General features: G+C 38.3%; 1 long non-coding RNA gene across 1 annotated transcript; it reads left to right on the top strand.

The window, feature by feature from the left end:
- The first annotated feature begins 67744 nt into the window (after positions 1-67744).
- On the top strand, positions 67745-179706 carry LOC148115362 (uncharacterized). Its single transcript, XR_015731928.1, has 2 exons — positions 67745-68035; positions 179599-179706. It is a non-coding gene; the product is annotated as an uncharacterized LOC148115362 (long non-coding RNA).
- The last annotated feature ends 108652 nt before the right edge of the window (positions 179707-288358 follow it).

Raw genomic sequence — 288358 nt, 5'->3', positions numbered from 1 at the left:
CTGTTTTTTCCTATCAAATGTTTCTTGTGCTGAGATCCACTTTGGGAATAGTCTGGGCTTATATTTATTCCATATTCTCAATATGGCACTTCTGAGATAGCATTTTAAAAAAAATAACATTATTTTTTTACATTATCATGCCATGGAAAAGTGTGCTAGCCAAAACTCAGATTATGATCTAACTCTGATCCCCCCACCCTCAGAAGCACCTATTATTTGACTCAAACTTAACAAATAGTTCCAAAACAGAGTTTAAAATCGGACAATCCCAATCCTTATTCCTTTGAGGACTTTATATTTAATCCTTGGCTTTTTCTCCTGCCATATTTTTTTTGCCATTACTTAAATGACACATCAGTTGGCAGAATAAATATTGCCCGAAACAAAATAACACAGATTCTCCCCAACCATGAGAATTGTAGTTTCTCCCATCTTCATGTGTCCTTCTCAATTTCATTCCATGACTTAATGTAATTGTTTTGAAATACCATACATTCGCCAAACACTGATAACATGTTGAAGAGGGAGACCAGAAATAATTACGTGAAAACTCAGATCCAGCAGCAAATGGAACATGGCCTAGAAGTAAATATTTATGTATCTGGTAGGGGGAACATGGTTATTGCAGAGACAGAATAGTTGATTAGCTACTACCATGAGAATGTGTTATTTATAATATTTGTATCCTATGACTATCATTAGGTGTTTTACCTTATGATTCTTGACAAATGTATTTTTTCTTTTTATGTACACTGAAGGCATATGCACCAAAGACAAATTCCTTATGTGTCCAATCACACTTGGCCAATAAAGAATTCTATTTTATTCTATTCAATTCAAAAAGAACTAGAAGACTTGATTTGTTTTACAAGAGAGGTTAATTGTGAACCCACTTCACATTTTATAATGCTGAACTTCAGTACCATAAGCAAGTCTGAAAAAAAGGCCTGTTACATTCGAGTTAATGTAGTCAAGACATTTCTATCACACACCAGGACAAAAAAAACCTCCAGCATTTCAAATAATCACAATTGTCAGCAAAAACTCAGGTTTCCTTGGTGTTGTACCATAATTTACTGATGATATATGAAAAGAAGATTTCCACAGCTATAGCTGTTGAAGAAACTTATAAACATACATGGAAGAATGGTTGTTGGGCCAGAGGTATTGAACTGCTTAATTCCATGGTCCCCAACCTTTTCGGCTCCATGGATCGTCTGCGGCAGTGATGGAAGGAGCGGGGGGGGGGAGGAATGGTTTTGTGCACGCAACCTAAACTTGGGCATGCGCAAATGAAGCTTCTCATGCTCAGCAGCTGCTTGCGTAGCCTGGTTCTCAATCGGCCATGGACCAGTACCAGTTGGGGATCCCTAGCTTAATTCACACATGATAGCTTCATACAATATTAGAGACTGAGGTAAGGCAGTTTCAAATATTTACCTAGCAAAGCAGTGTTGTTTTTACTGTTGCTTGCTTTTTTATTCCACAGGCAACGTTAATCCAACAACATAGTAACATATTTCTTAAAAATAGTGTTCCTCTATAAATAGAAATATACTTGGCTTCCATAAGGCAACTTTATAGAGCTCAGCTTGATTATATAGTCCTATCAAGGAATAAGTACTGATTTGCAATTCCACCTAAACATAATTAAAGTGCAACAATGGGGAATCTTGGCAGTATTGGTATTAACTCTTGCTTCAATTCAAAAGTGTGAAAAGGTTCATTTTTGGGATAGTTTTTTATTTTCTTCCTGTCCTTTCTTAGCAGGGATTGGTGAGGAAACAACCCTGAGAAAATGCTGGATAGCATGACAATTAAGTGGATCCATTGCTTGCTTGAACATTCAGTTTAAATAGTGCGAGTAACATCAAACTGGAGAAAAGTATTGAGTAGGGTGTCATAAAATTGGGCTCTGTGACCTCTGCTCTTCAATATTTTTCATTAATAATTTGATGAAGAGGTAGAAGGAATTATTTATCAAATTTACAGGTGACACATAAGTGGTTGTGTGAGTTAATGCCCTAGAAGACAGAAATGACATTCAAGATTCTGAGAAGTTACAGAAATAGCCTGAAAGTAACTAAATGAAATTTAAGAGCCCCAAATGTGCAGTTCCTCATTTAAGACACCTATAGGTTCACAGATGAAAAATATCTGGCTGGATAGTAGCAGTTGTGAAAAAGAGTTTGGAATATCAGTGATTACCAACTGAACAGGAATCAGCTGTGTGATGTGACTGCAAAAAAGGTCAAATGAATCTTTAGATCCGGGGTGTCAAACTCTATTTCATTGAGGGCTGCATCAGGGTTGTGTTTGACCTCGGGGGGATAGGGTAGGTGTGGCTGGCATGGGTGTGGCCAGCTTGATGTCACTCATGTTGGGGCACCTGTGGCAGCCTGAATGCTCTGCAACCCTCCTGCAACCCTCTGCCGGCGAAAATGGAGCTTGGGCCCTCCCAAGCTCTGTTTCGCCGGCAGAGGGTTGTAGGAGGCCGACACAGCCAAAAATGGAGCTTGGAAGCCTGTTTTCACTGGCAGAGACACTGCGGGCCAGTCCTTCGCTGTTTCCAGGGTGGTCGTGTGGGCCAGAACTAAGCACCCTGCAGGCTGGATCTGGCCCTCAGGCCTTCGGTTTGACACTCCTGCTAAAGACTGATTCAACAGATATTTAGTGTCCAAATTGCAGAAAATAATCATTCTGCTATATTGTACTTTGAATCCATATCCAAGTACAATCCAATAAAAATTCAGAAAAACTTCGTATCTGCTCTGAGAAGGGAAAACAGGATGATCAATCAACTAAAAATCAAATCTAAATGAAAAATCTGGTTATATTTATTTTTGAGAAGATTGATGGGACATATGATTGCACTCACTAAATACTTGATGGAATGCCATATAGAAAGTCAAGTGCTATACTATCTCATTTCAGGATGTGGGACATGGAGTAACAGATTTAAATTACAGGAAGTTAAATTCCAATTGAACATTAGAAAAAAGTTCTTTACACTATTAGCAACTCAGCAGTGAACCAATTACCTGGAAAAGTGCTCGGTCCCTCTTCACTGGATGTCTTCTGGTGGAGACAGATCTGTCAGAGTTACTTTAATTTGGATTCTTGTATTTAATGACCACACAGCCCCTTTCATCTCTGTAAGTCTATAAGAATGTAAGGCTGTTATGCAATATCTTCTACCATCACATCCACTTTATATGCACTGAAGAATAGGGCTGAGGGTATATTTTCCTACCCACTATAAAGGTGTCATCAATAATTCAGTAAAGTAATTGGGATCTATGGATACATTAGCTCAAAATCTGTCATTAATTTCTGGAATTTATTGAGGAAAGTGAGGGTGTAACATACCAATAGCACTTAGACCTCTTCATAGTGTTTTAAAGCCCTCCCTAAGCTGTTTTACAGAGTCAGCCTATTGCCCCCAACAATCTGGCTCCTCATTTTACCCACCTCGGAAGGATGGAAGGCTGAGTCAACCTTGAGCCTGGTGAGATTCGATCTGCCAAACTGCTGGCAGCCGGTGACCAGCAGAAATAGCCTGCAGTACTACACTCTAACCACTGTGCCACCACAGCTCATTTATAAACATAGAGGTTATAAATCTAAAAAGTCCTTTTCATTCAAGAATCATATGAGCGACTTGTGGTATTTGAGAAGGAACAGAGCAGTAGGGAATTACAGAACAAAATTACTTTTTCTTCACAAGAGTGATTCAGAACTTTTTCACGTTACTTCCTCTTAATTGAGCTTGTCGTTATTTTTTAGGTATTCCTGATTAATGTTCCATGTTTGTTTGCTTTCCTGGGGGTTTTTTGGACCTACATCTAAAAAACCTGGAACCTAGGTAGATTCTTGGCAGCCTGCTTCCTAAGACAGAGTAGGCAACACACATTTGCATCACCTTTGTATTTTCCAGGGTAACTACAGAATTGAGGGATGCATCAATTTAAAAAATAAAAAAACTTTTAATAATAATTTTAAAAAAAGAATTCAGGGATGCATCTAGGCAGAGAAACAATCCCTTGCAAGTCTTAAGATAATCATTTTATCCCTTTAAGCCCAGAACTCACCAATTTGGGTGATTTTCCTAATTTTTACAGTGAAGCAAATTGGATACGTTCAGCCTTAAGGCATTTATTTCATCCACTAAACCTCCCAACCTTCAGAAAAATGGACAGAATTTTGATCTCACTCATTCCAGTAGTGTCATGACTTCTTTGTGGTCTCAGAGGCCCTTTTTTAAAAAAATTGTCAGGGCTCATATCCTCCCTAATATGAAGGGAAGGAGGAAGATAGCTATCTAGAGATTTACATGAAACTTGGAAGCCCAACTACAGTAGTGGCCAAAATTGTGGAAACCTTTTGGGAAACGTGTATTTTCTAAAACTAGCTAATAACACCAATTTTGGGGGGAATAGTACCATAAAATTATATACCAATGGAAAGATAATTTAATCAATAATGTAATGCAATACCTTTTATGAAGGATTTGATATTAGAATAGCAGTTACAGTATAAAGAGGAAAAGTGAAACACGTAGAAAAAGTGGGATATACAAAAATTATCACCATAGAAAAAACGAGGTATACAAAAATTATCACGTCAGTTAATACTTAGTTGGGTAACATTTAGCATGAATTACTGAATGACCTTACAACGTCTTCCCATAAAGTGAACCAAGTCTTTTAGTTCTGCAACTGTTATAATGTGAAACCAAGATTGAATGATTGCTTCTATTAACTGGGCTTTACTGCTGGGTCGCTTCTGACTAACAAGTTTTTTTAGTAGGCTCCATAGATTTTCATTGCATTAAGGTCTGGGCTATTCCCAGGCCATTCCAGTAGTGGAATATGATTATCTTGAAACTCCCCCCAAAAGTGGTGTTATTAGCCATTAAACCTCAAAAATACACTTTTCCCAAAAGTTTCCACAATTTTGGCCACTACTGTAATTAGTATGGTGATAGGTTTGTCTTTAAGCTTTCACAGTTTGAGACAAAGATTCAAATTTCCCAATGTACATTTTTGTAGAAAAAAATTGTTAGACTACCGTGTTTACACTGTTATACAAGTAGTCCTTATTTAGCAACTGCCTTGTATAGAGACTATTTTCAATTAGGACAGCAATGAAAATTTTATGACCAATCCTCATATTTATGACCTTTACAGATCTTCAAAACAAAGGAAAGCTGAAACAAGATCATAAGCCGAGCCATGGTTTCACTTAGCAACTACTTTGCTTAATATGTGAGTAGCCAGAATCAGCTGCAGTCACTAATCGAGGATAACCTGTATAAGCAAAAACTAAAATATACCATAAAATCACAAATATACCAGTGGTGGGTTTCAAATGTTTTTACTACCGTTCTGTGGGTGTGGCTTGGTGGGCATGGCATGGCTTGGTGGGCATGGCAGGGAAGGATACTGTAAAATCTCCATTTCCACCCCACTCCAGGGGAAGGATACTGTAAAATCCCCATTTCCTCCTGATCAGCTGGGACTCGGGAGGCAGAGAATAGATGAGGGTGTGGCCAGTCAGAATTTTTACTACCTGTTCTCTGAACTACTCAAAATTTCCACTACCAGTTCTCCAGAACTGGTCAGAACCTGCTGAAACCCACCTCTGAAATATACCATGTTCTATGTTTCGTCAGTAAGTGGCGGTGTTTAAGGTTGATCTGTATTTAAATATATGATGTCATATCCTCCCTTTTCTTCATGTTGCATAAAGAATAAACTGTCAGCCATGTCAGAAGTCTCATTCTGACCAGAAAATATTCTGAAATATCATCTTCTGATATCAAAAACATGCTGCTAACAAGAGTAATTAATTTCAAATCAAAGATTAAGGGTTGCATAATTTTGGAATTTGCTCCCAATGATATATATTTTATTCAGGGCATTGCATGCCAAAGCAAATGGACACAGAAAGACAGTTTTTTCCCCATGCCATCACTCTGCTAAACACCTAATTCCCACAGCATTGTCTTATGCCTAAAGATATTTAACAATGTAGTAGGACTGCATTGCTATTATCCTTCTCATCTTATCTTCTTATCTTTCCTACTACTTTCTCCTGTTGGTATCTTATGAATTATCCCTTATTTGTATCTTATGATTTATGATTGATTCTTATGATTTAGGATCTATGACTTACCACTTTGTGGTTTGTATGTACATTGACAGCTTATGCACCGAAGACAAATTCCTTGTGTGTCAGATCATACTTAACCAGTTAAGAACAAGAATATTCCTATACCTATACCTATTCCTACTTCTACTCCTTTTCCTATTCCTTTATTCAAAAGACCTCTTAAACCCACTCCCTCAGAATTATGCTGGCAGTGCAAATTAATCCTCTTCCTCCTCCACCACCGCCACCACCATCATCATCATCATTTCCATTTGACATTTGCTGTCAAGATAATTGCTAAATGATTTCTCTGAGATGATTGCAGGATAAATCTGAATTCAGATGTCTTTTTGCTAAACAAACAGGTTAATTTGATCATCTCAACCACCAATGGTAACCTAATAGAGGTTCATCACTCTATTCTTTACTCAAAAATACATAAACATTTGTGTATTTCTTTACGCAAATAACAGAACCAAGAAGCCTACTGAAGCTTTTCTTAAGCCTCCTTCCTACATCACCCACTCAGTTTATTGTACTAAGTATCTTAATGTAATAGTAATACAAATACCAAATATTTAGCAAATGGGAAATGTCCATACTCATAAAACAGAAATAGATCGCTTATATTGCTATAAGGCCAAGGAATCAAGCCATTTATGTAACAGAAGAATTATAGTGTTTTATACATTATGTCATGTATAATAAGATATGATTAAAGAACACTATAACAACTGAGCGCATCCTAATTGCTAGAAAATGCATGGAACGTTTATTTTCATACATCCCCACTTTACAAATAACACAGAATAATTGAGCAACTTTCCATCCAGATTATTAGCTATGGTTGAGCAGTAAAAAGGGGGCTATGTGAATTGGAGAAGTTTTCCCTTCTAAATTTATGAAAATGGGAATTTTGTAATTGCCCTAGAAATAATATGTGATGATAAAATATAATAAAATGTATGTAATATAAGAAACACATTCCTTTTCTTTTTATAACGTATTTGTTTGCATTTTTAACCTTTTTTTCAATGTAACATATAAAGTTAGGGAAAATACTTGGGTTCCACTGAACCTTTATATTAATTAAACTGGTTAAAATGCGAAGTACTTCTCAGTTACACATCTTTCCAAAACAGTATCTGGAAACTAATAGTTGCATATAGAATAGAAGTTCTTACAATGTTTTTTGAGGAGGTGGACAATGCTTTTCCCATTGTTTTCAGTCTCTGAATGGTTGAACATCATTACCTTAAGGTATAATTTTTCATGCAACCCTAAAAATCCAGATGGCATCATACATCTTCTGTTCAAATACATATTAATCAATGGGTGACAATATTTCTCAGACAGTGATGTGATTAAAATGTAAATAAAGATGTTTATCTTCCCAAAAGTTTCTTTTTGCAAGCTTCAAGGTCATATCAATGTCCTCATTCAAAAGTACAGCAGATATTAAGAAAGAATTGATGACAACCATCATAAATAACAGGTCTAGCTTTATTTTAATCTGTTGCGTGGAAGAGCAATACAAAATTAAATTAAAAACAATGTAAAATATCCTGTGAAATACCGTTCAATTAAATCAAAGTTGAGTCAAAGTTGATGTTGTGGGCACCTCCATGCAGCTCAGACAAGTTTGGCCAAGTATGACTATCTGAGGAATTTGCAAGTCTTTTAAGATCAGCCTTTTTATGAATTAGTATGGCACGATGCCTGTGCACATGAGGAAAGGGACTGGGGTCTTCGTGCACATTCAAAGTTAATGAATCTCAGCTTGTTAAGAAAAGCCTTTATTTATCTCTGGAGGCTTTTCATGTGAGAAAGTTACCTCCTGAGAGCTATCTTAAAGGATGGGTTACAGTTCATTGGTACAGCATATGCTTTGCATACATATGCTCCTAGTTTCAACCTCCAGTGTCAGTTAGAAAACCCATGCCTGAAGAATTGGCCAGCTCATGGGTATGGGAAGTACTAAGCTAGATGGATTAATGATATTCAGTGTAAGATAATGTAAACAATGATAGAAAGATGGGAGCTAATATGTTCATTTCTCTCCTATCCATCTAGACCAGAGAAGGTTTATTGGCAATAGTTGTGAGGTTACAGCTGTTTCTTCAGTCACTCGTATGAAGAGCTCTTCTCTACCCACAATGAATAAATAGGACTTCCCTTCAAAAGAAACTGATTAACTATCCCCGCATTGTGCAGTGTCAGAAGGGGGCTTCTTGGACAGAAAAAAATCTGATGAGTGAACAGATGGAACATCTTATATAGGATACTGGGACCAGATGGATACAGTGATTATTGATTGTTTAAAGTAACGCAAGCCTTGACTGTGCTAAAATTCAGTATGGTCAGCGTGATTGGGGTTTTTTTAGGGAAGTTCCACATTGGCTGAACGTTTGTTCCCAACTTACTTTGTACCAAACTTCTAGGCGTGAGGAATGTGCTATTAAATATCTAGGATTTCATCAGCAAGACTGGTGTGCATTATAGGCTAGGGTAAATAGAGAGTGAATTACGGTTAAACATAAGGAAGTACCTTCAAAGGGGTTGCTAGATCTTCCCACTTCACTATGTCACCCATTGACAGCGTATGACTTAAGGAATTATAACACAGGAGACTTTTCAATTCTTGAAAAGTACCAAAGGCTAGGAACTGTCATTAGGCATTAGGCTGAATGATGGAAGAGGATTGCCTTTATTGAATAACTCTATAATGGCCTGCATAGTGTGCAACATTCACCACTGCAGAGGTTAATTATGAAGTAATCCTATTTATCTCCCAGAAGGAAACAATGGCAAGCCGCTTCTGTATTGTTGCCAAGAAACTGCATTAGTAGTCACCAAGAGTTGTGCTTGACTCAAGGACATTTTTTTTTTACCTTTTTTACTTGATTTACTCACCTTCTGGTCTTTGTTCCTGAATATGGTCACTATTGGGAATTCCACTGATTTCCAGGGGTGGTGGTTGTTAGTTTTTTTTTTTTTTTGCCATACATTTGCAATACACTTTATTTTGCAATAAAGTGTTTTAGACAGATACAATAGGAACAAACTGTGATGGAACAAAAGCAGACAATCAGTATTGCAGAAAGCAGATTTGCCATTGAATTTGGTCAAGGATTTATCTCAGTACAATGGATGGCATAGGAGATAAGTAGACAGACTTCTGAAGAAGGCTAATTGCAAAACAAACCACATACCAGGTGAAGGTTGGACAATTTTACAAATGGACCCCAATGTTATATGTTCTTGCAAATTATGCTCAAGTTTTTTTGTTGTTTGTTTCAGAAGAAGGAAGAGTGTGAAACTTGATATACATATTGATCTCTTGAAAGCATCTGGAGCAAATTCAGATTTTTTTACTACCGATTCTGTGGGTGTGGCTTGGTGGGCATGGCATGGCTTGGTGGGCGTGGCAGGGGAAGGATACTGTAAAATCTCCATTCCCACCCTACTCCAGGGGAAGGTTACTGCAAAATCCCAATTTCCTCCCAATCAGTTGGGACTCGGGAGGCAGAGAATAGATGGGGGAGGGGCCAGTCAGAGGTGGCATTTACTGGTTCTCCGAGCTACTTAAAATTTCTGCTACTGGTTCTCCAGAACTGGTCAAAACCTGTTGAAACCCACCTCTGATTTTGAGATAAGAATCCTTCTCTTCATTAAACATAATGGGATTCGGACAAAATCTTACAAATACAATAAACACGATCTATGAGAAGCAAAGGGCCAATATATTAGTAAACGGTGAACTCACCAAAACATTCCAGATTAGCAAAGGAGTAAGACAGGGATGCCCAATGTCACCACTTTTGTACATACTGGCACTGGAAGTGTTATTGAAGAAGATCAGAGAGAGCGATCAAATTAAAGGGCTCAAAATAAGGAAGGAAACATATAAAGTCCAAGCATTCGCCGACGATGTTGCCCTAATTATGGAAGAACCGGTTGAAACTGGTATACAAATATTGGAAACACTTGACAAATATGGAAAAGTAGCAGGACTAAAATTAAATAAATCTAAAACCAAAATGCTCACTAAAAATATGACGGAGAACCAAAAAGGAATCCTGGAGGAATCTATGGGAATACAAATTGCGAAAAAAGTTAAATATCTGGGAGTATGGATTTCCACAAAGTACCTAGCTCTTAAAGAAGATAACTATATCCCTCTGGTAAAAAGCATAAAACAAGATTTAGAGAAGTGGGGGAAGCTACAAATCTCCTTTCTTGGGAGGATAGCGACAATAAAAATGAGCATTCTACCAAAATTACTGTTTCTATTCCAAACAGCACCAATTAAATTAGACAAAAAATTTTTTAGTGAACTCAATGCCATTATCAGGAAGTTTATATGGGGAGGGAAAAAACCAAGAATAGCAATTAGGAGCCTACAAGACAAAAAAAATAGGGGAGGGCTAGGATTACCAATATGGGAAACATACTACAAGGCAGCAATCCTTGTATGGCTAAAAGATTGGGCGACGCTAGCGAACAAAAGAATTCTAACATTAGAAGGGTATGATCTTCAGGTGGGGTGGCATGCCTATTTATGGGAAACTGGGAAAAAAAAAACCAAAACATATTTTAATAAACATAAATTGAGGGATACATTGAAATCAATATGGGATGAAATAAGACGGAAACACTACACTAAAATCCCTAGCTGGCTCTCAACCATGGAGGCGGTAATCTACCCAAATGTATTGGACTATGGTAAAACTGTAAAATACAAAGAAATACTAGACGAGGCAGGGAATCTCAAAACATTAGAACAATTAAAAGAACAAGGTATCTGTATAGAATGGTGGACATATGCACAGATAAAATCAAGACACAAACAAGATAAAGTACAATATGGGATAGAATTGGGAAGCAAAGACTTCGACAAAGTTTGGATGGGCACAGATAACAAATTATTAGCCAAAATATATAACTACTTAGTAGAATACGATCTGATGGAAGAAGTAGTTAAAGGCCCAATGTTGGCATGGGCAAAAAATATTGGGAAAAATATAAATTTGGAAGAATGGGAACAAGTATGGAATACCAACATAAAGCTCACTAAGGCAACCACCTACAAAGAAAACCAGTACAAGATGATTTATAGGTGGCATCTAGCACCGGCCAGAATTGCCAAGATCTTCCCGAACTCAAACCCAAAATGTTGGAAGTGCACACACCAGCAAGGTACTTTTTACCATTGCTGGTGGACGTGCCCACAAGCAAAAAAGTACTGGAAGAGAATAGGTGATTGGCTATCAGAGATAATAGGTGAAACCTTTGAATTAGACCCCAAAATACTTCTCCTGGGAATCCTCAAGAAGGAAATGACAAAAATGAAGAAATATTTGGCATTGCATATAATAACAGCAGCAAGAATTGTCTTCGCCCAACAATGGAAAGAGAAAACAATCCCGACTGACGAACAAGTAATTGGCAAAATAATGGATTGTGCCGAGATGAACAAACTAACATTAGAAATCAATGACAGAGCTGATTCGGACTATTATAGCGTATGGGATAAGTGGTACCGGTGGCTAGAGAAGAGGAAATTGAAATAGAAGGGAAAAGAGACCAGAATAAACACTAAGAAAAGAAGTAGGGGGGATGGTAGGAAGAATAAGACGGCAAGGAGAGGGTACATGGAAAACTATATACATATATATGCTGCAAATGATATAAGATGATAAGTCTTACCCCCTGTTTCTTGCTTCTTGCTATGTTTTATTTTACATCTGGTCTGCAAAAAATTATCAACAAATACTTAATATGTAACATGTAATTATGTAATTATGTAAATGTAATATCTATTTATTTCCTTTTCCACACGTTGTAACCGGATGGATAAGAATTGTATCATTATAACTTTTTATAATAAAAAATTGAAAAAAAAAAAAAAAAAGAATCCTTCTCTTCAGTTTTCCAAATGTTATGATGGCATTTTTGGCTTTGAAACATTATCATATGTTTAAAATGTATAATATTAGAATGCATGTTTTGAGAGGAAGAAAAATGTGTATTTTATGAGAAAATTCAGTTTAAAATGTATTCAAATATATGCAATTAACTTGGAATTTTCTTGCAGAGCATTTTTTCTTAAAGTTAAAGATGAATCTGAAAACAGGACAAAATTAATGAGTTTGTAAGGGTGAAGCACTACATAAACATGATACATGTTGCTATGAAATGCTGAAAAGTAACTAGGAACCTGCAAAGATATGAATTTATCTTACAAAAAGTTTTGTTACGGACTCTTTCCCTGAGAATTATGACAACATCAGAAAAAAAAAGAATCAGAGGTAGCTGAAGGAAATGAAAATATTTTTTTTCCATGAAATTAATTTTGGAGAAGGGATGGGGAAGATATTCAGTCCCAAGAGCTGTTTTATTTCACAGGATCACTGAAGCATGTGCCCGTTCTACTTCTGTAGACATTGGCCAGCTTAATTCTGTTTTAATTTATCTCATTATGTTGTTCCTCCCTCCTTTTGCCTGGGTTCTCCCTGGAGTCACATTCTGTAGCTGGGATTAAATGTGGGAAGAAAACCAGCTAATCTACTTCAATTAAAACTATAACCTCCCGTTCTACTCAGCTCCTCCACCATAGACACGCTAGGCAGATCTTTCTAGTCATTCTCATTTAAGAAAGCAAATAGTTCATCTACAAAACTATCATTATCAGCCAAGTGGAGAATGAGTTTTCTCATTTGCTTTCATTAGTCATAGCTTCTAATAAAGGGACATGTTGTTCCTCTCAGACTCATGTCTTTGAAGTTAAAAATAGAAATATTTAAGAGAATGTGCCAGAAATGCACAGATAGCCATTCATATTCAAGAACTAAACAAGGTACAAAATCATCGTCGTCATCATCTCATAAAAGTTGTGCAACCTACCAAACATAAGCTAAGCTTCAATAATCCATTGAGAGGGTTTATGTAGAGCCCCCCCCCAAACTATAATCCATTTTGATATTAATGTGTAAGGAAGGCACAAATAATCTCTGGAGGAGATGGGCTGCTTAGAAATAGGATCAATCAATCAATCAATCAATCAATCAATCAATCAATCTACCCAAAGACCATTCCATTGCATTTCAAACCCCAGATGGCACTATTTAATCAACAAGTGTTCTACAGAAAAGCATATATTTCACTATCTTCCAATATAAAATCTGGGTGGGGGCAAATCTGGTTTCAATAGGGAGGTTTTTGTAAAAAACAGGCATTGCTACTGGAAAACAGTACTTCAATGCTAACATAAATTTTCAACAACCAAGATAATGCCTATTAGATGGAAAACATAGAATCGACTATTTCATTGATACAAAAAGATGGAAGGTCTGAATTATAACAGCGAAGACATGAACAAGAATAGGGTGGGAACAAATCACAAACTGCTTATATGCCAGTTTCAATTCAAACTAGAGCAGAAGAAAATCAACCGCGTTCCATGATATGAATTTAACAACATTCCCACCACTTTCAAGGAGAACCTCAGGAATCTTCACCTCACTGATAGGTAAGTCTGAATTTTATTGATAGGGAACCAAAGGAACCATGAAAAGAAATCAAATATTAATGTGAAAAAACACTGCCAAAAACCAAAAAACAGAAGAAAGCAAACTGGATGTCAGAATGGTGGAAACTGCCAAAAACAGAAAAGAAATAAAAGTCAAGAAAGACAGAGATCTCAGGAAGAAACTTAACAAAGAAAAGCAGAGAGCTGTTAGGAGAAACAAGAAGCAGTATCATACAAAACATCTATAAAGATACTGAAGATAGAAAAAGACATGGAAATAAAATTTTAAAAAAGCCTTCTGAAGATTTCTAAACTCAGAAGGTTCTAACCTCAAATTAGTATGCTAAAGGAGTTTAATGGGCAGATGAAATTGAAATTGATTCCAAGAAGAAGATCAAAGAAAGATGGATCTAGTATTTATTTTATTAGATGCTTATCCCACCTTTATCACTTTATACGTACCTCAAGGCAATGGACACACTGTTAAGGAATTCGCAGAGTAACCCTTGAATAGCAAGGGTGTGCACATGAAAGGGATTGAGAGTAGTTATGAATAAACACAGCCAACACACAGATACACTGAGTTGTATTTACTTTCAGGAAATAGTAAGGCACAGTCTAATAAACAGTTCAGGTCATACACATATAAAGCAGGAAATAGCAAAACGACAGTCCAGGGATAATCCAATAACGAAGTCTTCTTACCAGTTGTCGTAGTCATTCACAATAAACAGTTCTTCTGGATTTGCAAACAGTAGCATACAGAGATATCAGAGAGCAAGAACAGCAAAGAGAACAAACGATGTTTCTAGCTCCCTCTTAAGGACACTGGCTACAGAGCTAACCAATCAGGACACAGTATGATGCAATACAAAATCTTAAAGCTATATTGATGGTTTATATATTGCCAACCCAACAAGTTAGGCAATAATCATTTCCTAACACATACAATACATAATACTCTTTCCTCCCACTATTTTCCCATCACCTTGTTCGATGGACTGGGCTATTAATCAAACTCAGTTGAGTTTATACTATATTATACAATACTTTATTCTATATTACATAATACTCTCCCCCAGGGGTGAAATGCTCCTGGTTTGGACCGGATCGCCTGATCCGATAGCAATGGCGTCGGGTGGTTCAGAGAACCGGTAACAAAAATCCCTGCCCCCCCCCCATGCCCAGCTGAGCCGCGCAATCATCAGAGGCTTTTTAAAATTATTTTTAAAGGCATTTTTTCTACAACCTCTTTGGCCGAAAAAATGTTTTTAAAAGTAAAAAAAAAAAAAGCCTCTGATGATCGCGCAGCTCAGCTGGGATTGTCAGAGGTTTTTAAAAGCATTTTTTTACAACCTCTTCAGCCGAAGAGGTTGTAGAAAGAAATGGTTTTAAAAGTAAAAAAAATAATAATAATGGCCACACCCACCCAGTCACATTATCTCCCACCAAGCCACGCCCACAGAACTGGTAGTAATAAATTTTACATTTCACCACTGCTCTCCCCTTATTTATTCAATCTGTATGCTGAATACCTATATACCAGTGGTGAAATCCAATTTTTTTTACTACCGGTTCTGTGGGCTTGGCTTGGTGGGTATAGTGTGGCTTGATGGGCGTGGCTTGATGGGTGTGGCAGGGGAAGGATACTGCAAAACCTCCATTCCCACCCTACTCCAGGTGAAGGATACTGCAAAATCTCCATTCCCACCCCACTCCAGGGGAAGGATACTGCAAAATCTCCATTCCCATCCCATTCCAGGGGAAGGATACTGCAAAATCTCCATTCCCACCCCACTCTGGGAGGTGGTATTTGCTGGTTCTCTGAACTACTCAAAGTTATCCAAACTGTTCAAAATTTCCGCTACCGGTTCTCCAGAACCTGTCAGAACCTGCTGGATTTCACCCCTGCTGTATACTATATACAAATATCTAAACCTGTATATTGAAGGAAGCTAGATTGGAAAAAGGTGCACATACTTTTAAAACTGATAGAAAAAAACATAAATAATCTCCACTAACCTGATGACTGAAAATGCTCATTTTCTAGAGCTGTAGTAATGAAAAGTCAGGGAGCACAATTAAAAAAATGAGGTTAAGATTAAATATTAAGTAGATCAAACTAGTGACAACAGATACAGTAATCTGTCTTGGAATTCATAATGAAAATGTTGGTAAAAATAGGTCCTACCTTTTAGGACTGATCTATCAACAGCAAAGAAACCAGCAGTCAAGAAATGCACTGCAGACGAGCACTTGGTAAAGGAGAAATAAAAGTTCGAGGGGAAAAAAAAAATACTCAGATGCTGTGATGTGTCTACAGCTACAAAGATCACACAGGCCATGGTTTTCCCTGTGATACTCCACAGGAGCAAAAGTTGGACAGAAAAATATTGATACTTTGATGTTGGAAAAGACTCCTAAAAGAATATCACAGATAGCCAAGAAAACAAACGAACAGGTCAGAGGACAAATCAGTCATAGCATTTTCACTTGAAACACAAACAACCAATTTCAGATTATTGTGTTTTGGATAGCTTATGTGAAGGCCTAGCTCTTTTGAGAATTTTATAATTCTGGGAAGGTAGAAGAAAAGAGAGAAAAGAGGATGACCAGGAGCAAGATGGATGGATAGAGTACCCTATTGGAAAGTTTGAAAGCCCAGGCTGAGCACAGAGTGCCCCCCCCAAAATCTATTTATATAATTCCTAAGAGTTGACAGCAACCTGATGATATATAATGATCATCAATGAATTCCTGCTTAGATGTCTTCCTTGGCCTAGGCATTTGGATTGGCTAAAAGACAATGTCCAATCGGGTCTCAGAAACTCACACAAGATCTGCTTGCTGGTTTACTGTAAGGTCTTGTATAAAAAGCTATTATCACAGATGGATTTACCATAAGTAAAACCACCTTGCAAAATGAATATATATATCAGAAAAAAACATATATATATATGCATACATACATACATACATACATACATACATACATACATACACACACACACATGAGTATTTTAGGAGAAAACACCGATTTTTCATGCAGGTTTTTTTAAAAAAAAATTGCAAAGCAATCTGGGAATTTAGGAGTATGAACTTAAGCTTGTGAAAAAAAGAGGAAAAGAGTGTAAGATTAACTGAAATTGCATTTACTATGGATGATGTTCTTGAGACACCTTAATAATTTTGAATTCTGCTAGAGTTCTGTAGACATTTTGCAGACATGGTGTTGGATCTTGAATGACAAGAGGTTTGTACAGAGAAATGGATAAAAAACTTTGTTCCCTTTTCTGTATATATACTCTCTTCTTCAAACTTTCTGTGATCCAGCATTGATCTTAACAGAAGGTTTACGTATTTAACGGCATAAAATGAATACAGATTGTTTGAACATGACACAGTGTATACTTTATTTTGTTTAACTGAATGGCAAAATGCTCTACACGTCCTGTAAGAATAACAAGACAGGTCCTCTGATTGTCATTCCTCTGCTGTGAATTTTTGAGGAGAATATTGAATAAAAACAGCAAACTCAGGTAGCGTTCTGGCCTCCTTGTAAGATCATTTGAACTGTTTATGTTGCAATATTTTCTGGATCTGACTCAATGAAATATTTGAGAATTTATAGATTAAATATAAATCCTTTTATTTACATAAGGCATTCTATATTCGCTGAATATTCTCAGATAGAAGCAGGGAATAGTGGAGGGCAGCCCCTTATATACACAATAGGCGGAGCTATATATACAAGTGATGAGTCATGAATATATTATAAGTCAAAGAAACAGTTAACCCCTGATGTCTCTTATATACATTATTTACACATTAGAGAATAAGGCATTTATATCTAACAAATCCCCCTCTAAATGCCGATTAGTCATACAACACCAATTACATTCAGGTTCAGGGCTATACAATACATGCAATTTGGAAGTTAAATATTTATGTTGCTTAGAAGGTAGAGGTTTTGTCAGTATGTCAGCTATCTGTTCTGAGGTGTCACAGTGTACAGCTTTTATAAATCCATCGTGGGACAGTTGTCTCACATGTTTAAATTTTATGTCTATGTGTCTAGATCTCTGTCCAATAGCATCAGATCTAGAGATTTCAATAGCCGCTTTGTTGTCCTCATTCATAATAAAAGGTAAAGTAGGTTTCTTCCACACTTCTGAAATTAAGTCATTAAACCATACAAGGTTATTTGCAGCTTTGGATAAACAGATGTATTCTGCTTCAGTCGTTGAAGTGGCTATTAGTTCTTGTTTGCCGGTATACCAATAAATTGGACAGTCATTTAAAAAGAAGATATAGCCTGATGTACTTTTCCTGCAAGATGTGTCTCCTGCCCAATCCGCATCTGCATAACATATGAGTCTTGGTTCTTTGTTACTATTTGGTTCTAATACAAGACAAAAATCTATGGTGCCTTTTAGATATCTTAAAATTCTTTTGATAGCTTCCCAGTGATATATTGTTGGTTTACTGACATACCTGGATAACAAATTAAGTGGTAAGGCAATATCTGGCCTGGTCCAATTGGATATATAAAGAAGTGAACCTATGATTGATCTATAAAACGTGTTATCCTTGAATTCAGTGGATGGTTCATTAGTGTTTCTGAGAAAATCAGTTAGCATGGGAGTATCGCATGGTTTAGCATCCATCAAATTACATTTTTTCAAAAGTTCTAAAATCTTATCCTTTTGTGTAAGCTGAAATCCCTTTTTTGTTTTGTTAATTTGCACACCAAGATATTTGTTTACTTTACCCAATGATTTTAGTGAGAAGTGTTCATTTAACTTGTTTACAAACATTTCTCTTTTTTCCTTGTGTTTACCAATATATAAGATGTCATCTACGTAAATTAGCACAAATTCAATACAATCATTACCCCTTTTGATAAAGAAACAGTTATCAGCAGATGTGGCATTAAAATCCATAGTTTTGAGTACCTTTACTAAACAATCATACCATCTTTTACCGGATTGTTTTAATCCATATAGACTTTTGTTTAACAACCAAGTTTCATTTCTATTAGTATATTGACTGTGAGGGGCTCTTACATATATTTCCTTGTCCAATTTTGCGTGTAAGTACGCAGTCTGTATATCGTATTGAAATACATCAAGGTTGAGCGCTGAGGCTACCACTAAAGCTGCTTTAACACTCTCTGTCCTTACAGTAGGGGAATAAGTGTCTGTATAATCCTCTGGATATTTTTGTGCGTAACCTTGAGCAACTAATCTAGCCTTGTATAATGAATTGCCTCCTTCTAAATTTTTAATTTTGTATATCCATCTGGTGCCTATAATAGTTTTGTCCTTAGGTGCAGTTGTGGGTGTAAATACATTTAATCCTTGTAAACTTTCCATTTCTTTTTTCATGGCAAGTTCCCATTTTTCTCTTTCTTCACGAGGAAGCTTTAATACTTCTTCGTATGTATTAGGAGTTGTTGGTTCACTATTTACATTCATTATGTAATCTTTATATTTATTTGGCATTTTATTTCTGTTGTTTCTAATAATTCTTTCTGGTTTGCTATTGTTGTCATGCATATATCTTGCCTCCTTTTTAGTTAATGTATCAATCTTTATTTTGTGTTGGCTATTTGTCCATGTTTTTGTTTTGTTTTCATGTTTGTTGATATTTTGTTTATTTACAATTCTTTCCTTATGGTGTTTTGTTTCTAGGTGTTTGTTTGGGAATATTTCATTAAGATGTAATTTAGACCAATTGGCATGTTCATGGAACACTGCTGATCTGGAAACTATAAATTTATTGTTACTATCAATGAACCTATATCCTTTTGTGCCAGTTTCATATCCCATGAATTTAAGTCTTCTGGACACATTTTCTCCCTTTCTCCTTAATTGTTTAGGTATGTGTACGTCTGCAGTGACTCCAAAAATATGCATATGTGTCAATTTTGGTTTTCTATTATACATCACTTCGTATGGTGTCTTATTTAGGATGCTGGACCAGGTCCTGTTTTGTGTATAATTTGAATAGTGTAGGGCTTCTGACCAAAAGTGTTTGCTTAAGCCAGCATCCTCTAATGTACATCTAATCATGGTTTGTAAAGTGGAATTCTTTCTTTCTGCAATTCCGTTCTGGAATGCAGAAAATGGATTGGAAGTGTAATGTAGCATTCCTCTATCTTTTAACCATTGAGAGAATTCTTTAGACATGAATTCACATCCTCTATCTGTCATGATTTGTTTTATTCTAATATTATGTTGTGTCTCTATGCGTTTATAAAATTCCTTAAATTTTTGAAAAGTCTCATCTTTATGTTTTAATGTATAAACAAAACCATAACGGCTATAATCATCCACTATAGTTAGAAAATAACGTTTTTTATATGTGATAGATGGAGTAAGTGGTCCTACTAAGTCCATGTGTACTAAATCAAAAATTTTGTTAGTTGTCCTAGCAGACCTTTTTGGTTTGGGACTAGTTTTCAGCTTTGTAGATTTACATACTGAGCATTCCAAGTAGTTTTCACAATTTTTTATTTTGACACCTTCTGCGTGTTCAGTCATTTTCTGTACTACAGGAAAACTAGCATGTCCTAATTTTCTGTGTAAGACATGAGCACACTCATCATGAATAGGTTTTCCTATCTTTGGTTTCTTTATATCATATGTATCAGTATGATCATGAGTTATCCTACAATCATCATTGTCATTATTGCTGACATTTTCATCATCTGTTTCTATACATTCCTCAACATTTGAATCAATATTATGTAACCATTCTTCTTTTGTTATAAGATAAGGTAGACCTCCTTTAATCATTACAGTACCTATGTTGCACTTGTTTTTCTCTAGAATAGCTTCTCCCTTTGAGAAAGTAATATTAATGTCAGAGTCCCTACTTAGTTTTAAGGCACTTAATATGTTATGAGGTATTTCGGGTATTAACAATACCCCCTCTATTTTTCCTAAACCAGGCAAAGTCACATTTCCTTTGCCTAATACTTGAACCTTTTCTTGGTTAGCTACCTTTATTACAAATCTATCTTCTATGAAAGAAGATAATATATTTTTATTATTAGTGGTATGATTTGTGGCTCCAGAATCTATAAGCCAATTATTGTTTTCACCTTGTTGTGATTTTGTATTGTCATGTTTATTTAGTCCATTCAGTGAGCCAGATTTCCTATCTCTTGAATTTTCTCTGCCCCCTCTATTTTCTTTGTGACTTGGTGGACTTCTATATCTGTGTCTGTCTATAGAATGTTGTCTATAATTATGTCTGTTCGTGTATTCTGGTCTGTGCCTTTCTCTTGAGAATCTGGGGCAATCTCTTTTATTGTGTTCTCTGGACCCACAATTATGGCATCTATATGATTCATTATATTTTTCTTGGAAAGCTACTTTCCTAAGGGGTCTATGCTCTGTGTGATTGCTAGAGCGACTTTTTCTTGAGTTATCCTCAGTTATCAATTTGTTGGATAGATTTTCTACTGATAAATATCCTAGGTTAATGGTATCTAAATGTAACATAAAATTGTCCCATGACGAATCAAGTGAATTGATAATGACACTTTTCATTGTTTGATCAGAAATTACTTCCCCCCTTAATTGTAGTTCAGCCCTTATTTTGTTTAAATATATTATGTGCTCACTTATAGAAACCCCTGGCTTTACTCTAGAAGAAAAGAAATCTTTAGACATCCTTGTTGTGGTGGCTACACTGTTGCTGTGAAACAAATTAAACATACATTGAATGATTTCAGAGACAGTCAGATTTGATTTGATGCTATAATACATTGCAGGAGATATGCTGGCTATTATTAGAAAAAAGGCTCTGTGGTGTAAATTATCTATTTTTAAAGCCCAAGGTCTTCTTGGGGGATTAGTAATAAAAAATAGTAAATTTTCTTTCATGAAAATAACCTGAAGCTGTTGATACCATTCTTGCAGGTTATTACCATCAACCCTTAATTTTGGGAAGTCACTGGGCAAGTTTCCTAAACTGTTTTGACCGTTACTCACAACCTGAGGCAGTCCGTGGTCTTGCAAATGCACAAAGTTGCAGAATGGTGTAGGGATGTCAGCTGCGAGTCTGTGTGGCTCTCTCAAGAATTCAAATCTTCCCGGGCTGTCTTCATGTCTTCGCGCATGCGCACTTCTCATTTCGTCTCTGACTTCATCGTAGAAGGTTCTCTCCACCGCCGTCTGCTCGCTTGGTTCTTCCTCGGACGAGTCGGTTCTCGGTTCATTCTTTGGGGTCCTGGCGGTGGCGACCGTTCCCTTCCTTCTCTCTCGAACAACGTCGCTTGCTTCTGTTTTCGGTGTGGGGCGGAATCGGCAAGGCTCTCTGGGTTCGGGCGTTGCTGTTCTCGAGTTCGGAATGGTGGCAGGCAGTCCTCGAGGTGTTAGTTCGCTTGCTTGCTTCTCTGGCGATTCCTTAGATATTTTTAGTTTTGTCCCAAACGTAGCGTAGAGCGTTTTTATGGCAGATTTTACTTGTATATCGATTAAGTCTTCTTCATTCTCTGTCTCTGATTCTTCGGATGTGTGTGATTTTTCTTTTTCATTTTTCACATCGTATAGAGCTTTTCGCGCCAGATATTTTGAATCTGGCTTCCTGATTGGCTCTGCTTCGTTCATCTTGGGAGTCAGTTGAAATGAAGATGGCAGCCATTCAAAATTTCGCGCGGGACCGCTGCTCTTCCTCTTCACTGTATTTTTGTCTGTAAGCTCATCACTTACTATTTTTGGATCTTTTGCCTTTTTAGTGGTGATGTGTTTTTCTTTCGCTGCTCCGTTGTTTCTTATTACATCTTGGAGTTTCACGATAAGATTTTCATCACTTTTTTGATTCTTCAAGAGCTTTAGTATTTCTGACCTGAGTTCGTTTTGTTCATCATCTTCATTTATTATTTCTTCATCTTCTGTAGTATGTTCTTCAGGTTCATTTGGGATTGCGTTTGTGGATTCATCTATTATTTCTGAATCTTCTTCCATCTCTCTGCTGTATGCTCTGGTGTTGGGTCTATCTCTTTTAGACATGTTTAAGTCCTTATTGAGTCAATCCAACCATCCTCTGCTACCAGATTGTTGCAATATTTTCTGGATCTGACTCAATGAAATATTTGAGAATTTATAGATTAAATATAAATCCTTTTATTTACATAAGGCATTCTATATTCGCTGAATATTCTCAGATAGAAGCAGGGAATAGTGGAGGGCAGCCCCTTATATACACAATAGGCGGAGCTATATATACAAGTGATGAGTCATGAATATATTATAAGTCAAAGAAACAGTTAACCCCTGATGTCTCTTATATACATTATTTACACATTAGAGAATAAGGCATTTATATCTAACAGTTTAATTGAAATTCCATATTGAAGTTATATGCATTATTAAATCCAAAGTTGAAAATATGAGTCAAATAACTAAGAGGAGCAAAGGGGCAAGGCGAAAACTTCAGGCAGAGACAGTTTATAGCAATGGCGGCAGGAGTAGAGACAACATGGCTACATTTTCCGGGCCAATGACCCAATAATTTAATTAGAAATTATAATGGATCAGGCTCAAATTGCAATTTTTTGGCGCCTGAAAGCCTAAGTGTACAGTAAATAAAGAGGAGAAGTTACAGCCTCAAATTCTCACTTAAGCAGGATTGCACTGGGTTATTCTTTCTCAATCCAATTTATCTCACAGAGTTCTTGGAAGAATAAAATTACAGCAAGGTCCTATGTGTGATACTTTAAGCATTGGCAGGAAAGGCAAGATATGAATGTAATAAAAGAAATAATAAAGAAGCAAACATGTAAAGATGCCAAGTAGGAAAGGGAAAAGCGGAATAACCAAATACCTTCCTTTAAGATTCTTTAACCCATTATAGTCTCTACTCAGCTGGAGAGCAAGGTGGGTTGAAGAAATTGAGTTATGTCACAAGGGGCAGCCTAATGCTTCCCTGTTTATGAATTAAAATTTTGGCAATCCAGATAAACTCTTGTCTATTTCAGTAGGAGCCCAAATGAGGAAAGGGATTTTTGTGTGCAAATTAATTGGTGTTCTTACTTACTAATGAACTCATACAAAGATTACTCATGTTCCTATTTGTCACTCTCAAATTGAAAACTAAAATAGGGGTCAGGTAAAGCTAATTATGGACTTTTTTCAATTATAAACAACACACCATTTACTCTTCTTAGTAAGCAATATACTGTATGAATCAAAATATCAAAGGAAGTTGTTTATTGATTTGCAAATGGTTTTTCTCCTCAAGACGTATACACCTTTGTGAGGTTTAAGGAGAGTTAAATTATTTTTTCCAGTTATGTATCATTTATTCTAGTATGTGTGTCCGTCATAGAGGCAATCGATTTTTAAATCTTCCATTGTTTTGATGATGTGACATTTTTACTCACTTGGCAATTTACAATGACAGAGTAAATGTGGATGAGACAGGCATGAAATTATGGAACCCCAAATAAAAAAGATTATAGGATCAGGCATCCCATAGCTATGATATATCCGGTCCTAATCCACAAACTGACATTAGCTATAAAATGACTGGCTGTAATGTGCAAACGTTTTGTAAAGTCCTTGGTGCTCTCTGAGCTTAGTTGTTTATTTGGAGACATTTCTTTACCCGACTAGGTAACATCATCAGTGCTAGAGAAGACTGAAATGTTTCATATGCATTGTAATCTGAGCTTTATGTGGGTCAGGGGTGGGTTCTATTTACCTTTACTACTGGTTCCCAATGGGAGCGTGCACGCTCTCTCGATTCGCTCGTGTGCATGCGCATGCTTCTGCGCATGCGCAGATCGTCAATTATGACATCCGGTCGGGTGGGTGGAGCCTCCTGCCACTTTTACTACCGGTTCTAAAGAACCGGATAGAACCGGGAGCAACCCACCAGTGATGTGGGCAGATGTTAGTGACGCTTTCAGAAAATAATTAAAGACACTTTTTATAGGTGGTGCCAATTGTGAGATTCAGCCAGTTCGCACCACTTCGGGAGAACCGATTGTTAACTTTCTGAGCAGTTTGGCAAACTGATTGTTGGAAGAAATCATTAGGGCAGAGAACCGGTTGTTAAATTACTTTAATCCCACCACTGAGTGGAGCTGGGTTTTGCATACTGACACCAATCAAATCTGTATCTGTACTGAAATTAATAGCAATATCTGGGGCAGATCCAAGGACAGGTATGCAAATAAAAGGAAATCCTGTGATGCAGCTTCACAGTCCCTTTAAGTTAATGAATACAAAGAGAACTTGCCTGTAACCTTATAAGAGGTGAAGAATTACTATGTTTGTATTTGTGATGAAGACCGAAAGCCACTTCTTTAATTCTTTCTTTTCTTTTCCCCTCATTCATCTTGCTTCTTCTTCTTTCCGTTTTATCTCTTCTTGCACTTTTTACTCTTTATTTTTCCTCTACCCTTCTTGAGTTTAGTTTGTATTGTCTTTTATTATATACATATATTTTTAAAAAAACTTTCAATAAAATTATTTTTAAAAATTAGTATATTTTCTTCATTTGGGTTAGCTGTGCAAAAGACTAATAATTTACACTATATTAAGTTTGAAATAGGCATTTATAAAAGTGAGCTTAGATTCCTTTCTGTATTTAATTAAGGTGACCATACTGTAATTGAGGTTTTTTTTAAAAAATTCTGATAGGGGAAATTCCCAGATGATATCAACCTTTCAGAGTTGTGCCAAAGGAAATACCACCTGGAGGTGGGTGGGTGGGTGGGTGGGAGCTGAAATTCTTTGCAAAGTTGTTGGTGAAGCAGAGATTCTACCCAAATTATCTTTTCTTTACCACTGAGATCAAATGAGCTATTGTATTCCATTGCAGTGCTAACTTGGAAAGACCTTGTAAATCATCCAAGGTTTCTAATGGTTCAAACTAGACTTTCTAGTGATCTGTGTACTGACTATATTTTAATCTAGATTTCAGCAGCAATCTGTGCAGTTGCTACAGGAGATATTTTAATTCTCTTCTATTGATTGCTATTCCAAATGTACATAAGATATAATTTAACAAATGTCTCCATACTTGATAGTTTGTCATCTGAAAGATTTTTTGCAGTAAAGATCTGTGCTGAGAGTAGTAAAACATAACTGGATGTTTGTTTTCATTCCTGACCTTTGTCACAGTAGAGCAGGAGTGTCAAACTCGCCTTATCACAGAGTTGTTACGTGATGTATAGCGACTTTTCCCCTCTTCACTAAACCAGACATAAGCGTGGCCAGCATGACACATCTGGCTCGTGGGCCATGAATTTGACACCCCTGTTGTAGAGGGAAGTTCTAAAGTCTACATGGTTATCTGGGATCACAAAATATAGTGTTTTTATTCTGACCAGATTAACCATTATGATTCGATTATTGATACACTGTACTTTGACTTAGTATTCAGTTCAATATATAGCTTGACAGACTCAGAGTCCAATTTGTATATAGAAAATTCCAGAATCCATCTTTCCTGCCTGCCTGCCCTCCTATTTTCCTTCATTATTGTCCTACAACCTGAAACAAGTTATTACTTTTTTACGAAACTATAACTTAGCATAGTCTATTTATTGTGCAAGATAATTATTGTATGTAAGTGAGACACCTAAAGAAGACACAATTTCTCAGTGAGTTTGGACCATATTAGTGGAAAACTAGTGAGGAAGTAGGGCACTTGAAACCTAATACAGTGCATTTCAGGGAGAGTCTATATAGTTTTTCCTAAAAAATGCTATATCTTAATATTGACATAAATTATTTAGAACGGTAGAAGTGAGCTGCCATTGTGGATAAACTATGTAGTCAAACAACATGTGGAGTCCCATAATAGCCTAATCCTAATCCCACCTGTAATCCATTATGAAGCCTGTTTCCATTTCTAATTTTGCAGAAAGAGAGCCAAGAGTTTTGAATGTAAGACATTTTGCTGTTTTGACATTACTGAATTGACTTGTTTTTCTTTAGAAAATTCCATAATGCTGTCTTTCTGACATTTCCATATCTAGTGTAAAATTAATATTGAATACAATAGCTACAAATTGCAGTGTTTGTGTTTTAAACCTGCAGAACCATGTCCTAATTTTAGATATGAGAGGGAGACAGGATGATATGAGAATGTCAATGAGGTATTCAGATCTCACTAGGCAATGAAATACATTTTACTTTTCAAAAGTTAAAGATTAAAATAAGTGTGTGTGTGTGTGTGTGTGTGTGTGTGTGTGTGTGTGTGTGTAAATCCTCGTATTTTGTCTGACAATAAAAATAGAACACCAAAAACCACTTATCACACCTGGTTTCTATAATTCTTGTTAGCACAGATTAACTCTAGAAAATTGGATTGTTTTCTGACAACTAATATTTTGCATACCAGGCAGAAAAAAAAAATGGCAATGCATTCCTGGGGTTTAGTATAACAGAATTAGCATTTTTATCTTATGATCTGTGGGCCACAATATGCAGGTGAATTAGCCTAGGAACTTCTAACATTAATAGCAAGCTGGCAACTGCAAGCACAGATGTGTAATAAAATTCCCATTTCTGTTTCTGACGATTCTTTTAATTGGATGTTATCTCTCTAGGAAGCTTTGCTTTGCCTTATATGGAGGAGAGGAACTGTTCTTTGAAATATGTATATTTATTTTGGTTTGAGTGACAATACCAATAACTCATAATGGGTATGAATTTCAGAATGTCCTGTTCAAAGTATTAGCATTCCAATTTGCGAGACTGTTTCTGTTGTGACTCAAGCTACATTTTAGAAGCCGGATGGTCATCTGTCAAAAACGATCTAGTTCTTATGAGATGCTGGCAAATGAACTGCAAACTTCAGCAAAATGAAGCAAAGGTATCTTCTATATATGAAACACAACCTATGTCAGACTACAAAACTTTATTTCAATATTCCCAAAGGATGTGTATGCTTTTTGCAGCAGCTAAAAACAACATCCTTTTGGTGAATCCATTTCTTGCTGTAGCAAAATGATTGAATTGGTTGAAGCAGCTGGCATTATGAATCCAAACTGTCTCCTCCTGCATTTAGTCAGCAAGTCAGTCTGGGGTTACAATTAGTAATCTGCAAAGATGGGTGACTGGTTTAATTGGTTATCCACAAAGTATTGAAATGGAACTTTCTATTGCTGCCTGGAGATCCAAGACAGACGAGACACGAGGGAAAGCTTCTACTTCCCTTCTAACGAAAGGGAAGAAAAAAGTAGCCATTTACTAACATCATAGCATTCTAACTCTTCCCTGTGTATTTACTTAAACTGAGGTGGCACAGTGGTTAGAATGCAATACTGCAGGCTACTTCTGCTGGCTGCTGGCTGCAGTTTGGCAGTTTGAGTCTGACCAGCTCAAGGTTGACTCAGCCTTCCATCCTTCCGAAGTGGGTAAAACGAGGGCCGAGATTGTTGGGGGCAATAGGCTGACTCTGTAAACCGCTTAGAGAGGGCTGTAAAAGCACTGTGAAGCGGTATATAAGTCTAAGTGCTATTGCTATTGCCTGAAATTAGAGGAGCTCAGCCAATCTTTGGATCATCCTGCACAGATGGACTCGAAAGCTAAGGAATCTTAAGGGTCTTGAACACTCAACATTGTTCCTTGAAAACTTCCACTGAGACTTTAGAGCATTCAGGCTGGCCAATTAAGCAGATAAATGGATAAAAGAGAACAGATTTACATCATTTTTTCCCAAGAGATAATAGAAGTGTACAGATATGGATTAGAAATGTTTACAAAGAGAGCTACAGCTTGGTGTAGTGATGAAGGTGCTGGCCTAGAAACCAGGTGAATATGAGTTCTAATGCTATACCTTAGGCATGAGAGTTGCTGGGTGATTTTGGAGCATTCACTCTCTCTCAGCCCACCGCTCTCCCAAGGTTGTGAAAGTAGGAGGAGGAAGGAGTATTATGTATTTATTTATTTAATGTATAGCATGTGTTAGCCAGGGATCACCGAGGTGGCTGGTTGCCTCTGTGAAAGGAATTTTTTCGGGTATTATCTTTATCTGCAAGACGCCTGAATGCCGGTAGACAATCGGGGGAGGCAATCAGGGTAGGCTCCTTTCCTGTCCCTACAGGGTTTATTCGCTCACAGGAATCGAACTGCTGAGCTGTCAACCTTAGCAGTGCGCAAACCCAGCGTCTTACCAAATGAGCCACTGTGGCCCCTAGTATTATGTATGTTCACCACCTTGAGTTATGTATTAAAAATAATAAAAGCAGTACAGGTAATCCTCAACTTACGACCACAATTGAGCCAACAGTTTCTGTTGCTAAGTGGGACATTGGTTAAATGAGTTTTGGCCCATTTTATGACATTTCTTGCCACAGTTGTTAAGTGAATTACTGCAGCTATTAAGTTAGTAACAGGGTTGTTAAGTGAATCTGACTTCCCCATTGACTTTGCTTGTTAGAAATGTGATCTCATGACCCCGAGACACTGCAACCATCATACATATCAGTTGACAAGCATCTGAATTTTGATTACATGACTGTGGGGATGCTAAAAATGGTCATAAGTGACTTTCTTCAGTGCCATTGTAGATTTGAACAGTCACTAAATGAACTGTTGTAAGTTGAGGACTTCCTGTATTAAGAAAGCACTTGGCCTGTTGCACAAGTGTTTCCCATTAATGGATAATATTCCTGAAAATCTTATCCTCTCTAAAGTTGGATACAAAATCATATGTAACTGATATACTGGAGACATGTTAATAATAGTTTTCTATTGAATTAAAAACAAATACTAAAGTAGTAAGTGGTTGGTTTTACATGTTTAACAGTTGACGGAATTGTTAATTAGAAAAGCTGGAGAAGGCTCTTACCCAAGAGATCCCTAGCCAAGCACTCAAGTTGGTTGCCTGCATCTGGTCTTAGGGTATTGAATAGTATGAAGAACTGGAGTCAAAATTCTGCACTAGACTGGTAAGAAGAGAAAGGTTTAGGATATGGATACCTACAAGGCCATCTTTCTTCAGTTGTCTTGGTCTGGTAAGATATGGCGGAGCTAGCATGCTCCAGGTCCCATAATTAAAGTACTGGCATCTTATAGGGCTTCAGAGGTGTGTCTTCTCTGCCCTATGGAATAGCATTCCCTCCAAGTCCTCATGGCCTTCACATTGCTGCCCTGAAGACTTGGTGCTTTCAACAGGGTGATTGTTGTCACCCTTGTGAGGTAGTCCATATAAGAAGCACACGCAGGAGTACTAGTTCTTTCTTTATTGTAAAGTTACATTAACTGAATCCTGTAAGTCTAAAAGTACATCTTTTTACTCCCCCCCCTTTACAACTCAAGAAAATAGGGAGGGTTCCTTCTGAAACCTTTGCCATGCCCTCATTCCTTCTGCAGGCTGAGCTTCCTCTTATCTAATTGTTGTCTATTCTGTAATTCCTCCTATTGTCTCCCAGTTTCCATTACAACCCTGCTTTGGATATTGCTTTGACTGGCGCTGACTGCTGCGTGCTAAATGTGCAATTGTTGTGCTATGAGTTCTTTTTTTTTTTTTTTTTTTAAATTGCTCTCTTTGCTGTTGTCATCATTGTATTTTGCCTATATGATACAGTGGCAATTGAAGTTGCTTGCAAGTGAATAAAATAAATCTGGCTGATTTCTTCAGTGGAGGGAGAAATTCAGGAAGAAATTTCTGTCAAGGGATGATAGCATCATCTCGACTGGAAAAAAAAAAACCACACCGTTGGGGAATTTCCTCCCAAAGGAGGCTGCAGATGGTTGGAAAGAAGATTGTATAAAAATTGTTTTTTTTTTTCAAAGAAATTCTCTTTCATCAAAGTGAATAACAAGGGATAGGGAAAAAAATACAGTAGAAATTCTCTATTTTGCTTTAGGCTCATGGATCCATGTTAATCTTTTAAGAGACTAGAGAGCACAAATGAAATATTTCCGTAGCAAAAGGAAAATAATAAAGTAGTATTTTATTATTTTATTTATTTTAAAATGAATAGTAATAAAATAAAATTTGAGAGACTAAGGAAAAATATGATTGACCTCTTCAACTTAATGATGTGGAAAAATGTTAAATGATCGTCACCAAGGTTGATTAAAGAAAGTTGGGGTTGATAAATTTGCAATTCTCAAAATGTGAAAATGTTCCATCCCTCGCGATCTTGAAAGAATAGTTTTAAAAAATATATATTCAGAGATACAACTTTGATGTTGTGGCATAAAAAAAGATAGCTATCAAAATCATGATCATCATTACTAGACTGCATTCATGTTAGAAATGTTATAAAATTCACATGAGGCAAGGCAAAAATGAGAAGACAAGAAAGATAGTTCTATGAATCTGGGCTTGGACGCAGTGCATGAGTATTATAATTGGTACTTTGCCATTTGAACTAATTAAAAAGGAAAATCTATTTTTATATAATTCCAGTATTAATTGTATATGCCACCTTTTCTCCATCTTAGCAGTTTGACAATTTGGTTGTCAACATCGCATGTTGGTTCAGTACTTTAAGTACCTCACCAGTGATACATTTCCCCACGTTAGTCAGCTAAGTCTTTCCTACAAATTATTCTACAGTAAGATTTCCAGTGTTCATACCAAAGAATAAATCTCTCCATGAAAAATACAACATCAAAACTGTCTGTGTGGTTTAAGTTAAGCAATTAGAAATGAACTTGCACATAGCTTATCAACTTAATATTTGACAATATAAATAAGCTCAGAAAGTTTATATTACTCTCCCTATACTACCAGAGTTGCAATGAAAAATTAATTTATTAGATGGGCAATAGCTATTGGTGCCCTTATTAACCTTCAAAATGTGATAAAAATCAGACTTTATAAACCGTAGCCACATTTACTGTATCTTTGTAGACCCTTGTTGTGATAATCACCCACATGCTTTAGGGTTATAACAGCATTCCCTGGGCATCTATTATTCAATATATTGCAGAGAATAAGTCACAGGAGGTGTATGCATAATAAAATAGCAATAATATGTTATGTGTACTTGATTCTAGGCTATACAAATGTCGATGTAATTGCTACTTTTCATATTTTCAGGATTTTTTTAAAAAAAAGCTTAAAACATTTTGTAGGTTCTGGACACCGTGTCTTTTGTGTCTGGTGGAATATATATATTGAAGGCCTGTTTAAAATAAACCGATACTATAAGGAGTTCATAAGCAGGGTTCAGCATGCATAATTTTTCACTTTAAAAAAATCTTGTGACATCAGAAACTATTCCTTGTCTTTGAACGGAAGATGAATTCTGACTATAAGGAGAATGAAACAAAACCATAGGATAACAGATAACAGATTCATATTGGATTTTATTTTTTTTTTTTGGATTTTTTTATCCAGAAGCCAAAGGAATCACATGTTTATTGCACATTTCTTATTCAATAATGTTCATAATCAATTTACCATGGGGCAAGGAATTAGGACCATTCCTAGTCATCTTATTACTTATCAGTTAGTCTTTGACTTACAACCATTCATTTAGCAACCTTTCTAAGTTACTATGCCACTGAAAAAGTGACTTATAGTTGGTCCTTAAACTTACGACCATCACAGCATCCCCATAGTCACATGATCAAAATTTGGGTGTCAACAGTCCGACTAGTGAATCCAAAATAAGTAGGCACTCCAACTTTGCATTCCTAACAGCAAAACATTATTGGATACACCATTTTGGTACTGAAGAATCAAAACTAGCTCTGGTTTTCCCATGCAATGCTTGCATGGTTAAACAATAGCTTCCCCTTCTCCCCACCCATGGATGTTCACATTGTCCAATTATGAATCACCCTTTTGTTTTGAGAACAGCTCATTTCTTTGTCGGACACCTGCAGCACTAACTTTGGTGGGCTCTTGGCTCTCACGGTCTATCCCTAGAGCATTTGCATTCCTTTTCACCCTTCCTTCCCCCCAGTTATTTGGCAAGTTGAATAGCAATAAGACTCAAAAGTTTCAAAAGCGGTTCAATCTTGACATTGGGTGCTTGTCAACTGGCATGTATTTACAATGTTTGTTGCATCCCAGGATCATGTGATTGCCACTTGCAATCTTCCCAGCTGGCTTCCGACAAGCAAAATCAAAGGAGGGAACTGGATTCATTCAATGATGTGTGATTCATTTCACAGTTGCAGTAATTCATTTAACTATAGCAAAAATGGTTGTAAGATCAAGTGTGATTCACTTAACCACTCCTTTGTCTCCTTTTTTCTTGGATGGAAGGATTTATATTCCATTCCCCACTATCCTGTCAGAGCTGAAGAAGCTTCTTGAATGAGAAGCGAAACATCTTCAAAAGAAAAAACAAGAAAGTCCAATTGCCTCCTGAAAAAACACCTTTGGGACAACCATGACCTGGATGACTGAGAATCTCTACAGACCTTTAACCACTCCCTTGTTTTGGTGGTCCCAAAACTGTGGGACATAAGTGTGGACATAAATCAGACTTACCTACTGAATACTTGTTGAATCTCTGTGTAGTGAGAGAACATATGTTTTATATGGAGAAGCATTTGGAATCAATATAGATAAAATAATCACTCAGGATGATTTGTGGTGAAGAAGGCACTCTCCTTCCCACTGATGACTATTCTGGATAAGGCTCAGTTTGATCCATGTCATAGTAGAGAATGCAGAGAGTGGCTTATAATAAAAGGATGACTCTATAAAATAGATAAAGTGCTAACTGTAGTATAAAACACAGTTGAATCTTACATCTCTTCCTTAAGTAGTAACAACAAGATGCTTCAGGTGACACTTCTAATGGATCTTAGCACATTGCCCCTGCATTCACTTTAACACAACCTGAGATGAGAAAGCTTCATTTGTTCTTATGTGAAAGTTACCCTTTTACCTTGAAAGCATGATCACAGAACTAGATATATTTATTTATAACACTAGCTGTACCCGGCCACACATGTGGCCCAGTCTGGTGCTTCCCCTGGGCTAAAAGAGCGAGGCTGAAGTTCCAAAGTCTCCACGAACATTTGGTGGGCGTGGCCAACTCGACGTCACTCACTTTCATAAGTCACATAACAGCCCGCAGGCCACGCTTGCCCAGCTGGTGATTAGGACAGAGAACCGGTTGCTAAAAAACAATGGGAACCACAAAATCCTCCCTATCTCCCCCTCTCTCTTTGTATCTCTCTATGTCTCTCTCTCTCCCCATCTGTATCTCTCTATGTCTCTCTCTCCCCCCTCTGTATCTCTCTATGTCTCTCTCTCTCCCCCTCTCTGTATCTCTATGTCTCTCTCTCCCCCTCTCTCTGTATCTCTCTCTCTCTCTCTCCCTCCCCTCTGTATCTCTCTATGTGTCTCTCTCTCCCCCTCTCTGTATCTCTCTATGTCTCTCTCCCCCCCTGTATCTCTCTATGTCTCTTTGTTTCCCCCCCTCTGTATCTCTCTATGTGTGTGTCTCTCTCCCCCTCTCTCTGTATCTCTATGTCTCTCTCTCCCCCACCCTCTCTCTGTATCTCTCTCTGTCTCTCTCTCCCCCACCCTCTCTCTCTGTATCTCTGTATGTGTCTCTCTCCCCCCCCCCAATATCTCTGTATTTCTCTATGTTTCTCTCTCCCTCTCTCTCTGTTTATCTCTGTCTCTGGCCCAGCCTCTTCTGCATCCCTCACCATCGCCCTACCTTTTCAGGCCAGGCTTTCGCAGCTGTCCGCACCACAGCAGAAACTCGGGGGCCGCCCTGTCCTCCCTACACAGATGTTCTCTGGGGGCTCGATGGGGAGACGCATAGCAGGGAAGGGAGGGAGGGAGGGGGTGCGGCGGGGGTTCGAGGCTGGTTTGGGGCTTCCCACCTGAAGGAAGAAAGTGGCAAAGCCAGGAGTCACGCACACCCCACTGGATCCCTGCTGCGCAGTTCTCCCCCACCTGCCAAGGGCAGGGGAATGATTAAATCCCCCACTCTTCCAGGCAAAACGAAGGAGGGCCAGCCATCCTCCTTCCTGCCCGTTTCTGCCCCCCGAAGCCTCTCTGGAGCCCCTTTTCTGCCAGAGGCCAAAATTTTCATGTAGGCTCCGTGAACTGCTAGAGCGCCCATCTGGGAATCAAAGGCAGCGCTGGTCAAAGGCGACCCCGAGGCTCCAGTTGCCTCCATCTCCCGCTCACCAACCAGATTCGCATAGCGCCGGTTATTAGCGGCTGGTCTTTCTGACCTCGGGGCCCGTGGTAGCGCTGGGCCAGGCACGATTCGGGCCAGGCGAGGGATGGAGGGTTCCCACTCAGCGGACCCAGGCAGCCTCATTGCCAGGTGTTCTTTGGAGGGAGCCCCGAGAGCGGCTGGCGAGGGGGATGGGCAGCAGCAGCGGGCGAGGCTAGTTCGCGGAGTGGCCAGGGGAGGGGAAGGTCAGAGCCAGGCTCAGGTGGGTCCCGCCCAGCCCTAGAAGCGCCGGCTGCAAGGGCTTCCCCGGGGGAGCCGGCTGCCTACCTCCCGAGCCTGGTGGCAGGATATGGCTCTCGGGCATCTCTGCCTTCCAAATGCACAGTTTCTTGGAAGCAATATGGAGAGTCTAAATATAAGGAGCAGAAATCTGTTGTGCATAATCAGGGCTGGGAGGCTGCCATGTTGGTTTTACGTCCAGCAGATGGCGCTGTTTTTCAATGTTTGTCAATGTCTTTCAATGTTTTCCAATGTTTTTCATGTTTTTACCTGTCACAGGTGTGACATGTATATAATATAGGTATATAAAAACACACCCGTAGTCGAATGCAACATTGTGTCAAAATTTGAAAGCAATCGGTGAAGAACTTTTGGAGATATGCGGCTATGTACAAACAGACATTTACATTTTTATTTATATAGATGTATATAGGTGCCCATCTTCTAACTAGCTGTGGGCAACGTCCAACCAAAAGTTAAAAAAGCATATAAAACCATATTAAAACTATAAAATTAAACACATTAAAACCAACAAAACGTAGCTCCAAGTCATCTAAAGTGTAGTTATCCAATCTTATCCCAGCATTTGAGGATGAACCTGTCCCAATTTTGTACCCCCTTCTCCATGAAATAAGGAGAATGTTGGCAGTATTTACACTTTTCAAGGAAGTTTCTTCAGCCCTCTTTCCAAGTAACAGCTGATATATGACTATCCCAACCCAAGAAAAAAATGTTAAAGGAGAGAATGAGTAATCTATAAAAAAGAAAGGCCATTTATTTATTTATTTTACTTTCTAGGAGAAATTTCATCCTGCCATAATAGGGTAATCTGGGAAATTTAAAATGGTACCTGTCAGCTAGAGTAAGCTTTTCAACTGCTATTACAAGTTTTGTTCTAAAACTCATATTGCAATTTTGTCCAATTGATATTTCCCTAACCAACATTTCAATCAAGGGACAAGTTTGTTCTCATCTCCATTAGAAGACCAATAAAAGCAATCACTTAATGAAAAAGCAAGAAATACTGTCTGATCAGGAACTGGCCTTCAAACATCTACTGTTCTGATCTTCAAGCATTTCTTTCAAAAATAATTTGCCCAGATCTCCCTTTATATGTGTCATGGGTAAAGACAAAGGCAACTCAGATGTTGAGAAAGAGGCTCCAGAAAAATATGTGGTAAACCTCAGGAGACATAAAGCCAAGAATCACCTGTATTCAAACACAGGTAGCATCTAAACAGCTGGAGCAGTCACATGATGATAATGTCAGGCTTCCCAGCCCCCCCCCCCCAAACTTGCTTTTTATGACTTTATAATCCCTTAATTTGGGGTAGAATCGAGGTGACTGAATGGAATTGAGCATTTACTGGCTAGATGCCCTTTCTGATGCCATGTGGAGTTCTCGGCATATATTTTTCTTTGCGCCCTAGGAGAGAAACATCTGCTGCTATCTAGGATGGAACTTTCAACCTTCTGAGTGGGAGGCGAACTGTTGTGACCAAGGCCCACGTAGTGATTACCAAACACAATTCAATCCTGAACAAACTTATTTTATTAAAACAGCTGAGAATTAATTCATTTGCAGCTTAGTTCAAAACAAATTCTTCATAACCAGTCCTACGGCCTTATCACCAACCTTTGATATCTTTGGCAACCTGCCAAAGGCTTTTCTTAGCAAAACCCCCACAAAGTTCAAGAGACGCTGACAAGAAGCACTGGAATCAACATTGTTTTTCTACAAAGAACCCAACAGCTCATTGCTGCTCTTTTAAGCCTTATGGGAGTGGCCAATCATCTTCTGGCCTTACTCCTGAGTTGTCCTTTTTGCTTCAGCTGCTCTTGCCTTCTGGCAGCTCTTCGGATATATGCACTAGGAACAGGCTCCTCCTGTTCCTCTGCCTCTCTGCTGTCTGCCTCTGGAGCAGTGGTGGGATTCAAGTAATTTAACAACCAGTTCTCTGCCCTAATGATTTCTTCCAACAACCAGTTTGCCAAACTGCTCAGAAAGTTAACAACCAGTTCTCCTGAAGTGGTGCAAACTGGCTGAATCCCACCACTGCTCTGGAGGCTCCGGAGTCCGCTCCCAGATGGCCCTGGCCCCATCTCTGCCTCTGACACAGAACCCTTGTCCGGGTCTTCCCCTGACTCCAGGACTGGCCCATTGTCCTCCCCAGCTTCCTCACTGTCGGATTCCACTGCCAGGTCTGCAGGCTGCTGGCAGACCACAATACAAGCATCTTCACAACTATGCCACCATGCTGCTTGCCTCCCAACCCCCGCACCTGGCAAATAGAGTGAAGAGCAGAGTAAAGACATTCTATGAGGCTTCTTGCCAAGCAAGGAAGTAAATCCCTTAATGAAAGGCAGTTGGCTGCAGACTGATTTAAGAGGCAGTCCTGACCTTTGTTGGCATCAACTGCCTGATCTCAGGGGTGATGTACATTTTGCTCATGAAATTTTGAACTCTGGACTAATTCTAATCTGGATCTTGGAACTCTGGACTGGATTTTGACTATTATTCTCTATGTTTCTGTTAACAATAAAATCATTTAGGCAAGCTACTTTCAGAGATACTGTTTTGGTTTGCATTCCTTGTCTGTGGTTATCTCTTGAACTTGAGTAAACTGCTAATTTCCATAGCCACTGTGAGTTTGTTTAATTGAAACCAGAAGCAGGACAATATGCAACCTGGGATTAGGCAACTGTTTCTGTCACCCTTCCCTTCCTTCACCCCCTTTTTTTAAAAAAAACAAAAACATTTATATTGCTAAGAGAGGCATGATCTTTGCAGTTAATATGGCCAATTATTTTCTTTTCCTATCGCTTAATGAAAACATTTGGTATGCCAGTGTGCAGTAGGATGGAATGAAAATATATCCCATAGAAAAAGCAAAGATACCATTAATATAAGTGCATTGTTTGCAATAACTGTATAGGTTTAGGGTTGCAAGTATACAGTTATTGCAGACAGTCTATTAATAATCCACATTGTTGTTTTCAGGGCTTCCAAGACAGGAATATGCAGACTTCCCCTCTGAGAATTTTTCATGATACTTATTGATTTTTTTTTCTTTCCACAAACAATGTTAGATCATGCAGACGGAAGAGAACTCTCACATTTTCTGTGTTCTGTGCAGCAGAGAGAGCCCTTTGGCTATTGTACACCAGTTTTTGTTTACAGAAACTATCCTGTCCTTCACATGGGGAAGAATAAAACAACATGTGAAACACAGCAAGAGGGACCCAACTTGCTGTACTGGGAAAGTTCCATTCATTTTTTCCCCCAGTGAACAATGAATTGTCCTTCATTTCCTTATGGGTCCAGGTATACTGAGCTATTTAAAAAAAAAACAGCCTTTTAAAAAAAAAAAAAAAGAAAAGAAAGGAAAGGAATTTTAAAAATTCCAGGCTTTAGGTCACATCAGAATTTTAAGAAAATAATCAAGAGTTTATATAAACCCTCTGGCAGAACAGGCAGATGGTTTAACAGTCTCTTTGTTGCTGGAAAAATCACAGATTGCTTCAGATGCTCATTCTGTGACTAATGAATATTTCACAAAATGTACTTCATTTCTAGGATGAGTTCTTCTTTCCCTATAGTCATTTAAGAGAACTATTCTCTAAATTAAATAATAATAATAATAATAATAATAATAATAATAATAATAATAGTAATAATAGTAATAGTAATAATAATAATAATTCCATGGTAGCCTGGGAGAAGAAGGGAAGTGATTGGGAACTGTAATGTTATTTATTTATTTAATTAATTAATTAATTAATTTGTATACCACCCTTCCCCAACAGGACTCAGGGCGGTGAACAGCCACGGTAAAAACACAACATATAAAATTTAAAAGCAGTTTAAAAACATTAAATAATTTTGGCCATCAATTTAAAATAACCCAGTTAAAACCAATTACAAATTTAAAACCGCAAGGATGGGGTCAAGCCAGCCTGGCTAGATGAAATAGATGTGTTTTCAGGTAATGGTATAGGGTCTCCTGCTTGAGCAGGGGGTTGGACTAGAAGACCGTCAAGGTCCCTTCCAGTCCTGTTCTGATTGATTGAAATGGGAGTGAGATCTTTTGGGTAGAGTTGGATGGTTTTTTTTTAAAAAAATGAAATGAAATGAGAAGAAGAAGAAGGAGGAGGAGAAGGAGAAGGAGAAGGAGAAGGAGAAGGAGAAGAAGAAGAAGAAGAAGAAGAAGAAGAAGAAGAAGAAGAAGAGGAGGAGGAGGAGGAGGAGGAGGAGGAGGAGGAGGAGGAGGAGGAGGAGGAGGAGGAGGAGGAGGAGGTGGAGGAAGAGGAGGAGGAGGAGGAGTGGGAGGAGGAGGAGGAGGAAGAAGAAGAAGAAGAAGAAGAAGAAGAAGAAGAAGAAGAAGAAGAAGAAGAAGAAGAAGAGGAGGAGGAGGAGGAGGAAGAAGAAGAAGAAGAAGAAGAAGAAGAAGAAGAAGAAGAAGAAGAAGAAGAAGAAGAAGAAGAAGAAGAAGAAGAAGAAGAAGAAGAAGAAGAAGAAGACGACCTTGTACATATTCAACTATCATATCAGGGATCGGCCATACTTTTTTGTGCAATTGAAACAAGCTAAAGTGAAGAGACAGTTGTACAGGGAGAGTTCATCCACAGAAGTAGCTTATGACCGAAGCCTTAGGGCAGCCTGGTACAGAAAGACCAGCTTCTTCAGCCTAGTGCCAAAGCTCTTGAAGGCTGTATTCTGTTAAGCCATTTTAGTGTTCAATGGCATTCTTCCAAACCAACTAATTGACTAGAGATCATTGAAGAAGCTCTTCAGGATACCTCACAGGCACACACATACACACCACTGCACTTGGTTGTTTTTTTGCAGCTAATCAAAGACCTTTCAAGGCTCCTTTTCATTAAATGTTGAGAGGGAAAAAAAACCCTGAACAATCTATCTGACTGACTTTGGTTATGAGAAAGAGGAACTTGTTGGGTTGAAGAATGACAGAAAAAAATGTGGAAGAGACTAAGAAAAGGAGAGGATAAAAAGTGTAGAAAAGTAGATATGGAAGGAAAAGAAAGAGTGATCCTTTACAAAAGAAATAAGAACCAGTTTAGGGTAATTGTTAAGACACCATGCTGGAAACTGGGAGATTGTGAGTTCTAGTCAGAGGTGGTATTCAGCAGGTTCTGATCAGTTCTGGAGAACTGTTAGCGGAAATTTTGAGTAGTTCAGAGAACCGGTAAATGCCACCTCTGACTGGCCCCACCCCCATCTATTCTCTGCCTCCTGAGTCCCAGCTGATAGGGAGGAAATGGGGATTTTACAGGAACCTTCCCCTGCCATCCCCACCAAGCCACACCCACCAACCCATGCCATGCCCACCAAGCCATGCCCACAGAAGCGGTAGTAAAAAAAATTTGAATCCCACCATTGGTTCTAGTCCTGCTCTAGGGAGAAAGCCATCTGGGTGAACTTGAGCCACTCTCTCTCTCTTATCCCTAGGAAGGAGACCATGACAAAACTATTTCTAAAATCTTGATAAGGAAACTGCAGGAACTAATCCAGGCAGTCACCAGGAATCAACAGTGACTCAAAGGCACATAAATAAATAATATTTAAAAATAGAAGGAATATCTAATGTCTTTCTAGGACAAAACAATCAAAATTCACTCCCTTTGCCCATCACAAATTGCATAATGTTCAATTCGCAAAGCTAATATTCCACAGCATATACTAATAAAAATGACATGTCACTTCTTGTATCAAAGAATTTCTAGAATAGAATACACTTCCGTGTAAGAAAAAAAAAGTGCTTTGCATCTGAAACTCATAAACGGATTGCCTACTGGACGTACGAGTGAATTTTCATTTCATTTTAAAAAGCAATGTAACTACATGGGAGGCTTTCAATAGTTTAGATTATTTAAAGGAGACTATGCTGGCAGATTATTCACATTTGAGAAGAGTAATTTTCAATGCAGATAGACAATGCATCAAAAGTGGCTTGTTGTCATTTGAGGAAGGGGAGAGGGAAATAAAACCAGAAAAAAAATGTTATGTGCAGTGGATACAAAAGAGCACCTGCAATGTCGATGCTGGAATTCTGCTTTTGCTCTTCATTATTGCTTGTAGTGGAGCGAAAGCAACAAAAAGCTTTAGAAGAACGAAATAAGATTCTCAGTCCGTAGGTAGTACATACCCATAGGGAACCATCTGAATGGAAACCTTCTTTTCAAATCAGCACATGGCAGAAACTCTGCCAGCACAAATACAAACACAAACGCACATCTCCACACATACACACACACATGAGTAAGCGTGTGGAATATTCTGCAATGCTGCACAGATTAGACTGGGTCCATTAAGTACAATTACATATGGGAGGGGGCAGGAAAGAATCATAAAATACTGTGTGGGTCAGAGAAAAATACCATGGCTTACATAGATTCAGTGTAACGAGAGAGGGTCACTGTAGTATTTTGCTACAATTTTTGTTAGAACAAGGACAATTTTTGCTACAAATGGCAAAAATGAATGATTCCAGCTTACTTGAAATGGTAAAAAAAAAAAAAATACACATTTATTAAAAAAGCAGGAAAATAATGACCACCATGTCTTCTGTGTGTCAATGTGAATTGGTCTTTAGAAGCAAACAGAAAGATCCCTTTCTGTTCACACTGCTAGAGAGAAGTTCCCTGAGTGATGGGTTCCTCCATGAGTCTGAAAGCTCAGAAGACTAAACCTCTGGTCCTGGTGACCGATCCAGATTGGATCCTGCAACATTATCCTGCGACACGTATATTTGCCTTCATTCGAGAAAGGTCCCTCTTCAAAATTTTTTACACAACAAAAATCTGGTAGGAAAGCATATGAATATCACCTTTAATGTATGTTTAATCTGAGGTGCGGTGGCTCAGTGTCTTAATGATGCTGGTCTTATCTCCAGTGGTTCGAGACCTAGCACTGCACAGTGGTGTAGGTTCCCATCACTTGCCTCAGCTTCGGTCCACCTAGCAGTTCCAAACCATGTTCTATGTGAGTAGATAAATAGGTACCACTTTGGTGGGAAGATGAGCCGGCTCTTTATACAGATGGTTAGAATCCTGAAAGTCTGTAGAGATTCTCAGTCATCCAGGTCATGATTGTTCCAAAGGTGCTAATTTTCAGGAGGCAACTGGACTTTCTTGTTTTTTCTTTTGAAGACGTTTCACTTCTCATCCAAAAAGCTTCTTCAGCTCTGACAGGATGGTGGGGAATGGAAGGATTCATACTCCTTGAAGACAGCTGGTCATTTGCATCCTTTTAGAGGGTCGTTGAAGCACTTAGAGGCTTATTTGTGTCCTCAGGGTAGAGCACTGAGTAGTGCTCCTGGTTCCTGTACTCTGGAATCCCCCCCCCCTCTGGAAATCCATTCCTACTCCCACACCATTCAAAAGATGTTCACCCCAAATTGTATAACTAAAAAGAAAGAAGGTTCAGTTGCCTCCTGAAAAAAAAACACCTTTGGGTTAGAATCCTGATGGTGCTGAACCTTCCTGGTTGTAACACCTGTTTGCGGAGCAGCTTCGGTGGTCATACTGCAGGAAAGTGACTTGCTAGCTCCCCCCACTGTGGTGCACCTTGGAAAGTGCCTATGAACCAAATAGCAGTCTTAAGGCACCCAAACTATTACTCTGTATTAGCACTTTAGTCTCCTGTCTAACTGTAACATTGCCATACGATAATAATAAATAACTCTTTAATGTGCTAAGATGAAGTTTGTGGTTGTTGTTGTTGTTGTTAAGAGATGTGCAAAATGTTCTGGTCATGAACTATTCAGCTAATTTTTAGTTGTTCATGCCTGAACCAGAAACATATATTTCAGAGGTTCTGGCCTGTGCATATAATGAAACAGGGTTGTTGTTTTTCCCTGCATAGGAAATGCAGTGTTCTAGGGAGACATATTGAGGGGGTAAGAATGAGACAAAGCCAAACATAGAAGCAGAAGTTGAAGGGAGGCATGAGGAGAAAGGATTGGGAAGATTGGTGATGCAAGGGCAAGTGGAATATGTCATCCTGGGAGCCTTTCTTTGCCATTGAGAGTGTTGCGCTAAGGAACCAGATGCACAGACCCAAATAGCAGCAGAAGGGACAGCCGAGGACAGAAAGAGCCTTGATGGCGCAGCAGACTAAAGCGCTGTTAAGTAGCACCAGCTGCCTGCAATTACTGCAAGTTCAAATTTCACCAGGCTCAAGGTTGACTCAGCCTTCCATCCTTCCGAGGTAGGTAAAATGGGGACCTGGATTGTGGGGGCAAGAAACTGACTTTGTATAAAAAAGAACACCGCTTGGGGTGGGGGGGTGAAAGCCCTACTAAGCAGGTATATACAAAAGTATGAAGGCTATTGCTTAACGCATTGTAAGCCGCCCTGAGTCTCCGGAGAAGGGCGGCGTATAAATCGAACCAATAAATAAATAAATAAAGGGAGCAAAGGAAGGCACTGGGATGGTGGCGGGGGGTGGGGGTTAGGGTTACGGTACACTGCACTGGCATATCAACAGTGGTGTGATGGTGGTCCTTGGGGGAAGGGAAGGCAGGCTACTGGGAACATTGGGCAGGGGAGGAGAGGCTAATGGGATACGCTACACTGAGATAATAGTGATGTTAACAGTATAGTGGAAAGGAAGGAGGGAACGGAAGATGATGGAAAAGCTGGTGGATTGGTGACATATGTCACACAGCAGGTGCTAAGGAAAGGAAGGGACAGTGAGTGATACATATTAGTTTTTACCCTACTGACCCCATGTAATCAGTTTGGAATCACTCCAAATTTTCCTTTGACCGAAATCTACAAGAACAACAACCTTCCAAGTTCTGTGTTTCTGCCAAGCAAAAGCTAAGCTGAAATGGTTTGATAAAAGTTTTAGTGGATGCTGTACCGAGATGTGTCAATAACTCTGGGTGTGAGGCTGCATTCTGGACTCCCTGCAGCTTCTGAGTGGTTTTCAGATTCCTTCAAAGCGATTTCTCTTTTCAGATTGAATGAAGACCGAGAGATAAAAATGAATGGTATATATAATAGTGGCGAGTTGTAGGTTTTATATCACTGTGCAAAAAAAGAAAAGTGTTCAAAATATATCATTTTGAATGTCTGGTTGTCCCTGAAAAAACTCCTGATACAACTCAGTTTTTGCAGTTTTGAGAAATGTATGATACCGGCTTATTTAAAAGAAGACATTTAAAGCAATAAAATTAACTGAGGTAAAAATAAGGAAGCACAATTAAACTCTTATCTAGAAGTATAAAGAAACTGCTCTACACAAAGAGGAGGAGATATAATCTCTTGCAAAATAAGAAGAGATATCTCTTAAAATTGTCAGATAGCAGGTGGCTTTATAACAACCGAAAGAGTGCACAGAGAGAGAGAAACATTAAATTAGGATTGTAAATTAAATATTGTTGTGATTGGTGCTTGTGAGACTGATAATGAAGATAAGCTTTAGATAGTAACGATGTAGTGATGAGAAAGCTTGAGTCACTTATGACTGTTTGGAGTTCAGACCCTGTATTGTGTTCTTATGGAGAGAGAACAAATCAGGTGAAAACCTGAATGGTACCATTCAGACTCAGAAGTGAAAAAGGAAATGAACTGAGACCAGCAGGAAGTGATGAAAGTGCTGAAAATTCCAGTTTAAGCAAGCAGAAGGTGTCAACCCTTTGAGGTAGATCATGTCTGACAACAGACACCAAATGAACTACCATAGCTCTGCTTTGTCATGATAGAGCAGTGATGTCAAACTCATGTCATCATGGAGGGGGCACGTGACATATCAGGACTTTCTGTCTCCTTCGCTAAACTGGGAGCGGGTATGGCCAGTGCATGAAGCATCCGGCCCGCAGGCTGGGAGTTTGATAGCCCTGTGATAGAGTATCACAACACAATCTTGAAACCTGATAGAAATACACTTCCCTCTTATATTAAAGAAAATCAAGGCATGGCAATCTTGAGTTTTTTTCTCACTTCTTTCTGTCTTTCTGGGTTAAGTTGATGTTCACCTAACACTCACTGAATTCCACCTTCAAGGCCATGTCTATATTCTACAGAATGTACGTGACATAGAAACATGCAAAGTGATTTTTTTTTTTTGATTGGGAAAGTAGATTAAAAAGCAGTGACCCTCTGCCAACTAACTCTTTAGTCCTGCTTTAACTTTAAAGCAAAATAAACATATGCTTAGAGTAACAAGGGAAGAGGTACCATAATTTTTTCCCCTGTAGCTATTATACCCTACTTTACTTTTTCACTGTCACAGTAAATGTTAGTCTTTCTTTCTTTCTTTTCTTTTTTCTTTTGCAATTCCTCATATCTTCTGTGTTTGACTTTAATCTGCACTGTTAAAAGAAGTTTTTCTTTGTCATTAAAAGTTTAATGCAGTAGCACTGCTGAACTAAATGGCTTGGTTTTTTTTTTTAATTGAAAAGAAGAGTTTTCTTCTTTTATTTAAGAGGAGACTAGGCAGCCACCTGTCTGGAATGGTATGCTGCTTGAGGAGCGGGTTGGACTACAAGACCTCCCAAGGTCCCTTCCAATTCTGTTATTCTGTTACTATTCTGAAAAAGCTGTGTTCACTTTAACTAAAGGAACAGTTTATTGCAACCCCAGATTATGCCATTTTGATATCTGTTAAACATACATTATGGAAACTTATGGAAAGTTTTATACAAATATTGATGTGCTTTATAGGTGAGAAAAGAAAAGTATCAATACAAATAATTCATGAATAAAGGCAAATTTATGTGTCCCAGGATAATGTTGCAAGATCCAATCTGGGTCAGTCACTGGAACCAGAAGTTTATTCTTTTGAGCTTTTGGACTCATGCTGGAGCCCATTCTCTCTGTAACACATTCTTGTAAAGAGAAGTTCCCTGAGGAGGGACTCCAGCATGAGTCCAAAAACTTGGAAGAGTAAACTTCTGGTCCCCGTGATTGGCCCAGATTGGATCTTGCAAAGTAAGTTTTCACAAAGAGTAAAATTCAACTCTGGTAAGGGAAATATACCTTACACCAGTGGTCCCCAACCCCCGGTCCGCGGACCGGTGCCGGGCCGTGGAGTACCTGGCACCGGGCCGCCGGCCGCTGCAGCGCAAAGGCTCCTGGGCCGTGCGCAAAGGCTCCGGGGCCGGCACCGGGCCGCCGGCCGCTGCAGCGCAAAGGATCCTGGGAAGAGAGCGGTCCGCGGCGATGAAAAGGTTGGTGACCACTGCCTTACACAATGATTCTTTCTGTTCTTTCCCTTATGTAGTTCCTTATAACACCCCCAACCTTCCAAAAATGACCCTACTGGTTAATTGAAGGCATCTACCAGACACTATGGACTGTGTTATATGGGGTGCCTGCATGTTTTACATTTGTCAACTGGTGAACAATTTTAACAGACACTAAATAGCAACCAGGCAAGCCATTTTCCCCCTACTGTTCTGCCAGGGAAACAATTGGATGAATATCAGATTCCACCACTGCGGCAGACAGCATGAATGCCTCCCAAACCAGGCGTGAAATGCTCCCGGTTCGGACCGGATTGCCCGATCTGGTAGCAATGGCGGCAGGTGATTCGGAGAACTGGTAGCAAAAATCCCTGGCCTCCCATCCACCATGCCCAGCTGAGCCGCGTGATCATCAGAGGCTTTTTTTTTTTTTACTTTAAAAGCATTTTTTCTACAACCTCTTCCAACGAAAAAATGCTTTTAAAAGTAAAAAAAAAGCCTCTGATGATCACGCGGCTCAGCTGGGATTGTCAGAGGCTTTTCAAAGCAATTTTTTCTGCAACATCTTGGCCAAAGAGATAATTAAAAAAAATGCTTTGAAAAGTCTCTGACGATCCCAGCTGAGTTGTCTGATCGTCAGAGAGGCATTTTTTAAAACGTCTCTCTGACGATCCCAGCTGAGTTGCCTGATCGGCAGAGGCTTTTTAAAGCATTAGAAAAAATGCTTTGAAAAGTTAAAAAAAAAAAAAAAGTTGGTCATGCCCACCCAATCACATTACCCCCACCACCAAGCCACACCCACAGAACCGGTAGTAACAAATTTTACATTTCACCCAGTGGTGGGTTCCTCCCGATTCGGCCCGGTTCCCCCAAGCCAGTAGCGGTGACGATATGTCATGAGTAGATTAGTGCCTGCAAAAATAAATGGGTAGACCAGTGCCTGCAAAAATACATGAGTAGACCAGTGCCTGCAAAAATAAATGGGTACATCGGTACAGCTCTGCAAGCAGTTAAAAGCCTGGTAGACCAGTACCTCTGGTAAATCCTAAATAATTGTCACATGACCATCAAGCCCCCCCCCAAAAAAATAAGCCACGTCCACAGAACCGATAGTAAAAAAATTTAGAACCCACCCCTGATTTCATCCCTGTCCCAAACCATTGGTGACACTGATTGAAAGCTCTGGATTCATAAATACCTTCCAAATAGTTTACCTAATGGAGGAGGTATTAAGAAGCACAACAGGTGGTCCTGCATTTTTTGAGATACTGTCACTAAAGGCTAGCTTTAGTAGCCATTAAGTCAACCAGGCAATTATGTGAGTGTGGTTTATCATCAGCCACTACTTTATAGAGGCATGTAATTACTTTTTGTATGCATGAAATTTTGATTAGGGAAATGTCAGTTTGTATTCTCCGTCCTGCAGAGCAGAATGCTGGTCAAATGAGATTTTAAAATGTTCCGATTCCTTGTATTATTCGTCATGTGTATATGTCTGTGTCTGTGTTTGATTTTTATGAATTTAAATTTATTCAGAGAGAGGAGTGAGGGCAGTTGTAGGAAGGGTTTTGAATTCCCAGCAAAAGTGTTGTTTGGATCAGAAGACAAAGCAGCATTTTGGCCAGGGTCATCATCATCTCTCCTATAGTGCAAAGATAAGATCCTGAGCATCATTTATTTGACTGCAAAGAATGATCTATGTGCCATATTGAGCTAATTCTAACTTGGTTTTATATTTCAGATGCCAGAGTTGGCTAAGAAGCTGTATCCAGGATACTGATTAAGAGCTTATAACTAACAAGGATCGGTGAATAACATTTTATACGAAGAAGCTACAAAAACAATCAGTGTGCTCTGAGATTGTTAGAACCAGAAACTCAGATTACTGCTCCTCTGGGAATGGTTATTGTTGTTTTAATTAATTGACACTCTCCCTAAAGGAATTTGCTGGCTCTTCTAACAAGGCCATTAAGCCCAATTTTAAATAATCTTCTACTGTGTTCTGTTTTGAAAAGCTTGGCCCTGAAAAATTAAGCAGGGCCAGCTATAACATGGATGTGTGAGACGTATGAATAAATTTAAGGTTGGGAGTTAAATGAGTGAGTGATTCTTCCATTCAAAGGGAGCATGCCAATATTGCCACTACAGATATGATTTCTCTCATTTATTGAGTGACTTAACTTGTCATGGTTTCAACAGAATGCATGTCTTCAGTCAAATTCTTGGCAACTCTCGGGGTTTTAAATCCAAGGAGATGTTATGTCTCCTCGCTTCTATGAATAAAGCTTGTGAAACAAGCAAGTATACTATATACAACCGAGATAGATGTACAGTATAAGACTTACTCCCTGATAAAGTGGGGTGCACTTGAAAATGTATCTTAAGTGAAGCTGTGTTGAACTCTTTCCCAAGCCATGTGCAGATAAGAAACCTAACTGGAGAGACATTACCACACAGGTAGCAATCTGTGCATGCCAGCTTGACTTCCTTTTGGGGAGAGATGAAGGAGAATTCTGGCATTATATGAAATGTATTTATAGATTTATATAGATTTACAACCCACCAATCATTCAGGAGCCCAAGGTGGCATACATAGCTCAGGAGCATATACAGTAAGTATGATATGCAGTATAGAAATTTGAAAAATAAACAGCAACCCCTCCTCTCATTTTTCCTCATGGCAACACTCTAGGGAGGTGGAGAGGGCCAAGAGAGAGTGGCTCATTTCTGAGGGCAAGCTAGAGTATCTCCCCACTCCTAGTCCCAAACCTTAACCACTTCCCTATGCTGTCGACTGTTTGAGTTTTCATCATTTGAGATGTGGGTGAAATGCTCCCGGTTTGGGCAATCCGGTAGTGATCGTGGTGTGTGGTTTGGCGATCCTGTTTTAACCAGGAAGTAATGTGGTTTTTTACCTTCTGCGCATACGCAGAACGTCTGCGTGTGCATGTGAAGTGCGCGTACGCATAAGCGGTGCATGCACTTCCGAACCGGTTAGGAAGATAAATAGATTTCACCCCTGGTGGGTGGGTGAGTGAGTGGGAGAGCTGCTTGATCTGCAGTTAGGTAAACAAACTGGGTTTAGGTATACAAACCTAGAATCTTGAGATTCTTACATGAGGTCACAACGTCTGCTTGTCTTGGGGCTATTTTCATTCCTTGCTTCAGATTGTCTAGATTGCCAGTTCGGTAAATTTTATTTCCAGAGACAGCTGTATATTATATATTTATGTATGTATGTATGTATATATGTATATGTATATGTATATGTATATGTATATGCATATGCATATGCATATGTGTGTGTATACACACACACACATACACACAATATTTATACATACACATTCACACACACACATAGTGACTGTTCTGATTCATTATATATCAGTGGATAATATTCACTGTTGAGAAAGTGGACTTCTGCTTACATAGTATGACTCTCTATTGCTTGCCTTTTCTACATTCCTCTGGAGTAAATTTGGGGATATGTGTGAGAAATTTTTTCATACTAAACGACCCCCTTCAGGTATTGATTTCCTTTGTACAGAAAAAACAATAACAACACATGTAAACGAATATGAAGCCTGATTAGGGGTCTGTGATTCAGAAAAACTTCAGATGGTGTCAGAATAGCCTATTCTACTGTGTTTTCCTGAAAATATGACCCAGCCAGAAAATAAGCCCTGGCATGATTTTTCAGGATGCTCCTAATATAAGCCCTACCCCAAAAACAAGCCCCAATTAAGATTGTCAGCCAGACGGACACATTTAGTACCATATTTTCCTGAAAATAAGACGTATCTGAAAAATAAGCCCTGGCCTAATGCATCTTTTGAAGCAAAAATTAATATAAGATCTAGTCTTATTTTGGGGAAAACACGGGTATAACCACATAGCATACAAGTAGTACTCAATGTATGACCATAATTGGAATCAGTACTTATGTCACTAAGACATGTGGTCATTAAATGAATTGTGCCTGATTGTACGAACCTTTTGCCACAGTCTTTAAGTGAATCCATCTTCCCCCATTGACTTTGCTTGTTTGAAACCCCTAATAATGTCATAAATTGAACATAAAGTTCTAAATTGAGGACTACCTGTACTATTCTGTTTATTTTTTCAGCAATTATTTTTTTTAAGGGGTAGTTCATCTGCAAATAGTTCCAGCCTTATTTTTAAGAAAAAAACTTTTCCACAATTAAGTTCTTTTTATATATATAAAAGTTATATTATGCTGCTGAGAAGTAGCTTCAAACAAAACCACCTGAATCCTACTTCGTTCCAACACAGTTTCCTAAAGAGGATGCTGATTTGTTCACACAACCCTGCTTAGCCCTCAGATTTTTTACCACCTTTAGCTGAGTGCTGGATGGTAAGGGATTCCATCGCTGCTACCATCTGTGCTGTGGCCAAGAATCATTTCCATGAATCCTGGGCTTTTGCTGTCAAACAAATCCAAGGGGAACTTGTTTCATATCCATATCACAGTGCCACTGAGCTGCAGCCAGAATGGCTTCCCCAGTCATAAGGAAAGTGTTGATTTCTGTAGGCAGGTGAGAAATAAGATCCTTCTGTGGGAGGGAAGCAGAGAATAGTTGCTTCCATCCTGTGAAAACTCCATCTTGCTGGGCCCAAAGAGGGTAGAGAGCATTCTAAAAGCCCAGAATGACAAACACTTTTTCTCTACAGCTTCTCTGAATATCAGAAGGCTTAAGGACTTTCTGCTACTAAAAATGGAATTCTAGGGATTCTGTCATGATGAAGATGCTGGGAACTTCCTCTCAGAAAACTTTAATCACTCATAGAGTGAATGTTCCTATATTTTCCTGGACAGAAGGAGTTGTGACATGTATGTGTGCTCCCTTCCCTTGGCCATTTATCTCTTTTAGAGTGATTTTCTTTTTTGGAAATGCCCCATTAAGACCAGTCTAAGGAGTAACTGCAGCTTCTGTTTGCTGCTCTTTCTTGTCTCCTACACATTCCTATTCTAGCTTCTGGATTTGACAATCATCAATTAATGTGAAAACTTGAAGCAATACTCCAGGCATTTCCCTCATAGATAGCAAACCTTGCATTTTATTTCTAATCTCTGTTTCTTTACACTCTCGGGAAATATGAGAAATCAGGGCACAATGAATCATTTATGGTGCTTCCTTGCTCTTTCCAGATCTGTGTGGCCACCAGTTTAAGATAACAGCATTGGGTCAATTGAGGGGCAAACTTTTAGTTGTAGTTCTGAGTTCTCAGTATAATGTGCATGGATAACAATGTGCGTCTCAACATCTTTGCCACCTGTAAACCTCTCTGTCCTACTTAATTTTACTTTTCTAGATTTTTTTAAAAAATTGGAATGGGAAGCTAGTGTACTGAAAATCAGAGCAACAGCCTCAGGCATAACTAGCATATCTAACAAAGTTTTTGAGCCCTACATACAGTAGTATCCACAGACATTCTTGGAAAATAAAATAATGGCTGGCTCTAACAGCCCAATGCTTTGTTTCCATTTTACAAAAGCTTAGCAAGATTGAGCCTCATTAGGACTTGGATGGGAGATCTCCAGAAATTTCGAGCTCTGTAGGCCAGACTGGATGTTGCGGGGGTGGGGGTGTAGAGAAGACCTAAGGCAGCAGTGGCAAACCATTTCTTTATTATTACTAAGAAAACTGCATGTCTATGTCCAAGAGTTAAACTCAGTTCACAAAATGGTTGCCACATGAATTTTATCTTTAAATCAGATGGCAACCATTTTGTAAGAGGCCTCATAACAGGCTCTCAGCATTCCGAAGATTTTCATTGAATAAGGCATGAATGATTGCCTTCAAATCTAACTAGTTCAGGAAGGCTAATTTCAATATTTAAATTTAAATATGTCAACCATGCAGACCACTCTGCGTTCCACAGATCAGTCAGGGATTCAACAGTATCACTGACAGAAGAAGTGAGCAATTCCTCAAATATGTTCAGGACAAGATCTATTTCTGCCAGGCATTTGATTCTAGTAATTTGAATTAGTCTTCTAATCCCTGCATGTCAGTTTAAAACCAGTTACTAAATTCTAAATTTGGATCCTCTTCAGATTGGGCTATCTCAATGAAAATCTCCCAGTACAAGAGTAATCCTGCATTGTGCCCTAGATCACTCTGAAAAAAAAAGAAGAGAAGCAATTAGCCAGAAACCTGGAGATTGTGCGTTCTAGTCCTGCTTTAGGCATGAAAAACTCACTGGGTGACTTCAGGCCAGACACTCACTCTCTCAGCCCAACTCACTTCACAGAGTTATTGTTGTGAAAGCTACACCTTTTCTTTATCCAATTTTTGCCTTCCACAAATATATTTTGAAATCTCTAAAATATTTTTTTACTTTATTCTACAAAGTATCATATTCTTGGTTTTACAATATTTGTCATATGACAGCTGTGCACGCTTTATTGGCTAAGACAGGCTACCTATTTTTTTTAATCAATTAAAAATCCTTACAATGCATATAAAGAATCCATTTAAGATGCAGCTATTTTAATGAATTGCAGACAAACGTTGTCTTCACTTTCCTGTACTTTCTGTGTCCCTGTGTTGAACTCTTCCTTAGAGGGTTGTTGACCAGACATAACATATATGGCGTGGTTCTTTATTAAATAGCAATTTAGATATAGCACTCTTAAAGATCACAACTTTCACTCTTTTAAGTTTCTTTTCTGCTGATGTGTCTCTTGGCATTTATAATGTTACCTTCTTTTTCAGAAGTATTTTTCAGAAGTATTTTTCAAAAGTATTTTACAAGTGTTTTGGAAGCACCGCACAGTTGTACTCAATGGTGCAGAAATACAGGGGGATAATAACTAGCTTATGAGGCAGTTTAGTGCAGAGCAGTGGTTAAAGCACCAGCTAAAAACCAGTAGAAATCAGCTGGGTGACCTTAGACCAGTCACACCCTCTCAGCTCTAGGAAGATAGCAAGGACAAGCCACTTCTGAAAACATTGCCATGAAAATTGTAGAGACTAGTCCAGGCAGTTGGCAGGAGTCAATAACTCATACACTCTTTGCTGATTTGTGAGGAGAGGTGGAAATTTAATAAATGGAAATCTTCGGAAATGGTCAGACCCATTTTCACTTTCTTACTTTCCTATAGGCTGTTCAGAGAGTGGTAAGGATGGCAGAAAAGATTATTGGAAGTTCACTTCTTTTTATCCAGCACATAGCATATAAGCAATGCTTGACCAGGGTCTGCAATATTGTCAGGGATGCCACACATCCTCTGCATGACCGGTTTTGTTACCATCTGGGAGGAGGCTTCACAGTGTCTGAAGCAGAACAACTAGATTCTAGACCAGGCTTGAAATTTTGGGCTTGGACAATCTGGAACTGTGCTGCCTGCTGTCTGATCTAAGCCTAGTGCACAAAATTGTCTGCTTCAACGTCTTACCTGTCAACGACTTCTTCAGCTTCAACCACAATAATACATATAATAATAATTGTATCAAACAACTGATACAAATTCAAGGTAAACAGCTCCAAACTCGATTGCAGAAAATACGACTTCAGCAACAGAGTGGTCAACGCCTGGAATGCTCTACCCGACTCCATTGTTACATCCTAAACCCTACATCCTAAGAATGCAAAGCGTGCATAAGTGCACCAGCGTGCCTAACTTCCCTGTCCTACTGTCCCCATTTATCCGTATTCATTTCCTTCGTTCATGTCCATGTTCATATTTATACCTGCTATCTTGTAAATGTTTGATAAACTAATAAATACAATTCTGTAATAGCTTTGTACCATATAATATCAACCTTGTTACCTCTAAAGACTCTTTTTTCCTCTGTATTTTAAATAGACTGGGATTAATATATATGTATTTATATGTATTTATACATATGTATGTAAATATATATGTATATATGTAGCATATGTATGTGCATGTGTTTGTGGATGTGGATGTAAATATGTATGTGTATATGTATGTATACACACACACACACACACACACACACACACACACACACAAGGTTATCTTATCTTACTTAAAAAGCAGACCTACTTCCAGCTCTGGCAAATATTCACACTTTTATTTACCATTAGATTCTTATCCTGCTTTTATTTTGATCAACTCAAGGCAGTGCACAGACCTATTGCTCCCACCCTTTATTTTCCCCACAACAACAACAACCCTGCAGAGTTTGGCCAGAAGAGTGGGTCTGTCCCAAAGTCATCTACCTGGTTTTGTGCCTAATGAAGGACTCGTACTCATGGTCTCCCAATTTCTAGGCATGCATATTAACCAGTATGCCCAACTAGCTCTCACATGTTTTCCATTTTTGCTCTGACACTGAAAAAATAAGAGATACTGGTATGGCCTTTCCTTGCTGTTTGTAGCTGGGAAAGAGAAGTGGCTGGCAGAGCCTTATCTTTATAGCTGGAGTCGTGTTCCAATTTGCTTTAAAGAACTTTATCTCTAATGGCCCCAAATAGAAAGGAAGAGTTAGAGTAAAGAGGGATTAAGTAGAAAATAGATTGAGAAAGTAGGTAAGGGGTGAAATGAGAAAAAAGGCAAGGGGAGTACTGTTAGATGTAAATGCCTTATTCTCTAATGTGTAAATAGTGTATATAAGAACATCAAGAGTTAATTTATTCTATGGTCCCTAATGTATTCATGACTCATAACCCATCTTCATGACTCCACCCCCTATGTATATAAGGAGCTCCTCTCCACAAGCTCCCTGCTTCTATCTATGAATATTCAGCGAATATAGAATGCCTTTGTGTAAATAAAAGGAGTTATATTTGAACTCTTAATTCTTCAATAATTTATTGAGTCTGATCCAGAAAATATCGCAACAATCTGGTAGCAGAGGATGGTTGGATTGACTCAATAAGAACATAAACATGTCTAAAAGAAATAGACCCAATACCAGGGCATACAGCAAAGAAATGGAAGAAGATCAAGAAATAATAAATGAATCCACAAACGCAATTTCGAGAGAACCTGAAGAATATACATCAGAAGATGAGGAAATAACAAATGAAGACGATGAACAAGAAGAAGACGAAATAGAAAACAACGAACTCAGGTCAGAAATACTAAAAATCTTAAAGAGCCAAAAGAGTGATGAGAATCTTGTCGCGGAACTCCAAAATGTTCTAAGAAACAACGGAGCAGCGAGAGAGGAGCACATCACTACTAAAAAATCAAAAGACTTAAAAATAGCAAGTGATATGCTTACAGAAAAGAATACAACGAAGAGGGAGAGCAGCGATCCCGCGCGAAATTTTGAATGGCAGCCATCTTGGTTCCAACTGACCCCCAAGATGAACGAAACTGAACCAATCAGAAAGCTAGATTCGAAATATTTGGCGCGAAAAGCCCTACTCGATATAGAAAATGAAAAAGAAAAAACTCATACTTCAGAAGAATCAGAAACAGAGAATGAAGAAGACCCATTAGACGTACAAGTAAAATCAGCAATGAAAACGCTTTTCGCTGCATTTGGGCCAAAATTAAAAATCACCAGGGAATCGCCGAAGAAGCAAGCGAACAAATCGATGCCTCGAGACCTGCACGCCTCCACCCCAACTTCAAGAGCGACGACGCCAGAGCCCAGGGAACCTTGCCGATTCCTTCCTACTCCAAAAACAGAAGCAAGCGACATATCCAGAAAGAGAAAGAAAAGGACGATCGAAGTTACCAGGACACCAAAAACCGAGCCAGAGACCGACTCATCGGGAGAGGAGCCGAACGAGCAAGCGGCAATGGAGAGAACCTTCCACGACGGAGTCAAGGGCAGAATGAGCAGTGCGCATGCGCGAAGTCAGGAAAACAATCCGGGAAGATTTGAATTCGTAAAGGAACCACACAGACTCGTTGCTGACATCCCTACACCATTCTGTGAATTTCTACACTTGCAAGACCACGAACTGCCTCAGATTGTAAGTAATGGTCAAAATAACACAGGAAACTTGCCTAGTGACTTCCCAAAGTTAAGAATTGATGGTATTAATCTACAAGAATGGTACCAGCAGCTTCAAGTTATTTTCATGAAAGAGAACTTATTATTTTTTATCACTAATCCTCCAAGAAGACCTTGGACTTTAAAAATAGATAGATTACACCATAGAGCCTTTTTTTTAATAATAGCCAGCATATCTCCTGCAATGTATTATAGCATCAAATCTAATCTGACTGTTTCAGAAATTGTTCAATATATGTTTAATTTATTCCACAGTGACAGTGTAGCCACTACAACAAGGATGTCCAAGGAATTCTTTTCATCTAGAGTAAAACCAGGGGTTTCTATAAGTGAGCATTTAATATGTTTAAACAAAATAAGGGCTGAACTGCATTTAAGGGGAGAAGTTATTTCAGACCAAACAATGAAAAGTGTTATTATTAACTCTCTTGACCCATCATGGGATAATTTCATGTCACATCTTGATACCATTAACTTAGGATATTTGTCAATAGAAAGTTTATCCAACAAATTGATAGCTGAAGACAATTCGAGAAAAAATCGATCTAACAATCACTCAGAACTTAGACCTGTTAAGAAAGTAGCTTTCCAAGAAAAATATAATGAAACATATAGATGCCATAATTGTGGGTCCAAAGAACATAACAGAAGAGATTGTCCCAGATTCTCAAAAGAAAGGCACAGACCAGAATACATGAACAAACACAATCATAGACAGTCTTCTATAGAAAGGCATAGATATAGAAGCCCACCAAATTATAGAGAAAATAGAGGGGGCAGAGAAAACTTAAGAGATAAAAAATCTGGTTCACTAAATGGATTAAATAAACATGACAATACAAAATCCCAACAAAATGAAAATAATAATTGGCTCATCGATTCTGGGGCTACAAATCATACCACTAACAATAAAGATATACTGTCTTCTTTTACTGAAGATAAATTTGTAATAAAAGTAGCCAATCAAGAAAAGGTTCAAGTACTAGGCAGAGGAAATGTGATTTTATCTGGTTTAGGAAAAATAGAGGGGGTATTGTTAATACCCGAAATACCTCATAACATATTGAGTGCCATAAAACTAAGTAAAGACTCTGATATCAATATAACTTTCTCAAAGGGAGAAGCATTCCTAGAGAAAAATAAAAATAAAATAGGCACTGTGATAATTAAAGGGGGCTTGCCCTACCTCATAACAAAAGAAGAATGGTTACATAATATTGATTCAAATGTTAAAGAATGTATGGAAATAGATGATGAAAATGTTAGCAATAGTGACAATGATGATTGTATGATACCACATGATCAGAATGACGTACCCAACATAAAGAAACCAAAGATAGGTAAACCAATCCATGATGAGTGTGCTCACATCTTACATAGGAAGTTAGGCCATGCCAGTTTTCCTGTAGTACAAAAAATGACTGAACACGCAGAAGGTGTCAAAATAAAAAATTGTGAAAATTATTTGGAATGCTCAGTATGTAAGTCTACAAAACTAAAAACTAGCCCTAGACCAAAAAAATCTGCCAGATCAACTAACAAAATTTTTGATTTAGTACACATGGACCTAGTAGGACCACTTACTCCATCAATCACATATAGGAAACGTTATTTTCTAACAATAGTGGATGATTATAGTCGTTATGGTTTTGTTTACACATTGAAACATAAAGATGAGACTTTTCAAAAATTTAAGGAATTTTATAAGCGCATAGAAACACAGCATAATATTAGAATAAAGCAAATTATGACAGATAGAGGATGTGAATTTATGTCTAGAGAATTCTCTCAATGGCTAAAGGATAGAGGAATGCTACATTACACTTCCAGTCCATTTTCTGCATTCCAGAACGGAATTGCAGAGAGGAAAAATTCCACACTACAAACTATGATTAGATGTACATTAGAGGATGCTGGCTTAAGTAAACAATTTTGGTCAGAGGCATTACACTATTCAAATTATACACAAAATAGAACCTGGTCCAGTATTATAAATAAAACACCATACGAAGTAATGTATAATAGAAAACCAAAATTAGCACATATGCATATTTTTGGGGTCACTGCAGACGTACACATACCCAAACAATTGAGAAGAAAGGGAGAAAATGTATCCAGGAGACTTAGATTCATGGGATACGAAACTGGTACAAAAGGATATAGATTCATTGATGGCAATAATAAATTTATAATTTCCAGAACAGCCGTGTTCCATGAACAGGCTAACTGGTCTAAATTACATTTAAATGAAATATTTCCCAATCAACACATAGAAACAAAATATCACAAGGAAGGAACTGTAGATAAACAAAGTACAAATAAACATGAAAATAAGACCAAAACCTGGACAAATAGCCAATACAAAATAAAAACTGATACACTAACAAAAAAGGAAGCAAGATACATGCATGACAACAATAGTAAACCAGAAAGAATAATTAGGAACAACAGGAACAAAATGCCAGACAAATATAAAGATTACGTAATGAATGTAAATAATGAACCAATAACACCCAATACATACGAAGAAGTACTAAAACTTCCTCGTGAAGAAAAAGAGAAATGGGAACTAGCCATGAAAAAGGAAATGGAAAGTTTAAAAGGATTAAATGTATTCACTCCCACAATCGCACCTAAAGACAAAACTGTTATTGGTACTAGGTGGATATATAAAATTAAAAATTTGGAAGGAGGCAATAATCTGTACAAAGCTAGATTAGTTGCCCAAGGCTACGCACAAAAATACCCAGAGGATTATACAGACACATATTCTCCTACTGTGAGGACAGAGAGTGTCAAAACAGCTTTGGTGGTAGCATCAGCACTTAACCTTGATGTATTTCAATATGATATACAAACTGCATACCTACATGCAGAGTTAGATAAAGAAATCTATGTAAGGGCCCCTCACAGCCAATACACAAATAAAAATGAAACTTGGTTGTTAAACAAAAGCTTATACGGATTGAAACAATCCGGTAAAAGATGGTATGATTGTTTGGTAAAGGTGCTCAAGACTATGGGTTTTAGCGCCACATCTGCTGATAATTGTTTTTTTGTCAAAAGGGATAATGACTGTATAGAATTTGTATTAATTTATGTAGACGATATTTTATATATTGGAAAACACACAGAAAGTAGAGAAATCTTTGTGAACAAGTTGAATGAACATTTTTCCCTAAAGTCTTTGGGTAAGGTAAATAAATATCTTGGTGTACAGATCAGCAAAACAAAAAAGGGTTTCCAACTTACTCAAAAAGATAAAATTGTAGAACTTCTAAACAAATGTAATTTAAATAATGCTAAGACATGTGATACTCCCATGCAGACTGACTTCCTCAGAAATACTGATGAATCATCTCCTGAATTTAAGGACAACACATTTTATAGATCAATCATAGGTTCACTTCTTTACATATCTAATTGGACTAGGCCAGATATAGCTTTACCACTTAATTTACTGTCCAGATATGTCAGTAAACCAACAATGTATCATTGGGAAGCTGTCAAAAGGATTTTGAGATACCTGAAAGGCACCTTAGATTTTTGTCTTATGTTAGAACCAAATGATAACAAGGAACCAAAACTCATATGTTATGCAGATGCGGATTGGGCAGGAGACACATCTTGCAGAAAAAGTACATCAGGTTATATTTTCTTTTTAAATGATTGTCCAATTTATTGGTATACCGGCAAACAAGAACTGGTATCTACTTCAACTACAGAAGCAGAATATGTCTGTTTATCCAAATCTGCTAATAACCTTGTGTGGTTTAATGACTTAATTTCAGAAGTTTGGAAGAAACCTATTTTACCTTTTATCATAAATGAGGATAACAAAGCAGCTATTGAAATCTCCAGATCTGATGCTATTGGACAAAGGTCCAGACATATAGATATTAAGTTTAAACATGTAAGACAATTATCCCAAGACGGTTTTATAAAAGCTGTGCATTGTGATACTTCTGAACAGATAGCTGATATTTTAACAAAGCCTTTACCATCCAAACAACATAAATATTTAACTTCTAAATTGCATGTATTGTATTGTCCTGAATCTGAATGTAATTGATATTGTATAAATAATCGGCATTTAGAGGGGGATTTGTTAGATGTAAATGCCTTATTCTCTAATGTGTAAATAGTGTATATAAGAACATCAAGAGTTAATTTATTCTATGGTCCCTAATGTATTCATGACTCATAACCCATCTTCATGACTCCACCCCCTATGTATATAAGGAGCTCCTCTCCACAAGCTCCCTGCTTCTATCTATGAATATTCAGCGAATATAGAATGCCTTTGTGTAAATAAAAGGAGTTATATTTGAACTCTTAATTCTTCAATAATTTATTGAGTCTGATCCAGAAAATATCGCAACAAGTACCAAAGAGTCTATAAAGAAAGTAGAAGGGTAACAGCTTGTTTTTATTCACTTCTTCACAAGTGTGTGTATACCTTACCAAGACTAGATTTAAAAGGTTTATTGAAGCCGAGCTATGTTCCTAATCTGGCATTCAGTAACATTCCCTGAAACATATGAAGTCAAAGGAGGAAAAAAAAAACCAAATGCATAAATAAAAATCTTTGAACCAATTTTACAAACAATTTGTCTGTGCTTTTGGTAGTTGAAGAAAGAAAACCACTTTATTTAGGAATAAATACAAATAGAGACATATACATGGCAGGGGTGGGTTCCTCCCGGTTCGGCCCGGTTCCGCTGAGCCGGTAGCAGTGACGATATGATGTCACCGAACCGGTTCTGACCCTCCGCCCCCCCTGCATTATTCTTACCTTTTATTTGGCCCCACCTCCAATCTATTGCTGCCTCCTGAGTCCCAGCTGATCGGCTAGAAGGAAAAAAACTGTTTGAACTCTTGCCACGGGGCTTCACCCTACAGCTGATCAGTGTTAAAAGGCCGTGTGGTGGTAGACCAGAGCCTCCAAAAACAAATGAGTAGACCGGTACAGCTCTGCAAGCAGTTAAAAGCCTGGTAGACCAGTACCTCTGCTAAATCCTAAAGAATTGTCACATGACCATCAAGCCATGCCCACAAAATAAGCCATGCCCACAGAACCGGTAGTAAAAATTTTTAGAACCCACCCCTGATACATGGACATGCACACATGTGCACACACATGCACAACCTGTAAATGGATATTTTAATAGTACTCTGCTTTGTTTGGCGACCAGGTATACCAGTGATGGCGAATCTTTTCGGCACCGAATGCTGGAAACATTGCGGAGAAACATCACATGTGCACGAGCTCATCAGGGTCACGCTCCAGAAAAGCCGAACTTCTGGGTTCTAGTGGACATATGTGCCTGACTATCAGCTGGCTGGGACACATGTGCTGGCCAGTTTTCAGCACTGCCATGCGTGTGAAGGGATCGTGCTCCGGAAAAAACAAAGTTCCGGGTTCTAGCGCACAGGCACACCTGACAATCAGCTGGCAGGCACGCATGCGCACACCAGTTTCGGCACCGCTGCTTGCACAAAGGATAGCTGATTGTTGCATGCACATGCGTGCCAAAAACCCAGAAGACAAACAGGCAAGGCTGTGGGTGCTGGGTGACATGGCTTCGTGTGCCACTTTGGGCACGTGTGCCATAGGTTCGCCATCACGGAGGTATACTGTTGGCTGCACAGAGTGTAAATCACCCTAATTTTTCCTTGCATCCCAGATATAACTGCCGTAATAAAGGGAAAAGTATAAAATATTGTTCAAGTGGAAAATCACAGCCTGTCACTGTTCTTCAGAATTAGAAAAACCCATTTCTCTTAATATAGTGTATCCACTCAAGTTTACTTATTAGCTGCATTTTCCAAACAATTTTTTTTCTTATTTGCCTAAGTTGAGGTGATGGGCAGAAGATAAACTACATGGCCATAAAAGAAAACAGAATAGGTCAGGGGTGAAATCCAAAATTTTTCCCTACCGGTTCTGTGGGCGTGGCTTGGTGGGCGTGGCAGGGGAAGGATATTGCAAAATCCCCATTCCCTCCCCACTCTGGGGCCAGCCAGGGGTGGTTATTTGCCGGTTCTCCGAACTACTCAAAATTTCCGCTACCGGTTCTCGAGAACCTGTTAGAACCTGCTGGATTTCACCCCTGGAATAGGTGCTGCAATTAGTGTTACTGATTCCAGTTCAATCAGATTCCAGCAGAGTTGCCGTGGCTTTTCCCCACCTATATTTCATTGTGCTTTTTTTTGGGGGGGGGAGGGGGAATACAAATGTCAGAAGACAAAAATGGAGACTCTTCTCATAAAAACCCACCTGAGTGGGAAAATTTTTCCTGATTAGCTCTTCATAATTTGCTTTCTCTGTCTTTTTCCCCCCTGCCTGTTACCCAGATAGACACTTCAGTGAACTCTCCTTTAACTCTTTTGTGGGATCAGCACCTTGTGATAGGGATCTTCCCAGCATTTTGTATCCTTTTTTAATTATTATTATTCTTTTACAAAATCCAGTCTGTGCTTCAGAAGACTTTAAGGGAGAAATCCTGACTGAACTGCCCATTTCTCTCTCCATTGTTATGAGATAAAATCCAGCACAATATCCTTGTCTCGTGACACAGCGGTGAGAAGGACAGCCTCTCTTTTTTTGTGTGTGGTAAATGTGAAAAAGAAGAGAAACAAGCCTTTGCACTGAAGAGGGAGTGGTGGTGACATTTTTATCCTATTAATAAATCATTGAAGCAGTTCAGCTGGCCAGAACTATTTAACAGAAAGGTGATTACATTGGTGATAATTGAGTACACACGTGACAGGAATAGGCAGAATATGATTGTGCAAAGTATCAAGATGAATAATAATTAAAAAGAAGAAATGTATGAGCACGTCACGTCCCCTTCCCATTCTCTGTGTGCTACGTGGCTAAGATGACAGGGGTCTGTATTCCTGATCATAGGATATTTCCCTTAATATCTACCTGCTTCCTGACTCATCAGACTTTTTTTTCCAGATTTAATTAAAATTAATTAAACAGAAATGTAGCAGGCTGCAGCCTCTTGTGGTTGCCAGAGTTCCTCACATAGGCATCTGCTAGAATCTCATCACAATCTCATCATACATGAAGTAGTTGTGCAAATGACAAGAACATTTGTTATTTGCATCACCCATGAACAAAACAAATGACCTGCAGCCCAGCCATTCATCATTTGCATCATTTGCTTAGTAATGTAACAGGGCATGCAATGTCACGACTCCTTCTCTGCTGTTTCTGTAGATACCTATGTTTCTTTAAATTCCCACCTGATCCCTATAGGCACCCTTAAAAGAGTAATACGTTGGATGGCTGCAGTTCAGAAATTTGCATAAGCTGAGACAAGATAGTTTGTTGAACAAACAATGGTTTGAAAAGCATGGCTTAGTGCACTAGATGAATTAAGGCATCAGGCTAGAATCCAGAAGCTGATGAGTTCTACTCAGTGGTGGGTTGCTCCCGATTCGGTCCGTTCTATAGAACCAGTAGTAAAACCGGCAGAAGGCTCTACTCACCTGCCATGATGTCATCATGGCTGATCTGCGCATGTGCAGAAGTGCACATGTGTGCTCCCGTTGCAAACCGGTAGTAAAGGTAAGTAGAACCTATCCCTGGTTCTAATCCATAGTTAGGTAGAAAAGCCAGTTGTGTGACTTTGAGCCAGTCACACTCTCTCAGCCCACAACGTCAGACTTGAATGACAAGCTGGTTAATCAATTCCTGCTACAACTAATGGATCACCATTTGGTTGATCTGGAGAAAAAAAAAGATGGATCTAGCACTTGTAGTTGTGTGTTTTCATTCAGATAAATAAGGAGAGAAAGAGAAAGTCTAGGTGGCAATTCCCTTAGAAACAGTCATGAGCATCTGGGCCAGTCATGATTTACAGTTGCCTGTTAAATTGTATTGTAGTGGGTCATTATGAAGTAGCTCAAAGAAACATAACAAGAATTGATCATTGGAATGCAGGCACACAAAGAGAACTTGCAGGAGAAAGGAAAACTCATATTGGACAAATTAGAAAGTGAAGAAAGAACGTGGCTTAGAGCCTCAGACATTGAGAGTTTGACCAGAAATAGATCGGAAGCTGGGATTCACAGCAATTGAAAACAGAAGAAGTTTTAGTTATCCTTGCTTCGATAACAAGCTGGTGTGGGTGTCCTGCATTTGTCTCAGAAACTGTTAACAATGAAGCAGACAGTAAGTCTGAAGGAATTTATTGGTTCGATTTATTGGTTCGATTTATATGCCGCCCTTTTCCGGAGACTCAAGGTGGCTTACAATGCGCTCAGCAATAGCCTTCATACTTTTGTATATACCTGCTTAGTAGGACTTTCCCCCCCCCCCAAAGCGGTGTTCTTTTTTTTTATATACAAAGTCAGCTTATTGCCCCCACAAACTGGGTCCTCATTTTATCTACATCGAAAGGATGGAAGGCTGAGTCAACCTTGAGCCTGGTGAGATTTGAACTTGCAGTAATTACAGGCAGATGGTGTTACTTAACAGTGCTTTAGTCTGCTGCGCCACTAAGGCTCTTGGTCATTCCAAAACGTTAGGAAGGTGCCAGAGTTGGGTGGCCAAGACACTGTTTTTTCATTTGAACCTGCCTCAGTCTCTTCTGCTGCAACTGAAAATTGGCACATAGCAATAGCACGTAGACTTATATACTATTTCATAGTGCTTTACAGACCTCTCTAAGTGGTATACAGTCTCAGTGTATTGCCCCCAACAAACTGGGTCCTCATTTTACTGACCTCAGAAGATTGGAAGGCTGAGTCAACCTGGACCTGGTGAAAATCAAACTGCTGGCAGTCGGCGGAATTAGCCTGCAATACTGCACTCTAAACTTTGCGCTATCATGTTCACTTACATAGGAGAAGAATGGCAAATAGATTAATGTGAAATATTACTAGAGTCTCCTTGAAGATTATTGTATGTGCGTAATGAAATAGGACTTTTTAAAAAATAAACAACACATTTTAAAATTAGGATTCCCTGCCAGTTTCAGATTGTCCATGTAAAGAAAGTGGCAGATGTTTTTGATGTTTGACAGCATGGCATGACTTGTTTAGTATTTTTGACAGAGGAATCAATGACAAAGAGTAGTGGTGAGACTGAGTCTCCTTTATGTGAGTTTTCTTGAAATATTATTATTGTTATGTTTGGTCGCACAGACAACCAGATTTTAGCTTGGATTTGGTATTCTTATCATTGAATCCTTCCCAAGGACCTGAGATAGGAAGCTGTGGTTGTGTGATTGTGTTAAAGATATTGTCACAAGATGTAAGCTGTCCCAAGTAAAACTACGTTTTGCAATTGACTCATGGTGGTTTTGTCAATGCCGGTGGTGTTCAAGTGGTGGTCCAGGTGCTTTGGGATTGTACCCAAGGTGCCCATCACTATTCGTGCTATTTCTGCTTTCTTTTGTCACTGTCATTCTTCTTTTATTTGCAGGTCCTTACATTTTGAGATTTTGTCCAGTTCTCCCCCTTCTATTCTGTTGTCTCTGGGCATTGCCAGGTCCACTATCCAGATTCTTCTTCTTCTTCCTCCTCCTCCTCTGAATATTCTTTTTCAGGGACTCTGAATAATTGCCAACTATAACATTATCATTAAGAAAAGACTTATCTTTTCTCTCTCCCTGTTCCTCCCCACTCCATCCAAATTGTCTTCACTAATCTCATTAACCAGGCTCACTTAAAAAGTTCTCAGCATATAGCAAGCAAAGCTTTGAGATCAGTCCAAAAGCAGAAAACACCTGTGGAACAATAGAGTAAACGGATTGAGCAAGAACCCAAAGCATCTGCTGAAAACTTCCAAAAGCTAACTCAGGCATCACAGTACCATGACGCTAGAAGTAATTTCAAAAGTCCCTGAGGCCTGTGAGATATCTCCCATCCTTAAAGGTCTGATGTATGATTCCTCTGAGGTATGTCAAATAGTTCGTCTCCAAATTGTCTTCCCTTTTTCTGTTAGCTAGAATTTCAGGAACAACTAATAGCAGTGAGTGTGTGTGTGTGTGTGTGTGTGTCTGTGTGTGTAATATTGCTTAGATGGCGGTGAGGGGGATCAAACAAGTCCAAAAAGTTCTCTCCTGAGTCACGTACAGATGAATATAAATGGTAGTCATGGAGATGCAGTTTAGTCCAGAAGCCAAGATCCCATTATTTTGATAACTTGTACTATGATTTGTACATGTCTAGTTCACTATGTCCCATTTAGTTTTAATAAAAAAGTAATATTTATTCTCTAAAATAAGATCTTACTTCAGAGTAATAATTGAGGGAAGGACCATGCATTATTTACAACCATGAAGATTTATTATTTATTTATTTATTTATTTATTTATTTATTTATTTATTATTTCAATTTGTATACCGCCCTACTCCCGAAGGACTCAGGGCGGTGAACAGCCATGGAATAAAACATATGAATACAAAATTTAAAATAAAGTAAAACGAATTAAATAATTTGGCTGAAAATTTAAAACCCCAATAATTTAAGACCAAATTTAAAATTTCCATTTAAAAAGGGGAAAACTTAGGTCAGGCCAGCTTGATGAAATAAGAATGTTTTGAGTGCGCGACGGAAGGTACACAGATCCGGGATCCTTCGTATCTCCGGGGGGAGCTCGTTCCAGACAGTAGGTGCCCCCACAGAGAAGGCTCTCCCCCTGGGGGCCGCCAGTCGACATTGTTTGGCCGACAGCACCCGGAGGAGCCCCTCTCTATGGGAGCGTACTGGTCAGTGGGAGGCTATTGGTGGTAGCAGGCGGTCCCGCAAATAATAATAATAATTATTATTATTATTTAATCTTTAGTGAGATTCACAGCCTTTGAGGCTGGTTAATAGCTCAGCAGCTCGAGTCCTTACCAAGGAACTAGGAACTGTTAAGGTATCGTCGGAGGATGTAAGCTGTTCCGAGTAAGGTGGTTTTTTTGTAGAGTCAAAATGTTCAAGTCTGGCAAATTTAGAATTTCTAAATAGCGGGGTAGCCCTTTGGGTATTGCTCCAAGGGCTCCAATTACAATCGGGACAACACACGATCTCTTTTTCCACAGTCGCTCAACTTCAATTTGCATTATTATTATTATTATTATTATTATTATTATTATTATTATTATTATTATTGTGATTCATTTCATTGGGTGGTAATAAAGCATTCAATATTCCATGTTTACTATGTTTAAAAAGAAAAGGAAAAACATAGATTTCCAACAGTTTGCATTTTTTAGCAATGAATGAGTTCTGGAAAAAAATGTGAAGGTAAACTGTGGTAGGCTCAAAGAGAGCATAAAATACGAATTAAATGTAGGGTGAGAAAAACTGTGCATTAAATGATGATCATTGAGATAATTTACCTCCCTAAAACATTTTCCTAAAACATAAATACCAATTCATGTTATTGGGATTATGATGTCATTAGTCAAATGACATAAAATGCCACCATTTGAGTAATGACATCATTATGCAAATGATGAAAACTGATGCACAATCTTTTGTGTTGAGTTCCTGTGCTGTATTTTCAGTGGCTGAAGCATCTTTGATCAATCTCTCTCACATTTCTAGCCTGGATGGGCAAGACTCTAGTCCAACGGCCCTCAACCTTTTGGGCACCAGGGATCGGTTCTGTGGAGAGAAGTTTTTCCACAGACTGGAGGGGGAGTGGTTTCATGTGTTGCCTGTATCCCATGGGTGAGACTTCGCTTGTTTGCTTGGCCCAGTTGCTGGCATGCGATGGCCCGGTGCCGGTTCACAGACCAGGGGTGATTGGGGACCCCTGCTTTAGTCTAAAACTCATGGAAACTGTTGCCAGTAAGTAAAACATATTACAGAGTTAGAAAGCTACATGAGATCATTCTCTCAGTTTCTTTTTCCTTATACAGGTAGGTCTCGATGTACAACAGTGGTGGGTTGCCCCCGGTTTGCACCGGTTCTATAGAACCGGTATAAAAACCAGCGGGAGGCTTTGCCCACTGACCCCGATGTCACCAAAATGCTTCTGTGGATGTACAGAAGGTTCTGCGCGAGCATCCGTTTTTACATTTGACATTTAAAAAGGTTTTAAAAAGCGTTTGAGTTAAAAAAAAAATTGCTCCTGGGAAGCTTTTTTTCTGACCGTGGCAGCACACGTTTTCTTCCTTGGGCAGCAAAAACACTCGATTTTTAAAAACAGCTAATAATAACATTTTTAACCATGGAATTCCACCCCGAATCACATCCTAGCATCCGTTTTTACATTTGAGTCAAAAAAAAATTTTTGGTCCTGAGCAGCTTTTTTTATGACCGCGGCATCACACGTTTTCTTCCTCGGGCAGCAAAAACACTCGATTTTTAAAAACAGCTAATAATAAGATTTTTAAGCATGGAATTCCACCCCGAATCACATCCTACCATCCGTTTTTACATTTGAGTCAAAAAAATTTTTTTGGTCCTGAGCAGCTTTTTTTCTGACCGCGGCATCATGCGTTTTCTTCCTCGGGCAGCAAAAACACTCGATTTTTAAAAACAGCTAATAATAACATTTTTAAGCATGGAATTCCACCCCGAATCACATCCTACCATCCGTTTTTACATTTGAGTCAAAAAAAAATTTTTGGTCCTGAGCAGCTTTTTTTCTGACCGCGGCATCACACGTTTTCTTCCTCGGGCAGCAAAAACACTCGATTTTTAAAAACAGCTAATAATAACATTTTTAAGCATGGAATTCCACCCCAAATCACATCCTACCATCCGTTTTTACATTTGAGTTGAAAATTTTTTTTTGGTCCTGAGCAGCTTTTTTTCTGCCCGCGGCATCACGCGTTTTCTTACTCGGGCAGCAAAAACACTCGATTTTTAAAAACAGCTAATAATAACATTTTTAACCATGAAATTCCACCCAGAATCACATCCTAGCATCCGTCTTTACATTTGAGTGAAAAAAATGTTCTTGCAACTGAGCAGCTTTTTTTCTGACGGCGGCATCACGCATTTTCTTCCTCGGGCAGCAAAAACACTCGATTTTTAAAAACAGCTAATAATAACATTTTTAAGCATGGAATTCCACCCCGAATCACATCCTACCATCCGTTATTACATTTGCGTCAAAAAAAATTTTTTGGTCCTGAGCAGCTTTTTTTAGACCGCGGCATCACGCGTTTTCTTCCTCGGGCAGCAAAAACACTCGATTTTTAAAAACAGCTAATAATAACATTTTTAAGCATGGAATTCCACCCCGAATCACATCCTACCATCCGTTTTTACATTTGAATTGAAAAATTTTTTTTTTGGTCCTGAGCAGCTTTTTTTAGACCGCGGCATCACGCGTTTTCTTCCTCGGGCAGCAAAAACACTCGATTTTTAAAAACAGCTAATAATAACATTTTTAAGCATGGAATTCCACCCCAAATCACATCCTACCATCCGTTTTTACATTTGAATCAAAAATAATTTTTTGGTCCTGAGCAGCTTTTTTTCTCACCGCGGCATCACGCATTTTCTTCCTCGGGCAGCAAAAACACTCGATTTTTAAAAACAGCTAATAATAACATTTTTAAGCATGGAATTCCACCCAGAATCACATCCTACGTTCCGTTTTTACATTTGAGTCAAAAAAAATTTTTGGGTCCTGAGCAGCTTTTTTTCTGACCGCGGCATCACGCGTTTTCGTCCTCGGGCAGCAAAAACACTCGATTTTTAAAAACAGCTAATAATAATATTTTTAAGCATGGAATTCCACCCTGTATCACATCCTAGCATCCGTTTTTACATTTGAGTCAAAAAATTATTTTTCCCCCTGAGCAGCTTTTTTTCTGACCACGGCATCACGCGTTTTCTTCCTCTGGAAGCAAAAACACTCGATTTTTAAAAGCAGGAAATAACAACATTTTTAAACATTGAATTCCACCCCGAATCACATCCCACCATCCGTTTTTACATTTGACATTTTAAAAAGGATTTAAAAAGCTTTTGAGTTAAAAAAAAATTGCTCCAGGGCAGCTTTTTTTCTGACCGCGGCATCAAGCGTTTTCTTCCTCGGGCAGCAAAAACACTCGATTTTTAAAAACAGCTAATAATAACATTTTTAAGCATGGAATTCAACCCCGAATCACATCCTACCATCCGTTTTTACATTTGAGTGAAAAAAATGTTCTTGCAACTGAGCAGCTTTTTTTCTGACGGCGGCATCACGCATTTTCTTCCTCGGGCAGCAAAAACACTCGATTTTTAAAAACAGCTAATAATAACATTTTTAAGCATGGAATTCCACCCCGAATCACATCCTACCATCCGTTATTACATTTGCGTCAAAAAAAAATTTTTGGTCCTGAGCAGCTTTTTTTCTGACCGTGGCATCACGCGTTTTCTTCCTCGGGCAGCAAAAACACTCGATTTTTAAAAACAGCTAATAATAACATTTTTAAGCATGGAATTCCACCCCGAATCACATCCTACCATCCGTTTTTACATTTGAGTCAAAACAAATTTTTTGGTCCTGAGCAGCTTTTTTTCTGACCGCGGCATCATGTGTTTTCTTCCTCGGGCAGCAAAAACACTCGATTTTTAAAAACAGCTAATAATAACATTTTTAAGCATGGAATTGCACCCCGAATCACATCCTACCATCCGTTATTACATTTGAGTCAAAAAAAATTTTTTGGTCCTGAGCAGCTTTTTTTCTGACCGCGGCATCACGCGTTTTCGTCCTCGGGCAGCAAAAACACTCTATTTTTAAAAACAGCTAATAATAACATTTTTAAGCATGGAATTCCACCCCAAATCACATCCTACCATCCGTTTTTACATTTGAGTCAAAAAAAATTTTTTGGTCCTGAGCAGCTTTTTTTCTGACCGCGGCATCACGCGTTTTCGTCCTCGGGCAGCAAAAACACTCGATTTTTAAAAACAGCTAATAATAACATTTTTAAGCATGGAATTCCACCCCAAATCACATCCTACCATCCGTTTTTACATTTGAGTCAAAAAAAATTTTTTCGTCCTGAGCAGCTTTTTTTCTGACCGCGGCATCACGCGTTTTCTTCCTCGGGCAGCAAAAACACTCGATTTTTAAAAACAGCTAATAATAACATTTTTAAGCATGGAATTCCACCCCGAATCACATCCTACCATCCGTTTTTACATTTGAGTCAAAAAAAAATTTTTGGTCCTGAGCAGCTTTTTTTCTGACCGCGGCATCACACGTTTTCTTCCTCGGGCAGCAAAAACACTCGATTTTTAAAAACAGCTAATAATAACATTTTTAAGCATGGAATTCCACCCCAAATCACATCCTACCATCCGTTTTTACATTTGAGTTGAAAATTTTTTTTTGGTCCTGAGCAGCTTTTTTTCTGCCCGCGGCATCACGCGTTTTCTTACTCGGGCAGCAAAAACACTCGATTTTTAAAAACAGCTAATAATAACATTTTTAACCATGAAATTCCACCCAGAATCACATCCTAGCATCCGTCTTTACATTTGAGTGAAAAAAATGTTCTTGCAACTGAGCAGCTTTTTTTCTGACGGCGGCATCACGCATTTTCTTCCTCGGGCAGCAAAAACACTCGATTTTTAAAAACAGCTAATAATAACATTTTTAAGCATGGAATTCCACCCCGAATCACATCCTACCATCCGTTATTACATTTGCGTCAAAAAAAATTTTTTGGTCCTGAGCAGCTTTTTTTAGACCGCGGCATCACGCGTTTTCTTCCTCGGGCAGCAAAAACACTCGATTTTTAAAAACAGCTAATAATAACATTTTTAAGCATGGAATTCCACCCCGAATCACATCCTACCATCCGTTTTTACATTTGAATTGAAAAATTTTTTTTTTGGTCCTGAGCAGCTTTTTTTAGACCGCGGCATCACGCGTTTTCTTCCTCGGGCAGCAAAAACACTCGATTTTTAAAAACAGCTAATAATAACATTTTTAAGCATGGAATTCCACCCCAAATCACATCCTACCATCCGTTTTTACATTTGAATCAAAAATAATTTTTTGGTCCTGAGCAGCTTTTTTTCTCACCGCGGCATCACGCATTTTCTTCCTCGGGCAGCAAAAACACTCGATTTTTAAAAACAGCTAATAATAACATTTTTAAGCATGGAATTCCACCCAGAATCACATCCTACGTTCCGTTTTTACATTTGAGTCAAAAAAAATTTTTGGGTCCTGAGCAGCTTTTTTTCTGACCGCGGCATCACGCGTTTTCGTCCTCGGGCAGCAAAAACACTCGATTTTTAAAAACAGCTAATAATAATATTTTTAAGCATGGAATTCCACCCTGTATCACATCCTAGCATCCGTTTTTACATTTGAGTCAAAAAATTATTTTTCCCCCTGAGCAGCTTTTTTTCTGACCACGGCATCACGCGTTTTCTTCCTCTGGAAGCAAAAACACTCGATTTTTAAAAGCAGGAAATAACAACATTTTTAAACATTGAATTCCACCCCGAATCACATCCCACCATCCGTTTTTACATTTGACATTTTAAAAAGGATTTAAAAAGCTTTTGAGTTAAAAAAAAATTGCTCCAGGGCAGCTTTTTTTCTGACCGCGGCATCAAGCGTTTTCTTCCTCGGGCAGCAAAAACACTCGATTTTTAAAAACAGCTAATAATAACATTTTTAAGCATGGAATTCAACCCCGAATCACATCCTACCATCCGTTTTTACATTTGAGTGAAAAAAATGTTCTTGCAACTGAGCAGCTTTTTTTCTGACGGCGGCATCACGCATTTTCTTCCTCGGGCAGCAAAAACACTCGATTTTTAAAAACAGCTAATAATAACATTTTTAAGCATGGAATTCCACCCCGAATCACATCCTACCATCCGTTATTACATTTGCGTCAAAAAAAAATTTTTGGTCCTGAGCAGCTTTTTTTCTGACCGTGGCATCACGCGTTTTCTTCCTCGGGCAGCAAAAACACTCGATTTTTAAAAACAGCTAATAATAACATTTTTAAGCATGGAATTCCACCCCGAATCACATCCTACCATCCGTTTTTACATTTGAGTCAAAACAAATTTTTTGGTCCTGAGCAGCTTTTTTTCTGACCGCGGCATCATGTGTTTTCTTCCTCGGGCAGCAAAAACACTCGATTTTTAAAAACAGCTAATAATAACATTTTTAAGCATGGAATTGCACCCCGAATCACATCCTACCATCCGTTATTACATTTGAGTCAAAAAAAATTTTTTGGTCCTGAGCAGCTTTTTTTCTGACCGCGGCATCACGCGTTTTCGTCCTCGGGCAGCAAAAACACTCTATTTTTAAAAACAGCTAATAATAACATTTTTAAGCATGGAATTCCACCCCAAATCACATCCTACCATCCGTTTTTACATTTGAGTCAAAAAAAATTTTTTGGTCCTGAGCAGCTTTTTTTCTGACCGCGGCATCACGCGTTTTCGTCCTCGGGCAGCAAAAACACTCGATTTTTAAAAACAGCTAATAATAACATTTTTAAGCATGGAATTCCACCCCAAATCACATCCTACCATCCGTTTTTACATTTGAGTCAAAAAAAATTTTTTCGTCCTGAGCAGCTTTTTTTCTGACCGCGGCATCACGCGTTTTCTTCCTCGGGCAGCAAAAACACTCGATTTTTAAAAACAGCTAATAATAACATTTTTAAGCATGGAATTCCACCCCAAATCACATCCTACCATCCGTTATAACATTTGAGTCAAAAAAAAATTTTTGGTCCTGAGCAGCTTTTTTTCTGACCGCGGCATCACGCGTTTTCTTCCTCGGGCAGCAAAAACACTCGATTTTTAGAAACACCTAATAATAACATTTTTAAGCATGGAATTCCACCCCGTATCACATCCTAGCATCCGTTTTTACATTTGAGTCAAAAAATTATTTTTCCCCTGAGCAGCTTTTTTTCTGACCGCGGCATCACGCGTTTTCTTCCTCTGGCAGCAAAAACACTCGATTTTTAAAAGCAGGAAATAACAACATTTTTAAACATTGAATTCCACCCCGAATCACATCCCACCATCCGTTTTTACATTTGACATTTTAAAAAGGTTTTAAAAAGCTTTTGAGTCAAAAAAAAATTGCTCCAGGGCAGCTTTTTTTCTGACCGCGGCATCACGCGTTTTCTTCCTCGGGCAGCAAAAACACTCGATTTTTAAAAACAGCTAATAATAACATTTTTAAGCATGGAATTCCACCCCGAATCACATCCTACCATCCGTTTTTACATTTGAGTCAAAAAAAATTTTTTGGTCCTGAGCAGCTTTTTTTCTGACCGCGGCATCACACGTTTTCTTCCTCGGGCAGCAAAAACACTCGATTTTTAAAATCAGCTAATAATAACATTTTTAAGCATGGAATTCCACCCCAAATCACATCCTACCATCCGTTTTTACATTTGAGTTGAAAAATTTTTTTTGGTCCTGAGCAGCTTTTTTTCTGACCGCAGCATCACACGTTTTCTTCCTCGGGCAGCAAAAACACTCGATTTTTAAAAACAGCTAATAATAACATTTTTCACAATGGAATTCCACCCAGAATCACATCCTAGCATCCGTCTTTACATTTGAGAGAAAAAAATGTTCTTGCAACTGAGCAGCTTTTTTTCTGACGTCGGCATCGCGCATTTTCTTCCTCGGGCAGCAAAAACACTCGATTTTTAACAGCTAATAATAACATTTTTAAGCATGGAATTCCACCCCGAATCACATCCTACCATCCGTTATTACATTTGCGTCAAAAAAAAATTTTTGGTCCTGAGCAGCTTTTTTTCTGACCGCGGCATCACGCGTTTTCTTCCTCGGGCAGCAAAAACACTTGATTTTTAAAAACAGCTAATAATAACATTTTTAAGCATGGAATTCCACCCCGAATCACATCCTACCATCCGTTTTTACATTTGAATCAAAAATAATTTTTTGGTCCTGAGCAGCTTTTTTTCTGACCGCGGCATCATGCGTTTTCTTCCTCGGGCAGCAAAAACACTCGATTTTTAAAAACAGCTAATAATAACATTTTTAAGCATGGAATTCCACCCCGAATCACATCCTACCATCCGTTTTTACATTTGAGTCAAAACAAATTTTTTGGTCCTGAGCAGCTTTTTTTCTGACCGCGGCATCACGCGTTTTCTTCCTCGGGCAGCAAAAACACTTGATTTTTAAAAACAGCTAATAATAACATTTTTAAGCATGGAATTCCACCCCAAATCACATCCTACCATCCGTTTTTACATTTCAGTCAAAAAAATTTTTTTGGTCCTGAGCAGCTTTTTTTCTGACCGCGGCATCACGCGTTTTCTTCCTCGGGCAGCAAAAACACTCGATTTTTAAAAACAGCTAATAATAACATTTTTAAGCATTGAATTCCACCCCGAATCACATCCTACCATCCGTTTTTACATTTGAATTGAAAATTTTTTTTTTTTGGTCCTGAGCAGCTTTTTCTCTGACCGCGGCATCACGTGTTTTCGTCCTCGGGCAGCAAAAACACTCGATTTTTAAAAACAGCTAATAATAACATTTTTAAGCATGGAATTCCACCCAGAATCACATCCTACGTTCCGTTTTTACATTTGAGTCAAAAAAAATTTTTGGGTCCTGAGCAGCTTTTTTTCTCACCGCGGCATCACACGTTTTCTTCCTCGGGCAGCAAAAACACTCGATTTTTAAAAACAGCTAATAATAACATTTTTAAGCATGGAATTCCACCACAAATCACATCCTACCATCCGTTTTTACATTTGAGTTGAAAATTTTTTTTTGGTCCTGAGCAGCTTTTTTTCTGACCGCGGCATCACGCGTTTTCTTCCTCGGGCAGCAAAAACACTCGATTTTTAAAAACAGCTAATAATAACATTTTTAACCATGGAATTCCACCCAGAATCACATCCTAGCATCCGTCTTTACATTTGAGTGAAAAAAATGTTCTTGCAACTGAGCAGCTTTTTTTAGACCGCGGCATCACGCGTTTTCTTCCTCGGGCAGCAAAAACACTTGATTTTTAAAAACAGCTAATAATAACATTTTTAAGCATGGAATTCCACCCCAAATCAAATCCTACCATCCGCTTTTACATTTCAGTCAAAAAAATTTTTTTGGTCCTGAGCAGCTTTTTTTCTGACCGCGGCATCACGCGTTTTCTTCCTCGGGCAGCAAAAACACTCGATTTTTAAAAACAGCTAATAATAACATTTTTAAGCATGGAATTGCACCCCGAATCACATCCTACCATCCGTTATTACATTTGCGTCAAAAAAAAATTTTTGGTCCTGAGCAGCTTTTTTTCTGACCACGGCATCACGCGTTTTCTTCTTCGGGCAGCAAAAACACTCGATTTTTAAAAACACCTAATAATAACATTTTTAAGCATGGAATTCCACCCCGAATCACATCCTACCATCCGTTTTTACATTTGAATCAAAAATAATTTTTTGGTCCTGAGCAGCTTTTTTTCTGACCGCAGCATCATGCGTTTTCTTCCTCGGGCAGCAAAAACACTCGATTTTTAAAAACAGCTAATAATAACATTTTTAAGCATAGAATTCCACCCCGAATCACATCCTACCATCCGTTTTTACATTTGAGTCAAAAAAAAATTTTTGGTCCTGAGCAGCTTTTTTTCTGACCGTGGCATCACGCGTTTTCTTCCTCGGGCAGCAAAAACACTCGATTTTTAAAAACAGCTAATAATAACATTTTTAAGCATGGAATTCCACCCCGAATCACATCCTACCATCCGTTTTTACATTTGAGTCAAAACAAATTTTTTGGTCCTGAGCAGCTTTTTTTCTGACCGCGGCATCATGTGTTTTCTTCCTCGGGCAGCAAAAACACTCGATTTTTAAAAACAGCTAATAATAACATTTTTAAGCATGGAATTGCACCCCGAATCACATCCTACCATCCGTTATTACATTTGAGTCAAAAAAAATTTTTTGGTCCTGAGCAGCTTTTTTTCTGACCGCGGCATCACGCGTTTTCGTCCTCGGGCAGCAAAAACACTCTATTTTTAAAAACAGCTAATAATAACATTTTTAAGCATGGAATTCCACCCCAAATCACATCCTACCATCCGTTTTTACATTTGAGTCAAAAAAAATTTTTTGGTCCTGAGCAGCTTTTTTTCTGACCGCGGCATCACGCGTTTTCGTCCTCGGGCAGCAAAAACACTCGATTTTTAAAAACAGCTAATAATAACATTTTTAAGCATGGAATTCCACCCCAAATCACATCCTACCATCCGTTTTTACATTTGAGTCAAAAAAAATTTTTTCGTCCTGAGCAGCTTTTTTTCTGACCGCGGCATCACGCGTTTTCTTCCTCGGGCAGCAAAAACACTCGATTTTTAAAAACAGCTAATAATAACATTTTTAAGCATGGAATTCCACCCCAAATCACATCCTACCATCCGTTATAACATTTGAGTCAAAAAAAAATTTTTGGTCCTGAGCAGCTTTTTTTCTGACCGCGGCATCACGCGTTTTCTTCCTCGGGCAGCAAAAACACTCGATTTTTAGAAACACCTAATAATAACATTTTTAAGCATGGAATTCCACCCCGTATCACATCCTAGCATCCGTTTTTACATTTGAGTCAAAAAATTATTTTTCCCCTGAGCAGCTTTTTTTCTGACCGCGGCATCACGCGTTTTCTTCCTCTGGCAGCAAAAACACTCGATTTTTAAAAGCAGGAAATAACAACATTTTTAAACATTGAATTCCACCCCGAATCACATCCCACCATCCGTTTTTACATTTGACATTTTAAAAAGGTTTTAAAAAGCTTTTGAGTCAAAAAAAAATTGCTCCAGGGCAGCTTTTTTTCTGACCGCGGCATCACGCGTTTTCTTCCTCGGGCAGCAAAAACACTCGATTTTTAAAAACAGCTAATAATAACATTTTTAAGCATGGAATTCCACCCCGAATCACATCCTACCATCCGTTTTTACATTTGAGTCAAAAAAAATTTTTTGGTCCTGAGCAGCTTTTTTTCTGACCGCGGCATCACACGTTTTCTTCCTCGGGCAGCAAAAACACTCGATTTTTAAAATCAGCTAATAATAACATTTTTAAGCATGGAATTCCACCCCAAATCACATCCTACCATCCGTTTTTACATTTGAGTTGAAAAATTTTTTTTGGTCCTGAGCAGCTTTTTTTCTGACCGCAGCATCACACGTTTTCTTCCTCGGGCAGCAAAAACACTCGATTTTTAAAAACAGCTAATAATAACATTTTTCACAATGGAATTCCACCCAGAATCACATCCTAGCATCCGTCTTTACATTTGAGAGAAAAAAATGTTCTTGCAACTGAGCAGCTTTTTTTCTGACGTCGGCATCGCGCATTTTCTTCCTCGGGCAGCAAAAACACTCGATTTTTAACAGCTAATAATAACATTTTTAAGCATGGAATTCCACCCCGAATCACATCCTACCATCCGTTATTACATTTGCGTCAAAAAAAAATTTTTGGTCCTGAGCAGCTTTTTTTCTGACCGCGGCATCACGCGTTTTCTTCCTCGGGCAGCAAAAACACTTGATTTTTAAAAACAGCTAATAATAACATTTTTAAGCATGGAATTCCACCCCGAATCACATCCTACCATCCGTTTTTACATTTGAATCAAAAATAATTTTTTGGTCCTGAGCAGCTTTTTTTCTGACCGCGGCATCATGCGTTTTCTTCCTCGGGCAGCAAAAACACTCGATTTTTAAAAACAGCTAATAATAACATTTTTAAGCATGGAATTCCACCCCGAATCACATCCTACCATCCGTTTTTACATTTGAGTCAAAACAAATTTTTTGGTCCTGAGCAGCTTTTTTTCTGACCGCGGCATCACGCGTTTTCTTCCTCGGGCAGCAAAAACACTTGATTTTTAAAAACAGCTAATAATAACATTTTTAAGCATGGAATTCCACCCCAAATCACATCCTACCATCCGTTTTTACATTTCAGTCAAAAAAATTTTTTTGGTCCTGAGCAGCTTTTTTTCTGACCGCGGCATCACGCGTTTTCTTCCTCGGGCAGCAAAAACACTCGATTTTTAAAAACAGCTAATAATAACATTTTTAAGCATTGAATTCCACCCCGAATCACATCCTACCATCCGTTTTTACATTTGAATTGAAAATTTTTTTTTTTTGGTCCTGAGCAGCTTTTTCTCTGACCGCGGCATCACGTGTTTTCGTCCTCGGGCAGCAAAAACACTCGATTTTTAAAAACAGCTAATAATAACATTTTTAAGCATGGAATTCCACCCAGAATCACATCCTACGTTCCGTTTTTACATTTGAGTCAAAAAAAATTTTTGGGTCCTGAGCAGCTTTTTTTCTCACCGCGGCATCACACGTTTTCTTCCTCGGGCAGCAAAAACACTCGATTTTTAAAAACAGCTAATAATAACATTTTTAAGCATGGAATTCCACCACAAATCACATCCTACCATCCGTTTTTACATTTGAGTTGAAAATTTTTTTTTGGTCCTGAGCAGCTTTTTTTCTGACCGCGGCATCACGCGTTTTCTTCCTCGGGCAGCAAAAACACTCGATTTTTAAAAACAGCTAATAATAAGATTTTTAACCATGGAATTCCACCCAGAATCACATCCTAGCATCCGTCTTTACATTTGAGTGAAAAAAATGTTCTTGCAACTGAGCAGCTTTTTTTAGACCGCGGCATCACGCGTTTTCTTCCTCGGGCAGCAAAAACACTTGATTTTTAAAAACAGCTAATAATAACATTTTTAAGCATGGAATTCCACCCCAAATCAAATCCTACCATCCGCTTTTACATTTCAGTCAAAAAAATTTTTTTGGTCCTGAGCAGCTTTTTTTCTGACCGCGGCATCACGCGTTTTCTTCCTCGGGCAGCAAAAACACTCGATTTTTAAAAACAGCTAATAATAACATTTTTAAGCATGGAATTGCACCCCGAATCACATCCTACCATCCGTTATTACATTTGCGTCAAAAAAAAATTTTTGGTCCTGAGCAGCTTTTTTTCTGACCACGGCATCACGCGTTTTCTTCTTCGGGCAGCAAAAACACTCGATTTTTAAAAACACCTAATAATAACATTTTTAAGCATGGAATTCCACCCCGAATCACATCCTACCATCCGTTTTTACATTTGAATCAAAAATAATTTTTTGGTCCTGAGCAGCTTTTTTTCTGACCGCAGCATCATGCGTTTTCTTCCTCGGGCAGCAAAAACACTCGATTTTTAAAAACAGCTAATAATAACATTTTTAAGCATAGAATTCCACCCCGAATCACATCCTACCATCCGTTTTTACATTTGAGTCAAAACAAATTTTTTGGTCCTGAGCAGCTTTTTTTCTGACCGTGGCATCACGCGTTTTCTTCCTCGGGCAGCAAAAACACTTGATTTTTAAAAACAGCTAATAATAACATTTTTAAGCATGGAATTCCACCCCGAATCACATCCTACCATCCGTTTTTACATTTGAATTGAAAATTTTTTTTTTTGGTCCTGAGCAGCTTTTTCTCTGACCGCGGCATCACGTGTTTTCGTCCTCGGGCAGCAAAAACACTCGATTTTTAAAAACAGCTAATAATAACATTTTTAAGCATGGAATTCCACCCCGAATCACATCCTACCATCCGTTTTTACATTTGAGTCAAAACAATTTTTTTGGTCCTGAGCAGCTTTTCTTCTGACCGCGGCATCACGCGTTTTCTTCCTCGGGCAGCAAAAACACTCGATTTTTAAAAACAGCTAATAATAACATTTTTAAGCATGGAATTCCACCCCGAATCACATCCTACCATCCGTTTTTACATTTGAATTGAAAATTTTTTTTTTTGGTCCTGAGCAGCTTTTTCTCTGACCGCGGCATCACGTGTTTTCGTCCTCGGGCAGCAAAAACACTCGATTTTTAAAAACAGCTAATAATAACATTTTTAAGCATGGAATTCCACCCCGAATCACATCCTACCATCCGTTTTTACATTTGAGTCAAAACAATTTTTTTGGTCCTGAGCAGCTTTTCTTCTGACCGCGGCATCACGTGTTTTCGTCCTCGGCAGCAAAAACACTCGATTTTTAAAAACAGCTAATAATAACATTTTTAAGCATGGAATTCCACCCCGAATCACATCCTACCATCCGTTTTTACATTTGAGTCAAAACAATTTTTTTGGTCCTGAGCAGCTTTTTTTCTGACCGCGGCATCACGCGTTTTCTTCCTCGGGCAGCAAAAACACTCGATTTTTAAAAACAGCTAATAATAACATTTTTAAGCATGGAATTCCACCCCGAATCACATCCTACCATCCGTTTTTACATTTGAATTGAAAAATTTTTTTTTTGGTCCTGAGCAGCTTTTTCTCTGACCGCGGCATCACACGTTTTCTTCCTCGGGCAGCAAAAACACTCGATTTTTAAAAACAGCTAATAATAACATTTTTAAGCATGGAATTCCACCCCGAATCACATCCTACCATCCGTTATTACATTTGAGTCAAAAAAAAATTTTTGGTCCTGAGCAGCTTTTTTTCTGACCGCGGCATCACACGTTTTCTTCCTCGGGCAGCAAAAACACTCGATTTTTAAAAACAGCTAATAATAACATTTTTAAGCATGGAATTCCACCCCAAATCACATCCTACCATCCGTTTTTACATTTGAGTTGAAAATTTTTTTTTGGTCCTGAGCAGCTTTTTTTCTGCCCGCGGCATCACGCGTTTTCTTCCTCGGGCAGCAAAAACACTCGATTTTTAAAAACAGCTAATAATAACATTTTTAACCATGGAATTCCACCCAGAATCACATCCTAGCATCCGTCTTTACATTTGAGTGAAAAAAATGTTCTTGCAACTGAGCAGCTTTTTTTCTGACGGCGGCATCACGCATTTTCTTCCTCGGGCAGCAAAAACACTCGATTTTTAAAAACAGCTAATAATAACATTTTTAAGCATGGAATTCCACCCCGAATCACATCCTACCATCCGTTATTACATTTGCGTCAAAAAAAATTTTTTGGTCCTGAGCAGCTTTTTTTAGACCGCGGCATCACGCGTTTTCTTCCTCGGGCAGCAAAAACACTCGATTTTTAAAAACAGCTAATAATAACATTTTTAAGCATGGAATTCCACCCCGAATCACATCCTACCATCCGTTATTACATTTGAGTCAAAAAAAATTTTTTGGTCCTGAGCAGCTTTTTTTCTGACCGCGGCATCACGCGTTTTCGTCCTCGGGCAGCAAAAACACTCGATTTTTAAAAACAGCTAATAATAACATTTTTAAGCATGGAATTCCACCCCAAATCACATCCTACCATCCGTTTTTACATTTGAATCAAAAATAATTTTTTGGTCCTGAGCAGCTTTTTTTCTCACCGCGGCATCACGCATTTTCTTCCTCGGGCAGCAAAAACACTCGATTTTTAAAAACAGCTAATAATAACATTTTTAAGCATGGAATTCCACCCAGAATCACATCCTACGTTCCGTTTTTACATTTGAGTCAAAAAAAATTTTTGGGTCCTGAGCAGCTTTTTTTTGACCGCGGCATCACGCGTTTTCGTCCTCGGGCAGCAAAAACACTCGATTTTTAAAAACAGCTAATAATAATATTTTTAAGCATGGAATTCCACCCTGTATCACATCCTAGCATCCGTTTTTACATTTGAGTCAAAAAATTATTTTTCCCCCTGAGCAGCTTTTTTTCTGACCACGGCATCACGCGTTTTCTTCCTCTGGAAGCAAAAACACTCGATTTTTAAAAGCAGGAAATAACAACATTTTTAAACATTGAATTCCACCCCGAATCACATCCCACCATCCGTTTTTACATTTGACATTTTAAAAAGGATTTAAAAAGCTTTTGAGTTAAAAAAAAATTGCTCCAGGGCAGCTTTTTTTCTGACCGCGGCATCAAGCGTTTTCTTCCTCGGGCAGCAAAAACACTCGATTTTTAAAAACAGCTAATAATAACATTTTTAAGCATGGAATTCAACCCCGAATCACATCCTACCATCCGTTTTTACATTTGAGTGAAAAAAATGTTCTTGCAACTGAGCAGCTTTTTTTCTGACCACGGCATCACGCATTTTCTTCCTCGGGCAGCAAAAACACTCGATTTTTAAAAACAGCTAATAATAACATTTTTAAGCATGGAATTCCACCCCGAATCACATCCTACCATCCGTTATTACATTTGCGTCAAAAAAAAATTTTTGGTCCTGAGCAGCTTTTTTTCTGACCGTGGCATCACGCGTTTTCTTCCTCGGGCAGCAAAAACACTCGATTTTTAAAAACAGCTAATAATAACATTTTTAAGCATGGAATTCCACCCCGAATCACATCCTACCATCCGTTTTTACATTTGAGTCAAAACAAATTTTTTGGTCCTGAGCAGCTTTTTTTCTGACCGCGGCATCATGTGTTTTCTTCCTCGGGCAGCAAAAACACTCGATTTTTAAAAACAGCTAATAATAACATTTTTAAGCATGGAATTGCACCCGGAATCACATCCTACCATCCGTTATTACATTTGAGTCAAAAAAAATTTTTTGGTCCTGAGCAGCTTTTTTTCTGACCGCGGCATCACGCGTTTTCGTCCTCGGGCAGCAAAAACACTCTATTTTTAAAAACAGCTAATAATAACATTTTTAAGCATGGAATTCCACCCCAAATCACATCCTACCATCCGTTTTTACATTTGAGTCAAAAAAAATTTTTTGGTCCTGAGCAGCTTTTTTTCTGACCGCGGCATCACGCGTTTTCGTCCTCGGGCAGCAAAAACACTCGATTTTTAAAAACAGCTAATAATAACATTTTTAAGCATGGAATTCCACCCCAAATCACATCCTACCATCCGTTTTTACATTTGAGTCAAAAAAAATTTTTTCGTCCTGAGCAGCTTTTTTTCTGACCGCGGCATCACGCGTTTTCTTCCTCGGGCAGCAAAAACACTCGATTTTTAAAAACAGCTAATAATAACATTTTTAAGCATGGAATTCCACCCCAAATCACATCCTACCATCCGTTATAACATTTGAGTCAAAAAAAAATTTTTGGTCCTGAGCAGCTTTTTTTCTGACCGCGGCATCACGCGTTTTCTTCCTCGGGCAGCAAAAACACTCGATTTTTAAAAACAGCTAATAATAACATTTTTAAGCATGGAATTCCACCCCGTATCACATCCTAGCATCCGTTTTTACATTTGAGTCAAAAAATTATTTTTCCCCTGAGCAGCTTTTTTTCTGACCGCGGCATCACGCGTTTTCTTCCTCTGGCAGCAAAAACACTCGATTTTTAAAAGCAGGAAATAACAACATTTTTAAACATTGAATTCCACCCCGAATCACATCCTACCATCCGTTATAACATTTGAGTCAAAAAAAAATTTTTGGTCCTGAGCAGCTTTTTTTCTGACCGTGGCATCACGCGTTTTCTTCCTCGGGCAGCAAAAACACTCGATTTTTAAAAACAGCTAATAATAACATTTTTAAGCATGGAATTCCACCCCGAATCACATCCTACCATCCGTTTTTACATTTGAGTCAAAACAAATTTTTTGGTCCTGAGCAGCTTTTTTTCTGACCGCGGCATCATGTGTTTTCTTCCTCGGGCTGCAAAAACACTCGATTTTTAAAAACAGCTAATAATAACATTTTTAAGCATGGAATTGCACCCCGAATCACATCCTACCATCCGTTATTACATTTGAGTCAAAAAAAATTTTTTGGTCCTGAGCAGCTTTTTTTCTGACCGCGGCATCACGCGTTTTCGTCCTCGGGCAGCAAAAACACTCGATTTTTAAAAACAGCTAATAATAACATTTTTAAGCATGGAATTCCACCCCAAATCACATCCTACCATCCGTTATAACATTTGAGTCAAAAAAAAATTTTTGGTCCTGAGCAGCTTTTTTTCTGACCGCGGCATCACGCGTTTTCTTCCTCGGGCAGCAAAAACACTCGATTTTTAAAAACAGCTAATAATAACATTTTTAAGCATGGAATTCCACCCCGTATCACATCCTAGCATCCGTTTTTACATTTGAGTCAAAAAATTATTTTTCCCCTGAGCAGCTTTTTTTCTGACCGCGGCATCACGCGTTTTCTTCCTCTGGCAGCAAAAACACTCGATTTTTAAAAGCAGGAAATAACAACATTTTTAAACATTGAATTCCACCCCGAATCACATCCCACCATCCGTTTTTACATTTGACATTTTAAAAAGGTTTTAAAAAGCTTTTGATTTAAAAAAAAATTGCTCCAGGGCAGCTTTTTTTCTGACCGCGGCATCACGCGTTTTCTTCCTCGGGCAGCAAAAACACTCGATTTTTAAAAACAGCTAATAATAACATTTTTAAGCATGGAATTCCACCCCGAATCACATCCTACCATCCGTTTTTACATTTGAGTCAAAAAAAATTTTTTGGTCCTGAGCAGCTTTTTTTCTGACCGCGGCATCACACGTTTTCTTCCTCGGGCAGCAAAAACACTCGATTTTTAAAAGCAGGAAATAACAACATTTTTAAACATTGAATTCCACCCCGAATCAAATCCCACCATCCGTTTTTACATTTGACATTTTAAAAAGGTTTTAAAAAGCTTTTGAGTCAAAAAAAAATTGCTCCAGGGCAGCTTTTTTTCTGACCGCGGCATCACGCGTTTTCTTCCTCGGGCAGCAAAAACACTCGATTTTTAAAAACAGCTAATAATAACATTTTTAAGCATGGAATTCCACCCCGAATCACATCCTACCATCCGTTTTTACATTTGAGTCAAAAAAAATTTTTTGGTCCTGAGCAGCTTTTTTTCTGACCGCGGCATCACACGTTTTCTTCCTTGGGCAGCAAAAACACTCGATTTTTAAAATCAGCTAATAATAACATTTTTAAGCATGGAATTCCACCCCAAATCACATCCTACCATCCGTTTTTACATTTGAGTTGAAAAATTTTTTTTGGTCCTGAGCAGCTTTTTTTCTGACCGCAGCATCACACGTTTTCGTCCTCGGGCAGCAAAAACACTCGATTTTTAAAAACAGCTAATAATAACATTTTTCACAATGGAATTCCACCCAGAATCACATCCTAGCATCCGTCTTTACATTTGAGAGAAAAAAATGTTCTTGCAACTGAGCAGCTTTTTTTCTGACGTCGGCATCGCGCATTTTCTTCCTCGGGCAGCAAAAACACTCGATTTTTAACAGCTAATAATAACATTTTTAAGCATGGAATTCCACCCCGAATCACATCCTACCATCCGTTATTACATTTGCGTCAAAAAAAAATTTTTGGTCCTGAGCAGCTTTTTTTCTGACCGCGGCATCACGCGTTTTCTTCCTCGGGCAGCAAAAACACTTGATTTTTAAAAACAGCTAATAATAACATTTTTAAGCATGGAATTCCACCCCGAATCACATCCTACCATCCGTTTTTACATTTGAATCAAAAATAATTTTTTGGTCCTGAGCAGCTTTTTTTCTGACCGCGGCATCATGCGTTTTCTTCCTCGGGCAGCAAAAACACTCGATTTTTAAAAACAGCTAATAATAACATTTTTAAGCATGGAATTCCACCCCGAATCACATCCTACCATCCGTTTTTACATTTGAGTCAAAACAAATTTTTTGGTCCTGAGCAGTTTTTTTTCTGACCGCGGCATCACGCGTTTTCTTCCTCGGGCAGCAAAAACACTTGATTTTTAAAAACAGCTAATAATAACATTTTTAAGCATGGAATTCCACCCCAAATCACATCCTACCATCCGTTTTTACATTTCAGTCAAAAAAATTTTTTTGGTCCTGAGCAGCTTTTTTTCTGACCGCGGCATCACGCGTTTTCTTCCTCGGGCAGCAAAAACACTCGATTTTTAAAAACAGCTAATAATAACATTTTTAAGCATGGAATTCCACCCCGAATCACATCCTACCATCCGTTTTTACATTTGAATTGAAAATTTTTTTTTTTGGTCCTGAGCAGCTTTTTCTCTGACCGCGGCATCACGTGTTTTCGTCCTCGGGCAGCAAAAACACTCGATTTTTAAAAACAGCTAATAATAACATTTTTAAGCATGGAATTCCACCCCGAATCACATCCTACCATCCGTTTTTACATTTGAGTCAAAACAAATTTTTTGGTCCTGAGCAGCTTTTTTTCTGACCGCGGCATCACGCGTTTTCTTCCTCGGGCAGCAAAAACACTTGATTTTTAAAAACAGCTAATAATAACATTTTTAAGCATGGAATTCCACCCCAAATCACATCCTAGCATCCGTCTTTACATTTGAGAGAAAAAAATGTTCTTGCAACTGAGCAGCTTTTTTTCTGACGTCGGCATCGCGCGTTTTCTTCCTCGGGCAGCAAAAACACTTGATTTTTAAAAACAGCTAATAATAACATTTTTAAGCATGGAATTCCACCCCGAATCACATCCTACCATCCGTTTTTACATTTGAATTGAAAATTTTTTTTTTTGGTCCTGAGCAGCTTTTTCTCTGACCGCGGCATCACGTGTTTTCGTCCTCGGGCAGCAAAAACACTCGATTTTTAAAAACAGCTAATAATAACATTTTTAAGCATGGAATTCCACCCCGAATCACATCCTACCATCCGTTTTTACATTTGAGTCAAAACAAATTTTTTGGTCCTGAGCAGCTTTTTTTCTGACCGCGGCATCACGCGTTTTCTTCCTCGGGCAGCAAAAACACTTGATTTTTAAAAACAGCTAATAATAACATTTTTAAGCATGGAATTCCACCACAAATCACATCCTACCATCCGTTTTTACATTTGAGTTGAAAATTTTTTTTTGGTCCTGAGCAGCTTTTTTTCTGACCGCGGCATCACGCGTTTTCTTCCTCGGGCAGCAAAAACACTCGATTTTTAAAAACAGCTAATAATAACATTTTTAACCATGGAATTCCACCCAGAATCACATCCTAGCATCCGTCTTTACATTTGAGTGAAAAAAATGTTCTTGCAACTGAGCAGCTTTTTTTAGACCGCGGCATCACGCGTTTTCTTCCTCGGGCAGCAAAAACACTTGATTTTTAAAAACAGCTAATAATAACATTTTTAAGCATGGAATTCCACCCCAAATCACATCCTACCATCCGCTTTTACATTTCAGTCAAAAAAATTTTTTTGGTCCTGAGCAGCTTTTTTTCTGACCGCGGCATCACGCGTTTTCTTCCTCGGGCAGCAAAAACACTCGATTTTTAAAAACAGCTAATAATAACATTTTTAAGCATGGAATTGCACCCCGAATCACATCCTACCATCCGTTATTACATTTGCGTCAAAAAAAAATTTTTGGTCCTGAGCAGCTTTTTTTCTGACCACGGCATCACGCGTTTTCTTCCTCGGGCAGCAAAAACACTCGATTTTTAAAAACACCTAATAATAACATTTTTAAGCATGGAATTCCACCCCGAATCACATCCTACCATCCGTTTTTACATTTGAATCAAAAATAATTTTTTGGTCCTGAGCAGCTTTTTTTCTGACCGCAGCATCATGCGTTTTCTTCCTCGGGCAGCAAAAACACTCGATTTTTAAAAACAGCTAATAATAACATTTTTAAGCATGGAATTCCACCCCGAATCACATCCTACCATCCGTTTTTACATTTGAGTCAAAACAAATTTTTTGGTCCTGAGCAGCTTTTTTTCTGACCGCGGCATCACGCGTTTTCTTCCTCGGGCAGCAAAAACACTTGATTTTTAAAAACAGCTAATAATAACATTTTTAAGCATGGAATTCCACCCCAAATCACATCCTACCATCCGTTTTTACATTTCAGTCAAAAAAATTTTTTTGGTCCTGAGCAGCTTTTTTTCTGACCGCGGCATCACGCGTTTTCTTCCTCGGGCAGCAAAAACACTCGATTTTTAAAAACAGCTAATAATAACATTTTTAAGCATGGAATTCCACCCCGAATCACATCCTACCATCCGTTTTTACATTTGAATTGAAAATTTTTTTTTTTGGTCCTGAGCAGCTTTTTCTCTGACCGCGGCATCACGTGTTTTCGTCCTCGGGCAGCAAAAACACTCGATTTTTAAAAACAGCTAATAATAACATTTTTAAGCATGGAATTCCACCCCGAATCACATCCTACCATCCGTTTTTACATTTGAGTCAAAACAAATTTTTTGGTCCTGAGCAGCTTTTTTTCTGACCGCGGCATCACGCGTTTTCTTCCTCGGGCAGCAAAAACACTTGATTTTTAAAAACAGCTAATAATAACATTTTTAAGCATGGAATTCCACCACAAATCACATCCTACCATCCGTTTTTACATTTGAGTTGAAAATTTTTTTTTGGTCCTGAGCAGCTTTTTTTCTGACCGCGGCATCACGCGTTTTCTTCCTCGGGCAGCAAAAACACTCGATTTTTAAAAACAGCTAATAATAACATTTTTAACCATGGAATTCCACCCAGAATCACATCCTAGCATCCGTCTTTACATTTGAGTGAAAAAAATGTTCTTGCAACTGAGCAGCTTTTTTTAGACCGCGGCATCACGCGTTTTCTTCCTCGGGCAGCAAAAACACTTGATTTTTAAAAACAGCTAATAATAACATTTTTAAGCATGGAATTCCACCCCAAATCACATCCTACCATCCGCTTTTACATTTCAGTCAAAAAAATTTTTTTGGTCCTGAGCAGCTTTTTTTCTGACCGCGGCATCACGCGTTTTCTTCCTCGGGCAGCAAAAACACTCGATTTTTAAAAACAGCTAATAATAACATTTTTAAGCATGGAATTGCACCCCGAATCACATCCTACCATCCGTTATTACATTTGCGTCAAAAAAAAATTTTTGGTCCTGAGCAGCTTTTTTTCTGACCACGGCATCACGCGTTTTCTTCCTCGGGCAGCAAAAACACTCGATTTTTAAAAACAGCTAATAATAACATTTTTAAGCATGGAATTCCACCCCGAATCACATCCTACCATCCGTTTTTACATTTGAGTCAAAACAAATTTTTTGGTCCTGAGCAGCTTTTTTTCTGACCGTGGCATCACGCGTTTTCTTCCTCGGGCAGCAAAAACACTTGATTTTTAAAAACAGCTAATAATAACATTTTTAAGCATGGAATTCCACCCCGAATCACATCCTACCATCCGTTTTTACATTTGAGTCAAAACAAATTTTTTGGTCCTGAGCAGCTTTTTTTCTGACCGTGGCATCACGCGTTTTCTTCCTCGGGCAGCAAAAACACTTGATTTTTAAAAACAGCTAATAATAACATTTTTAAGCATGGAATTCCACCCCGAATCACATCCTACCATCCGTTTTTACATTTGAGTCAAAACAAATTTTTTGGTCCTGAGCAGCTTTTTTTCTGACCGCGGCATCACGCGTTTTCTTCCTCGGGCAGCAAAAACACTTGATTTTTAAAAACAGCTAATAATAACATTTTTAAGCATGGAATTCCACCACAAATCACATCCTACCATCCGTTTTTACATTTGAGTTGAAAATTTTTTTTTGGTCCTGAGCAGCTTTTTTTCTGACCGCGGCATCACGCGTTTTCTTCCTCGGGCAGCAAAAACACTCGATTTTTAAAAACAGCTAATAATAACATTTTTAACCATGGAATTCCACCCAGAATCACATCCTAGCATCCGTCTTTACATTTGAGTGAAAAAAATGTTCTTGCAACTGAGCAGCTTTTTTTAGACCGCGGCATCACGCGTTTTCTTCCTCGGGCAGCAAAAACACTTGATTTTTAAAAACAGCTAATAATAACATTTTTAAGCATGGAATTCCACCCCAAATCACATCCTACCATCCGCTTTTACATTTCAGTCAAAAAAAATTTTTTGGTCCTGAGCAGCTTTTTTTCTGACCGCGGCATCACGCGTTTTCTTCCTCGGGCAGCAAAAACACTCGATTTTTAAAAACAGCTAATAATAACATTTTTAAGCATGGAATTGCACCCCGAATCACATCCTACCATCCGTTATTACATTTGCGTCAAAAAAAAATTTTTGGTCCTGAGCAGCTTTTTTTCTGACCGTGGCATCACGCGTTTTCTTCCTCGGGCAGCAAAAACACTCGATTTTTAAAAACAGCTAATAATAACATTTTTAAGCATGGAATTCCACCCCGAATCACATCCTACCATCCGTTTTTACATTTGAGTCAAAACAAATTTTTTGGTCCTGAGCAGCTTTTTTTCTGACCGTGGCATCACGCGTTTTCTTCCTCGGGCAGCAAAAACACTTGATTTTTAAAAACAGCTAATAATAACATTTTTAAGCATGGAATTCCACCCCGAATCACATCCTACCATCCGTTTTTACATTTGAATTGAAAATTTTTTTTTTTGGTCCTGAGCAGCTTTTTCTCTGACCGCGGCATCACGTGTTTTCGTCCTCGGGCAGCAAAAACACTCGATTTTTAAAAACAGCTAATAATAACATTTTTAAGCATGGAATTCCACCCCGAATCACATCCTACCATCCGTTTTTACATTTGAGTCAAAACAAATTTTTTGGTCCTGAGCAGCTTTTTTTCTGACCGCGGCATCACGCGTTTTCTTCCTCGGGCAGCAAAAACACTTGATTTTTAAAAACAGCTAATAATAACATTTTTAAGCATGGAATTCCACCACAAATCACATCCTACCATCCGTTTTTACATTTGAGTTGAAAATTTTTTTTTGGTCCTGAGCAGCTTTTTTTCTGACCGCGGCATCACGCGTTTTCTTCCTCGGGCAGCAAAAACACTCGATTTTTAAAAACAGCTAATAATAACATTTTTAACCATGGAATTCCACCCAGAATCACATCCTAGCATCCGTCTTTACATTTGAGTGAAAAAAATGTTCTTGCAACTGAGCAGCTTTTTTTAGACCGCGGCATCACGCGTTTTCTTCCTCGGGCAGCAAAAACACTTGATTTTTAAAAACAGCTAATAATAACATTTTTAAGCATGGAATTCCACCCCAAATCACATCCTACCATCCGCTTTTACATTTCAGTCAAAAAAATTTTTTTGGTCCTGAGCAGCTTTTTTTCTGACCGCGGCATCACGCGTTTTCTTCCTCGGGCAGCAAAAACACTCGATTTTTAACAGCTAATAATAACATTTTTAAGCATGGAATTCCACCCCGAATCACATCCTACCATCCGTTATTACATTTGCGTCAAAAAAAAATTTTTGGTCCTGAGCAGCTTTTTTTCTGACCGCGGCATCACGCGTTTTCTTCCTCGGGCAGCAAAAACACTTGATTTTTAAAAACAGCTAATAATAACATTTTTAAGCATGGAATTCCACCCCGAATCACATCCTACCATCCGTTTTTACATTTGAATCAAAAATAATTTTTTGGTCCTGAGCAGCTTTTTTTCTGACCGCGGCATCATGCGTTTTCTTCCTCGGGCAGCAAAAACACTCGATTTTTAAAAACAGCTAATAATAACATTTTTAAGCATGGAATTCCACCCCGAATCACATCCTACCATCCGTTTTTACATTTGAGTCAAAACAAATTTTTTGGTCCTGAGCAGCTTTTTTTCTGACCGCGGCATCACGCGTTTTCTTCCTCGGGCAGCAAAAACACTTGATTTTTAAAAACAGCTAATAATAACATTTTTAAGCATGGAATTCCACCCCAAATCACATCCTACCATCCGTTTTTACATTTCAGTCAAAAAAATTTTTTTGGTCCTGAGCAGCTTTTTTTCTGACCGCGGCATCACGCGTTTTCTTCCTCGGGCAGCAAAAACACTCGATTTTTAAAAACAGCTAATAATAACATTTTTAAGCATGGAATTCCACCCCGAATCACATCCTACCATCCGTTTTTACATTTGAATTGAAAATTTTTTTTTTTGGTCCTGAGCAGCTTTTTCTCTGACCGCGGCATCACGTGTTTTCGTCCTCGGGCAGCAAAAACACTCGATTTTTAAAAACAGCTAATAATAACATTTTTAAGCATGGAATTCCACCCCGAATCACATCCTACCATCCGTTTTTACATTTGAGTCAAAACAAATTTTTTGGTCCTGAGCAGCTTTTTTTCTGACCGCGGCATCACGCGTTTTCTTCCTCGGGCAGCAAAAACACTTGATTTTTAAAAACAGCTAATAATAACATTTTTAAGCATGGAATTCCACCACAAATCACATCCTACCATCCGTTTTTACATTTGAGTTGAAAATTTTTTTTTGGTCCTGAGCAGCTTTTTTTCTGACCGCGGCATCACGCGTTTTCTTCCTCGGGCAGCAAAAACACTCGATTTTTAAAAACAGCTAATAATAACATTTTTAACCATGGAATTCCACCCAGAATCACATCCTAGCATCCGTCTTTACATTTGAGTGAAAAAAATGTTCTTGCAACTGAGCAGCTTTTTTTAGACCGCGGCATCACGCGTTTTCTTCCTCGGGCAGCAAAAACACTTGATTTTTAAAAACAGCTAATAATAACATTTTTAAGCATGGAATTCCACCCCAAATCACATCCTACCATCCGCTTTTACATTTCAGTCAAAAAAATTTTTTTGGTCCTGAGCAGCTTTTTTTCTGACCGCGGCATCACGCGTTTTCTTCCTCGGGCAGCAAAAACACTCGATTTTTAAAAACAGCTAATAATAACATTTTTAAGCATGGAATTGCACCCCGAATCACATCCTACCATCCGTTATTACATTTGCGTCAAAAAAAAATTTTTGGTCCTGAGCAGCTTTTTTTCTGACCACGGCATCACGCGTTTTCTTCCTCGGGCAGCAAAAACACTCGATTTTTAAAAACAGCTAATAATAACATTTTTAAGCATGGAATTCCACCCCGAATCACATCCTACCATCCGTTTTTACATTTGAGTCAAAACAAATTTTTTGGTCCTGAGCAGCTTTTTTTCTGACCGTGGCATCACGCGTTTTCTTCCTCGGGCAGCAAAAACACTTGATTTTTAAAAACAGCTAATAATAACATTTTTAAGCATGGAATTCCACCCCGAATCACATCCTACCATCCGTTTTTACATTTGAATTGAAAATTTTTTTTTTTGGTCCTGAGCAGCTTTTTCTCTGACCGCGGCATCACGTGTTTTCGTCCTCGGGCAGCAAAAACACTCGATTTTTAAAAACAGCTAATAATAACATTTTTAAGCATGGAATTCCACCCCGAATCACATCCTACCATCCGTTTTTACATTTGAGTCAAAACAAATTTTTTGGTCCTGAGCAGCTTTTTTTCTGACCGCGGCATCACGCGTTTTCTTCCTCGGGCAGCAAAAACACTTGATTTTTAAAAACAGCTAATAATAACATTTTTAAGCATGGAATTCCACCACAAATCACATCCTACCATCCGTTTTTACATTTGAGTTGAAAATTTTTTTTTGGTCCTGAGCAGCTTTTTTTCTGACCGCGGCATCACGCGTTTTCTTCCTCGGGCAGCAAAAACACTCGATTTTTAAAAACAGCTAATAATAACATTTTTAACCATGGAATTCCACCCAGAATCACATCCTAGCATCCGTCTTTACATTTGAGTGAAAAAAATGTTCTTGCAACTGAGCAGCTTTTTTTAGACCGCGGCATCACGCGTTTTCTTCCTCGGGCAGCAAAAACACTTGATTTTTAAAAACAGCTAATAATAACATTTTTAAGCATGGAATTCCACCCCAAATCACATCCTACCATCCGCTTTTACATTTCAGTCAAAAAAATTTTTTTGGTCCTGAGCAGCTTTTTTTCTGACCGCGGCATCACGCGTTTTCTTCCTCGGGCAGCAAAAACACTCGATTTTTAAAAACAGCTAATAATAACATTTTTAAGCATGGAATTGCACCCCGAATCACATCCTACCATCCGTTATTACATTTGCGTCAAAAAAAAATTTTTGGTCCTGAGCAGCTTTTTTTCTGACCACGGCATCACGCGTTTTCTTCCTCGGGCAGCAAAAACACTCGATTTTTAAAAACACCTAATAATAACATTTTTAAGCATGGAATTCCACCCCGAATCACATCCTACCATCCGTTTTTACATTTGAATCAAAAATAATTTTTTGGTCCTGAGCAGCTTTTTTTCTGACCGCAGCATCATGCGTTTTCTTCCTCGGGCAGCAAAAACACTCGATTTTTAAAAACAGCTAATAATAACATTTTTAAGCATGGAATTCCACCCCGAATCACATCCTACCATCCGTTTTTACATTTGAGTCAAAACAAATTTTTTGGTCCTGAGCAGCTTTTTTTCTGACCGTGGCATCACGCGTTTTCTTCCTCGGGCAGCAAAAACAGTTGATTTTTAAAAACAGCTAATAATAACATTTTTAAGCATGGAATTCCACCCCAAATCACATCCTACCATCCGTTTTTACATTTCAGTCAAAAAAATTTTTTTGGTCCTGAGCAGCTTTTTTTCTGACCGCGGCATCACGCGTTTTCTTCCTCGGGCAGCAAAAACACTCGATTTTTAAAAACAGCTAATAATAACATTTTTAAGCATGGAATTCCACCCCGAATCACATCCTACCATCCGTTTTTACATTTGAATTGAAAATTTTTTTTTTTGGTCCTGAGCAGCTTTTTCTCTGACCGCGGCATCACGTGTTTTCGTCCTCGGGCAGCAAAAACACTCGATTTTTAAAAACAGCTAATAATAACATTTTTAAGCATGGAATTCCACCCCGAATCACATCCTACCATCCGTTTTTACATTTGAGTCAAAACAAATTTTTTGGTCCTGAGCAGCTTTTTTTCTGACCGCGGCATCACGCGTTTTCTTCCTCGGGCAGCAAAAACACTTGATTTTTAAAAACAGCTAATAATAACATTTTTAAGCATGGAATTCCACCACAAATCACATCCTACCATCCGTTTTTACATTTGAGTTGAAAATTTTTTTTTGGTCCTGAGCAGCTTTTTTTCTGACCGCGGCATCACGCGTTTTCTTCCTCGGGCAGCAAAAACACTCGATTTTTAAAAACAGCTAATAATAACATTTTTAACCATGGAATTCCACCCAGAATCACATCCTAGCATCCGTCTTTACATTTGAGTGAAAAAAATGTTCTTGCAACTGAGCAGCTTTTTTTAGACCGCGGCATCACGCGTTTTCTTCCTCGGGCAGCAAAAACACTTGATTTTTAAAAACAGCTAATAATAACATTTTTAAGCATGGAATTCCACCCCAAATCACATCCTACCATCCGCTTTTACATTTCAGTCAAAAAAATTTTTTTGGTCCTGAGCAGCTTTTTTTCTGACCGCGGCATCACGCGTTTTCTTCCTCGGGCAGCAAAAACACTCGATTTTTAAAAACAGCTAATAATAACATTTTTAAGCATGGAATTGCACCCCGAATCACATCCTACCATCCGTTATTACATTTGCGTCAAAAAAAAATTTTTTGTCCTGAGCAGCTTTTTTTCTGACCACGGCATCACGCGTTTTCTTCCTCGGGCAGCAAAAACACTCGATTTTTAAAAACAGCTAATAATAACATTTTTAAGCATGGAATTCCACCCCGAATCACATCCTACCATCCGTTTTTACATTTGAGTCAAAACAAATTTTTTGGTCCTGAGCAGCTTTTTTTCTGACCGTGGCATCACGCGTTTTCTTCCTCGGGCAGCAAAAACACTTGATTTTTAAAAACAGCTAATAATAACATTTTTAAGCATGGAATTCCACCCCGAATCACATCCTACCATCCGTTTTTACATTTGAATTGAAAATTTTTTTTTTTGGTCCTGAGCAGCTTTTTCTCTGACCGCGGCATCACGTGTTTTCGTCCTCGGGCAGCAAAAACACTCGATTTTTAAAAACAGCTAATAATAACATTTTTAAGCATGGAATTCCACCCCGAATCACATCCTACCATCCGTTTTTACATTTGAGTCAAAACAAATTTTTTGGTCCTGAGCAGCTTTTTTTCTGACCGCGGCATCACGCGTTTTCTTCCTCGGGCAGCAAAAACACTTGATTTTTAAAAACAGCTAATAATAACATTTTTAAGCATGGAATTCCACCACAAATCACATCCTACCATCCGTTTTTACATTTGAGTTGAAAATTTTTTTTTGGTCCTGAGCAGCTTTTTTTCTGACCGCGGCATCACGCGTTTTCTTCCTCGGGCAGCAAAAACACTCGATTTTTAAAAACAGCTAATAATAACATTTTTAACCATGGAATTCCACCCAGAATCACATCCTAGCATCCGTCTTTACATTTGAGTGAAAAAAATGTTCTTGCAACTGAGCAGCTTTTTTTAGACCGCGGCATCACGCGTTTTCTTCCTCGGGCAGCAAAAACACTTGATTTTTAAAAACAGCTAATAATAACATTTTTAAGCATGGAATTCCACCCCAAATCACATCCTACCATCCGCTTTTACATTTCAGTCAAAAAAATTTTTTTGGTCCTGAGCAGCTTTTTTTCTGACCGCGGCATCACGCGTTTTCTTCCTCGGGCAGCAAAAACACTCGATTTTTAAAAACAGCTAATAATAACATTTTTAAGCATGGAATTGCACCCCGAATCACATCCTACCATCCGTTATTACATTTGCGTCAAAAAAAAATTTTTGGTCCTGAGCAGCTTTTTTTCTGACCACGGCATCACGCGTTTTCTTCCTCGGGCAGCAAAAACACTCGATTTTTAAAAACACCTAATAATAACATTTTTAAGCATGGAATTCCACCCCGAATCACATCCTACCATCCGTTTTTACATTTGAATCAAAAATAATTTTTTGGTCCTGAGCAGCTTTTTTTCTGACCGCAGCATCATGCGTTTTCTTCCTCGGGCAGCAAAAACACTCGATTTTTAAAAACAGCTAATAATAACATTTTTAAGCATGGAATTCCACCCCGAATCACATCCTACCATCCGTTTTTACATTTGAGTCAAAACAAATTTTTTGGTCCTGAGCAGCTTTTTTTCTGACCGTGGCATCACGCGTTTTCTTCCTCGGGCAGCAAAAACACTCGATTTTTAAAAACAGCTAATAATAACATTTTTAAGCATGGAATTCCACCCCGAATCACATCCTACCATCCGTTTTTACATTTGAATTGAAAATTTTTTTTTTTGGTCCTGAGCAGCTTTTTCTCTGACCGCGGCATCACGTGTTTTCGTCCTCGGGCAGCAAAAACACTCGATTTTTAAAAACAGCTAATAATAACATTTTTAAGCATGGAATTCCACCCCGAATCACATCCTACCATCCGTTTTTACATTTGAGTCAAAACAAATTTTTTGGTCCTGAGCAGCTTTTTTTCTGACCGCGGCATCACGCGTTTTCTTCCTCGGGCAGCAAAAACACTTGATTTTTAAAAACAGCTAATAATAACATTTTTAAGCATGGAATTCCACCACAAATCACATCCTACCATCCGTTTTTACATTTGAGTTGAAAATTTTTTTTTGGTCCTGAGCAGCTTTTTTTCTGACCGCGGCATCACGCGTTTTCTTCCTCGGGCAGCAAAAACACTCGATTTTTAAAAACAGCTAATAATAACATTTTTAACCATGGAATTCCACCCAGAATCACATCCTAGCATCCGTCTTTACATTTGAGTGAAAAAAATGTTCTTGCAACTGAGCAGCTTTTTTTAGACCGCGGCATCACGCGTTTTCTTCCTCGGGCAGCAAAAACACTTGATTTTTAAAAACAGCTAATAATAACATTTTTAAGCATGGAATTCCACCCCAAATCACATCCTACCATCCGCTTTTACATTTCAGTCAAAAAAATTTTTTTGGTCCTGAGCAGCTTTTTTTCTGACCGCGGCATCACGCGTTTTCTTCCTCGGGCAGCAAAAACACTCGATTTTTAAAAACAGCTAATAATAACATTTTTAAGCATGGAATTGCACCCCGAATCACATCCTACCATCCGTTATTACATTTGCGTCAAAAAAAAATTTTTGGTCCTGAGCAGCTTTTTTTCTGACCACGGCATCACGCGTTTTCTTCCTCGGGCAGCAAAAACACTCGATTTTTAAAAACAGCTAATAATAACATTTTTAAGCATGGAATTCCACCCCGAATCACATCCTACCATCCGTTTTTACATTTGAGTCAAAACAAATTTTTTGGTCCTGAGCAGCTTTTTTTCTGACCGTGGCATCACGCGTTTTCTTCCTCGGGCAGCAAAAACACTTGATTTTTAAAAACAGCTAATAATAACATTTTTAAGCATGGAATTCCACCCCGAATCACATCCTACCATCCGTTTTTACATTTGAATTGAAAATTTTTTTTTTTGGTCCTGAGCAGCTTTTTCTCTGACCGCGGCATCACGTGTTTTCGTCCTCGGGCAGCAAAAACACTCGATTTTTAAAAACAGCTAATAATAACATTTTTAAGCATGGAATTCCACCCCGAATCACATCCTACCATCCGTTTTTACATTTGAGTCAAAACAAATTTTTTGGTCCTGAGCAGCTTTTTTTCTGACCGCGGCATCACGCGTTTTCTTCCTCGGGCAGCAAAAACACTTGATTTTTAAAAACAGCTAATAATAACATTTTTAAGCATGGAATTCCACCACAAATCACATCCTACCATCCGTTTTTACATTTGAGTTGAAAATTTTTTTTTGGTCCTGAGCAGCTTTTTTTCTGACCGCGGCATCACGCGTTTTCTTCCTCGGGCAGCAAAAACACTCGATTTTTAAAAACAGCTAATAATAACATTTTTAACCATGGAATTCCACCCAGAATCACATCCTAGCATCCGTCTTTACATTTGAGTGAAAAAAATGTTCTTGCAACTGAGCAGCTTTTTTTAGACCGCGGCATCACGCGTTTTCTTCCTCGGGCAGCAAAAACACTTGATTTTTAAAAACAGCTAATAATAACATTTTTAAGCATGGAATTCCACCCCAAATCACATCCTACCATCCGCTTTTACATTTCAGTCAAAAAAATTTTTTTGGTCCTGAGCAGCTTTTTTTCTGACCGCGGCATCACGCGTTTTCTTCCTCGGGCAGCAAAAACACTCGATTTTTAAAAACAGCTAATAATAACATTTTTAAGCATGGAATTGCACCCCGAATCACATCCTACCATCCGTTATTACATTTGCGTCAAAAAAAAATTTTTGGTCCTGAGCAGCTTTTTTTCTGACCACGGCATCACGCGTTTTCTTCCTCGGGCAGCAAAAACACTCGATTTTTAAAAACACCTAATAATAACATTTTTAAGCATGGAATTCCACCCCGAATCACATCCTACCATCCGTTTTTACATTTGAATCAAAAATAATTTTTTGGTCCTGAGCAGCTTTTTTTCTGACCGCAGCATCATGCGTTTTCTTCCTCGGGCAGCAAAAACACTCGATTTTTAAAAACAGCTAATAATAACATTTTTAAGCATGGAATTCCACCCCGAATCACATCCTACCATCCGTTTTTACATTTGAGTCAAAACAAATTTTTTGGTCCTGAGCAGCTTTTTTTCTGACCGTGGCATCACGCGTTTTCTTCCTCGGGCAGCAAAAACACTTGATTTTTAAAAACAGCTAATAATAACATTTTTAAGCATGGAATTCCACCCCAAATCACATCCTACCATCCGTTTTTACATTTCAGTCAAAAAAATTTTTTTGGTCCTGAGCAGCTTTTTTTCTGACCGCGGCATCACGCGTTTTCTTCCTCGGGCAGCAAAAACACTCGATTTTTAAAAACAGCTAATAATAACATTTTTAAGCATGGAATTCCACCCCGAATCACATCCTACCATCCGTTTTTACATTTGAATTGAAAATTTTTTTTTTTGGTCCTGAGCAGCTTTTTCTCTGACCGCGGCATCACGTGTTTTCGTCCTCGGGCAGCAAAAACACTCGATTTTTAAAAACAGCTAATAATAACATTTTTAAGCATGGAATTCCACCCCGAATCACATCCTACCATCCGTTTTTACATTTGAGTCAAAACAATTTTTTTGGTCCTGAGCAGCTTTTCTTCTGACCGCGGCATCACGCGTTTTCTTCCTCGGGCTGCAAAAACACTCGATTTTTAAAAACAGCTAATAATAACATTTTTAAGCATGGAATTCCACCCCGAATCACATCCTACCATCCGTTTTTACATTTGAATTGAAAATTTTTTTTTTTGGTCCTGAGCAGCTTTTTCTCTGACCGCGGCATCACGTGTTTTCGTCCTCGGGCAGCAAAAACACTCGATTTTTAAAAACAGCTAATAATAACATTTTTAAGCATGGAATTCCACCCCGAATCACATCCTACCATCCGTTTTTACATTTGAGTCAAAACAATTTTTTTGGTCCTGAGCAGCTTTTCTTCTGACCGCGGCATCACGCGTTTACTTCCTCGGGCAGCTAAAACACTCGATTTTTAAAAACAGCTAATAATAACATTTTTAAGCATGGAATTCCACCCCGAATCACATCCTACCATCCGTTTTTACATTTGAATTGAAAATTTTTTTTTTTGGTCCTGAGCAGCTTTTTCTCTGACCGCGGCATCACGTGTTTTCGTCCTCGGGCAGCAAAAACACTCGATTTTTAAAAACAGCTAATAATAACATTTTTAAGCATGGAATTCCACCCCGAATCACATCCTACCATCCGTTTTTACATTTGAGTCAAAACAATTTTTTTGGTCCTGAGCAGCTTTTTTTCTGACCGCGGCATCACGCGTTTTCTTCCTTGGGCAGCAAAAACACTCGATTTTTAAAAACAGCTAATAATAACATTTTTAAGCATGGAATTCCACCCCGAATCACATCCTACCATCCGTTTTTACATTTGAATTGAAAAATTTTTTTTTTGGTCCTGAGCAGCTTTTTCTCTGACCGCGGCATCACACGTTTTCTTCCTCGGGCAGCAAAAACACTCGATTTTTAAAAACAGCTAATAATAACATTTTTAAGCATGGAATTCCACCCCGAATCACATCCTACCATCCGTTTTTACATTTGAGTCAAAAAAAAATTTTTGGTCCTGAGCAGCTTTTTTTCTGACCGCGGCATCACACGTTTTCTTCCTCGGGCAGCAAAAACACTCGATTTTTAAAAACAGCTAATAATAACATTTTTAAGCATGGAATTCCACCCCAAATCACATCCTACCATCCGTTTTTACATTTGAATCAAAAATAATTTTTTGGTCCTGAGCAGCTTTTTTTCTCACCGCGGCATCACGCATTTTCTTCCTCGGGCAGCAAAAACACTCGATTTTTAAAAACAGCTAATAATAACATTTTTAAGCATGGAATTCCACCCAGAATCACATCCTACGTTCCGTTTTTACATTTGAGTCAAAAAAAATTTTTGGGTCCTGAGCAGCTTTTTTTCTGACCGCGGCATCACGCCTTTTCGTCCTCGGGCAGCAAAAACACTCGATTTTTAAAAACAGCTAATAATAATATTTTTAAGCATGGAATTCCACCCTGTATCACATCCTAGCATCCGTTTTTACATTTGAGTCAAAAAATTATTTTTCCCCCTGAGCAGCTTTTTTTCTGACCACGGCATCACGCGTTTTCTTCCTCTGGAAGCAAAAACACTCGATTTTTAAAAGCAGGAAATAACAACATTTTTAAACATTGAATTCCACCCCGAATCACATCCCACCATCCGTTTTTACATTTGACATTTTAAAAAGGATTTAAAAAGCTTTTGAGTTAAAAAAAAATTGCTCCAGGGCAGCTTTTTTTCTGACCGCGGCATCAAGCGTTTTCTTCCTCGGGCAGCAAAAACACTCGATTTTTAAAAACAGCTAATAATAACATTTTTAAGCATGGAATTCAACCCCGAATCACATCCTACCATCCGTTTTTACATTTGAGTGAAAAAAATGTTCTTGCAACTGAGCAGCTTTTTTTCTGACCACGGCATCACGCATTTTCTTCCTCGGGCAGCAAAAACACTCGATTTTTAAAAACAGCTAATAATAACATTTTTAAGCATGGAATTCCACCCCGAATCACATCCTACCATCCGTTATTACATTTGCGTCAAAAAAAAATTTTTGGTCCTGAGCAGCTTTTTTTCTGACCGTGGCATCACGCGTTTTCTTCCTCGGGCAGCAAAAACACTCGATTTTTAAAAACAGCTAATAATAACATTTTTAAGCATGGAATTCCACCCCGAATCACATCCTACCATCCGTTTTTACATTTGAGTCAAAACAAATTTTTTGGTCCTGAGCAGCTTTTTTTCTGACCGTGGCATCATGTGTTTTCTTCCTCGGGCAGCAAAAACACTCGATTTTTAAAAACAGCTAATAATAACATTTTTAAGCATGGAATTGCACCCGGAATCACATCCTACCATCCGTTATTACATTTGAGTCAAAAAAAATTTTTTGGTCCTGAGCAGCTTTTTTTCTGACCGCGGCATCACGCGTTTTCGTCCTCGGGCAGCAAAAACACTCTATTTTTAAAAACAGCTAATAATAACATTTTTAAGCATGGAATTCCACCCCGAATCACATCCCACCATCCGTTTTTACATTTGACATTTTAAAAAGGATTTAAAAAGCTTTTGAGTTAAAAAAAAATTGCTCCAGGGCAGCTTTTTTTCTGACCGCGGCATCAAGCGTTTTCTTCCTCGGGCAGCAAAAACACTCGATTTTTAAAAACAGCTAATAATAACATTTTTAAGCATGGAATTCAACCCCGAATCACATCCTACCATCCGTTTTTACATTTGAGTGAAAAAAATGTTCTTGCAACTGAGCAGCTTTTTTTCTGACCACGGCATCACGCATTTTCTTCCTCGGGCAGCAAAAACACTCGATTTTTAAAAACAGCTAATAATAACATTTTTAAGCATGGAATTCCACCCCGAATCACATCCTACCATCCGTTATTACATTTGCGTCAAAAAAAAATTTTTGGTCCTGAGCAGCTTTTTTTCTGACCGTGGCATCACGCGTTTTCTTCCTCGGGCAGCAAAAACACTCGATTTTTAAAAACAGCTAATAATAACATTTTTAAGCATGGAATTCCACCCCGAATCACATCCTACCATCCGTTTTTACATTTGAGTCAAAACAAATTTTTTGGTCCTGAGCAGCTTTTTTTCTGACCGCGGCATCATGTGTTTTCTTCCTCGGGCAGCAAAAACACTCGATTTTTAAAAACAGCTAATAATAACATTTTTAAGCATGGAATTCCACCCCGAATCACATCCTACCATCCGTTTTTACATTTGAGTCAAAAAAAAATTTTTGGTCCTGAGCAGCTTTTTTTCTGACCGCGGCATCACACGTTTTCTTCCTCGGGCAGCAAAAACACTCGATTTTTAAAAACAGCTAATAATAACATTTTTAAGCATGGAATTCCACCCCAAATCACATCCTACCATCCGTTTTTACATTTGAGTTGAAAATTTTTTTTTGGTCCTGAGCAGCTTTTTTTCTGCCCGCGGCATCACGCGTTTTCTTCCTCGGGCAGCAAAAACACTCGATTTTTAAAAACAGCTAATAATAACATTTTTAACCATGGAATTCCACCCAGAATCACATCCTAGCATCCGTCTTTACATTTGAGTGAAAAAAATGTTCTTGCAACTGAGCAGCTTTTTTTCTGACGGCGGCATCACGCATTTTCTTCCTCGGGCAGCAAAAACACTCGATTTTTAAAAACAGCTAATAATAACATTTTTAAGCATGGAATTCCACCCCGAATCACATCCTACCATCCGTTATTACATTTGCGTCAAAAAAAAATTTTTGGTCCTGAGCAGCTTTTTTTAGACCGCGGCATCACGCGTTTTCTTCCTCGGGCAGCAAAAACACTCGATTTTTAAAAACAGCTAATAATAACATTTTTAAGCATGGAATTCCACCCCGAATCACATCCTACCATCCGTTTTTACATTTGAATTGAAAAATTTTTTTTTTGGTCCTGAGCAGCTTTTTTTAGACCGCGGCATCACGCGTTTTCTTCCTCGGGCAGCAAAAACACTCGATTTTTAAAAACAGCTAATAATAATATTTTTAAGCATGGAATTCCACCCTGTATCACATCCTAGCATCCGTTTTTACATTTGAGTCAAAAAATTATTTTTCCCCCTGAGCAGCTTTTTTTCTGACCACGGCATCACGCGTTTTCTTCCTCTGGAAGCAAAAACACTCGATTTTTAAAAGCAGGAAATAACAACATTTTTAAACATTGAATTCCACCCCGAATCACATCCCACCATCCGTTTTTACATTTGACATTTTAAAAAGGATTTAAAAAGCTTTTGAGTTAAAAAAAAATTGCTCCAGGGCAGCTTTTTTTCTGACCGCGGCATCAAGCGTTTTCTTCCTCGGGCAGCAAAAACACTCGATTTTTAAAAACAGCTAATAATAACATTTTTAAGCATGGAATTCAACCCCGAATCACATCCTACCATCCGTTTTTACATTTGAGTGAAAAAAATGTTCTTGCAACTGAGCAGCTTTTTTTCTGACCACGGCATCACGCATTTTCTTCCTCGGGCAGCAAAAACACTCGATTTTTAAAAACAGCTAATAATAACATTTTTAAGCATGGAATTCCACCCCGAATCACATCCTACCATCCGTTATTACATTTGCGTCAAAAAAAAATTTTTGGTCCTGAGCAGCTTTTTTTCTGACCGTGGCATCACGCGTTTTCTTCCTCGGGCAGCAAAAACACTCGATTTTTAAAAACAGCTAATAATAACATTTTTAAGCATGGAATTCCACCCCGAATCACATCCTACCATCCGTTTTTACATTTGAGTCAAAACAAATTTTTTGGTCCTGAGCAGCTTTTTTTCTGACCGCGGCATCATGTGTTTTCTTCCTCGGGCAGCAAAAACACTCGATTTTTAAAAACAGCTAATAATAACATTTTTAAGCATGGAATTGCACCCCGAATCACATCCTACCATCCGTTATTACATTTGAGTCAAAAAAAATTTTTTGGTCCTGAGCAGCTTTTTTTCTGACCGCGGCATCACGCGTTTTCGTCCTCGGGCAGCAAAAACACTCTATTTTTAAAAACAGCTAATAATAACATTTTTAAGCATGGAATTCCACCCCAAATCACATCCTACCATCCGTTTTTACATTTGAGTCAAAAAAAATTTTTTGGTCCTGAGCAGCTTTTTTTCTGACCGCGGCATCACGCGTTTTCGTCCTCGGGCAGCAAAAACACTCGATTTTTAAAAACAGCTAATAATAACATTTTTAAGCATGGAATTCCACCCCAAATCACATCCTACCATCCGTTTTTACATTTGAGTCAAAAAAAATTTTTTCGTCCTGAGCAGCTTTTTTTCTGACCGCGGCATCACGCGTTTTCTTCCTCGGGCAGCAAAAACACTCGATTTTTAAAAACAGCTAATAATAACATTTTTAAGCATGGAATTCCACCCCAAATCACATCCTACCATCCGTTATAACATTTGAGTCAAAAAAAAATTTTTGGTCCTGAGCAGCTTTTTTTCTGACCGCGGCATCACGCGTTTTCTTCCTCGGGCAGCAAAAACACTCGATTTTTAGAAACACCTAATAATAACATTTTTAAGCATGGAATTCCACCCCGTATCACATCCTAGCATCCGTTTTTACATTTGAGTCAAAAAATTATTTTTCCCCTGAGCAGCTTTTTTTCTGACCGCGGCATCACGCGTTTTCTTCCTCTGGCAGCAAAAACACTCGATTTTTAAAAGCAGGAAATAACAACATTTTTAAACATTGAATTCTACCCCGAATCACATCCTACCATCCGTTATAACATTTGAGTCAAAAAAAAATTTTTGGTCCTGAGCAGCTTTTTTTCTGACCGTGGCATCACGCGTTTTCTTCCTCGGGCAGCAAAAACACTCGATTTTTAAAAACAGCTAATAATAACATTTTTAAGCATGGAATTCCACCCCGAATCACATCCTACCATCCGTTATTACATTTGCGTCAAAAAAAAATTTTTGGTCCTGAGCAGCTTTTTTTAGACCGCGGCATCACGCGTTTTCTTCCTCGGGCAGCAAAAACACTCGATTTTTAAAAACAGCTAATAATAACATTTTTAAGCATGGAATTCCACCCCGAATCACATCCTACCATCCGTTTTTACATTTGAATTGAAAAATTTTTTTTTTGGTCCTGAGCAGCTTTTTTTAGACCGCGGCATCACGCGTTTTCTTCCTCGGGCAGCAAAAACACTCGATTTTTAAAAACAGCTAATAATAATATTTTTAAGCATGGAATTCCACCCTGTATCACATCCTAGCATCCGTTTTTACATTTGAGTCAAAAAATTATTTTTCCCCCTGAGCAGCTTTTTTTCTGACCACGGCATCACGCGTTTTCTTCCTCTGGAAGCAAAAACACTCGATTTTTAAAAGCAGGAAATAACAACATTTTTAAACATTGAATTCCACCCCGAATCACATCCCACCATCCGTTTTTACATTTGACATTTTAAAAAGGATTTAAAAAGCTTTTGAGTTAAAAAAAAATTGCTCCAGGGCAGCTTTTTTTCTGACCGCGGCATCAAGCGTTTTCTTCCTCGGGCAGCAAAAACACTCGATTTTTAAAAACAGCTAATAATAACATTTTTAAGCATGGAATTCAACCCCGAATCACATCCTACCATCCGTTTTTACATTTGAGTGAAAAAAATGTTCTTGCAACTGAGCAGCTTTTTTTCTGACCACGGCATCACGCATTTTCTTCCTCGGGCAGCAAAAACACTCGATTTTTAAAAACAGCTAATAATAACATTTTTAAGCATGGAATTCCACCCCGAATCACATCCTACCATCCGTTATTACATTTGCGTCAAAAAAAAATTTTTGGTCCTGAGCAGCTTTTTTTCTGACCGTGGCATCACGCGTTTTCTTCCTCGGGCAGCAAAAACACTCGATTTTTAAAAACAGCTAATAATAACATTTTTAAGCATGGAATTCCACCCCGAATCACATCCTACCATCCGTTTTTACATTTGAGTCAAAACAAATTTTTTGGTCCTGAGCAGCTTTTTTTCTGACCGCGGCATCATGTGTTTTCTTCCTCGGGCAGCAAAAACACTCGATTTTTAAAAACAGCTAATAATAACATTTTTAAGCATGGAATTGCACCCGGAATCACATCCTACCATCCGTTATTACATTTGAGTCAAAAAAAATTTTTTGGTCCTGAGCAGCTTTTTTTCTGACCGCGGCATCACGCGTTTTCGTCCTCGGGCAGCAAAAACACTCTATTTTTAAAAACAGCTAATAATAACATTTTTAAGCATGGAATTCCACCCCAAATCACATCCTACCATCCGTTTTTACATTTGAGTCAAAAAAAATTTTTTGGTCCTGAGCAGCTTTTTTTCTGACCGCGGCATCACGCGTTTTCGTCCTCGGGCAGCAAAAACACTCGATTTTTAAAAACAGCTAATAATAACATTTTTAAGCATGGAATTCCACCCCAAATCACATCCTACCATCCGTTTTTACATTTGAGTCAAAAAAAATTTTTTCGTCCTGAGCAGCTTTTTTTCTGACCGCGGCATCACGCGTTTTCTTCCTCGGGCAGCAAAAACACTCGATTTTTAAAAACAGCTAATAATAACATTTTTAAGCATGGAATTCCACCCCAAATCACATCCTACCATCCGTTATAACATTTGAGTCAAAAAAAAATTTTTGGTCCTGAGCAGCTTTTTTTCTGACCGCGGCATCACGCGTTTTCTTCCTCGGGCAGCAAAAACACTCGATTTTTAAAAACAGCTAATAATAACATTTTTAAGCATGGAATTCCACCCCGTATCACATCCTAGCATCCGTTTTTACATTTGAGTCAAAAAATTATTTTTCCCCTGAGCAGCTTTTTTTCTGACCGCGGCATCACGCGTTTTCTTCCTCTGGCAGCAAAAACACTCGATTTTTAAAAGCAGGAAATAACAACATTTTTAAACATTGAATTCTACCCCGAATCACATCCTACCATCCGTTATAACATTTGAGTCAAAAAAAAATTTTTGGTCCTGAGCAGCTTTTTTTCTGACCGTGGCATCACGCGTTTTCTTCCTCGGGCAGCAAAAACACTCGATTTTTAAAAACAGCTAATAATAACATTTTTAAGCATGGAATTCCACCCCGAATCACATCCTACCATCCGTTTTTACATTTGAGTCAAAACAAATTTTTTGGTCCTGAGCAGCTTTTTTTCTGACCGCGGCATCATGTGTTTTCTTCCTCGGGCAGCAAAAACACTCGATTTTTAAAAACAGCTAATAATAACATTTTTAAGCATGGAATTGCACCCCGAATCACATCCTACCATCCGTTATTACATTTGAGTCAAAAAAAATTTTTTGGTCCTGAGCAGCTTTTTTTCTGACCGCGGCATCACGCGTTTTCGTCCTCGGGCAGCAAAAACACTCGATTTTTAAAAACAGCTAATAATAACATTTTTAAGCATGGAATTCCACCCCAAATCACATCCTACCATCCGTTATAACATTTGAGTCAAAAAAAAATTTTTGGTCCTGAGCAGCTTTTTTTCTGACCGCGGCATCACGCGTTTTCTTCCTCGGGCAGCAAAAACACTCGATTTTTAAAAACAGCTAATAATAACATTTTTAAGCATGGAATTCCACCCCGTATCACATCCTAGCATCCGTTTTTACATTTGAGTCAAAAAATTATTTTTCCCCTGAGCAGCTTTTTTTCTGACCGCGGCATCACGCGTTTTCTTCCTCTGGCAGCAAAAACACTCGATTTTTAAAAGCAGGAAATAACAACATTTTTAAACATTGAATTCCACCCCGAATCACATCCCACCATCCGTTTTTACATTTGACATTTTAAAAAGGTTTTAAAAAGCTTTTGATTTAAAAAAAAATTGCTCCAGGGCAGCTTTTTTTCTGACCGCGGCATCACGCGTTTTCTTCCTCGGGCAGCAAAAACACTCGATTTTTAAAAACAGCTAATAATAACATTTTTAAGCATGGAATTCCACCCCGAATCACATCCTACCATCCGTTTTTACATTTGAGTCAAAAAAAATTTTTTGGTCCTGAGCAGCTTTTTTTCTGACCGCGGCATCACACGTTTTCTTCCTCGGGCAGCAAAAACACTCGATTTTTAAAATCAGCTAATAATAACATTTTTAAGCATGGAATTCCACCCCAAATCACATCCTACCATCCGTTTTTACATTTGAGTTGAAAAATTTTTTTTGGTCCTGAGCAGCTTTTTTTCTGACCGCGGCATCACACGTATTCTTCCTCGGGCAGCAAAAACACTCGATTTTTAAAAACAGCTAATAATAACATTTTTCACAATGGAATTCCACCCAGAATCACATCCTAGCATCCGTCTTTACATTTGAGAGAAAAAAATGTTCTTGCAACTGAGCAGCTTTTTTTCTGACGTCGGCATCGCGCATTTTCTTCCTCGGGCAGCAAAAACACTCGATTTTTAACAGCTAATAATAACATTTTTAAGCATGGAATTCCACCCCGAATCACATCCTACCATCCGTTATTACATTTGCGTCAAAAAAAAATTTTTGGTCCTGAGCAGCTTTTTTTCTGACCGCGGCATCACGCGTTTTCTTCCTCGGGCAGCAAAAACACTTGATTTTTAAAAACAGCTAATAATAACATTTTTAAGCATGGAATTCCACCCCGAATCACATCCTACCATCCGTTTTTACATTTGAATCAAAAATAATTTTTTGGTCCTGAGCAGCTTTTTTTCTGACCGCGGCATCATGCGTTTTCTTCCTCGGGCAGCAAAAACACTCGATTTTTAAAAACAGCTAATAATAACATTTTTAAGCATGGAATTCCACCCCGAATCACATCCTACCATCCGTTTTTACATTTGAGTCAAAACAAATTTTTTGGTCCTGAGCAGCTTTTTTTCTGACCGCGGCATCACGCGTTTTCTTCCTCGGGCAGCAAAAACACTTGATTTTTAAAAACAGCTAATAATAACATTTTTAAGCATGGAATTCCACCCCAAATCACATCCTACCATCCGTTTTTACATTTCAGTCAAAAAAATTTTTTTGGTCCTGAGCAGCTTTTTTTCTGACCGCGGCATCACGCGTTTTCTTCCTCGGGCAGCAAAAACACTCGATTTTTAAAAACAGCTAATAATAACATTTTTAAGCATGGAATTCCACCCCGAATCACATCCTACCATCCGTTTTTACATTTGAATTGAAAATTTTTTTTTTTAGTCCTGAGCAGCTTTTTCTCTGACCGCGGCATCACGTGTTTTCGTCCTCGGGCAGCAAAAACACTCGATTTTTAAAAACAGCTAATAATAACATTTTTAAGCATGGAATTCCACCCCGAATCACATCCTACCATCCGTTTTTACATTTGAGTCAAAACAATTTTTTTGGTCCTGAGCAGCTTTTCTTCTGACCGCGGCATCACGCGTTTTCTTCCTCGGGCAGCAAAAACACTCGATTTTTAAAAACAGCTAATAATAACATTTTTAAGCATGGAATTCCATCCCAAATCACATCCTACCATCCGTTTTTACATTTGAATCAAAAATAATTTTTTGGTCCTGAGCAGCTTTTTTTCTCACCGCGGCATCACGCATTTTCTTCCTCGGGCAGCAAAAACACTCGATTTTTAAAAACAGCTAATAATAACATTTTTAAGCATGGAATTCCACCCAGAATCACATCCTACGTTCCGTTTTTACATTTGAGTCAAAAAAAATTTTTGGGTCCTGAGCAGCTTTTTTTCTCACCGCGGCATCACACGTTTTCTTCCTCGGGCAGCAAAAACACTCGATTTTTAAAAACAGCTAATAATAACATTTTTAAGCATGGAATTCCACCACAAATGACATCCTACCATCCGTTTTTACATTTGAGTTGAAAATTTTTTTTTGGTCCTGAGCAGCTTTTTTTCTGACCGCGGCATCACGCGTTTTCTTCCTCGGGCAGCAAAAACACTCGATTTTTAAAAACAGCTAATAATAACATTTTTAAGCATGGAATTCCACCCAGAATCACATCCTAGCATCCGTCTTTACATTTGAGTGAAAAAAATGTTCTTGCAACTGAGCAGCTTTTTTTAGACCGCGGCATCACGCGTTTTCTTCCTCGGGCAGCAAAAACACTTGATTTTTAAAAACAGCTAATAATAACATTTTTAAGCATGGAATTCCACCCCAAATCACATCCTACAATCCGCTTTTACATTTCAGTCAAAAAAAATTTTTTGGTCCTGAGCAGCTTTTTTTCTGACCGCGGCATCACGCGTTTTCTTCCTCAGGCAGCAAAAACACTCGATTTTTAAAAACAGCTAATAATAACATTTTTAAGCATGGAATTCCACCCCGAATCACATCCTACCATCCGTTTTTACATTTGAATTGAAAAAATTTTTTTTTGGTCCTGAGCAGCTTTTTTTAGACCGCGGCATCACGCGTTTTCTTCCTCGGGCAGCAAAAACACTCGATTTTTAAAAACAGCTAATAATAACATTTTTAAGCATGGAATTCCACCCCAAATCACATCCTACCATCCGTTTTTACATTTGAATCAAAAATAATTTTTTGGTCCTGAGCAGCTTTTTTTCTCACCGCGGCATCACGCATTTTCTTCCTCGGGCAGCAAAAACACTCGATTTTTAAAAACAGCTAATAATAACATTTTTAAGCATGGAATTCCACCCAGAATCACATCCTACGTTCCGTTTTTACATTTGAGTCAAAAAAAAAATTTGGGTCCTGAGCAGCTTTTTTTCTCACCGCGGCATCACACGTTTTCTTCCTCGGGCAGCAAAAACACTCGATTTTTAAAAACAGCTAATAATAACATTTTTAAGCATGGAATTCCACCACAAATCACATCCTACCATCCGTTTTTACATTTGAGTTGAAAATTTTTTTTTGGTCCTGAGCAGCTTTTTTTCTGACCGCGGCATCACGCGTTTTCTTCCTCGGGCAGCAAAAACACTCGATTTTTAAAAACAGCTAATAATAACATTTTTAAGCATGGAATTCCACCCAGAATCACATCCTAGCATCCGTCTTTACATTTGAGTGAAAAAAATGTTCTTGCAACTGAGCAGCTTTTTTTAGACCGCGGCATCACGCGTTTTCTTCCTCGGGCAGCAAAAACACTTGATTTTTAAAAACAGCTAATAATAACATTTTTAAGCATGGAATTCCACCCCAAATCACATCCTACAATCCGCTTTTACATTTCAGTCAAAAAAATTTTTTTGGTCCTGAGCAGCTTTTTTTCTGCCCGCGGCATCACGCGTTTTCTTCCTCGGGCAGCAAAAACACTCGATTTTTAAAAACAGCTAATAATAACATTTTTAAGCATGGAATTCCACCCCGAATCACATCCTACCATCCGTTTTTACATTTGAATTGAAAAATTTTTTTTTTGGTCCTGAGCAGCTTTTTTTAGACCGCGGCATCACGCGTTTTCTTCCTCGGGCAGCAAAAACACTCGATTTTTAAAAACAGCTAATAATAACATTTTTAAGCATGGAATTCCACCCCAAATCACATCCTACCATCCGTTTTTACATTTGAATCAAAAATAATTTTTTGTTCCTTAGCAGCTTTTTTTCTCACCGCGGCATCACGCATTTTCTTCCTCGGGCAGCAAAAACACTCGATTTTTAAAAACAGCTAATAATAACATTTTTAAGCATGGAATTCCACCCAAAATCACATCCTACGTTCCGTTTTTACATTTGAGTCAAAAAAAATTTTTGGGTCCTGAGCAGCTTTTTTTCTGACCGCGGCATCACGCGTTTTTGTCCTCGGGCAGCAAAAACACTCGATTTTTAAAAACAGCTAATAATAATATTTTTAAGCATGGAATTCCACCCTGTATCACATCCTAGCATCCGTTTTTACATTTGAGTCAAAAAATTATTTTTCCTCCTGAGCAGCTTTTTTTCTGACCATGGCATCACGCGTTTTCTTCCTCTGGAAGCAAAAACACTCGATTTTTAAAAGCAGGAAATAACAACATTTTTAAACATTGAATTCCACCCCGAATCACATCCCACCATCCATTTTTACATTTGACATTTTAAAAAGGTTTTAAAAAGCTTTTGAGTTAAAAAAAAATTGCTCCAGGGCAGCTTTTTTTCTGACCGCGGCATCAAGCGTTTTCTTCCTCGGGCAGCAAAAACACTCGATTTTTAAAAACAGCTAATAATAACATTTTTAAGCATGGAATTCCACCCCGAATCACATCCTACCATCCGTTTTACATTTGAGTCAAAAAAAATTTTTTGGTCCTGAGCAGCTTTTTTTCTGACCGCGGCATCACGCGTTTTCTTTCTCGGGCAGCAAAAACACTCGATTTTTAAAAACAGCTAATAATAACATTTTTAAGCATGGAATTCCACCCCGAATCACATCCTACCATCCGTTATTACATTTGAGTCAAAAAAATTTTTTTGGTCCTGAGCAGCTTTTTTTCTGACCGCGGCATCACGCGTTTTCTTCCTCGGGCAGCAAAAACACTCGATTTTTAAAAACAGCTAATAATAACATTTTTAAGTATGGAATTCCACCCCGTATCACATCCTAGCATCCGTTTTTACATTTGAGTCAAAAAATTATTTTTCCTCCTGAGCAGCTTTTTTTCTGACCACGGCATCACGCGTTTTCTTCCTCTGGCAGCAAAAACACTCGATTTTTAAAAGCAGGAAATAACAACATTTTTAAACATTGAATTCCACCCCGAATCACATCCCACCATCCGTTTTTACATTTGACATTTTAAAAAGGTTTTAAAAAGCTTTTGAGTTAAAAAAAAATTGCTCCAGGGCAGCTTTTTTTCTGACCGCGGCATCACGCGTTTTTTTCCTCGGGCAGCAAAAACACTCGATTTTTAAAAACAGCTAATAATAACATTTTTAAGCATGGAATTCCACCCCGAATCACATCCTACCATCCGTTTTTACATTTGAGTCAAAAAAAATTTTTTGGTCCTGAGCAGCTTTTTTTCTGACCGCGGCATCACACGTTTTCTTCCTCGGGCAGCAAAAACACTCGATTTTTAAAATCAGCTAATAATAACATTTTTAAGCATGGAATTCCACCCCAAATCACATCCTACCATCAGTTTTTACATTTGAGTTGAAAAATTTTTTTTGGTCCTGAGCAGCTTTTTTTCTGACCGCGGCATCACGCGTTTTCTTCCTCGGGCAGCAAAAACACTCGATTTTTAAAAACAGCTAATAATAACATTTTTAACAATGGAATTCCACCCAGAATCACATCGTAGCATCCGTCTTTACATTTGAGAGAAAAAAATGTTCTTGCAACTGAGCAGCTTTTTTTCTGACGTCGGCATCGCGCATTTTCTTCCTCGGGCAGCAAAAACACTCGATTTTTAACAGCTAATAATAACATTTTTAAGTATGGAATTCCACCCCGAATCACATCCTACCATCCGTTATTACATTTGCGTCAAAAAAAAATTTTTGGTCCTGAGCAGCTTTTTTTCTGACCGCGGCATCACGCGTTTTCTTCCTCGGGCAGCAAAAACACTCGATTTTTAAAAACACCTAATAATAACATTTTTAAGCATGGAATTCCACCCCGAATCACATCCTACCATCCGTTTTTACATTTGAATTGAAAAATTTTTTTTTTGGTCCTGAGCAGCTTTTTCTCTGACCGCGGCATTACGTGTTTTCGTCCTCGGGCAGCAAAAACACTCGATTTTTAAAAACAGCTAATAATAACATTTTTAAGCATGGAATTCCACCCCGAATCACATCCTACCATCCGTTTTTACATTTGAGTCAAAACAATTTTTTTGGTCCTGAGCAGCTTTTTTTCTGACCGCGGCATCACGCGTTTTCTTCCTCGGGCAGCAAAAACACTCGATTTTTAAAAACAGCTAATAATAACATTTTTAAGCATGGAATTCCACCCCAAATCACATCCTACCATCCGTTTTTACATTTGAATCAAAAATAATTTTTTGGTCCTGAGCAGCTTTTTTTCTCACCGCGGCATCACGCATTTTCTTCCTCGGGCAGCAAAAACACTCGATTTTTAAAAACAGCTAATAATAACATTTTTAAGCATGGAATTCCACCCAGAATCACATCCTACGTTCCGTTTTTACATTTGAGTCAAAAAAAATTTTGGGGTCCTGAGCAGCTTTTTTTCTGACCGCGGCATCACGCGTTTTCGTCCTCGGGCAGCAAAAACACTCGATTTTTAAAAACAGCTAATAATAATATTTTTAAGCATGGAATTCCACCCTGTATCACATCCTACCATCAGTTTTTACATTTGAGTTGAAAAATTTTTTTTGGTCCTGAGCAGCTTTTTTTCTGACCGCGGCATCACACGTTTTCTTCCTCGGGCAGCAAAAACACTCGATTTTTAAAATCAGCTAATAATAACATTTTTAAGCATGGAATTCCACCCCAAATCACATCCTACCATCAGTTTTTACATTTGAGTTGAAAAATTTTTTTTGGTCCTGAGCAGCTTTTTTTCTGACCGCGGCATCACGCGTTTTCTTCCTCGGGCAGCAAAAACACTCGATTTTTAAAAACAGCTAATAATAACATTTTTAACAATGGAATTCCACCCAGAATCACATCCTAGCATCCGTCTTTACATTTGAGAGAAAAAAATGTTCTTGCAACTGAGCAGCTTTTTTTCTGACGTCGGCATCGCGCATTTTCTTCCTCGGGCAGCAAAAACACTCGATTTTTAACAGCTAATAATAACATTTTTAAGTATGGAATTCCACCCCGAATCACATCCTACCATCCGTTATTACATTTGCGTCAAAAAAAAATTTTTGGTCCTGAGCAGCTTTTTTTCTGACCGCGGCATCACGCGTTTTCTTCCTCGGGCAGCAAAAACACTCGATTTTTAAAAAAACCTAATAATAACATTTTTAAGCATGGAATTCGACCCCGAATCACATCCTACCATCCGTTTTTACATTTGAGTCAAAACAATTTTTTTGGTCCTGAGCAGCTTTTCTTCTGACCGCGGCATCACGCGTTTTCTTCCTCGGGCAGCAAAAACACTCGATTTTTAAAAACAGCTAATAATAACATTTTTAAGCATGGAATTCCACCCCAAATCACATCCTACGTTCCGTTTTTACATTTGAGTCAAAAAAAATTTTGGGGTCCTGAGCAGCTTTTTTTCTGACCGCGGCATCACGCGTATTCGTCCTCGGGCAGCAAAAACACTCGATTTTTAAAAACAGCTAATAATAATATTTTTAAGCATGGAATTCCACCCTTTATCACATCCTAGCATCCGTTTTTACATTTGAGTCAAAAAATTATTTTTCCTCCTGAGCAGCTTTTTTTCTGACCACGGCATCACGCGTTTTCTTCCTCTGGAAGCAAAAACACTCGATTTTTAAAAGCAGGAAATAACAACATTTTTAAACATTGAATTCCACCCCGAATCACATCCCACCATCCGTTTTTACATTTGACATTTTAAAAAGGTTTTAAAAAGCTTTTGAGTTAAAAAAAAATTGCTCCAGGGCAGCTTTTTTTCTGACCGCGGCATCAAGCGTTTTCTTCCTCGGGCAGCAAAAACACTCGATTTTTAAAAACAGCTAATAATAACATTTTTAAGCATGGAATTCCACCCTGAATCACATCCTACCATCCGTTTTTACATTTGAGTCAAAAAAAATTTTTTGGTCCTGAGCAGCTTTTTTTCTGACCGCGGCATCACACGTTTTCTTCCTCGGGCAGCAAAAACACTCGATTTTTAAAAACAGCTAATAATAACATTTTTAAGCATGGAATTCCACCCCAAATCACATCCTAGCATCCGTATTTACATTTGAGTGAAAAAAATGTTCTTGCAACTGAGCAGCTTTTTTTCTGACCGCGGCATCACGCGTTTTCTTCCTCGGGCAGCAAAAACACTCGATTTTTAAAAACAGCTAATAATAACATTTTTAAGCATGGAATTCCACCCCGAATCACATCCTACCATCCGTTTTTACATTTGAGTCAAAAAAAATTTTTTGGTCCTGAGCAGCTTTTTTTCTGACCGCGGCATCACGCGTTTTCGTCCTCGGGCAGCAAAAACACTCGCTTTTTAAAAACAGCTAATAATAATATTTTTAAGCATGGAATTCCACCCTGTATCACATCCTAGCATCCGTTTTTACATTTGAGTCAAAAAATTATTTTTCCTCCTGAGCAGCTTTTTTTCTGACCACGGCATCACGCGTTTTCTTCCTCTGGAAGCAAAAACACTCGATTTTTAAAAGCAGGAAATAACAACATTTTTAAACATTGAATTCCACCCCGAATCACATCCCACCATCCGTTTTTACATTTGACATTTTAAAAAGGTTTTAAAAAGCTTTTGAGTTAAAAAAAAAATTGCTCCAGGGCAGCTTTTTTTCTGACCGCGGCATCAAGCATTTTCTTCCTCGGGCAGCAAAAACACTCGATTTTTAAAAACAGCTAATAATAACATTTTTAAGCATGGAATTCCACCCCAAATCACATCCTAGCATCCGTATTTACATTTGAGTGAAAAAAATGTTCTTGCAACTGAGCAGCTTTTTTTCTGACCGCGGCATCACGCGTTTTCTTCCTCGGCCAGCAAAAACACTCGATTTTTAAAAACAGCTAATAATAACATTTTTAAGCATGGAATTCCACCCCGAATCACATCCTACCATCCGTTTTTACATTTGAGTCAAAAAAAATTTTTTGGTCCTGAGCAGCTTTTTTTCTGACCGCGGCATCACGCGTTTTCTTCCTCTGGCAGCAAAAACACTCGATTTTTAAAAACAGCTAATAATAACAATTTTAACCATGGAATTCCACCCCGAATCACATCCCACCATCCGTTTTTACATTTGAATTTTAAAAAGGTTTTAAAAAGCTTTTGAGTTAAAAAAAAATTGCTCCACGGCAGCTTTTTTTCTGACCGCGGCATCACACGTTTTCTTCCTCGGGCAGCCAAAACACTCGATTTTTAAAAACAGCTAATAATAACATTTTTAAGCATGGAATTCCACCCCGAATCACATCCTACCATCCGTTTTTACATTTGAATTGAAAAATTTTTTTTTTGGTCCTGAGCAGCTTTTTTTAGACCGCGGCATCACGCGTTTTCTTCCTCGGGCAGCAAAAACACTCGATTTTTAAAAACAGCTAATAATAACATTTTTAAGCATGGAATTCCACCCCGAATCACATCCTACCATCCGTTTTTACATTTGAGTCAAAAAAAATTTTTTGGTCCTGAGCAGCTTTTTTTCTGACCGCGGCATCACGCGTTTTCGTCCTCGGGCAGCAAAAACACTCGATTTTTAAAAACAGCTAATAATAATATTTTTAAGCATGGAATTCCACCCTGTATCACATCCTAGCATCCGTTTTTACATTTGAGTCAAAAAATTATTTTTCCTCCTGAGCAGCTTTTTTTCTGACCACGGCATCACGCGTTTTCTTCCTCTGGAAGCAAAAACACTCGATTTTTAAAAGCAGGAAATAACAACATTTTTAAACATTGAATTCCACCCCGAATCACATCCCACCATCCGTTTTTACATTTGACATTTTAAAAAGGTTTTAAAAAGCTTTTGAGTTAAAAAAAAAATTGCTCCAGGGCAGCTTTTTTTCTGACCGCGGCATCAAGCATTTTCTTCCTCGGGCAGCAAAAACACTCGATTTTTAAAAACAGCTAATAATAACATTTTTAAGCATGGAATTCCACCCTGAATCACATCCTACCATCCGTTTTTACATTTGAGTCAAAAAAAATTTTTTGGTCCTGAGCAGCTTTTTTTCTGACCGCGGCATCACACGTTTTCTTCCTCGGGCAGCAAAAACACTCGATTTTTAAAAACAGCTAATAATAACATTTTTAAGCATGGAATTCCACCCCAAATCACATCCTAGCATCCGTATTTACATTTGAGTGAAAAAAATGTTCTTGCAACTGAGCAGCTTTTTTTCTGACCGCGGCATCACGCGTTTTCTTCCTCGGGCAGCAAAAACACTCGATTTTTAAAAACAGCTAATAATAACATTTTTAAGCATGGAATTCCACCCCGAATCACATCCTACCATCCGTTTTTACATTTGAGTCAAAAAAAATTTTTTGGTCCTGAGCAGCTTTTTTTCTGACCGCGGCATCACGCGTTTTCTTCCTCTGGCAGCAAAAACACTCGATTTTTAAAAACAGCTAATAATAACAATTTTAACCATGGAATTCCACCCCGAATCACATCCCACCATCCGTTTTTACATTTGAATTTTAAAAAGGTTTTAAAAAGCTTTTGAGTTAAAAAAAAATTGCTCCACGGCAGCTTTTTTTCTGACCGCGGCATCACACGTTTTCTTCCTCGGGCAGCCAAAACACTCGATTTTTAAAAACAGCTAATAATAACATTTTAAAGCATGGAATTCCACCCCGAATCACATCCTACCATCCGTTTTTACATTTGAATTGAAAAATTTTTTTTTTGGTCCTGAGCAGCTTTTTTTAGACCGCGGCATCACGCGTTTTCTTCCTCGGGCAGCAAAAACACTCGATTTTTAAAAACAGCTAATAATAACATTTTTAAGCATGGAATTCCACCCCAAATCACATCCTACCATCCGTTTTTACATTTGAATCAAAAATAATTTTTTGGTCCTGAGCAGCTTTTTTTCTCACCGCGGCATCACGCATTTTCTTCCTCGGGCAGCAAAAACACTCGATTTTTAAAAACAGCTAATAATAACATTTTTAAGCATGGAATTCCACCCAGAATCACATCCTACGTTCCGTTTTTACATTTGAGTAAAAAAAAAAATTTGGGTCCTGAGCAGCTTTTTTTCTCACCGCGGCATCACACGTTTTCTTCCTCGGGCAGCAAAAACACTCGATTTTTAAAAACAGCTAATAATAACATTTTTAAGCATGGAATTCCACCACAAATCACATCCTACCATCCGTTTTTACATTTGAGTTGAAAATTTTTTTTTGGTCCTGAGCAGCTTTTTTTCTGACCGCGGCATCACGCGTTTTCTTCCTCGGGCAGCAAAAACACTCGATTTTTAAAAACAGCTAATAATAACATTTTTAAGCATGGAATTCCACCCAGAATCACATCCTAGCATCCGTCTTTACATTTGAGTGAAAAAAATGTTCTTGCAACTGAGCAGCTTTTTTTAGACCGCGGCATCACGCGTTTTCTTCCTCGGGCAGCAAAAACACTTGATTTTTAAAAACAGCTAATAATAACATTTTTAAGCATGGAATTCCACCCCAAATCACATCCTACAATCCGCTTTTACATTTCAGTCAAAAAAATTTTTTTGGTCCTGAGCAGCTTTTTTTCTGCCCGCGGCATCACGCGTTTTCTTCCTCGGGCAGCAAAAACACTCGATTTTTAAAAACAGCTAATAATAACATTTTTAAGCATGGAATTCCACCCCGAATCACATCCTACCATCTGTTTTTACATTTGAATTGAAAAATTTTTTTTTTGGTCCTGAGCAGCTTTTTTTAGACCGCGGCATCACGCGTTTTCTTCCTCGGGCAGCAAAAACACTCGATTTTTAAAAGCAGGAAATAACAACATTTTTAAACATTGAATTCCACCCCGAATCACATCCCACCATCCGTTTTTACATTTGACATTTTAAAAAGGTTTTAAAAAGCTTTTGAGTTAAAAAAAAATTGCTCCAGGGAAGCTTTTTTTCTGACCGCGGCATCAAGCGTTTTCTTCCTCGGGCAGCAAAAACACTCGATTTTTAAAAACAGCTAATAATAACATTTTTAAGCATGGAATTCCACCCGGAATCACATCCTACCATCCGTTTTTACATTTGAGTCAAAAAAAATTTTTTGGTCCTGAGCAGCTTTTTTTCTGACCGCGGCATCACACGTTTTCTTCCTCGGGCAGCAAAAACACTCGATTTTTAAAAACAGCTAATAATAACATTTTTAAGCATGGAATTCCACCCCAAATCACATCCTAGCATCCGTATTTACATTTGAGTGAAAAAAATGTTCTTGCAACTGAGCAGCTTTTTTTCTGACCGCGGCATCACGCATTTTCTTCCTCGGGCAGCAAAAACACTCGATTTTTAAAAACAGCTAATAATAACATTTTTAAGCATGGAATTCCACCCCGAATCACATCCTACCATCCGTTTTTACATTTGAGTCAAAAAAAATTTTTTGGTCCTGAGCAGCTTTTTTTCTGACCGCGGCATCACGCGTTTTCGTCCTCGGGCAGCAAAAACACTCGATTTTTAAAAACAGCTAATAATAATATTTTTAAGCATGGAATTCCACCCTGTATCACATCCTAGCATCCGTTTTTACATTTGAGTCAAAAAATTATTTTTCCTCCTGAGCAGCTTTTTTTCTGACCACGGCATCACGCGTTTTCTTCCTCTGGAAGCAAAAACACTCGATTTTTAAAAGCAGGAAATAACAACATTTTTAAGCATGGAATTCCACCCCAAATCACATCCTAGCATCCGTATTTACATTTGAGTGAAAAAAATGTTCTTGCAACTGAGCAGCTTTTTTTCTGACCGCGGCATCACGCGTTTTCTTCCTCGGGCAGCAAAAACACTCGATTTTTAAAAACACCTAATAATAACATTTTTAAGCATGGAATTCCACCCCGAATCACATCCTACCATCCGTTTTTACATTTGAATTGAAAATTTTTTTTTTTGGTCCTGAGCAGCTTTTTCTCTGACCGCGGCATCACGTGTTTTCGTCCTCGGGCAGCAAAAACACTCGATTTTTAAAAACAGCTAATAATAACATTTTTAAGCATGGAATTCCACCCCGAATCACATCCTACCATCCGTTTTTACATTTGAGTCAAAACAATTTTTTTGGTCCTGAGCAGCTTTTCTTCTGACCGCGGCATCACGCGTTTTCTTCCTCGGGCAGCAAAAACACTCGATTTTTAAAAACAGCTAATAATAACATTTTTAAGCATGGAATTCCACCCCAAATCACATCCTACCATCCGTTTTTACATTTGAATCAAAAATAATTTTTTGGTCCTGAGCAGCTTTTTTTCTCACCGCGGCATCACGCATTTTCTTCCTCGGGCAGCAAAAACACTCGATTTTTAAAAACAGCTAATAATAACATTTTTAAGCATGGAATTCCACCCAGAATCACATCCTACGTTCCGTTTTTACATTTGAGTCAAAAAAAATTTTGGGGTCCTGAGCAGCTTTTTTTCTGACCGCGGCATCACGCGTTTTCGTCCTCGGGCAGCAAAAACACTCGATTTTTAAAAACAGCTAATAATAATATTTTTAAGCATGGAATTCCACCCTGTATCACATCCTAGCATCCGTTTTTACATTTGAGTCAAAAAATTATTTTTCCTCCTGAGCAGCTTTTTTTCTGACCACGGCATCACGCGTTTTCTTCCTCTGGAAGCAAAAACACTCGATTTTTAAAAGCAGGAAATAACAACATTTTTAAACATTGAATTCCACCCCGAATCACATCCCACCATCCGTTTTTACATTTGAGTTGAAAAATTTTTTTTGGTCCTGAGCAGCTTTTTTTCTGACCGCGGCATCACGCGTTTTCTTCCTCGGGCAGCAAAAACACTCGATTTTTAAAAACAGCTAATAATAACATTTTTAACAATGGAATTCCACCCAGAATCACATCCTAGCATCCGTCTTTACATTTGAGAGAAAAAAATGTTCTTGCAACTGAGCAGCTTTTTTTCTGACGTCGGCATCGCGCATTTTCTTCCTCGGGCAGCAAAAACACTCGATTTTTAACAGCTAATAATAACATTTTTAAGTATGGAATTCCACCCCGAATCACATCCTACCATCCGTTATTACATTTGCGTCAAAAAAAAATTTTTGGTCCTGAGCAGCTTTTTTTCTGACCGCGGCATCACGCGTTTTCTTCCTCGGGCAGCAAAAACACTCGATTTTTAAAAAAACCTAATAATAACATTTTTAAGCATGGAATTCCACCCCGAATCACATCCTACCATCCGTTTTTACATTTGAGTCAAAACAATTTTTTTGGTCCTGAGCAGCTTTTCTTCTGACCGCGGCATCACGCGTTTTCTTCCTCGGGCAGCAAAAACACTCGATTTTTAAAAACAGCTAATAATAACATTTTTAAGCATGGAATTCCACCCCAAATCACATCCTACGTTCCGTTTTTACATTTGAGTCAAAAAAAATTTTGGGGTCCTGAGCAGCTTTTTTTCTGACCGCGGCATCACGCGTATTCGTCCTCGGGCAGCAAAAACACTCGATTTTTAAAAACAGCTAATAATAATATTTTTAAGCATGGAATTCCACCCTGTATCACATCCTAGCATCCGTTTTTACATTTGAGTCAAAAAATTATTTTTCCTCCTGAGCAGCTTTTTTTCTGACCACGGCATCACGCGTTTTCTTCCTCTGGAAGCAAAAACACTCGATTTTTAAAAGCAGGAAATAACAACATTTTTAAACATTGAATTCCACCCCGAATCACATCCCACCATCCGTTTTTACATTTGACATTTTAAAAAGGTTTTAAAAAGCTTTTGAGTTAAAAAAAAATTGCTCCAGGGCAGCTTTTTTTCTGACCGCGGCATCAAGCGTTTTCTTCCTCGGGCAGCAAAAACACTCGATTTTTAAAAACAGCTAATAATAACATTTTTAAGCATGGAATTCCACCCTGAATCACATCCTACCATCCGTTTTTACATTTGAGTCAAAAAAAATTTTTTGGTCCTGAGCAGCTTTTTTTCTGACCGCGGCATCACACGTTTTCTTCCTCGGGCAGCAAAAACACTCGATTTTTAAAAACAGCTAAAAATAACATTTTTAAGCATGGAATTCCACCCCAAATCACATCCTAGCATCCGTATTTACATTTGAGTGAAAAAAATGTTCTTGCAACTGAGCAGCTTTTTTTCTGACCGCGGCATCACGCGTTTTCTTCCTCGGGCAGCAAAAACACTCGATTTTTAAAAACAGCTAATAATAACATTTTTAAGCATGGAATTCCACCCCGAATCACATCCTACCATCCGTTTTTACATTTGAGTCAAAAAAAATTTTTTGGTCCTGAGCAGCTTTTTTTCTGACCGCGGCATCACGCGTTTTCGTCCTCGGGCAGCAAAAACACTCGATTTTTAAAAACAGCTAATAATAATATTTTTAAGCATGGAATTCCACCCTGTATCACATCCTAGCATCCGTTTTTACATTTGAGTCAAAAAATTATTTTTCCTCCTGAGCAGCTTTTTTTCTGACCACGGCATCACGCGTTTTCTTCCTCTGGAAGCAAAAACACTCGATTTTTAAAAGCAGGAAATAACAACATTTTTAAACATTGAATTCCACCCCGAATCACATCCCACCATCCGTTTTTACATTTGACATTTTAAAAAGGTTTTAAAAAGCTTTTGAGTTAAAAAAAAAATTGCTCCAGGGCAGCTTTTTTTCTGACCGCGGCATCAAGCATTTTCTTCCTCGGGCAGCAAAAACACTCGATTTTTAAAAACAGCTAATAATAACATTTTTAAGCATGGAATTCCACCCTGAATCACATCCTACCATCCGTTTTTACATTTGAGTCAAAAAAAATTTTTTGGTCCTGAGCAGCTTTTTTTCTGACCGCGGCATCACACGTTTTCTTCCTCGGGCAGCAAAAACACTCGATTTTTAAAAACAGCTAATAATAACATTTTTAAGCATGGAATTCCACCCCAAATCACATCCTAGCATCCGTATTTACATTTGAGTGAAAAAAATGTTCTTGCAACTGAGCAGCTTTTTTTCTGACCGCGGCATCACGCGTTTTCTTCCTCGGGCAGCAAAAACACTCGATTTTTAAAAACAGCTAATAATAACATTTTTAAGCATGGAATTCCACCCCGAATCACATCCTACCATCCGTTTTTACATTTGAGTCAAAAAAATTTTTTTGGTCCTGAGCAGCTTTTTTTCTGACCGCGGCATCACGCGTTTTCTTCCTCTGGCAGCAAAAACACTCGATTTTTAAAAACAGCTAATAATAACAATTTTAACCATGGAATTCCACCCCGAATCACATCCCACCATCCGTTTTTACATTTGAATTTTAAAAAGGTTTTAAAAAGCTTTTGAGTTAAAAAAAAATTGCTCCACGGCAGCTTTTTTTCTGACCGCGGCATCACACGTTTTCTTCCTCGGGCAGCCAAAACACTCGATTTTTAAAAACAGCTAATAATAACAATTTTAACCATGGAATTCCACCCAGAATCACATCCTAGCATCCGTATTTACATTTGAGTGAAAAAAATGTTCTTGCAACTGAGCAGCTTTTTTTCTGACGGCGGCATCACGCGTTTTCTTCCTCGGGCAGCAAAAACACTCGATTTTTAAAAACACCTAATAATAACATTTTTAAGCATGGAATTCCACCCCGAATCACATCCTACCATCCATTTTTACATTTGAATCAAAAATAATTTTTTGGTCCTGAGCAGCTTTTTTTCTGACCGCGGCATCACGCGTTTTCGTCCTCAGGCAGCAAAAACACTCGATTTTTAAAAACAGCTAATAATAACATTTTTAAGCATGGAATTCCACCCCAAATAACATCCTACCATCCGTTTTTACATTTGAGTCAAAAAAATTTTTTTGGTCCTGAGCAGCTTTTTTTCTGACCGCGGCATCATGCGTTTTCTTCCTCGGGCAGCAAAAACACTCGATTTTTAAAAACAGCTAATAATAACATTTTTAAGCATGGAATTGCACCCCGAATCACATCCTACCATCCGTTATTACATTTGAGTGAAAAAAAATTTTTTGGTCCTGAGCAGCTTTTTTTCTGACCGCGGCATCACGCGTTTTCTTCCTCGGGCAGCAAAAACACTCGATTTTTAAAAGCAGGAAATAACAACATTTTTAAACATTGAATTCCACCCCGAATCACATCCCACCATCCGTTTTTACATTTGACATTTTAAAAAGGTTTTAAAAAGCTTTTGAGTTAAAAAAAAATTGCTCCAGGGAAGCTTTTTTTCTGACCGCGGCATCAAGCGTTTTCTTCCTCGGGCAGCAAAAACACTCGATTTTTAAAAACAGCTAATAATAACATTTTTAAGCATGGAATTCCACCCGGAATCACATCCTACCATCCGTTTTTACATTTGAGTCAAAAAAAATTTTTTGGTCCTGAGCAGCTTTTTTTCTGACCGCGGCATCACACGTTTTCTTCCTCGGGCAGCAAAAACACTCGATTTTTAAAAACAGCTAATAATAACATTTTTAAGCATGGAATTCCACCCCAAATCACATCCTAGCATCCGTATTTACATTTGAGTGAAAAAAATGTTCTTGCAACTGAGCAGCTTTTTTTCTGACCGCGGCATCACGCGTTTTCTTCCTCGGGCAGCAAAAACACTCGATTTTTAAAAACAGCTAATAATAACATTTTTAAGCATGGAATTCCACCCCGAATCACATCCTACCATCCGTTTTTACATTTGAGTCAAAAAAAATTTTTTGGTCCTGAGCAGCTTTTTTTCTGACCGCGGCATCACGCGTTTTCGTCCTCGGGCAGCAAAAACACTCGATTTTTAAAAACAGCTAATAATAATATTTTTAAGCATGGAATTCCACCCTGTATCACATCCTAGCATCCGTTTTTACATTTGAGTCAAAAAATTATTTTTCCTCCTGAGCAGCTTTTTTTCTGACCACGGCATCACGCGTTTTCTTCCTCTGGCAGCAAAAACACTCGATTTTTAAAAACAGCTAATAATAACAATTTTAACCATGGAATTCCACCCCGAATCACATCCCACCATCCGTTTTTACATTTGAATTTTAAAAAGGTTTTAAAAAGCTTTTGAGTTAAAAAAAAATTGCTCCACGGCAGCTTTTTTTCTGACCGCGGCATCACACGTTTTCTTCCTCGGGCAGCCAAAACACTCGATTTTTAAAAACAGCTAATAATAACAATTTTAACCATGGAATTCCACCCAGAATCACATCCTAGCATCCGTATTTACATTTGAGTGAAAAAAATGTTCTTGCAACTGAGCAGCTTTTTTTCTGACGGCGGCATCACGCGTTTTCTTCCTCGGGCAGCAAAAACACTCGATTTTTAAAAACACCTAATAATAACATTTTTAAGCATGGAATTCCACCCCGAATCACATCCTACCATCCATTTTTACATTTGAATCAAAAATAATTTTTTGGTCCTGAGCAGCTTTTTTTCTGACCGCGGCATCACGCGTTTTCGTCCTCAGGCAGCAAAAACACTCGATTTTTAAAAACAGCTAATAATAACATTTTTAAGCATGGAATTCCACCCCAAATAACATCCTACCATCCGTTTTTACATTTGAGTCAAAAAAATTTTTTTGGTCCTGAGCAGCTTTTTTTCTGACCGCGGCATCATGCGTTTTCTTCCTCGGGCAGCAAAAACACTCGATTTTTAAAAACAGCTAATAATAACATTTTTAAGCATGGAATTGCACCCCGAATCACATCCTACCATCCGTTATTACATTTGAGTGAAAAAAAATTTTTTGGTCCTGAGCAGCTTTTTTTCTGACCGCGGCATCACGCGTTTTCTTCCTCGGGCAGCAAAAACACTCGATTTTTAAAAGCAGGAAATAACAACATTTTTAAACATTGAATTCCACCCCGAATCACATCCCACCATCCGTTTTTACATTTGACATTTTAAAAAGGTTTTAAAAAGCTTTTGAGTTAAAAAAAAATTGCTCCAGGGAAGCTTTTTTTCTGACCGCGGCATCAAGCGTTTTCTTCCTCGGGCAGCAAAAACACTCGATTTTTAAAAACAGCTAATAATAACATTTTTAAGCATGGAATTCCACCCGGAATCACATCCTACCATCCGTTTTTACATTTGAGTCAAAAAAAATTTTTTGGTCCTGAGCAGCTTTTTTTCTGACCGCGGCATCACACGTTTTCTTCCTCGGGCAGCAAAAACACTCGATTTTTAAAAACAGCTAATAATAACATTTTTAAGCATGGAATTCCACCCCAAATCACATCCTAGCATCCGTATTTACATTTGAGTGAAAAAAATGTTCTTGCAACTGAGCAGCTTTTTTTCTGACCGCGGCATCACGCGTTTTCTTCCTCGGGCAGCAAAAACACTCGATTTTTAAAAACAGCTAATAATAACATTTTTAAGCATGGAATTCCACCCCGAATCACATCCTACCATCCGTTTTTACATTTGAGTCAAAAAAAATTTTTTGGTCCTGAGCAGCTTTTTTTCTGACCGCGGCATCACGCGTTTTCGTCCTCGGGCAGCAAAAACACTCGATTTTTAAAAACAGCTAATAATAATATTTTTAAGCATGGAATTCCACCCTGTATCACATCCTAGCATCCGTTTTTACATTTGAGTCAAAAAATTATTTTTCCTCCTGAGCAGCTTTTTTTCTGACCACGGCATCACGCGTTTTCTTCCTCTGGAAGCAAAAACACTCGATTTTTAAAAGCAGGAAATAACAACATTTTTAAACATTGAATTCCACCCCGAATCACATCCCACCATCCGTTTTTACATTTGACATTTTAAAAAGGTTTTAAAAAGCTTTTGAGTTAAAAAAAAAATTGCTCCAGGGCAGCTTTTTTTCTGACCGCGGCATCAAGCATTTTCTTCCTCGGGCAGCAAAAACACTCGATTTTTAAAAACAGCTAATAATAACATTTTTAAGCATGGAATTCCACCCCAAATCACATCCTAGCATCCGTATTTACATTTGAGTGAAAAAAATGTTCTTGCAACTGAGCAGCTTTTTTTCTGACCGCGGCATCACGCGTTTTCTTCCTCGGGCAGCAAAAACACTCGATTTTTAAAAACAGCTAATAATAACATTTTTAAGCATGGAATTCCACCCCAAATCACATCCTAGCATCCGTATTTACATTTGAGTGAAAAAAATGTTCTTGCAACTGAGCAGCTTTTTTTCTGACCGCGGCATCACGCGTTTTCTTCCTCGGGCAGCAAAAACACTCGATTTTTAAAAACACCTAATAATAACATTTTTAAGCATGGAATTCCACCCCGAATCACATCCTACCATCCGTTTTTACATTTGAATTGAAAATTTTTTTTTTTGGTCCTGAGCAGCTTTTTCTCTGACCGCGGCATCACGTGTTTTCGTCCTCGGGCAGCAAAAACACTCGATTTTTAAAAACAGCTAATAATAACATTTTTAAGCATGGAATTCCACCCCGAATCACATCCTACCATCCGTTTTTACATTTGAGTCAAAACAATTTTTTTGGTCCTGAGCAGCTTTTCTTCTGACCGCGGCATCACGCGTTTTCTTCCTCGGGCAGCAAAAACACTCGATTTTTAAAAACAGCTAATAATAACATTTTTAAGCATGGAATTCCACCCAGAATCACATCCTACGTTCCGTTTTTACATTTGAGTCAAAAAAAATTTTGGGGTCCTGAGCAGCTTTTTTTCTGACCGCGGCATCACGCGTTTTCGTCCTCGGGCAGCAAAAACACTCGATTTTTAAAAACAGCTAATAATAATATTTTTAAGCATGGAATTCCACCCTGTATCACATCCTAGCATCCGTTTTTACATTTGAGTCAAAAAATTATTTTTCCTCCTGAGCAGCTTTTTTTCTGACCACGGCATCACGCGTTTTCTTCCTCTGGAAGCAAAAACACTCGATTTTTAAAAGCAGGAAATAACAACATTTTTAAACATTGAATTCCACCCCGAATCACATCCCACCATCCGTTTTTACATTTGACATTTTAAAAAGGTTTTAAAAAGCTTTTGAGTTAAAAAAAAATTGCTCCAGGGAAGCTTTTTTTCTGACCGCGGCATCAAGCGTTTTCTTCCTCGGGCAGCAAAAACACTCGATTTTTAAAAACAGCTAATAATAACATTTTTAAGCATGGAATTCCACCCTGAATCACATCCTACCATCCGTTTTTACATTTGAGTCAAAAAAAAATTTTTGGTCCTGAGCAGCTTTTTTTCTTACCGCGGCATCACACGTTTTCTTCCTCGGGCAGCAAAAACACTCGATTTTTAAAAACAGCTAATAATAACATTTTTAAGCATGGAATTCCACCCCAAATCACATCCTAGCATCCGTATTTACATTTGAGTGAAAAAAATGTTCTTGCAACTGAGCAGCTTTTTTTCTGACCGCGGCATCACGCGTTTTCTTCCTCGGGCAGCAAAAACACTCGATTTTTAAAAACACCTAATAATAACATTTTTAAGCATGGAATTCCACCCCGAATCACATCCTACCATCCGTTTTTACATTTGAATTGAAAATTTTTTTTTTTGGTCCTGAGCAGCTTTTTCTCTGACCGCGGCATCACGTGTTTTCGTCCTCGGGCAGCAAAAACACTCGATTTTTAAAAACAGCTAATAATAACATTTTTAAGCATGGAATTCCACCCCGAATCACATCCTACCATCCGTTTTTACATTTGAGTCAAAACAATTTTTTTGGTCCTGAGCAGCTTTTTTTCTGACCGCGGCATCACGCGTTTTCTTCCTCGGGCAGCAAAAACACTCGATTTTTAAAAACAGCTAATAATAACATTTTTAAGCATGGAATTCCACCCCAAATCACATCCTACCATCCGTTTTTACATTTGAATCAAAAATAATTTTTTGGTCCTGAGCAGCTTTTTTTCTCACCGCGGCATCACGCATTTTCTTCCTCTGGAAGCAAAAACACTCGATTTTTAAAAGCAGGAAATAACAACATTTTTAAACATTGAATTCCACCCCGAATCACATCCCACCATCCGTTTTTACATTTGACATTTTAAAAAGGTTTTAAAAAGCTTTTGAGTTAAAAAAAAATTGCTCCAGGGAAGCTTTTTTTCTGACCGCGGCATCAAGCGTTTTCTTCCTCGGGCAGCAAAAACACTCGATTTTTAAAAACAGCTAATAATAACATTTTTAAGCATGGAATTCCACCCCAAATCACATCCTAGCATCCGTATTTACATTTGAGTGAAAAAAATGTTCTTGCAACTGAGCAGCTTTTTTTCTGACCGCGGCATCACGCGTTTTCTTCCTCGGGCAGCAAAAACACTCGATTTTTAAAAACAGCTAATAATAACATTTTTAAGCATGGAATTCCACCCCGAATCACATCCTACCATCCGTTTTTACATTTGAGTCAAAAAAAATTTTTTGGTCCTGAGCAGCTTTTTTTCTGACCGCGGCATCACGCGTTTTCGTCCTCGGGCAGCAAAAACACTCGATTTTTAAAAACAGCTAATAATAATATTTTTAAGCATGGAATTCCACCCTGTATCACATCCTAGCATCCGTTTTTACATTTGAGTCAAAAAATTATTTTTCCTCCTGAGCAGCTTTTTTTCTGACCACGGCATCACGCGTTTTCTTCCTCTGGAAGCAAAAACACTCGATTTTTAAAAGCAGGAAATAACAACATTTTTAAACATTGAATTCCACCCCGAATCACATCCCACCATCCGTTTTTACATTTGACATTTTAAAAAGGTTTTAAAAAGCTTTTGAGTTAAAAAAAAAATTGCTCCAGGGCAGCTTTTTTTCTGACCGCGGCATCAAGCATTTTCTTCCTCGGGCAGCAAAAACACTCGATTTTTAAAAACAGCTAATAATAACATTTTTAAGCATGGAATTCCACCCTGAATCACATCCTACCATCCGTTTTTACATTTGAGTCAAAAAAAATTTTTTGGTCCTGAGCAGCTTTTTTTCTGACCGCGGCATCACACGTTTTCTTCCTCGGGCAGCAAAAACACTCGATTTTTAAAAACAGCTAATAATAACATTTTTAAGCATGGAATTCCACCCCAAATCACATCCTAGCATCCGTATTTACATTTGAGTGAAAAAAATGTTCTTGCAACTGAGCAGCTTTTTTTCTGACCGCGGCATCACGCGTTTTCTTCCTCGGGCAGCAAAAACACTCGATTTTTAAAAACAGCTAATAATAACATTTTTAAGCATGGAATTCCACCCCGAATCACATCCTACCATCCGTTTTTACATTTGAGTCAAAAAAATTTTTTTGGTCCTGAGCAGCTTTTTTTCTGACCGCGGCATCACGCGTTTTCTTCCTCTGGCAGCAAAAACACTCGATTTTTAAAAACAGCTAATAATAACAATTTTAACCATGGAATTCCACCCCGAATCACATCCCACCATCCGTTTTTACATTTGAATTTTAAAAAGGTTTTAAAAAGCTTTTGAGTTAAAAAAAAATTGCTCCACGGCAGCTTTTTTTCTGACCGCGGCATCACACGTTTTCTTCCTCGGGCAGCCAAAACACTCGATTTTTAAAAACAGCTAATAATAACAATTTTAACCATGGAATTCCACCCAGAATCACATCCTAGCATCCGTATTTACATTTGAGTGAAAAAAATGTTCTTGCAACTGAGCAGCTTTTTTTCTGACGGCGGCATCACGCGTTTTCTTCCTCGGGCAGCAAAAACACTCGATTTTTAAAAACACCTAATAATAACATTTTTAAGCATGGAATTCCACCCCGAATCACATCCTACCATCCATTTTTACATTTGAATCAAAAATAATTTTTTGGTCCTGAGCAGCTTTTTTTCTGACCGCGGCATCACGCGTTTTCGTCCTCAGGCAGCAAAAACACTCGATTTTTAAAAACAGCTAATAATAACATTTTTAAGCATGGAATTCCACCCCAAATCACATCCTACCATCCGTTTTTACATTTGAGTCAAAAAAATTTTTTTGGTCCTGAGCAGCTTTTTTTCTGACCGCGGCATCATGCGTTTTCTTCCTCGGGCAGCAAAAACACTCGATTTTTAAAAACAGCTAATAATAACATTTTTAAGCATGGAATTGCACCCCGAATCACATCCTACCATCCGTTATTACATTTGAGTGAAAAAAAATTTTTTGGTCCTGAGCAGCTTTTTTTCTGACCGCGGCATCACGCGTTTTCTTCCTCGGGCAGCAAAAACACTCTATTTTTAAAAACAGCTAATAATAACATTTTTAAACATTGAATTCCACCCCGAATCACATCCCACCATCCGTTTTTACATTTGAGTCAAAAAAATTTTTTTGGTCCTGAGCAGCTTTTTTTCTGACCGCGGCATCACGCGTTTTCGTCCTCGGGCAGCAAAAACACTCGATTTTTAAAAACAGCTAATAATAACATTTTTAAGCATGGAATTCCACCCCGAATCACATCCTACCATCCGTTTTTACATTTGAGTCAAAAAAAATTTTTTGGTCCTGAGCAGCTTTTTTTCTGACCGCGGCATCACACGTTTTCTTCCTCGGGCAGCAAAAACACTCGATTTTTAAAAACAGCTAATAATAACATTTTTAAGCATGGAATTCCACCCCAAATCACATCCTAGCATCCGTCTTTACATTTGAGTGAAAAAAATGTTCTTGCAACTGAGCAGCTTTTTTTCTGACAGCGGCATCACGCATTTTCTTCCTCGGGCAGCAAAAACACTCGATTTTTAAAAACAGCTAATAATAACATTTTTAAGCATGGAATTCCACCCCGAATCACATCCTACCATCCGTTATTACATTTGCGTCAAAAAAATTTTTTTTGTCCTGAGCAGCTTTTTTTAGACCGCGGCATCACGCGTTTTCTTCCTCGGGCAGCAAAAACACTTGATTTTTAAAAACAGCTAATAATAACATTTTTAAGCATGGAATTCCACCCCAAATCACATCCTACCATCCGTTTTTACATTTGAGTCAAAAAAATTTTTTTGGTCCTGAGCAGCTTTTTTTCTGACCGCGGCATCACGCGTTTTCTTCCTCGGGCAGCAAAAACACTCGATTTTTAAAAACAGCTAATAATAACATTTTTAAGCATGGAATTCCACCCCGAATCACATCCTACCATCCGTTATTACATTTGTGTCAAAAAAAATTTTTTGGTCCTGAGCAGCTTTTTTTCTGACCGCGGCATCACGCGTTTTCTTCCTCGGGCAGCAAAAACACTCGATTTTTAAAAACAGCAAATAATAACATTTTTATGCATGGAATTCCACCCCAAATCACATCCTACCATCCGTTTTTACATTTGAGTCAAAAAAAAATTTTTGGTCCTGAGCAGCTTTTTTTCTGACCGCAGCATCACGCGTTTTCTTCCTCGGGCAGCAAAAACACTCGATTTTTAAAAAAGGCTAATAATTACATTTTTAAGCATGGAATTCCACCCCAAATCACATCCTACCATCCGTTTTTACATTTGAATCAAAAAAATTTTTTGGTCCTGAGCAGCTTTTTTTCTGACCGCGGCATCACCCGTTTTCTTCCTCGGGCAGCAAAAACACTCGATTTTTAAAAACAGCTAATAATAACATTTTTAAGCATGGAATTCCACCCCGAATCACATCCTATCATCCGTTTTTACATTTGAGTCAAAAAAATTTTTTTGGTCCTGAGCAGCTTTTTTTCTGACCGCGGCATCACGCGTTTTCTTCCTCGGGCAGCAAAAACACTCGATTTTTAAAAACAGCTAATAATTACATTTTTAAGCATGGAATTCCACCCCGAATCACATCCTACCATCGGTTATTACATTTGTGTCAAAAAAAATTTTTTGGTCCTGAGCAGCTTTTTTTCTGACCGGGGCATCACGCGTTTTCTTCCTCGGGCAGCAAAAACACTCGATTTTTAAAAACAGCTAATAATAACAATTTTAACCATGGAATTCCACCCAGAATCACATCCTAGCATCCGTATTTACATTTGAGTGAAAAAAATGTTCTTGCAACTGAGCAGCTTTTTTTCTGACGGCGGCATCACGCGTTTTCTTCCTCGGGCAGCAAAAACACTCGATTTTTAAAAACACCTAATAATAACATTTTTAAGCATGGAATTCCACCCCGAATCACATCCTACCATCCGTTTTTACATTTGAATCAAAAATAATTTTTTGGTCCTGAGCAGCTTTTTTTCTGACCGCGGCATCACGCGTTTTCGTCCTCAGGCAGCAAAAACACTCGATTTTTAAAAACAGCTAATAATAACATTTTTAAGCATGGAATTCCACCCCAAATAACATCCTACCATCCGTTTTTACATTTGAGTCAAAAAAATTTTTTTGGTCCTGAGCAGCTTTTTTTCTGACCGCGGCATCACGCGTTTTCGTCCTCGGGCAGCAAAAACACTCGATTTTTAAAAACAGCTAATAATAACATTTTTAAGCATGGAATTCCACCCCGAATCACATCCTACCATCCGTTTTTACATTTGAGTCAAAAAAAATTTTTTGGTCCTGAGCAGCTTTTTTTCTGACCGCGGCATCACACGTTTTCTTCCTCGGGCAGCAAAAACACTCGATTTTTAAAAACAGCTAATAATAACATTTTTAAGCATGGAATTCCACCCCAAATCACATCCTAGCATCCGTCTTTACATTTGAGTGAAAAAAATGTTCTTGCAACTGAGCAGCTTTTTTTCTGACAGCGGCATCACGCATTTTCTTCCTCGGGCAGCAAAAACACTCGATTTTTAAAAACAGCTAATAATAACATTTTTAAGCATGGAATTCCACCCCGAATCACATCCTACCATCCGTTATTACATTTGCGTCAAAAAAATTTTTTTTGTCCTGAGCAGCTTTTTTTAGACCGCGGCATCACGCGTTTTCTTCCTCGGGCAGCAAAAACACTTGATTTTTAAAAACAGCTAATAATAACATTTTTAAGCATGGAATTCCACCCCAAATCACATCCTACCATCCGTTTTTACATTTGAGTCAAAAAAATTTTTTTGGTCCTGAGCAGCTTTTTTTCTGACCGCGGCATCACGCGTTTTCTTCCTCGGGCAGCAAAAACACTCGATTTTTAAAAACAGCAAATAATAACATTTTTAAGCATGGAATTCCACCCCAAATCACATCCTACCATCCGTTTTTACATTTGAGTCAAAAAAATTTTTTTGGTCCTGAGCAGCTTTTTTTCTGACCGCGGCATCACGCGTTTTCTTCCTCGTTCAGCAAAAACACTCAATTTTTAAAAACAGCTAATAATAACATTTTTAAGCATGGAATTGCACCCCGAATCACATACTACCATCCGTTTTTAGATTTGAGTGAAAACAAATTTTTTGGTTCTGAGCAGCTTTTTTTCTGACCGCGGCATCACGCGTTTTCTTCCTCGGGCAGCAAAAACACTCGATTTTTAAAAACAGCTAATAATAACATTTTTAAGCATGGAATTCCACCCCGAATCACATCCTACCATCCGTTATTACATTTGTGTCAAAAAAAATTTTTTGGTCCTGAGCAGCTTTTTTTCTGACCGCGGCATCACGCGTTTTCTTCCTCGGGCAGCAAAAACACTCGATTTTTAAAAACAGCAAATAATAACATTTTTATGCATGGAATTCCACCCCAAATCACATCCTACCATCCGTTTTTACATTTGAGTCAAAAAAAATTTTTTGGTCCTGAGCAGCTTTTTTTCTGACCGCAGCATCACGCGTTTTCTTCCTCGGGCAGCAAAAACACTCGATTTTTAAAAAAGGCTAATAATTACATTTTTAAGCATGGAATTCCACCCCAAATCACATCCTACCATCCGTTTTTACATTTGAATCAAAAAAATTTTTTGGTCCTGAGCAGCTTTTTTTCTGACCGCGGCATCACGCGTTTTCTTCCTCGGGCAGCAAAAACACTCGATTTTTAAAAACAGCTAATAATTACATTTTTAAGCATGGAATTCCACCCCGAATCACATCCTACCATCGGTTATTACATTTGTGTCAAAAAAAATTTTTTGGTCCTGAGCAGCTTTTTTTCTGACCGGGGCATCACGCGTTTTCTTCCTCGGGCAGCAAAAACACTCGATTTTTAAAAACAGCTAATAATAACAATTTTAACCATGGAATTCCACCCAGAATCACATCCTAGCATCCGTATTTACATTTGAGTGAAAAAAATGTTCTTGCAACTGAGCAGCTTTTTTTCTGACGGCGGCATCACGCGTTTTCTTCCTCGGGCAGCAAAAACACTCGATTTTTAAAAACACCTAATAATAACATTTTTAAGCATGGAATTCCACCCCGAATCACATCCTACCATCCGTTTTTACATTTGAATCAAAAATAATTTTTTGGTCCTGAGCAGCTTTTTTTCTGACCGCGGCATCACGCGTTTTCTTCCTCGGGCAGCAAAAACACTCGATTTTTAAAAACAGCAAATAATAACATTTTTAAGCATGGAATTCCACCCCAAATCACATCCTACCATCCGTTTTTACATTTGAGTCAAAAAAATTTTTTTGGTCCTGAGCAGCTTTTTTTCTGACCGCGGCATCACGCGTTTTCTTCCTCGTTCAGCAAAAACACTCAATTTTTAAAAACAGCTAATAATAACATTTTTAAGCATGGAATTGCACCCCGAATCACATACTACCATCCGTTTTTACATTTGAGTGAAAACAAATTTTTTGGTTCTGAGCAGCTTTTTTTCTGACCGCGGCATCACGCGTTTTCTTCCTCGGGCAGCAAAAACACTCGATTTTTAAAAACAGCTAATAATAACATTTTTAAGCATGGAATTCCACCCAAAATCACATCCTACCATCCGTTTTTACATTTGAGTCAAAAAAAATTTTTTGGTCCTGAGCAGCTTTTTTTCTGACCGCGGCATCACGCGTTCTCGTCCTCGGGCAGCAAAAACACTCGATTTTTAAAAACAGCTAATAATAACATTTTTAAGCATGGAATTCCACCCCGAATCACATCCTACCATCCGTTTTTACATTTGAGTCAAAAAAAATTTTTTGGTCCTGAGCAGCTTTTTTTCTGACCGCGGCATCACACGTTTTCTTCCTCGGGCAGCAAAAACACTCGATTTTTAAAAACAGCTAATAATAACATTTTTAAGCATGGAATTCCACCCCAAATCACATCCTAGCATCCGTCTTTACATTTGAGTGAAAAAAATGTTCTTGCAACTGAGCAGCTTTTTTTCTGACAGCGGCATCACGCATTTTCTTCCTCGGGCAGCAAAAACACTCGATTTTTAAAAACAGCTAATAATAACATTTTTAAGCATGGAATTCCACCCCGAATCACATCCTACCATCCGTTATTACATTTGCGTCAAAAAAATTTTTTTTGTCCTGAGCAGCTTTTTTTAGACCGCGGCATCACGCGTTTTCTTCCTCGGGCAGCAAAAACACTTGATTTTTAAAAACAGCTAATAATAACATTTTTAAGCATGGAATTCCACCCCAAATCACATCCTACCATCCGTTTTTACATTTGAGTCAAAAAAATTTTTTTGGTCCTGAGCAGCTTTTTTTCTGACCGCGGCATCACGCGTTTTCTTCCTCGGGCAGCAAAAACACTCGATTTTTAAAAACAGCAAATAATAACATTTTTAAGCATGGAATTCCACCCCAAATCACATCCTACCATCCGTTTTTACATTTGAGTCAAAAAAATTTTTTTGGTCCTGAGCAGCTTTTTTTCTGACCGCGGCATCACGCGTTTTCTTCCTCGTTCAGCAAAAACACTCAATTTTTAAAAACAGCTAATAATAACATTTTTAAGCATGGAATTGCACCCCGAATCACATACTACCATCCGTTTTTACAATTGAGTGAAAACAAATTTTTTGGTTCTGAGCAGCTTTTTTTCTGACCGCGGCATCACGCGTTTTCTTCCTCGGGCAGCAAAAACACTCGATTTTTAAAAACAGCTAATAATAACATTTTTAAGCATGGAATTCCACCCCGAATCACATCCTACCATCCGTTATTACATTTGTGTCAAAAAAAATTTTTTGGTCCTGAGCAGCTTTTTTTCTGACCGCGGCATCACGCGTTTTCTTCCTCGGGCAGCAAAAACACTCAATTTTTAAAAACAGCAAATAATAACATTTTTATGCATGGAATTCCACCCCAAATCACATCCTACCATCCGTTTTTACATTTGAATCAAAAAAATTTTTTGGTCCTGAGCAGCTTTTTTTCTGACCGCGGCATCACACGTTTTCTTCCTCGGGCAGCAAAAACACTCGATTTTTAAAAACAGCTAATAATAACATTTTTAAGCATGGAATTGCACCCCGAATCACATCCTACCATCCGTTATTACATTTGAGTGAAAAAAAATTTTTTGGTCCTGAGCAGCTTTTTTTCTGACCGCGGCATCACGCGTTTTCTTCCTCGGGCAGCAAAAACACTCTATTTTTAAAAACAGCTAATAATAACATTTTTAAGCATGGAATTCCACCCCAAATCACATCCTAGCATCCGTCTTTACATTTGAGTGAAAAAAATGTTCTTGCAACTGAGCAGCTTTTTTTCTGACAGCGGCATCACGCATTTTCTTCCTCGGGCAGCAAAAACACTCGATTTTTAAAAACAGCTAATAATAACATTTTTAAGCATGGAATTCCACCCCGAATCACATCCTACCATCCGTTATTACATTTGCGTCAAAAAATTTTTTTTTGTCCTGAGCAGCTTTTTTTAGACCGCGGCATCACGCGTTTTCTTCCTCGGGCAGCAAAAACACTTGATTTTTAAAAACAGCTAATAATAACATTTTTAAGCATGGAATTCCACCCCAAATCACATCCTACCATCCGTTTTTACATTTGAGTCAAAAAAATTTTTTTGGTCCTGAGCAGCTTTTTTTCTGACCGCGGCATCACGCGTTTTCTTCCTCGGGCAGCAAAAACACTCGATTTTTAAAAACAGCAAATAATAACATTTTTAAGCATGGAATTCCACCCCAAATCACATCCTACCATCCGTTTTTACATTTGAGTCAAAAAAATTTTTTTGGTCCTGAGCAGCTTTTTTTCTGACCGCGGCATCACGCGTTTTCTTCCTCGTTCAGCAAAAACACTCAATTTTTAAAAACAGCTAATAATAACATTTTTAAGCATGGAATTGCACCCCGAATCACATACTACCATCCGTTTTTACATTTGAGTGAAAACAAATTTTTTGGTTCTGAGCAGCTTTTTTTCTGACCGCGGCATCACGCGTTTTCTTCCTCGGGCAGCAAAAACACTCGATTTTTAAAAACAGCTAATAATTACATTTTTAAGCATGGAATTCCACCCCGAATCACATCCTACCATCGGTTATTACATTTGTGTCAAAAAAAATTTTTTGGTCCTGAGCAGCTTTTTTTCTGACCGGGGCATCACGCGTTTTCTTCCTCGGGCAGCAAAAACACTCGATTTTTAAAAACAGCTAATAATAATATTTTTAAGCATGGAATTCCACCCCAAATCACATCCTAGCATCCGATTTTACATTTGACATTTTAAAAATGTTTTAAAAAGCTTTTGAGTTAAAAAAAAATTTGCTCCTGAGCAGCTTTTTTTCTGACCGCGGCATCACGCGTTTTCTTCCTCGGGCAGCAAAAACACTCGATTTTTAAAAACAGCTAATAATAACATTTTTAAGCATGGAATTGCACCCCGAATAACATCCTACCATCCGTTTTTACATTTGAGTCAAAAAAATTTTTTTGGTCCTGAGCAGCTTTTTTTCTGACCGCGGCATCACGCGTTTTCTTCCTCGGGCAGCAAAAACACTCGATTTTTAAAAACAGCTAATAATTACATTTTTAAGCATGGAATTGCACCCCGAATCACATCCTACCATCCGTTTTTACATTTGAGTCAAAACAAATTTTTTGGTCCTGAGCAGCTTTTTTTCTGACCGTGGCATCACGCGTTTTCTTCCTCGGGCAGCAAAAACACTCGATTTTTAAAAACAGCTAATAATAACATTTTTAAGCATGGAATTCCACCCCGAATCACATCCTACCATCCATTATTACATTTGTGTCAAAAAAATTTTTTTGGTCCTGAGCAGCTTTTTTTCTGACCGCGGCATCACGCGTTTTCTTCCTCGGGCAGCAAAAACACATGATTTTTAAAAACAGCAAATAATAACATTTTTAAGCATGGAATTCCACCCCAAATCACATCCTACCATCCGTTTTTACATTTGAGTCAAAAAAAATTTTTTGGTCCTGAGCAGCTTTTTTTCTGACCGTGGCATCACGCATTTTCTTGCTCGGGCAGCAAAAACACTCGATTTTTAAAAACAGCTAATAATAATATTTTTAAGCATGGAATTCCACCCCAAATCACATCCTACCATCATTTTTAACATTTGAATCAAAAAAAAAATTTTTTTGGTCCTGAGCAGCTTTTTTTCTGACCGCGGCATCACGCGTTTTCTTCCTCGGGCAGCAAAAACACTCGATTTTTAAAAACACCTAATAATAACATTTTTAAGCATGGAATTCCACCCCGAATCACATCCTACCATCCGTTTTTACATTTGAATTGAAAATTTTTTTTTTTGGTCCTGAGCAGCTTTTTCTCTGACCGCGGCATCACGTGTTTTCGTCCTCGGGCAGCAAAAACACTCGATTTTTAAAAACAGCTAATAATAACATTTTTAAGCATGGAATTCCACCCCGAATCACATCCTACCATCCGTTTTTACATTTGAGTCAAAACAATTTTTTTGGTCCTGAGCAGCTTTTCTTCTGACCGCGGCATCACGCGTTTTCTTCCTCGGGCAGCAAAAACACTCGATTTTTAAAAACAGCTAATAATAACATTTTTAAGCATGGAATTCCACCCCAAATCACATCCTAGCATCCGTATTTACATTTGAGTGAAAAAAATGTTCTTGCAACTGAGCAGCTTTTTTTCTGACCGCGGCATCACGCGTTTTCGTCCTCGGGCAGCAAAAACACTCGATTTTTAAAAACAGCTAATAATAATATTTTTAAGCATGGAATTCCACCCTGTATCACATCCTAGCATCCGTTTTTACATTTGAGTCAAAAAATTATTTTTCCTCCTGAGCAGCTTTTTTTCTGACCACGGCATCACGCGTTTTCTTCCTCTGGAAGCAAAAACACTCGATTTTTAAAAGCAGGAAATAACAACATTTTTAAACATTGAATTCCACCCCGAATCACATCCCACCATCCGTTTTTACATTTGACATTTTAAAAAGGTTTTAAAAAGCTTTTGAGTTAAAAAAAAATTGCTCCAGGGCAGCTTTTTTTCTGACCGCGGCATCAAGCGTTTTCTTCCTCGGGCAGCAAAAACACTCGATTTTTAAAAACAGCTAATAATAACATTTTTAAGCATGGAATTGCACCCCGAATAACATCCTACCATCCGTTTTTACATTTGAGTCAAAAAAATTTTTTTGGTCCTGAGCAGCTTTTTTTCTGACCGCGGCATCACGCGTTTTCTTCCTCGGGCAGCAAAAACACTCGATTTTTAAAAACAGCTAATAATTACATTTTTAAGCATGGAATTGCACCCCGAATCACATCCTACCATCCGTTTTTACATTTGAGTCAAAACAAATTTTTTGGTCCTGAGCAGCTTTTTTTCTGACCGTGGCATCACGCGTTTTCTTCCTCGGGCAGCAAAAACACTCGATTTTTAAAAACAGCTAATAATAACATTTTTAAGCATGGAATTCCACCCCGAATCACATCCTACCATCCATTATTACATTTGTGTCAAAAAAATTTTTTTGGTCCTGAGCAGCTTTTTTTCTGACCGCGGCATCACGCGTTTTCTTCCTCGGGCAGCAAAAACACATGATTTTTAAAAACAGCAAATAATAACATTTTTAAGCATGGAATTCCACCCCAAATCACATCCTACCATCCGTTTTTACATTTGAGTCAAAAAAAATTTTTTGGTCCTGAGCAGCTTTTTTTCTGACCGTGGCATCACGCATTTTCTTGCTCGGGCAGCAAAAACACTCGATTTTTAAAAACAGCTAATAATAATATTTTTAAGCATGGAATTCCACCCCAAATCACATCCTACCATCATTTTTAACATTTGAATCAAAAAAAAAATTTTTTTGGTCCTGAGCAGCTTTTTTTCTGACCGCGGCATCACGCGTTTTCTTCCTCGGGCAGCAAAAACACTCGATTTTTAAAAACACCTAATAATAACATTTTTAAGCATGGAATTCCACCCCGAATCACATCCTACCATCCGTTTTTACATTTGAATTGAAAATTTTTTTTTTTGGTCCTGAGCAGCTTTTTCTCTGACCGCGGCATCACGTGTTTTCGTCCTCGGGCAGCAAAAACACTCGATTTTTAAAAACAGCTAATAATAACATTTTTAAGCATGGAATTCCACCCCGAATCACATCCTACCATCCGTTTTTACATTTGAGTCAAAACAATTTTTTTGGTCCTGAGCAGCTTTTCTTCTGACCGCGGCATCACGCGTTTTCTTCCTCGGGCAGCAAAAACACTCGATTTTTAAAAACAGCTAATAATAACATTTTTAAGCATGGAATTCCACCCCAAATCACATCCTAGCATCCGTATTTACATTTGAGTGAAAAAAATGTTCTTGCAACTGAGCAGCTTTTTTTCTGACCGCGGCATCACGCGTTTTCGTCCTCGGGCAGCAAAAACACTCGATTTTTAAAAACAGCTAATAATAATATTTTTAAGCATGGAATTCCACCCTGTATCACATCCTAGCATCCGTTTTTACATTTGAGTCAAAAAATTATTTTTCCTCCTGAGCAGCTTTTTTTCTGACCACGGCATCACGCGTTTTCTTCCTCTGGAAGCAAAAACACTCGATTTTTAAAAGCAGGAAATAACAACATTTTTAAACATTGAATTCCACCCCGAATCACATCCCACCATCCGTTTTTACATTTGACATTTTAAAAAGGTTTTAAAAAGCTTTTGAGTTAAAAAAAAATTGCTCCAGGGCAGCTTTTTTTCTGACCGCGGCATCAAGCGTTTTCTTCCTCGGGCAGCAAAAACACTCGATTTTTAAAAACAGCTAATAATAACATTTTTAAGCATGGAATTCCACCCTGAATCACATCCTACCATCCGTTTTTACATTTGAGTCAAAAAAAATTTTTTGGTCCTGAGCAGCTTTTTTTCTGACCGCGGCATCACACGTTTTCTTCCTCGGGCAGCAAAAACACTCGATTTTTAAAAACAGCTAATAATAACATTTTTAAGCATGGAATTCCACCCCAAATCACATCCTAGCATCCGTATTTACATTTGAGTGAAAAAAATGTTCTTGCAACTGAGCAGCTTTTTTTCTGACCGCGGCATCACGCGTTTTCTTCCTCGGGCAGCAAAAACACTCGATTTTTAAAAACAGCTAATAATAACATTTTTAAGCATGGAATTCCACCCCGAATCACATCCTACCATCCGTTTTTACATTTGAGTCAAAAAAAATTTTTTGGTCCTGAGCAGCTTTTTTTCTGACCGCGGCATCACGCGTTTTCGTCCTCGGGCAGCAAAAACACTCGATTTTTAAAAACAGCTAATAATAATATTTTTAAGCATGGAATTCCACCCTGTATCACATCCTAGCATCCGTTTTTACATTTGAATCAAAAAATTATTTTTCCTCCTGAGCAGCTTTTTTTCTGACCACGGCATCACGCGTTTTCTTCCTCTGGAAGCAAAAACACTCGATTTTTAAAACCAGGAAATAACAACATTTTTAAACATTGAATTCCACCCCGAATCACATCCCACCATCCGTTTTTACATTTGACATTTTAAAAAGGTTTTAAAAAGCTTTTGAGTTAAAAAAAAAATTGCTCCAGGGCAGCTTTTTTTCTGACCGCGGCATCAAGCATTTTCTTCCTCGGGCAGCAAAAACACTCGATTTTTAAAAACAGCTAATAATAACATTTTTAAGCATGGAATTCCACCCCGAATCACATCCTACCATCCGTTTTTACATTTGAGTCAAAAAAAATTTTTTGGTCCTGAGCAGCTTTTTTTCTGACCGCGGCATCACGCGTTTTCTTCCTCTGGCAGCAAAAACACTCGATTTTTAAAAACAGCTAATAATAACAATTTTAACCATGGAATTCCACCCCGAATCACATCCCACCATCCGTTTTTACATTTGAATTTTAAAAAGGTTTTAAAAAGCTTTTGAGTTAAAAAAAAATTGCTCCACGGCAGCTTTTTTTCTGACCGCGGCATGACACGTTTTCTTCCTCGGGCAGCCAAAACACTCAATTTTTAAAAACAGCTAATAATAACAATTTTAACCATGGAATTCCACCCAGAATCACATCCTAGCATCCGTATTTACATTTGAGTGAAAAAAATGTTCTTGCAACTGAGCAGCTTTTTTTCTGACGGCGGCATCACGCGTTTTCTTCCTCGGGCAGCAAAAACACTCGATTTTTAAAAACACCTAATAATAACATTTTTAAGCATGGAATTCCACCCCGAATCACATCCTACCATCCGTTTTTACATTTGAATCAAAAATAATTTTTTGGTCCTGAGCAGCTTTTTTTCTGACCGCGGCATCACGCGTTTTCGTCCTCAGGCAGCAAAAACACTCGATTTTTAAAAACAGCTAATAATAACATTTTTAAGCATGGAATTCCACCCCAAATAACATCCTACCATCCGTTTTTACATTTGAGTCAAAAAAATTTTTTTGGTCCTGAGCAGCTTTTTTTCTGACCGCGGCATCATGCGTTTTCTTCCTCGGGCAGCAAAAACACTCGATTTTTAAAAACAGCTAATAATAACATTTTTAAGCATGGAATTGCACCCCGAATCACATCCTACCATCCGTTATTACATTTGAGTGAAAAAAAATTTTTTGGTCCTGAGCAGCTTTTTTTCTGACCGCGGCATCACGCGTTTTCTTCCTCGGGCAGCAAAAACACTCTATTTTTAAAAACAGCTAATAATAACATTTTTAAGCATGGAATTCCACCCAAAATCACATCCTACCATCCGTTTTTACATTTGAGTCAAAAAAATTTTTTTGGTCCTGAGCAGCTTTTTTTCTGACCGCGGCATCACGCGTTCTCGTCCTCGGGCAGCAAAAACACTCGATTTTTAAAAACAGCTAATAATAACATTTTTAAGCATGGAATTCCACCCCGAATCACATCCTACCATCCGTTTTTACATTTGAGTCAAAAAAAATTTTTTGGTCCTGAGCAGCTTTTTTTCTGACCGCGGCATCACACGTTTTCTTCCTCGGGCAGCAAAAACACTCGATTTTTAAAAACAGCTAATAATAACATTTTTAAGCATGGAATTCCACCCCAAATCACATCCTAGCATCCGTCTTTACATTTGAGTGAAAAAAATGTTCTTGCAACTGAGCAGCTTTTTTTCTGACAGCGGCATCACGCATTTTCTTCCTCGGGCAGCAAAAACACTCGATTTTTAAAAACAGCTAATAATAACATTTTTAAGCATGGAATTCCACCCCGAATCACATCCTACCATCCGTTATTACATTTGCGTCAAAAAAAATTTTTTTGTCCTGAGCAGCTTTTTTTAGACCGCGGCATCACGCGTTTTCTTCCTCGGGCAGCAAAAACACTTGATTTTTAAAAACAGCTAATAATAACATTTTTAAGCATGGAATTCCACCCCAAATCACATCCTACCATCCGTTTTTACATTTGAGTCAAAAAAATTTTTTTGGTCCTGAGCAGCTTTTTTTCTGACCGCGGCATCACGCGTTTTCTTCCTCGGGCAGCAAAAACACTCGATTTTTAAAAACAGCAAATAATAACATTTTTAAGCATGGAATTCCACCCCAAATCACATCCTACCATCCGTTTTTACATTTGAGTCAAAAAAATTTTTTTGGTCCTGAGCAGCTTTTTTTCTGACCGCGGCATCACGCGTTTTCTTCCTCGTTCAGCAAAAAAACTCAATTTTTAAAAACAGCTAATAATAACATTTTTAAGCATGGAATTGCACCCCGAATCACATACTACCATCCGTTTTTACATTTGAGTCAAAAAAAATTTTTTGGTCCTGAGCAGCTTTTTTTCTGACCGCGGCATCACGCGTTTTCTTCCTCTGGCAGCAAAAACACTCGATTTTTAAAAACAGCTAATAATAACAATTTTAACCATGGAATTCCACCCCGAATCACATCCCACCATCCGTTTTTACATTTGAATTTTAAAAAGGTTTTAAAAAGCTTTTGAGTTAAAAAAAAATTGCTCCACGGCAGCTTTTTTTCTGACCGCGGCATCACACGTTTTCTTCCTCGGGCAGCCAAAACACTCGATTTTTAAAAACAGCTAATAATAACAATTTTAACCATGGAATTCCACCCAGAATCACATCCTAGCATCCGTATTTACATTTGAGTGAAAAAAATGTTCTTGCAACTGAGCAGCTTTTTTTCTGACGGCGGCATCACGCGTTTTCTTCCTCGGGCAGCAAAAACACTCGATTTTTAAAAACACCTAATAATAACATTTTTAAGCATGGAATTCCACCCCGAATCACATCCTACCATCCGTTTTTACATTTGAATCAAAAATAATTTTTTGGTCCTGAGCAGCTTTTTTTCTGACCGCGGCATCACGCGTTTTCGTCCTCAGGCAGCAAAAACACTCGATTTTTAAAAACAGCTAATAATAACATTTTTAAGCATGGAATTCCACCCCAAATAACATCCTACCATCCGTTTTTACATTTGAGTCAAAAAAATTTTTTTGGTCCTGAGCAGCTTTTTTTCTGACCGCGGCATCATGCGTTTTCTTCCTCGGGCAGCAAAAACACTCGATTTTTAAAAACAGCTAATAATAACATTTTTAAGCATGGAATTGCACCCCGAATCACATCCTACCATCCGTTTTTACATTTGAGTCAAAAAAAATTTTTTGGTCCTGAGCAGCTTTTTTTCTGACCGCGGCATCACACGTTTTCTTCCTCGGGCAGCAAAAACACTCGATTTTTAAAAACAGCTAATAATAACATTTTTAAGCATGGAATTCCACCCCAAATCACATCCTAGCATCCGTCTTTACATTTGAGTGAAAAAAATGTTCTTGCAACTGAGCAGCTTTTTTTCTGACAGCGGCATCACGCATTTTCTTCCTCGGGCAGCAAAAACACTCGATTTTTAAAAACAGCTAATAATAACATTTTTAAGCATGGAATTCCACCCCGAATCACATCCTACCATCCGTTATTACATTTGCGTCAAAAAAAATTTTTTGGTCCTGAGCAGCTTTTTTTCTGACCGCGGCATCACACGTTTTCTTCCTCGGGCAGCAAAAACACTCGATTTTTAAAAACAGCTAATAATAACATTTTTAAGCATGGAATTCCACCCCGAATCACATCCTACCATCCGTTATTACATTTGCGTCAAAAAAAATTTTTTTGTCCTGAGCAGCTTTTTTTAGACCGCGGCATCACGCGTTTTCTTCCTCGGGCAGCAAAAACACTTGATTTTTAAAAACAGCTAATAATAACATTTTTAAGCATGGAATTCCACCCCAAATCACATCCTACCATCCGTTTTTACATTTGAGTCAAAAAAATTTTTTTGGTCCTGAGCAGCTTTTTTTCTGACCGCGGCATCACGCGTTTTCTTCCTCGGGCAGCAAAAACACTCGATTTTTAAAAACAGCAAATAATAACATTTTTAAGCATGGAATTCCACCCCAAATCACATCCTACCATCCGTTTTTACATTTGAGTCAAAAAAATTTTTTTGGTCCTGAGCAGCTTTTTTTCTGACCGCGGCATCACGCGTTTTCTTCCTCGTTCAGCAAAAACACTCAATTTTTAAAAACAGCTAATAATAACATTTTTAAGCATGGAATTGCACCCCGAATCACATACTACCATCCGTTTTTACATTTGAGTGAAAACAAATTTTTTGGTTCTGAGCAGCTTTTTTTCTGACCGCGGCATCACGCGTTTTCTTCCTCGGGCAGCAAAAACACTCGATTTTTAAAAACAGCTAATAATAACATTTTTAAGCATGGAATTCCACCCCAAATCACATCCTACCATCCGTTTTTACATTTGAGTCAAAAAAAATTTTTTGGTCCTGAGCAGCTTTTTTTCTGACCGCGGCATCACGCGTTTTCTTCCTCGGGCAGCAAAAACACTCGATTTTTAAAAACAGCAAATAATAACATTTTTAAGCATGGAATTCCACCCCGAATCACATCCTACCATCCGTTATTACATTTGTGTCAAAAAAAATTTTTTGGTCCTGAGCAGCTTTTTTTCTGACCGCGGCATCACGCGTTTTCTTCCTCGGGCAGCAAAAACACTCGATTTTTAAAAACAGCAAATAATAACATTTTTATGCATGGAATTCCACCCCAAATCACATCCTACCATCCGTTTTTACATTTGAGTCAAAAAAAATTTTTTGGTCCTGAGCAGCTTTTTTTCTGACCGCAGCATCACGCGTTTTCTTCCTCGGGCAGCAAAAACACTCGATTTTTAAAAAAGGCTAATAATTACATTTTTAAGCATGGAATTCCACCCCAAATCACATCCTACCATCCGTTTTTACATTTGAATCAAAAAAATTTTTTGGTCCTGAGCAGCTTTTTTTCTGACCGCGGCATCACACGTTTTCTTCCTCGGGCAGCAAAAACACTCGATTTTTAAAAACAGCTAATAATAACATTTTTAAGCATGGAATTGCACCCCGAATCACATCCTACCATCCGTTTTTACATTTGAGTCAAAACAAATTTTTTGGTCCTGAGCAGCTTTTTTTCTGACCGTGGCATCACGCGTTTTCTTCCTCGGGCAGCAAAAATACTCGATTTTTAAAAACAGCTAATAATAACATTTTTAAGCATGGAATTCCACCCCGAATCACATCCTACCATCCGTTTTTACATTTGAGTCAAAAAAATTTTTTTGGTCCTGAGCAGCTTTTTTTCTGACCGCGGCATTACACGTTTTCTTCCTCGGGCAGCAAAAACACTCGATTTTTAAAAACAGCTAATAATAACATTTTTAAGCATGAAATTCCACCCCGAATCACATCCTACCATCCGTTTTTACATTTCAGTCGAAAAAATTTTTTTGCGCCTAGGCAGCTTTTTTTCTGACCGCGGCATCACGCGTTTCCTTCCTCGGGCAGCAAAAACACTCGATTTTCAAAAGCAGGAAATAACAACATTTTTAAACATGGAATTCCACCCCGTATCACATCCTAGCATCCGTTTTTACATTTGACAATTTAAAAAGGTTTTAAAAAGCTTTTGAGTTAAAAAATATTTGCTCCTGAGCAGCTTTTTTTCTGACCGTGGCATCACGCATTTTCTTCCTCGGGCAGCAAAAACACTCGATTTTTAAAAACAGCTAATAATAACATTTTTAAGCATGGAATTGCACCCCGAATCACATCCTACCATCCGTTATTACATTTGAGTCAAAAAATTTTTTTTGGTCCTGAGCACCTTTTTTTCTGACCGCGGCATCACGCGTTTCCTTCCTCGGGCAGCAAAAACACTCGATTTTCAAAAGCAGGAAATAACAACATTTTTAAACATGGAATTCCACCCCGTATCACATCCTACCATCCGTTTTTACATTTGAGTCAAAACAAATTTTTTGGTCCTGAGCAGCTTTTTTTCTGACCGCGGCATCACGCGTTTTCTTCCTCGGGCAGCAAAAACACTTGATTTTTAAAAACAGCTAATAATAACATTTTTAAGCATGGAATTGCACCCCGAATCACATCCTAGCATCCGTTTTTACATTTGAATAAAAAAAAAAAATTTGGTCCTGAGCAGCTTTTTTTCTGACGGCGGCATCACGCGTTTTCTTCCTCGGGCAGCAAAAACACTCGATTTTTAAAAACAGCTAATAATTACATTTTTAAGCATGGAATTCCACCCCGAATCACATCCTACCATCGGTTATTACATTTGTGTCAAAAAAAATTTTTTGGTCCTGAGCAGCTTTTTTTCTGACCGGGGCATCACGCGTTTTCTTCCTCGGGCAGCAAAAACACTCGATTTTTAAAAACAGCTAATAATAATATTTTTAAGCATGGAATTCCACCCCAAATCACATCCTAGCATCCGATTTTACATTTGACATTTTAAAAAAGTTTTAAAAAGCTTTTGAGTTAAAAAAAAATTTGCTCCTGAGCAGCTTTTTTTCTGACCGCGGCATCACGCGTTTTCTTCCTCGGGCAGCAAAAACACTCGATTTTTAAAAACAGCAAATAATAACATTTTTAAGCATGGAATTCCACCCCAAATCACATCCTACCATCCGTTTTTACATTTGAGTCAAAAAAAATTTTTTGGTCCTGAGCAGCTTTTTTTCTGACCGTGGCATCACGCATTTTCTTCCTCGGGCAGCAAAAACACTCGATTTTTAAAAACAGCTAATAATAATATTTTTAAGCATGGAATTCCACCCCAAATCACATCCTAGCATCCGATTTTACATTTGACATTTTAAAAATGTTTTAAAAAGCTTTTGAGTTAAAAAAAAATTTGCTCCTGAGCAGCTTTTTTTCTGACCGCGGCATCACGCGTTTTCTTCCTCGGGCAGCAAAAACACTCGATTTTTAAAAACAGCTAATAATAACATTTTTAAGCATGGAATTGCACCCCGAATAACATCCTACCATCCGTTTTTACATTTGAGTCAAAAAAAATTTTTTGGTCCTGAGCAGCTTTTTTTCTGACCGTGGCATCACGCGTTTTCTTCCTCGGGCAGCAAAAACACTCGATTTTTAAAAACAGCTAATAATTACATTTTTAAACATGGAATTGCACCCCGAATCACATCCTACCATCCGTTTTTACATTTGAGTCAAAACAAATTTTTTGGTCCTGAGCAGCTTTTTTTCTGACCGTGGCATCACGCGTTTTCTTCCTCGGGCAGCAAAAACACTCGATTTTTAAAAACAGCTAATAATAACATTTTTAAGCATGGAATTCCACCCCGAATCACATCCTACCATCCATTATTACATTTGTGTCAAAAAAATTTTTTTGGTCCTGAGCAGCTTTTTTTCTGACCGCGGCATCACGCGTTTTCTTCCTCGGGCAGCAAAAACACATGATTTTTAAAAACAGCAAATAATAACATTTTTAAGCATGGAATTCCACCCCAAATCACATCCTACCATCCGTTTTTACATTTGAGTCAAAAAAAATTTTTTGGTCCTGAGCAGCTTTTTTTCTGACCGTGGCATCACGCATTTTCTTCCTCGGGCAGCAAAAACACTCGATTTTTAAAAACAGCTAATAATAATATTTTTAAGCATGGAATTCCACCCCAAATCACATCCTACCATCATTTTTAACATTTGAATCAAAAAAAAAATTTTTTTGGTCCTGAGCAGCTTTTTTTCTGACCGCGGCATCACGCGTTTCCTTCCTCGGGCAGCAAAAACACTCGATTTTCAAAAGCAGGAAATAACATTTTTAAACATGGAATTCCACCCCGTATCACATCCTAGCATCCGTTTTTACATTTGACAATTTAAAAAGGTTTTAAAAAGCTTTTGAGTTAAAAAATATTTGCTCCTGAGCAGCTTTTTTTCTGACCGTGGCATCACGCATTTTCTTCCTCGGGCAGCAAAAACACTCGATTTTTAAAAACAGCTAATAATAACATTTTTAAGCATGGAATTGCACCCCGAATCACATCCTACCATCCGTTATTACATTTGAGTCAAAAAATTTTTTTTGGTCCTGAGCACCTTTTTTTCTGACCGCGGCATCACGCGTTTTCTTCCTCGGGCAGCAAAAACACTCGATTTTTAAAAACAGCTAATAATAACATTTTTAAGCATGGAATTCCACCCCAAATCACATCCTACCATCATTTTTAACATTTGAATCAAAAAAAAAATTTTTTTGGTCCTGAGCAGCTTTTTTTCTGACCGCGGCATCACGCGTTTCCTTCCTCGGGCAGCAAAAACACTCGATTTTCAAAAGCAGGAAATAACAACATTTTTAAACATGGAATTCCACCCCGTATCACATCCTACCATCCGTTTTTACATTTGAGTCAAAACAAATTTTTTGGTCCTGAGCAGCTTTTTTTCTGACCGCGGCATCACGCGTTTTCTTCCTCGGGCAGCAAAAACACTCGATTTTTAAAAACAGCTAATAATAACATTTTTAAGCATGGAATTCCACCCCGAATCACATCCTATCATCCGTTTTTACATTTGAGTCAAAAAAAATTTTTTGGTCCTGAGCAGCTTTTTTTCTGACCGCGGCATCACGCGTTTTCTTCCTCGGGCAGCAAAAACACTCGATTTTTAAAAACAGCTAATAATTACATTTTTAAGCATGGAATTCCACCCCGAATCACATCCTACCATCGGTTATTACATTTGAGTCAAAACAAATTTTTTGGTCCTGAGCAGCTTTTTTTCTGACCGTGGCATCACGCGTTTTCTTCCTCGGGCAGCAAAAACACTCGATTTTTAAAAACAGCTAATAATAACATTTTTAAGCATGGAATTCCACCCCGAATCACATCCTACCATCCATTATTACATTTGTGTCAAAAAAATTTTTTTGGTCCTGAGCAGCTTTTTTTCTGACCGCGGCATCACGCGTTTTCTTCCTCGGGCAGCAAAAACACATGATTTTTAAAAACAGCAAATAATAACATTTTTAAGCATGGAATTCCACCCCAAATCACATCCTACCATCCGTTTTTACATTTGAGTCAAAAAAAATTTTTTGGTCCTGAGCAGCTTTTTTTCTGACCGTGGCATCACGCATTTTCTTCCTCGGGCAGCAAAAACACTCGATTTTTAAAAACAGCTAATAATAATATTTTTAAGCATGGAATTCCACCCCAAATCACATCCTACCATCATTTTTAACATTTGAATCAAAAAAAAAATTTTTTTGGTCCTGAGCAGCTTTTTTTCTGACCGCGGCATCACGCGTTTCCTTCCTCGGGCAGCAAAAACACTCGATTTTCAAAAGCAGGAAATAACAACATTTTTAAACATGGAATTCCACCCCGTATCACATCCTACCATCCGTTTTTACATTTGAGTCAAAACAAATTTTTTGGTCCTGAGCAGCTTTTTTTCTGACCGCGGCATCACGCGTTTTCTTCCTCGGGCAGCAAAAACACTCGATTTTTAAAAACAGCTAATAATAACATTTTTAAGCATGGAATTGCACCCCGAATCACATCCTAGCATCCGTTTTTACATTTGAATAAAAAAAAAATTTTGGTCCTGAGCAGCTTTTTTTCTGAGCGCGGCATCACACGTTTTCTTCCTCGGGCAGCAAAAACACTCGATTTTTAAAAACAGCTAATAATAACATTTTTAAGCATGGAATTGCACCCCGAATCACATCCTACCTTCCGTTTTTACATTTGAGTCAAAAAAATTTTTTTGGTCCTGAGCAGCTTTTTTTCTGACCGTGGCATCACGCGTTTTCTTCCTCGGGCAGCAAAAACACTCGATTTTTAAAAACAGCTAATAATAACATTTTTAAGCATGGAATTCCACCCCGAATCACATCCTACCATCCATTATTACATTTGTGTCAAAAAAATTTTTTTGGTCCTGAGCAGCTTTTTTTCTGACCGCGGCATCACGCGTTTTCTTCCTCGGGCAGCAAAAACACATGATTTTTAAAAACAGCAAATAATAACATTTTTAAGCATGGAATTCCACCCCAAATCACATCCTACCATCCGTTTTTACATTTGAGTCAAAAAAAAATTTTTGGTCCTGAGCAGCTTTTTTTCTGACCGCGGCATCACACATTTTCTTCCTCGGGCAGCAAAAACACTCGATTTTTAAAAACAGCTAATAATAATATTTTTAAGCATGGAATTCCACCCCAAATCACATCCTAGCATCCGATTTTACATTTGACATTTTAAAAATGTTTTAAAAAGCTTTTGAGTTAAAAAACAATTTGCTCCTGAGCAGCTTTTTTTCTGACCGCGGCATCACGCGTTTTCTTCCTCGGGCAGCAAAAACACTCGATTTTTAAAAACAGCTAATAATAACATTTTTAAGCATGGAATTGCACCCCGAATAACATCCTACCATCCGTTTTTACATTTGAGTCAAAACAAATTTTTTGGTCCTGAGCAGCTTTTTTTCTGACCGCGGCATCACACGTTTTCTTCCTCGGGCAGCAAAAACACTCGATTTTTAAAAACAGCTAATAATTACATTTTTAAGCATGGAATTCCACCCCAAATCACATCCTACCATCCGTTTTTACATTTGAATCAAAAAAAATTTTTGGTCCTGAGCAGCTTTTTTTCTGACCGCGGCATCACGCGTTTCCTTCCTCGGGCAGCAAAAACACTCGATTTTCAAAAGCAGGAAATAACAACATTTTTAAACATGGAATTTCACTCCGTATCACATCCTAGCATCCGTTTTTACATTTGACAATTTAAAAAGGTTTTAAAAAGCTTTTGAGTTAAAAAATATTTGCTCCTGGGCAGCTTTTTTTCTAACTGTGGCATCACGCATTTTCTTCCTTGGGCAGCAAAAACACTCGATTTTTAAAAACAGCTAATAATAACATTTTTAAGCATGGAATTGCACCCCGAATCACATCCTACCATCCGTTTTTACATTTGAGTCAAAACAAATTTTTTGGTCCTGAGCAGCTTTTTTTCTGACCGCGGCATCACACATTTTCTTCCTCGGGCAGCAAAAACACTCGATTTTTAAAAACAGCTAATAATAACATTTTTAAGCATGGAATTGCATCCCGAATCACATCCTACCATCCGTTTTTACTTTTGAGTCAAAAAAAAATTTTTGGTCCTGAGCAGCTTTTTTTCTGACCGCGGCATCACACGTTTTCTTCCTCGGGCAGCAAAAACACTCGATTTTTAAAAACAGCTAATAATAATATTTTTAAGCATGGAATTCCACCCCAAATCACATCCTATCATCCGATTTTACATTTGACATTTTAAAAATGTTTTAAAAAGCTTTTGAGTTAAAAAAAAATTTGCTCCTGAGCAGCTTTTTTTCTGACGGCGGCATCACGCGTTTTCTTCCTCGGGCAGCAAAAACACTCGATTTTTAAAAACAGCAAATAATAACATTTTTAAGCATGGAATTCCACCCCAAATCACATCCTACCATCCGTTTTTACATTTGAGTCAAAAAAAATTTTTTGGTCCTGAGCAGCTTTTTTTCTGACCGTGGCATCACGCATTTTCTTCCTCGGGCAGCAAAAACACTCGATTTTTAAAAACAGCTAATAATAATATTTTTAAGCATGGAATTCCACCCCAAATCACATCCTAGCATCCGATTTTACATTTGACATTTTAAAAATGTTTTAAAAAGCTTTTGAGTTAAAAAAAAATTTGCTCCTGAGCAGCTTTTTTTCTGACCGCGGCATCACGCGTTTTCTTCCTCGGGCAGCAAAAACACTCGATTTTTAAAAACAGCAAATAATAACATTTTTAAGCATGGAATTCCACCCCAAATCACATCCTACCATCCGTTTTTACATTTGAGTCAAAAAAAATTTTTTGGTCCTGAGCAGCTTTTTTTCTGACCGTGGCATCACGCATTTTCTTCCTCGGGCAGCAAAAACACTCGATTTTTAAAAACAGCTAATAATAATATTTTTAAGCATGGAATTCCACCCCAAATCACATCCTAGCATCCGATTTTACATTTGACATTTTAAAAATGTTTTAAAAAGCTTTTGAGTTAAAAAAAAATTTGCTCCTGAGCAGCTTTTTTTCTGACCGCGGCATCACGCGTTTTCTTCCTCGGGCAGCAAAAACACTCGATTTTTAAAAACAGCTAATAATAACATTTTTAAGCATGGAATTGCACCCCGAATAACATCCTACCATCCGTTTTTACATTTGAGTCAAAAAAAATTTTTTGGTCCTGAGCAGCTTTTTTTCTGACCGCGGCATCACGCGTTTTCTTCCTCGGGCAGCAAAAACACTCGATTTTTAAAAACAGCTAATAATTACATTTTTAAGCATGGAATTGCACCCCGAATCACATCCTACCATCCGTTTTTACATTTGAGTCAAAACAAATTTTTTGGTCCTGAGCAGCTTTTTTTCTGACCGTGGCATCACGCGTTTTCTTCCTCGGGCAGCAAAAACACTCGATTTTTAAAAACAGCTAATAATAACATTTTTAAGCATGGAATTCCACCCCGAATCACATCCTACCATCCATTATTACATTTGTGTCAAAAAAATTTTTTTGGTCCTGAGCAGCTTTTTTTCTGACCGCGGCATCACGCGTTTTCTTCCTCGGGCAGCAAAAACACATGATTTTTAAAAACAGCAAATAATAACATTTTTAAGCATGGAATTCCACCCCAAATCACATCCTACCATCCGTTTTTACATTTGAGTCAAAAAAAATTTTTTGGTCCTGAGCAGCTTTTTTTCTGACCGTGGCATCACGCATTTTCTTCCTCGGGCAGCAAAAACACTCGATTTTTAAAAACAGCTAATAATAATATTTTTAAGCATGGAATTCCACCCCAAATCACATCCTACCATCATTTTTAACATTTGAATCAAAAAAAAAATTTTTTTGGTCCTGAGCAGCTTTTTTTCTGACCGCGGCATCACGCGTTTCCTTCCTCGGGCAGCAAAAACACTCGATTTTCAAAAGCAGGAAATAACAACATTTTTAAACATGGAATTCCACCCCGTATCACATCCTACCATCCGTTTTTACATTTGAGTCAAAACAAATTTTTTGGTCCTGAGCAGCTTTTTTTCTGACCGCGGCATCACGCGTTTTCTTCCTCGGGCAGCAAAAACACTCGATTTTTAAAAACAGCTAATAATAACATTTTTAAGCATGGAATTGCACCCCGAATCACATCCTAGCATCCGTTTTTACATTTGAATAAAAAAAAAATTTTGGTCCTGAGCAGCTTTTTTTCTGAGCGCGGCATCACACGTTTTCTTCCTCGGGCAGCAAAAACACTCGATTTTTAAAAACAGCTAATAATAACATTTTTAAGCATGGAATTGCACCCCGAATCACATCCTACCTTCCGTTTTTACATTTGAGTCAAAAAAAATTTTTTGGTCCTGAGCAGCTTTTTTTCTGACCGTGGCATCACGCGTTTTCTTCCTCGGGCAGCAAAAACACTCGATTTTTAAAAACAGCTAATAATAACATTTTTAAGCATGGAATTCCACCCCGAATCACATCCTACCATCCATTATTACATTTGTGTCAAAAAAATTTTTTTGGTCCTGAGCAGCTTTTTTTCTGACCGCGGCATCACGCGTTTTCTTCCTCGGGCAGCAAAAACACATGATTTTTAAAAACAGCAAATAATAACATTTTTAAGCATGGAATTCCACCCCAAATCACATCCTACCATCCGTTTTTACATTTGAGTCAAAAAAAAATTTTTGGTCCTGAGCAGCTTTTTTTCTGACCGCGGCATCACACATTTTCTTCCTCGGGCAGCAAAAACACTCGATTTTTAAAAACAGCTAATAATAATATTTTTAAGCATGGAATTCCACCCCAAATCACATCCTAGCATCCGATTTTACATTTGACATTTTAAAAATGTTTTAAAAAGCTTTTGAGTTAAAAAACAATTTGCTCCTGAGCAGCTTTTTTTCTGACCGCGGCATCACGCGTTTTCTTCCTCGGGCAGCAAAAACACTCGATTTTTAAAAACAGCTAATAATAACATTTTTAAGCATGGAATTGCACCCCGAATAACATCCTACCATCCGTTTTTACATTTGAGTCAAAACAAATTTTTTGGTCCTGAGCAGCTTTTTTTCTGACCGCGGCATCACGCGTTTTCTTCCTCGGGCAGCAAAAACACTCGATTTTTAAAAACAGCTAATAATTACATTTTTAAGCATGGAATTCCACCCCAAATCACATCCTACCATCCGTTTTTACATTTGAATCAAAAAAAATTTTTGGTCCTGAGCAGCTTTTTTTCTGACCGCGGCATCACGCGTTTCCTTCCTCGGGCAGCAAAAACACTCGATTTTCAAAAGCAGGAAATAACAACATTTTTAAACATGGAATTTCACTCCGTATCACATCCTAGCATCCGTTTTTACATTTGACAATTTAAAAAGGTTTTAAAAAGCTTTTGAGTTAAAAAATATTTGCTCCTGGGCAGCTTTTTTTCTAACTGTGGCATCACGCATTTTCTTCCTTGGGCAGCAAAAACACTCGATTTTTAAAAACAGCTAATAATAACATTTTTAAGCATGGAATTGCACCCCGAATCACATCCTACCATCCGTTTTTACATTTGAGTCAAAACAAATTTTTTGGTCCTGAGCAGCTTTTTTTCTGACCGCGGCATCACACATTTTCTTCCTCGGGCAGCAAAAACACTCGATTTTTAAAAACAGCTAATAATAACATTTTTAAGCATGGAATTGCACCCCGAATCACATCCTACCATCCGTTTTTACTTTTGAGTCAAAAAAAAATTTTTGGTCCTGAGCAGCTTTTTTTCTGACCGCGGCATCACACGTTTTCTTCCTCGGGCAGCAAAAACACTCGATTTTTAAAAACAGCTAATAATAACATTTTTAAGCATGAAATTCCACCCCGAATCACATCCTACCATCCGTTTTTACATTTGAGTCGAAAAATTTTTTTTGCTCCTAGGCAGCTTTTTTTCTGACCGCGGCATCACGCGTTTCCTTCCTCGGGCAGCAAAAACACTCGATTTTCAAAAGCAGGAAATAACAACATTTTTAAACATGGAATTCCACCCCGTATCACATCCTAGCATCCGTTTTTACATTTGACAATTTAAAAAGGTTTTAAAAAGCTTTTGAGTTAAAAAATATTTGCTCCTGGGCAGCTTTTTTTCTAACCGTGGCATCACGCATTTTCTTCCTCGGGCAGCAAAAACACTCGATTTTTAAAAACAGCTAATAATAACATTTTTAAGCATGGAATTGCACCCCGAATAACATCCTACCATCCGTTTTTACATTTGAGTCAAAAAAATTTTTTTGGTCCTGAGCAGCTTTTTTTCTGACCGCGGCATCACGCGTTTTCTTCCTCGGGCAGCAAAAACACTCGATTTTTAAAAACAGCTAATAATTACATTTTTAAGCATGGAATTGCACCCCGAATCACATCCTACCATCCGTTTTTACATTTGAGTCAAAACAAATTTTTTGGTCCTGAGCAGCTTTTTTTCTGACCGTGGCATCACGCGTTTTCTTCCTCGGGCAGCAAAAACACTCGATTTTTAAAAACAGCTAATAATAACATTTTTAAGCATGGAATTCCACCGCGAATCACATCCTACCATCCATTATTACATTTGTGTCAAAAAAATTTTTTTGGTCCTGAGCAGCTTTTTTTCTGACCGCAGCATCACGCGTTTTCTTCCTCGGGCAGCAAAAACACTCGATTTTTAAAAACAGCTAATAATTACATTTTTAAGCATGGAATTCCACCCCAAATCACATCCTACCATCCGTTTTTACATTTGAGTCAGAAAAAAATTTTTGGTCCTGAGCAGCTTTTTTTCTGACCGTGGCATCACGCATTTTCTTCCTCGGGCAGCAAAAACACTCGATTTTTAAAAACAGCTAATAATAATATTTTTAAGCATGGAATTCCACCCCAAATCACATCCTAGCATCCGATTTTACATTTGACATTTTAAAAATGTTTTAAAAAGCTTTTGAGTTAAAAAAAAATTTGCTCCTGAGCAGCTTTTTTTCTGACCGCGGCATCACGCGTTTTCTTCCTCGGGCAGCAAAAACACTCGATTTTTAAAAACAGCTAATAATAACATTTTTAAGCATGGAATTGCACCCCGAATCACATCCTACCATCATTTTTAACATTTGAATCAAAAAAAAATTTTTTTGGTCCTGAGCAGCTTTTTTTCTTACCGCGGCATCACGCGTTTCCTTCCTCGGGCAGCAAAAACACTCGATTTTCAAAAGCAGGAAATAACAACATTTTTAAACATGGAATTCCACCCCGTATCACATCCTACCATCCGTTTTTACATTTGAGTCAAAACAAATTTTTTGGTCCTGAGCAGCTTTTTTTCTGACCGCGGCATCACGCGTTTTCTTCCTCGGGCAGCAAAAACACTCGATTTTTAAAAACAGCTAATAATAACATTTTTAAGCATGGAATTGCACCCCGAATCACATCCTACCATCCGTTTTTACATTTGAGTCAAAACAAATTTTTTGGTCCTGAGCAGCTTTTTTTCTGACCGCGGCATCACGCGTTTTCTTCCTCGGGCAGCAAAAACACTCGATTTTTAAAAACAGCTAATAATTACATTTTTAAGCATGGAATTGCACCCCGAATCACATCCTACCATCCGTTTTTACATTTGAGTCAAAACAAATTTTTTGGTCCTGAGCAGATTTTTTTCTGACCGTGGCATCACACGTTTTCTTCCTCGGGCAGCAAAAACACTCGATTTTTAAAAACAGCAAATAATAACATTTTTAAGCATGGAATTCCACCCCGAATCACATCCTACCATCCGTTATTACATTTGTGTCAAAAAAAATTTTTTGGTCCTGAGCAGCTTTTTTTCTGACCGCGGCATCACGCGTTTTCTTCCTCGGGCAGCAAAAACACTCGATTTTTAAAAACAGCAAATAATAACATTTTTAAGCATGGAATTCCACCCCGAATCACATCCTATCATCCGTTTTTACATTTGAGTCAAAAAAAATTTTTTGGTCCTGAGCAGCTTTTTTTCTGACCGCGGCATCACGCGTTTTCTTCCTCGGGCAGCAAAAACACTCGATTTTTAAAAACAGCTAATAATAACATTTTTAAGCATGGAATTGCACCCCGAATCACATCCTACCATCCGTTTTTACATTTGAGTCAAAACAAATTTTTTGGTCCTGAGCAGCTTTTTTTCTGACCGCGGCATCACGCGTTTTCTTCCTCTGGCAGCAAAAACACTCGATTTTTAAAAACAGCTAATAATAACATTTTTAAGCATGGAATTGCACCCCGAATCACATCCTACCATCCGTTTTTACATTTGAGTCAAAACAAATTTTTTGGTCCTGAGCAGCTTTTTTTCTGACCGTGGCATAACGCGTTTTCTTCCTCGGGCAGCAAAAATACTCGATTTTTAAAAACAGCTAATAATAACATTTTTAAGCATGGAATTCCACCCCGAATCACATCCTATCATCCGTTTTTATATTTGAGTCAAAAAAATTTTTTTGGTCCTGAGCAGCTTTTTTTCTGACCGCGGCATCACGCGTTTTCTTCCTCGGGCAGCAAAAACACTCGATTTTTAAAAACAGCTAATAATAACATTTTTAAGCATGGAATTGCACCCCGAATAACATCCTACCATCCGTTTTTACATTTGAGTCAAAACAAATTTTTTGGTCCTGAGCAGCTTTTTTTCTGACCGCGGCATCACGCGTTTTCTTCCTCGGGCAGCAAAAACACTCGATTTTTAAAAACAGCTAATAATAACATTTTTAAGCATGGAATTCCACCCCAAATCACATCCTACCATCCGTTTTTAAATTTGAGTCAAAAAAAATTTTTTGGTCCTGAGCAGCTTTTTTTCTGACCGCAGCATCACGCGTTTTCTTCCTCGGGCAGCAAAAACACTCGATTTTTAAAAACAGCTAATAATTACATTTTTAAGCATGGAATTCCACCCCAAATCACATCCTACCATCCGTTTTTACATTTGAATCAAAAAAATTTTTTGGTCCTGAGCAGCTTTTTTTCTGACCGCGGCATCACACGTTTTCTTCCTCGGGCAGCAAAAACACTCGATTTTTAAAAACAGCTAATAATAACATTTTTAAGCATGGAATTGCACCCCGAATCACATCCTACCATCCGTTTTTACATTTGAGTCAAAACAAATTTTTTGGTCCTGAGCAGCTTTTTTTCTGACCGTGGCATCACGCATTTTTTCCTCGGGCAGCAAAAACACTCGATTTTTAAAAACAGCTAATAATAATATTTTTAAGCATGGAATTCCACCCCGTATCACATCCTAGCATCCGTTTTTACATTTGACATTTTAAAAAGGTTTTAAAAAGCTTTTGAGTTAAAAAATATTTGCTCCTGGGCAGCTTTTTTTCTAACCGTGGCATCACGCATTTTCTTCCTCGGGCAGCAAAAACACTCGATTTTTAAAAACAGCTAATAATAACATTTTTAAGCATGGAATTCCACCCCGAATCACATCCTATCATCCGTTTTTACATTTGAGTCAAAAAATTTTTTTTGGTCCTGAGCAGCTTTTTTTCTGACCGCGGCATCACGCGTTTTCTTCCTCGGGCAGCAAAAACACTCGATTTTTAAAAACAGCTAATAATAACATTTTTAAGCATGGAATTGCACCCCGAATCACATCTACCATCCGTTTTTACATTTGAGTCAAAACAAATTTTTTGGTCCTGAGCAGCTTTTTTTCTGACCGCGGCATCACGCGTTTTCTTCCTCGGGCAGCAAAAACACTCGATTTTTAAAAACAGCTAATAATTACATTTTTAAGCATGGAATTGCACCCCGAATCACATCCTACAATCCGTTTTTACATTTGAGTCAAAACAAATTTTTTGGTCCTGAGCAGCTTTTTTTCTGACCGTGTTATCACGCGTTTTCTTCCTCGGGCAGCAAAAACACTCGATTTTTAAAAACAGCTAATAATAACATTTTTAAGCATGGAATTCCACCCCGAATCACATCCTACCATCCGTTATTACATTTGTGTCAAAAAAATTTTTTTGGTCCTGAGCAGCTTTTTTTCTGACCGCGGCATCACGCGTTTTCTTCCTCGGGCAGCAAAAACACTCGATTTTTAAAAACAGCAAATAATAACATTTTTAAGCATGGAATTCCACCCCAAATCACATCCTACCATCCGTTTTTACATTTGAGTCAAAAAAAATTTGTTGGTCCTGAGCAGCTTTTTTTCTGACCGTGGCATCACGCATTTTCTTCCTCGGGCAGCAAAAACACTCGATTTTTAAAAACAGCTAATAATAATATTTTTAAGCATGGAATTCCACCCCAAATCACATCCTAGCATCCGATTTTACATTTGACATTTTAAAAATGTTTTAAAAAGCTTTTGAGTTAAAAAAAAATTTGCTCCTGAGCAGCTTTTTTTCTGACCGCGGCATCACGCGTTTTCTTCCTCGGGCAGCAAAAACACTCGATTTTTAAAAACAGCTAATAATAACATTTTTAAGCATGGAATTGCACCCCGAATAACATCCTACCATCCGTTTTTACATTTGAGTCAAAACAAATTTTTTGGTCCTGAGCAGCTTTTTTTCTGACCGCGGCATCACGCGTTTTCTTCCTCGGGCAGCAAAAACACTCGATTTTTAAAAACAGCTAATAATTACATTTTTAAGCATGGAATTCCACCCCAAATCACATCCTACCATCCGTTTTTACATTTGAGTCAAAAAAAAATTTTTGGTCCTGAGCAGCTTTTTTTCTGACCGCGGCATCACGCGTTTTCTTCTTCGGGCAGCAAAAACACTCGATTTTTAAAAACAGCTAATAATTACATTTTTAAGCATGGAATTGCACCCCGAATCACATCCTACCATCCGTTTTTACATTTGAGTCAAAACAAATTTTTTGGTCCTGAGCAGCTTTTTTTCTGACCGCGGCATCACGCGTTTTCTTCCTCGGGCAGCAAAAACACTCGATTTTTAAAAACAGCTAATAATAATATTTTTAAGCATGGAATTCCACCCCAAATCACATCCTAGCATCCGATTTTACATTTGACATTTTAAAAATGTTTTAAAAAGCTTTTGAGTTAAAAAACAATTTGCTCCTGAGCAGCTTTTTTTCTGACCGCGGCATCACGCGTTTTCTTCCTCGGGCAGCAAAAACACTCGATTTTTAAAAACAGCTAATAATTACATTTTTAAGCATGGAATTCCACCCCAAATCACATCCTACCATCCGTTTTTACATTTGAATCAAAAAAAATTTTTGGTCCTGAGCAGCTTTTTTTCTGACCGCGGCATCACACGTTTTCTTCCTCAGGCAGCAAAAACACTCGATTTTTAAAAACAGCTAATAATAACATTTTTAAGCATGGAATTGCACCCCGAATCACATCCTACCATCCGTTTTTACATTTGAGTCAAAACAAATTTTTTGGTCCTGAGCAGCTTTTTTTCTGACCGTGGCATAACGCGTTTTCTTCCTCGGGCAGCAAAAATACTCGATTTTTAAAAACAGCTAATAATAACATTTTTAAGCATGGAATTCCACCCCGAATCACATCCTATCATCCGTTTTTATATTTGAGTCAAAAAAATTTTTTTGGTCCTGAGCAGCTTTTTTTCTGACCGCGGCATCACGCGTTTTCTTCCTCGGGCAGCAAAAACACTCGATTTTTAAAAACAGCTAATAATAACATTTTTAAGCATGGAATTGCACCCCGAATAACATCCTACCATCCGTTTTTACATTTGAGTCAAAACAAATTTTTTGGTCCTGAGCAGCTTTTTTTCTGACCGCGGCATCACGCGTTTTCTTCCTCGGGCAGCAAAAACACTCGATTTTTAAAAACAGCTAATAATAACATTTTTAAGCATGGAATTCCACCCCAAATCACATCCTACCATCCGTTTTTAAATTTGAGTCAAAAAAAATTTTTTGGTCCTGAGCAGCTTTTTTTCTGACCGCAGCATCACGCGTTTTCTTCCTCGGGCAGCAAAAACACTCGATTTTTAAAAACAGCTAATAATTACATTTTTAAGCATGGAATTCCACCCCAAATCACATCCTACCATCCGTTTTTACATTTGAATCAAAAAAATTTTTTGGTCCTGAGCAGCTTTTTTTCTGACCGCGGCATCACACGTTTTCTTCCTCGGGCAGCAAAAACACTCGATTTTTAAAAACAGCTAATAATAACATTTTTAAGCATGGAATTGCACCCCGAATCACATCCTACCATCCGTTTTTACATTTGAGTCAAAACAAATTTTTTGGTCCTGAGCAGCTTTTTTTCTGACCGTGGCATCACGCATTTTTTCCTCGGGCAGCAAAAACACTCGATTTTTAAAAACAGCTAATAATAATATTTTTAAGCATGGAATTCCACCCCGTATCACATCCTAGCATCCGTTTTTACATTTGACATTTTAAAAAGGTTTTAAAAAGCTTTTGAGTTAAAAAATATTTGCTCCTGGGCAGCTTTTTTTCTAACCGTGGCATCACGCATTTTCTTCCTCGGGCAGCAAAAACACTCGATTTTTAAAAACAGCTAATAATAACATTTTTAAGCATGGAATTCCACCCCGAATCACATCCTATCATCCGTTTTTACATTTGAGTCAAAAAATTTTTTTTGGTCCTGAGCAGCTTTTTTTCTGACCGCGGCATCACGCGTTTTCTTCCTCGGGCAGCAAAAACACTCGATTTTTAAAAACAGCTAATAATAACATTTTTAAGCATGGAATTGCACCCCGAATCACATCTACCATCCGTTTTTACATTTGAGTCAAAACAAATTTTTTGGTCCTGAGCAGCTTTTTTTCTGACCGCGGCATCACGCGTTTTCTTCCTCGGGCAGCAAAAACACTCGATTTTTAAAAACAGCTAATAATTACATTTTTAAGCATGGAATTGCACCCCGAATCACATCCTACAATCCGTTTTTACATTTGAGTCAAAACAAATTTTTTGGTCCTGAGCAGCTTTTTTTCTGACCGTGTTATCACGCGTTTTCTTCCTCGGGCAGCAAAAACACTCGATTTTTAAAAACAGCTAATAATAACATTTTTAAGCATGGAATTCCACCCCGAATCACATCCTACCATCCGTTATTACATTTGTGTCAAAAAAATTTTTTTGGTCCTGAGCAGCTTTTTTTCTGACCGCGGCATCACGCGTTTTCTTCCTCGGGCAGCAAAAACACTCGATTTTTAAAAACAGCAAATAATAACATTTTTAAGCATGGAATTCCACCCCAAATCACATCCTACCATCCGTTTTTACATTTGAGTCAAAAAAAATTTGTTGGTCCTGAGCAGCTTTTTTTCTGACCGTGGCATCACGCATTTTCTTCCTTGGGCAGCAAAAACACTCGATTTTTAAAAACAGCTAATAATAATATTTTTAAGCATGGAATTCCACACCAAATCACATCCTAGCATCCGATTTTACATTTGACATTTTAAAAATGTTTTAAAAAGCTTTTGAGTTAAAAAAAAATTTGCTCCTGAGCAGCTTTTGTTCTGACCGCGGCATCACGCATTTTCTTCCTCGGGCAGCAAAAACACTCGATTTTTAAAAACAGCTAATAATAACATTTTTAAGCATGGAATTCCACCCCGAATCACATCCTACCATCCGTTATTACATTTGTGTCAAAAAAATTTTTTTGGTCCTGAGCAGCTTTTTTTCTGACCGCGGCATCACGCGTTTTCTTCCTCGGGCAGCAAAAATACTCGATTTTTAAAAACAGCTAATAATAACATTTTTAAGCATGGAATTCCACCCCGAATCACATCCTATCATCCGTTTTTACATTTGAGTCAAAAAAATTTTTTTGGTCCTGAGCAGCTTTTTTTCTGACCGCGGCATCACGCGTTTTCTTCCTCGGGCAGCAAAAACACTCGATTTTTAAAAACAGCTAATAATAACATTTTTAAGCATGGAATTGCACCCCGAATAACATCCTAGCATCCGTTTTTACATTTGACATTTTAAAAAGGTTTTAAAAAGCTTTTGAGTTAAAAAATATTTGCTCCTGGGCAGCTTTTTTTCTAACCGTGGCATCACGCATTTTCTTTCTCGGGCAGCAAAAACACTCGATTTTTAAAAACAGCTAATAATAATATTTTTAAGCATGGAATTCCACCCCAAATCACATCCTAGCATCCGATTTTACATTTGACATTTTAAAAAGGTTTTAAAAAGCTTTTGAGTTAAAAAAAAATTTGCTCTTGAGCAGCTTTTTTTCTGACTGCGGCATCACGCGTTTTCTTCCTCAGGCAGCAAAAACACTCGATTTTCAAAAGCAGGAAATAACAACATTTTTAAACATGGAATTCCACCCCGTATCACATCCTAGCATCCGTTTTTACATTTGAGTCAAAAAATTTTTTTTGGTCCTGAGCAGCTTTTTTTCTGACCGCGGCATCACGCGTTTTCTTCCTCGGGCAGCAAAAACACTCGATTTTTAAAAACAGCTAATAATAACATTTTTAAGCATGGAATTCCACCCCGAATCACATCCTACCATCCGTTTTTACATTTGAGTCAAAAATTTTTTTGTGGTCCTGAGCAGCTTTTTTTCTGACCGTGGCATCACACGTTTTCTTCCTCGGGCAGCAAAAATACTCGATTTTTAAAAACAGCTAATAATAACATTTTTAAGCATGGAATTCCACCCCGAATCACATCCTACCATCCGTTATTACATTTGTGTCAAAAAAAATTTGTTGGTCCTGAGCAGCTTTTTTTCTGACCGTGGCATCACGCATTTTCTTCCTCGGGCAGCAAAAACACTCGATTTTTAAAAACAGCTAATAATAATATTTTTAAGCATGGAATTCCACCCCAAATCACATCCTAGCATCCGATTTTACATTTGACATTTTAAAAATGTTTTAAAAAGCTTTTGAGTTAAAAAAAAATTTGCTCCTGAGCAGCTTTTTTTCTGACCGCGGCATCACGCGTTTTCTTCCTCGGGCAGCAAAAACACTCGATTTTTAAAAACAGCTAATAATAACATTTTTAAGCATGGAATTGCACCCCGAATAACATCCTACCATCCGTTTTTACATTTGAGTCAAAACAAATTTTTTGGTCCTGAGCAGCTTTTTTTCTGACCGCGGCATCACGCGTTTTCTTCCTCGGGCAGCAAAAACACTCGATTTTTAAAAACAGCTAATAATAACATTTTTAAGCATGGAATTCCACCCCAAATCACATCCTACCATCCGTTTTTAAATTTGAGTCAAAAAAAATTTTTTGGTCCTGAGCAGCTTTTTTTCTGACCGCAGCATCACGCGTTTTCTTCCTCAGGCAGCAAAAACACTCGATTTTTAAAAACACCTAATAATAACATTTTTAAGCATGGAATTCCACCCCAAATCACATCCTACCATCCGTTTTTACATTTGAATCAAAAAAAAATTTTGGTCCTGAGCAGCTTTTTTTCTGACCGCGGCATCACACGTTTTCTTCCTCGGGCAGCAAAAACACTCGATTTTTAAAAACAGCTAATAATAACATTTTTAAGCATGGAATTGCACCCCGAATCACATCCTACCATCCGTTTTTACATTTGAGTCAAAACAAATTTTTTGGTCCTGAGCAGCTTTTTTTCTGACCGTGGCATCACGCATTTTTTCCTCGGGCAGCAAAAACACTCGATTTTTAAAAACAGCTAATAATAATATTTTTAAGCATGGAATTCCACCCCGTATCACATCCTAGCATCCGTTTTTACATTTGACATTTTAAAAAGGTTTTAAAAAGCTTTTGAGTTAAAAAAAATTTGCTCCTGGGCAGCTTTTTTTCTAACCGTGGCATCACGCATTTTCTTCCTCGGGCAGCAAAAACACTCGATTTTTAAAAACAGCTAATAATAACATTTTAAAGCATGGAATTCCACCCCAAATCACATCCTACCATCCTTTCTAACATTTGAATCAAAAAAAAATTTTTTTTGGTCCTGAGCAGCTTTTTTTCTGACCGCGGCATCACGCGTTTCCTTCCTCGGGCAGCAAAAACACTCGATTTTCAAAAGCAGGAAATAACAACATTTTTAAACATGGAATTCCACCCCGTATCACATCCTAGCATCCGTTTTTACATTTGACATTTTAAAAAGGTTTTAAAAAGCTTTTGAGTTAAAAAATATTTGCTCCTGGGCAGCTTTTTTTCTAACCGTGGCATCACGCATTTTCTTCCTCGGGCAGCAAAAACACTCGATTTTTAAAAACAGCTAATAATAATATTTTTAAGCATGGAATTCCACCCCAAATCACACCCTAGCATCCGATTTTACATTTGACATTTTAAAAAGGTTTTAAAAAGCTTTTGAGTTAAAAAAAAAATTGCTCTTGAGCAGCTTTTTTTCTGACTGCGGCATCACGCGTTTTCTTCCTCAGGCAGCAAAAACACTCGATTTTCAAAAGCAGGAAATAACAACATTTTTAAACATGGAATTCCACCCCGTATCACATCCTAGCATCCGTTTTTACATTTGAGTCAAAAAATTTTTTTTGGTCCTGAGCAGCTTTTTTTCTGACCGCGGCATCACGCGTTTTCTTCCTCGGGCAGCAAAAACACTCGATTTTTAAAAACAGCTAATAATAACATTTTTAAGCATGGAATTCCACCCCGAATCACATCCTACCATCCGTTTTTACATTTGAGTCAAAAAAATTTTTGTGGTCCTGAGCAGCTTTTTTTCTGACCGTGGCATCACGCGTTTTCTTCCTCGGGCAGCAAAAATACTCGATTTTTAAAAACAGCTAATAATAACATTTTTAAGCATGGAATTCCACCCCGAATCACATCCTACCATCCGTTATTACATTTGTGTCAAAAAATTTTTTTTGGTCCTGAGCAGCTTTTTTTCTGACCGCGGCATCACGCGTTTTCTTCCTCGGGCAGCAAAAACACTCGATTTTTAAAAACAGCTAATAATTACATTTTTAAGCATGGAATTGCACCCGGAATCACATCCTACCATCCGTTTTTACATTTGAGTCAAAAAAATTTTTTTGGTCCTGAGCAGCTTTTTTTCTGACCGTGGCATCACGCATTTTCTTCCTCGGGCAGCAAAAACACTCGATTTTTAAAAACAGCTAATAATAATATTTTTAAGCATGGAATTCCACCCCAAATCACATCCTAGCATCCGATTTTACATTTGACATTTTAAAAATGTTTTAAAAAGCTTTTGAGTTAAAAAAAATTTTGCTCCTGAGCAGCTTTTTTTCTGACCGCGGCATCACGCTTTTTCTTCCTCAGGCTGCAAAAACACTCGATTTTTAAAAACCGCTAATAATAACATTTTTAAGCATGGAATTGCACCCCGAATAACATCCTACCATCCGTTTTTACATTTGAGTCAAAACAAATTTTTTGGTCCTGAGCAGCTTTTTTTCTGACCGCAGCATCACGCGTTTTCTTCCTCGGGCAGCAAAAACACTCGATTTTTAAAAACAGCTAATAATAACATTTTTAAGCATGGAATTGCACCCCGAATCACATCCTACCATCCGTTTTTACATTTGAGTCAAAACAAATTTTTTGGTCCTGAGCAGCTTTTTTTCTGACCGTGGCATCACGCGTTTTCTTCCTCGGGCAGCAAAAATACTCCATTTTTAAAAACAGCTAATAATAACATTTTTAAGCATGGAATTCCACCCCAAATCACATCCTACCATCCGTTTTTACATTTGAGTCAAAAAAAATTTTTTGGTCCTGAGCAGCTTTTTTTCTGACCGCAGCATCACGCGTTTTCTTCCTCGGGCAGCAAAAACACTCGATTTTTAAAAACAGCTAATAATAACATTTTTAAGCATGGAATTCCACCCCGAATCACATCCTACCATCCGTTTTTACATTTGAGTCAAAAAATTTTTTTTGGTCCCGAGCAGCTTTTTTTCTGACCGCGGCATCACACGTTTTCTTCCTCGGGCAGCAAAAACACTCGATTTTTAAAAACAGCTAATAATAACATTTTTAAGCATGAAATTCCACCCCGGATCACATCCTACCATCCGTTTTTACATTTGAGTCGAAAAATTTTTTTTGCTCCTAGGCAGCTTTTTTTCTGACCGCGGCATCACGCGTTTCCTTCCTCGGGCAGCAAAAACACTCGATTTTCAAAAGCAGGAAATAACAACATTTTTAAACATGGAATTCCACCCCGTATCACATCCTAGCATCCGTTTTTACATTTGACATTTTAAAAAGGTTTTAAAAAGCTTTTGAGTTAAAAAATATTTGCTCCTGGGCAGCTTTTTTTCTAACCGTGGCATCACGCATTTTCTTCCTCGGGCAGCAAAAACACTCGATTTTTAAAAACAGCTAATAATAACATTTTTAAGCATGGAATTCCACCCCGAATCACATCCTATCATACGTTTTTACATTTGAGTCAAAAAAAATTTTTTGGTCCTGAGCAGCTTTTTTTCTGACCGCGGCATCACGCGTTTTCTTCCTCGGGCAGCAAAAACACTCGATTTTTAAAAACAGCTAATAATAACATTTTTAAGCATGGAATTGCACCCCGAATCACATCCTACCATCCGTTTTTACATTTGAGTCAAAACAAATTTTTTGGTCCTGAGCAGCTTTTTTTCTGACCGCGGCATCACGCGTTTCCTTCCTCGGGCAGCAAAAACACTCAATTTTCAAAAGCAGGAAATAACAACATTTTTAATAATGGAATTCCACCCCGTATCACATCCTAGCATCCGTTTTTACATTTGACATTTTAAAAAGGTTTTAAAAAGCTTTTGAGTCAAAAAATATTTGCTCCTGGGCAGCTTTTTTTCTAACCGTGGCATCACGCATTTTCTTCCTCGGGCAGCAAAAACACTCGATTTTTAAAAACAGCTAATAATAATATTTTTAGGCATGGAATTCCACCCCAAATCACATCCTAGCATCCGATTTTACATTTGACATTTTAAAAAGGTTTTAAAAAGCTTTTCAGTTAAAAAAAAATTTGCTCCTGAGCAGCTTTTTTTCTGACTGCGGCATCACGCGTTTTCTTCCTCAGGAAGCAAAAACACTCGATTTTCAAAAGCAGGAAATAACAACATTTTTAAACATGGAATTCCACCCCGTATCACATCCTAGCATCCGTTTTTACATTTGAGTCAAAAAATTTTTTTTGGTCCTGAGCAGCTTTTTTTCTGACCGCAGCATCACGCGTTTTCTTCCTCGGGCAGCAAAAATACTCCATTTTTAAAAACAGCTAATAATGACATTTTTAAGCATGGAATTCCACCCCGAATCACATCCTACCATCCGTTTTTACATTAGAGTTGAAAAATTTTTTTTGGTCCTGAGCAGCTTTTTTTCTGACCGCAGCATCACGCGTTTTCTTCCTCGGGCAGCAAAAACACTCGATTTTTAAAAACAGCTAATAATAACATTTTTAAGCATGGAATTCCACCCCGAATCACATCCTACCATCCGTTTTTACATTTGAGTTGAAAAATTTTTTTTGCTCCTAGGCAGCTTTTTTTCTGACCGCGGCATCACGCGTTTTCTTCCTCGGGCAGCAAAAACACTCGATTTTTAAAAACAGCTAATAATAACATTTTTAAGCATGGAATTGCACCCCGAATCACATCCTAGCATCCGTTTTTACATTTGAGATTTTAAAAAGGTTTTAAAAAGCTTTTGAGTTAAAAAATATTTGCTCCTGGGCAGCTTTTTTTCTAACCGTGGCATCACGCATTTTCTTCCTCGGGCAGCAAAAACACTCGATTTTTAAAAACAGCTAATAATAACATTTTTAAGCATGGAATTCCACCCCGAATCACATCCTATCATCCGTTTTTACATTTGAGTCAAAAAAAATTTTTTGGTCCTGAGCAGCTTTTTTTCTGACCGCGGCATCACGCGTTTTCTTCCTCGGGCAGCAAAAACACTCGATTTTTAAAAACAGCTAATAATAACATTTTTAAGCATGGAATTGCACCCCGAATCACATCCTACCATCCGTTTTTACATTTGAGTCAAAACAAATTTTTTGGTCCTGAGCAGCTTTTTTTCTGACCGCGGCATCACGCGTTTCCTTCCTCGGGCAGCAAAAACACTCAATTTTCAAAAGCAGGAAATAACAACATTTTTAATAATGGAATTCCACCCCGTATCACATCCTAGCATCCGTTTTTACATTTGACATTTTAAAAAGGTTTTAAAAAGCTTTTGAGTCAAAAAATATTTGCTCCTGGGCAGCTTTTTTTCTAACCGTGGCATCACGCATTTTCTTCCTCGGGCAGCAAAAACACTCGATTTTTAAAAACAGCTAATAATAATATTTTTAAGCATGGAATTCCACCCCAAATCACATCCTAGCATCCGATTTTACATTTGACATTTTAAAAAGGTTTTAAAAAGCTTTTCAGTTAAAAAAAAATTTGCTCCTGAGCAGCTTTTTTTCTGACTGCGGCATCACGCGTTTTCTTCCTCAGGAAGCAAAAACACTCGATTTTCAAAAGCAGGAAATAACAACATTTTTAAACATGGAATTCCACCCCGTATCACATCCTAGCATCCGTTTTTTCATTTGAGTCAAAAAATTTTTTTTGGTCCTGAGCAGCTTTTTTTCTGACCGCAGCATCACGCGTTTTCTTCCTCGGGCAGCAAAAATACTCCATTTTTAAAAACAGCTAATAATGACATTTTTAAGCATGGAATTCCACCCCGAATCACATCCTACCATCCGTTTTTACATTTGAGTTGAAAAATTTTTTTTGGTCCTGAGCAGCTTTTTTTCTGACCGCAGCATCACGCGTTTCCTTCCTCGGGCAGCAAAAACACTCGATTTTCAAAAGCAGGAAATAACAACATTTTTAAACATGGAATTCCACCCCGTATCACATCCTAGCATCCGTTTTTACATTTGACATTTTAAAAAGGTTTTAAAAAGCTTTGGAGTCAAAAAATATTTGCTCCTGGGCAGCTTTTTTTCTAACCGTGGCATCACGCGTTTCCTTCCTCGGGCAGCAAAAACACTCGATTTTCAAAAGCAGGAAATAACAACATTTTTAAACATGGAATTCCACCCCGTATCACATCCTAGCATCCGTTTTTACATTTGACATTTTAAAAAGGTTTTAAAAAGCTTTTGAGTCAAAAAATATTTGCTCCCGGGCAGCTTTTTTTCTAACCGTGGCATCACGCGTTTCCTTCCTCGGGCAGCAAAAACACTCGATTTTCAAAAGCAGGAAATAACAACATTTTTAAACATGAAATTCCACCCCGAATCACATCCTACCATCCGTTTTTACATTTGAGTCGAAAAATTTTTTTTGCTCCTAGGCAGCTTTTTTTCTGACCACGGCATCACGCGTTTTCTTCCTCGGGCAGCAAAAACACTCGATTTTTAAAAACAGCTAATAATAACATTTTTAAGCATGGAATTGCACCCCGAATCACATCCTACCATCCGTTTTTACATTTGAGTCAAAACAAATTTTTTGGTCCTGAGCAGCTTTTTTTCTGACCGCGGCATCACGCGTTTCCTTCCTCGGGCAGCAAAAACACTCGATTTTCAAAAGCAGGAAATAACAACATTTTTAAACATGGAATTCCACCCCGTATCACATCCTAGCATCCGTTTTTACATTTGACATTTTAAAAAGGTTTTAAAAAGCTTTTGAGTCAAAAAATATTTGCTCCTGGGCAGCTTTTTTTCTAACCGTGGCATCACGCGTTTCCTTCCTCGGGCAGTAAAAACACTCGATTTTTAAAAACAGCTAATAATAACATTTTTAAGCATGGAATTCCACCCCGAATCACATCCTATCATCCGTTTTTACATTTGAGTCAAAAAAAATTTTTTGGTCCTGAGCAGCTTTTTTTCTGACCACGGCATCACGCGTTTTCTTCCTCGGGCAGCAAAAACACTCGATTTTTAAAAACAGCTAATAATAACATTTTTAAGCATGGAATTGCACCCCGAATCACATCCTACCATCCGTTTTTACATTTGAGTCAAAACAAATTTTTTGGTCCTGAGCAGCTTTTTTTCTGACCGCGGCATCACGCGTTTCCTTCCTCGGGCAGCAAAAACACTCGATTTTCAAAAGCAGGAAATAACAACATTTTTAAACATGGAATTCCACCCCGTATCACATCCTAGCATCCGTTTTTACATTTGACATTTTAAAAAGGTTTTAAAAAGCTTTTGAGTTAAAAAAAAATTTGCTCCTGAGCAGCTTTTTTTCTGACTGCGGCATCACGCGTTTTCTTCCTCGGGCAGCAAAAACACTCGATTTTTAAAAACAGCTAATAATAACATTTTTAAGCATGGAATTCCACCCCGAATCACATCCTACCATCCGTTATTACATTTGAGTCAAAAAAATTTTTTGCTCCTGGGCAGCTTTTTTTCTGACCGCGGCATCACGCGTTTTTTTCCTCGGGCAGCAAAAACACTCGATTTTTAAAAACAGCTAATAATAACATTTTTAAGCATGGAATTCCACCCCGAATCACATCCTACCATCCGTTTTTACATTTGAGTCAAAAAAAATTTTTTGGTCCTGAGCAGCTTTTTTTTTGACCGCGGCATCACGCGTTTTCTTCCTCGGGCAGCAAAAACACTCGATTTTTAAAAACAGCTAATAATAACATTTTTAAGCATGGAATTCCACCCCGAATCACATCCTACCATCCGTTTTTACATTTGAGTCAAAAAATTTTTTGTGGTCCTGAGCAGCTTTTTTTCTGACCGCGGCATCACGCGTTTCCTTCCTCGGGCAGCAAAAACACTCGATTTTCAAAAGCAGGAAATAACAACATTTTTAAACATGGAATTCCACCCCGTATCACATCCTAGCATCCGTTTTTACATTTGACATTTTAAAAAGGTTTTAAAAAGCTTTTGAGTTAAAAAATATTTGCTCCTGGGCAGCTTTTTTTCTGACCGCGGCATCACGCATTTTCTTCCTCGGGCAGCAAAAACACTCGATTTTTAAAAACAGCTAATAATAATATTTTTAAGCATGGAATTCCACCCCAAATCACATCCTACCATCTGTTTTTACATTTGAGTGAAAACAAATTTTTTGGTCCTGAGCAGCTTTTTTTCTGACCGCGGCATCACGCGTTTTCTTCCTCGGGCAGCAAAAACACTCGATATTTAAAAACAGCTAATAATAACATTTTTAAGCATGGAATGCCACCCCAAATCACATCCTACCATCCGTTTTTACATTTGAATCAAAAAAAATTTTTTGGTCCTGAGCAGCTTTTTTTCTGACTGCGGCATCACGCGTTTTCTTCCTCGGGCAGCAAAAACACTCGATTTTTAAAAACAGTTAATAATAACGTTTTTAAGCATGGAATTCCACCCCGAATAACACCCTAGCATCCGTTTTTACATTTGAGTCGAAAAAATTTTTTTGCTCCTGGGCAGCTTTTTTTCTGACTGCGGCATCACGCGTTTTCTTCCTCGGACAGCAAAAACACCCGATTTTTAATAACAGCTAATAATAACATTTTTAAGCATGGAATTCCACTCCGTATCACATCCTAGCATCCGTTTTTACATTTGACATTTTAAAAAGGTTTTAAAAAGCTTTTGAGTTAAAAAAAATTTGCTCCTGGGCAGCTTTTTTTCTGACCGTGGCATCACGCATTTTCTTCCTCGGGCAGCAAAAACACTCGATTATAAAAAAAACAGCTAATAATAATATTTTTAAGCATGGAATTCCACCCCAAATCACATCCTAGCATCCGTTTTTACATTTGACATTTTAAAAAGGTTTTAAAAATCTTTTGAGTCAAAAAAATTTTTTTGGTCCTGAGCAGTTTTTTTTCTGACCGCGGCATCACACGTTTTCTTCCTCGGGCAGCAAAAACACTCGATTTTTAAAAACAGCTAATAATAACATTTTTAAGCATGGAATTCCACCCCGAATCACATCCTACCATCCGTTATTACATTTGAGTCAAAAAAAATTTTTGTTTCTGAGCAGCTTTTTTTCTGACCGCGGCATCACGCGTTTTCTTCCTCGGGCAGCAAAAACACTCGATTTTTAAAAACAGCTAATAATAAAATTTTTAAGCATGGAATTCCACCCCGAATCACACCCTAGCATCCGTTTTACATTTGAGTCAAAAAAAATTTTTTGGTCCTGAGCAGCTTTTTTTCTGACCGCGGCATCACGCGTTTTCTTCCTCGGGCAGCAAAAACACTCGATTTTTAAAAGCAGGAAATAACAACATTTTTAAACATGGAATTCCACCCCGAATCACATCCTAGCATCCGTTTTTACATTTGAGTCAAAAAAATTTTTTTGCTCCTGAGCAGCTTTTTTTCTTACCGCGGCATCACGCGTTTCTTTCCTTGGGGAGCAAAAACACTCGATTTTTAAAAACAGGAAATAACAACATTTTTAAACATGGAATTCCTCGCCGAATTGAGGCCAACATTTCCACTACCAAGTGAAACATTTGTTAAGTGAATTTTGCTCCATTTTACGACCTTTCTTTCCACAGTTATTAAGTGAATCACTTCAGTTGTTAAATTAGGTTATTAAGTGAATCTGGCTTCCCCATTGACTTTGCTTCTACGAAGGTCACATGACCCTGGTACACTGAATAAATATGAGTCTGTTGGCAAGCGTCAAAATTTTGATCACATGACCATGGGGATGCTACAAGGTTGTAAATGTGAAAAATTGTCATAAGTCACTTTTTCAGTGCCACTGTAACTTTGAATGGTCGCTAAATGAACTGTTTTAAGTTGAGGACTACGTGTATTCATTTTTTTAAAATATTTTTTTCCATTGCTTTAATGCAAATGTTTGCACCTATGGCTGCATTCTTAACTTTTAAAAACCTGAAACCTTAATCCATTTACATATGTTAAATTTCATTGCTACTTATTTATTAAATTTTTATGCCGACCATATTCACTGCAAGATGACTCTGGGCAACTTTGATATTAATAAGTAGAATTTCACACAAAGAAAATAACTTGTTTTGCCTTTCTCTTATGTAGGTTTTGAAGATGAAAGGCCTGAGGCGGATATAAAAGATGGCAACTCAGTTCAGCTGAATGCTCAAGATTCAAAAAGAGATTTCTAAGAAATAAATACTTAGCTCCCCATCTAATATGTCAAACATTTATTAATCAGATTGGGGGAGAAATCTATCAAATCTGCTTTCTTCCCCTTTCATTTTTGCTTTTAATTTGAAGTTCTTTTAGATTACTGAATGTGAAAAAAAATGTGTGAATTCCAGTACATTCCTGATGTTTTTAAAAATATCTCAAATTCTCAGGAATTATGCTTTTTAAAGAACAGTGGTTATATTAAGTACGGAAAATGATCAAAAGGATGCTATACTTCACTGTCACCCTTCACATAGTATGTTAAAACTCAAAGTTGTACAGTAGAGTAATGCCTACAAATAGTTCATCTGATTGGATAAAGCCCAGATAAATTCTATGGATTAAATTAATCCGTGTTTTATAGATATAAAACTTCACATTGTTATTTATCATTATATTTTTATTCTAATATTTTATTATTTGATGAGGAAAAATTAAACATAACTATGTAGGAGAATATTTCAATATATAAATTAAACACCAAAGTTTGTATAATTATAATTACTAGCTTATAACATGGCATGGAAAGCCTTCCTGAACCACAGTGTAACTAGAGTCTTCAGGCATACATCATAATTAATTCTGGCATGAATTATTCATTACAATTAGGGATGGGGCAGAAATATATTTAACTTCCGTTATTGAATTTGATTGATTATGTACCAACAGGTCATTGCTGATTCTTAGTGTCCACATAGATTTACTCCATGACAATCTGTCCCTATCCTGGCCTTTCATCTCTTCCAATGGTGTTCCCGTTGCCGCTGTAATGAATGGATGAATGGAGCACTGTCAGTGTCCTTCAATCTTTCTCCTATTCTTCCTCTTTTTCTCTTTCATTTCAGTTTTCTCAGCATTAGAGACTTTTCCAAAGAACTGGGTCTTTACATAATATGTCAGTAGTAGGACAACTTGAGCCTGGTCATTTGTGCCTTGAGTGACAACTCTGGGTTGATTTGTTCAATGATTTATTGGTTTGTTTCTTGACTCTTTACAGATTTTCATGAGTCTTTTCCAACATAACAATTCAAAAGTGTTGATACTCTTTATATCCTCCTCCCCATCCCTCTCCTCCTTCTCATTACACATCTTTCAAAATTCACACCTTTAACGTTGTCCATATACATAAGGCAACATATACAAAATATTGCATATTAAGATATTTCTTGTCAAGCTATGTATACTTTGGGATGTACTTTATGATACAACTGAAGCTGGTTCCCCCCCCCCCCCCCGCCATCCCTTGTCAAATTGAGACAACTATGATCGAAACCAGGGGTGAAATCCAGCAGGTTCTAACAGGTTCTGGAGAACTGGTAGCGGAAATTTTGGGTAGCTCAGAGAACTGGCAAATACTACCTCTGGCTGGCCCCAGAGTGGGGTGGGAATGGAAATTTTGCAATATCCTTCCCCCAGGAGGGGAGGGAATGGAGATTTTGCAGTATTCTTTCCCTGAAGTCGGGTAGGAATGGAGATTTTGCAATATCCTTCCCTTGCCACACCCACCAAGCCACACTCACAGAACTGGTAGGGGAAAATTTTGGATTTCACCCCTGATCGAAACCAAGGTTCAATATGGTACATATACAGACGCTGGAAGAAATCAAAATTAACCTGATAAACATACATGGCATGTGAACTAGCATAGACTGGATGTCCGCTGAGCAAAATAGGTCTTGCACATATATAGAATAGCATTATAAGATGCTTGTTGGACTAAAAGCAAGGTTATTTACCTCTGTATTGATAGCCAGTGCCTTATATGGACAGATTAATGTACTTTTCCTGGTAACATTATGGAAGTGTTTTTTATTTCAGAAATAAAATATTATCCTACATGTTTAATTTTTCCCAATCTAACCTGCAACCCTGATACCGGTAGTACTCGGTGGTCTTCCATCCAAACACAACCCAGAGCCAATCCTAAAAAGCTTTCAAAGAGAGTAGTCAGCACTAGGGTTGCCAGGTCTGCTTCCAAAAAATAGCGGACAAGCGGGGTGGGGGGTGGGGGGGTGGGGGGTTAAGTAATAAAAAAAAAATTACAATTAAATTATATATACGTGTTGGAACATGGCGCAAAACTTCATGGAATTCTGACTCGCAAAACTCAAAAAATGATTTCAACTCTTCTCGTTTCTTCGCAGAATTCGAAAATTCGGCAAAAACCTTCCGGACTACATTTTCGATATCAAAAGATAACTGCTTTAATGCATTTTTTGCGCTGTTGTGTAAAATGTGATTATTGCAATGAGCATTCGATCTTTGTCTCATTCTAACTTATGAAAAAAAAGACAAAATGCGATTCTCCTATCCTTATTCTCTTAGACTGTACAGCTTTAGATTACGTACCATTTCATCATAAAGCTTTTGAATAAAAAAAAAATGTCCACTATTTTGTGAAAAAAAAATAGTGAACATAATGTGAAAAAAGTGGACTGTCCGCTCAAATAGTGGACACCTGGCAATTTCTGTAATTCAGCAATTCAGAAACCATGCAGTCATTATCTGCAACCTCTTTTTTTCAGTTTCTCAAGACTGTGACTACACAATGTTCTCCTTTTCAAACAACAAATTTATTTATTTGTGAAGCATTTATAAGATAAAAGATTTAAGTATAAACATGATTATGAATACATGAAATGGTTACAAATAAATGGGGACAGTGGACAGGGATGGTAGGCATGCTGGTGTGCTTATGCATGCCCCTTAATTAATATTTAATTAACATTTAATTAACATTTAATTAACAAATTAACAGGAAAATAATTGTGTTACCATCTTATTTTCCCTCCCATGAATGGAACTGCTACCACCTCATAGTCATACCCGGTACACCTTTTCTCTCTTTCTAAAGATAGAACGTCTGTGTCATAGATATCTATGGGATAATATTTTCTATGTTGTAGTTTGGGTTTTTAGCTGGGAAGTGGAGGAGGAATTACATTGATTTTTCTAAGTATCCCTTGAAACTTTTATTTAACTGCAGCTTATAGTGCAGCTAACCCTGAGCTAAATGGACCAATAGTCTGGCTCAGTTTAAGAAAGGATTCTATGCGTGTCTGTCAATTCAAGGTACTCGGCGTATTTAATGTGGGAAAATGCTGTGTCTGAGCTCTGCTGGTAAACTACTTTTCAGCATGATGGTTTGGCAAGGCTTAGTGTATCGTGCCCAGTTTAACACATGGAAGATAAACATAATTAAAGATGGGTTTCCAAACGTAATATTATTATGGAGTGAAAATGTTTTAGGGAGGTAAATTATCTCAATGATCATCATTTAATGCACAGTTTTTCTCACCCTACATTTAATTCGTATTTTATGCTCTCTTTGAGCCTACCACCATTTACCTTCACATTTTTTTTCCAGAACTCATTCATTGCTAAAAAATAAAAATGCAAACTGCTGGAAATCTATATTTTTCCTTTTCTTTTCAAACATAGTAAACATGGAATGATACTCCACATAACCATCAGCATATTGTTTTATGCTCATTAACTTTATTGGTTGCTTCCCTCAGCTTGAAGGCAAGAGTAGACTGCTTCTTGTTAGCTCTGGGATAGCTACAGTGACAAACCCATAGAGCTGAGGACAATCCTTCCAAAACCAAACTCAGTGTGCCTCACTGAAACCCAGGATATAATTAACCTATAGATATGCTCCTATCAGAAACAACTTTTAAAACTTTCTGCATATTTGTGATCAGAGATCCATAGTCCAAAAAGGAAAAATAATGCTCAGGAGTTCTCTGTGTCTGATCCACCTTGTCTGATTTTGGAAACGAATCAATGCTGGTTAATACTTGCATGAGAATTCCAGGACAGTAGGTGACATAAACATTGAAACGGTGACATAAACGTTGAAAATACAGTAATAATTCTGGAATGAGGCAGTGGAAAATCTAATCCAATAACTGTTGCCAAAAGATTTGTGTGGATGCTGTCATCAGGAGTCAAGCAACCCATAAAGTTCTTTGTGTTCACTTCCTGGAGTTAGCATAGAGTTGAGCAGCCTGATACATTTCTAAACTAAAGTAAATATCACATCACCAGCAACATCCAAGATGGCATCGTGAGGACCAGTAGTGGTTTTCACTTACCTTCGCTACTGGTTCAGAACTGTGAGCACATGTGCATGCTTGCTTGCTTGCTTTGCTCGTGCGCGGTGCTTCTACGCATGCACAGAGCTTCCATGATGACATCTGGGTGGGTGGGCGGAGCCTCCCGCCACCACCACTATTGGTTCACCCGAACCGGGGCAAACCAGTAGAAACCCACCACTGGTGAGGACCCTTTGTTAAGCCATGTTACTAACAAACTAGTATAACATAGTTCTTATATTTTGTTCCACATTTGTAGAAAAATATAGAAGATTGATATACATAATGGAGTTGTATTACAACTAAGTCCAGTGTTGTTTTAAATTAAATTTTATTTTATTAAAATAAATAACAGCCAACCAGATGTCTGTAAAACTCTCATGTTAGGATAGAGGTGTGAAACTGGTGGCCTGTGGGCTGGATGCGTCACACACCGGCCACGGCCATCCCAGCAAAGGCAAAAAAGTCGCAATTCGTCATGATACGTCATATGATGTGATTGAGTTTGATACCCGTACGTTAGGACATCCGATGAAGTAGTGCAGTCCTTGTCCCATTTCTGCTGGGAAATGCCCAACCAGGAAGGGAGGAGGACTCAAGCGAGGCATTAGCCTTGAATTGTTGTGTAGCTGCAAGAGAGCCAGGATTGATTCCCCGCTGCACTGAAGCTCCATGGAACTTTATCTATCTGTTCCCAAAGGAAAGCAAGCAGTGTAGGGAGATTCCTGAATTATAGGATAAAATATAAAATAATAAAATAAATAGTTAGCTTGAACTTTACATGTCTGGTTGTCTATGCCTGACAATTTCCAAGCAACTAATATGCAACATCTGGTAATGATGGTAATCTTGAGGACAATAAATTATTGTTAGCATTTCTCTCCACAGAAGTTGGTGGTCTTTCTGTTGTATGAAGAATGACTGTCTGGGGTCCATCTTCTTTTTCATATTATTCAGCTTCATTGCATCACCTCAGATTCTACTTTTTAAAAAAGATTACATTTCTTTTGCAATATTCTCCATTTAATTGATTTTTTTTATAAATCTCTAGATGTCAGAATTTTATATAGGCAATCAAATGACATTGCTGGGAACAAAGTATGTCCCGTCACTAAGATGAAAGAAAGATCAATTAACATCTGATCTGAGGGCAGGATACTTTATAAATAGGGCATGATTCAGATCACATTTATAAAACTTAAATAGTTAACTTTGATAATAATTCACAAAGGGTAATGAAAGAGAATTGGGTAAAAGAACTGGGTATTGAAATTTCTGATCAAAATTGGAATATGAATTGGGTTAGCAGAATAATGAGGACATTATCAATAAGGATTAAAGAACATAATTATAAAGTTATTTGGAAGTGGTATTTGACCCCAATAAGACTTTTTCAAATGGATAATAAAGTGGATAAAATGTGTTGGAGATGTAAAGTGGAACTCGGGACATATGCTCATATGTGGTGTAAATGTAATAGGGTTGAACTTTTTTGGTCTAGGATAGAAAATGAAATATTTGAAATAATTAAGAAGAGGGTCAAATTGAAATTGGAAACCATATTATTATTAATATTGAATGAAACAACATTAACAACTGGAGAAAGAGAATTGGTGAGGATTTTGGTTATAACGGGGAGAATTATAATTGCTAGATATTGGAAATTAAATGTTGACTTAAAATTAGAAGAATGGTACAATGAAACATGGAAATTTGCATTAAATGATAAATTGACTTGTGATATTAAAATTAGAAGTGGTATATATGAAGAAAATGTTTTTTGGAACACTTGGCAACCATTTGTGGACTTTGCACTTGGGAGATTGGATGAATCGGCACCAGTACCTTATCAAAGAGATTTCTGGAAGAATCGAAGACTTCAAGTTCCTAAAACTTCCTTTCCGTTTGTATAGCACGTTGGGGGAAAAAAATTTTCTTTCTTTCCTTACTATTGATTTTTTGTATTGATTTTTTTTTCCTTTTTGTTATTCTTTAACAATAAAAATATAATAAAAAATTTAAAAAAATAGTTTTCATTAGGCTGTCAAATGAACTTAATTTTCAGTGAGGATTATTCCTGCTTCAGTGACCTTCGCCTAACTATTTTACAGGTAAGTGAAATTTTTAGATGGCAAAAACAGAGAAGACAAAAAATTACTTTTACCCTCCTGTGGGCAAAACTGACTGCAAATAAATTGATGAGGTAAGGAACCAGCAATGGAGTTTAGAGCCAGAGGGAACCATCTAATGAATTACAATTTTTTTAAAGTCATATTGAAAAAAATCCTAATAAACTAAATTCAGGTATGGATTTTCACTGTAAAACTTAACATTTTGTACATTACCTATTTATTTCATGAATTAAATTTTTAGGATAAGATCCAAAAGGCTCAGCATTTTGAAAGGAATTTCAAGGTTACAGCAGTTTGAAGTTATAATGGCTCTGAAAAAAAGTAACTTATGACAATTTTTCACACTTATGACTATTGCAGTATCTCCATGGTTCCATGATTTACGTGATTTACATTTGGATGCTTGACAACTGACTCACATTTATGATGGTTGCAGTATCCCGGGGTCATATGATCACCTTTGGCGATCTTCTGACAAGCAAAGTCAATGGGAAAACCAGATTCAGTTAACAACCATGTTACTAATTTAACAATTGCAGCGATTCACTTAACAAATGTGGCAAATTCACGCAACAAATTTCTCACTTAGCAACATAAATTTTGGGCTCAATTGTGGTCATAAATTGAGGACTACGTGCACAGTTTTTGCACTTTAACAAATTCTTACCATATTCTTCTCACTTTCAATCCAGTTAATCCTTCACTACATGTCTATCTTTGCTTCAAACGTCTAGGCTGATCCTGGTTGGACTTCTATGATGAACTTTTTGCTGAACTGAGAAAGTGTTTGGAAACCTCCAGTGATCAGGAACACTGTCGCCAGATTATGACTGGGGATACCTATAGGAAACCAGTAATTCCCTTGTTTAAAAAAATACTTCGTTGTCTACTATTCAATCAGTCTATTTCTGAACCACGGTCTGAGCTGTAATATATAAACTGAATTTTGAAAAATCCACATACTCCTTTATGAATTCCCCTGGGATTTAAAACTTTGGAAAAACCTTTCAGATTTGAAACTCTCTGATAAAGGAGGTCAAGATAAACTTTGATAATTTTCTACTGCAAATCCTAAATGTTTCATTCAGGCAGCCTTTTGATGACTTCATTGATTTGCCTGCTGCTGGGTTTCAACTGGTAGAGTGGTGTATCATTTTTAATCATGCCTTTAATTTGCTTTTATTTTATTCTTCTTATTGCTAACCACCTTGTGCGCTATTCTTCAGTTAAACTCAGCCTGTAATTTTCAATAAATTCATTCTCCACAGTACTTTGAATTTCAGTCTCCTGGGAGAGCTGTGCAATTTAGATGTTTTTATCAGCTCTTTATGGGCAGTGTAATGTATACCCATTACAATTACAGTGGAAAATGAAATAGGTCTCAAAAAGCAACCCCAATATGCACCCTTACTTGAATGTTAATCCTAGTGTATGCCATAGCATTTCAAGACATATATTTAGTTGGATATACAATCTCAAATTCTTTTAAATATTAGGAAAATTGCCTAGGGCATTGTGATATTTCCTCTTGCTTTTCAAAGCTATTTTGATAAGTTTCACTAATCAAAAATCAGTACATATCCTCCACGTAGAGTTCAACACTGATAGTATACTCTCTTTCCTCAGAAATCTATAATTCTCTTTGCTTTAAAATATTAGTATATTCCATAACTACCAATGACATTGCACATTTACTCAACCCCACAACCCATGTTAGATGAGAAATGAGCTGCACTGAGAACATGACTGGAATTACATTTCTTGCAACTATACTAGCCACATCATTTGTAGAACTTTACTTTGGGAAATAATTCTAGAACCGTGGAAAAAAGAGAGAACTTTAAATTTTGCTTAAAGCAGGACTCATTCAAATGTTTTGATAATGTGGGTCTTATTCAACAGGCAAATAAAACATTATGGTTATTCCCCCCCCCCCCAATTAATTCACATATTTGTGGAATTAGAAACAGGGAAGTCCAAATTCCTCCTCAACCAGAGGTAATATTATGTCAATTATTCTCAGTCATCCTATCTTTATAAGCCTTTTGCTACGGGGACTACTAGGAGGAGGAGGATGTTTAGAAAAGAAATTGTATGTATGTATGTATGTATGTATGTATGTATGTATGTATGTATGGATGGATGGATGGATGGATGAATGAATGAATGAATGAATGAATGAATGAATAAACATTACAGTGATTTCTAATCCCTGGAGTTGTGGGATAGTCAAATTAGTGGTTGAGGCAAAATATGAAACATGATTATGATAGCTTGCAAATCAGATCAGGCCAATTTGGAGTCCCCTATGCAGGACGGAATTCAGCAATTCACAATGGAAAATTGACCTGAAGCAGTAACTTCTCTTTTTTTGCTTCTTTGGGAATCTGAAGAGGCAGCATATGAAACCCATTAGACATAGTGAGGAGTGTACACTGCAAATTCTGCTGGCCAGATGTATATTAACCATTTTTAGACGCGGCATATTGATTGGGTGTATTAATGTATCAGTCATCCCGTAACATTCAAGCAAAGCATCTATTTTCCATCTGCAAGGGGAGATAGTTTCATAACAATAAAGAAATTAATGACGGCTCTCCAAGGCCCAGTTTGCACAGTACCCATTGATACATCATTATTATCATAATTACTAATGAAATACGTGAGATCTCGGTATGGTGGAGAAGGCTGTGACCAATATCCAATCTATCTCCTCAGTCTGCTGAACAGGTGATAATTACTGATGGGCAATTTCAAGGACTCTGTTCTCTCTTATTATTTTTCATGCTTAAAGTGGATTTAAACCGACAGCATTTCAAAGGGAGGATGCTGCCAAATAGAGGGTTATTCTCTATAATGAGGATACATCCTCATTCTCAGCACAGCATACCTGCTGACCACTTTGAGGACAGCGATGAAGGAATTTACCAGCTGATGGGCAATGGCCTGCAGTTCCTTTGCTGATTGGAGTGCTGTTTTGGGGTGCTTTTTGATGAAGGTGTAGTTTTCCCTTCTATTCTTACTAATCACCATTCTTGAACAACTCAGACACTCCCCGGTAGTTTATCCTTCCATTGTTATAGGGAGGTATTGTTTTCAGCTTCCTTAATAGATTGAGGGAATAGTATAGGCAAGCATATCTCCACTTAACAGATTTAACAGATTAACAGAGTTGGAAGGGACCTTGTAGGTCATCTAGTCAACCCCCCCCCCCACTCAAGCAGACCCTACACCATTTCTGACAGATGGCAGTCCAGTCTCTTCTTGAAAGCTTCCAGTGATCAATCTCCCACAACTTCTGAAGACAAGTTGTTCCATTAGTTGATTGTTCTCACTGTCAGAAAATGTCTCCTTATTTCTAGGTTGAATCCTTCTTTGATCAGTTTCCATCCATTATTCCTTGTCTGGCCTTCAGGTGCTTTGGAAAATAGCTTGACCCCTTCCTCTCTGTGGCAACCCCTCAAATATTAGAACACTGTTATCATGTCTCCCCTGGTCCTTCTCTTCACTAGACTAGCCATGCCCAGTTCCTGCAACCATTCATCATATGTTTTAGCCTCCAATCCCCTAATCATCTTGGTTGCTCTGCCAAACTTTTGACAAAGGATCATGTGTTAGCAATAAAGGAGAATATTTGTAGCTCAGAGTTGAAATGAGGGGTCTCGGTGCTCTCTGAGCTGGTTGTTTTCTTGAAAAGATCACATGGCATGATTGTTAGTAAGTACGTTTGGTGTGCTGGGCAGCAGAGAGGTATATAACGGTAACCATATAGTTGATTTGAAAAAGATACTCGAAGCATGCTCATTAACAATTCCTCAACAAATTGGAGAGAAGGTTCAAATGGGGTGCCACATGAATTAGTCCTCTGCTGTTCAATATTTTCATTTGTGATTTGGATCAAATGGTGAGAGGAACATTTATCAAATTTGCAGATGATACAAAATCGTACGAGATAGTTAATATCTTTGAAAGCAGAAATTACATTTAAAATGGTATCGATCTATCGGAGAACTCAACTGAGAAGTAACAATTACAATTAATAGAGATGTAAAGTATCTCCACTCGGGACACAAAAATCAAATGCACAGGTATAAGCTTGCAAAAAAAAAAAAAAGATATGGGAATACTGGTTGCTTGCAAATGTAATATGAACAGGCAAGTATAATTTGGCTTCAAGGAAGGCAGATGCCTTGGTCAGATCCTACTGTAGGAATTATTCCAGTTATGGGCACCACAATTTTAGGAGGACTTGGAGAAATTGAAACAGAGAATGACAATGAAGGTAATCAAAAGCTGAGTGCTGCACTCAGCTTTCCTAGAGAAGTGGTGGGGCTTCATTTATTGAATATGTTAAACAGAGGCTAATTAGCTTCTGTTGATAATAATTTAAACTGGATTTCTTTTTCATATATGCACCCATTAGACAATGGCTAATCCTGGCTGGAGAGTGAAACAGTACCTGGAGACAAAAATCAAAACCAATAATATGCCTCTTTAAAGTCCTTGATGGTAGGGTTGGACTGAATATTCAAGCCAATATCAAACAACCTGTTACGTCCTTATAAGGACATCCTCTGGGGATTGGCTAATCCACCGGCGGGAGATTTAAACACCTGTCATTGGGCGGCTGAGTCTGCCGGAGAGTATAAAAAGAGCCCCGGCAGCACAGCCGCTCGTTCTTATTTCTGAGCTGAATAAAGGTTCTGAATGGACCATTGCTGGTCACGTCTTTCTTTCCCTGCACCGATCTAACACAACCCATCACAATAGGAATAGGAATAGGAATAGGAATAGGAATAGGAATAGGAATAAGAATAGGAGTAGGAGTAGGAGTAGGAGTAGGAGTAGGAGTAGGAGTAGGAGTAGGAGTAGGAGTAGGAATAGGAATAGAATAATCAGAGTTGTAAAGGATTGGAGGTCTTCTAGCCCAAACCCCTGCTCAAGCAGGAGACCCTATACCACTTCAGTCAGGTGGCTGTCCACTCCAGTCTTCTTAAAAGCCTCCAGTGATAAAGCACCCCACAACTTCTGAAGGCAATCCGTTCCACTGGTTTCTTCTTCTACCAGGAACTTTCTCCTTAGTTCTAAAGTTGGATCTCTTTTTGATTAGTTTCCATCTGTCCAAAGAAGATCCCCTCTTCTTTGTGGCAGCCCTTCAAATATTGGAACTGTTGCAATATTTTAGGATCAGACTCAATAATAATAGTAAGAATTAAAGGTTTAAATATATTTCCTTTTATTTACAATAGGCATTCTATATTCACTGAATATTCACAGATAGAAGCAGGGAAAAATGGGAAGGTGGCTCCTTATATATACAATGGGTGGAGCTATGAGTGGGAGTGGTGAATCATGAATACATTAAGAATTAAAGAATAAGTTAACCCCTGATATCCCATTCACATACTATTTACACATTAGAGAATAAGGCATTTACATCTAACAAATCCCCCTCTAAATGCCTATTCGTTATACAACACCAATTACATTCAGATTCGGGACAATACAAGACATGCAGTTTGGAAGTCAAATATTTGTGCTGTTTAGAAGGTAAAGGCTTTGTTAATATGTCAGCTAATTGTTCTGAAGTATCACAGTGCACTGCTTTAATAAATCCATCCTGAGACAATTGTCTCACATGTTTAAATTTTATATCTATATGCCTGGACCTTTGTCCAATGGCATCGGATCTAGATATTTCAATGGCTGCTTTATTGTCCTCATTCATAACGAAAGGTAAAGCAGGTTTTTTCCAAACATCTGAAATTAAATCATTAAACCATACAAGGTTATTTGCAGCTTTGGATAAACAAACATATTCCGCTTCTGTCGTTGAAGTGGCTACTAGTTCTTGTTTACCAGTATACCAGTAAACTGGACAGTTATTTAAGAGAAAAACATAACCTGATGTACTTTTTCTGCAGGATGTGTCTCCAGCCCAATCCGCATCTGCGTAACATACAAGTTTTGGTTCTTTATTATCACTAGGTTCTAATATTAGGCAAAAATCTAATGTACTTTTCAGATATCTTAAAATTCTTTTGACAGCTTCCCAGTGATACATTGTTGGTTTGCTGACGTGTCTGGATAGTAAATTGAGTGGTAAGGCGATATCTGGCCTAGTCCAATTAGATATATAAAGAAGTGAACCTATGATTGATCTATAGAATGTGTTATCCTTGAATTCAGGAGAAGAATCATCAGTATTTCTGAGGAAATCAGTTTGCATAGGAGTATCACAGGGTTTAGCATTGATTAAATTGCATTTATTTAAAAGTTCTATAATCTTATCTTTCTGGGTAAGTTTGAATCCTTTTCTAGTTTTATTAATTTGGACACCAAGATATTTGTTCACTTTACCTAATGATTTCAGTGAGAAGTGTTCATTTAACTTATTTACAAAAGTTTCTCTTCTCTCTTTGTGCTTTCCAATATATAAAATGTCATCTACATAAATCAATACAAATTCAATGTAACCATCACCCTTTTTGACAAAGAAACAATTATCAGCAGATGTAGCATTGAAATCCATGGTCTTAAGTACTTTTACTAAACAATCATACCATCTTTTCCCGGATTGTTTTAATCCGTATAAACTCTTATTCAATAACCAAATTTCATTTTTGTTAGTGTATTGACTGTGAGGTGCCCTTACATATATTTCCTTATCTAGTTTTGCGTGTAGATACGCAGTCTGTATGTCATATTGGAACACGTCAAGATTGAGAGCTGATGCTACCACTAGAGCTGTTTTGACACTCTCTGTCCTTACTGTGGGGGAATACGTGTCAGTATAGTCCTCTGGATATTTCTGTGCATATCCTTGTGCAACTAATCTAGCTTTGTATAGAGTGTTACCTCCTTCTAAGTTCTTAATCTTATATATCCACCTGGTGCCAATAATTGTTTTATCTTTAGGTGCAGTTGTAGGTGTAAATACATTTAATCCTTGTAAACTTTCCATCTCTTTCTTCATAGCTAGTTCCCATTTTTCTTTTTCTTCACGAGGAAGTTTTAGCACTTCTTCGTATGTATTAGGTGTTATTGGTTCACCATCCATATGCATTACGTAATCTCTGTATTTATTTGGCATTTGATTCCTGTTGTTCCTAATGATTCTTTCTGGTTTGCTATTGTTATCATGCAAATATCTTGCTTCTTTTTTTGTTAGTGTGTCAGTCTTTATTTTGTGTTGGCTATTTGTCCAAGTTTTGGTTTTGCTTTTATGTTTGTTGGTATTTTGTTTTTCTATGTTCCCTTCCTCATGAGATTTTGTTTCTTTGCATTTATTTGGAAATATTTCATTAAGATGTAATTTAGACCAGTTGGCCTGTTCATGGAACACAGCTGTTCTGGAAACTATAAATTTATTGTTTTTATCAATGAATCTGTATCCTTTAGTACCAGTTTCATATCCCATGAATCTGAGCCTTCTGGATACGTTTTCTCCCTTTCTTCTCAACTGTTTAGGTATGTGTACATCTGCAGTGACTCCAAAAATGTGCATGTGTGCCAATTTTGGTTTTCTATTATACATTATTTCGTATGGTGTCTTATTAATAATACTGGACCAGGTTCTATTTTGTGTGTAATTTGAATAATGTAAGGCTTCTGACCAAAATTGTTTGCTTAAGCCGGCATCCTCTAATGTGCACCTAATCATGGTTTGTAATGTGGAATTTTTTCTCTCTGCAATCCCGTTTTGGAATGCAGAAAATGGACTGGACGTGTAATGTAGCATTCCCCTATCTTTTAACCATTGGGAGAATTCTTTGGACATGAATTCGCATCCCCTATCTGTCATAATTTGTTTTATTCTGATATTATGTTGTGTTTCTATGCGTTTGTAAAATTCTTTAAATTTTTGAAATGTTTCATCTTTATGTTTTAATGTGTAAACAAAACCATAACGACTATAATCATCTACTATTGTCAGGAAATAACGTTTTCTATAAGTGATTGATGGAGTTAATGGGCCTACTAGGTCCATGTGTACTAAATCAAAAATTTTGTTAGTTGATCTAGTAGATTTTCTTGGCCTGGGACTAGTTTTTAGTTTAGTAGATTTACATACTGAGCATTCCAAATAGTTTTCACAATTTTTTATTTTGACACCTTCTGCGTGTTCAGTCATTTTTTGTACTACAGGAAAACTGGCATGTCCTAACTTCCTATGTAAGATGTGAGCACACTCATCATGAATTGGCTTACCTATTTTTGGCTTTTTCTTATCGTGTGCATCTGTATTATCATGAGATATTTTACATTCATCATTGTCACTGTTGCTAATATTTTCATCATCTGCCTCAATACAATCTTCCACATTTGAATCAATGTTATGTAACCATTCTTCCTTTGTTATCAGGTAAGGTAGGCCTCCTTTAATCATTACAGTGCCTATATTACTTTTATTCTTCTCCAAAGTCGCTTTTCCCTTTGAGAAAACTATATTAATGTCAGAATCTCTACTTAGTTTTATGGCACTTAGTATGTTATGAGGTATTTCAGGTATTAACAATACCCCCTCTATTTTTCCTAGACCAGGCAAAGTTACATTCCCTCTGCCTAATACTTGAACCTTTTCTTGGTTAGCTACCTTTATTACAAATTTATCTTCTGTAAATGAAGATAATATATTTTTGTTATTGGTGGTGTGGTTTGTTGCTCCAGAATCAATAAGCCAATTATTGTTCTCATTTTGTTGCATTTTAGTGTTGTCTTGTTTATTTAGTCCATTCAGTGAACCAGATTTTCTATCCTTTGAATTTTCTCTGCCCCCTCTATTTTCTCTGTAATTTGGCGGGCTCCTATATCTATGTCTATCTATGGAAGACCTCCTATAATTGTGTTTGTCCATATATTCTGACCTATGTCTTTCCTTTGAGATTTTGGGGCAATCTCTTCTATTGTGTTCCCTGGATCCACAATTGTGACATTTATATGTTTCATTATATTTTTCTTGGAAAGATACTTTCCTAAAGTGTTTGTGTTCAGTGTGATTGCTAGAACGATTTTTTCTTGAATTGTCTTCTGCTATCAATTTGTTGGACAGACTTTCTATGGATAAATATCCTAGATTGATAGTGTCTAAATGTGACATAAAACTATCCCATGATGAATCAAGTGAGTTGATAATAACACTTTTCATTGTTTGGTCTGAAATCACTTCCCCCCTCAAATGCAGCTCAGCTCTTATTTTGTTTAAAGATATTAAATGCTCACTTATGGAAACCCCTGGTTTTACCTTAGATGAAAAGAAATCCTTAGACATTCTTGTGGTGGTAGCTACACTGTCGCTGTGAAACAAATTAAACATGCATTGAATAATTTCTGAAACAGTCAGATTCAGTTTGATGCTATAATACATTGCAGGAGACACACTAGATATTATTAAGAAGAAAGCTCTATGGTGTAAACAATCTATTTTTAAAGTCCAAGGTCTTTTTGGGGGACTAGTGATAAAGAATAGTAAGTTTTCCTTCATAAAGACAACCTGGAGCTGTTGGTACCACTCTTGCAAATTAATGCCATCAACCCTTAGTTTTGGGAAGTCACTGGGTAAGTTTCCCACATTATTTTGTCCGTTACTTACAACCTGAGGTAGTCCGTGGTCTCGTAAGTGTAGGAAATTGCAAAACGGCATGGGGATGTTCGCAACGAGTCTGCGCGGTTCTCTCATCAGTTCATGTGTTCCCGGACCGTCTGCGTAGTTTCGCGCATGCGCGTTGTTCATTTCTTCTTCGACGTCGTCGTGGAAGGTTCTCTCCATCGCGGCTTGCTCGCTCTGCTCCTCTTCAGACGAGTCGGTCTCCGGTTCGATCTTGGGAGTTCTGGCGGCGGCGGCTGCTCTTCTCTTTCTTTTGTGAGCGTTGCCACTTGCTTCGATCTGCGGCGTAGGGCGGAATCGACAAGGCTCTCTAGGTTCTGGCGTCGTCGTTCTCGAAGTCAGGATGGAGGTGGGCAGGTCCTGAGGCGTTGGCTTACTCGCTTGCTTCTTTGGTGACTCTTTGGTAATTTTTAGTTTTGGCCCAAATACAGTAAAAAGTGTTTTCAACGCTGACTTTATTTGAGATTTCGTTGAGTCATCTTCACTTTCTGATTCTGACTCTTCCGAGGAGTTTGAGTCCTCTTTTTCATTTTCGTTGTCTGATATCGTTTTTCGCGCCAGAAATTTTGAATTCTGTCCTTTGATTGGTTCTGCTTCGCTCATCTTGGGAGTCTGTTGAAAACAAGATGGCTGCCATTCAAAATTTTGCGCGGGATCGATGTTTCTCTCTTTCGTTGTATTTTTATTTGCAGGCAAATCGCTCACCGTTTTTGAGTCTTTATTTTCATCTGCGTGGATTCCTTTTCTTTTCGTCATTCCTTTGTTTCTTATGGCGTTTTTTATTTTTGCGTTGAGTTTTAGTAGCTTCAATAATTCTGATCCGAGAGGACTGCTTTTCAATTCGTTTTCTTTTTGTTCATCAATTCCATCTATTATTTCTTCGTTGTTTGAGATGTGGTTTTCAGATTCTTTCGATATCTCAGTTGTATATTCATTGGTTGTTTCTTGATCTTCTTCCATTTCTTTGTTGTAGGCCCTGGTATTGGGCCTATCCTTCTTGGACATTTTTAAGTTTTTATTGAGTCAATTAACCATCCTCTGCTACCAGCTTGTTGCAATATTTTAGGATCAGACTCAATAATAATAGTAAGAATTAAAGGTTTAAATATATTTCCTTTTATTTACAATAGGCATTCTATATTCACTGAATATTCACAGATAGAAGCAGGGAAAAATGGGAAGGTGGCTCCTTATATATACAATGGGTGGAGCTATGAGTGGGAGTGGTGAATCATGAATACATTAAGAATTAAAGAAAAAGTTAACCCCTGATATCCCATTCACATACTATTTACACATTAGAGAATAAGGCATTTACATCTAACAGGAACACTGCTAACATGTCATTCCTGACTCTTCATCACCTCCCTCAATAGTTTTGAACAAAACTTGGTCAAATCAGAATACCCAGACAGTCTTAAGACTTTCTGCAGTCTCATTTAGCTAAAAAATCGCTTATTTCTTTAGCTTAACATTAACTTAAAGAATGATTCTTCACCAGCAGGTGCTTTTTTAAAAAAAAATACTACAGAGGGCACAATCTTTTTGTCCCTGTGACATCCCATTGTGTGATTGGAGGCACAGTTAGACGATTAGAGGCAAAGTACAGACCTGACCAGAATGGAGGAACATAGTATTTGATATTAGGTTGTGCAAACCCTTGAAGAGATATTTCATTTCTGCAAAGATTTGAGTGTTGTACGAGCTCCAACATCCTCAGGCACTTGCAAAGGCAAAAGAGATTGCATTTGCACATAGCTTTTACTGAGTAGCTCATCACCAAAGGATCCAGATGCTGGTGAAGAAGGCTTAAGGACATTCTTCACAGCCTATTCTAATGCATGAAGTCCAGAGGCATTTCAAGGTGATTACAAATTGCTTGGCCGAGGCAACTCCTGTTTCTGTGTTTTGACAAAATGATTCCATATCAAAATGAAGCTGTTTCATCAAGGGAAATCTAAGTCTGCTTGCACAAGTCTGTTACAAATTCTCTATATTCTTTGGGTATCAAGCCATCTTTTTCCAAAGTGCCAGTCTTAGAACACCTGGCAAGAGGATGTGATGTGAGTAAATCTGTACGCAGGGGAGGAAAAATTTAATATCCAGCTTCCAGCATATCCCTGATTTGGGGAGAAAATTGACCAGACTAAATATTACACCCACCATCCCTCATTGCTCACAATGAGAACATCCACAACAATATACTAGTCCAGGACAAGCCATGTTCTTATTTCTGCTCTATCAAACTGTAACAAGCAGGGAAATAGTATTTTGGCACGTTTGAGGTTGGAGCGCTCTCCAAGTAAATGATTTCTTTGCTCTAAATTACCTCTGCAATACATTTTTATTTTAGTACTCATTCAAAAAAGCAAATAGAAAAATCCTGTTAAAATGATTAGCATGGGTTCTTTAACCAATGGAATGTATAATTTAAGCATTATTTGAATAAAATAGTACATGATTTAAAATGGACAGATTACTTAACCCTGCACTTCGAAAGATTTAAAAATTGCTAAGTACTGCATTTGAAAAAGCTGGTAAAGTCCAAAGAAAGATTATATCCAGGAGATAATATTTGCCCATGAAGGGCAGATTGGATCATTTCATACAGGAATTTGCAAGTGCCAGACTCAAGTATTTGTCTTTATATATTGTACAATGAAAACTCAAGGCGAACAATATAGAAAGATAAAACATTAAATGCACATGCTATACATACACACACAGAGAGAGCAAGAGATGGAAAACTCTTACCAACCTCACATATTGCACAGTGTTGCTGAGAGCCATGTGGGTGATTAAGTAAGATCCAATGAAGCTGATTAAGGAAGGGGGAACAAAGATTCTGTTTATGCCTTTGATGACATTTCATCTCTACCTTATCTTTAGGATATATCAGGAAGATCAAAGACACTTTAAACTGCATGATTCTATGAAAGAACAGTATTGTTGTTGGTCTTAGTATGAGCTGGTCTACCAGAGAGTCTTCATGTTCTCTACCAAGTAGTAAAATACCAGCTTTCACCTTTGTTCAGCCAGGATCTTATAATCAATTAAGAAAGATTTTCGACAATTCTCAGCTGTTCTGCTATCTGATTATGATGATACGTCATCAAGTCAGGGCCAATGCTTAGTTACCATATAACTCATTGTTTCTCAACAATGACCTTCTTGTTCTGTCCCCGTCTCACACACGCACACCAGCAGTCGACCAAGAATTAAAATAAACCAGCAGACAAGAATTTCCTTTGATAACAGAATTGGCAGCAACCCAGTGGCTGCTTGCCAACAGTCTTTACTTACAAAGGGAGGTTTATCTCCTCCGACTGAAAACATCAAAGTCCACAAAAGCCAAAGAATAGTCAAGTCCAGTCCAAAAAATCAGTCCAAGCAGAGCATATAACAAAGTTCCAGAAATGCAGAATGACTTGCTAGCTTTCAGTTTTGTCCGTCACAAAGCCTGAATGGCCACCACACCCGCTTTTATCCCCTGTGGGGTGTGGTCCAGTGATCTCTGGCACGCCTCCTTCTCTGGCACGCCTCCTTCTCTGCTGCATGCACTTGTCTTTCTGACGCTGTCGGGGATCCAGCCAAGACTTATCTCCGTCGCTGTCTAACTGCGGCTGCTCAGAAATGCCTGGCTCCTGGCTTATCTCTTCTCCTTCGGAAGACACCTGAGGCATTGCCAGAGAGGAGGGTCTTGGAGAGGGAGGCCTTGCCAACTCCTCTCCTTCACTTTTGGAGTCTTCTCCCTCCAATAAGATGGGCTCGGGGGTCGGAGTCACAACACTTCTCCTTAGGTGGTCCTTCAGTTATTTCAAAGGTGCACCCATCATTGCTGAAATCAGATCGATCCACCATGTTGCTAGTTCTCTTTTTCTCTTTTCCCAGCATTGTACACAAAAGTTCTAGGTCTTTGCCTCCAAATTGTTGGAAATGCAAAAAAGTCCCTGGAACATATTACCATCTCTGGTGGACATGTCCTAAGGCGAAAAAATATTGGGCTAAAATTAGAAGTTGGACAGAAGAGATAATTGGCCACAATGTGGACCTGAAACCAGAGATGTTTTTACTAGGGATATTAAACAGAACCTACAGTAAAGAAACCCGATATTTGATTTTGCATGTAATTACAGCTACAAGGATAGTCTACGCACAACAGTTCTGGAAAAATGAAAATGTACCAACAGAGGAAGAAATAATTAAGAAAATTCTGGACTGTGCGGAGATGGACAAATTAACAAAAAAATAAAAGAAAAGGAAGATACAGAATACTATCAAGTATGGAATAAGTGGTACGATTGGCTTAATATTAGGGAAAGTAAATGTGAACAAATGGAGAGGAGAATGTGATAAATATGTGTAAAATATTGTAAATGAATAAAATTAGATATAAAGGGACGATAATGATAATAAGGGATGGGAAAAATGGGGAATGTATAAAGTAGAAAGTAAGGGGAACTGATATGTAAAAAGAAACATGTCTTTGTGTTCTTTATGTTGTGTTGTGTTGTTGTTGTAAAATCACAACAATGTTGTGTTTAAAGTTGTAAAAAACTTTAAGTTCTAGGTGTTTGCATAAAGTGTCTGCTATATATACTATTCTATATAGGTGCAATGTTGCCACACCAAGGCCATTTGGGTTCTCAGCTTTGTTTTTGCACTTTTATTAACATTATTGTAGGAATGGTGCTTAATAAACATTTCTGTTACAGGGCACGTCTCTGGAGGGATCTTTCTTCTGTTCTTAATTAAGAGATCAATAGCCAGGTTAATTATGCCTTAACCCCTTCACAATTTAATTTGTTAACACATTATTGTGGTTCCCTCTGAATTTTAAAGTTGTTGCTTTAATTTACTTTTTGTGCCTGGGTTCTACTTACTTTTTCTTTTTACTCAACACAAATGTACTGGAGCACTGAATTGAATATTGGAGTATCATGAACCATGAGTGTCTACAGAAGAGGCAATAACAAAAGAAATGCTGATATTAGTACGCAGGTATAATTAAATGGAATTACTTTATAATGTCAATATATTTTTGGCTTCATCGTAGTTGGCTAAAGATGCTACTGCAATGAACCTGGAAAATTCTTGAGTTGGGAATCCCCAAATTCCATGCCAGCCTTCGTTATAAGAAACCTTAGCACATTTCCTGAAATATCAGTTAAAAAGTATCTTTAGATGAGGTCTTGGAGAAGTTGCCAGTTCTAATTGTGGATGAATGTGACTTTCATGTATATAGAAGTTTCAATGTCCATAATTTGCTCTGGCAAGGCATACATATTTTACCCCCAAAGTCTCAAAGGAAGAAAAACTCATGTGTGTAATGTATCGTTCTTCTTGATTACTGGTACTCTAGGTACAAACCCAATAACTAAGACTGGAAAAAATGTTTTGGTGTTAGTAATGGAAAATGAATACCAATTGCAGCTGGAATTTTCCTCCTGGATGTCAAAGAAACTGTTGGCATGCTGCCAGGTGCAGTAAATTTTTGTAGAGAATAAGGAAGATGGCCTTGATGGATACCTCCACATTTCACATAGGTATAAGAAGGGGAGGAGGTACATCACAATCAAACTTGCAGGATTTTGTTATTATAGCTGTTCTGAATAAAAGTAGTCCTTAGCCTTCCTATGGAATTGATTCTTGATTTGGTCTATCTGGTTAGGTTTTTGGACAATTTTGGAGAAAGCTTTGCCGATGTTAGAAGGTGTAAATTTTATTGTGGAAAGGACCTAGGAAGCTTCCATATACTAGAACAGCAAGCTTAATATTGGGTTTAATGGCTACTTAAAATGATCTAATATGATGCACTTTCCAGTCTTTCCTCTTCTAATTAGAAAAAGCATGGCTTGACAGGTTCTGACCTTGCAACTCAAGAGCCCAGGGGCTCTTAAATATCTGCAGATGAATCTCAGAAAGAATAATACTTGCAGTTCTGGAGCAATCAGGTCATCAGCCCCCTGTTGCAAAAACACATGCAAGCTGAACCGGCTGGTTCAGAGCCTAGGCAAGAAAGGATTATTAGCCTTTCTGAATGCAGAATGATCAAGTGAGTAGAATAGAGATATTCAATGGGATTTCTCAAAAGGAAGAGACATAACTCCGAAAAACAGGGAAGATTAAATCAATGCTATAAAAGAAGAGCCTGGGATTGAGGTTTCCGTTGGCAAATAATGTTCTAACCTCTGCTCTGGCTTCCTGTGCATATGCTACTTTTGATTCTCTGATTCCTTTTGATTTTGTGACTATTCTCCAAAGCACCTGAAGGCAGGACAAGAAGCAATGGATGGACACTAATCAAGGAGATTAGATTAACCTAGAATTAAGGAAACATTTCCTGACAGTGAGACCAATTAATTAGTGGAACAACTTGCCTCCAGAAATTGTGGGTGCTCCAACACTGGAAGTTTTTAAAGAAGAGACTAGACAACCATTTTGTCTGAAATGGTGTAGAGTTTCCTCCTTGAGCAGGGGATTGGAGTAGAAGACTTTCAAGGTCCCTTCCAACTTTGCTATTATGTTATTCTGATACAAGACTATATTCAACTTTGATTCTGAATCCTACATTTGTCTGCCTGGAACTTGGGGTTCTGAAGTAAGCCCTGTGGGTTTCCTAAACTTTTGCATCATTCCTGCATTATGGTGAGATTTTAACCTTCCTGGAGACTTTGATCTGCATCTGGCTTTTCACATTTGTAGCTGCAAAGGATGTTCAGCTACTTTGAAACATACCGCAATAAGGGAAAGAAAGCTATACATAACAAAGGGATGAGGGGAATTTGCAACAATGATGATTCTATCAATCCATTTCTTCTTCTGGTAGCCTGTGAGGTCCCCTTAACTGGTCATACGATTACAAAGTTGTTTCCAAAAAGTCTCAGAGGAGTGGCATCATCCATAGCAGGAGGACAGTGCTTACACCTAATCTGAGGAGTGAACCAGAATTTCCTCTATAGGGAAATCTTTTTTTCACCAATCCTGGGTGGGAAATGTTACAGGTGTTCAGCATGGACCAGGGACAACATTGATAGAAACCAGTGGTTAAGTTAGGGAGGAGATGTAGGATGTGTGGCCATTTTATTTTGAGGCATAGACCCTTTCCCTTCCTGTCTTCTTTCAGATGCTTCAGCAAATACCATATATGAAGTTATAAGCACTGCTGAATCTTTGTCAACTAGGATTTTATACAGACTCCTCCTCCCTCCTTCCCTTTTTTAAGAATAGAATAGAATAGAATTCATTATTGGCCAAGTGTGATTGGACACACAAGGATATTATTTGTATATCCTTTATTTAATGTAAAGGGCCTTTCTCCATGGTTCAGGAGATACATTCAGAGATAGAAAATCAAATTTAATCTATTCATGACATTTTCCTAAATATTACCCAACAGACTACAGTGCCCACTTTAGGCATGAAAAACTGGCTGAGTGACTTTGGACAAGTCACTCTTCCTCTCTCAGCCCAAACAACATCACAGGGTGGTTGTGGGGATAATAGGAGGAGGAAGAGTTGTTGCAATATTTTCAGGATCAGACTCAATAATAATAGTAAGAATTAAAGGTTTAAATATACTTCCTTTTATTTACAATAGGCATTCTATATTCACTGAATATTCACAGATAGAAGCGAGGAAAAGGGTGAAGGTGGCTCCTTATATATACAATGGGTGGAGCTATAAGTAGGAGTGGTGAATCATGAATATATTAGGAATTGAAGAATAAGTTAACCCCTGATATCCCATTCATATACTATTTACACATTAGAGAATAAGGCATTTACATCTGACAAATCCCCCTCTAAATGCCAGTTCGTTATACAACACCAATTACTTTCAGATTCGGGACAATACAAGATATGCAGTTTAGAAGTTAAATATTTGTGCTGTTTAGAAGGTAAAGGCTTTGTCAATATGTCAGCTAATTGTTCTGAAGTATCACAGTGCACTGCTTTAATAAATCCATCCTGAGACAATTGTCTCACATGTTTAAACTTTATATCTATATGCCTGGACCTTTGTCCAATGGCATCGGATCTAGATATTTCAATGGCTGCTTTATTGTCTTCATACATAACAAAAGGCAAAGCAGGTTTTTTCCAAACATCTGAAATTAGATCGTTAAACCATACAAGGTTATTTGCAGCTTTGGATAAACAAACATATTCCGCTTCTGTCGTTGAAGTGGCTACTAGTTCTTGTTTACCAGTGTACCAGTAAACTGGACAGTCATTTAAGAGAAAAATATAACCAGATGTACTTTTTCTGCATGACGTGTCTCCAGCCCAATCCGCATCTGCGTAACATACAAGCTTTGGTTCTTTATTATCACTAGGCTCTAATACTAAGCAAAAATCTAGTGTACTTTTCAGATATCTTAGAATTCTTTTAACAGCTTCCCAATGGTACATTGTGGGTTTGCTGACGTGTCTGGATAGTAAATTGAGTGGTAAGGCGATATCTGGCCTAGTCCAATTAGATATATAAAGAAGTGAACCTATGATTGATCTATAAAATGTGTTATCCTTGAATTCAGGAGAAGATTCATCAGTATTTCTAAGAAAATCAGTTTGCATAGGGGTATCACAGGGTTTGGCATTGATTAAATTGCATTTATTTAAAAGTTCTATAATCTTATCTCTCTGAGTAAGTTTGAATCCCCTTCTAGTCTTATTAATTTGGACACCAAGATATTTGTTCACTTTACCCAGGGATTTCAACGAGAAATGTTCATTTAACTTATTTACAAAAGTTTCTCTTCTCTCTTTGTGTTTTCCTATATATAAAATGTCATCTACATAAATCAATACAAATTCAATGTAATCATCACCCTTTTTGACAAAGAAACAGTTATCAGCAGTGGTAGCATTGAAATCCATGGTCTTAAGTACTTTTACTAAACAATCATACCATCTTTTACCAGATTGTTTTAATCCATATAAACTCTTATTCAACAACCAAATTTCATTTTTTGTTGGTGTATTGACTGTGAGGTGCTCTTACATATATTTCCTTATCTAGTTTCGCGTGTAGATACGCAGTCTGTATGTCATATTGAAATACTTCAAGGTTGAGTGCTGATGCTACCACTAAAGCTGTTTTGACACTCTCTGTTCTTACTGTGGGGGAATACGTGTCAGTATAGTCCTCCGGATATTTCTGTGCATAACCTTGTGCAACTAATCTAGCTTTGTATAGAGTATTGCCTCCTTCTAAATTTTTAATTTTATATATCCACCTGGTACCAATAATTGTTTTATCTTTAGGTGCTATTGCAGGTGTAAATACATTTAATCCTTGTAAACTCTCCATCTCTTTCTTCATAGCTAGTTCCCATTTTTCTTTTTCTTCACGAGGAAGTTTTAACACTTCTTCATATGTATTAGGTGTTATTGGTTCACCATCCATATGCATTATGTAATCTCTGTATTTATTTGGCATTTGATTCCTATTGTTCCTAATGACTCTTTCAGGTTTGCTATTGTTATCATGCAAATATCTTGCTTCCTTTTTTGTTAGTGTGTCTGTCTTTATTTTGTGTTGACTATTTGTCCAAGTTTTGGTTTTGCTTTTCTGTTTGTTGATATTTTGTTTTTCTATGGTCCCTTCCTCATGAGATTTTGTTTCTTTGCATTTATTTGGAAATATTTCATTAAGATGTAATTTAGACCAGTTAGCCTGTTCATGGAACACAGCTGTTCTGGAAACTATAAATTTGTTATTATTATCAATGAATCTGTATCCTTTGGTGCCAGTTTCGTATCCCATGAATCTGAGTCTTCTGGATACATTTTCTCCCTTTCTTCTCAACTGTTTAGGTATGTGTACGTCTGCAGTGACTCCAAAAATGTGCATGTGTGCTAATTTTGGTTTCCTATTATACATTACTTCATATGGTGTCTTATTTATAATACTAGACCAGGTTCTATTTTGTGTGTAATTTGAATAATGTAAGGCTTCTGACCAAAATTGTTTGCTTAAGCCAGCATCCTCCAATGTGCACCTAATCATTGTTTGTAATGTGGAATTCTTTCTCTCTGCAATCCCGTTTTGAAACGCAGAAAACGGGCTGGACGTGTAATGTAGCATTCCTCTATCTTTTAACCATTGGGAGAATTCTTTAGACATGAATTCACATCCCCTATCTGTCATAATTTGTTTTATTCTGATATTGTGTTGTGTTTCTATGCGTTTGTAAAATTCCTTAAATTTTTGAAAGGTTTCATCTTTATGTTTTAATGTGTAAACAAACCCATAACGACTATAATCGTCTACTATTGTCAGGAAGTAACGTTTTCTATAAGTGATTGATGGAGTTAATGGACCTACTAGGTCCATGTGTACTAAGTCAAAAATTTTGTTAGTTGATCTAGTAGATTTTCTTGGCCTGGGACTAGTTTTTAGTTTTGTAGATTTACATACTGAGCATTCCAAATAGTTTTCACAATTTTTTATTTTGACACCTTCTGCGTGTTCAGTCATTTTTTGTACTACAGGAAAACTGGCATGTCCTAACTTCCTATGTAAGATGTGAGCACACTCATCATGAATTGGCTTACCTATTTTTGGTTTTTTTTTATCGTGTGCATCTGTATGATCATGAGATATTTTACATTCATCATTGTCACTGTTGCTAATGTTTTCATCATCTGCCTCAATACAATTTTCTATATTTGAATCAATGTTATGCAACCATTCTTCCTTTATTATCAGATAAGGTAGGCCTCCTTTAATCATTACAGTGCCTACATTTGTCTTATTCTTCTCCAAAGTCGCTTTTCCCTTTGAGAAAACTATATTAATGTCAGAATCTCTACTTAGTTTTATGGCACTTAGTATGTTATGAGGTATTTCAGGTATTAACAATACCCCCTCTATTTTTCCTAGACCAGGCAAAGTTACGTTTCCTCTGCCTAATACTTGAACCCTCTCTTGGTTAGCTACCTTTATTACAAATTTATCTTCTGTAAATGAAGACAATATATTTTTATTATTAGTGGTGTGATTAGTTGCTCCAGAATCAATAAGCCAATTATTGTTCTCATTTTGCTGTATTTTAGTGTTGTCTTGTTTATTTAGTCCATTCAGTGAACCAGATTTTCTATCCTTTGAATTTTCTCTGCCCCCTCTATTTTCTCTGTAATTTGGTGGGCTTCTATATCTATTTCTATCTATGGAGGACTGTCTATAATTGTATTTGTTCCTATATTCTGACCTATGTCTTTCCTTTGGAATTTTGGGGCAATCTCTTCTATTGTGTTCCCTGGATCCACAATTGTGACATTTGTATGTTTCATTATATTTTTCTTGGAAAGCTACTTTCCTAAAAGGTTTGTGTTCTGCGTGATTGCTAGAACGATTTTTTCTCGAATTGTCTTCTGCTATCAATTTGTTGGATAGACTTTCTATGGATAAATATCCTAGATTGATAGTGTCTAAATGTGACATAAAACTATCCCATGATGAATCAAGTGAGTTGATAATAACACTTTTCATTGTTTGGTCTGAAATCACTTCCCCCCTCAAGTGCAGCTCAGCTCTTATTTTGTTTAAAGATATTAAATGCTCACTTATGGAAACCCCTGGTTTTACCCTAGATGAAAAGAAATCCTTAGACATTCTTGTGGTGGTAGCTACACTGTCACTGTGAAACAAATTAAACATGCATTGAATAATTTCTGAAACAGTCAGATTTGGTTTGATGCTATGATACATTGCAGGAGACACACTAGATATTATTAAGAAAAAAGCTCTATGGTGTAGACAATCTATTTTTAAAGTCCAAGGTCTTTTTGGGGGACTAGTGATAAAAAATAGTAAGTTCTCCTTCATAAAGACAACCTGGAGCTGTTGATACCATTCTTGCAAATTAATTCCATCAACCCTTAGTTTTGGGAAGTCACTAGGTAAGTTTCCCACATTATTTTGTCCATTACTTACAACCTGAGGTAGTCCGTGGTCTCGCAAGTGTAGAAAATTGCAAAACGGCATGGGGATGCTCGCAACGAGTCTGCGCGGTTCTCTCACCAGTTCATGTCTTCCTGGACCGTCTGTGTAGTTTCGCGCATGCGCGTTGTCCATTTCTTCTCCGACGTCGTCGTGGAAGGTTCTCTCCATCGCGGCTCGTTCGCTCTGCTCCTCTTCAGACGAGTCGGTCTCTGGTTCGGCCTTGGGAGTTCTGGCGACGGCGGCTGTTCTTCTTTTCCTTTTGTGGGCGTTGTCACTTGCTTCGGTCTGTGGTGTAGGGCGGAATCGACACGGCTCTCTAGGTTCGGGCGTCGTCGCTCTCGAAGTCAGGATGGGAGCGTGCAGGTCTTGAGGTATCGGCTTGCTTGCTCTCTTCTTCGGCGGCTTTTTAGTAATTTTTAGTTTTGGCCCAAATGCAGCAAAAAGCGTTTTCATCGCTGACTTTACTTGGGATTTCGTTGAGTCATCTTCACTTTCTGATTCTGACTCTTCAGTGGAGTTTGAATCCTCTTTCTCATTTTCGTTATCTGATAACGTTTTTCGCGCTAGAAATTTTGAACTGAGCATTTTGATTGGCTCTGCTTCGCTCACCTTGGAGGCCTGTTGAAACCAAGATGGCTGCCATTCAAAATTTCGCGCGGGATCACATTTTTTCTTCTTCTTAATGACTTTCTCTGTAGTCATATCACTTACAATTTTTGGTTCTTTAGACTTCTCATTAGTGATGTTTTTCTCTCTCGCTGCTCCGCTGTTCTTCAGCATTTCTTGGAGGTTCGCGATGAGGCTTTCATCATTTTTCTGGCTTTTTAATAGTTTTAATATCTCTGACCTGAGTTCGTTATTCTCTATTTCGATTTCCTCCTGGTCATCATTTTCATCTATTATTTCTTCGTCTTCAGTGGTGTATTCTTCGGATTCTCTTGAAATTGCGTTTGTGGATTCGTTGATTATTTCTTGTTCTGTTTCCATTTCTTTGCTGTAGGCCCTGGTGTTGGGCCTATCCTTCTTAGACATTTTTAAGTTTTTTTATTGAGTCAATTAACCATCCTCTGCTACCAGCTTGTTGCAATATTTTCAGGATCAGACTCAATAATAATAGTAAGAATTAAAGGTTTAAATATACTTCCTTTTATTTACAATAGGCATTCTATATTCACTGAATATTCACAGATAGAAGCGAGGAAAAGGGTGAAGGTGGCTCCTTATATATACAATGGGTGGAGCTATAAGTAGGAGTGGTGAATCATGAATATATTAGGAATTGAAGAATAAGTTAACCCCTGATATCCCATTCATATACTATTTACACATTAGAGAATAAGGCATTTACATCTGACAAGAGTATTAGGTATGTTTGCTGCCTTGAATTATTTATAAAAATAATAAAGGTGGGGTATAAATAAAATAAGCAGATAGAATGGTGTGTCTTCCCTCTTTATGAAATGAGGAAATACAATTAAAGTAAATTGTGTCTTACAAGAAACATATACAATTTGAGGTATAGATTTTCTTCAGATTGCACTTGTTGGTTGTAAAACACAGGTCCCGGATCCTGAAATCCTCAAAAAACCAAAGTCATTCCCCCCCAAAGCAATGATTCCCCAAACCCTGTAACATATGTCTGCCCCATTTGTCAAATTGTACACATATTTTACAACATTATGGGTCCTACTTCTGTCTAAGGTTGTGACTGACAGGCTGATGTTAATCTGCATGCAGGAGAGCAAGAATTACATAAACTTCAGGAAGGTACCATTAAACTTTAGCTTTGGGGTAAATGCAGAATCTTGAAAACCATCAGAGAAATTTCAGATCCTCATTTATTAATGAGTTAATCAAGAGGGAGTCTCTTTGAAATACTTCTTCCTGCTTTTTTTGACACCAGGGCTGAGTTGCCAATTATAAATTATATTATAAAATAAGCTACTAACGTACTGTCATGGGATTGCTATTGTGGAAGAGAACTGGAGGAATAAAGTGGGTTGCCTTGAGCCTCTAGAACAAAGACAGGATATAAATCTACAAATAAAAGTAGCATATCGGGCCTGGATGGGGAGGAACAGGCTCAGACTCAACCCCTCCAAGACTGAGTGGCTGTGGCTTCCGGCGCCCCGATATAGTCAGCAGGTGCCATCGCTGACTATTGGGGGTGAATCCTTGCCCCCCACAGAGAGGGCTCGCAATCTGGGTGTCCTCCTGGATGCACGGCTGTCTTTAGAAGAGCACATGACGGCCGTGGCCAGGGGGGCCTTTTATCAGGTTCGCCTGATTCGCCAGTTGCAGCCCTTTCTGGATCGGGACGCCTTGCGCACGGTCACTCACGCCCTTGTCGCCTCTCGGTTGGACTATTGCAATACTCTCTACATGGGGCTCCCCTTGAAGAGCACTCGGAGGCTCCAACTGGTCCAGAATGCGGCCGCGCGGGTGGTTATGGGTGCAACTCGTTGCGCCCACGTGACACCCCTCCTGCGTGAGCTGCACTGGCTCCCAGTGGTCTTCCGGGTGCGATTCAAGGTGTTGGTTACCACCTTTAAAGCGCTCCATGGCATAGGACCCGGGTACCTTCGAGACCGACTTCTGCCACCAATAGCCTCCCACCGACCAGTCCGCTCCCACAGAGAGGGTCTCCTCAGGGTGCCGTCGGCCAAGTTATGTCGGCTGGCGACACCCAGGGGGAGGGCCTTCTCTGTGGGAGCCCCAGCCCTGTGGAATGAACTGCCCCCCAAAGTACGTAAGATCTCCGACCTCCAGGTGTTTCGCTGCGCTCTGAAGACCCTGTTGTTCCGCCAGGCAGGGCTATTAACATAACGTTTTAAATTGGGGTATTTTAAATTTCTGGGATTTTAATTGGAGCCTAATTATTTAATGATTTTAAATTTTAAATTGTCGTTTTGTTTCTGTGTTTTTAAATAGGCTGTACACCGCCCTGAGTCCTTCGGGAGAAGGGCGGTATAGAAATAAAATTATTATTATTATTATTATTATTATTATTATTATTATTATTATTATTATTATTATTTATTTCACTTTCCCCCCATCTTTATTATTTTTATAAATAATTCAAGGTAGCAAACATATCTTATACTCCCTCCTCCTATTTTCACCCCCACCACAACAACCCTGTGAGGTAGTTTGGGCTGAGACAGAGTGATTGGCCCAAACCACCCAGCTGGCTTTCATGCCTAAGGTGGGACTAGAACTCACAGTCTCCTTATTTCTAACCTGGTGCTTTAACCACTAGGCCAAATTGAATGTTAACGGTCTTCTTTGCCATTGGATGCAGTGGTGGGATTCAAATTTTTTTTACTACCGGTTCTGTGGGCGTGGCTTGGTGGGCATGGCTTGGTGGGTGTGGCAGGGGAAGGATACTCCATTGTCTCCCCACTCCAGGGGAAGGTTACTGCAAAATCCCCATTTCCTCCCAATCAGCTGGGACTCGGGAGGCAGAGAATAGATGGGGGTGAGGCCAGTCAGAGGTAGTATTTACCATTTCTCCAAACTACTCAAAATTTCCGCTGGTCAGAACCTGCTGAATACCACTTCTGATTGAATGGTAGTAAGTGTTGCATCCTTCGTTTCCACCTTTAATAACTGAGCATGTTGCATTCAGCCTCCAACATCTGTATTCTTCTGAGTGAGCCTTTTCATTTCTAGTCTAAAGCCTTCTTCCAATCCCAATAACACATTGCTTAAAATCTCATTCCTACACAAAGACAGCGTGAACATAGTTATCATGTCATAAGAAGCCGGTTTTTCAAACAAATCTATTTTTCCGTGCTAATGTCCGCAGCCTCTTTCATTCTTCAGTTATTGGTTTCCAGCCTTTAAACATTCCATATTAACACAGCAATTACAAAGTAGTTGCTTGTTTCCTCAGAACTTGGATAAAATATTCATTCCCCGCCATGTACTTGCATAATGTTCAGCTGCTTTGCCTATAATGCACTGGCTATAAAACCAAGTCACCCAAATCGATAACCAGAAAGTATCACATCTTTAACATAAATTATGTAGGGACAGTTAATCCTCGGTGTCAAGGCATGTTACCTTTCACTCCCCCCAGCTTAAGTAATTTAAAAGATAATTTCCCTCTGGAATTAAGGAAGGAAGGGGGGGGGGGAAGGAGCATTGTACTCCATGCAAACTAAGTCCAATCAGCAGTTCCAGTGTAAGTGGTGGGGAGGGATAAGACTTCAAAAATCTTTTGCACAGACTGATGAAAAAGGCATCGTAGGATTGCTGCCTGATTTAGCCTCCTCATATTATTTTACTGGCATGATGGGGAATGATAGGCTCAATGCTGAAGCAAAATATTTTATGTTGTGTTCCAACACAAAAATATTTCTGGCAGCCTAACTAGTTCAGTTGCTTAGAATAGCCCAACTCCTGGGCTTTGTCCCAGTGCCAGGCCGCAGCCCATTTGAAACCGGGCCGTGGAAGTGGTAGGCGAGCGCATGCATGTACATGCATGTCAGGAGTGGGTTCTATTTACCTTTACCCAGTGGTGGGTTCCTCCAGGTTCCTCCCGGTTCCGCTGAGCCGGTAGCGATGACCATATGACATCACCAAACCGGTTCTGCCCCCCCGCCCTCCCCGTGTTATTCTTACCTTTTATTTGGCCCCACCCCCAATCTATTGCTGCCTCCTGAATCCCAGCTGATGGCTAGAGGGGGAAAAACTGTTTAAAGTCTTGCCGCGGGGCTTCAAAGGGCTGCCCTACAGCTGGTCAGTGTTAAAAGAAAACAAATGAGTAGACCGGTGCCTGCAAAAATACATGAGTAGATCAGTGCCTGCAGAAATACATGAGTAGATCAGTGCCTGCAAAAATAAATGGGTAGACCAGTGCCTGCAAAAATACATGAGTAGATCAGTGCTTGCAAAAATAAATGGGTAGATCGGTACAGCTCTGCAAGCAGTTAAAAGCCTGGTAGACCACTACCTCTGCTAAATCCTAAATAATTGTCACATGACCATCAAGCCTCGCCCACAAAATAAGCCATGCCCACAGAACCGGTAGTAAAAAAATTTAGAACCCAACCCTGCCTTTACCACTGGTTTGCAACGGGATTGCATGCGCAGATCGCTGATGATGACATCTGGGGCGGTGGGTGGGGCCTCCCGCCAGTTTTACTGCTGGTTCTTGCAAATGGTGCAAACCGGGGGCAACCCACCACTGATGCATGTGTGTGAGATGCTGCATTTTTAAAAGTAGCGTACACACAAGCAAAACTATCCCCTCTCCATCTCCCTCCCCCTCTCTGCTTCCTTTGCTGGTCTACTGTGCTGGAAAGCAGAGTTGGGCTTCACATACTATAGCTACCGGTTCGCCCAGCACCGGAAATGTGAGTGTGAGCAACTACCAGTTTGTCCGAATTGGTCCGAACCTGCTGAAACCCACCTCTGCTGGAAAGATTGGAGACCACTGGCTGAGAACCTCAGAAGAAGCTAGGTGATATCTAAGGCCACAGAGTCTCTAACCAAAACAATGATGTTAGAACAACGATATACAAAACTAAGTTTCTATGGAGATTCTCAGCCATCCAGATCATGACTGTCCCAAAGGTGCTTTTTCAAGAGGCAACTGGACTTTCTGGTTTTTCTTTGAAGATCTTTCGCTTTTCATCCAAGAAGCTTCTTCAGCTTCTTGGATGAAAAAGGTTGTCCAGTTGCCTCTTGAAAAGCAGCTTTGGGAATGACAGGTGAACTTTGCCATTAGATGTTTTTGTCCCAGTATCTGCAAAGTTACATTTGCATGATGATGTAGCCATGCACAACTTCTCATTTGCCTCTATTGCCCTCTCTCCCCACAGATGAGAAATCAGGGAAAAGCTGACATCTCCTCCAGAAATTGCAGAACTCAAAATTGTAAAATCTCATGGGCTTCCGAAGAGGAGACAGTGTGTGTGTGTGTGTGTGTGTTGGGGGGGGGGGGATTATGACAGGCATGGCAGCCTTATGCAAATGCCCTGGCTGACATACGTGAATCAGATGTCAGAATGCATGTGCCATCATTTTGGTTTGCTGCAGACGCTGCTGCACTCATACGACCACATTTAGGAATCAGAATTCGGGTCACTAAGCAATGCAGTTATTAAGCAAATCATCGTGTGATTGGACCTGATTTTATGATAATTTTTACCACATTGCTAAGTGAATCATGTGATTGTTAAGTGAATTATACAGTCATTAAGTCCTCCAGCTTCATCGATGGACTTTGTTGGAAGCCGGCTGGGAAGGTTACAATTTCAGACAATGGGACCGCAAGACACTGCAGCAACCATTGTAAATGCAAGCGAGTTGCCAAGTGCCTGAATTGTGATCATGTGACCGTGGAGGGTGGCACAATGGTTGTAACTTCGAGAACAAGTCGCAAGTCACTTTTTCCAAGGCCATTGTGACTTTGACCCATTATTAAAGGAATGGTTGTAAGTCAAGGACTACCTGTAGTGGTTTGCATCAGGTAATGTTGATCAGAAATCCCTCCATGGCCAAAGGTTTTCTTCTTTTATGAAGCACAGATAGTCCTAGATTTACAACACTTCATTTAGTGACCGTTCAAAGTTATAATGGCACCATTTTTCACACTTATGACCTTTATAGCACCCCACCCCCCATGATCATGTGATCAAAATTCAGAGGCTTGGCAACCGGCAACCTTTTGTGAACTTCTGACAAGCAAAGTCAATGGGGAAGCCAGATTCGCAGATTAACAACTGGGTTACTAACTTATTAACTGCAGTGATTCACTTAACAACTAAGGCAAGGAAGGTTGTAAAATGGGGTAAAACATCTCACTTAAAACAACAGAAATTTGTTGTTCAATTGTGGTCATAAGTTGAGGACTACCTGAACTGTAGTCCAATTGTGGTCGTAAGTCTCAATTATGGTCAGTTGTGGTTGTCAGTCAAGGACTACCTGCACTGTAAAGCAGTGGTGAAATGCACTTACCTCCACTACCGGTTCGGAAATGTGAGCGTGCACCTCTTCTGCATATGTGCAGAGCCTTCTGTGCATGCGCAGAGGGTCAGAACCGGGATGTAATGACATCCCAGCGGATGGGCGGAGTCTCCCGCTGCCAGCCCTACTGGTTTGGGCGAGCTGGATAGAACCGGCCGGATTTCACCACCGTTGTAAAGTATTTTTGCTTTGCAAATGCAAGCAAACACATTTTCATGGACTGAGATACAGTTTGTAAAGTTGGGAAATACTGTCTCTTCCCTTTTTTGTAGTAGCTTTCTATCTGAGCAGCCATTTCTTCCTTGCTTTCCAGCAGCTCAGCTATTGCTGTTTACTTTTCCGCCTCTCCAAATCTCATCCGTCAACCCTATATTTGTCTACTGACTTCCTAGCAAACAGAGCATTATCTGTTGCTAAGATGAGTCCCTAACGCAGCTGAAGACCTTCTCAGTTTGCAACTCGAAAGCAAACGCCCACTGCCCAGAAGCCTGGGGTTAGGTTTTTCAGAAGGGCCCACAGCTTGAGTTTAGGAAGAGCTTTGCTTTGAGGCAAAAGTCCCAAGCAAATTAAGTCAGATATCAGCTGCATGTCTTGTTTGCGGCATCTGAGCAGCAACACATACTGCAGTTTTGTGTTTGATGAATAAAAAGATATTTCAAAGTTCTGAACTGGAGGATAAACTGGACTGGGTACATATGCGGTTCAGTTCCAAGTGGGGAGAAAGATACTGGAAACATGGAGGCTGATTGGAAAGATGTTTTAATGGTGAACAGGACCACATGGGTTTGAGGTCCTGGACAGCTGAACACATGGAGTGGAGAGGGTTATTTATACCCTCTCTTGGGCTTTAAACTTGAGCTTCCTGTTCCTGTGGCAAGAGCATGTATTCTATTGGTAGCTGTCAGACTCCCATGGGGCTATACAAGATTTTGTAGGTTATCTGAGTCAAGCTTGGTTGAAGCTTGGGCTGATGCAATGAAAGGGCTTTGTTGTGCAGTTTCTATTATGGCTGAATGGCTTTGCCCTGAAGGATAATCCCATCATCCTGGAGCTGAAGGTCTTTTGTTTTGTAGATAGGCTGGCCCAGTCCTTCTCAATGGGCACCAAATATCTGCTGGGGGCAGGGAGCTGAGGCTCTGAGTTTCTGTCTTTAGAAACATGTTATAAAATATAATAGTCTGCCTTTTTAATATTTCCTAAAATATTTCATTCTTCTAAGAGGGGTGGGTGCTAACTTTCTATAGTTCTAATCAGAGCTGGATTTCAGCAGGTTCTGACCAGTTCTGGAAAACCGGTAGCGGAAATTTTGAGTAGTTCGGAGAACTGGTAAATACCACCTCTGACTTGCCCTGCCCCCATCTATTCTCTGTCTCCTGAGCCCCAGCTGATCGGGAGGAAATGGGGATTTTGCAGTATCCTTCCCCTGGAGTGGGGTGGGAATGGAGATTTTATAGTATCCTTCCCCTGGAGTGGGGAGGGAATGGAGACTTTGCAATATTCTTCTCCCAGGAGTGGGGTGGGAATGGAGATTTTACAGTATCCTTCCCCTGCCACATCCACCAAACCATGCCACATCTACCAAGCCACACCCACAGAACCGATAGTAAAAATTTTTGAAACCCACCACTGGTTCTAATGTGCTTGGGTGCAAGAACCCAGCCATATCAGCAGCCCTGATGCTGCTAATCCCAGGAGGGATACTGGTTCTATGGACATGAGGCCTGAGGAGGCGGAATATGGCTATCCTCACCCTTGAGCTTTCTACCAAAGTCTCCATGGATTGGCCTGGTGAGAGATGGCCACCCTGGAAACTTTCGGGGTCGAATGATATGCACCTCCTTGCCACTGTCGTGAGAGGACAGTGGAGCTTGGCAGCCTGACCATGGACTGGAATTTTCCCTACGCTTATAACATCAGCGGTCCCCCACCCTTGGACTGTTTCCCCTGATAGCTATATGTATTCGGTGTCGGAACTCCTCGCCCTGCGAGATTCTCCCCTCTCGCAGGTTTGGCCCCCCACATTATCGAGGGCCTATCTCGATGACGGACTTTGGAGTCCGGAGAGATGGCATGGAGCAAGGAAGAATTTATGGGGCTTTTTAGGGAAATTTTTAAAGATTTTAAGGGGTTCTGGGGGGGGGTTGTAATTATTCTTTTAAAGATACTGGGAAGACGACTATGGCGGATGGGGGGGAAATCCACCAGGGTTAGAGCCGTGCCCGGCACAGGGTAACGATCCGGGGGGCACCGGACGAGGGATTGGGAAAGGGATGGGGGATGATATCTATGAGGGCTGTACCATCGGCACGGTGAATGGGAGGGGCAGATATGGCGGGAGCAGGGGACCACATCAGGTGCTGGGGGCTCGCACTTGCTGTCTGAGAGCAATTGCTTGCCCCGGTCCCCAAGGCTCTGCTCGGATACTAGGTGGCTTAGATACTCAGGAGCTGGGCCTTCGGCTGATGCTGTGCAATGCCAGGTCCGTGGTCAATAAGGCCCCCCTCATTCACGATCTTATACAAGAGGGAGGAGCGGACCTGGCGGGTATTACGGAGACCTGGTTGGGCCCGGAGGGTGGCGTCCCTCTGGTTGAAATGTGCCCACCAGGCTTCAGAGCATTCCATCAGCCGAGGGCCCAGGGGAGGGGCGGGGGGGTGGCGGTTATTATTAACGAGGATCTGGATCCGAGGGAGACCACTGTGCCTCAGATAGCCGGATGTGAGTCCCTCCTTGTGAGGTGGGGCCGTGGGGTTCAGATGGGCCTGCTGCTTACGTACCTGGCTCCCTGCCGCGTGGCAACAGCCCTACCTGAGCTACTCGACGTGATAGCCACGGTGGCAGTAGATACACCCAGGCTTTTAGTCATGGGTGATTTCAACTTGCCATCCGTCGGTGAAACGTCGGAGGTGGCTCGGGAGTTCATGGCTTCCATGACGGCCATGGACCTGACCCAGTTAGTTCATGGCCCTACTCACAGGGGAGGTCACACTCTGGATTTGATTTTTGTCTCTGGCCAGTGGTTGAGTGGTCTTGTTATAGGGGATATAGACATGGAACCCTTGTCATGGACTGACCACTCACTCCTTCGCCTAGATCTTCGAACCGCAACCCCTCGCCGCAGGGAGGCGGATCCAATTAGATGGATCCGCCCCAGGCGCCTGATAGATCCTGATAGGTTCCAGACGGAGCTTGGGCCATTTCCTGAGGATCTAGCACATGACTCGGCCGAGGACCTGGTAGCCGCCTGGGATCGGGCGGCTGGTGGGGCCTTGGACCGAGTTGTGCCTTTGCGGCCTCTGACCTGATGCCGATCCCGTGCGGCTCCTTGGTTTACTGAGGAGCTGAGGGAAATGAAGCGCCGGAAAAGACGCCTGGAGAGCGGTTGGAGGGCCAGTCTCGCTGAATCTGATCGAACACTGGTAAGGTCGCATATTAAGGCCTACCTAGTGGCGATAAAGATGGCAAAGTCTAACTACTTTTCCGCCTCTATTGCGTCATCAGGGAATCATCCGGCTGCCCTGTTTAGGGTGACCTGCGCCCTGCTCCATCTGGGAGTGCGGGAGGATCCCTTAGAAGGCAGGGCGGAGGATTTCGGACAATACCTGTATGACAAAATCGCTCAGATCCGGGGGGATCTGGACTCTGACTGGGTAGATCAAGGCAGGGTGACGAAGAACAGTCTTGAGAATGTTATCTGGGAGGAGTTTGATGCTGTGACTCCCGATGATGTGGACAGGATTTTGGGGAGACTTAGTGCGGCCACATGTTTACTGGACCCGTGTCCCTCCTGGTTGGTACTGGCTTCCCGGGAGGTTACACGAGGCTGGCTCCAGGGCGTCATTAATGCTTCGTTGAGTGAGGGTCACTTCCCCGCTGCCCTGAAAGAGGCGGTGGTGAGGCCTCTCCTCAAGAAGCCGTCCCTGGATCCAGCAATATTGGCCAACTATCGTCCTGTTGCGAAGGTTGTTGAGAGTGTGGTCGCGCAACAGTTTCCGCAATTCCTGGAGGAAACATCCTATCTAGATCCATTCCAGTCGGGTTTCAGGTCTGGGCACAGCACGGAAACGGCATTGGTCGCGTTGGTGGATGATCTCTGGAGGGCTCGGGACAGGGGTTGCTCCTCTGTTCTGGTCCTGTTAGATCTCTCAGCGGCTTTTGATACCATTGACCATGGTATCATGCTGCACCGGCTGGAAGAGTTGGGGGTGGGAGGCACCGTGTTGCCGTGGTTCTCCTCCTTTCTCTCCGACCGGTCGCAGTTTGTGTTGGCAGGGGGGCAGAGGTCAACCTCGAGGCCTCTCATCTGTGGAGTGCCACAGGGATCGGTCCTCTCGCCCCTTCTGTTCAACATTTATGTGAAGCCGCTGGGTGAGATCATCCGTGGCTTTGGGGTGAGATACCACCAGTACGCTGATGACACCCAGCTGTACATCTCCACCCCAGGCCACCCCAACGATGCCCTTGAAGTGATGTCCCAGTGCCTGGAGGCTGTGCGGATCTGGATGGGGAGGAACAGGCTCAAGCTCAACCCTTCCAAGACTGAGTGGCTGTGGCTCCCGGCATCCCGATATAGTCAGTTGACTCCATCGCTGACTATTGGGGGCGAGTCTTTGGCCCCCACTAAAAAGGGCTCACAATCTGGGAGTCCTCCTGGATAGGCAGCTGTCTTTGGAGGAACATCTGACGGCTGTTACCAGGGGGACCTTTTATCAGGTTCGCCTGATTCGCCAGTTGCGGCCCTTTCTTGATCGGGATTCCTTGTGCACAGTCACTCACGTCCTCGTCACCTCTCGCCTTGACTACTGCAACGCTCTCTACATGGGGCTCCCCTTGAAGAGCACCCGGAGGCTCCAGCTGGTCCAGAATGCAGCAGCGCGGGTAGTGACGGGAGCAGCATGGCGCTCCCATGTAACACCGCTCCTGCGCGAGCTGCACTGGCTCCCGGTGGTCTTCCGGGTGCGCTTCAAGGTGTTGGTTATCACCTTTAAAGCGCTCCATGGCATAGGGCCTAGCTATCTTCGAGACCGCCTGCTGCTACCGACGACCTCCCATCGACCCGTGCGCTCCCACAGAGAGGGCCTCCTCAGGGTGCCATCAGCCAAACAATGTAGGCTGGTGGCCCCCAGGGGGAGGGCCTTCTCTGTGGGGGCTCCCACCCTCTGGAATCAGTTGCCCCCGGAGATAAGAAGAATCCAGGACCTCAATGCCTTCCGTCGTTCCCTGAAAACCCATCTTTTTCAGCAAGCCGGGTTGGCTTAGAAGAAATTTTTAAATTCTTTTAATTAGTTTGTGATTCTTAAATTTGGGCCAAAATTTATATATATTTTTAAATGTTTTAATATTTGTATTCTATGTTTTTTATCTTGGCTGTACACCGCCCTGAGTCCTCAGGGAGAAGGGCGGTATATAAATTGGAAATTAAATTAAATTAAATTAAATTAAATTAAATTAAATTAAATTAAATTAAATTAAATTAAATATAATTTGTAAATCATGGTTTATGCTTTAGTGTAACACAATGACTCACCAGTTTATGTATTCTATAAACCATAGTTAAACGATATGCAATCTTTATCAAGGGCTCCATCCCATGGAACAGGTTTTGAAGTACTTTTAAACTAGGCCTATTAGTCTTGTACAGAAAGCAAATTAAACTCTCTTCTTTGCAATTTGGTAGCCATCCTGGTTTCCCGCACAGATCTGGAGCCCCCATTTTGCACGGGCTCTTTGCAGTGCTCAAAATCAGCTTTGGACTCAGGACATCCTCTGGATTTGACAGCTAAGCTGATTTAATTGAAGTTTCAGTTGCAATCTATCCCAAAAAATGTATTTTGCAATGTATTGCAGAAAGGGTGATCTTTCTGTGGGGAATGAAAAAGCTATGCAGAGCTTGCAAGTGATCTATTTTCCCACTGGCAGGAGTGCTGGCTTTCAACCCGTTTGCTAAACTCAGTCCCTTGGGTTCAGCTGACATAGCATTTTGTTCACAGGGCCTTAAAGGGACAAATACATGAGGTCAGAGAGGACAAAACTGTTACCTTAAAATGTGTCTAACTGTTCAGATTGCTTCCAGATCCAGGTAAGACAGAAATAATTTTACTATTACATTTAATTTCTGCACTAGTTAAAGATAATTTATATTTTATAATTCCTTTGTGTTTTAATTTTGTAAACTTTCTCTTTTATAATAGAAAAGTATCCCCCCAACAACTGAAGGGAGGTACAATTCCCCAACCAATTGTCCGAATTTCTAGTGCTTTCTGTCCTTCTGAGCTTGCTTGGGTCAATCTATTTGTAATTTGGATAAAGAACCTAGGATAATAATAACCATGATACAGCACAAGTTGTAACTCCCAAGTTATCTTCAAGGGCAACTTTATGTCCAACATGTTGTAATAATCCAGGCAAGAGGTAACCAAAGAATGAACAATCACAGCTTCCCTAAATCTTACCTATTTTTATAAGCTCTTTACCTACACCATATTCTTTGAGGTTCAAATCCCTAAATAGTTTATTTGTAAGGATTTGTAGAGCCTGCTCATAGACATGTTAACAGGGCTCCCAATGTACCACAATCTGCTGAAGACAAAATACAGGTAGTCCTTGAATTACGACCACAATGGAGCCCACAACTTCTGTTGATAAGCAAGACAGTTGTTAAATGAGTTTCCCCCCATTTTATGACCTTTCTTGCCACAGTTGTTAAGTGAATCACTGCAGCTCTTAAGTAACAAAGTTGTTAAGTGAATCCGGCTTCCCCATTGATGTTGCTTATCAGAAGGTCGCAAAAGGGGATCACATGATCCCAGGACACTGCAACCGTCATAAATATGGGTCAGTTGCCAGCTGTCTGAATTTTGATCCTGGAAATGACTATGGGAAAGCTGCAATGGTTGTAAGTGTGAATAAAGGTCATAAGTCACTTTTTCCAGTGCTGTTGTAACTTTGAATGGCCCCTAAGCGAACTGTTGTAAGTCAAGGACTACCTATAGGTATTCCTTGCCAAGAGCAGACTTGAGAAGGTGGCGAACAAAAAAGCCTGCCAGCATCGCAGCAGATTTGCTTACAGCCGACAAAAAATTCTCTGTTACCAGCAGTTCTGTAAGTCTGAAGATATGTTTCCCCCTTCCTTCCTCAAATTCTCATCATTTCCCATGGCAATTCCACTTCTTCATCTCCTTGCCTTTAAACTCATACAAATACTCTTAGTATAGGAAAAATAGTAAATTTTACAAATCAGTCAATCCTATCAGGTAGATATCTCAAATTTTAAAAGTCTTTCTGGAACTGTCTCTAATATTTTATCCAGGCTTCTTTTCCTTAATCTTCTAAGCAATATTATAATGCTGACTTGAAACTAACAATGGCATCCAGAAGAGTCAATATGTGTTGACTCTATATCTTGAGTCACAGTCTCATATATTTGTCACGAAAATGTTAAAGAGAATCTCAAAGTTTGAAATATGAAAACCAACTGGAATTTATTTGAGGGTAATTGTGTAAACATTGAACTAAATGTTATGGAACTAAACGTGTTAGCTATAGAACATTAAATAACTAATTAATTGGTGTATAGCTCCGTCTTATGCAATGTTATGATCTGAGAAAATTGATATTTAAAAAGGGAGAATGGCTGCCACCCTCATTTAAAGCTGGAATATTGGCATCTCCTTATAATCAAAATGGTAACAAAAGGTTTACAGCATGTAGAACAGCAGATCCTATTGCCAAAGAATATCTCTTTATGAATTCCTGTTCTTTTTTATCTGTTGTTTGATCAGCATGCTAGATTTTTCTGCTGAAGATACAGCAGAGGAAGAATAATAGGACTCTATGACTATTTTACAAAAGTTTTGTTTCCCTGTAGTTTTGAATTTAATCAAGAAAAAGAAGAAAGCCAGTGGTATATCATAGATAAGCAAAAGTATGTTTTGAGGGGGAAAAAATCTTTAAACATACTGAATCTTTTAAAAACTGGCCACCTTGGGAAATCTTCTTGAGTGTAGTTGTAGAATTTCAGTGGTGGTCAAAATATGTAATAATGGTGTGATTTTTCTTTCCTTTGAATTATGCTGTGCATTATCTCTCTTTTTCAGCAAGATTTTTTTATATATAGCAAATTCCTCTATCTCTGAATTGTTGAATTCAAATATACAATATATGTGCTCCGTGCTTGTATGGTGGTTGTGTATGTTTAGCACACAGTCACACATATTTTTGGAGCTGCTGCTGATTGCATACAAGAACAGAACCTCATGCAGGTTCTTACATACAAAAACATACATATAAGAACCTCATGCTGGCTCTTAAACATGTTATTGTCTATGTCCAATAAAAGGAGATTAAGCCAAAGCACGGAAACAAGGATACACCATGCAATTTCTTTCCTTTAGAAAATGAAAGCTTAGTGTCAAAGCAACCCATCAGAACAAGGCAGATTTTCACCACCTATTGCGTAATAGACTAAGCTTGAAATATCTTTTTGCACACTCTTTGAGCAGACATTCATTAACAAAAAGAAATCACGTTATTTCAGATTTGGTGAGTTGCATCAGACCGCAACTTCTTTTATTTCTCTTTAATCTGATACACGGGTTAGCGTCTTCAGTCTATGGAAGGAAGAGACTCATAGTGCCACCTAATCAGAGTTGCTCACCTGGAAAATTGTAGTACTTTTTCTGTATTACCACAATAGAGCTCATTTGACGTAGAAAATAGCCTAGCATACAAAATTTTGTCATGGTGTTTGGAAGGTTTGGGATGTAGCTTTAAATTCAGGTATCTGGACAAAAGATAAAACACATTCTAAGCTTAGGTTATTTGCATTATGCCAATTGTTATATTACTCTTAATAATGCTTTTAGTATAGATAGTGCTTTTCTATAGCTTAGCGAGGGAAAGGGGTGAATAGCCTAAACTGGGTAAACTAGGAGAACAGAGAGATCTGCTATGTGGGCAAAGAAAATCTAGTTGATAAATCCAAATATCTCATTCCCAAATGCAGAACAACACAATAACATTCCTCCAACCATACTTCTGATCGGTGGGTACTGAGGACTACTTCCATTGCTTCAACTTATTCAAATCCTACAGGTGTTATATATGAGCCCTTTATACTTTGTGACACAACAGCTGATTGGCTGATAAATTTCTTCAATGCCACTGTAGACTCTGGCCATGTGCGCTGTTGCCTGGGCCACAAATATCGTTGTTCCCTTTTTAAAGAACAGAAACGACCTGGCAAATTGTTCCAACTACTGACCAGTCCACCTCTTGTCATACACAATAAACATTTTTGATCCTCAACCACAACCTCCATGACATTGTTGACATCGGTATCGATCTGTATCCGTTATCAATCACAAAAATCCATTTTTGTGGTTCGGATGCTCAGAGAAGCACAGAGAAAATAAGTCATTCCAGCTGGCTTTCTCAGACCTAGAAAAAGCTTTAGACCATGGTCCACATCAGCTGATATGGTACGTGCTACATGACCATGGTGTGTCCAAGCTACTTATAAAAATGATCCAAATGTTCTATGCTAATAACAGTAGCATGATTGAGAAGTGCTGTTGGCTGTTCCAACATCTTCCATGGTGGTGCAGTGGTCAGAGTGCAGTACTGCAGGCTACCGCTGCCCGCTGGCTGCCTGCAATCTGGCAATTCGAATCTCACCAAGCTCAAGGTTGAATCAGCCTTCCATCCTTCTGAGGTGGGTAAAATGAGGATCCAGATTGTTGGGGGCAATATGCTGACTCTGTAAACTGCTTACAGAGGGCTGTAAAGCACTGCGAAGTGGTATAAAAGTCTAAGTGTTATTGCTGTCTTTCCTACAGAAGTTGGTGTGCACCAAGGTTTGTCATTATTGTCATTGGTATTCATTGTCATCACGGATACCATCATATGCGGCCTCATCATAATGCCTCCTGGGACTTGTTCTGTGCCAACATTGACCTGCTCATAGATAACACCAGGGAAAACTGCAGCAGTGTGTCCATACATGGAACAACCATGATAGCCAATTTGGTTTGCATGTCAGTATCAAGAAGAAGTAACAAGAAGACTAGCCCAAGCACCTCCACCATCCAGTTCATCAACAGAGTTCTAGTGAAGGCAAATTCCTTCCATTACTTAGTGTTAGCATCTGCAAAGTGGTAGTGGCATTAATGAGGAAGTGCATAGGAGAAGTAATGCAATAGGGCTGGGGTGGAAGGAGATCACTGGAGTCCTCTGTGATAAGCGCGTGCCAATTCATCTAAAAATCAAAAGTGTACAAAATGAGAGTCTGCCTAGTAGCCTTGTATGGTGCTGGCCAACCACCAAAAGTGTTAGAATAGAGTAGAATAACAGAGTTGGAAGGGACGTTGGAGGTCTTCTAGTCCAACCCGCTGCTTAAGCAGGAAACCCCATACCATTTCAGACAAATGGTTATCCAATCTCATCTTTAAAATTTCCAGTGTTGGTCTTGGCTTGTCCACCCATTCGGGGCTCGACAGTTGGAGCATTTACAACTTCTGGAGGCAAGTTGTTCCACTGATTAATTGTTCTCACTGTCAGGAAATTTCTCCTTAGTTCTAGGTTGCTTCTCTCCTTGATTAGTTTCCACCCATTGCTTCTCGTCCTACCCTCAGGTGCTTTGGAGAATAGCTTCACTCCCTCTTCTTTGTGGCAACCCCTGAGATATTGGAACACTGCTATTATGTCTCCCCTAGTCCTTCTTTTCATTAAACTAGACATGCCCAGTTCCTGCAACCGTTCTTCGTATGTTTTAGCCTCCAGTCTCCTAATCATCTTTGTTGCTCTTCTCTGCACTTTTTCTAGAGTCTCAACATCTTTTTTACATCGTGTTGACCATCCTTTACATGCCGTGGAGATGCACATGGTCTATTGGTCATTAGGCATTTCCCTTCTTCACCACAACAACAGAGATAACAGTCTGGCTGTGGATGGTCACCATGGCCACGTTCTATGAGCAGCATTCCACACTGTTGCCTGCCCTGCTTACCACTTTAATACTGATGGCAAATGCCCACGCAGAAGACTAGAACAAAAGTGGCAGAAAACAGGAAAATTATCCAATTGGACCCAGTTGCTAGGTTCAGTTGCCTGAAATGGGCTTTCATTGATCCAAAAGGCAGAACTTGCACCTGCAGGAAAACACTAGGACAGTGATGGCTAACCTTTTTGGCATCACGTGTCAGGAGGGGGGGGGCGTGGGAGGTTTGCGCATGCATGCCCACACCCATAATTCTATGTGCCCCGCCCTGCATATGCACGCGCAATCCCCCCTCCCCCCCACTCCTGGCACACAATGGCATGGTAGTCCCGTTTTTCTTTCTCACCCAACTCCAGATTCTCTCTATGCATCTGGGAAGGGTGAAAACAGCCTTCCCCATACCCTCAGAGGCCCTCCGGAGTCCTGAAATGGCCCAGTTCCCAACTCTCATTTGGACAGGAAGTGACATTTTCTGCTGTGTCAGCCTCCAGAGCCTCTCTAGGAGCTGAGCTGGCGTGCCCACTGATATGGCTACGTGTGCAACCTGTGGCACGCTTGCCATAGGTTCGCCATCACGGCACTAGGATGAAGAAGAAGGCCCAAAAGAAAGATCTTTAAAGTGAAAATTCAGCAACTTTTAGCAAATAGGGAGGAAAATAAATAATAGGTGGAATAGGGAATAAGCCACCGGTTAGTGATTTTTGGTATGGTTTGTATGCTTCTCATTAGCTTTACACTGTTTTGTAACAGATACCAGACTGACTGTTTACTCACAGCAAATGAGCCATTAAACTGAGCCTTAGAAGATAGTTAACAAGAGACACTTCTCGAATTGACTTTATTGCTGGAGTAATTAATGACATCCACATTCTCCACTTTAGATAAGATTTAGCTGTATGTTGCTTGCTTAGTGCTTCAAACATTTTCCTCACGAATGGCTGCATCTACTGAAAATCTGTTTAGAAGCAAACACTTGCTGTCTCTCTGCATTGATGTGGTGTGCTCACAGATGTTTTCTTAATGCAGGTATTTTGTCTGCCTGATCCTGTGCCTCAGCTAGAGTGGCTTCAAGGCAAAATGTAGTTTGTTTTGAAAAACAAATGTTACATCTTAAGGAAAGCACAAGAGGTACCTATAACGTCTTACAAACACAACAAATACACCATCAACTTTTTTTATTGGAGAGTCATGAGACATTGTTCAGTTGCCCAAACACTTTCGAAATTCCAGTTAAGCGCTAACTCATTGACAAAAACTAATTATCTGCATTTAGCTAGTTGTGCCGAGAAGAGAGAGGGAAGGAGGGAGGGAGGGAGAAAAGAAAGGAAGAAGGAAGGAAGGAAGGAAGGAAGGAAGGAAGGAAGGAAGGAAGGAAGGAAAGAAAGAAAGAAAGAAAGAAAGAAAGAAAGAAAGAAAGAAGAAAGAAAAAAGAAAAAAGGAAGAGAAAAGAAAAAAGGAAGGAAGGAAGGAAGGAAGGAAGGAAGGAAGGAAGGAAGGAAGGAAGGAAGGAATAGAATCTGATTTTTTTCCTTTATTGAAGTCATTACAAACAAATGCATTGGGAATTTAGCCTCCCCTTCTTATTCCTTAATTTTTGGATTGCTTCCTTTTAACTACTGGCAATTTTATCAATTAAGCATTCCTGTATGCATATTCTCCTTTTCTTCTTTGCTAATTGTCATATAACCGCATGCAAGCACTGGGATATTTGTAGAAGCATACTTTACCCACTGATCTGCATAAGGTGAATGTTAAATCTATATTTGAGCAGGTTGTATCCAGAAATCAAAGCTATACTTTGTTCTTGTCTCAGTTCTGACTGAAAGGTAGAGCAAACTAAGACAAGCAATTTTTTTTTTTAAAAAAATCCTCCATTTGGATAATAAGCAGTACAATAAATGCTTAAAACTAAGCACATTTCTATGTAGGTTTTCAATACACACAATAAGTAATGGAAGGAAAGACTGAACTGAAATATAATTTGCAGAACATTAAGAAGTATGATAATGTATGATATAGGTTAAATATATTCACTGCTGCCCACTGATCTTATCTGGTACTTGAAAATTATTTCTTGGAAAGATGATCATTGGTTGTGCAGGTTTTCTCCATCAGAGCTATTAAACATGATAAAGTTCAAATTTTACATGTCTAGAATTATTCCCAATTGAAAAAATGAATGGCAATTACTAGTGAAGACTGCTATTGTTCCAGTGGCAAGATGGTTATTTTGCAGAAGCTCAGCGACACCTCTTCAAGCTACTTCATATTATGTTTCATAAATGGAATTACAAGCACAGGAATCTGATTGGCATCCATAATTATTCATAAGCAACAGCTTGGAAGTTCAGTAGGGTTTACTCGTGAGTAAGGGCCTTAGGTTCTAACCTTAATTTTGCACAGATTAGGACTGCAATAGAGGGAAGGAAATAAATAAATTTAAAAAAGATGGAGGAAAGTTACTTTCTAACTTAGGTAGTTTTGATGTTCTGGGTCATCCTCTCCACAGAGAAGCACAAAGTTTGGTGGCTCTAAATCGGTGTGTCTCAACTTAGGCAATTTCCAGAGGCATAGACTCCAACTCCCAGAAATCTCAGCTGTGGCTAATGGAAAGGACAATTTTTACCAGTACAGGTACTCTGATGATGGGCTCCAGCACAAGCCCGATAGCTTTGAAGAATAAGCCTTTGGTCCCAGTGACCAACTCAGATTGGATCCTGCACTACAGGTAGTCCTTGACCACCATTAAGCTCATAATTACCATTGCTAAGCAAGACAGTTGTTGAGTTTTGCCCTATTTTATCACATTCTTGCAACATGTGTTAAGTGAATCACTGCAGTTGTTAAGTATTAAGTAACATGGTTCTTAAGTGAATCTGGATTCCCCGTTGACTTTGCTTGTCTGAAGGTCGCAAAGGGTGATCGCATGATCTCGGGACACTGCAACCGTCATAAATATTCAGGACCCAGTTGTGGGGGCAATAAGCTGACTTTGTATAAATATACAAAAAGGATGAAGGCTATTGCTTAGCGCATTGTAAGCCGCCCTGAGTCTCCGGATATATATATATATATATGAGTCAGTTGCCAAGCGTCCAAATTTTGATCCTGGGGATGCTGCAATGGTCTTAAGTGTGAAAAAGAGTCATAAATCAGTTTTTTTTTTCAGTGTTGTTGTAACTCCAAACGGTCACTAAGAGAACTGTTGTAAGTCAAGGATTACCTGTATTATAAAAAACACTGTTCCTTTCATTTCCCCCCACAACTGTCTGCAGCCAGCAGGGATTTTGAATCATTTCAGTGCTCTGAATCTGAGACCACTTCCTAATCCAAAATGAAAACTTGGTATTGCTAACTGTTCGTACTTGAGACTATTTCATTAGGGAAAAAAGGTGCATTGCATCCTTTTGTGGGAGAATGTAGAAAATTCTGAATAGCTCCAATTGAAATAGCTCCAATATTTGGTAGCATGCTGTCTCTTTAAAGTATTTGTTAGGAGAGAAAAAGGTTATTAAACTACTAGTGCTATTTCTCTCTCTTAATGGTTTTCAGTAAATGGCAGAAAAAAGAAATGGAACACTATCAAGTAAATGCAAACCAAGAGAGAGAAAGAAAGAGGAAGAGACAATAGTGGCAACAAGTTTTGACTCAGTAGGCCAGTGGTGAAGGAAGGTAGGAAGGAAGGAAGGAAGGAGAGAAAGGAGAGAAAGGAAGGAAGGAAATAATTGAGGAAGGAAGGAAATAGTTGAGGAAGGAAGGAAGGAAATAATTGAGGAAGGAAGGAAGGAAATAATTGAGAAAGGAAGGAAATAGTTGAGGAAGGAAGGAAGGAAATAATTGAGGAAGGAAGAAAGCAAGCAAGCAAGTGGAGAAAGGAAGGAAGGACGGAAGGAAGGAAGGAGAGAAAGAAGAGAAAGGAAGGAAGGAAATAATTGAGGAAGGAAGGAAGAAAATAGTTGAGGAAGGAAGGAAGGAAATAGTTGAGGAAGGAAGGAAATAGTTGAGAAAGGAAAGAAGGAAACAATTGAGGAAGCAAGCAAGCAGAGAAAGGAAGGAAGGAATGCTAACTTGACAACTCTTAAATGCTTATAAGATATCTCATCCATAGTTTTCAGTTGTTCTGATGAATAAGTTCCTCTAAATCAGAGTAGATTTAGATTTTGGCACACAGGATCTGCACAAAATGAGACTAGCTCATTCAGATGTTTTCTTGAGCAGAGCCAAGCCAATACTAGTCAGTGTTATTTTTCTCTGTAGGCTAAAACAAAACAAACAGAGCTGGGTCATGTTCTTTTGAGTTCTACTTCTGATAGAGCCTAGTTATTTTCTCTGTTTTTGCTTTCTCTTTCACACAAGAGTGGATGGGTTTTGAAATGGCCTATTAATATAACATTTTGCTAATCATTTCATTCATTCGTTTATTTCACAAACACATTTCATTAATTGCATATTGATACACAATTTCACATGCCTCAAAATAATTAGAAGCCAAAACATGTTACAGCACTGGAATATAAATTTTTAAAATGTTACGGCAGAATTCATAGCAAAATCAACAGGCATAAAATGTGTATCCTCCTCTCCTTAATACATTAAAAGTGTACACACGAAAATATGTACAGAAATGCCTATATTAGAAGAGTGCATGTAAATATTTGTGCAGGCTTCTTTCAAATGAATATATAATTTATGTAGATATGGAAGTAAAATTGCAGTCAGTATAATAAAAAAAAACCTAAGAAAAATTAATTTTACAGAATTTCTCATTTATCTTCAAATGCACTGAGACAAGATATGCTGCTTGCAGTTTTAAAACTGGAATCCCAGAGTTTGAAATATTAAGGAGCGAAAGGTAGTTGGACTCTTTGAACTAGATAGATGAAATGAAACAGGATTTATCAATTCTTGCCAATCCAATGATTTCTTGATCACTAACACAATCTTCAACTAACCAGAACAATATGTACATACATGGGTATTATTACCGACTTGATTTAATCATCATCCTCATTAGGGAAAGATAGAGTGGCACCTTGTGAACCTTGATTTTTAAATAATTTGAAATTTAAACTGGCAGAATGATGCCATTGAGGGGAGGCGGAATGCCACTTGTCAAACTGAGCGAGTAACAGGACGTCAATGTATAATAGTATGGAGATTAATTTAATGGAAGGCGGAATTCTGATTTAGTGAGGGCCTTTACAGTATCAGTAAAAGGTAAAGGTAAAGGTTCCCCTCGCACATATGTGCTAGTCGTTCCCGACTCTAGGGGGCGGTGCTCATCTCCGTTTCAAAGCCAAAGAGCCAGCGCTATCAGAAGACGTCTCCGTGGTCATGTGGCCGGCATGACTAAATGCCAAAGGCGCATATCACTGCTTTTATTAATCTTTGGTTTTAAATTCACTGAAATATACACTACAAGACTATGGTTTTTGTCACAAAAGTACATACATGCTTCCTGTTTTATTTTGGCATAGCCCTTTTCTTTTCCAGCCCCTAATACTATGGTAATATGTTGGGGTCCTTGGTTCTCTCTGAGCTGGGTTATTTTTTGCAGATGTTTCATTATCCAAATCATCGATGTTACCTAGTTTGGGTAATGAAGAAAACAAGAACACAACCCAGCTCAGAGAGCATCAAGGACCCCTCATTTCAACCCTGACCTACAAATATTCTCCTTTATTGGTACTAATATGTTGCTACTACTAGATTTCACTCACATGTCTGGAGGTAAAAGTGAGTGGGTAATAGGGGAGAGTAATTGGTGAGTGACATTCCATGAAGTTTCCCCAAGTTACAAGCCCTGATATAAAAAGTAAGAAGTGTAGCAATGCTTTAGATACTTTGGGAGGGAAAAACACACTAAATGTAAGAAAAAAAAATCATCAAAACACTATTAAATTAGAAGAAATTCTCCTTTTACATCATAAAGCATCAAATCTGCCCTGGGTTTATACAGGTAGTCCTCGCCTTACAACAATTCATTTAGTCACCATCTGACGTTACAACGGTACTGAAAAAAAGTGATTTATGACCATTTTTCATGCTTATGATCATTGCAGTATCCCCATGGTCATGTGCTCAAAATTCAAACACTTGGCAATTGATGGCTATTTATGATGGCTGCAGTGTCCTGGGGTATCCCCTTTTGCAACCTGCTGACAAGCAAAGTCTATGGGGAAGCCAAATTCACTTAATAGCCATGTTACTAACATAACGCGGCTGTTAAATACGTAACCTGCAATGATTCACTTAACAACTGTGGCAAGAAAAGCTATAAAATGTAGCAAAACTCACTTAACAAATGTCTCGCTTAGCAACAGAAATTCTGGGCTCAGTTGTGGTCGTAAGTTGAAGACTGTCTGTATTGACATGCCAGCGTCTGAATCCTTCAGTCATTTTATGAACTGGCCTTAAGAAACTTTTAAGGTGTTATAAACTGATAAGTAGAATTGGTGCAATTTGGACAGTGTTGGTTCACAATGACCAGCAGTTCCTTTACAGTGTTTTAGGTTACAGTCTTTGCCAGTCTTGACTGATGGTGCTGAGGGTTGAATCTGAGGCCTTTTGCACACAAAGCATGAAACTTTGGTCCCTCAAGTATAATCCTTTCCTGAAGCAGCAATGCCTAGAAAGCTGTCTGGGATTGATAAAACTGGATGTTGTTGTCTGCTTCATTGGGGACAGAAAAATTATTCAAGGATGGTAAATGCAGAGACATCCAGTTTCAGCAGGTTCTGACCAGTTCTGGAGAACCAGTAACAGAAATTTTGAGTAGTTTGGCGAACCGGTAAATACCACCTCTGACTGGCCCCACCCCCATCTATTATCTGCCTCCCAAGTCCCAGCTGATCAGGAGGAAATGGGGATTTTGCAGTAACCTTCTCCTGGATTGGGGAGGGAATGGAGATTTTACAATATTCTTCCCCTGCCACGCCCTCCAAGTCATGCCCACCAAGCCACATCATGCCCACCAAGCCACGCCCACAGAACCGGTAGTAAAAATTTTTGAAACCCACCACTTGGTAAATGATCATGTCCCCTCCTCTCAGTTCTAAACCATCCATTGCTTTTCCAGTTCACCTAAGGGAGAAACTCCAGCAGGCAAATGTTCAGGGTGGTACAACTGATATTGTAGATCACATTACTTAAAGTCAAGATGGCAAAAACACACTGTGTGTTGAATAGAAGGCTTTGGCTTTACAGTGTGGCTATTACTGCAGTTGGAAACCGTTAGCTAATCTTCAGTTATATTTTCAACGAACTGGAATGCAGTTAATATAATTTGACATTTATGGCTATCATATTTAAGCGATCTGTGGCATGAATCGTTTTGAGCACACCATTTCTTTGGCCGTGTATGTGATATGTAAATAAATTGATTCTGTGAATGATGTGTTAATTGAATCATCCAACCAATAGCAGAAGATTCACTGGGCCAGATAACAAAACTCTACCAAACTTGTCTCACAGGATTCTTGAACAATGGTTGGAATACAAATAGGTGGGCTTTTAAAAGATATTTTGGCATGCATCAGATGTGTTTATTTCAACTGAACCACATCACATTTTTTTTCCTATTATGCTGAAATAGGATGTGTTGCTTGAACATTCAGAAAAATGAAGGCACTATAGTGACAATAAAAGATTTTATAATAGCTTTCTTTCATCTTAATTCTTTTGTACTCACACAAAACCACTGAAAAGCATGTTTCAATTTTCTTTGAGGCTTCAAAGTTAAATAGAGTCCATTGGGTGTTATGTATCTTTGGCAGAAGCTTGCTAAATATATGTTTCTATCTCTTATGCTGCATATGGATTACGGTAACATCGTGCACGTCTGGAGAATATAAATAATGTTTTTTCAATCACTAGTCATTATGATGGTTAAAAGCATATATAATAGAAGAACAGGCGCCACCACATTTGCAGCATTATTAAGAATAAATGGAAAACGTATTTATCATAATTGGATAGCAAATGTACAAGAATGTGACACATCCATGCCCAATGAAGTTATTACATCAGTTAAGAGGCAGTCCATCTCTTGATTCAAAAAGAATGTGGTAACAATGAATCAAAGAGCAAACTTAAAAATTTCATTAACATAATTAACAATCTTCTGTTCGTAAGTTTTAATTGCCTCATGAATGTAACCTGAACCATTATACATTAGAAGTATTGATGTATTGAACAGTTTGTCCCAGAGGTGATGAGAAAAAGAGTTTATAGCCTTTAATATCAAATAATAATTTATTAAATTTATATGCCACTTTACTCTCAGTGCACCCATAGACTCCATTATTCCCCCAGTATACAGAGGAATTTAGGGAGATGAAATGGGTGGAAACATGCCTAGAGCATCACTGGCAGATGACAAGTGAACTATCAAGCGTGGAGTTTAGACTTTGGTGGTAAATTGTAATTATTTCTCCATCCTCCTTATTGGTTGTTATAACATTTGAAATACTCCAGGAGATTTTTTGAAGAATGAGGCCAGAAATTATGGTAGTAGCTACAGTGTCAGCTCTGTGTCAGCTCTGTGGATAGACTATGTCCAAAAGATATTAATGAAGGAATGACAGATATGAAATAAATTATTGTGAGAGATTTGCAGGATAAAAAGTAAAATAAATTTTCCTGATGTAGAATTATTATAACCAGAAATGCTGGATAATAATAATAATAATAATAATAATAATAATAATAATAATAGCCAGACAAAATCTGCTCCACAACCCATTCAAACATGGTGAATACAGAAAAAATGAAATTTATGCCGGCTGAACCATCGCCCGGATTAACAAGGGTTCCGTTGGATGCTATGGCTCCTGGGCATTCTACGCAAAATGAGTTACAGGGCTCAACTCCCTCTGCTAGGCAACCAGGGCATGGAGCTGACAAGCTACTGGAAGAAAAACCCAAAAAGTGAAAAATCTGGACCAGGGAAGAAAACACCTCTATTATGAAAGCTTACTATCAGTCTGAGCCAGCAAAACATGGATTTCAAAAAAGAATGTATCAGATTTGGAAGATGAACCATACGGACTGTGACACCAGTGAACAAAGGTTAATGGACCAACGACGTGTAATCCTAAACCACAAATTTTTCACTACAGAAGAATTAATAGCAATAGAAGAGAAAGCAATTAATGGTCTGAGTACAACAACAAAGAAGAGTAACATCAAGAATGATTTCCAGACTCAAAAGCAAATTGAGGAAGAAAGGGAAGAAGAGGATACTGAAATGGATGAAGATAAAGAACAAGGAAGCACTAAAGAACAAACACCAACAGATAGTGCTCAATTAGCTGGAAAAATAAAGCACCAAATGGAAGATGATGAAAGAACACGTTTGCCAAAGCTGAACCAAGTGAACCGGAAAGAATTGAGAAATGTACTAAAAACGGTCAATGAGGCTGTGCAAACTATTCGAACCACTACATTAGCCGAAACTAACCAACTGATGTATGCAGCAGCTGTCATAACCACCAAAGAACTGGGGTTGAAAATACAAAAGAACCAAAGAGGCAAGAAGGGGAAGCCTAAGTGGAAAATTCGGTTGGAATTGAAGATCAAAAAAGTACGTGGAGATTTGAGCAACTTGAAGAACCTAAGGCAAGGTCAGCTAAAGAACAAGCAGGTCAAAAGCAGCCTGGAAGCAAGATACGATCTAAGGAATAAGGAGATTGCAGTAGTAATTGAAGAGCTGAAGCAGAGGGTTGTTGCCATCGCTGAAAAGATTAAAAGGTATGAAAACCGAGTAACTCAGTTCAAGGAAAACTCACAGTTCAGAGCAAATCAGCACCAGTTTTATAAGAATTTAGAAAATGGAAACGGAGTAACAACAATTGAAAAGCCTGATAAAGAGAAAGCTCTGAAATTCTGGAAGAATTTGTGGGAAAACAACAAGAAGCACAACAGAAATGCAAAATGGATCAAACAGGTTGAGGACTCTATTAAAGTGCATAAAATGGAAGACGTGAAAATAACAAAAGCAATGGTGCAAAGACAGTCAAGAAAAGTGAAGAACTGGAGTGCACCTGGACTGGATGAGCTGCATGGCTTCTGGTTAAAGGCACTTACAAGTCTGCACAAAAGATTGGCAACCCAGATGAACCAGATCCTAAAAACACCTGAAAATGATGGATGGATGACAACTGGAAGGACATTTTTGATCCAAAAAGATAAAGAAAAAGGAAAGGACCCTGGAAACTATAGGCCAATCACCTGCTTGCCAACAACATACAAGCTTCTTACTGGTATCATTGCAAACCAAATCTATGGATACCTGGAAAGAAATAACTTGCTTCCTGTAGAACAGAAAGGATGCTGCAAAAACTCAAGAGGAACAAAAGATCAATTGCTGATCGACAAGCTAATCCTAAAGAACTCAAAGAAAAGACGAACCAACCTGTTCATGGCTTGGATAGACTATAAGAAAGCATTTGATTCAGTTCCCCATAGCTGGATCAAGAAATGCCTGGAAATATTAGGCATCAGCAGCAACATACAAAAATTCATGGAATCTTCAATGAACCTCTGGAAAACAAAACTTATGGCTAATGAAGAAGAACTGGGTGAAGTTGAAATTAAACGAGGCATTTTCCAGGGCGATTCCCTTTCACCCCTACTTTTTATACTCTCAATGCTACCACTGACAATCATTTTGAAGAAGATGAACTGTGGATATGAACTTGCAAAGAAAGGACTGAAAATCTCGCACTTGATGTACATGGATGATTTGAAGCTGTTTGGTAAAACAAAAGCTGAACTGAATTTATTAATTGAAAACACAAAAGAATTCAGCCAAGACATTGGTATGCAGTTTGGAATTGACAAATGTGCAACAATAGCAACCAAAGCAGGCAAGATCATAGAAGAGGATGGAATAGAACTAGAGAATGAAGAAATGATAAAGGCAGTAAAATCAGAAGAAGGCTACAAGTACTTGGGGATTTTAGAAGCCTCTGACTTAATGCATAATAAAGTCAAGGAATTAACTTCAGCCAAGTACATTCGGCGAATTCGTAAGATATTAATGTCCAAATTGAGTGGAGGAAACATCATAAAAGCCATAAATACCTGGGCTATACCTGTGATTAGATACTCTGCAGGAATAATTGACTGGACCCAGATGGAGTTAGACAATTTGGACAGAAAAACAAGGAAGCTTATGACAATGAATCATGCCTTGCACCCTAAAAGTGATGTTGACCGATTATATTTACCAAGAGCAGAGGGTGGTCGAGGACTCCTACAAGTAAAGCAGACTGTGGAAGAAGAAAAATGCAGCTTGAATGATTACATCCAGAAAAGTGAAGAACCAATGATTAAGGAAGTAAATAAAGGAGGCCTTTTGAAGGCAACTAAAACAAAAGCAGAATATAAGAAAGAAGTAATTGAGCAGCGAGCTGAAAATTGGAAACACAAAGCTCTGCATGGCCAATACTTGAAAAGTATTGAAGGCAAAGCTGACCAGAAACTAACTTGGAACTGGTTAAGATCAGGAGTACTGAAAAAAGAAACAGAAAGCTTTATTTTGGCAGCTCAAGAACAAGCCCTAGCCACAAACTGTATGAAGGCAAAAATTCAACATGTTACCACCAACAACAAATGCCGCCTCTGCAATGAGAAAGAGGAGACAGTTGACCACCTGATCAGTGGGTGCAGCAAAATTTCACAAACTGACTACCTACAATGCCATGACCGCGTTGCTAAGATCATTCACTGGAAATTGTGCCAGAAGTTTGGATTTGAGTACAGCAAAAACCACTGGGAACATCAGGTTGAGAAAGTTTTAGAGAATGAGAAACTCAAGATATTGTGGGACTTTAGGATTCAGACTGACAGGCACTTGGTCCACAACACACCTGACATAACAATAGTTGAAAAGAAAAAAGTATGGTTCATTGACATTGCAATACCTGGTGATGCACGAATTGAAGATAAGCAGCAAGAAAAAATCACAAAGTACCGGGACTTACAAATTGAAGTTGAGCGACTGTGGAAAAAGAAATCGTGTGTTGTCCCGATTGTAATTGGAGCCCTTGGAGCAATACCCAAAGGGCTACCCCGCTATTTAGAAATTCTAAATTTGCCGGACTTGAACATTTTGAGTCTACAAAAAACCACCTTACTCGGAACAGCTTACATCCTCCGACGATACCTTAACAGTTCCTAGGTCCTTGGTTAGGACTCGAGCTGCTGAGCTATTAACCAGCCTCAAAGGCTGTGAATCTCACTAAAGATTAACTAATAAATAATAATAATAATAATAATAACTGAGCTATTAACCAGCCTCAAAGGCTGTGAATCTCACTAAAGATTAACTAATACATAATAATAATAATAATAATAATAATAATAATAATAATAACAATAATAACTATAATAACTATAATGACTTTAGAATTCAGACTGACAGGCACTTGGTCCACAACACACCTGACATAACAATAGTTGAAAAGAAAAAAGTATGGTTCATTGACATTGCAATACCTGGTGATGCACGGATTGAAGATAAGCATCACAAAGTACCGGGACTTGCAAATTGAAGTTGAGCGACTGTGGAAAAAGAAATCGTGTGTTGTCCCGATTGTAATTGGAGCCCTTGGAGCAATACCCAAAGGGCTACCCCGCTATTTAGAAATTCTAAATTTGCCGGACTTGAACATTTTGACTCTACAAAAAACCACCTTACTCGGAACAGCTTACATCCTCCAACGATACCTTAACAGTTCCTAGGTCCTTGAGTTAGGACTCAAGCTGCTGAGCTATTAACTGGCCTCAAAGGCTGTGAATCTCACTAAAGATTAAATAATAATAATAATAATAATAATAATAATAATAATAATAATAATAATAATAATACCTAGGATGCTGCCAGCAACCCGTATCAACCATTAGCACCAGTCAATGGTATTTGTGATGCATTTTTGAATGTTCAGTTGACTGAGTTTCATATTTAATGAATAAAGATAATAATAATAATAATAATAATAATAATAATAATAATAATAATAATAATAATTCGAACATGTTGACTCTACAAAAAACCACTTTACTCGGAACAGCTTACATCCTCCGACAATACCTTAACAGTTCCTAGGTCCTTGGTTAGGACTCAAGCTGCTGAGCTATTAACCAGCCTCAAAGGCTGTGAATCTCACTAAAGATAATAATAATAATAATAATAATAATAATAATAATAATAATAATAATATCCAGAAAAGTGAAGAACCAATGATTAAGGAAGTAAATAAAGGAGGCCTTTTAAAGACAACTAAAACAAAAGCAGAATATAAGAAAGAAGTAATTCAGCAGCGAGCTGAAAATTGGAAAAGCAAAGCTCTGCATGGCCAATACTTGAAAAGCATTGAAGGCAAAGTTGACCAGAAACTAACTTGGAACTGGTTAAGATCAGAAGTACTGAAAAAAGCAACAGAAAGCTTTATTTTGGCAGCTCAAGAACAAGCCCTAGCCACAAACTGCATGAAAAATTCAACATGTTACCACCAACAGCAAATGCCGCCTCTGTAATGAGAAAGATGAGACAGTCGACCACCTGATCAGTGGGTGCAGCAAAATTTCACAAACTGACTACCTACAACGCCATGACCGCGTTGCTAAGATCATTCACTGGAAATTGTGCCAGAAGTTTGGATTTGAGTACAGCAAAAACCACTGGGAACATCAGGTTGAGAAAGTTTTAGAGAATGAGAAACTCAAGATCTTGTGGGACTTCAGGATCCAGACTGACAGGCACTTGGTCCACAACACACCTGACATAACAATAGTTGAAAAGAAAAAAGTATGGTTCATTGACATTGTAATACCTAGTGATGCACGGATTGAAGATTAGCAACAAGAAAAAATCACAAAGTACCGGGACTTGCAAATTGAAGTTGAGCGACTGTGGAAAAAGAAATTGTGTGTTGTTCCGATTGTAATTGGAGCCCTTGGAGCAATACCCTAAGGGCTACCCCGCTATTTAGAAATTCTAAATTTACCGGACTTGAACATTTTGACTCTACAAAAAACCACCTTACTCGGAACAGCTTACATCCTCCGACGATACCTTAACAGTTCCTAGGTCCTTGGTTAGAACTCGAGCTGCTGAGCTATTAACCAGCTTCAAAGGCTGTGAATCTCACTAAAGATTAAATAATAATAATAATAATAATAATAATAATAATAATAATAATAATAATAATAGATGATAATGCATGGATTATAAAACAAAGAAAGTAGTTAAAGTGGAAATACAAGTGAGAAACCAAGAGGATGACCTGGATAAACACTTTCTACTGGATATGCAAAAAAAGCTGGTTAAAGCCTTGAAAATTGAAGTAGAAATATAAATAACCAAGAGGTGACCTGGATAATGACTTTTTACTGGATTTACAAAAGAGGTTTGCTAAAGCTTTGAAGAAGCCGTTGGGATGGGAAAAAAATTGAACAGAGACCAAATCTATGACAACATCTGAATGCATTAGAGATCAAGATTGTCTGAAGTAAAAAAAAGAAATATAAATTTGGTCTGTTTGACCAAATAATATTTTTTTAATAACTCCTCAGAGATTTTTTTGCTGACACCAGGATATAAGTTGATGATGTCTGAATTTGCGTAAAGATTGATTGGATTGATTATGGAAAGAGGAGATATTTGTTTATGACTTTATAGAGGGTGAAGAGTTATTGTTTATACTTGTGATGAAGATTGGAAGTCACTTCTTTATGTAATCCTATTCTTTTTTTCCTTTCTTTGTACTTTTTTATACTTCCTGTTCTTCTTCTCTCTCTGAGTTTGTATTTGCTTTTATTCCTGTAATTACTGTTTTCAGCAGGAAGTTAAAGTGGAATGTGCCATCCGGAAGTTTTATGAAAGTTTCTGTTTGTTTCTTACTGTCAGTCACAAACCATGCAATCTATTCTAACCACCATTCACTATCCATTTATAAGCTGCTTAATTGTGCAATAAGTATCCAGTTATTATTGATAACTTGCAATTGCAATCCTCACATGCAGCCTTAACAGGGGAGGAAATACAGTGAGTTGATCTGAGATGATTTTTTTATGAGAACCTCTATCAATATATGCTAGGCCTCAAATTTATTTGGAGCACTGCACTCATTTAATGGATAGGTTCATCTGACTAAATTAAAGGTAAAGGTAAAAGTTCCCCTCACACATATATGCTAGTCGTTCCCGACTCTAGGGGGCGGTGCTCATCTCCGTTTCAAAGCTGAAGAGCCAGTGCTGTCTGAAGATGTCTCCGTGGTCATGTGGCTAGCATGACTAAACGCCAAAGGCGCATGGAACGCTGTTATCTTCCCACCAAAGGTGGTCCCTATTTTTCTACTTGCATTTTTTACATGTTTTCGAACTGCTAGGTTGGCAGAAGCTGAGACAAGTAATGGGAACTCATCCCGTTACGTGGCACTGTGGATTCGAACCGCCGAACTGCCGACCTTTCGATCGACAAACTCAGTGTCTTAGCCACTGAGCCACCGCATCCCTCTGACTAAATTAGGCACATCTAAATTGTTTCCAGCCCACCTGGATGCTTTCTGTGCACGTGCAGACATGTGGACTGAATTTTGTCTGATTCGGACTAAATACATAAATCACTGAAATTCTGATTTGCAAAGCTCTAGTATATACTTATGCAGTACAAAACAGAATGCTCCATAAAAGCCTATTGTTAAGGATGGTTGGGGATTTGCTACTGATTGTCAATTCTATAGAACAGGCACAGAAATTTTGTTTTAAACAAAAAGGGAGGAAAAAAATGAATGAAGGACCTAAATAAAAATTTATTTTTACTCTGTCTGTCAATAGCAAATAACAGCCAATAGCACTGGATCTTTTGGGAGGAGATGATTTGATTGATTATGTGCAATCAAGCTGGTGCTGACTCTTACCCACATAACTAGATTTTGTCCAAGATGATCTATTGCCAGCCTGGTCCTTCAGGTCTTCCTACATGACACCAAGTTCTGCTGTAATCAAGTTATTCACCTTGCTACTGACTGTCTTTTTTTCTTTCCTTTCATCTTTTGCTGCATTATTAATATTTGAAGACAGTTAGATGCAGTTTTTGCATCTGTCTAAAATATGATAATTTGACAGCCCGGGTTTGAGACCCAAATGTTGTGCGATGAGTTGAGCTCCCGTTATTTGCTGCAGCTCCTGCCCACCTAGCAGTTCGAAAACATGCAAATGCGAGTAGATAAATAGGTACCATTTCAGTGGGGAGATAACAGTGTTCTGTGCACCTTGGCATGCTTGTCACATGACCACAGAAGCATTTTTGGACAATGCTGGCTCCATCGGCTAAGAAACGGAGATGAGTAACGCCCCCTAGACTGGACATTGCCTATTTTATTTAAGCCTCAAATGAGAATTTTGGGTTGATTTTTTCCTATGATATGTTTGTTTTCTTACCTAGCCATAGTATTCTCAGCAGTTTTCTCCAACAGCAGTTTAAAAGTTTCAATATTCTTTCGATCCTGCTTCTTTAAATCCAACCTTGGCTTCCATAGAGGTGCCACAGGAAAAAAGCATAGCCTGCATGATTCTAATTTTTGTAAGTTCAGACAGACACAGCATAGCACCTGACTATCTTTGTAAGACCTCCATTGCTAATCTGCAGTGTATCTTGTCAGTGCTGGTTTCTTTAGTGTTAATAGTTGATCCTAAAAGGGAGAGAAGCTATCTACCACTTCAGTATCTTTATTGCCAGTTCTAATGCTGGTTGCTCTACCTACTGTGATTAGTTTGACCTTCTTTACATTTAATCTTATTTCCATTTTTTAAAACTCTTGTCGTTATAACAGTAATAGAGTTGGAAGGTACCTTGGAGGTCATCTAGTCCAACCCCCTGCTCATGCAGGGGACCTATACTAGGAATTCAAACCGCTGAACTGCCGACCTTTCTGATCGACAAGCTCAGCATCTTAGCCACTGAGCCACAAAGCTGAATCGTTGGCTTTCATTACTGGAGCTTACATATCCTTTGCATTTTCAGCTGTCAGAATGGTGTCACCACCACACTGCAGGCCATTCATGTTCCTTCTTCCAATTTTAAAGCCACGTTTATCTTCTTCTACTTCAGCTTTCCTCAATATTCATTCAGCATATAGGTTGAAGAGAGGATACAGCCTCTTCTTACTCTTCTGGCAAACCGGAGCCAATCTGTTCCACCCAAACTGTGGATTCCTGACCATTGTATAATTTTGCACGAGAATAATGAGATATTCTGGGATTCTCATTTTCCTGTGCACATTCCACAGCTTGACATCCATGACACAGTGACCTTTCTACAATCAATGAGGTGCCTAGTGACATCTTTTTAATATTATTTTGCTTTCCCAATTATCCAATGCGCATCAGCAGTAATATTTCATGTCCCTCAGCCTTTACTCGAACAATTGACATCTCCTTTTCCACGTAGGCGTTTTATCTGCATTGGACAAGCCTAAAGATTATTTTGCTAAAATTGCATCAAGAGTTTGTACATTCTTTTAAGTTTCCTTTCTTTGATATTTATGTGTAGACCAACATCATCCAGTTTGCTGGCCAATGTATCATTCTCTATACTAATTCTCATAATTTGATTAGAACCTTTAAACCTTCTTCTGTTGCTTGGAATTTTTTTGCATATATTCCATCAATATTTGTTGCATTCCAGTTTGGTAATAACTGAAGTGCTGCTCTGACTTCATCTTCCAGTTTGAGGTTCTTAAAATAGGGAACATCTTTTAAGGTATCTTGGATGTTAACATCTCTACTGTACAGAATTTCAGCAATGCGGTACTTCTAGGCCTTACAGTCCAACCTCTTTAATAATTTTTAATTTTGGCATTCCAGACTGCAACCAAAAGCAACACATCTTGGTTACATATACTGCTTATTGTATATTGGACTTGAATATAAACTTTGTCAATGTCCTCTTCTGTACGAGTGATTGGACCATGAAGAGCTAGATTGGTTTAGTGGTTAAGGCACTAGGCTAGAAAGACTGTGAGTTCTAATCTTGCTTTAGGCATGAAAGCCATCTGGCTGATTTGGGCCATCACCATCTCTCAATCTAGCCCACCTCATAGGGTTATTATTTTGGGAAAAATAGGAGGATATTATGTATGTTCACTGTCTTGAATTATTTATTTAAAAAAAATAATAAAGGAAGGATATGGATAAAGAAATAAACCTGGATTTTATCAATCCTTATTAAAGGGCTATCAGCAAAGTCTAAATGATCTTATTCAGACACTGAGTGCTTTGTCCTTGCTATATCCTTCCAGACTACGAAATTAGTACCATTATTTCTTTTTTATGCCCTAAGTATTAAGCAGTATGATCTTCTGATCAAACTGTCCAAATCCAGTCAATTTTATTTCACTGATATCTAAGATGTTAATATCTGGGAGATTCATTTTTTTCATTTACTAGATCAAACCTTTCCATATTCATGCTTCTTATGTTCTGTTTTCCCAACATAATTCTATAAATTTTCTTCTCCTGACTGATGTCACATCTACAACCAAGAATGACATGTGAAAATCGATGTCATGTGGGGGGACATGATAGTAGTATTCCAATATTTGCAATGCTATTTTCCAAAGCATCAAAAGGCAAGACAAGAAATAATGGTTGGAAACTAAGCAAGGAGAGAAGCAACCTAGAACTAAGGAGAAATTTCCTAATGATGAAAGCAATCAACTAATGAAAAAACTTGCCTTCAGAAGTTGTGGATGCCCCATCACTGAAGGCTTTCAAAGAGAGACTGAACAACCATTTGCCTGAAATGATATAGGCCAGGGTCTTCTGCTTGAGCAAGGGGTTGGTCCCTTCCAACTCCATTATTCTAATAATTTTTCCAAGCTAAGTTTATTGTTTTAGACTTACAAACAAAATCTTGCCAAACTGAAGACTCTACTATCTACAATATATCACAGGAATTGTTAGGGAAAGGCTGCCTTCACTCTCTTTTCTTACACATAAAGTTGGGCAAAGCTGCCTCCTACTCCTCTGGAATGCAGCCCCTCCTTCCTGGAAATCCACCTCCTTACTATACTCCATCACATTATGTGGGATAAAAGATAAAACACAATGCAGGATGAAGTTGTATAGTAACTATGTCTTATTGTATATGGGAGCTTTGTTCTCTCTCTTCCTGACATAAGATTTCAGAATTGCGAAGCCAATATTCTTGCAGCTTGTACTTACTTATTTGACTTATATCTCACCTGTTCTTCAAGGACTCAAGGAATTGTCTATAGATCTCATAAATGTCATATAAAGATATCCATATGTATTTTTAATGTACAAACATTGCATTAATAATATATGCTTGACACTAGACTTAAGCTAAATAGAATACAATATTTAATAGCTGTACAAGCACTCAAAGAATGGAACATTATAGTAAATAAGAAAAAACCATTTCTTTATCTGTTTCTAGTGGTTTGAATAAAAGGATCCTTCAGCATCAGAGCTGTTATCTAGCCATCATACCAACATCTCTTTTTCTGTGGATCATATTGACCAACTGGGAAAACATGCATATATTTTAGATTATAGGATATATAAAGTACAAGTAACAAAATGAAAGCAGTCCAGTACAGTGATTTTTTTTCCTGCATACAATTAACACTGAGATAATGAAATAACCCTAAATAGGGATTACTATGTTAGATAGACAAGATAAAGAGGAGGACTAGACCTAAGGAGAAAATACAGCTTAAGAAACCTTTTATTTAAGGAATAATAAAAGCAAGAAGGAACAATAAAGAGTAATGAAGGTCATAACCATTGCTAACCAGAGAATAAAACTTAATCTGATTAAGAAAATATCTGAATATATCTCATACAGTATGACCTTATAGAATTTGAGATAGGAATGTATTCTACATTTAAAAATAGCATCCCCGAGTGATAGAGACCAGTATGAACGTTCTGGAAATTACATGGTTAGCTGAAGTTACACAAGGAATAGATGGGGTGAGAATCCTGAATTAGTAGGATAGCAATCCTCACTCACACTCAATTTTTTCTCTTTTGGATAATCTTTTCTTTCTCTCCTTCTTTCCCCAAAGCAGCAGACTGCAGGGAAGCAATATATTTTGTTATGCAATATCTGAACCGATTTCCTGTATAAGAATTTTGAAATCATTTACAAGATCTTATACAGAACCTAAACCCAAAATATCTATCTTTTTTTTTTTTTTTTTAAATTTGATTTATATGCTGCCCTTCTCCGGAGACTCAGGGCGGCTTACAATGCGTTAAGCAATAGCCTTCATTCTTTTGTATATTTTTTATACAAAGTCAGCTTATTGCCCCCACAAACTGGGTCCTCATTTCACCTACCTTAGAAAGGATGGAAGGCTGAGTCAACCTTGAGCCTTGGAGAGATTCGAACCAGCAGAAATTGCAGGCAGCTGTGTTAATAACAGGGTGCACTAAACCACTGTACTATCAAGGCTCTTTATCTCTTTATCTCTTTATCTCTGGCCTAGACTCAAATACAGTCAATTGAATAAAAAAAGTACTTTCTCTTTGAACACTGAGATGAAGAAAAAAGTTGCACTGCTGCATTTATGGTAGGAATAAGTCCTTGAAGAATTAAACAAATGCAATTTTACACTGGAAAGCTGGCAGCCCAGGTTTAAGACCCAAACGCTGCATGATGGGTGAGCTCCCATTATTTGCTCGAGCTTCTGCCAACCTAGCAGTTCGAAAACATGCAAATGTGAGTAGATAATTAGGTACCACTTTGGTGGGAAGGTAACAGCATTCCGTGCACCTTGGCATATAGTCATGCCAGCTACATGACCACAGAAATGTCTTCGGACAATGCTGGCTTCCTCAGTTAAGAAACGGAGATGAGTACTGTGTCCTAAAATCGGATATGATTGGATAGAGGAAATTTTTACTTTTACCTTTTAATTTTACACTCTAGAAAAACAAGGAGAAAAGTCATGGTAGTTTGGGACTCTGTATGAGGGACAAAAGAAAAGTATGACAACCTTAACCAATGGATTGTGAATTCTGCTGTTTGTTATGAGTAAGGATCAGGGATAAAACAGAACACTTTCTAAAATTTAACAGGCCTATTGAGAATTCTCCATTCCTGCTCAAGAATTTATTCTCATGTGATATTGTGAAGGACAGCTACAATTCTATCTCCATTGACTTTGAAGGAGGTCAGAAACCTGAAAGTTGAAATGATCCATCCTTCCAGTCCACAGAACAGCAGAGGAAAAAGGAAAGAAGCATCCATCGTGTGCTATACTTACCCGCATTAAAAATATGTGGGGGATATTGCTGCAATGGGACCCATTAAACCACTCCATGAAAAATCAGAAGGAACATTGGCTCATAAAATTCACAGCCTTCCTTGTTTAAAGCACAGAGCATATGAAGTAAACAAGATCAGCTTGAACCCGTGCAATTTAAAAATATATTTAATGGGAAATATTATGGGATGATTCTCATGACTGGAATACAGGAATTGAAGGGTGTAATTTGTTCAAGAAGCAGCAGAAGCAATAGAAAAGAAGAATGAATTACACTGCAAGTTACAGATATCCATCCTGTCCAGAAATCCAAGTGAATGTTTTTGATAGTCCTCTATTGTGCACCTGGGTCAAAACAAGCAAGGAAACAAATAAAAGCAGCACTGTTCTTAGTGACTGTTATTGTTCATGTAACCAAGGAGAAGATGTGTAATGCCTTTCAAAAGCACACTGTAAATCTTTCATAGAGACATGAATGAATACTGATGGAGGCTTTGCTGGGAGACAATCTCTGGCTAGTCTGGTCCTTCAGGAAATTCCCGAGTTATTTTGTATACAATTTCTTCTTCTTTATATTCAATTTCCTCTGGTGTGGAGGAAAACATCAGAGGAATCAGCCATCTTGACAGGTACAAGCCAATTGAGGAGACTTATTTGAGCAAGTGGAAGGAGCAGGGAGAAAGAGACGAGGGTGGATCTCTTTTATTTTAGAGAAATTAATATTCAGTGTACGTATTCAAACATTTACCTTGCACTTCAAAACAGCAGATTTTAATAACCTAAAAGCAGTAATAAGTGGAATTGCACAGCAAAGGAATCTAATTGGAGACATAAGTCAAAATGGCTTATAAAAAAAGGAAATGTTGAAAGCAGAATTGTAAATAATTTCAATGATGAAAAAAAGAGAGGGAACGGCAGAAAAAATGAACGTGACCATACAAAATACATAGTGAAAACCTGAAGAAAAAAAAAAGGGAAATGAAAAGAGAGACAAATCATCAAGAAAGAGCACATGCAAATAGCCTGGAATTATAAAGATGATGTCAGTAAAGCTCAGAATGAAGCTAAGGTTAGAGAAGAATGCTAAACACGACAAAAGGAGCTTTTTCTGACCTGTTTTTTTTTAAAGCGTAAATAATCAGCATTCTGGCTGTTCAATGAAGATGGCAAAAGGCAGAGCTAGCTGACTCCTCTCTTTTAATAGTCTCCAAAAACAAGACTGTACATAAAGGGGCAGAGAAGAAGTTTGTGACTGCCAGAAACACGATCAGAGAATGTCTATTTGCTTAGAATTAATTGAAATCTCTAGAACAAGATATCTGCATTTTAGGATATTGAGTGAATTAGACAATGCCCTGAGTAAAAGGTCTGTATTATCTTTGAAACCCTAAGGTGAACTGCTAACATTATCACTTTTCTTAAAGTGGGGAAGGGAGGGATGATCCAGGGACCTGCAGATCACTCAGATCTGCAAAGCTAGGAAAGGTACTTGATTCGGGCAATGCTTTAAGCAAAGTCTTCCTTGAAAGCTGTGGAACAAAAAAACCTGCCCATCTCACATTCTGACCTCCCGGCTACAAAAGAACAAAGTGAAGTTGCTTCTCTTTATCTTATTCCAACAATCTCCTCTGGCAGTTCCAGTAGTTGGAAGAAGTTATCACAGTGACTGGAAACACTTTGACAAGATGAATTATATCATCAGGTTCATTAATGATATCCGTTCTGAAGCACCTCACTGAGGCAAATGGTGGCCACCTCATTAAGGCCTCACCCATATATACTTGTTCCCTGAATAACATATTTGGCTGCCGAGTTTAATTTTCGCTGCCCATCAACGGTGAATTTGTGGGTCCTTGTTCATTTATTCTAATTGAGGCGCTTGTCTTATCTTAACAGTTTTTCATGATTCTTTCAAGCTTGAAAAATAATTGAAGCCAGTTACTACAGAGAAATTACTGCAAATATTAATTTTTTTAATAATTTACTCTGAAGCAGTGGTGGGTTCCTCCCGGTTCGGTCCGGTTCAACCGAGCCGGTAGCAGTGACGATATGACGTCACCGAACTGGTTCTCCCCCCCGCCCTCCCACCCCCCCACCCACCCACGTTATTCTTACCTTTTATTTGGTCCCACCCCCAATCTATTGCTGCCTCCTGAGTCCCAGCTGATGACTAGAGGGAAAAAAACTGTTTAAACTCTTGCCGTGGGGCTTCAAAGGGCCGTCCTACAGCTGATCAGTGTTAAAAGCAAACAAATGAGTCGGGTCATAAGTGTGAGGACTGGTCGTAAGTGCGAGGACCTTCCAGAAATGACTCTGACCAGCTAGCCACGCCCACCTAGTCACATGACCTCCAAGCCACACCCACAAAATAAGCCACGCCCACAGAACCGGTAGTAAAAAAAATTAGAACCCACCCCTGCTCTGAAGCCATTAATTAAAAATGGATGACATGGGGGGAAAAGACAGTAAAAAAAGAAACTGCAATTCTAAGATCAGTCAGAATAAAGCTAAAAAGGACCTTGGAGGTCTTCTATTCCAACCACCTACTCAAGCAGGAGACCCTATATCATTTCAGACAAGTGACTGTTCAATCTGTTCTTAAAAACCTCCAGTGATGAAGCACCTACAACTCCTGAATGCAATCTATTCCACTGGTTAATTGTTCTCATTGTTAAGAAGTTTCTCCTTAATTCCAAGTTGCTTATCTCCTTGATTGCTTTCCATCCGTTGTTTCTTGTCTTGCTTTCTAAAAAAGGCATTTACAATATCAATATATAATTCTATTTCTGATCATAGGAAATAAGATTTGGGGAAGAGGTTATCCAAGATTTGAAAGATGAACCTCCCCTTCCATCCACTGGCCATTGATTTTCTGGCCTGGCTGACAAGGCATGCTTTTTAAAAAGCCTTTTAAGCATAATTCCTTGTAGGAATGGTTCAAGAGGCTATCCAAAGACAAAACTCAGCATAATATGCACTATACCTCCAGGGCTGTAGCTTGTTGTCATATGTTACATTAGTGAGTTAAAAGCTGACCTTCAGAAAGGCCTTCTGCCCTTCTTGCAGATATTTTGATGGATGGGCAAGCTATGGCAAGGTAATCAGTTTGGTGCAGAGAGTAAAAGTGCAATCTAACAGAGTTGGGAAAGTTGGCCAATGGGAGAATCCCCAGGAATGACTTAAAATGTCTTTATAATGATCTAATCATTGCTGTGCCAAGGGAATAGTAATGGGAGCAGGCTTTGCATTGATGGCTGGATGGCCGGTTATAGGTCATTAATGGAGAAATGGCCTGTTATAGGTTATTAATGGAGAAGGAGAAGACTCCAGCTTGCATCATGTGAGAAGCAGAAAGTCATTCATGCACCCATTGCATGGACCACTACAATCTATAGGCCTGCTGAGTTGCCACAGAACTCTTGGCACCAAGAGAAGGAGGCAAATTGAGAAAAGGATATAGGCACCAAAATCAAAAGTGCTCAGGTGCCAGGTGCAAGCAAGCATGGATAGGCCCAAGTAGATATTTCATTGTTGATCACCTATATTAAAGAATCTTGCAGACTGTCTACCTTCCCACGGGAAAGGGCAGATATAAACTGATAGATTTGGCCCCAGAAATTTCCTCCCCCAAACAGGGTTTAAATTTGGGTGTCTCTTTACTCTCCCTAGAGGGGTCCTTTCCTCTTCAGCCAGTAGTTTCACCCTAGCAAAGTTCAAAACTGAAAGTTTATAACATAGTAATCAGGTTTGGCTGGCCTAAGAGGAGCAGAAGGAACATATACACAACCACTTGACAGACAACAATGCTCAATAGATGACCTGATGGCTACTTCTCATGAGGAGACCACAGGAATTGAAGGTTCTTGCAGTCGAGTCATAATGCTGAGGAAAAGAAAGCATATTCACACATACAGCCCAGCCTTTAAAGAATTAACAAAACCTTATGAGATGCAGAAAAAGACAAATATTTTACATCTCTTAGCTACTGAATAGAGACATAAGACAAGATGAAAGGTCTGGAAAAGAATGGGTATTGCTGAGAAATAAATAAATAAAAAAAAGAACTAGAAATGCACAACCTGGGGTTTAGATGGCATGGTGTTTGATGCAGTATTGGGTTCCTCTTACCTTCACTACTGGTTCGGAACCGGGAGTGTGCATGCGGGTGGCACTTCTGCGCATGCGCAGAGTGCCCGTGATGATGTCCGGGTGGGTGGGCAGAGCCTCCCGCTGCCGCCACTACCGAGTTGCCCAAACCAGAGTGAACCAGTAGAAACCCACCACTGGTTTGATGGGATAATGAAGTTAATGTTAATGTTTTTTAAAATAATTATATTAGAAGTGCCATATTGAGAACATGTAATAAATATAAACCCAGATTGAGCCTGAAAATGCCTTTATGGGTCTCAGAACAAGAAGCATTGTATAGAAGAGAAACAGCAGGCAAAGAGAAATAGTTAACATTTAAGAGGGCTGTTAGAGCAAGAGCATGAAGAATATAAGATAAAATCAAGTGACCATTTGACTCCAGAGGGATTTAACTTTCAATGGCTTTCATATGCACAATTAAGAGAAAGGTTTAAGGTAGATAATAAGCTATTTTGAACTGAACAGCGCAAGATAGAATTTGAAACTGAACTATGTACAAATGATGATATGTATTACTTTTTGTTGACATTTGAAACAGAAGAAGAACAAGTGAAAAAGTATATGATAAAATGGGCTAAGAACATATTGATGAAACAAAGGGGCCTGGTTAAGTATATTAATTGTGATTCTTATTGTCAGAACAGGGGTGGTATTCACCTACCTTCCCTACCGGTTTGCAAATGTGTGGATGCGCGCATGTGCAGAGCCTCAAAAACGTGGGGAAAAAAATGGGACGTTATGACGTCCGTGCGGGTGGGCGTGGCATCCCGCAGTCGCCTCTACCAGTTCGCCCGATCCAAATAGAACCAGCTGAATACCACCACTGTCTCAGAAGGAATAATATAAAAAGGAGATTTGGCTTTATATTAACCTTTGCAGTTGTGTCTAGTTTCTTATCTATAATAATGCTAGAAGAAGAAGAAAAAAACCATTGAATGTACCAAGAGTTTCTCTGCCACTTGATTTATTGTACTAAAGCTGGTCTCAGCTTCTATTCATGAATTTCCTTCAACAAGGTGATTGGTTGATTGTTCAGTGATTGATTCCATCAAAGCTTTGTCAACAAAGTATTACCTCCAACATTTCCACAGCCCTAGCATAGCATCTTTCTAGCTTCCTCTACTGGAGACTGGACAAGCCGTCAGCACAACCGAGAATAATATCATGATCCCATAGCACCACTGTCAACCTCCCTTTCAGGTGACAGTGAACTCAGCATCTCCCATTATCTCTGTGGTTATTTCCATAGATTTTAAAATTTAAACCCAGGCCCTTCCTACTTGTCTCTTTCCTTATTCCTTTGCATTGAAAAAGGAAGAAGTTGACTTTCTTCCCTCAAATGCACCTCTTGACATTTTCTCAGCCACCACAGTGACCCCACAGGGGTCAGGGAGGGAGGCAGGGAGGCAGGGAGGCAGAGACATAGATAGACATATCTTCCCAATCTCTCCCCATCAGTTGCACATAAACAATGTTCATCTTTTTCTAGCATTGGTAACAGCATCTTCCTTCTCTCCACCAAGGTCATCCTCTTTAGTCTCCATGCCCCTATATTCTCATCCTTCTCCACATAATGCTATGATTTGCTTGCATGGTCTGGTGTCGTTTGTTGCATGTGTTTAGTAATATTTCTGCATTTCAAAAAAAAAAAAAAAAAAGATTGCTAGAGCTGGGTGGAAGCTTAGCCTCTCCTGGAAAATGCCAACCATTTCTGGTGCAGATTGACTGTATCTGAGTCGGCTGGCTGGCTGGCTGGCAAGAGTATGTGTCAATTAGTTATCAGAGGCAGCAGAAGCAACCTGCGCAGTGAGATACAATGCCACAGAGCTAGGCAGGTTACAGAGACTGAAACAGAGACCCAGAGAGAGGGAAGGCATCCACAGGATCTTATTTAAGGCAATCAAGGTTGCTTAAAGCATATTTTAATATACAACGTAATATACAAAGTATATTAGCCTTGCCCCTCTGCACTGTGCTGCCAGATTGCTACCTGCACCAATCATGCAGAATTTAGAAATAAAGTTGGGCCAAGATTGCAAGGCAGACTTGTCTGTCCTGAGCCCATTATCAAAGTGCTGGGAATTGATTTCTCAGCTATGTTAGCAGGAACAGCACTGGCACCCCTTAGTACATGACAGAGTAAAGCTAAGCCTTGAGGATGAGCCCAAGAAAAGAGTTGAAAATGGAGAGAATGAATGAGGGATAATCCAGCATTCTAGTAAGCAGGGGGTTTCATGAGATCATTGAACTCATCTTTCAACTCCATGTCCAGGTCAGGGACCCATTGCATCATCAAACACCTCGTCTTCATTTTTAGCAGACCAGGTCAAGAAACAGATTCCTCACAAACACAAAAACCTACTTTTATTTAGGTTAGCTAAATGTGGTAACATAAGTTTGAAAGTCTGATTGTGCTTCCCTTCATTCATCTTTTTTATATTCATGTGAAGTGTGTGTGTGTGTGTGAGAGAGAGTGAGAGGGTGGGGGAGAGAGAGAGAGAGAGAGAGAGAGAAGAAAGGAGGGAGGCAGGGAGGCAGAGACATAGATAGACTATCTTCGCAATCTCTCCCCATCATTTGCACATAAACAATGTTCATCTGTTTCTAGAAATGGTAACAGCATCTTCCTTCTCTCCACCAAGGTCATCCTCTTTAGTCTCCATGCCCCTATATTCTCCATATGTGGAAAATTGCAGAATAGCCACTGAATCTGCAAATTGCTTTAAAGGAACAGAGAATGCTTCAAAGCCACCGGTTTGATTTATTGCTTTAACAGTGATTCACACACACACACACACACCCCGTTTGATTCATGAATGCTTTTTTGAAAGGGTAACCCAATCAAAGCTTCATCCTAAATACTCCTTTGAAACTCTGAACAATTCTAATTATTTGTCCTCTGGTGAAACGGCAAATTTCCTATATGTACTGAAATGTACAACATGGTGAAAACAAACAAACAACCTACCCTGGATTCTGCTGTAACCAATCAAGGAACAATGCATTTCCTCAAATGATAATTTAGAACGGTATGCATCCGATCACTTGATAAGCTGATCAAAATAGTATTCAAATTCTATTTAAAACCACAAATGTAGTAAACTATTCTGCTCTAACACAACAGTGCACAGTGTATAATTAACAAATCCAGGGGCTATAGATATTCACTACAGTAACCTATGGATTGTTAAAAGGCATCCTAGTATTCATATCTAGCTCAGTTTAAAGATGAATGTTATGTCTTTGAAACTTAACTAACTTAAGGAATCTAAATTTCATGGGAATCAATACTCTTTCTTAGATCCTTCTGGATTTTACATGTTATCAGTGTTGCAATTTAAATTATCCTCCAACCTTATGATACTAGCATAAGAAAAAACTAATAATTAGGGTGAGTTCTCAGAAAAATGCCCTGGTTTTCTTCAGATTTCAGCTTTCTCACCCCAAAAACTCAGGAGCTCCCCCCCCCTTCCAGGGTTTTTAGGATAAACCCTAAAAACTCAATAAAAGTGGTGAATTTATGAAAAATGGATGCCATTTGGAAGGTATTGTAGATGGTGGCATCTACAGACATTTTGTTGCCAGATCAGTCACTAAATAAGCTAATTATTCAGGGTTCTGAAGCCCACTCTGCCTCATCCCTCCACAGATGACTCAGTGCTTTCTCTTGGTTTGCTAGACGTAGAAGAGATTTCTGCTCAGCTTCGAACTTGTAGCCATTTTAACCTTGAGTGCTTTAGTGACAAGTGAACAGTCCATCCTCACTTGATATGTATTCAGGTATTACTCTACAGGTAACCCTTGACTTACAATCATTTGCTTAGTGACTATTCAAAGTTACCATAAGGCACTGAAAAAGTGATTTATGACCATTTTTCACACTTATGACTGTTGCAGTGTCCCCATAGTCATGTGATCAAAATCCGGAGGCTTGGCAACTGAGACCTATTTGTGACACTTGCACTGTCTTGTGGTCATGTGATCACCATTTGTATCCTTTTCAGCCAGTTTCTGACAAGTAAAATCAAAGGGGAGGCCAGCTTCGCTTAATGGCTGAATGATTCACTTAACAACTGCACTGAATCACTTAACAACTATGCCAAGAAAGGTTGTATAAAATGGGGCAAAACTCACTTAACAACTGTCTTGCTTAGCAGTGGAAATGTTAGGCTCAATTGTGTTTGTAAATCAAGGACCGTATTGCCCGTTCCCTTTAATCAGGGTTGCATCAAATTTGCATTTTATAAACAAATTTCCTTAATATGCTCAAGTCAATACTTCATGTCTCCTAATGCATTTTTTTTAATGGAGAGAAGAAAATACAGTAACTTTGTATGTGTCTACAGTATATACTGTATGCTTTTCTAATGTGCAATTTTGAAGGCAGGTATTAATTGATTATTGGATTTATGCAATTGTTCATGTTATGAGAGGCATCTGTATTGGCAGACTTTTTTTTTTTGCTTGAAAAGAAATTTTTTTTTACACCCATAGTACACCAAACTGCTATTCTCAAGTCCTATGCCTCTACCCAGAACATTCTGATTTATAAGGCATAGGCAGTGCTTTTCTCCAATCTATTTGTACTTTTTGCAGCAAATAGCCCATGAATTAATGCTTATGAATTTCACCGCCAAAAATGCACGGAGGTAAATAGTATGCTGAGCAGAACTGCGAGGAAATAATTTACTTCAAAGAAGATTCAGTCAGTTCACTCCCTTGAATTAAATCTTCAAACCAAAACTCCAAGGTGATTCAAAGTCTAAAATCAAATCAGTGCCTTTGAAACATTCAGAGAGATTAAAAAATGATTTAGAGAATGAGGGAAGTTTCTGGATTTGCAAAGTCTTAAACACTTTAGCAGGTCCCCCCTCCTGCCTCCCCTATTTATGGACAACAGTGATGTGAGTGGAACTGAATGGGTAGCTGGTTTTATCACTCCTTTCTATCCTGCTTATCAGAATCCTTGAAATTGGTTAGGCAAGTTTGCCTGAATGTGAACAACTAGGATGCATTTTGAGTCTTTTAATATTTAATTTGTTCTTTCTTTTGCAATCCTCTACCTTTGCCCAAATGACTCTGTCCTTCTCTTTTATGGAATGGAATGGAATGGAATGGAATGGAATGGAATGGAATAGAATAGAATAGAATAGAATAGAATAGAATAGAATAGAATAGAATAGAATAGAATAGAATTCTTTATTGGCCAACTGTGATTGGACACACAAGAATTTGTCTTTGATGCATATGCTCTCAGTGTACATAAAAGAAAAGATACATTCGTCAGAATCATAAGGTACAACACTTAATGATAGTCATAGGGAAACAGTCAATATAAATCTTAAGGATACCAGCAACAAGTTTATAATCATACAGTCATAAGTGGGAAGAGATGGGTGATAGGAAGGATGAGAAGATTAATAGTAGTGCAGACTTAATAACTAGTTTGACAGTATTGAGGGAATTATTTGTTTAGCAGAGTGATGGCGTTTGGGAAAAAATTGTTCTTGTGCCTAGTTGTTCTGGTGTGCAGTGCTCTATAGCATCGTTTTGAGGGTAGGAGTTGAAACAGTTTATGTCCAGGATGCGAGGGGTCTGTAAATATTTTCACAGCCCTCTTTTTGACTCGTGCAGTGTACAGGTCCTCAATGGAAGGAAGGTTGGTAGCAATTATTTTTTCTGCAGTTCTAATTATCCTCTGAAGTCTGTGTCTGTCTTGTTGGGTTACGGAACCAAACCAGACAGTTATAGAGGTGAAGATGACAGACTCAATAATTCCTCTGTAGAACTGAATCAGCAGCTTCTTGGGCAGGTTTCAGCTGTTTATCTGACTTATATGGTCCCTGTTTAATCTATGCATCCAATCTCTCTGCAGTCTTTCAGCTCTTGCAATCACTTTCGTTCTCCATTTATTCATTAATTTGATTTGATAATGGTTGAGTTGGGAGAGAGTGACTGACTCAAATTCACATAGTCAATTTTCTGGTCTAAGGGAGGACTAGAACTCATAGTCTCTTAGTTACTAGTTCAGCAACTTAACAACTACACTGAACTGTCTCTCCCTTTTAATTCTCCCCACTCCCCAAATAAAATGCTGAAAGGAAAGTCTCTCCCAAGTCTTACAGATTGCGCGCACAATTCTTGATAATTTCTTGGTGGCATCATCAAATATTTGCCCTTGCCTACTAGTGGGATTTTTTGAAAAAAAAAAAATCCTACATCCCTGGGATTTTGTGGTGGGTTTGCATCCAAATTCTAACCATGTTTATCTTTTTGTGGCCAGGTGCTTATTCAGGTGCTTCTACCTCTGTTTCCTTTCTGGTAATTTTTAAGCAATCTTTGAAAGGTCAGTTTCTACACTGGTTTGCAACCCCCACCCCCAATACCTTCTTTCTTGGATGGTAAGAAGAATGGCTTTATTCTCACTTCTATTTATAAATTTTAGGGAATGTTTGAAAACTTGATTGCAGTAAAACCCTTCAAGATCTCTTGCAGAAATTGTGCAAAATTAATGTCTTCTAAATGATATTTTTAAGCCATCTCTGATCTTTTCATTCCATCCTGGCAAAAATAAAGCATCTGCAGACTTTTTCCTACTCCATGTCAAATAGCCCATGAAATGTCAAATCAAATCTGGTCTTAAAATCTTTAATTCAAACTGGGGCATGGGAAATCTGCATGACTATCGTAAGACTAGAGAGATGAATTCCATTAGTGCATCTCTGCTTCACCCAGGCTCTGCCATTCTTTGTCAAAGAGCAAGAACAAAGTACAGTGGTACCGTGGTACTCAACTGCTTTGAAACTCATTGAATTTGATACTCGATACATTTGGATGCAAACATTTTGTCCCAGTACTCGTCATTTGTTTGGGACTCAACAAGCTAGAAGTTGTCAGTGTCAGCTGTCTTGTGACTCACTACATTATTCCTTATGGGAAAAAATTGCTTGATACTTATCATTTTTGGTGCTCATTGTGCCTCCCGGAACCAATGGACGATGAATACCAAGATACCATTGTACAGGAAATGCAGAATAATAGGAAAGGAATAGGAATGAGTTTTGTAAGGAAGACCTGTGGGCTTACTGGCAAACCCAGTTAGGCTGGATTAGATCTGCTGGTTGGGAATTTCTTGCCTCTGATGGTTTGACTTAAGGATGATGTGAGAGAATGAGAAAGAAAGAGATTCCAGCTAAAGCAATTTATATAGTTGAATGAACTTTTACTATCATGATTTATATTTTTTAATAAGACTAATCTAGAATAAGTGATTTCTGAATAGTGTATGATTTAACAGCTGAGCTGAGCTAAGTGAGCAGGAATGTTTCATGAACATTTGTACCAGTATTTCTGCTTTTTGGGGCAATTACCTTAAAAGAAGATGAAATGTATTTCTTACGCAATTCTGTTTGTATTTATTACTATTCTAAACAGTCTTTTCCCAAAGAATTCATAAGAGCTTGTACATTTCCTCTGTTTTTCTCTTTATAGCAAGCCAGTTATGTAGGTTAGGCTAAGAGACTGTGATTAACATAAATTAACATAAATTTACTCTGAAGTTCAAGGCTGGGCAGGGCTTTAAACATAATTTGTCCTACATTCTTATTTGCATACTCCATAAATTTCTTTGCTTAAAAACAATTTTTATTTTGAATAGTCTGTTTGCCTTCAGTGATATTAGTTTAAAGCATCACAACATTATTGTTTCTAGTATGATCCTTGATTGAATAAGATAATTTATGTGAATAATCTGTATTCCTGAACAAAAGAAAAATTAACTATAAATTGGATTTCAAATAAATGTTGGAAAGCTAATCAAGATTAAAGATCCAGGCAAATATTTTGAAATTAACAATATAAAATAAAAAGCTTTTTGTGAGAACTAGAATTATTTTGAATAAGACAAGCCTAATGCTGGGAACGATTGAGGGCAAAAGAAGAAGGGGACGACAGAGAATGAGGTGGCTGGATGGAGTCACTGAAGCAGTAGGCGTGAGTCTAAATGATCTCCGGGGGATGGTAGAGAACAGGAAGGCCTGGAGGAACGTTGTCCATGAGGTCACGATGGGTCAGACATGGCTTTGCGACTAACAACAACAAACAGAGGTAAGAAACCTTACGATTTAAATTGGACACTAGAGGAGACTAAATTGGACACTAAAGGTCACTAAAATCCAGACAAACAAACAAAAAACCCAAAGCCAAACAACTTGCCTTTAGGATTGGGATTTACAAAATGCTACAAAATACTATAACATTTGAAGAATGGGGCCAGAAATAAGTAGTCCTAATATCAGTAATAATGTCTGTGTCAGGTTTCAATATCGTCTTCAAATAAAATAAATTGCATTTCCAAACAGATAGTCTTTGAAGAAATCTTTCATTTTATTAAGCACGACAATCTGGCCCTGATTGTGGCGTAGCCAGCTCTGGCTTCCTGACCCCAAACCCTCCCTTTCCATTCCCCAAATCTCTGCATCTCATTGGCCTTCTTCCAAATCACTCTCCCCATATCTACTACCTAAGCTCCCAGGAATGCCCCCCCTCCCTCTCATCTCCAAGGGGATATTATCTTCAGGGAAAATAAGTAGGTGAAGTGTCATGCGTCCTCTTGCCAGCTGCCCCCTCCCGCATTCTTATGTCAGCACTAGAGTAAATGCAGGTTGAAGTGCTGACATCCTGCTTCTATGGATAGGCTAATATCCATAGTCCAAAATATTAAAACTATTCATGAAAGAATGATAGATGTGAAACAAATTTTGTTTGATGCAGAAATAGTGAAATTAGAAATATTGGATTTTAAAAATATAGATTATAAAACATATAAGGCCTTCAAGTTGAATATACAAATGAAAGGAAAAAGTATGGATTACAAAATAGAGAAGAGTCAAGAAAATGGTCCTGATAAGGACTTTTTACTGGATGCACAAAAGAAGTTGGATAAGAAATAAAAAGCAAAATATAAGACAAACCAAGACAATGACCTGGATAATGATTTACCGTTGGATTTACCAAAGTGGACTGTTAATGCCTTGAAGATTTCACTTGAAGAAATCTTTGTTTCAAGAAAAACAAAGACAACATCTGGATGAATTAAAGATCAAGAATGGTAGAAGTAAAAGAAAAATGAATATAAATTACCTTGCTTGATCAAGATAAATAAACATGTTTTAGAGACATGTTTTAATAAGGTTTTGGAAAATCTTTACGGACTTTTTACTGACACCAAGACTGAAAAGTTTATGTCTTATGATTTTGCTTAAAGGAATGGGTTATGGGAAGAAGAAAAACATTTGTTTGTAACTTTATAGGACATGAGTTATCAATTTTGTTTTTCCTTGTTTTGATGAAGAACCTGAAATAGCTTCTTTACATGTTTTTTTCTTTATTCTACTTCATTCCCTTTTTTTCTTTATTTCTCTCTAACTCTCTTTTTGAGTTTTATTTGCACTTGCTTTTACTATTGTATTTTAAATCTTTCATAAAGAAAATTAAATAAAAACTATAACATCTCAAAATTAACATTGAGGAAGAAAGATTGGTTTAGTCCTTAGTGCCACCAACAAAAGCATTGAATCTGAATCCAACTAGTAAGAATCATCAGGCCAATCAAGCCTGTTGTATTTGATCCAGGCCCTCTTGGAAATCAGTATTCCTTTACTCAAGGTCCTTGGATACCAAATACCAATCCGTCCTTTGTTTGCTTCCATTCCTTCCCTTGTTTGCTTCCTGCAAACTCAACAGCAAGTTCCAGCTTCTCAGGATAAGGATCTGAAGACTTGATTGTTTAAATATTACAGTCACTGCTTTATATTATTGACTTCAGTCTTCTTACCTATACATCACTTACAAGATTGCATTGCAATCTGTTCCTGTGCTATTTCACCCTGCCTATTTTGAGTTCAGCTTTAATTATATGCAGTGGAACATCTGTGCAAACCGAGAGGAGTTATGATTACAGAGAAGAATTGACATTTGAACAATTATTGTGGCTTGATTCCATCTACTTTGGGTAGCAAACAGATTTAGAGGGAAATTGCATTGAGAAGAACTCTGTAAAAATAACTCAGGGGGTGGTTTTCCTTTCTGGTTTTCCTTTGATTTGATAACACAGGATTTACATCCTGAAGCACCACCTGGTGCTGTTTTCATTACACAACTTGTAGCCATTCATTCATTCACAAGGCACTGATGACCATTCCAAGACTCACTAATCATGCAGTTGTACATATGCCCGCTGTGTGGCAAGACTTATTGGCTTATTTGGAAATAAATATAGCCTGTAACCTAAGCCTTTTCATTTTTTCACCTAGGGCTAGAAAAAGAGAGTGATTGGAAAGTACTAAGAAGTCCACTATGGTGGGCAAATTATGGCAGTGGGGGCCAGTCTGCACAGTGATAGGTATGCTGAATTAGCCTAGAGGAATTCTAGTTCCAAATCCCAAGTCAACCATTACGATTCTTGAACAAGCTTTACCTTTCCAGTATCTCTCAGCATCACCTTTGCAGAGCAATTGTGATGACAAAGAGCCAGGCAGAAGAATCTTAAATACTAGGTTAAGTCCCAAAAGGAAATGTGAGATATAACAAGTACTTTATACAGGCTTGAGTCACACCAACATAGGCTACCCAAGATAATTTAATGTAACTATAAATGATATAACCAGCGAGATAAGAGATATTTGGTTAATGGTATATTTAACAGCTCATACGTTGTTTGGTTAATACCATGTACCACAAATTATATAATGTTGCCATATATCAGATGTTTTATATTAATCTCTTACTATTCCCATTTTCAGACCTCTCTTGTCTTTATTACCAATTAGTAGATGACACTAGATTCTACTAGCTTGACAAGAAGGAAGAAAATCTTCACATTCTTTATGATTTGATCAGCTAGAGCTCAATTACTGGCAGAAACACAGGGATGGAGTTCTTTTTTTTATGCCGTCTGAGCTACCATTTCAGAAGGCTATAGAAAGAATAAACTACAGTGGAGAAAACTCAGGAATGTAGCTTGCGAGTTTCAGCACAGAATTATATATTATTTCCTCACAGCCATAATCAGAATATTGTTTAGCCTCAGTCGTATATCCCACTGCCTCTAATCTGAATTACCTTTATTTAAAACTCAAGTATGTGATCTTGATTTCTGGGCTAAACTGCATCTCCCTAACTACCATTTATATTCACGTGTACATGACCCAGGAGAGAACTTTTTGGACTTGGTTGATCCCCTCCCCCCACCATCTAAGCAATATTACACACACACACATACACACACAGTAGCAAGCCTGCTATTAGTTATTCTTGAAATTCTAGCTAACAGAAAAAGGGAAGACAATTTGGAGATGAACTATTTGACACACATCAGAGGAATCATACATCAGTGTTTTAAGGATGGGAGATATCTCAGCAGGCCTCAGGGACTTTTGAAATTACTTCTAGCATCATGGTACTGTGATATCTGAGTTAGCTTTTGGAAGTTTTCAGCAGATGCTTTGGGTTCTTGCTCAATCCGTTTACTCTATTGCTCTGCAGGTGTTTTCTGCTTTTGGACTGATCTCAAAGCTTTGCTTGCTATATGCTGAGAACTTTTTAAGTGAGCCTGGTTAATGAGATTAATGAAGACAATTTGGATGGAGGAGGGTGGGGGGGAAGCAGGGGGAGGGAAAAGATAAGTCTTTTCTTAATGATAATTCTATAGTTAGCAGTTATTCAGAGTCCCTGAAAAATAATATTCTGAGGAGGAGGGGGAGGAGGAGGAGTCTAGATAGTGGACGTGGCAGTACCTGGAGACAGCAAAATAGAAGAGAAAGAACCAGACAAAATCACAAAATGTAAGGACAAAATGCAAATAGAAGTAGAATGACCATGGCAAATAGCATGAATAAGTGATAGGCCCCTTGGGTGCAATCTGAAAGCATCTGGAGCACCACTTGAACACCATCGGCATTGACAAAACCACCATGAGTCAATTGCAAAGGCAACCTTACTGTTCTGCCCCAGCTCTGGATTTCTGAGGATATTGACACACACTAACGGTCCTTATCAAATTTATTAAGTAGCAAGAATAAACCAAAGTCCGGCAAAGGTTGGCAACCAGCCCAGAAAACAAAGTATGATAAGACTTTTCCAAAAATGCTCTGATGATAATGACAAGTTGTTTCCAGCAAGAAACTTACTAACCGCGTGTGACTTAAATAGGCTAAGGGAGTGGCCAATTATCCTCAAGCCTTACTCTCGAGGAGACCTCCTCCTCCTGAGTAGCCACTCCTGCCTTTTGGCAGCCCTGCATGCTCAAGCATTGAGGAGAGGCTCCTCCACTTCGCTCTCTCCACTTGAAGGAGCCTCTGGAGGTTCTGAAGGCCCAGGCTGAATGTGTGCCTCTGGCACCACATCCTCTTCAGCCTCCTCGCTGTCCAATGCGAGCGCCGGCTGCGCAGGCTGCTGGCATGACACCACACCAGCCTCCTCGTCGTCGGGATCAGCCATGATCCGCGCAGGCCGCTGGCGGGCCACAACATTTACTTGGGAAAACTTACATCTTGTGACAATATCTTTAACATCATCAAACAACAACAGCTGCCTATCTCAGATCCTTAGGAAGGACTCAATAGGTGGATAAGAATTCCAAATCCTATCTAAAAGCTGGTTGTCTATGTGACCAACCATTACAATAATAATATTTCAAGGAGACTCACATAAAGGAGACTCAGTCTCACCACTACTCTTTGTCATTGATTCCTCTATCAAAAATACTAAACAAGTCATGCCATGCTGTCAATCATCAAAAACATCTGCCACTTCCTTTACATGGATGATCTGAAACTGGCAGGGAATCATAATTTTAAAATGTGCTGTCTATTTTTTTAAAAAAATCCTATTCATTATTCACACCCAATAATGTTCAATGTCACTCTAATAATATTCCACAGTAATCTATGAGCCATTCTTCTCCTATGTAGGTAGATATGGTGGTGCAGTGGTTAGAATGCAATATTGCAGGCTAATTCTGCCAACTGCCAGCAGTTCAATCCTGAACTGCTCAAGGTTCTCTCAGCCTTCCAAGATTGGTAAAATGAGGACCCAGATTGTTGCAGACAATACGTTGACTCTGTAAACTGTTCAGAGAGAGCTGTAAAGCACTACAAAGTGGTATATGTCTAAGTGCTACTGCTGTTGATATTTTTTTTACCTGATGTCTAAAAATATCTTCAACATTTTAACAGTCTTCATCAGCACTGATATATAAAATGTTTGGGATAAATAATCCAAGTTATGGGGGGTGGGGTTTCAAAACATGTATATAAACTAACTGTAATCCCTTTAACCCCTTTCAGTCTGACTTTACTTAATCTTACTTGGATGATTTTAAAAAGCTAAGCAAGGTTAAATCTGCTTGATATTTGTATGGGAGTCCATCAGGAAAAACTAAGGTGGTAAAGTAAATTTGGAATTAAAAAAGGGGAAAAAAATAAAAGCAACAGTGAAATAAATGGCAGTGTACTTTTAATTCTAATGAAACAGCTAAATGTATGTCAGAGAGCATGAATTGGTTTTAAAGCCATGTTGGCACAGTAGTTAGAATGCAGTACTGCAGGCTACTTCTGCTGACTGCCAGCTGCCTGCAATTTGGCAGTTCGAATCTCACCAGGCTCATCCTTGCATCCTTGCATCCTTCTGAGGTAGGATTGTTGGGTGCAATAGGCTGACTCTGTAAACCGCTTAGAGAGGGCTGTAAAAACACTGTGAAGCGGTATATAAGTCTAACTGCTATTGCTATTGCTATCTATGTTGCTGTGGACACCTATGAAAATAGGGCTTCATATGTTCATGATAACTGCAGTGAATTGTCCAGTGAAAGGTAATAATGGCAGAATCAGATATGAATTATGTGCAACATGTTGAATGAATGCTATCTGGAGCAAGAGTGTGTGTGAGAGATGGATGGTTGTGTGTGTGTGGGGGGGGGGATTTGGGTTCCATGACTGACTCTTGGATACAATGAATGAATAGATGTGAACAAGATGAGATATTTTAGAAAACAGTTATTGGATATTCAGAGTTCCAAGAATGAATGAGATCTTAGAGGCAGAGCTGCAAGAAGTAAAACTAAAAATAGAATGATTGCTGGAAAAGAAACTATAACCCTTGTATGAAACAATATCAGTACACACATTAATCTTTCAACAGAATCAATGGAAGACAGATATAAGAAGAGAAAATACTGAAGTGGCTTGTATCAGTGCAAAGAATTATGTTTCAGAATGCCACAAAGTTATTTTAACAGGAAAAAATGAAAAAAGAAATGAAGATGCCCAGTAGAACTATTAAATGAAACAGACAATGGATAAGAAAAACAATACGTTTGATGATTGCTGCAAAAATAAAGATGACGGAGGGATACTATATAATATGGATTGAAAAAAAATACTAGATGCAAAACCCAAAGACGCTTTTTTCAGGAGGCAAGTGGACAAATTTTTTCTTTGAAGACATTTCGCTTCTCATCCAAGAAACTTCTTCAGCTCTGACTGGATGGTGGGGAATGGAAAGATTGATATTCCTTGCAGACAGTTGGTCATTTCAATCCTTTTATTAGAGAGTTGTTGAGGCCACTTGGAGGTCTATCTGTGTCCTCGGGGTCACCTGAGTAGTGCCAATGGGTGTAGAGCTGCTGAAAGGACTATGTTGTAGATTGGAGATAAATGATGTTGTATCCCTCCCTTTGTGACATATAGTTGCAAAAATGTCATCAGAGAGCAATGGATGTTAAGATTACAGATAGTCTTTGCTCAATAACCATTCATTCAGCAATTGTTTGAAGTTATGATGTTTACACCCATTGTAGTACCCCTGCAGTCACTTTATCAAAATCTGGCCACTTAACAGCATGTTCATTTTAATGACCACAGTTCTGTACTTAAACGACCCTACTTGCCAATCTTTTTCCATCCCTCCCCTTTTGGCTGCCCTGAACTCCACCACCATTACCTAACCCTGCTGCTCCACCCCCATCCCCCCAGATGACTTTTGCCATCTTGTTCCAGGATGGTGAAAAGGGCAGAGATAGGGAAGAGATTGATGGGGCGAGCTAAACTGGAGGTGAGTGCAATAAGCAGAAGGTCCTCACCTAATAAAGCACAGTCCTTGCCTATCGACTGTAACCAGGATTACCAGAACCGCTAAGCAGTGCAGTCTCATGGTCTTTTACTTAATGACCATTTTGCTTATCAATAGAAATTCCAGTGGCAGCTAGGGTTGTTAAAAAAAGGACTATCTGAAAAAGTGGAAGAAGAAAATGCAGAGCAGTTTTCCTGGAAATATTTTTAAAAATGGATGGGGTGAAGAGGGCTAAACAAGAAGCCCATAACACAGTGGATGGAATTAAAATAAGAACAGTTAAATGAAATTGAAGTGAGGAAATGTTGGGAGAAATGTCTATATCAGAATAATAGTGATATCTAAAACAGTGGGATTGAAAATAAATAGCACTCAGTGAAAATATAATGAATATTATACAAATTCTGTGAAAATACTTAAATATAGTAAGTCTGCAGAAGTATATGTTTTAACTGGAAAAATGTTAACATATGAATGGATCTAATGGAATTGCTATGAGACTTGCTTAACTTGATGCTACTCATTGGAAGGAACTTCCTAAATGTTAGACAGTGGAATAGGCTACCATTTGAAATGTGAATTCTTCTTCATTACATGTCTCCATATAGTTATTGATCAGAGAAATTTTAAAGAATTCAATACTGAGCAGAGGAATGGACTATATGACCTCTAAAGTATCTGTTAACTGTTTTGATTCTAAGATGAATACTTTCAGAATCTCACTTCTCCTTTGCAAAACTATCCTTGTTTATTGGCTTTGATTTTTAACTGTTTTACATGATGAATTCATTCAGTCATTTGTTCATTCATTCATTCAATTTTATGGCCACTATCTCAGCAAATGGCCCTAGGTGATTAACAGTCTTATTACAAACATCATACATACAAAAATCAAAATATACAGCAGCTAAGGAAGAATTCACCTAAAACTATGAAGTTTACTCAAAAACTTTTTTATATATCTAAAGCATCTGTGTACTATCAAGGCTTGTTAGAATGAGTGATCGGTACCCTGGATCTTCCTTTTGATATCTGACATATAGCACTATAAATGATAATAGCCTTATGTCAAAGAGGACCTTTGGTGTTGACATATTAGAAAAAATAAAGAATACTGTTATATAGAGTTGATTACATTTTCTCAGGCAATCCACCCTTTCACCAAATGGTTTCAGTGCAAATGAGGGTATTCAACTGAAGTTCTGAGCTATCCAAAAAAGGGACATCTTTCAACTGTTAATATCTTTCACCTGTCTGCAGCCAGAAGTCTTAAAACCATTGATGAAAATAATTCAGTGCTGGACATACAATAATCAGTCAACACGCATTCATGAAGAAGTTTTGATGTCAAAACTTCTTGTCTTTTATAAAAATTCTAATCAAACCATTCCCATCAAAACATTCCCATGTCGTAATGCATTATCATTTTATAGTTTGAAAAAGCCATTTATAATGATTTGAACTGCTAAAGGCTGCCTACTGTTTAGATTTCAGAGACTTCACTGAATGCATAGAGGTAGCATGAGATGATGAAGTTAACTAAGAGGAGAAAAAGAATCAAGATATTAAGGAAACATGGCTTAGGCCCGGGGTACTGGTGGACCATCTGCGGCCAGCGACAGCTCCCTATCGCCCGGTGCGCTCTCACCTTGGGGTCCCGTTGGCCAGACAGTGTCAACTGGCGACTCCCAGGGAGCGGGCCTTCTCTGTGGGCACACCTACTCTGTGGAATCAGCTCCCCTTGGAGCTCCGGATGGCCCCTGACCTTCACTCTTTCCGCTGTGACCTCAAAACATGGCTATTTGGCCTGGCCGGATTGGACTAAAGGGGTTTTTAAAGGGATTTTATTGGTTTTTATATTTATATATTGAATTTTATGTGTTTTTATCATTGTGAGCCACCCTGAGTCCTTTGGGAGAGAGGGCGGCATACAAGTTTAATAAAATAAAAAATAAATAAAAATAAATAAAATAAATAAATTTGGATTGTTAATTGCCAAGGCAATAAATCGTATCAACTCTGATCTTCCATAGAAGTAATACTATCATTCCTGGGTTGGACCCAGCCATCTGTCTGTATAACAGAAACTTCTTCTTAGTCTCATACTTGTTTCAGCATTATGTATGGCTATCTGCATGATCAAGAAATGGATCAAAGGATATACAGATCAACTGCTAAGAATTGAGTCACTCTGGCATCATAAAATAGATGGAAACAATCTGGGGTCCCAGATCATCCTGAGTGCAGCTTTCAGATACCTCTAAAAGTTAGGATGTAGTTGTAAATTTTATTTTATTTATTTTATTATTTTATGTTTTATAAAAGTTATTGTCCACACATCTTACCATAAGATAACTCTGGGCAGTTATAGACATAAAAATCAAGGACATGTGTAGAGGTTGGGGGTGGGGGGAGGTGGGATCTGTTATTATTTGATCAACCACGTCTATTGTGCTGTTCCCGCATTGAGGTTTCAGACCAACTGGCAGAGCCAGGACTTTATGCCTTGACTAAAGGAGAGGAAGGTTGGGACCAACCTCACATTGGGGTGAAGGATGTTTCAGAGGGCAGGAGCAATAGCAGAGAAACCCCTCCTTTTGGACCCTGCCAGCTGGAATAATCGGGCTGACAGGACCCGCAGCATGCCTCCTCTGCTGTCACGAATGGGATGGGCCAATCCCAGTGGGGTAAGATGGTCCCTCAAGTGACCTGGACCTGTGCCATTGAATTGCACCCAGAAGCAGACTGGTAACCAGTGCAGTTTGTGAAACAGTGATATTCCAGGGGCCAGTCTTGAGGGCCCCAAAGTGCTCAACCCACTGCACTCTGCACCAGCTGTAGCCTTCAAATGCTCTTCAAGAGTAGCCCCATGTAGAGCGCATTACAATAGTCCAACTGCGAGATGACTAGGGACTGAATGACTGAGCCCAGTGAGTCCTGATCCTGGAAAGGCTGCAACTGGTGCACAACTTGAAACTAGTAATAATGATTAATTTGAAGTACGGATGTCTTACCAGTTTTGTAGTTGACATGTAAATCTCTCTCTCTCTCCCCCTCCCTCCCTCCCCCCATATAATTCCAATTCAATAATTACCACACTAGAGAAAAGGCAGATTTTTAACTTTATATATGAAATAACAGTTTTTCACAATAGATGGAATTTTGACACAGCTACTGTAAATAATCTTTTCCCATGTGAAAACACACAAAAAAGCAACATATTTTCAAGTTCCTGTAAATTACTAGTGGGTCATATTCCAGGTTAGAATTTGTTAACATGTTAGGATACCTCTGTTCAACACAGATGGTATCTTAGCCAATTTATTTTGACATGCTGATGGTGCACACCAGTCAGTATCCTTATTTTAGTTTTGTGAAAAGGTAATATGAATATTTCTTCAAATGTCTCACAGGTTTTTGTTTTCCTTCTACTGCAGACCACACAATCTCAAAGGTTTTTGAAACTAGTATAATTACTGGGCAGGCCTTTCCCAGGAGTTGTTTCAGCCAGAGATGGAAGTGGAAAATGGCTCAGTTTGTTCCCTAGCTTTATTGATGTTAGTAGCAGAGTTCAGAAACTAGGTTTAGTTAATTAACTACTACTGCTGAGTCTGCAGGGAAAACAGGAACTGTATAAAGCCCAATTACTATTATTGCTAGTAGTAATAATGTAGCTTCCTCCTTTGTGAATTCAGATTCCTCAGGAAATATAGCAGTATTAAAACATGGTAAGACAGTAATAATATTATACATCAGAATCATAATAATGGAACACCCATATTATTCTCATTAAATTTTAAAAATATTTTAATATTATGAATATCAACACATATCCGTATTTTCTTTATATTGTCATTACTATTTATGGCATAGTAACCCTCTTTTATTCTGTATGAAACTTTCAGAAATGAAAGTTTGTTTCTTTCACAAATTTGTCTGAGTTTTTAATCAGAGATAAATACTACCAACAACATCTGTTTGGATGCATTTGCTTCCATATGAGCCATTGGCAAATTTTGTTTACATTATAACACAAAAGTCAAAAGTATCTGTTTCTGAGGGACAGTTTATGGGTCTTGAAGTCCTTTAATAGATTTATTGTATGCCTTTTTTTGGTAGTACTCACTAGATCAGTTGTATCAAATATTTTTTTGGGGGGGAGCTATGAAATATAAATACTGAAATCAATAACAATCTCAGCTCTGATGCCAGTCTTCTTCATTCTTTTATTTAAATGCCTTAACCATGAAGTGAGGACATAGGATGCAACAACCTTGTTAACGTTAAACAGATCAAATTAGTATTTGGATGCAGGGGGTTGGACTAGACGACCTCCAAGGTTCCTTCCAACTCTGTTACTGTATATTGACTTCTAGGTAGAAGAAAAATACAACAGCTATCTGTGTTTTTTTCAAATTGTAGGGCAACCCAACTCAGCAGTGAACATAATTCCTTACTTGGACCAAGATGCCCTATGCACCGTTACTCATGTGCTGGTCACCTCCCATTTTGACTACTGCAATGCTCTCTACCTAGGGCTGCCCTTGAAAACCACTCGAAGGCTTCAGCTGGTGCAGAATGCAGCTGTGCGGGTTGTGATGGGAGCGTCCCGACACTCCCATGTTACACCCCTCCTGCGCGACTTGCATTGGTTACCGGTTGCCCTTCGGGTGAGGTTCAAGGTGCTGATTATTACCTACAAAGCCCTTCATGGCCTAGGCCCGGGATATTTGTCGGACCCCCTGCAGCCAGCAACAATTCCCAATCACCTGGTGCGTTCCCACAGACAGGGCCTCCTCAGGGTGCCGTCGGCCAGACAGTGTCGGCTGGTGACCCCCAGGGGGAGAGCTTTCTCTGTGGGCGCACCCACCCTCTGGAACCAACTTCCTTTGGAGCTCCGGATGGCCCCTGCCCTTCGCTCGTTCTGCCGCGATTTGAAGACCTGGTTGTTCCGCAGCCTGGACTGATGGGGGGCTTCTTAATGAATTTTAAATTGTTTTAAATTGGAATTTTAATTTTATATTGTCTTTTAATGAGGAACTGTGCATCTTTACCATTGTGAGCCACCCTGAGTCCTTGGAGATAGGGCAGCATATAAATTGCATAATAAATAAATAAGTAAATAAATAAATAAATAAATAAGTAAATAAATAAATAAATAAATAAATAAATAAATAAATAAATAAATAATAAGAAAATAAAAACAATTGCAATCATACAAAAATGGAAACACAAGGCAGCTAAGAATAAATCACACATAGTAATCGCTAAAATAACCAAGAAACAGGGCCCTGCAGACTGAAGGCTTGAGGCCTGAGCTCAGAGACAGGCTTTTAAAGACTTACGAAAAGCCCACAGAATTGGTGGCCATCTTGATCTCCAGTTTCAATGTAACAAATGAGGTTTACATCAATAACATAATTCTATTATATCTCCTTTGATCTCATGATGCAACTCAATCTAGAGTATTTCTACTTTCCATTTTTGAATTGGGCTACTGCAAGCCAATCTTCTACTGCCGTAAGTTCACAAGAGGGCTTAAGTCCCACTCATTTGCAGCAGAGTGGGACAAGGATCTTCAAATGTCCCTCTCCCCCCAATTTGGGAGACAGTCCTAAACATTAATATTGGATTTCCTTTTTCTTTTTCATAAACTATTCTTCATCCAGCATATCAGAAATGGGCAATGAGATTGTTTTAATGGAATGGGAGGAAACTGAATTGTTCCTTTGCAAAATTAGCAATTTTTGGAGCCTCAGCTTAGTGTATTTTCCAGGACTATATAGGTTCTTTGATATGATTTTTTTTGTCATTTTTTAAATTCATTACTGAAAACCTAAACTTTCTTCCATATAACGTCATAATGCTTTTTTTTTTTTTTCAACATGACTTCTCACGGATTAGTGAATTAAATAATGATTGTCAGTTTTCATGTTCAAATATTTGTGCTGTTTAACAAAATAGGATAACTGGGGGTTTATTTTTCTTTCTTTACATTTGGTTCCTGTTCCTTCACTCACTCCCCACCCCATCCTTCTTCTCTGTGATTTTTTAAAAAAAGTTGTTTCCATGAATTATAATTGGTCTGTATACTTTTTCTTTCTTTTTAAATACAAATAATTAAAAAAAAAAGAATAGGGAAATCCCTGGCTAGTTAATTTGCTGGAACAATGTGCTGCTCCTAGAAAATGTCAGTGACTAGATAAAATATCACAGAATAGGAATGGGTCCCTGTGTGTATTTCCAAGTGACCACAATTTTAATGAAGCTCTGGCTTTTAAATGTAAATGTTAACAAGTTGTCTCTTTGCGGTTCATTTTATCTTCCTTGTTTAACTTACTGCAGATTATGTCATTGCTGTTGTTTGTTAGAGAAGTTGTAATTATAATGGGGGTAGGGGAGTTTAAATTCCAAACTTGTTTACTTGTGAATACTTCCATTAAACCTGGGAGGCAAATAGGGTAAATTGCCCCTAATTTAAACATATTAGCTGTTAGATTTTTAGCTGCCATCAGCCAATTGCAAAGCGAGAAATTGTCAGAACTGCAGTGCAAGTCCAAGTTGCTGATCCTTATATTAAATCAAGCAAATGAGTAGGGCCACAAATTATAGTCTAAATAACTTTAAGAAATACCCACACTACAAAAGTAGCTTAATATAATCAGAGAGCCAAGAGCATTTGTGCGTCACAAGTCAACTTTGTAAAGCCATAATCATATATTTCAATTGAATAATAAAATAAGAAACCTCTCCTCTTAGTGCCATAACTAAAGAAAGGCTGCAAATAGTGTTCCTTATCTTTTCAGGAACAGACTAAAGAACCTATGAATTAGAGGTAGGTACCAATATTAGTTACTGATTCTCTTGATTCCAGTTTACACAGGTAATCCTAGATTTGCAACCATTCATTTAGTGACTATTCAAAGTTACAGTGGAGCTGAAAACATGACTTACAACTGGTCCTTGCACTTACGACCACTGAAGCATCCTTCTAGTCATGTGATCGAAATTTAGGTGCTTGGCAACCAGCACGTATGTACAATGGTTGCAGCATCCTGGAGTCATACAATAGCCATTAGTGACTTTCCCAGCCAACTTCAAGTCAATGGAGGAAATTGGATTTGTTTTATGACTGCATGATTCATTTAACAACTGCAGTGATTTGCTTAACAGTCATGGATGGCAAAAAGGTCATAAAACGGGGACAAAACTGACTGAACAACTGCCTTGCTTAGCAGTGGAAATTTTGGGGTCGTATGTTGAGGACTACCTATAAGGAGCAAGTTTTCATACGATTCAGAAAAGGGATTCCAGTCCTTAGCATCCAAGGAAAATCAGGCCAGCAGATCAATGCAGAATACTAAAGTCAACAGGTTCCAGTACTTTAAGCCACTTAAAGTTGATGTGTTGATTTTGAATACTCTAAAATAGCAGTTAGCAATAGCACTTAGACTTATATATCACTTCACAGTGCTTTACAGCCCCCTCTAAGCGATTTACAGAATTAGCACAGCACATCGCCTCCAACAATCTGGGTTCTCATTTTATCGACCTCAGAAGGATGGAAGGCTGAGTCAACCTTGAGCCAGTGAGGATCGAACTCCTGGCTGTGGGCAGAGTTTGCGTCACCATGACTCCAATATATTTGTTTTGAAAAGGCTAGGCAAAGCAATTAAACACAGAGTGCTAGGTTGAAAAAAAAAAAAGGGTTTTGTCTAAGGCTGGTTTGAACTACCCAGAAGTGATTGATTGTGCTGTGGAAGTGCCCAGGTATTGCCACATTTCTGACTCCCTGGTATGATTAGACATGAGCCGTCATAAACTTGAAAGTAATGTTGATGCTGAGACCCTGTGTCCTGACTGCACCTTCTCCCCAAAGAAATTAAATAAATTACCTTGGTAAAAGAAATATCTAAACAATTCATTAGTAAGAGCAGAGGGCAACGCAAAAGGCTTAATTAACACTGTTTGGAGCTTAACGTTCACTCAACAGTTTAACAATTAAGTAAATAACCAATAGGGAGGATGCAACGGACAGGGCTGTAAGTAACTGATTTCCCTTTAATCCTGGAGCTCCTATGTGTTCCAGGAGATGGGATAGGAACAAAGACCATTAAGACATCACTGAAAAGAAGCTTCTTTTCTTCTATCTCTTCCTTAATCTCCTTTACAATAATTTTTTGACTTTATCTTCTGGTTGCCAAGGCTGATATTTTTGTTATTTTTCTGTTCCCCATCTAAAGGAGAGAATGTTTATCAGATCTACAAATATATAAATAATATTAATAATGGATGAGATTTCTATAACCTAGAAAGGCAGAAATAAAACTCAAAATGATATTTTTAGGGTAGAGAAATTGACTGAGGACAACAGAATGCAATTTCCCAGAGACAAATGCAAAGTTCTTCTCTTAGAAAAAAAAAATTAAAATATATCCGGAGATGGAATTTGGAATTTATTTTTTTATTAATTTATACCCTGCACCTACATGATAACTTCTTTGCGTTACTCAGATTCCTCCTACTATATAGAATTCCAAACCAAAGGCAAGAAAAAATAGGTAAACAGGGTTTTGGTTGGAAGGTTTGAGTCTCTCTCACACTACCCGATTTCCTAGTGAACAGCACACTATAAGATGCATATACAGAGGCTACCGTTTTTTTCTTTAAGAAAAAAAATTCTCATTTCGTTAAATGACCAATTTTCAATGAATAAAATGATAAACTAGGCAATTACCAAAAGTAATTTATGCCCCACATAATTATATACCTGTCAAAACAAGGAATTTGTATTTATATGCACAGAGGTTGCACTGTTTCTCCAGGTCTACTTAATATATTAATTCTCCATAGGAGAACATACTGGGAAATCCAGAAACAGGGACTGTGTCTGCTTCAGATCTTATGCTCTTCTATTAAATGGAAAGCTTCCCCTGGTAATGAATTATTTTCTCACATTATCAGCGGCATACAGGGTGAAAAGAGAGGAAATAATTACATGGTGCTGAAATCTGTCTTCCAATTTCTTGGAAGTTTTGTTCATCTGTTTAAAAAGCTTCTTTTCTTCTATCTGTTCCTTAGCCTCCTTTACAATAATTTTTTGAATTTATCTTCTGGTTGCCGAGGCTGACATTTTTGTTATTTTTCTGTTCCCCGTCTAGAGGAAAGAATGTTTATCAGATCTACAAATATATAAAAGATAATAATAATGGATGAGGTTTCTATCACCTAGGAAGGCGGAAATAAAACTCAAAATGATATTTTTAGGGTAGAGAAATTGACTGAGGACAACAGAGTGCAATTTCCCAGAGACAAATGCAAAGTTCTTCTCTTAAAAAAAAATAATTAAAATATATCCAGAGATGGAATTTGGAATTTATTTATTTATTTATTAATATACATTAATTAAATTAAACATACCTCCTTCTATTTTCCCCACAACTCTGTAAGTAGTTTTGGGCTGATAGAAAGTGCCAGTAAAGGAGAATATTTGTAGCTCAGGGTTGAAATGAGGGGTGATTGGTGTTCTCTGAGCTTTATTTTTTTTCTTGCAGACGATGATGTTACCTAGTTTGGGTAATGAAACATCTGCAAGAAAGCCACCAAGCTCAAAGACCACCAAGGACATGGACACATACTCATAGAAAGTGACTGGCCCTAGGTCATCTAGCTGGCTTTCCTGCATAAAATGGGACTGCAACTCACAGTCTCCCAGTTTCTATGCCAGCCTATTAACCACTACTATGCTTAATTATTGTTGATAACAAATTGTATAGGAACCAACAGTGTAGTGTGGATGCAAAATGGGCAAATTCAATTGTAGGGTGCATGAACAGTTTCCAAGTGACAGGAATTAATAATTGCATTCTATCCTCCATTGCTCAGACTCAAGTGTGGTCTTGTGTACAGTTCTCAGCTCTATATTTTAGGAAAGATTTAGACAAAGTGGAAGTGTTTCGAAAGAGGGCAAGGACAATAATCAGGGGATTAAAAACTAAATCTTATGAAAAGATACTGAAAGATCTAGGAAAAAAATAGCTTTTAGAAGAGAAGACTGAAGAGTAAGGAGAATAGAACAGCATTCTCCAAATTTATAAAGTATTATCAAAAAGGAAAAGGCCAATATTCAGACAATCCAATTTTAATAGCTAAAGAAATGAAACAAGGATGTCCTATTGCCCCCCCCCTTTTTTTTTTCATATCTACGTAACTTTACTTATAAAATGCTGATAAATTTAGTTGCAGGCTGAAGTTGGACCAAGGAGAACTCTTGAGGACCTGGTGTAACACTGCAGGCAAGAACAGCTGAATATTAACTATCAAACCCCACAAAGTTGTTTTGTTTCACAGCTCACCAATGATCTTTTGAGAGCTAGGTATATAGTCAACATTAGATGGCTCATTTTGGGGTCACCTTTCAGCCTTCCAGAAACAAAATCCTTCAGATGAACTATATTTCTTCCAAAACCTACTCCATAACCCCACCCCTCCGCCCCAGCAATGATTGTATGTTGAACTGGAAATAGGGAAAACTATTTGTGACATCATTGCTCCTCACAAAACCATTTCCTCAGCATCTTCATGAGACACAATTAGGCGTCCCTTCCAACTTTACTGCCTATGAAAAAAAGATGGGCCGTCTTTCTAAATACCCAGGTGTCTTTCCAATGAGCCCTGAAATTAGAAGTTGGTCTCCCTTGAATAGAAGACAAAGACTGACAAATACCATTATTAGCCTAGCTAAGGCTCCATTTGGCAACTAGGGGCTGGCCCCAATTATATTATCAGACAACAGGTGTAGATCTGGGACAATAGCTGGAGCAATGGGAGGAAGGGAGATTAAAAGTCAAGATGCTGGTTGTGGCTTTGTAACTGGAATTCTGCACCTTTGTGCATTTGTTGTATTTGGTGCCTCAGCCAAAATTTTCTGATACATTCAGCGCTATAAACCCTGGCTTCCAACCTCTTGGGAAAAGTTAGTAATACAGTTTGTTAAATCAATCTGGCTTCTCTATTGACTTTGCCTTCAGAAGGTCGCAAAAGGTGATCACATGCCAGTTGCCAAGTGTCCAAAATTTGATCACATGACTCTGCGGATGCTGCAATGGTGTTAAGTTTTAAGTTAACTTTTTTCATTGCTGTTATATCTTTGAATGGTCACTAACCAAAAGGACTGTAAATTAAGGAATACCTATAGAGCAATAGTAGCACAGTGGTTAGAATGTAGTATTGCAGGTTAACTCTGCCGATTGCCAGTAGTTAGATCCTGACCAGCTCAAGGTTAACTCAGTCTTCCATCCTTCCAAGGTCGATAAAATGAGGGGCCAGATTGTTGGGAGCAATATGCTGACTCTGTAAACTACTTAGAGAGGGCTGTAAAGCACTATTAAGTGGTATATTAGTCTAAGTGCTATTGCTATTGCTACACTTTCTTTTGAGATTTATTTGAAGTGTGGAAGGCCATGAGAGCCGAAGGCTAGCAGAAATGTGATCATATAATGAAAAATAAAATTCTCTTTCTCACTAAAGCAAGTGCAAGAATCCTATCCTATTTACGGTAATTTAATTGAAATATTTAATCCATACTATACCAATCCATCAGTGGTGGGTTGCCCCCAGTTCAGACCGGTTCACAAGAACCGGTAGTAAAACCGGTGGGAGGCTCCACCCACCGACCCAGCCATCATCCGGAAGCTTCTGTGGATGCGCGCTCCCATTGTGAACCGGTAGTAAAGGTATGTAGAACCCACCCCTGCAATCCATACTATGATCCAGGATTTCCCTTTATTTTTATCTTTTCAATATTTATAGTGAATGCTAATCAACGGGGAAAATAAGAAACATTTAAAAACCTTCGGGAAACAGAGAACAATCATTTGTGTTTACTAGAACTTTAATGAAGAACGTGAACCATGAAAACCATGGGTCCACTAACCTACTCTAGCAAACCAGAGCAGCACAGATATGCTATGATGCTGACCCATAGTAAGCAATGCTTTCCATAGTAATGCTTTGAAAAACGCAAATTGAAGGAAAAAATGAGTGAATCAGTGCATGCATTTGATTTCTGGATGCACTACCCAACCACATCTCCACGGAAATGCAATTCTAATCTAGAATCATGCAAGTAAGTGTTACAAAATTCAGGTCTGAGCTGTTTTGCATTTTTGGTCTGGAGACATATTATAAAGAAGGTAGGGCAGAATGTAAGAACTTGCGCTGAAAAGTCTCAAGTGTAGCTAATGCCATTGATCGAGTTTGAAAGGTTGCACTTAATATAATACCCTAAATCATCATTTTTGAAGGTGAGCCTCATCTTCTTTTAAACCTGTCTCACTAGAAATTGAAAGGCGAGACTGCCACCTGGATGAGAATCTAATTTCTATGGAAATTAAAAGCCAAAATTTCTTTCCAAGATTAAAGGCAGAAATATATTTGTATTTTAAAGGCTGCTGCAGCCAGTCATAACCATATTTCAGAACTGTTGGACTAATTGCATTTGTGGTTGTAAAAATGAGCAATACTTGATGGTACTTTTAGTATAAATATAATTTGATGCACTTCTGACATTAGCTACTTGTAATTAAATTTGCAGATCTGAACAGAAAAAGAACATCCATGCTTTTAAACTTGCAAGTTAGACTACTTGGCCTACTCATCCGAGTATCATTGTTAACATATACAATATTTGTTGCTGATAAACATGTTCAGCATAAGTGTCAATTTTACCTCACAACCCTTATCATGAGTACTGTATGTTGGGAACTGTGTTGAACAATTCTATCCTGATTATTAATATTCCCAATCCCCAAACTTTCACAAGGGATTATTAACACTTCCCAACCAGTTTATACTTATCTGTTCATCTTCAGCCCCCTCATTGATCAGTATTTAATGATCTAGAGCAGTGTTTTTCAACCATGACAACTTTAAGATACGCGGAATTCAACTCCCAGAAGCTTTTTCAGCCAGTAAGCTGAAAAATTGCAAGGAAGCTTTCTCAGTAATGCCTTCTAAACGACTAGGCCTAAAAATGCAGCTCTATCCTGAATTTTATTTACCCTGTTTCCCCGAAAATAAGACCCTGTTTTATATTTTTTTGAACCCTGAAATAAGCACTTGGCCTTATTACCTTGCGCTCAAAAGCCCGATTGGGCTTATTATCAGGAGATGTTTTATTTTGGGGGAAATGGTATTATTTTTTTTTAATAAAAATTGTATTTTTATTTACAGTATTTATAATTTATTTATTTAGAAATTTCATTTGTCATCCATTTTGTATCCAACAACTCAGGCACAAAACATTAAAGCAGAAAAAAATATTAAAATCAACAGTCATGGCACACAACAGATACAACCATTAACAATTACAAAGTACACCCTAAAGTTCAGTTCTGAGACAGAACGACTTACAATTTTGCATGTTTCTTAAGTGAAGGCCTTAGTTGTTTAGAAATATTTGCTAGAACAACTCCTGAGGGTAATTTCCAGGCATTACATCTTGCAACCCAAGATCTGGAAACTTCATTGATTTCTAATAGTCCAGATCATCTATCTTTTTCTTTCTTTCTTTCTTTCTCTTTCTTTCTTTCTTTCTTTCTTTCTTTCTTTCTTTCTTTCTTTCTTTCTTTCTTTCTTTCTTTCTTCTTTCTTTCTTTCTTTTGTATGTATGCATTTATTTATTGTTTGTTTAGTTAGTTAGTTAGTTAGTTAAGCATGTATAAGATAACAAATATAAGTATAAACAAGATTATGAATACAGAAAATGGATACGAATAAATGGGAACAGTAGGATAGGAACGGTAGGCATGTTGATGCGCTTATGCATGCCCCTTACAGACCTCTTAGGTCAACAATAGACAGTCTAAGGTTAAAGTTATGGAGGTTTAGGGCAATGGTGAAATCCAATTATTTTTACTACCAGTTCTGTGGGCGTGGCTTGGTGGGCATGGTGTGGCTTGGTGGGCATGGCAGGGGAAGGATACTGCAAAATCTCCATTCCCACCGCACTCCGGGGAAAGGATACTGCAAAATCTCCATTCCCACCCCACTCCAGGGAAAGGATACTGCAAAATCTTCATTCCCACCCACTCTGGGGCCAGCCAGAGGTGGTATTTGCCGGTTCTCTGAACTACTCAAAATTTCTGCTACCGGCTCTCCAGAACCTGTTAGAATCTGCTGGATTTCACCCCTGGTTTAGAGACAAAAGTCCCCAAAAAGTCACTAGTCAGAGAAAATAAACTGAGATAAAATTTCTAAAATATGATGCTTTCACGATGGAGTCCATTTTGATTTCACATATTTGTCTTTATTTATTTATAAAGAATGCTTCTATGCTGCTTCATTCATGTGATTCTAAATGGCTGGCTGCAAAATTTATTGTGGTAATGCAGGTGTCTTTGAACATTTTTCAAACCACAAAAATATTTTTAAAGCTGTTACATCTTGCCAGATGTGATGAGATTTTGGTGCTCCCATCTATAATCTTTAAGGTTCCCAAATCTCCAAAATACTGGCCATTTACATAGAAACATATGAAGGGGATGGTCTGCAGTACTCTCAGGAACCATAATGATCCCTGGGCCATTGCTTAGCAATCGTTCTGTTCAAATTCTGTAGTTTTTTAAAATATAATTTTTATTTCATTTTTAATACACTTTAGCTGATAACCATTAGTAACAGATATGCATAGTTTGTAAACAGATACAGTATTCCTTGAGTTTATTTTTAATATGAGGCATGAATTCAACCATTATGATTATCATAATTCATGATTTAACATTATCTGTTAACGGGGACTGTATGGCTTGTTCAACAATTTTTAAATAAAAGGAACAATGACTTTTTGTAGTACATGAATCTAGCTGGCATATATTGAGATAATTACAATTAATCTATAAATTTTACTATCAGACTCATTTATTCTTACATAAATAAACCTATTGTATTTCAAAACTGGATGTTTTGGAGAAAGAGGTCAGAATATGTGGAAACTATAGTAATATAAGGGGGGTGGAATCTTTTTATAGCAGAGACTTGTTTTAGAGAAGGATTCCTAAAAAAAGAAATGAGGAAGCAATTTGATGAAGATATTCTGTTGGATGGGAGGGCTCTCTCACATTCCCAACAAAAGAAACAGGCTACATTAACATACACAGCAGTTACTACGCTGGAATAATTCTAGTTTAGAACTCAATTTTACTAGACACATCAATACATACTACAGCTTCATGATGTTCACTGAAATTGAATTGTTCCTGTGGATTACAATCTTGGTGATACAAATAAATGTTTCCTTATGACACATTCAGAATGGGAATCAAATGTCTATATTTAAAAAGGAAGCCCAATAGTTTACTCATCCTGTAATTTAAGATACTGTTAATGGCCTCAGGAGTGCAAGGCATCCCCTGGGAAATTAGTAATTGTATAAGATTTAATGACACAAGCTAGTGAACTTTTCCCTTAATGTCACATCATGTGCCTTGATTATGATAGCTTAATAATTATGAAGTATAAGTATTATTAAGTATAATATATAATTATATTATCTAATTATAATTATATAATAAATAAGGGGAAATAAATAACTGTTCCTTTCAACTTTATTCCATCCTTATGGAAATAAAAGCATTCAATATAGATTAAACAATCTATTTAAAAATCCTGGCATTAGGAGACTCCTTTCTCAATCTCACCATGTCTAAAAACTAAGAAAAAGTTATAAATTCTAAAAAACTTAGTGGGTTTTTTTTTTTAAAAAATATATTGTATGGTGCCTAGCATAACCAGCTTTTACTTTGCTAACAACCTCAAGATTCAACTGCCAAAAATCACCATTTCACCAATATGTCCTGATATTTTTTTTCTACAGTTTCCTCATAATATTGCCTTCATTGATCCCTAGCTTATACTTGATGTAGGTTTCAGTCATCCTTAACTTCAGGTGTTTTCCTTCTTCTTTGAACATTTTCATATGGATGCAATCTGTCATATTTCACTGTCATTCTATCTGTGGTAAAATAAAGTGAGTCTATGAGGTGGGATTGGTTCAATTTTTATTGGTCTCTTTCAGGGGGATTGGCTTAACCTTCTATCTGGTTCCATGGTAGCTGTCATCCACATGTGGTTTATCTGGTTTTGGCTTACTGTATATAAATCCAACCACTGTTGTTAATAAAACATGATTTTGATTTAGCATATGCTCTAGATGCAGCAAATTGTGATTTAGTCAATAAACCATGATAAAAGTAGAAAAAATCTAATGGTAATTGGTAGGCTAGGCCAAAAGACTAAAAGTGACATATATTCTCAAAATGTATAGGATTTGGCTTAAATTGCAATATTAAATTTTCAATAGAAGAGAATATCTGCAGCTCAGGATTAAACTGTGAAGCTCTTGGTATTTTCTTAGCTTGGTTGTTTCAATCAGTACTGCCTGATTGGCGCTGAAGATGATGGTGTCTGATGGTGATTGGAACTGACCATGTTACCTATTTGGATAATGAAATGTCTGAAAACAACCAATTGCCAGATGTGATGAGATTTTGGCACTCCCATCTATAATCTTTAAGGTTCCCAAATCTCCAAAATACTGGCCATTTACATAGAAACATATGCAGGGGATGGTCTGCAGTACTCTCAGGGACCATAATGATCCCTGGGCCATTGCTTAGCAATCGTTCTGTTCAGATTCTGTAGTTTTTTAAAATATAATTTTTATTTCATTTTTAATACACTTTAGCTGATAACCATTAGTAACAGACATGCATAGAAGGACTCCACAAAAAAGTTTATATTCCAGGCAATAATGGGAATCTGATGCGCCAGTAAACAGGTTCGATTTTAAGGCCATAGCTATTTTTGAAGCGATACCATTATACTAGAAAATTCCAAGTATAATTAAAGTGTTATTATCAATGTTCATTAAATAACCAATATGCCATTTATTGATTTAAGATTTTTTCCTTTGCCGAGAGGTTAGAGTCACCTCATGGCGAGATGGGTGGCAAACAAATTTGTAAGTGTGCCAGGCTGATTTATTAGCTATTACATTTTGGCTATGAATACTGCAAATAGCTTTTTAACATCTCTTTTAAAAAAGTTAATAAATAAAATAATTTTTTGGCATATATCGCTCTTGCTGTATGGACGCTGTATGGGTGAATAACACTGAAAAAAATAGTTAAAATAATAATTAAAAAAAATGGATCAAAAGGGAATAAGGTAAAGGAAAAGGTTCCCCTCGCACATATCTGCTAGTCGTTCCCGACTCTAGGGGGCAGTGCTCATCTCTGTTTCAAAGCCAAAGAGGCAGTGCTGTCCGAAGAGGTCTCCGTGGTCATGTGGCCAGCATGACGAAATGGCAAAGGTGCACGAAATGTTGTTACCTTCCCACCAAAGTTGTCCCTATTTTTTCTACTTGCATTTTTTACGTGCTTTCGAACTGATAGATTGGCAGAAGCTGGGACAAGTAATGGAAGCTCACCCTGTTATGAGGCACTAGGATTCGAACCGCCAAACTGCCGACCTTTCTGATCAACAAGCTCAGTGTCTTAGCCACTGAGCCAATAGATCCTAATTAAAAAATGTCACCATTTAGTCATTAGCTGTTTTGAAGCAGAAACTGAAAATTGGAATAATTTCCTTTTCTGAATCTAATTTCCAGTTGATCGGTGGAATATTATTTTTTGAAAGGGCTCCATGTAAATGCTCTGATCATTCTCCATGAGTACCACATGGAGGTAAGACAGAAGGAATTCTCTCCCCTTCCTTCACCTCATGCTCTCACTGCAAAATAGAGAGTGTCAGTTCTTATCCATTTCTTTTTAACCCTGTGACAATTTTATATTTTCCTTTCACAATTCATTTCCTTTCATTTTGTCTTCTTTGCTGCAGGGGTTCATCTGGACAATGATGAATTTAATATATAGTCAATGCTGCATAGGATTCTCAAATTTGGATAGGTAATTTACAATCTTTAGCTTCTGGCTCTCGGAGTTCAAAATTGTAGCAAGTACATTTTCTGTTTTTGCATCATTGCTCTTAGAAGTGAATACAAATACCTTTGTTGAAGTACAAAGCATCAAATATTTACACATTTTCTACTTTGGTTTTCTTATTTTAACACACTTGAGAAAGCTATTGATTTCTAGTTAAACATGACTGGCTTCAACATTTGCCATTAATAGTCTAATATATCAGAGTGGATTGTCCTCTAGGTGCTACTCAGGAAGCGTGTGTGTGTGTGTGTACATACATGCATGATAGCAAGCATATGCCTGTGCATTTGTTTTTTGTACCATAATAACCTGAAGTTACCCGGTACTCTCTGAAATTGTCAGTCTTAATGAACTAGATACAGTATAGGCAGTGGTGGGATTCAAATAATTTAACAACCGGTTCTCTGCCCTAATAATTTCTTCCAACAAACAGTTCACCAAACTGCTCAGAAAGTTAACAACCGGTTCTCCCGAAGTGGTGCGAACTGGCTGAATCCCACCGCTGAGTATAGGCATATACTGTATTAAGCAGGCATCTAGTCACATTGGTCAGCAAGAAGTGCCAATATCATTTATCTTGTATTTCAACAGTGAGTTGCTCAAATCCAGAGATAACAATAGACAGAAACATTTAAGACTGGGTAGAATCCTATAGTCTATAGATCTATCTATCTATCTATCTATCTATCTATCTATCTATCTATCTATCTATCTATCTACCTACCTACCTACCTACCGTCTGTCTATCTATCTATCTATCTATCTATCTATCTATCTATCTATCATCTATCTATCTATCTATCTATCTATCTATCTATCTATCATCTATCTACCTACCTACCTACCTACCTACCTATCTACCTATCATCTGTCTGTCTATCTATCCATCTATTATCTATCTATCTATCTATCTATCTATCTATCTATCTATCTATCATCTATCTATTTTATTATTAAACTTCTATGTTTCCCATCTCACCAGGACAACTCTAGGCAGCTTAGTCATACAATTAAGTACCATATAAAACATAACAATGAATAAGAACCATACATTTAATATTCAATTAATATTCAATTAATCAAGATGGAAATGAAAGGAGCAAAGTGCACATAGGGGGAAGTGGGGTCTGTCTAATCCATTAATCACCTTCAAGATGCCACTCCTCCATTGTGCCAGCTGACAGAGCCAGGTCTTCAAACCCTTTTGGAAGGCCAGAAGGGAGGGTGTGGATCTCACCTCGAGGAGCAAGATATTTCAGAGCGCAGAAGCCACAGCAGAAAAGGCTCTTCTCCTAAAACCTGAAAGCTGAATTTCCTTGATCCCCCAGGGCGTCCTTGACACATATACCCCAGGTCCACAATATAGTGCAGGTGGAGTGGGCTCATCCCATCAGGATGAGCTGGTTCTTCAAATACCTATGCTTTTTAAAAACCAATTAGCACAGGGGTGTCAAATTCATGTGGTCACGGACTCTTCACATGACGTATCACAACTTTCCCCCTTCGCTAAACTGGGCATAGGCGTGGCCAGCATGTGACGCATCCAGCCTGCAGGCCATGAGTTTGACACCCCTGAATTAGCACAATGACATTTACAGTCATGAATCTGAAGGAGTTTTCTGATAAGCCAATGGAGTATTAAAAAATACTACTCAGTTCATTTTTAAACCCTTAGTTATAGAACCTTTTCTTGTTATTTCCACTGTAGAAAGCAAAATAGGCACCCTTGCATAGTCATGGGTAGGTCCTGTCATTTCTCACAAAAACAGTGCTAAAATCTTGAAAGAATTTCAAGATTCCACAAAACACTATGAATTTACCAATATCTCATGAATTCTGTCAATCCTGTGAGATTTCAACTCAATTTGATGAGTTACAGAAACTGTTAAGGTGATTTATTTGGGCAACGGATGCCATGGTAGCTGCGCTAAATGATTCAATAATCTGGCTTGCCAAATCATGATAACTTGTCCCATATTTCTATTGCCTCTGTAAAAGTTTTGGTCCATGAATGTAAATTACAGAATGGAAGACTAAACATCAACTTTAATCAATAGTGAAAAATAAGCTGTTTGCATAGCAATTTTAAGCTTCCCTGGGCTCCTTTTCATTTTAAGGAAAGGACTGACTCTCAGTTGGGGGAAAAAAAAACACCCTTTCTAAATCCATAAAACAGTGTCCTAGGCAAGATAGCTGTGTTTTGCCTGCATAAGGAGCTTCTCAGTTTGAAAACAGGACAGTTCTCTTAATGGAGGCATGGATCGACATAACTTACTTCACTGGGTGCTTCGTAGCATCTCAAAGACTCATCCAACCATGCCAGTAAGCAGGCACAGATGTCTTTTTCTGGCAGTTTTGGGGTGGGACTGGAAGAATCTGGCTTCTGTGCTACTAGAACTGTTGTGTCTGTATGGGGGGGAGGATGTAGTCATTTGAAGTAGACACTGGGCTTCCTTTTCAGAAGCTAAAGCTTGTGAAACCACTTCAAAGAAGTGCTTCACATGAACATAACATAATAATAGAATAACAGAGTTGGAAGGGACCTTGAAGGTCTTCTAGTCCAAAATCTTGCTAAAACAGGAGTCCGTATACCATTTCAGACAATGGCTGCCCAGTCTCTTCTTAAAAACCTCCAGTGATGGAGCACGCACAATTTCGGAAGATAAGCCATACCACTGATTATTTGTTCTGTCAGAAAATTTCTCCTTATTTCTAGGTTGGTTCTATCCTTGATTAATTTGCATCCATTGCTTCTTGTCCTGTCTTCAAGTGCTTTGGAAAATAGAGTGACACCCTCCGCCCATCTCTCTCATCTCTCAGACAAAAGCACATTTTGGAAGATTGGTAAATCTTTGGTAAACAAGCATCATAAGGTTTATTATTCTTGTGACTTCTATACTAGAAACAGTGTATTCTTTGCAAATGGAATCCACTCCTTCTTTAACCAGTTTCACACAATCACATTCATTCTGTTGGCATTATAGTTGATCTCCTTTTATAAGATGAACCCCACAGTGCCAGGTCATTAAGAACTGAGGTGAATAAAGTGAAATTTGTAGATGTGAAAATTGAAGTTCATGGGGGAAAGAGTATTATTGTTTCCCAGTAATTAATGTGCAAATACACAGCATTTAAATGCTGCTAGAGCTGTGATACTAAGTGTATTTATATGGATATAAAATTGACTACAATTAAGCAGGATTTATCTCTCTATAAATGTGCCAATTTAAGAAATTGAGCGTGGAAGTGGACCAATCACCTTCTTACTGCTTTGCCTGTAATCTCTCTTTCTCTGTCTGTCTCCTGCCCCCACCCCCAACCTCCAATATTCCTGTTTACAAATTAGAAGAAATTGACTGGAGTACAGGTAGTCCTCAATTTACAACCACAATTGAGCCCAAAATTTCTGTTGTTAAGTGAGACATTTGTTAAGTGATTTTACGACTTTTCTTGCCACAGTTGTTAAGTGAATCGCTGCAGTTGATAAATTAGTAACTTGGTTGTTAAGTGAATCTGGCTTCCTCATTGACTTTGCTTGTCAGAAGGTCACAAAAGATGATCACATGACCCTAGGACACAGCAATGGTCATGAGTCAGTTGCCAAGCATCTGAATTTTGGTCACATGATTATGAGGAAGCTGCAAAGTTTGTAACTGTGAAAAATGGTCATGTCATATTTTTCTGTGCTGTTATAACTTTGAACGTCACTAAACGAACTGTTGTAAGTTGAGGACTATCTGTATAAATATTTACCTAAATGTAACTCTTCTTCCCCTCCAATTGAGATCATCAGCTGTAAAAAATTATGTATGTATGTATGTATGTATGTATGTATATTTGTATTTATATGATTTGCATGGCCACCCATCCTAAACAACTCTGGATGGCTCACAATATGTAGAAGCTAGAGCCCAAACTATGCAGAACTGATCTATATGTAATAGATGCTCCCATAATTTCCAATTGGCATAATTTTGGGTTCTAGATTGGTGGCATTATTTTCAAACCAACTTTTTCTACAGTATGATTTTGTTTTTATTCCCAAAAGTTTTATTAATGCAAGGCAGAACAAATTTATACCATATTTTCTGTCCCTTCTAATTCAAATTGATGGGGTGTGGGGAATTTGCCTGGTAAATTATTTTAAAGAAGAAACTTGGGAGAAATATTCACAAATTGTAATTTGGTCGCTAAGTGAGCAAGAATTAATTGGGAAGGTCCTTTCAATATAATCCCTGTTTTCAAATTTCTTGTCTTCCCATCCTTCCATTAAATTCTAAAAGGAGACATCAGGAGGAACATTT

Source organism: Pantherophis guttatus, chromosome 2 (genome assembly GCF_059756535.1).
Source record: "Pantherophis guttatus breed Tessera chromosome 2, ASM5975653v1, whole genome shotgun sequence".
NCBI classification, from domain to species: domain Eukaryota; kingdom Metazoa; phylum Chordata; class Lepidosauria; order Squamata; family Colubridae; genus Pantherophis; species Pantherophis guttatus.
This window is presented reverse-complemented; position numbering and strand designations above follow the sequence as displayed.